Consider the following 288,358-nt stretch of genomic DNA (forward strand, 5'->3'; position numbering starts at 1 on the left):
AAAGCTTGGTCTGTGGATCCAGTACAGACACTAAACAGCTTTACAATGATCATCCAAATTGGACTAGATAAGAACTCATACACCAGTTGACAAAATGGCCGCTGTTATTCCACTGAAACTTGAGTCGCCAGGACAACAGAACAACAGTGAGTCAGGTAGATATGGGTAATAAGAGATCTCTGCTGCTGGTAAACAGGTTTAAAGCCTTCAAATTAGAAAATAGGGTTAGGTAAAATAAAAGATGCTTGATTACACTCTCTCACATAGGCCTATGCACTTTTTTTCAATGTAACTACATAGTAAGACCTATTCTTACAGCAACTCATCCATGGAACCGATCGTTTCGTGGGTAGAATTTGATTGAAGACTTATTATTGTGATACAGGGACAATGGTATTGCCATTGCTCATGGTTCATGTCCTGATAGTACACCCTGGACAACCATCCATCTATTCCACTTAGTACATACAACTACAGCATTCTGCCTTTAAATAAGCAGCGGGTTAATAGTGGGGCGATGTGCAAACATTAACAGGTCGTCTTCCCAGCCCCCAATTCGAATCTCCCACTGTGTTAATTGCCCAGCGCCAACTGCATGCTCTTTGTTTTGGCTGCTTTTGCTTAAATGCCCTATTCATACATTAATTCCGTTTGGATCGTCACCGTCCGGTCTAATTCCCTGCTCGTTATGCATTGACTGTAGTGAAAGAAAGAGCCATTCGCTCTCTAACGTGTTTAGGGCCACAAACTTGCATAATAATCCCTCACATCAGCTTTCCATTCATTCCCCCTTCCTTCGCTTACAACAACATAGGGTCAGGGGCTGAAGTGGTTCTGGCTCTGAATGTCTGAAATGTGTTTAAATGCCATCATTGCTCAGCATCCAGAGCCCCTCTTGACGCAATTGTAAATGGCTGAGCAGAGGACAAAGGGATTAGGATGCAAAAGGAGTGAGGACAGAAGAACCACCATGACCTCATGGGTCAGCTGTGACACTGGGATGAAAGACCCTCACCCACCCTCGGCCTGGCTATCTGAGCACTCAGCACACCATGGGAATGTAGTGAGCGTGGAACCAAGAGCGCTCAGCATTTGCCTGCAAGAATTGAAAAGGAGGGCGGCCGGGTTTTGGAATGTCGGGTCATTCCTTTCTCCGCACATTCCGATGCGTTCTCCCGACAACTAACTGTGTCAGACCAAATACAACTGCCTCCTTCCTGGATTCTGCCTCCCTGACAATCACAACTTTAGAATTGTTGGAATGTTCAACCACCACAACCCCCGCCTCCACCTATCCCTCATCCCCATCCTTGAGGACATAACTTGTTGGTCCTTCAAAAATTTTTATGAAAGCATTTACATTTACATTTTAGTCATTTAGCAGACGCTAAATGTCTGATATGGCTTTTTCTTTGCAACGCTGCGCTGTTCTGTGAAGGGAGTAGTACACAGCGTTGTACGAGATCTTCAGTGGAAGAGCCTTCATTTCTCAGAACAAGAATAGACTGACGTGTTTCAGAAGAAAGGTCTTTGTTTCTGGCCATTTTGAGCCTGTAATCAAACCCACAAATGCTGATGCTCCAGATACTCAACTAGTCTAAAGAAGGCCAGTTTTATTGCTTCTTTAAATGGAACAACATTTTCCAGCTGTGCTAACATAATTGCAAAAGGGTTTCATAATGATCAAATAGCCTTTTAAAATGATAAACTTGGATTCGCTAACACAAGTGACATTGGAACACAGGAGTGATGGTTGCTGATAATGGGCCTCTGTATGCCTATGTAGCTATTCCATTAAAAATCAGCCCTTTCCAACTACAATAGTCATTTAGAACATTAGTGACTACACTGTATTTCTGATCAATTTGATGCTATTTTAATGGACCAAAAAAATTGTGTTCTTTCAAAAACAAGGACATTTCTAAGTGACCCCAAACTTTTGAACGGTAGTGTGTGTGTGTGTGATATACCCCCCCCCCCCCCCTTAAAAGAGTTAGATGCACTATTGTAAAGTGGTTGTTCCACTGGATATCATAAGGTGAATGCACCAATTTGTAAGTCGCTCTGGATAAGAGCGTCTGCTAAATGACTTAAATGTAAATGTAAATGTAATGTAAATGATATATAAAAATAATGCCTTCACGGTTGAGAGTGATAGATCAACTGCAACTTCTTAGACCAGCTGTGGAGAAGACAGTCACAATGTACTCTAAGGAACAAAGTATTCATTATTATATGCCCAAAATAAAAAAATAAAAAAATCAAGCAAGGCTAATCAAAATGCCACACATTTATTTGCAGATATTTTTGGCAAAAAACACCAGATCAAACTGGTACAAAAACAGTAACAAATGGCTCTTACAAAAAAAATTGTATGTGATGTATGTACGTAAATGTATGTATGCATGTAAAATGTATGTAAAATTGTATGTACGCTGTTGGCTGGGCTCCCTGCCTGTGCCATTAAACCCCTACAACTCATCCAGAACGCCGCAGCCCGTCTGGTGTTCAACCTTCCCAAGTTCTCTCCCGTCACCCCGCTCCTCCGCTCTCTCCACTGGCTTCCAGTTGAAGCTCGCATCCGCTACAAGACCATGGTGCTTGCCTACGGAGCTGTGAGGGGAACGGCACCTCCGTACCTTCAGGCTCTGATCAGGCCCTACACCCAAACAAGGGCACTGCGTTCATCCACCTCTGGCCTGCTCGCCTCCCTACCTCTGAGGAAGTACAGTTCCCGCTCAGCCCAGTCAAAACTGTTCGCTGCTCTGGCACCCCAATGGTGGAACAGACTCCCTCACGACGCCAGGTCAGCGGAGTCAATCACCACCTTCCGGAGACACCTGAAACCCCACCTCTTTAAGGAATACCTAGGATAGGATAAAGTAATCCTTCTAACCCCCCCCTTAAAAGATTTAGATGCACTATTGTAAAGTGGTTGTTCCACTGGATATCATAAGGTGAATGCACCAATTTGTAAGTCGCTCTGGATAAGAGAGTCTGCTAAATGACTTAAATGTAAATGTAAGATATGGGGCATTTATTTTCAACTGTCATGATGACAAAACTAAATTAAAACACAAAAACGAAATCCTTCATTCTGTACATAGGTCAAACTAATCAAAAATAAATAAATAACTTATGAACTATGGAAATAGTAACCAAGGTACAGTATGTACAGGTATCTCCTCAAATTGGAGTGTGCTTCAGAACTCAAAGGACCATTGGTTCCGCTGGGTCAAATGTGTAGTCATCTGAACATGTACAAAGGTATTTCTGGACAGATAGATACATTTGGTCTCTGTGGCACTAGTTGAAATCTTTGGTTGTTAAGGTTGAGTCAGAGGCAAAATTAAGTCTTTGGGACAAAAAGAGTCTAGTTCTTCGGGTGTTTAGTCCATTTAGTTCTCAGAGCTTGCTCTCCTCCTCCTCCATGCCTCTGTTCAGTCCAGGGATGAACTTGAGGAGGTGTCGGCGGAAGCTCTTCTGTTTGGGTTTCCTCTGTAGCGAGCTGAACCCTCCCGATTGTGCTTTCTCCCCTGGTGCTGATGAAGAGTTATTGTTGGAAGCCCTCAGGTAGCTGCGTGTGCTGGAGCTGCGGGTCAGGTGGGTCTTGGCTGAGGTGAAGAGCTCACTGGCGGGGCGGATCAGTCTCTGCTTACCCTGTGGAGGCTTCTCCTGTTCTGGTTTCTTTTTTTCTTTCTCTGTGCTGCTAGTGAGGTCACCATTGGCATCGTTGAGGTGGTCACCCTGCCTCTGGTACAGACAGGTCTGGTAGAATGGGTCCTCCTCCATGGTGGCACTCAGGTGGCTGGCGCTGCTGCTGGTGCTGCCGGTGCAGCGGAGGGCACGCAGGGCGGCCGGGCTCGGGGTACCCAGACTACCGTACACCCCTGCAGACTCCAGGGACTCATAGATAGCAGCATCACTCATCACTATGCCTAGAGGACACAGGGAAAGAGTGTTACAATGGACATCACTGGTTTAGCATACATCTTAAATTTACTTTAAATTAATTTAACTGAGATCATATTACCTCGACTAACCCGTGCCCCCGCACAGACTCTGTAAGTGTACCCCCTGTATATAGTCTCGCTATTGTTATTTTACTGCTGCTCTTTAATTACTTGTTCCTTTTATTTCTTATTCATATTTTTTAAACCACATTGTTGGTTAGGGGCTTGTAAGTAAGCATTTCACTGTAAGGTCTACACCTGTTGTATTTGGCGCATGTGACTAATAAAATGTGATTTGATATACATCAACATAAATTAATGACTTACCATGAACCAGCCTCTGCTCTTGTGTCATCAAAGATCTGTATTCATCCCATTTCTCATGTAGGGTTTGCTGATGAAAGAAAATGCATAAAAATTGGAAAAGGTGATAATTTGTGTGATTTCAATTTGTAGCCCTGATGAAGGCGCTTGGGGACATCATCTTGAGGAAAGCCACTTATCTTCACACATTAAAAGTGTCCTTTTTACCAGCCAAGTGTAAAGTAAGAATATAACTATGTGTCTACTCTCATTCACGATGTTCACACAGCATTATGTAAGCTCATTGCAGCCGCTAGTCATGAAACAGGTGGGAGAAGAGGGAAAAACAGGTGGTAAAGGGATTAGTCTGGTGAGAGTACTGCACTTTCTGTCTGCTGGCTACAGGCTTTTCACTACACTGTCAGTCTGATCCCAGTGACACACTTGCCTGGTCCCAGATCTGTTTGTGCTGTATACTCAACTCCTATAGTTGTTGTCACACACCCCACTGGATAACCATTTCTGTTAAAGCAAGCAACACCGCAGGTTTGCTACAGAGGGGAATAGGAAGAGATGTTCACCTTTAGATACTGAAGCCTGGTCTCCAGTTCTGCTTTTCGAATGGAGTCGCTGTACACTGTTTCCAGCCTAAGGAAAGACACAGCAATGTTGTTAATTCAGACACAGGAAGGCCAGAGAGCCACAAAAAAAGGAGAGTAAGGATTCACAGCATACTCTGGACCCAATTAAGAACAGAAAGGAACTTCAGAAGTAGCTGTGAAAAAGGCTCTTATATAGGAGACCCTAACATGCTAGTCTAGGCTCAACAGTTTGCAAGTAGGGGAGAAAGCTTCAGAAGGTATCACGTTTCAAGACACCCACTCGAAATTGGCAACTGGTGTACCTCTAGGGGGTTTCTTGTTTTTACTGGGCTGAAACAAGCTCTCTCTGTTAATAGTTCAGTAGGCCTATATGTTTACTAGAGGCAAGAATAATTAGATGAAGTCTATAATAAGACAAGAGGCTGGGCTTTTTGTGTGGTTAACTTCACTCTTATAGAGTTGACTTCTGAGTTTATAAATGAGGCCCAATTCGAATAGGACTTTCATCTTTTACAAGCAGACAAAGAGAGCAAGAGTATGGTTCCAATTTAACACTGAGAAAGTTAATTCTGCATATTAAAAAAGGGTAATGACTTGCTTCTAGGCAACTATGGTGTGCAAAAAAATTGTTTATAGTACATCCATGGCACATTGATTGTATGGTAGCTATTTAAAGGAGTTCAGAGGTGTTGGGTTAAATGCGGAAGAGACATTTCAGTTGAATGCATTCAGTTGTACAACTGACTAGGTATCCACCTTTCCCTTTAGATAGGCCAGCTGCAAAGTCAAAATTGGCTATATTATAAAAATGAATGGTCTTGATTTAGGGTTAGGCATTAAGGTTAGCAGTGTGGTTAAGCTTAGGTTTAAAAATCAGATTTTATGACTGTGGCTATTCCAGCTAGTGACCACTGCAGAGCTGGCTCCAGAACAAGATTCATGACGAAAAACACAAACCTGCTTCTCAGTCGATAGATAATGACTCCATTATCAATTCTGTGTGATTTTGTACTTTGGACCGCAACATTGCCCAACCAAGAAGATCAAAGATGTATCAGTATCAAAACGACACTAAAAAGTATTCCAAAATGGTCATAGAACACAAGGAACTCTTTATAGACCGATCTGAATAAGGTCAATACAAAAAGTGGAGCAATTAAGTTGTTACCGTCGACAACCAGTCCAGTTCTCTTTCCCATTGAACTCTGATCTGCTTACCTAATGGAGTTCCCAGAGGCCCTGATTAGCTGAACAATCTCCTTGTGTAGATATCCATCCACGGTGGTCTCGTTCACACTAGCGATGGTGTCCCCTGTGCACACAAACAACATGCATGTTAACAAAAACAGACCCAGTTAATTCCAGTGTGGTTTTATCATAGCTGTGGTCTACTGAGACTGGTTTGATCCCGCTAGTGTCTGTGGTTTATGGAGCAGCTCATGTGTGATACAGACAGTTTCTAGCCTAAACCCTGGCTGTGTGGTCACGGCAGGCCACTGCTGTTGTTAACCACTTTTCCTAATTTCAAGACGGCCTGAAAAATATTATTCAAGCATGTGTGTGTTACTCTATCTGTTATTGTTAAAGTATTGCAAGTTTATTAGATTGTTTGTTATTAGTTTGATGGGTAGAGAAGTCTGTCTAGGTCTGGTTTCATTTGGCCCTGCCTCTAGTGCTCCTTCTCTCCCCGAGATGAATAATACTCTAGTATCAGGTTTAGAGAAATTAAAATGTGAGAATATACAATTTCTTCTTTCACTATTGTTTCTGTTATAATGGGCAATATATTTGTTTTTTAAAGATTGGCAAAGGCTTCTGTCAGGTATCTTTGAGAAATAATGTTTCAGACTAAAGAGGAAATAGAGAAATTGATGAAATACAAAAAGAGATAAAAATAAACATGGCCAAGTCATTGTATGCATTTGAGTTATTGTATCCGGCAAGGCGGCAACGGAGACAAGGGAGTTGACCTGATGTTTGCTGAAATAATTTCTCCCTATAGTGTTTGACTGGAAAATTAGTAGGCACATTTTTTTGTTTGTATTTGAACATCCCTAAACAGCCGACTGAAACTCATTTGTTCACGTGTTTACTTAGGCACGACTACCATCCTGGCTGGCAAACAAGAAAGGGACAGGACTGTATCAAAACACCTGTCCTTTATTCTTCCCCTGAGGTCTATTTTCAGTAAAGGCAGGTCATGCATGTGTCAAATGCACTTAAAAAACTGTTAAAAAGTCCCTAATGAACCAGGGTTTTCAGTTCCACTTACCGACTTTGAGTCCGGCTTGTTGGGCGGGGCTGTCGTCGTGAACCTTGCACACAAATGTGCACATCTCCACAGAGTTCTGGTCCTGGTGGTGCAGCCCATATGTCTGGAAAAAGGAAATGAGGAGAATGAGTTACAATTATTATTACACCTCCCACGTCAAATAATTATATATTCTTAGGAACAATTAGGTGCAAGACATGGGAGAAATTATGTTAACAATTATCAGAAACATTGCATCGTGTTCAAAATCATTGGTAATTTCCCATCATAAACGCTTAGTAATTCTCTTTACATACAGTATGCCTGAGGTCGATACCTAAAGCGCTAGGCCTTGCTACTTAACAGACAAAGGCATTTGAAACTTTGAAGACAGTTCATGGTACAGGGAAGCCTAGGGCACCTCTTCCAAATTCTTTTGGAATATTTGTAGTCTGAATTTGAAGGCCTGACTGGTGAGGACTGTCAGACAAACCCAGTTCTACACAATAGATTAGATAACATTGGCTGACAACGAAGCAGCAAGACAGACAACCTTGAACAGAGACTCAAACGGAAGAGGGATAACATCAGTTTATATGCAAAAAAGAAGCCCCATTTGCGTGGTTAATCAAAATGAATACAGCCCTCTATCATAGTCCATCGGAAAAAGGATGTTAAAAGCAGTCTCTTCATGAGCAAGGACCTTTATCAACAAATTTGGTTAGAACAAATCAGACAAATTCTCTTATGGTTTACCAGTGACATTAAAAACCATTTCCTGTCCTCATACTGCAGAGAGATAAAAAGGTAAACCAGCACTATTGGGACCAAAACTGACAAGCAAACATTTTCCACACTATCACAATTTTGTTGACAATCTTCCTTAGATTGATTCACATGACAGTTTCTGTCTTGGAGGCAAATATGACAAACAACCACAGCCAGACTTCCCCTTAAGTTGTCTTGTCAAGTGAATCACATTCCACTGCTGTCTGACGGAGAGTTATCCTGAGGTGACGTTTAAACTCAGAGCTTTCACGGACTTGCTTGTCAGTTGAGACATTAGCTGACAGTGACAAAATTGTGACAATTCCACAGCCAGTAAATCATGTCAAATGCCATCTACTCGGGTGTACAACCAGCCATCTAGAAACATATGTGAAATAATGTGAGCATTCTCCCATCCTTCCCAGACCCAGGGGCCTTCTACAGAAACCAAACATGCAAATGACCCAAGAGATGCAAATCCCAATCCAACTAGACATTTACATAGTTGATACTGACATTATCCCCACAGCACTCAAAGCTAAAGGAATGGCAGAACTGGTGACTGCCTGGTGAAGTCCAGCGACATGATGGAAAAAGCACAGGATCCTAAAGCCATCCAGCTCTCCTGTCTCTGGGCTCTGACCACACTTCCTAAGGAACAGGGCCAAGCAGGAAAGGAGGGACCTCCATCCCAACACTAAATATAAGCAGTACTATGGAAATGATCATTTTCATGGCCCTTACATTGGCCGGCATCCTCTCTTTAGAGATAAGGCTGCCTGACAACAAGTGGTGCATTGTGAAGAAGCTCTGCGGGGACAGAGAGGAGGGAGCTCTGACAGATAAAGAAGGCAGAAATCTGACTGTTTACAGTGTCATCAAGGGATCGGAATATAGTAGACTGTCTGACACGACATGCAGCAGTGAGAAGATTTTACAAAATCACGCCGATTCAAAAAAGGACCCAAAAGAAAAAAGCGGGGGAAAAACGCCCTCTCATATCAAGTCCCGAGTGGTGCAGTGGTCTAAGGCACTGCATCTCAGTGGTAGAGGCATCCCTACAGACACACTGGTTCGAATCAAGGCTGTATCACAACCAGACGTGACTGGGAGTCTCATAGGGCGGCGCACAATTGGCCCAGCGTCGTCCGGGTTTGGCCGGTGTAGGCCGTCATTGTAAATAAGAATGTGTTCTTAACTGACTTGCCTAGTTAAATAAAGGTTAAATAAAAATAAATAAAAAGTCATGGGATATATCAGAGCCTTATACTGCGAGTATGAGGCTCACGGATACATTTCTCCCTGTATTTGACAGATATGATGGTGACCTTTGATGCTTTCAACACATGCACACTCCACTAAATCTTCTTTGATTTATGGAGTGAAATCATCCACATGGTTGGAGAGAACAAATCTCATCAGCGTTAATGAACATGAGAGAGAAGGAAAATCCTGTTAAATGACGCTCAGAAATCCCCCGTACCATACTACCTCCCACGTCAATTATCCTCTTACCTGAATCTCAAAGCCAAACGTCTCCTCGTCCTTCTTCTCCAGGATAACTTCTCTAAAAACACAAAATAAAAATGTGGCTATGATTAAATTAGTTTGATATTCATTTTAATTTACTTACAGTATTGAGCCACGAGTCAATTGTGACTGGCGACATCACCACCTGGTGCACATCAGTGCATTCAGAAAGTATTCATACCGTTTGACTTATTCCACATTTTGTGTTACAACCTGAATTCAAAATGAATTACATATTTTATCATCATCTACACACAATGATAAAGTTAAATCTGAGTGAATACTTTGTAGAAGCACCTTTTGCAGCAATTACAGTTGAGTCTTTCTGGGCAAGTCTCTAAGCGCATTCCACACCTGGAATGTGCAACATTTACACATTATTCTTTCCAAAATTCTTCAAACTCCATTAAATGAGTTATTGATCATTGCTAAACTACCATTTTCAGGTCTTGCCAGAGATTTAAGTCAAAACTAACTTGGCCACTCAAGAAACTTTACTGTCTTCTTGGTCAGCAACTCCAGTGTATATTTGGCCTTGTGTTTCAGGTTATTGTCCTGCTGAAAGGTGAATTCATCTCCCAGTGTTAGAAAGCAGACTGAACCAGGTTTCCCTGTAGGATTTTGCCTTTCCTTAGCTCCATACCGTTTATTTTTTATCCTGAAAAACTTCCCAGTCCATATCGATTACAAACATACCCATAACATGATGCAGCTACGACTAGGCTTGAAAATATGGACAGAGTTACTCAGTAATGTGTTATGTTTGGGGCAAATCCAATACAACACTTTTTTTATTAATTGCAGTATTACTTTAGTGCCGTGTTGCAAACAGGATGCACGTTTTGGAATATTTTTATTCTCTAAAAGCTTTTTCTTTCTTTGCATATATATATATATATATATATATATAATATTTTACCTTAACATAATACATAAATAAAATCTATTTAGTCTCAAATAAATAATGAAACATGTTCAATTTGGTTTAAATAATGCAAAAGCAGTGTTGGGAAAAAAAAGTAAAAGTGCAATATGTGCCATGTAAAAAAGCGTACGTTTAAGTTCCTTGCTCAGAACATATGAAAGCTGGTGGTTCCTTTTAACATGAGTCGTCAATATTCCCAGTTAAGAAGTTATAGCTTGTAGTTATTATAGGTATTCTAGGACTATTTCTCTCTATACCATTTGTATTTCATTTACCTTTGACTATTGGATGTTCTTATAGGCACTATATATACAAGTCTAATCTCGGGAGTTGATAGGCTTGAAGTCATAAACAACGCTGTGTTTCAAGCATTGCGAAGAGCTGCTGGCAAACGCAGGAAAGTGCTGTTTGAATGAATGCTTACGAGCCTGCTGCTGCCTACCACCGCTCAGTCAGACTGCTCTATCAAATCATAGACTTAATTATAATATAATAAACACACAGAAATACGAGCCGTAGGTCATTACTATGGTCAAATCCGGAAACTATCATTTCGAAAACAAAGCGTTTATTCTTTCAGTGAAATACGGAACCGTTCCGTATTTTATCTAACGGGTGGCATCCCTAAGTCTAAATATTGCTGTTACATTGCACAACCTTCATCATCATCATCATCACACGTTTGGCGAAGTAGGCTGTGATTCGATGATAAATTAACAGGCACCGCATTGATTATATGCAACGCAGGACAAGCTAGTTAAACTAGTAATATCATCAACCATGTGTAGTTAACTAGTGATTATGTTAAGATTCATTGTTTTTTTATAAGATAAGTTTAATGCTAGCTAGCAACTTACCTTGGCTCCTTGCTGCACTCACGTAACAGGCAGTCAGCCTGCCCCGCAGTCTCCTCGTGGAGTGCAATGTAATTGGCCATCGTCATCTAAAAATGCTGATTACCGATTGTTATGAAAACTTGAAATCGGACCCAAATAAAATCGCCCTTGCCGATTAACGGTCAACGTCTAGTTACTATTGTGGAGTAACTACAATGTTGTTGATCCATCCTCAGCTCCAATTACAGCGATTAAACTCTGTTTTAAAGTCACCATTGGCCTCATGGTGAAATCCCTGAGCGGTTTCCTTCCTTTCCGGAAACTGAGTTAGGAAGGACGCCTGTATCTTTGTAGTGACTGGGTGTATTGATACCCCATCCAAAGTGTAATTAATAACTTCACCATGCTCAAAGGGATATTCAATGTCTGCTTCTTCATCTACCAATAGGTGCCCTTCTTTGCAAGGCATTGAAAAACATCCCTGGATTTTGTGGTTGAAACTGTGCTTGTAATTCACTGCTTGACTGAGGGACCTTACAGATAATTGTACGTGTGGGATACAGAGATGAGGTAGTCATTCAAAAATCATGTTAAACACTATTATTGCACACAGAGTGAGTCCATGCAACTTATTATATGACTTGTTAAGCACATTTTTACTCTTGAACTTATTTTAGGCTTGCCATAACAAAGGAGTTGAATACTTATTGACTCAAGACATTTCAGCTTGTCATTTTTAATGAATGTTGAACATCGAAAATGTTATACGATGAAATAGTATCTATGGAGAGCACTCCATTGCACTCTGGCTATCGCCAGATAATACCTTTCCGGGATATCTACTCTAGAATAGTTTTCTCTGCAAAAACGGCATGGATGATGGACATCATGATACCTAGCTGTGTAATACACTCAGTTAAACTGAACTCTAAAATGGGAAATGTTTTAAGCAAAAACAAACCAGTATTGAAATAGTGAAAAGGTTGTTTTCATTTAGGCAGGGATGATAAAATCTTAAAGTTAACAAATCTAAATTGCATTACAAACCATCCAAAGTATACTACTATTAAAATAACTCATCCTGGTACAGTAACAGGACATAGATCTAAATTACATGACAAGATACTTCTGTTGCCCAAAACGTGACAAGCACTCTTTTGTTTCTAAAAACCTCTTTGCGTATTGAAAGGTCACATGTCCAAAGGTCTAACTGGGCAGTGGTCTGCAGTGTCCCCTCTACATCAAAACAGCATCTATAAATTACATAAAAATGCATAATATATTAGAATGTCAAATAGTAGGATCCGTAGATAACCGTCCAGTCCCTCAGAATCCCCCCAGAGCTGAATCACGTTCTGTGCATGCGATTCTCACAGACAAATTATTGTCAATCGTAAATGATCATTATACAAGTTTTACCGGTGAAATGACCATGCAGCATCTGCATGCCAACTATTGATCTCAATCAGTTTCATGGGAATACACATTTAGAGCTTGAGTTATACAGTGTTGTTTCAAGTATCCTTATGAGTTATGTACAGTGAAAGAATTTTAGAGCAGATGTTAACAAACTGTAGCATACCTGTGTTTAGTTTAAATTAAAAAAGCATATTTTTCCTAGTGGCGCATGCTGTTGAGTTTGGCCACAAGAAAAGAAAATGCAACCATTCGCACAATCAACCTAAAATCTCTTCATAAATTAGGTGGTGTTTTGTCTTCCAATAACATTATACTATGCCATTATATTTGGTTCTGTTATGTGGAATATTATCATTATGTGATCTTGCAGACATTCAGCTTTGATCTAACTTTATTAAACAAGCAACATTTACCAGAGTAGCCTGTTCTCTGAGTAGCCAAACAAGTAGAGCAGAGACTGTGCCTAAAGTACAGACGTTTCAGACCTTTCGCTGTCGGGAAGAGGGGTCCAGAGAAGTCGCTCCATAAATAGTAATAACCGCAAATACAAAAGGTTACTGTACTGATGAATTTCTGTAACTCACTCCATTCAATTCTCCCAAAAGCTGAACCCAAAGGCCTACTCAAATTACTCTGAAAGCAGCCCACTGTAATTTTGCTAACACGCATCATTTGAGTCTGTTGTGAATGAAAGGGTTTACTAATGCTGTTCTGGCATTCTGTGTACGACATATGCTTCCCTCCACCAGTCAAGAGTGAGAAGTGACAGAAAGGCAGATGTGTCCTGTAACTGATGCCAGGGGGAGAGATGACTGTTTTGCTTACCTCCGTGGCTCGGTGGTCTGAGTCAGGGGATTCCTCTTCTGCAGCCCACCATTCTGTGACAAGAAAACATGACGGACATGAAATAACAACCAAAGACAGGTGTTTAAAGGTTCAAACAGAAATCTCACTGCACGCAAAGGGGATTTTCTTCCTACCTATGTAGGCCAGGTTTGCAGGACACACCTCAAACTCTCGCTTATGTGTCTTGTCCACCAAGTCCTCCTGAGGCATGTTGTGTGTGTTTGGTGTCTATGTTTAAGCTACTGAGCCAAAACACAGGTAAGAAACCATTACAGATAAAACCAGTATGTCTGTGTCTGTCTGCTCTCGGTGGACCCTATTTACTGTCATAAGTCACAGGAGACGTTTTGGACATCTATATTTAATTATCTACATCAGAGTCCACTGACTTGTGATGCCCAGACTGCTGATCAAACCAAACTGTGTGTCTCTCTGTTTTTTCTGATAATGATACAAAATATCTCCCTATTTCTACAGGTTACATTCAGAATGTAGACAAACAAGACATGTGTATAGATTGGAGCCTTGGGCCTCTTGCCACAATCCCTGCATTGAGGGAAACTCCAAACCAAATTGGGACTTTGGGAGACCCACCCAACCTACACTTTACCTAGTGTAAACTACAAGTATCTCTTACACTACATCACTTAGCGTATTTAGCCTACACTACAATCAATTCACCTCTGTTCTACCTCAATTATTTTAAACGTGGCCCCTATGAAAGCGCACTTTGTGTCACTGCCTCATTGGGTAGTAAAATGTAACATTTAAAAAAAATATTTACACTGCCAGAATTGTCCTGGGCCCCTCAATGACTTCATTTATTCCCAAGTACCCAGAGAGAGACCCATGGGGGTGGTAGGAGCAGAGCAGGGTCCTGCACAATGCCCTGTTGTGGTCCTAGGCTCCAGATGATGATGTACGAAGGAGGCCTCCACATAACTCTGGCTGGCCTCTTAAGACAGTACAGTAACACTACAGAACTGGGACAACCAATGCTGTTGTGTTACACACACACACACACACACACACACACACACACACACACACACACCTTTCCCATAATAACAGTTTTACCAGTCTACATCACAGTACATTCTCAGATTATGATGATGCTTGGCCATGTTAATTCACTAGTAAAGCCAGCACTGTTCCTTGTGAGGCCATGTTCTGCCACAGTACAATATGTTTGCCCGCCTATAAATACTCATTTGATGCCAAACTAATTTCTCAATGCAGAGATATTATGAAATGGTTGGATTACTCTGAATCAAGAGGGAGTCTGGAGTGTGGCACTCAAAGAGTAATGTGTGGGTGGTCCTGTGGTCAGGAAGGGGCACGCTTTAGTACGTGACAAGTGGACACCATGTGTTTTTGCTTCAGTGTGTGTCAACATTTATACGAAGTTTATATCAAAATGGGGAACAGACGCTTGGTGTGCACAACAGGGAATCCATGTCGGGCTCCGAAAAAAGGTCACAAATATTCACACTGCTGTTTCTAATTAAATTAAATGTCGTCACAGATAGGCTAATGTCTCCACTCAATGAACAACAGACATCAATGTATGTGCTCGTGTAAGAAGCCACAAGGAAATCCATATTCAAATATTGAGCGTATCCGCTGGCCTCTGTACCTTACGGGCAAGTGACACTGTATTTGGCTAACTGAAATTACGTGCTTTCATTGATGAGTCTATTATGCTAGATTACTTGATTGAAGGAGCAAGTGAAATTTACAAAGTGATAAAGTTAAACAGGATACACACCTTTCTGAAGTTCCTTGGCAACGTTCCACCAGAGTAAGCCAAAGTCTTGTAATTATATACTTCTGAATGAGTTGGTAAATCCATAGTTTTACAACTGTCTGACTTTGAGGACGGAAAGTAAATATCGTCCTGGCTCGAAAGTCTACTAGTTGGATCACTGGAGTTTACTTTTTTAAGCTTTCGTAGCGTCATATTCTTCATATTATGAGCGCTCCGATCAAGAAAGTACAAAAAGAAACCCCAAAAATCTGAGTGAAACGTCTATCGCGGCAAACAACACTGATGCTTCTGTCCGGACAGCATGCACAATTTGGCAGTGAGAGCAAGGACCCGAGAGGCGTGCCCTGTGATGCACACAACACAATTGGATGACAGTCGTATAGTGTTTTCTTTTGTTTGTCGATCGGCACTTCGTGCACGTAGGCAAAAACGAATGTGCCAATAAATTAGCATTTTTAGATAATTCTGGGATAAAATGTGGGTTCTTTCGTTTTGCTAGCCAGACCTGTGTTATTATGGTAAATGTTATTCTGCTAAATGGTTCAACTGCTTGTGAAGTGTGCAAAAAGTTTCACATGCCTGAGAAAAGCCGTTGCCTATATAGCCTTCGTTCAAGTCTAAACAATAAGCCTACATTTATGAAAGAAAATTGTCTCGGTTTAAGATAAATACAGCCTAACATAGACTACAGCTGTTTAAATTATAAAATGTTATCAGATAAGATGAACAACATTGGTCGGTGGCAGGGCTGTCATGAACTAGGCCTAGATATTTAGTAATTGCAAGAAGAGCAGTATTGGGGAGTAGTGAACTACATGTAGTTCAACTAGTAAGTAAACTACATTTAGCTTGGTGGTAGTTGAACTAAATTAAAATCTAGGTAGTGTTTTCAGTAGTTCATTATTATTATTTTTGCCATGTAGCGGTGTAACTAATTAATGGAACTACAAACTACTTTTTTTGCTAAAATAAAATATGGGTGAAGTAGAAAATGTCCTTTATTTTCCGGGATCAGACCTGCAAAATTATCACCTGAAACATAGTTGTGTTTAATAGGCTAAATTACACATTATTGTTACCATATTACCCCAAAGTGATCTGTTCTTGCAATTTGGAGTCATTGACATTTCAGATTTACATATGAACATTTTTCATGAAGTAGTTTGGATGTCGTGAACTATTTTTTCAAAGTTACTTTAGTTGCGTAAACTATATTTTAGGGTAGCTTAACTTCTTTCAATGTAAAGATATTGGTAGCTTGGTAAACTATATTTTCAGAGTAGCTTCCCCAACACTGAAGACACATAATAGCAATTGCTTCTAATAATCCATCTGTGAATGTACCAAAGTATAAGGTCATGGGGCCCAGCCAATGAGGCTGGCACAGAGCAGACTGCTAAAACTGAACAAGTGGCACCCCCTGTGAAAAATCTATATACAGTGTGTGTAAATGTACACTGCTCAAAAAAATAAAGGGAACACTTAAACAACACAATGTAACTCCAAGTCAATCACACTTCTGTGAAATCAAACTGTCCACTTAGGAAGCAACACTGATTGACAATACATTTCACATGCTGTTGTGCAAATGGAATAGACAAAAGGTGGAAATTATAGGCAATTAGCAAGACACCCCCCAAAAAAGGAGTGATTCTGCAGGTGGTGACCACAGACCACTTCTCAGTTCCTATGCTTCCTGGCTGATGTTTTGGTCACTTTTGAATGCTGGCGGTGCTCTCACTCTAGTGGTAGCATGAGACGGAGTCTACAACCCACACAAGTGTCTCAGGTACTGCAGTTCATCCAGGATGGCACATCAATGCGAGCTGTGGCAAAAAGGTTTGCTGTGTCTGTCAGCGTAGTGTCCAGAGCATGGAGGCGCTACCAGAAGACAGGCCAGTACATCAGGAGACGTGGAGGAGGCCGTAGGAGGGCAACAACCCAGCAGCAGGACCGCTACCTCCGCCTTTGTGCAAGGAGGTGCACTGCCAGAGCCCTGCAAAATGACCTCCAGCAGGCCACAAATGTGCATATCTACTTTGGTTTAGATACACCCATCATGAAACCTCTAACACAATACATTTATTTACTTTTTTAGACTTAACTTGCTTACCACTTTTTCTGTGTAGTTTCTTCCTTAGACTCCATGAAATTATGACCTTTTCCTAAATATTTGGTCAAATTATGAATTTTGTGTATGGTTTGCTTGAATTAAGAGTGACTTAACTTAACCCTTTGGCCTAACTAATAAAGAAACATATCAAATAGTTACCTATTCATTATATAATAACCACACCACATTGCACAATGTCAAATCGGTTTATTGAAATATCTACAGCATAATTTCCAATATTTTCAACATTCTCAGTATTTAAGTGAAATGATATGGCTAACCTTCAATTAGAGATACCGAATAAGAGAAAACTGAGACCTTACATTGAGAGGAGGAAGTAAACAATTTGTTTTCGATTCCAAACAGTCACTCAATATATTAAAACTACTGAATTAAACTACTGCTATTAATTTTTTTAAATTACGTTTGGCCACAGGACATAGGAGCAAAGAGTTTCCTGCTGACGAGTGCATAATAATTTCATATAAATCTGCACTGATGTGGGTATATTACCACAAGCATTATGCACTGAGCTTTTAAACATTTCATAACTTAATAAATCCTAGACTTTCAATGACCAAATTTGATACAGTACCAGTCAAAAGTTTGGACAAACCTACTCATTTCAAGGTTTTCTTTATATTCTACATTATAGAATAATAGTGAAGACATCAACACTATGAAATAACACATGGAATCATGTAGTAACCAAAAAAGTGTTAAACAAATCAAAATATATTTTATATTTGATATTCTTCAAAGTAGCTACCCTTTGCCTTGATGACAGCTTTTCACACTCTTGGCATTCTCTCAACCAGCTTCATGAGGTAGTCACCTGGAATGCATTTTAATTAACAGGAGTAAAAAATAAAGAAAAACCATTGAATGAGTAGGTGTGTCAAACTTTGACTGGTACTGTATACATTTAAATTTCCTACAAAAATGTAATAACAATAAGGAAAATGCAGTTAAAATAATCTTGTTGAATAAACATTTAACGCAAACTTTTCAAGCGGATACCAATATCTTAGACTGTGCAACCCAGCAGTCTTTGTCCCCTTGATAACGCATAAGGTGAATTTGGCAAAAATGATGGCAAAGGGACATAAAACCCACTAAAAGCTCGTAACTTGTTGTCCAGAGTCATATCAGGCTATCATACAGCTGTAGTTGGCAATGTTTTCATAATACCGTCTTGTATTGAGGCAGAACAAACAAAATAATGTGTTGAACTTTCTTAAAATGTTGGTCAACCTATTTCTCTAAAATATGCATATACCAACTGGTTTCACAAACCAAGCTGCTTCAGTCATTTCACAAATGTAAAATAATAAGCAAGTGCATATAGGCCATGTTACTGCATGTGTAGCCAGGGAGCAGGCTACTACTTTGAGCTGAAGAAGCTGGACCGGCTCTGGGGACCCATCAACATATTGGCCTGGTTCTTGTGTGTGATGTGAATCTGAAGGGGGAATATGAGTGAAAGGTTGTGTTACTCAAATGACCATGTTATTACCATGTCTATGTACTTGTTACCAACATGTTACCATGTTATATTAACAACATGTTATTAGCATCAAGCTCCATGGTGTCTAGCAATAGAACTTGCTTTAAAAACTCTTACAACGCTCTGTTACACTGAACTCAATCTGGGTTCCTAGCACTCACCGTACAGGGTGGCTGCATCCAGGGCTCTCCGTCTATCTGCATCGGTAAAGGTTTCTTAGTCCTGAGAGATGGACAGAGACATAAGGGAGATAATTCTGTGTTGACAACATCTCCAAATTTTCTAAATGCCAGCATACAACTGGGAAAAATACACTGAACGCCCCTCCAACTGGTAATTTTTAAATTGATTCTGTTTATCTTCCTTCTGATTTAAAAAGTGAAAGCAGCTCTGGATATAGGGCAGACAGACTAGTGGTGGCAGGTAGCCTAGTGGTTAGAGTGTTGGGCCAGTAACTGAAAGGTTGCTGGATCGAATCCCAGAGCTGATAAGGTAAAAATCTGTCATTCTGCCTCTGAACAAGGCAGTTAGCCCACTGTAGGCTGTCATTGTAAATAATAATTTGTTCTTAACTGACTTGCCTAGTTAAATAAAGGGTAAAACATTTAAAAAAAAATATATATATATACTACTGTTCAAAAGTTTGGGGTCACTTAGAAATTTCCTTGTTTTTGAAAGAAAAACAATTTTTTTGTCCATTTAAAATAACATCAAATTGATCAGAAATACAGTGTAGACATTGTGAATGTTGTAAATGACTAGCTGGAAACGGTTGATTTCTTTTAATGGAATATCTACATAAGCGTACAGAGGCCCATTATCAGCAACCATCATTCCTGTGTTCCAATGGCACGTTGTGTTAGCTAATCCAAGTTTATAATTTTAAAAGGCTAATTGATCATTAGATAACCCTTTTGCAATTATGTTAGCACCGCTGACAACTGTGGTTCTGATTAAAGAAGCAATAAAAGTGGCCTTCTTTAGACTAGTTGAGTATCTGGAGCATCAGCGTTTGTGGGTTCGATTACAGGCTCAAAATGGCCAGAAACAAAATACTTTCTTCTGAAACTCGTCAGTCTATTTTTGCTCTGAGAAATGAAGGCTATTCCATGCAAGAAACTGAAGATCTAGAATATGTGGACATCTATAAGTACCTAGGTGTCTGGCTAGACTGCAAACTCTCCTTCCAGACTCATATCAAACATCTCCAATCCAAAATCAAATCTAGAGTCGGCTTTCTATTCCGGAACAAAGCCTCCTTCACTCACGCCGCCAAACTTACCCTAGTAAAACTGACTATCCTACCGATCCTCGACTTCGGAGATGTCATCTACAAAATAGCTTCCAATACTCTACTCAGCAAACTGGATGCAGTTTATCACAGTGCCATCCGTTTTGTTACTAAAGCACCTTATACGACCCACCACTGCGACCTGTATGCCCTAGTCGGCTGGCCCTCGCTACATGTTCGTCGTCAGACCCACTGGCTCCAGGTCATCTACAAGGCTATGCTAGGCAAAGTGCCGCATTATCTCAGTTCACTGGTCACGATGGCTACACCCACCCGTAGCACGCGCTCCAGCAGGTGTATCTCACTGATCATCCCTAAAGCCAAAACCTCATTTGGACGCCTTTCCTTCCAGTTCTCTGCTGCCTGCGACTGGAACGAATTGCAAAAATCTCTGAAGTTGGAGACTTTTATCTCCCTCAACAACTTTAAAAATCTGCTATCCGAGCAGCTAACCGATCGCTGCAGCTGTACATAGTCCATCTGTAAACTACCCACCCAGTTTACCTACCTCACCCCCATACTGCTTTTATTTATTTACTTTTCTGCTCTTTTGCACACCAGTATCTCTTCTTGCACATGATCGTCTGATGATTTATCACTCCAGTGTTAATCTGCTAAATTGTAATTATTCGATTTATTGCCTACCTCATGCCTTTTGCACACATTGTATATAGATTCTCTTTTTTCTACCATGTTATTGACTCGTCTATTGTTTACTCCATGTGTAACTCTGTGTTGTTGTCTGTTCACACTGCTATGCTTTATCTTGGCCAGGTCGCAGTTGCAAATGAGAACTTGTTCTCAACTAGCCTACCTGGTTAAATAAAGGTGAAATAAAATAAATAAAATAAAATTACCACCTTCCCACTTGGTTTTGAAGACAGCATTAGTAGTGAGGATGGAATCATTTTTTTAAAGGTGCAAGGTGTAAAAATAATCATCCCACATCATACTGTGATATCTCAGCTAGCCTGTACATGTCTCAACATGTCACAAACACTCACCTGATTGTAATCTGTGAGGTTTTTGCTAGTCTTATAGCACTCTTAAGTCCAGTATATATCTGCCCCATCTCCATGGCCCCTTCTAGACCAACTACTTCCAAACGCCGGTCACTGAGGTCTGTCATGGAAGATGGAAACACTGAACATGCAATTCACACAGAGACAGTACAGTTTTTAGTCTGAGACTAGCTGTTCAAACCTACTTCACAACCCATCCAGGGTCAAGTGCATCTTCCAATAAAAATAACACACTTTCTCTTTTAACAGCTGTGACATGAGAACAGACCTCTTGAAATGGATACTCTAAAACATCTCACATGATATTCTATACCAGACATGGGCACAACTTTAAAAATTTTGAAACCTTGAGCCCTTGGATCAAGCCAAGACATTTCACTGTACCTTGTCCACTGACTTTCAGGATTTCAGGGTCGACAATAACCACAGGCATTTCCTGAGGATTCATCAAGCACTTGGATTCACTCTTCTTGGCTTCTCCCCACAGGTTGGATCCACCGTGCATGCTGGGAATGTTGAGGACTGCGATCCCCTCCATAGAAAGGCCACTCAGGTCCAATGGGGTGCCGCAGCACTGAGGGACGTACAACATCAGGCAGACAGTGCAACTTAATGCGATGCCATAATGAGCTAAACATACCACATAACTATCAGGTCAGCTGTGTTAACCACAATCCTTGTGTAATAAAATAATATATGCTTGCTTGCTGACTATCGACGCGCTAGTGGAGTGGAACTCACCTTTCATGGAGTAGCATTATTTTCCATTGATAGGTTTGGATTTCTGAACTTTAAATGTTATTCATCATTAGTTGTAATAGATACCTGAGGGGTGCCATAGGCGAGGGGCTACACCAGAGGTTAATGGCTATCTGTAGGAGGAAAGTATATAGTGGGTGCAATTAAGCTTGAAATGTACTGAGTGTAGGGAATGCAATCACATGTGGCAGGCATTGATAAGTGGAGACAGCCATGGATTAGTGATGAAGGGGGTCGAGGTCAGGTCACGTTAAGGGAGAAAGAAAAGTTTATGGCCCCTATCATTTAGTTTCCTGCCTAGCAATAAAGATACAATGTTTGTTCAGGTGTGTAGGAGGAGACTCAGCATAGGAGAAAGGTTTAAATATCAGTGCTTGTGTGAATATGTCCTTGTCTAATGCAGCTGTATTGACCCTCTATGTAGAATAAAATTGGTTTGAGCTTTCATATTGTCTGTTGAGTTTTTACTCTGAAAATTAGAACCTAACAGTTGGCGTCACGAAAGGGATTCACAACGATTTGCAGTTGAACTAGAGATTTCCAAATCAGAGAAACAGGAGCCGGCACCAGAAATAAGGTAGGCACAGTTCCTACACCTGTTATCACTAATTATGACACCTTGGGGAGATGAGAATCTTAGGCTGAACAATTATTGGATACGGACCTAGAAAAAATGAGTTTATTCAGTAGGTCCATTGTATAATGACCGGTCGTACATATCTGGTGTAGGCTAGGTTCCATTAGGATAGGTCCTGAGTGGAGGTTTTCCTCTGCGAGATCCAGGTAAAAATAAGGTGTAGGGAGGGTTCTATTAGGATAGGTCCCGAGTGGAAGTTTTCCTCTGCGGGACAATACAGTGTAGAGTAGGTTCCATATAGGATAGGTCCCTAGTGGGGATATTCCCTTGTGAGATCTGTCAAAGGGATGAAAGTCCCAGCTGCAGTGACAGTGAATGTGGATAATGATAAGGTTGCCTATAAATTCTGAAGGTAAGCCACATGCACGATTAAAAGAAAAGCAATAAGATATTCAAACACTGTTTGAGTTACGTGTATTAGCAGTAGCAATAAGGAGAGAGGTTGGTTTATGCCTTATGGGGAGGGGGAACCATGAAAGATTACGTGGAAATAGGAAAACAAGTCTGAATAGTTTTGGTAATGTGTGTTATCAACAACAGTGATATGAGGCGCAAACACTGGAATAAGACATTAGGTAATCCGTATTCTCCAGTCATACATTTGCAGACGCTATAGTATAGGTTCTGATACAAGGTATTAAGTGCTGCGACCAATTAATAGGCACAAATACCATAACTATTATCTGGGGAAGTGGGTAGCTCTACCTTGGAAAATAGTTAATAGAAGGTGTGTATTATAGACGGGAGTGAAGAAATCTAAACAGCCTGCACACTGTCGGGAGAGTTTTCGGAATAATAACTATTGATATGGCAACAGACGGCCCTAATTTTCCTGGTAAAGCGGAGCTAGAGGATTTTAATAAAGCCATGGAGGCACTAAAAGAAGCGCACAAGCATTCTACCAATTCTGCTCGAATATGGGAAAAATTTAGCAAACTGGATATGATTGGTCAGCATTTCCCGGCTGACGGAAAATTCCAATCTGATAGAAAATTCAGGGAGGCAACTATGACTTGGCACAATGACAAAACCATAATCAAAGCTCAATATACCAGCGTTTTGATGTCAGCATTATCTCAACAAAAAATGCCAACCGATAAACCCGGAATTAGTAGATGTACTCAGCTACAGAAAGACTGGGTAAGGGAGTACATTGATAGAATTTGTACTTTTGCTTTGATATCAGGTTTGAAACCTGTGTTCAAAACAGCAATTGCGGGGGTTGTGGATGAAATAGAGCAAGATGCTTTGAGAGTGGAATTTAACTCCGCTCACGTGCGAGGAGTTAATACAGCCACAGGGAAAGTCACTAACTATAGTTTCAATGGCCAAGGTAAGACAAAGAAACGTAGCGGAAAAACATCAAAGCGTAGGGAGAAAGAGTTCTGTTTTAGATGTGGGGCTGTTGGTCATTGGAAAAAGGAGTGTGAAGTGGGAATGGAGCCTGCTGCAATCGGAGGAAATGCTGCCATTTGCATCTTTTTTAAAAGAGCAACAACAAATCCTCCGGAAAGTAGCAGGGTGGGAACTTTCACATAGCAGTGTATGGCATCGGTACGATCGATAGTGGTTCATAGAGATTACAGTTCTATGTGAAGGAAGACATATGAGATCACGTCTTACACAACTTTTTAATAGATGCCAGGGAACAAATAATCTCTGATTCCTTATGATGAGAAATTGGCTAAATTTGCCACAAGAAAAAGTATTTTGGGTTGAAGAATCTAGGTGAAATGCCAGGGGGATGGATTCTAAAGAGGTAACAAATTAAAATGATCTGGCCAAACACTCAGAAAACCTTGGGAGCTTTTTATCTTTTGAGACATTTTATGTCGTCTTGTTCTGAAATAGATTTCTAGAATGGACGAAAGGGTGGAGGGGTCACGAGGAATTAGCATAGGAGTTACCAAACCTAAAATTAATTTTTTTTTTGTTCATGAACATTGTGGTGCGGTGGTTATGGAGAATCATGGGGAAAAGAGACCTGTGAATTGTTGGACTTGGTGGCGAGAAAGTCGCTGTGTCTAAGGGTAGTACATGCTAAATAAAAGATACATAAACGTTGAGGTGGATTAAAACAAATGTTTAATGATTGGAGTAAGGATAGAGGATTTACCATTATTATGTTTGATTTAGAATTAATACTTTTGGATTGCTGATGAAGATGTAGCATAGTGAATGCTAAGGAAATGTACACTTTCTTTTCCAGAAAAGGGGGTTTCATTATCTCTCGTTGGAATGTTCCCGGAGACTGTGGTCTTGGGGAGAGCAGTTTTATATTCGGCAGTTTTAAGTATAAAAGTATCTGGAGTAGGCCATAAACGGAGTTCCCAGATAAGTAGGGCCTGTTATTTAGTGGGGTCCTTTCAATTAGGTTTTAAATTGGGTATGCAGAATGGTGGAAAGGTTTAAAATGTTTTTAAATGGTTTCGGAAGGACAGGGAAAGAAAAGGGAGAGGTAATATTTAATGGTGTTGAATGCCCTGTATCCTGACCTTCTGGTGAGGCCTGATCAATCTCACTAGAAATTATTGAAACAGGTGGGATTTAATTATAAAATGAATGAGAAACACCATTCTCTATTCTATTTTACCATTACTTTATGGGATACTATTATTTCCTTATAGAGTTATCAAGAGTTGTAACTAAGTTGATTGGTTATTCTAATTAGTTTATTTTTTATTTAACATGTTTTTGAATCACAATGTGAATCATGTGTTCGAAGGGAAAATTACTAGTTCCCTGGGCCCTGGTCCTTGGGTAAATATACACATTTACTTTGTTTAGTCTGCATATAGAAGAAAAAATATATGTTAATGATGGTTGACAGTTACTCCAAATGGATTGTGATATGTGTATGGCTGATTTCATTTTTGTCTTTGTTTCGATACACATTTATTGCCGTTTTGAATTGTATTTATCAGACATTTTTCATTGTTTATATGAACATTTCATAAGAACACTTGGAAATATTATTTAGGCCTATGGATCTTCGTTTATTGTCATAATACGTAGGCCTATAAATTTCTCCTCTTTCACGCATTTCTGGAACTTTGGCTACCAGCTCTGTGCCTTTGTGCACAATCTCCAGATGCTATTTCAGGTTTGATGTGTTGTTTCTAGACAAAGATATTAATGCTTGCTGCCTGTGCATAGTTTGCATTTGACGAAAATGTTTTTCTCTTTGATTAACACAAAAGGGGGAGTATTTCCACAAGGAAAAGATTAAGCAGGGGACAACACAGCTGCCATCTTTCTTTGATTTTCAGTTTCACGATAGCCTAGGAAACAAATTAGCCTAGCTACTGATGAATTCCAGGAAACAAGGCTTAAAAAATATACAACACGCCGAGAGATTCTGAAAGTAATGGAAAAAATAATAATATAAAACAATTTTGAAGACAGTAACTTGTTATGTTACTCCGTTACTCATAAAAGTAACAGTACTGTAATGTGTTACTTTTACTCGCAACACTGGTTGGGTATATGTTTTTTTATAAAGTTACTATATGGTTCTATGTGTTGATGCAAAGCTGTGTGTTTGCTATCCTCACCTCAATTGTAAGACATTCATTCAGTTTCTTGCATGAAGCAGAGATGGTCTCAGAGGTGGCAAACTCAAAATACCACAACTTGTTCTTCATTCTAGAATATTGAACAACATTCTTGCATTAACGTAGGGTCATTTACACCATGCACAAAGTGATTACACCTAAAAGGCTAGTCCCCTCTGAAAAACCAGACTCCAGCCTGGTTATTCAAGTTTTCTTACCTGCTATTAAATTTCTGGGGGTGTTTCTCTCTCAGTGTATGAAACCGGTGGGCAATAGAGGCATCCTGTCAACACAGAACAAGTTATAAAAAAGTTGACAAAGCATTCTGGTGTGTGCCATAAGAAAGTAGCCTGGACACATCGGTTTTTGCTGTCCTGCCAACTCCTATGGTCTTTGCCATGTTGGCGTGACAATGACCATAGGAGTTGGCAAAACAGCACAAACAGATCTGGGACCATGATAGAAGTTAGATCCTAACTACTTTCCATTCACTCACCACTCCGATGGAGAAGTAGTTGTTGATGATCTCATAAGGCACAGGGTCACCCACCTCCTGGGGGTCCTCTAGGATCACCTCTACATTCCAGCGGTCCATCAGCACCGGGGTGCTGCCCTCAATCTCCTTCAGGATCCGACACAGATCCGTCCCATCATAACCTATAGGGGAGAGTGGCTCAACTATATTCAGCATCACTCCGTCAAGGGAAATATGGTATTCTTTCTCACAAAGATATCTACATATATTTCAGGATGTTCTGTATCCCTGGAAATAATCAGAATTCATATTAACATGATAGTTTTGAAAATATACTTGTAAAAAAAAAAAAGTGGTCTCTTTGCACAACTTACCCCAGGTTTGGGATAAGTTAAGCCGTCTACAAATTTCTGTACTGAATGAAATATTACCACTACCATTTTAAAACCATGTCTTTCTTTATTTCCCAAACACAATCGCTTTTTTGTCGTTTAATAATTTTAAGCATCTTTTAACAGAGACCTAAAAAACATGCCTTACAAAAAAGTGTTTTAAAAAGTACAAAGTTTAACACAGGCCAAGTCCTATTGTTACCTCATTTCCAGTGATAATGCGTTGCATTACACCTGGGAAGAAAACACTTCAATTTGCTCAACTTAACAAACATTTTGACTATATTAGCCCACACAGCTACAGTTGAAGTCGGAAGTTTACATACACCTTAGCCAAATACATATAAACTTAGTTTTTCACAATTCCTGACATTTATTCATAGTAAAAGTTAGGATCACCACTTTTTTTTAAGAATGTGAAATGTCAGAATAATAGTAGAGAGAATTATTTTTCAGCTTTTATTTCTTTCATCACATTCCCAGTGGGTCAAAAGTTTACATACACTCAATTAGTATTTGGTATCATTGCCTTTAAATTGTTTAACTTGAGTCAAACGTTTCAGGCAGGCTTCCACAAGCTTCCCACAATAAGTTCTGAATTTTGGCCCATTCCTCCTGACAGAGCTGGTGTAACTGAGTCAGGTTTGTAGGCCTCCTTGCACGCACCCGCTTTTTCAGTTCAGCCCACAGATTTTCTATAGGATTGAGGTCAGGGTTTTGTGATGGCCACTCCAATCCCTTGACTTCGTTGTCCTTAAGCCATTTTGCCACAACTTTGAAAGTGTGCTTGGGGGTCATTGTCCATTTGGAAGACCCATTTGCAACCAAGCTTTAACTTCCTGACTGATGTCTTGAGATGTTGCTTCAATATATCCACATAATTTCCCATCCTCATGATGCCATCTATTTTGTGAAGTGAACCAGGCCCTCCTGCAGCAAAGCACCCCCACAACATGATGCTGCCACTCCCGTGCTTCACGGTTGGGGTGGTCTTCTTCGGCTTGCAAGCCTCCTCCTTTTCCCTCCAAACATCAAGATGGTCATTATGGCCAAACAGTTCTATTTTTGTTTCATCAGACCAGAGGACATTTCTCCAAAAAGTACAATATTTTTCCTCATGTGCAGTTGCAAATCATAGTCTGGCTTATGTTGATATAGGACTAGTTTTACTAGGGATATAGATACTTTTGTACCATTTCCTCCAGCATCTTCACAAGGTCCTTTGCTGTTGTTATGGGATTAATTTGCACCTTTTGCACCAAAGTACGTTCATCTCTAGGAGACAGAACGCATCTTCTTCCTGAGCGGTATATGACTGTGCGTGGTCCCATGGTGTTAATACTTGCGTACTATTGTTTGTACAGATGAACGTGGTACCTTCAGGCGTTTGGAAATTGCTCCCAAGGATGAACCAGACTTGTGGAGGTCTACACATTTTTTTCCTGAGGTCTTGGCTGATTTCTTTTGATTTTCCCATAATGTCAAGCAAAGAGGCACTGAGTTTGAAGGTAGGCCTTGAAATACATCCACAGGTACACCTACAATTGACTCAAATGATGTCAATTAGCCTATCAGATGCTTCTAAAGCCATGACATAATTTTCTGGAATTTTCCAAGCTGTTTAAAGGCACAGTCAACTTAGTGTATGTAAACTTCTGACCCACTGGAATTGTGATAGTGAATTATAAGTGAAATAATCCGTCTGTAAACAATAGTTGGAAAATATTACTTGTGTCATGCACAAAGTAGATGTCCTAACCTACATGCCAAAACTATAGTTTGTTAACAAGAAATTTGTGGAGTGGTTGAAAAACTAGATTTAATGACTCCAACCTAAATGTATGAAACTTCTGACTTCAACCTTACATGGATGCACTTTCATGCTAGGTTTAGGACCTCATATTGAAGCTTATATAGACCCAAACTGATGTATAGAACAATCTTAAAATAATCTTCTTTGGTTTAGATCCGAGCATCATGAAACCTCTTACAATAAATGTAAAACTTTTTTTTTTTCACCTAACTTGCGTACCACTTTTTCCATGTGGTTTCTTCCTTCACAATGATGACCACCTCCTAAATGTTTAGTGAAATTATACATTTTGTGTATGGATTCCTATAAACAAGGGTGGCTCAACTTACCCCTTTGGCTAAACTTACCCCGTGATACAGGAAATATGATATGTGAACACACAACAGAATGAAAAAAGACCAAAGACAACCCTTCTCACCTCCTCCCCATCTAAGACAACGTGCAAGGTCATTTCCTGTGCCCAGGGGTAACACAGCCACAGGTGGCCGCACTTGAAGATGGGCTTTTTCTGATTGCACCAGAAGGGGAGAAAGAGAGATCGTCAGCATTACTCATGTCTAGGTTACTACATGGAATCCATTTCTGGAACATGTTTGGTAAGAAAATTCATAGTTTTTACTCATACACTAAGTTGACTTGTCTATTGGCATGTACACTCAGTGGCTAGTTTATGGTACACCCATCTAGTCCTGGGTCGGATCCAACTTTGCTTCCAGAACAGCCTGATTTCTTCGGGGCATGACCACTTTCCCCACACCGTTACACTACTGCCAACAGTCTGTATTGTTGACACCAGGCAGGATGGGGCCATGGACTCGTGCTGCTTACACTAAATCCTGACTGCCATCAGCATAACGAAACAGGAACTGGATTCGTCGGACCAGGCAATGTTTTCCCACTACTCAATTGTCCAGTGTTGGTGAGATACTAGAACCGGCACGCCTGGCATCAATCATACCACGTTCAAAGTCACTTAGGTCACTCGTTTTGCCCATTCTAATGTTCAATCGAACAGTAACTGTATGCCTCGAGGCCTGTCTGCCTGCTTTATTTTGCAAGCCACGGCCACATTACTTACTGTAGGAGCGAACCATTTTCCTGAACGGGGTGTTGTACCTAATAAGCTGTCCACTGAGTGTATAGTACATGGTCTACCAATATTGTGTACTGGACCCCACCTATGGCATCAAGTATCCAGCCCACAGTTCCGTCCCCTCCGCAAACCAAGATCCTGTAATCCTTCAGATTCCTGAAGAAGCACAGCCTGAAACACAGATTTTGTATTATGTTGGGGGTGCAGTACAAGATCTCACAGTGACGTTCACTGATGGTTATGACATCTCAGAGAGAAATAAGCCGTTCAAGTTTACTTGAAGTATGAGTGTACAAAGTGGTCAGTCAACAGTGTAGAAAAAAAGGCGTTATATATTTTTTTTATTTCTAAACATCATTTTTAAACCAAAATATAGATTTTCCTATCAGATATAAAAATGCTGAACAAAGTCTTCCAAACATGGAGATCAACTATGATTAACATCAAGGTTGTGATAAGTTTATAACAAAAAAGTTCAACATAAAAAGATTAGTGAAGAGGGAATCTGAAAAATCATGATCAGTCAATGGGAAATATCACTAACTCTTGGGAAAAGTATTTATTTTTAGGCCAATATCGGTATAAATTTTATAATTTTACAACTGCGACCTGGCCAAGATAAAGCAAAGCAGTGCGACAAAAACAACAGAGTTACACATAAACATACAGTCAATAACACAATAGAAAAATATATGTACAGTGTGTGCAAATGTAGAAGAGTAGTAATTTGGCAATAAATAGGCCATAGAGGCGAAATAATTACAATTTAGCATTAACACTGGAGTGATAGATGTGCAGATGATGATGTGCAAGTAGAGATACTGGGGTGCAAAAGAGCAAGAGTATAAATAACAATATGGGGATGAGGTAGTTGGGTGTGCTATTTACAGATTGGCTGTGTATAGGTACAGTGATCGGTAAGCTGCTCTGACAGCTGATGCTTAGAGAGGGAGATATAAGACTCCAGCTTCAGTGATTTTTGCAATTTGTTCCAGTCATTGGGAGCAGAGAACTGGAAGGAAAGGCGGCCAAAGTAAGTGTTGGCTTTGGGGATGACCAGTGAAATATACCTGCTGGAGCACATGCTACAGGTGGGTGTTGCTATGGTGACCAGTGAGCTGAGATAAGGCGGGGCTTTACCTAGCAAAGACTTATAGATGACCTGGAGCCAGTGGGTTTGGCGATGAATATGTAGTGATGGCCAGCTAACGAGAGCATACAGGTCACAGTGGTGGGTAGTATATGGGGCTTTGGTGACAAAACTGATGGCACTGTGATAGCAAACTAGATGTAGTCTGAGTAGAGTGTTGGGGGCTATTTTGTAAATGACATCGCCGAAGTCAAGGATCGGTAGGATAGTCAGTTTTACGAGGGTATGTTTGGCATCATGAATGAAGAAGGAGGCTTTGTTGCGAAATAGGAAGCCGATTCTAGATTTAATATTGGTTGGAGATGCTTAATGTGAGTAACAGTCAAGGCCATGTCAGTCAAGGCCATGCCTTGATTTTCAGGAGACTGACATAGTTTCACTTCTGTTAGGAAGTAGAAGGAGGGAGACCAGCATTTCTCATCTCCACAGTTGTGGCTATTCTCTCCTGGACACATCATCATATTCTGACTGTGTTCAACCTGCCGCTGCATCATGTCATTAACAGTCAAGGCCATGTCACTGACTGCACTGAGCAGGCTGGAGCTGTTGGGCAGCCCTTGGCACATTGACTGTAGTGTTGTCAGCTTCCCATAAGGTGGGAGTGGATGATGATACTTTGTGTGTTCTTTGTGTGAGGTGGGTTTCTGATAGGGGTCATTTTCCAAAAATGAGGGCAAACGTTGCACTAATGCCGGGGCCCAACGGTGGTGAAACTGATGCAGCGTCAGGTAGTGTCAGTGGGACTGGAGTCACCACATCAGGAGTAACCGAAGACCCTCCAAGAGATGGAGGAGATGAAGTGATACAATTAATGCAATGCAAAATCCCATATCTAATGTAATAAAACTTAAAGTCATGTTTTTAACACAACTCACCCTCAGATTTCACAACAGGGACTGATGTTTCTGTCAAAGGGGCATTCCTCTTGCCTGACAACTCACCCTGAAATGAATTCTGCTGCTCTATCGTTACATACATTCAGTCTAAAACTGCCATCCTAGAAGTCCTTTGACTTCAAAATGAGGGGCATTGTACAAAACATATTCATCAGCGATTGGATCGTAAAATTTAACCAGAGTATCAAAGTTGATAATGCCATCATGTACGCCGGCTCTGGCCTAACCCATCGTTTTTTTGGACCAATCAGAATGGTCAGAATGTGTTTGCATTCTAGAAATCTTCGGGTAGGGAGGCAAATCCAGACTCATCACGGAGAAGAAACGTCAGTTGGCTGGAGCGGTGTGGATGGGTAGCCAGGCAAGCATTCCTCTTCTGTCTTCACAATGATTGGCTGTTGCTGCTCAGCCTCAATCTGTGATTCTCTGTGTAATGTAAAAAATTTGCTGCCTTACTTTCACCACTCCCTGTATTTACCATGTGCAACATATTTTTGTGGCGCATGACCTCCCTGTTCATCACTTTCCCTGAAATTATTTTTCTGTCTGTGTTTGTCTGCTTTCTTTTGAACACACAGAGCTGCATTGCCTCACATTTTTGACAGCCTGCGACTGAGCGTAATTTGACCAGAATCCATCAAATCTATTGGGGAATTTATTTGTGAAACTTTAACGCGAGATACTGTAGTAAAACTCTTACAACTATTAACTTTATTCACTAACTACCACCAGTTTGGCGGAAAAACATAAACATTAACATAGTAAAATGTTTTACAGCTTCGTCACTCTATTTTAAAATCATCTTATTTGATTATTTTATATATATTACATGTGATAAGGCCACAGACGGCCAGAGGTAATTACAGATACCTGTGATAATCTAATGTACCAAAACAAAAACACTAGCTGTCATCTGATAAAATCCCCATTAAAAAAGGGAACGGTAGTTTACTGGTAAACTTTGAACGTTTCCAGTAATATACCCTCCCTTTGTGTCACGCCCTGACCTTAGAGATCCTTATTATTCTCTATGTTTGGTTAGGTCAGGGTGTGACTCGGGTGGGAAAATCTACAAACGAGTCCAAACTCCTCCCATGTCCACAAACGAGAGCCGTAACAGAAGATCCCACCAAAAACGGACCAAGCAGCGTGGCCAGGATGAGTGGACATGGGAGGAGAAGGACCCTGGACGCGGGTAGGAGAGTATCGCCGTTCAAGGGAGCAGATGGAGGCAGCGAAAGCAGAACGGCGACGATACGAGGAATTAGAGCAACGGAGCTCCTCGCAGTTGCCGTGCTCGAGTGGGCATCCAGCCAGGACGGATTGTGCCGGCTCAGTGGTCCTGGTCTCCAGTGCATCTCCTCGGTCCAGGATATCCTGCGCCAGCTCTACGCACGGTATCCCCAGTTCGCCAGCGCCACCCAGTGCGGCCTGTGCCAACTCCCCGCACTTGCCGTGCTACAGGGGGTATTCAGCCAGGACGCGTTGTGCCAGCTCTGCGCTCCAGACCTCCGGTGCGCCTCCACGGTCCAGTGTGTCTTGCGCCGGCTCAACGCACTATGCCTCCAGTGCGCCTTCATAGCCCAGTGCGTCCTGTGCCAGCTCTCCACACTCACCGAGCTAAAGATGGATGCGTTGTGGTAGCTCCACTCACTAGGCTGCCAGTACGTCTCCTCAGTCCGGTGAGACCTGTTCCGGCTCCACGTATGAAGCCTCCAGCGACTGTCCCCAGTCCGGAGCCTCCAGCGACTGTCCCCAGTCCGGAGCCTCCAGCGACTGTCCCCAGTCCGGAGCCTCCAGCGACTGTCCCCAGTCCGGAGCCTCCAGCGACTGTCCCCAGTCCGGAGCCTCCAGCGACTGTCGGCAATCCGGAGCCTTTAGCGAGGGTTCCCAGTCCAGAGCCTCTGGCGACGATCTACGGTCCGGAGGTCCCGGCGACGATCCCTGCACCAGAGGCGTCACCGAAGTGGGGGGAGCCTCAAGCAGAGCGGGGTCAGCGTCCCGCACAGAAGCCTCCACGAGAGTAGATGCCCACCCGGACCCTCCCCTAGTCAGGTTTGCGGCCGGAGTCCGCACCTTTTGGGGAGGGGGGGGGGGGGTACTGTCACGCCCTGACATTAGAGATCCTTATTATTCTCTATGTTTGGTTAGGTCAGGGTGTGACTCGGGTGGGAAAATCTATGTTTTCTATTTATTTGTGTTTTTGGCTGAGTATGGTTCCCAATCAGAGGCAGCGGTCTATCGTTGTCTCTGATTGGGGATCATATATAAGTTGTCATTTTCCTTTTTGGTTTTGTGGGATCTTGTTTTCTGTTTTTTTTTGCCTGACAGAACTGTTCACTTTCATTTTTTGACTTTCGTTATTTTGTTTGAGTGTTTTTGAATAAAAAAATCATGAACACTTTCCACGCTGCGTCTTGGTCCACTCTTCCTACCACAAACGAGAGCCGTAACACTTTGCAACCATTTGATTGGCTTTGATGTTCCAACTATCCCAATACCATTGCATATTCAAGCAGTAAATAAGAGAACTGGTAATGAATTTATATTAAATCCCAGATACACACACAATAACAAATCTCAGACTCCTCAAAATGTAAAATGTAATTTTCGAGATTTAAAGCTGCTAAATACACCCCAGTTGTCCAATTAGTGATGCAGGTAAAACAGAGTGTAGTTTATAATTGTATACTAATAGTGGTCTATACTTAGATACATCATATGCAGTTATCCATATGGGAAACCTTACCCTGGTCCAGGTCCACCATTGGATAGGTTATACACCTGCCGTGGATTCAGCAAATACTGAAATTTACGCAGAACTCTGAAATGAATAAAATAGGACTTAAAATTGTAAAATAGAAACATTGACATTGTTTATTATTCAACCATAAATGCCCATTTGTGTAGGAGTGTTCACTTGTAGCATCACCTTTCTCCCTGCTTGCCTCCACTTTTAGGGTTCACAAACACTAAAAGAGGATGAGTGTCTGGGACCGGATCAATCTGTTCAGAGATAAATAGTTCAAAGATTACAGCAGTTTCACAAATGGATACAATGATGTCTATATTGTCAGTATATTCAGATGACATATAGTCTGAATGGAATATGGCTGTGAGGCACTTCCTAGTGACAGTTCTCTAGACTCTAAACAAGGTAAAATAGACACTGTTGCTTATTTACTCACACCAATTACTATCCAGCAGTTCTGTAATAGGGAAAGGCCTAGACAGGGTACTAGTATGTACCTGAAGCACCTTTCCGTCAGGAGTGGTGTTGTGGTCACTGTCGCCGGCTGAGCTCGAGGAGCCGTTCTTCATGCTGTTTGGCTTCTCCTGATGGGGTCAAGAGAGAGATGAACAGTCAACTTAGCAAATCCAGAGATAATATAAAACAACAAGCAATAACCGTATAATAGTCAAATACAGATGTATTGTTTCTCAAACTAGACATTTTAGCTATCCTACTATTACCATTGCATGTGAGTGAATGTTGTTTTTAAGAGAATAAAAAAAGTTTTCACTAAGTTGAGGTTCCTTAAAATATATCCTTATGTGAGCTTTACAGTATTAGACACCTGTCATAGGGCAGTAGGTTATCCTGTACCTTCATAACAGGGTAGATGGCCCAAGGGGGGAGGATATGGTCTCTGAGAGTTCCACAGTTACAGTCGGAGGGCTCCTGGGAGGCACAGTCATCATGGCGCTGGAACACAGTAACAGCCAGTGATATATTATCAAATGATTCATTTATAAAGCTAATCACATTTAATTTATAAACAATTTTTATATCAAAGTAGTCACAAAGTACTGTATTGTTCACAGACATACAGTACCAGTAAAAAACGTTTGGACACACCTACTCATTCAAGGGTTTTTCTTTATGTCGACTATTTTCTACATTGTAGAATAATAATGAATAAAATCAAATTTTATTAGTCACATGCGTCGAATACAACAGTGAAATGCTTACTTACAAGCCCCTAACCGACAGTGCAGTTAAAAAAAATACGGATAAGAATAAGAGATAAAAGAAACAAGTAATTAAAGAGGAGCAGTAAAAAATAACAATATATACAGGGGGGTGCCGGTACAGAGTCAATGTGCGGAGGCACCGGTTAGTTTTTATTTATTTTTATTTATTTTATTTAACCTTTATTTAACCAGGTAGGCAAATTGAGAACACGTTCTCATTTACAATTGCGACCTGGCCAAGATAAAGCAAAGCAGTTCGACACATACAACAACACATAGTTACACATGGAGTAAAAACAAACATATAGTCAATAATACAGTGAAAAAAATAAAAAAAATAAGTCTATATACAATGTGAGCAAGTGAGGTGAGATAAGGGAGGTGAAGGCAAACAGATATATGTATAAATAAATAAAAATATAAAAAGGCCATGGAGGCGAAGTGAGTACAACACAGCAAGTAAAATAAAAACTAAAAAAAAACACTGGAATGGTTGGTTTGCATTGGAAGAAAGTGCAAAGTAGAGACAGAAATAATGGGGTGCAAAGGAGCAAAATAAATTAATAAATAAGTACAGTAGGTAAAGAGGTAGTTGTTTGGGCTAAATTGTAGATGGGTTATGTACAGTTGAAGTCGGAAGTTTACATACACCTTAGCCAAATACATTTAAACTCAGTTTTTCGTAATTCCTGACATTTAATCCCAGTAAAAATTCCCTGTCTTAGGTCAGTTGGGATCACCACTTTATTTTAAGAATGTAAAATGTCAGAATAATAGTAGAGAGAATGATTTATTGATTCATCACATTCCTAGTGGGTCAGAAGTTTACATACACTCAATTTGTTTTTGAAAGCATTGCCTTAAATTGTTTATCTTGGGTCAAACGTTTCGGGTAGACTTCCACAAGCTGTGGTGAATATTGTGAATTTTGGCCCATTCCTCCTGACAGAGCTGGTGTAACTGAGTCAGGTTTGTAGGCCTCCTTGCACACACACGCTTTTTCAGTTCTGCCCACAAATTTTCTATAGGATTGAGGTCAGGGCTTTGCGATGGCCACTAATACCTTGACTTTGTTGCCCTTAAGCCATTTTGCCACAACTTTAGAAGTATGCTTGGGGTCATTGTCCATTTGGAACCCCCTTTTGCGACCAAGCTTTAACTTCCTGACTGATGTCTTGAGATGTTGCTTCAATATATCCACATAATTTCCCTCCTGCAGCAAAGCACCCCCACAACATGATGCTGCCACCCCCGTGCTTCACGGTTGGTGTAGTGTTCTTCGGCTTGCAAGCCTCCCCCTTTTTCCTCCAAACATAACGATGGTCATTATGGCCAAACAGTTCTATTTTTGTTTCATCAAACCAGAGGACATTTATCCAAAAAATGCAGTTGCAAACCGTAGTCTGGCTTTTTTATGGCGGTTTTGAGCAGTGGCTTTTGCCTTGCTGAGCGGCCTGTCAGATTATGTCGATATAGGACTCGTTCTACTGTGTATATAGATACTTTTGTACCTGTTTCCTCCAGCATCTTCACAAGGTTCTTTGCTGTTGTTCTGGGATTGATTTGGACTTTTTGCACGAAAGTACGTTCATCTCTAGGAGACAGAACGGGTCTTCTTCCTGACAGCTGCACGGTCCCATGGTGTTTATACTTGTATACTATTGTTTGTACAGATGAACGTGGTACCTTCAGGCGTTTGGAAACATGCAAAGATCATTCGTTCACCTTCTCTGCGTCTCACAAAGACACAGCGGTTGGAACCAAAAATCTCCAATTTGGACTCATCAGACCAAAGGACAGATTTCCACAAGTCTAATGTCCATTGCTCGTGTTTCTTGGCCCAAGCAAGTCTCTTCTTCTTATTGGTGTCCTTTAGTAGTGGTTTCTTTGCAGCAATTCAACCATGAAGGCCTGATTCACGCAGTTTCCTCTGAACAGTTGATGTTAAGATGTGTCTGTTACTTGAACTCTGTGAAGAATTTATTTGGGCTGCAATTTCTGCGGCTGGTAACTCTAATGAACTTATCCTCTGCATCAGACGTAACTCTGGGTGTTCCTTTCTTGTGGTGGTCCTCATGAGAGCCAGTTTCATAATAGCGCCCGATTGTTTTTTTGCGACAGCATTTGAAGAAACTTTCAAAGTTTTTGAATTTTTCCAGATAGACTGACCTTCATGTCTTAAAATAATGATGGACGTTTCTCTTTGCTTCTTTGAGCTGTTCTTGCCATAATATGGACTTATGGTATTTTACAAAATAGGGCTATCTTGTGTATACCAACCCTACCTTTTCACAACACTTATTGGCTCAAATGCATTAAGGAAAGAAATTCCACAAATTAACTTTTAACAAGGCACACCTGTTAATTGAAATGCATTCCAGGTGACTCCCTCATGAAGCTGGTTGAGAGAATGCCAAGAGTGTGCAAAGCTGTCATCAAGGAAAAGGGTGGCTACTTTGAAGAATCTCTAATATAAAATATATTTAGATTTGTTTAACACTTTTTTGGTTACTACATGATTCCACATATCCAATGTTATTTTATAGTTTTGATGTCTTCACTATTATTCTACAATGTAGAAAACAGTAAAAATAAAGAGAACCCTTGAATGAGTAGGTGTGTCCAAACTTTTGACTGGTACTGTAGATCCAGATGTAGTTCCAGACATAGCTCTTGCAAGACCACTCCATGAACAGATTGAACAACAGATTGTAATATGTAAATATTCTGCGTGGAAGAAAAGACTGGCCTAATAACTTAAACGGGCCTAACTCTCCCCACCACAGGGCTACTCAGGAGCCCTCCCTCATCACCATGGAGTGGCACCAGACACAGTGTTTGCCCGTCAGCCCGTGATAACTCTTGATCTTCTTCTGACACTTGTCACACTTCCCAGAGTCACAGTTCCCACTGACCCAGTCATGGGTTGGAACCTGAGGCAGGAGACACAGGCAGAGTCAGATGCAAGACTGACATACATACACCGGGACAAGAGAATGGCTTAGAAATTCACATTACAACATACACTAAGAATGAAGAGGCATTGGGAATATTAATATAACTGCAAATGCCATTGTAAAATGTTGTTTGAAAAAAATCTCATACTCCCGTGTCTTTCTTAGACTTGACATAGGTCCTGGTACAGGGAGCTGGGTTTCTGTTGGCACAGCGTCCATGGACCGTGTATTTACAACCTTGAAAACAAAGACAAGTAAATAATGCGTTACGTGTCTCCATTGTGTTTTCAACTATTATTGTTATTCTCTCGTTTAATGAATCATGTTAATCAAGATTAGATATACAAGGCTGACAATTAAGTAAACAATAAACAACACCACTACAGTTTTTCCTATGGAAATATGTGGGGATGTCATAGGTCATTATGGTTATCTAATTGTACATGTTGACATCATCTGATTATGAGAATGAGATTCCACTAACTTGCTTATAATTGTAAATTCAGGATAGGTGTCTTCCTGGTAATTTTTTGTTGTTGCTTTGAGTGGATTGAGGAAGTTAAGTTGTATTTCCCTCTAGTGGTGAGACCAGACAATGACACTCACAGGTGCAGCAAAGCCCCTGTTTCCTCAGTCCTAGCAGCATGCTCTGACACACGTTGCAGTAGACAGGCTTGTTGTAATTTTTCATCCTCCATAGGTGCTGCCCATCCTTCTGAGTCATCTGGGGGTAGATGGTGGGGGAGAAAATACATATTATGGTATAATAAACAAAATATAAAAACGTTGTGTTTTTTTATCTTTTATGTCAAAAACTATTTTGACAATTTTTGCACACTCCTAAAACAAACACTGAATCTAAGGGTAAATGTCAGATCTCATATTTGGAAAACATTATGTAAGCAATGTAACATTGATACACATTTCATTCTAATATTGTCTCATGGTTGGAGATTGGGGCTCTTAGTGATGCTGTTAGCAACAAACATAAACCGCCTCCGAGATGACTCTCCTGGAATGACAGTTCAGTGTTGGCTTTTACAGTTGGCTTTTGAATGGCCTTTGCATGCCATGATCCCATCTATCAAAATATCAGAATTATGCTGAAAGGAGACTATGCTGTATAATTAAATGAGGAATGGAATGTACATTTCTTCCATATTTCCATGGAATCTCCTTGGGTAAATATAAGCCCTTTCTATGCAATTGTAACAGTTTAACTTTAGGGCGTCCCCTCGCGAACCAGGGACCCTCTGCACACATCAACAACAGTCACCCACGAAGCATCGTTACCCATCGCGCCACAAAGGCCGCGGCCCTTGCAGAGCAAGGGGAACCACTACTTCAAGGTTTCAGAGCAAGTGACGTAACCGATTGAAAGGCTATTAGCGCGCACCACCGCTAACTAGCTATCCATTTCATATGCGTTACACAATACTACATCAGCAACACCAATGTTTGTGGCACAAGATTATACAGTAACAAGGTCACAGATTGTCTATAATCTGGAAAGGGCATATACACAAATACACAGTATAAAAGTATTTTACAAATATTGGTTTAAATGACTCATGGTGCCTCAGCTCAGAGCCACTTTCAGTCAGTGTATGTGTATGAAGCATAGCCCCTAAAATCAGAACACAGCAATGTGAGAGTGCTGGATGAAGGCCTCCATGGTATTCTCAATGGTGGCCAGAAATAGCCTGAGGGGAAGTACCTGGCATTGTTGTAGGGGCACGAGAAAGACCAGTCTACAGTTCAGATCTTTGTAAGGCAGTCAGATAACAGACCCAAAAGTTAACTACATGTTTAATAAGTAAGCATAACCCCTGTACCAAGATATTTTCTCAGATGCTAGTATTTCCAGATCTCAGCACTTTGGAGACTAGAGTGACAGTGATCCCATGTGGCTCAGTTGATAGAGTATGGCACTTGCAATGTCAGGACTGTGGGTTTGATTCCCACGGGGGACCAGTACAAATTAAAACAGATCCACTCACTACTGTAAGTCGCTCTGGATAAGCACGTCTGCTAAATGACTCAAAAGCAAATGGCAACCCCACCTGGTTTCATTGTTCTAAAAATAATAACTTTCTCTTTATGCTGTAACAATGAATGTTGATGTTCTTCCTTTCCATTGCAGTTGCTACTAATTGATGCAGTGGATGAGAATAATAGATAGAGGAAGTGGGAAAAAGCCTATCTCACTCTCACTGGTGGTGCAGATATAGATGTGTATGTGAAACAGGTGACATTAGCACACCTGCAGCACTGAGTCAACAGAAGGGTGGTGCACAGAGGTAAGAGCAGAAGGAGAGCAACATACAGAGTGACAGAAAGAGAGAGAGCATGTACTGTATGTGTGTGAGGAAGACAAAAGGAGGAACTGCAGACACCTGCTGAGCATATTTCTAAAGGTACAGTAGTACATTATCATTACAAAGACGCATTAGGAAATGTACTGCATGATCAAAACATTAAGAACTCCCCCCTCAATATCTTTGGGGCATGGAGTCTACAAGGTGTCGAAAGCGTTCCACAGGGATGCTGGCCCATGTTGACCTTCATGGATGTCCTTGGGGTGGTGGACCAATCTTGATACACACATGAAACTGTTGAGCGTGAAACACCCAGCAGCATTGCAGTTCTTGACACAAACCGGTGCACCTGGTATCTACAACCATACCCCGTTCAAAGACACTTAAATGTTTTGTCTTGCCCATTAACCCTCTGAATGGTACACATACACAATCCATGTCTCAACTGTCTCGAGGCTTAAAACTCCTTCTTTAACTCATCTCCTCCCCTTCATCTACACTGATTGAAGTGGATTTAATAAGTGACATCAATAAAGGATCAGAGCTTTCACCTGGATTCACCTGGTCAGTCTATACCATAAAAAGAGCAGGTGTCCTTAATGTTTTGTACACTCAGCGTATAACACAAAGAGGATGCATCATGTGTACTCCTCCCGGCCTGCACAGGAAACCTTTGTTGACGCAATAAAAAGGGGAAGGAATGATGTATGGTCCCTTTTCCACCTTCAGCCCCAGTGACATTAGGGTCTTATTCATTTGGGCGAAATGTATCAAACCATTTTTTGCAACAGCAACCAGCATTTCTTATTGGAAATCCAAGTAGTCCCTCCCTGTTTCTTCCATTTTGTCCCTAATGAACACAACCCAGAAGGGGAACATGGTTCACCCACCTTCAGCCCAAGTAATACCAGCAGAGGGACGTTGTTCATTCCGCCTTCCACCCACTCATCCAGAGAGACCGTGTTACTGCTGTCTGCGTCGATGGCTGTCATCATGTCTTTCAGCACCTGAACAAACCAAAGTGCATTCTAGCTTAGCATCTAAATTAGTATTCTTGGGAGGTTTTGTTCAGCAGATATTTGCAGAAGGCTTCATTAAAATATGTATTTTCTCCTCTGATAATCAATAATTGTAAGGGACATTTGGCCACACTTACTGGTCTCAGCTCAGACACATCCCAGTCCAGGTAATCTGCAGCGTGCATCATCTGAGCAATGATCCGGTCCACCTCCTATAGGAAGAAGAGTATCAGTTATTCTTATGAGAAGACCTGATATACATTACCAGTCAAAAGATTGGACACAGCTACAGCTATTTTCTACATTGTAGAATAATAGTGAATACATCAAAACTATGAAATAGCACACATGGAATCATGTAGTAACCAAAAAAGTGTTAAACATATCAAAATATATTTTATATTTGAGATTCTTCAAAGTAGCCACCTTTTGCCTTGATGACAGCTTTGCACACCCTTGGCACTCTCAACCAGCTTCATGAGGTAGTCACCTGGAATGCATTTCAATTACCAGGTGTGCCTTGTTAAAAGTTAATTTGTGGAATTTCTTTCCTTCTTAATGCATTTGAGACAATCAGTTGTGTTGTGACAAGGTAGGGGTGGTATACAGAAGATGGTATTTTACCAAATAGGGCTAAGTCCATATTATGGCAAGAACAGCTCAAATAAGCAAAGAGAAACGACAGTCCATCATTACTTTAAGACATGAAGGTCAGTCAATCTGGAAAATTTCAAGAACTTTGAAAGTTTCTTCAAGTGCTCTCGCAAAAACCATCAAGCGCTATGATGAAACTGGCTCTCATGAGGACCGCCACAGGAAAGGAAGACCCAGAGTTACGTCTAATGCAGAGGATAAGTTCATTAGAGTTACCAGCCTCAGAAATTGCAGCCCAAATAAATTCTTCAGAGTTCAAGTAACAGACACATCTCAACATCAACTGTTCAGAGGAGACTGCGTGAATCAGGCCTTCATGGTCGAATTGCTGCAAAGAAACCACTACTAAAGGACACCAATAATAAGAAGAGACTTGCTTGGGCCAAGAAACACGAGCAATGGACATTAGACCATTGGAAATCTGTCCTTGAGGCCAAATTTGAGATTTTTCGTTCCAACCACTGTGTCTTTGTGAGACGCAGAGTAGGTGAACGGATGATTTCCACATGTATGGTTCCCACCGTGAAGCATGGAGGAGGAGGTGTGATGGTGTGTGGGTGCTTTGCTGGTGACACTGTCTGTGATTTATTTAGAATTCAAGGCACACTTAACCAGCATGGCTACCACAGCATTCTGCAGCGATATGCCATCCCATCTGGTTTGCGCTTAGTGGGACTATAATTTATTTTTCAACAAGACAATGACCCAACACACCTCCAGGCTGTGTAAGGGCTATTTGACCAAGAAGGTGAGTGATGGAGTGCTGCATCAGATGACCTGGCCTCTACAATCACCCAACCTCAACCCAATTGAGATGGTTTGGGATGAGTTGGACCACAAAGTGAAGGAAAAGCAGCCAACAAGTGCTCAGCATATATGGGAACTCCTTCAAGATTGTTGGAAAAGAGTTCCAGGTGAAGCTGGTTGAGAGAATGCCAAGCATGTGCAAAGCTGTCATTAAGGGAAAAGGTGGCTACTTTGAAGAATCTCAAATATATTTAGATTTTTTGTTACTACATGATTCCATATGTGTTATTTCATAGCTTTGATGTCGTCACTATTATTCTACAATGTAGAAAATAGTAAAAGTACATAAAAAACCCTTGAATGAGTAGGTATGTCAACTTTTGACTGTTACTGTAAAAATGAAAGGGTATAAGGTGATGTCTCCTGCAACAACAGCCAGTCATTACATTGTTATTATACTGAAATGGGTAATGGGGAAACTGGGATATTACCTAGGGGGGTGTAGTTTATTCTTTGTAGATCACAAAAAAATATAACAAATTGACTTACAGAGCTGTCAAGGACTCCATTGCCATCTCTGTCATACAGTTTGAAAGCAACTGAGGGAAAAATTTGCATATAAAAATCTTGAAAAGGCACTCAAACAAATATCTATAAAAATAGACTGCAACAAGAAGCTGCTACGCAGTGGAGAATATATGATAAAGACTCACACTCCAGCTTGTCTCTGGGCTGGCCATCCTCCAACAGAGAGAAGTAACACGAAACATCCTTCAGAAAGACCTCTTCTAAAGGAGAGGAGGAGGACAAGGAGGGGGAGGAGGATGGTGAAGTGGATACACACAGTATAGCTACATATTCAGGTTCAGTCTGTGGACTTAGATTTTTTTTTAAACACATAGCAATAGTGAAACTGATGACTAAACTATAGACAACAAAATAAGCCAACACATGGTATTCCAGAGGTATTCTACACATGGGCAAATAAACATACTGGCGTTGTCCTGCCCGTCCAGTACGGTTCCGCTCTGGAAGGATCGGAACAGGCGCTGGCAGAGATCCTTAGGGAAGTCCTCAACCTCCAAATAGGTCTTCAGGAAGAGACGGAAGCCTTCCTCATTGATACACTGGAACAGAAGATGGGATATCAATCAATCAGTAAATTGATGGGAGATGGATGGTTTCTAAAATAGTCATCAAAACAGTCTGATTCAGAGCAGAGTGATTTAGGTGAGAAGACTAATTCCTAGAGCAGGGATCATCAACTACATATTTTCTTGAGCGGATGGTCAGTGGCCCCGGAACATAATTACAAATACAGTGCATTCGGAAAGTATTCAGACCCCTTGACTTTTTCCACATTTTGTTACGTTACAGCCTTATTCTAAAACTGATTAAATAAATGTTTTCCATCAATCTACACATAATAGCCCACAATGACAAGGCAAAAACAGGTTTAGACATTTTTGCACATTTATTACAAATAAAAAACAGAAATACCTTATTTACATAAGTATTCAGACCCTTTGCTATGAGACTTGAAATGGAGCTCAGGTGCATCATGTTTCCATTGATCTTCCTTGAGATGTTTCTACAACTTGATTGTAGTCCACCTGTGGTAAATTCAGTTGATTGGACATTCATTTTATAAGGCAGACACCTGTCTATATAAGGTCCCACAGTTGACAGCGCATGTCAGACCAAAAACCAAGCCATGAGGTTGAAGGAATTGTCCGTAGAGCTCCGAGACAGGATTGTGTCGAGGCACAGATCTGGGGAAGGGTCCAAAAAAATTTGGCAGCATTGAAGGTCCCCAAGAACACAGTGGCCTCAATCATTCTTAAATGGAAGAAGTTTGGAACCACCAATACTCTCCCTAGAGCTGGCCGCCCGGCCAAACTGAACAATCGAGGGAGAAGGGCCTTGGTCAGGGAGGTGACCAAGAACCTGATGGTCACGCTTACATAGCTCCAGAGTCCCTCTTCCTCTGTGGAGATGGGAGAACCTTCCAGAAGGTTAACCATCTCTGCAGCATTCCAGTGGCCCAGCCAGAGCGCGGACCAGATCGAACATCTCTGGAGAGACCTGAAAATAGCTGTGCAGCGATGCTCCCCATCCAACCTGGCAGAGCTTGAGAGGGTCTGCAGAGAAGAATGGGATAAACTCCCCAAATACAGGCGTGCCAAGCTTGTAGCGTCATACTCAAGAAGAGTCAAGGCTGTAATCGCTGCCAAAGCTGCTTCAAAGTACTGTGTAAAGGGTCTGAATACGTATGTAAAAGTGATATTTTAAAAATATTTTTTATACATTTGTGAAAATGTCTACAAGCCGGTTTTTGCTTCGTCATTATGGGGTATTGTGTGTAGATTGATGATAATACATGTTCAAACATTTTTTTTGGTGAAAAAAGCTGTAACGTAACAAAATGTGGAAAAAGGGGTCTGAATACTTTCCAAAGGCACTGTAATTTGTAGACTGGTAATGCATCGAAAGATGCCCAAACAGATATAATATTTGACAAAAACAATAATTTAATTGCTTAAAAATTTGTACTTGATCACATATACAGTGCCTTCAGAAAGTATTCACACCCCTTGACTTTTTCAAAATGTTGCTGTGTTACAGCCTGAATTTAAAATGAATATAATTGAGATTGTGTCACTGGCCTACACACACACACACACACACACACACACACACACACACACAATACCCCATAATGTCAAAGTGTAATTATGTTTTTAGAAATGTTTACAAATTAATAAAAAACTGACCTGTCTTGAGTCAATAAGTATTCAACCCCTTTGTTATGGCAAGCCTAAATAAGTTCAGGAGTAAAAATGTGCTTAACAAGTCACATAATAAGTTGCATGGACTCACTCTGTGTGCAATAATAGTGTTTAACATGATTTTTGATTTACTACCTCCTCTCTGTACCCCACACGTACAATTTTCTGTAAGGTCCCTCCACCTTCCTGGTCTTTGTTGTTGAAGCCGTTTGAAAGTCACTGCTCGATTGAGGGACCTTACAGATAATGTGAGGGGTACAGATAAGGTAGTCATTGTAAAATCATGTTGAACACTTGTTGCACACTGAGTCCAGTCTACATGTGACTTGTTAATCTACATTTTACTCCTGAACTTATTCAGGTTTGCCATGAAAGGGGGTGAATAGTTATTGACTCAAGACATTTCAGATTTTTAAAAATGAATTTGTAAAAATGAATTGTTTTTCAACCACTGACATTATGGGGTATTATGTGTAGGCCGGTGACAAAAAAAGTTGGATCCATTCTTTAAATTAAGGCTGTAACAATGTGGAAAATTTGAGGGGTGTGAATACTTTCTGAAGGCACTGTATAAATATTTATAATGTGGTGACAAATAAAATATAGCCAAAGGCTGCCAGTTGGCAAACCCTGTTCTAGATTGTACAATAAGGGGTTTGGTGCATAACTTCCTGAAGTTGTTAGAATACAACAAGTTAGCAGATACCCATAAAGACCCCATTTCAATAATTTCTGCCACCTGATTTATTTATTTATTTTTCTGGAAAAATGAAGGGGGAGTAATTTGCTTCAGGGCTTTAAATCAGATTTCCCTCTGGAATACTGAACTACAAACCCATTTCTCGTTGCAGTTGTTTTTCCCTGGGTGATACTTTTATTACTGTGGCAGTTATGTAGTGTATGACACCACTATTCAGCCCAACCTCAATGTTAAGGAGACTGGTGTAGAGAAAACAAGGGGAATAGATAACCACACCAAAAATGTTCTGTGCCGTTTGTCAGATTTTCCACTTCCTTGATAATTACAGTACTTTGAGAGGGTGCGGCTTTGTCATTATCCTTGTTGCAAAATGTCTTTCTTTCTGAAAGCCATGGTTGCCCTTAAATTACTGCTAGTCTACCACTGTTTGTATTCCTCTTAGAAGACGGCAATTACCCTAATCCAACTGCCGATATTGGAAAAACTGTCCAGTTAAAATCCCCTAATGGCTTACTCTGCATGAGGCCAGCACATCACTCACAGACCATACAGAATTGGCACAACTGCAAAGGTAATTTCTTTTAGCAACTTCAGCTGCTTGTAAATTCATCAATCCCTGAAGACATGTCTCTCCTAATTGATTGGATTCATATAGTTCTCTCGTAGTGTTGTCACATTTAACACGATAAATGTTTTAGAGTGGATTTACTATTAGGAAACCAATTATTTGTTTTTGAGGGGGTATCACATGAGCAAACTGTAATATGTACCCCAAACATTTCTCAAGATGGACTGAAGCGGACATGAGTTGTGATGGGTTTAGCATCAACCTGGCCATTGTTTCCTCTCACCTCTCCATGTCTGTGCTGGGCCAGCCTGCCATCTGCATCAAATTCCCTCAGCACATCTTTAACCCTCAGCCTGCAGTCTGGGAGAAGAAACACACTACAAACATCACACTGTCGAAGTAATGATTCTCACAGAATGCATAATCACAAATCAAACTATAGATGGAAAACTGCATATATTCTACATAGCAACATTCATACATGGCCGGTGTACTACGGCATTGAAATTCCATTCTTTAAATGTTCCTTAACATTGATGTTAACAAAATGTCTAAATCCAGAGATCTACCAAGAAAGATAATGTGGGTGCAATGGTGTAACGTTTTGCAGATACTTAGAAATATACAGATATGACAGCGTGTGGGTGTAAATGGAAAGGGGTGTAAGGAAACTGCCTGCCTGTCTGTACTCACAGTCAATGTACTGCTGTAGCTGGATGAAGTCAACTGGGTTCAGCTCCTTCAACTCTGTGACTGTGGGGGTGGACATGCTGCCTGCTTCTGCACAAACCGCCGGAGGGCGAGAGGAGGAGGAACACAAGTTATCAGTCTTCTGTGTGAATGTGAAATGGAGGCGGCTCAGACATCAACCAGAATTGTAAGCTGAACAGTCCTAGGTAGTAACTCACGAGGCTTTGTTAGAAATAAAGTCACAAGACGCTTCAGATCATAACCCCATGCAAACCAGTTAGAAACAGCCTGTTTATACCCACAAGATTTACATCTGCAAATTGGCATGAACCACAGTTCAACGCCAGATCAGGCTTGCAAATACCCCTCAATGCCCTTTAGTCATCTCCAGTCATGATGTTAATAGGGTTGTGAGAAAATGTTTGTCAGAATCCCCTCTTCCCATTCCATAATTACAACAATGAGCAAAACGATGTAGCCTCGTAACAACTTCTATGCATAAACGGCTTCAAGCAACACTTCACACCTCTGACCACTGTACTTCAAAGCAAGCTCTAAATAAGCAGTATCAGGCCACAGACACACCAGAGACATTATACAACTCAAGAGTTTCTCCCCAAAGCTTTGTTCTTTGTGTTCTTTAAATGTCTGACCCAGTTTTCCAAATTATACAATTATTTTATTAACCATAATCTCCATTTAAAAATGGGTTACTGTTCCAGTCCCTAATACCACCACAGGAGTATAGGTCAACCAGAGTCAGTATATATCTACAGCAGTCAGAAGGCAACAGTCACTCATGGAGTAGTACTGAAACATAATTAAACTCCTAAACGCCCACTCCTTTACATGTGACGCGGAACCACTGTCTCTCTGTCCCAACTCAATTCTCCTCAAAAGGTTAGCAGCGTTGCCTAGCAATTTTGTTCAGGCAGCCAATCAGCTGAGGGAGTAGAGACTTGACAGGAAAGTGCCACTTGTTGAGCAGGTTATTGTTTTTTTGTCATGAATCTGGGAGGCAGCTCTGCATAGGTCACTAGCTAGCACAGCCACAAAGTCATAAAATCAGATTTGAAACCTAACCCTAAACACACTGCTAACCCTAATCTTAAATTAAATTAAGACCAAAAAGCACATTTGTTTTCATTACATTTTTACAATATAGACAATTTTGACTTTGCAGCTGGCCTATCTAAGGGGAAATCACTCAGTTCTGTCTCCAGGACAAAACTCATGACAAATGTCAACCTGCACTTGTTGATGGAAAAAGTGGAATATTGCAGGCAAGTGCCTTTAAATAAGAATCTTGATAACTACCAACTCCAATGACTAGTTTTATACTGCACATAATGCAACATTTTGGGATTCCTGTTAGAGCCTTAACCATACAGTTCAAATAAGTAATCAAATCAAATCTGCTCATTTCTGCTAACGTGAACATAAAAAAATACATCTCTAAGAGCATCATAAAGAAGTGCTTCTAAACATGTAAAATCTAGTTTTAGGCTACTTCTAGATGTGTTCCCTTGCCTGTAGCAATATGGCAGATGGCCATTCTTCATGCCCTTCAAAGCAACACGCTGACATATGCATGTCTCCATTCCCTCATGTCGGACAGACGGTATACCAGCCTTGTCTGCCATGATTTAAGACGGAGCAACCTGGGTAAAATCTGATTCTCGACTTCCTGATCAGATATGATATTTGCATGCAGGATTTTTACATGCAGACTGGAAATCACTACCAGACAGAACAATGTGTACTATATATAAAAAAGCATGTGAAGTCGAAAAAGGGCACCAAACTGGCCCCCCTCATGACCCCCCCCCCACCCACCCATATCCCCCATCCCAACCTCACACACACACACACACGTACGTCAGGATTATGCCGATTGTGATAAACCGGTTAGTATATTGGTAGAGCTGAAAGGGGGAGATCCAGGCAACGATCCATCCAGGCACATCAGAAACCTCAGCAGGTTCTTATCTGCCTGTGGAATGCCTCTGTGTTCTTAATACTCCCTTGTATACTGGGTGGCAGGTAGCCTAGCGGTTAGACCATTGGGCCAGAAACTGAAAGGAAGCTAGTTTGAATCCCAGAGCTGAGGTGGTGAAAAAAAATCTGCCGACGTGCCCTTGATCAAGACACTTAACCCTAATTGCTCCAGCTTCGCTGTTGATATTGGCAGACCCTGGCCGTGACCATGTGTGACCCCACTCTCCGAGGGTGTCTCGGGGAGTTGGGATTTGCAAAAAAAACATTTCCAATTCACACATGGTTATGATACACACTTGTGCATGTGTTAAATAGGACAAATATAAGCACCCACCTAAATTACATCAGGTAGGTTAGCAGACAGAAGAAAGGACATGCTTGGTTGCTATAGAAAGTGTTTCCCTACATCAGCTATGCTCCATCAGAGCATTGCCACGAGTGACTAACGGGAAGGAGGGCAGGGGGAGCCCTCAGCCAAGCCAGCCAGCCGCTATGAGTGTTCCCCCGGCGCTACCACCATCTCTCCTCCCACGCCACTGTGACTCATCCTGTGAACGGGGGAATACTCCCTCTAAATCAGGGGTGTTAAACATACGGGGTCTAATTAGGCCCACAGGTGGTTTAAGGAAAAAGAATGGCTAAAGGGACAAAATGACTAAAACCAAATAAATTGTAGAAATGATAATGGACCTACAAACATACTGTGTCCAGCTGGGTAATAATCACTCTAATGAAGGCTAGACAGGGAGCATTGAACATTCCAAAATCTATGGTTAGAGGACTATTTTTTTGCACATTTTGGCGGCGAGGAAATGTAACCAATTTTCAGTGCGGCCCTCCAGACCTCATTGAAGATCGAATGCGCCCCCTGGGGCTAAATTAGTTTGATATCCTTGCTCTAAAATGGACCCTTTGCTCAGAAGGTCACTTCTCAGGGTTCATCCAAAATAAAACAAAGCCTATGACATGAGTTTTGCGACATCTTTTTTTTTTTATTGAGTGTTGACCACAGAGCTGGAGTGCAACTCCTTGATAACAGTTTGGATCACTGGAAGTTCACCCATTACTTGGTTAATGACATTTGAGACGTAAACAACAAATGCCAGATGTCAGGCAGGGTTTGTCTGAGTGGAAATACTTTGGCTCCTATGCATGAATCACACATTTCTGGCAAATGTGGGCGAGGCACAGCTTGTTGCCTTTAAAAACAATGAGTGTATGACGACAGAAAAATACACTGCTCAAAAAAATAAAGGGAACACTAAAACACATCCTAGATCTGAATGAATGAAATATTCTTATTAAATACTTTTTTCTTTACATAGTTGAATGTGCTGACAACAAACTCACACAAAAATTATCAATGGAAATCGAATTTATCAACCCATGGAGGTCTGGATTTGGAGTCACACTCAAAATTAAAGTGGAAAACCACACTACAGGCTGATCCAACTTTGATGTAATGTCCTTAAAACAAGTCAAAATGAGGCTCAGTAGTGTGTGTGGCCTCCACGTGCCTGTATGACCTCCCTACAACGCCTGGGCATGCTCCTGATGAGGTGGCGGATGGTCTCCTGAGGGATCTCCTCCCAGACCTGGACTAAAGCATCCGCCAACTCCTGGACAGTCTGTGGTGCAACGTGGCGTTGGTGGATGGAGCGAGACATGATGTCCCAGATGTGCTCAATTGGATTCAGGTCTGGGGAACGGGCGGGCCAGTCCATAGCATCAATGCCTTCCTCTTGCAGGAACTGCTGACACACTCCAGCCTCATGAGGTCTAGCATTGTCTTGCATTAGGAGGAACCCAGGGCCAACCGCACCAGCATATGGTCTCACAAGGGGTCTGAGGATCTCATCTCGGTAACTAATGGCAGTCAGGCTACCTCTGGCGAGCACATGGAGGGCTGTGCGGCCCCCAAAGAAATGCCACCCAACACCATGACTGACCCACCGCCAAATCGGTCATGCTGGAGGATGTTGCAGGCAGCAGAACGTTCTCCACGGCGTCTCCAGACTCTGTCACGTCTGTCACGTGCTCAGTGTGAACCTGCTTTCATCTGTGAAGAGCACAGGGCGCCAGTGGCGAATTTGCCAATCTTGGTGTTCTCTGGCAAATGCCAAAAGTCCTGCACGGTGTTAGGCTGTAAGCACAACCCCCACCTGTGGACGTCGGGCCCTCATGGAGTCTGTTTCTGACTGTTTGAGCAGACACATGCACATTTGTGGCCTGCTGGAGGTCATTTTGCAGGGCTCTGGCAGTGCTCCTCCTTGCACAAAGGCGGAGGTAGCGTCCTGCTGCTGGGTTGTTGCCCTCCTACGGCCTCCTCCACATCTCCTGATGTACTGGCCTGTCTCCTGGTAGCGCCTCCATGCTCTGGACACTACGCTGACAGACACAGCAAACCTTCTTGCCACAGCTCGCATTGATGTGCCATCCTGGATGAGCTGCACTACCTGAGCCACTTGTGTGGGTTGTAGACTCCGTCTCATGCTACCACTAGAGTGAAAGCACCGCCAGCATTCAAAAGTGACCAAAACATCAGCCAGGAAGCATAGGAACTGAGAAGTGGTCTGTGGTCACCACCTGCAGAACCACTCCTTTATTGGGGGTGTCTTGCTAATTGCCTATAATTTCCACCTTTTGTCTATTCCATTTGCACAACAGCATGTGAAATTTATTGTTAATCAGTGTTGCTTCCTAAGTGGACAGTTTGATTTCACAGAAGTGTGATTGACTTGGAGTTACATTGTGTTGTTTAAGTGTTCCCTTTATTTTTTTGAGCAGTGTACTATTCAGCAGTCCCGTGGAACACTGTGGTGCGTACAATACAGAAAAAACCATAAACCCGCCTGGACTTGTGAGGGTGCACCCTTCCCTCCAGTAACCACGCCACTTTCACACTGAGCGTTGGCACATGTTTGGAGGAACTGGAAAGTGTCAAGTGTACTCTTACTGTACTGCCATTATAAAACCATTGAAATGTACAATCTGTGTATAGGGCAAAGGGAGTAAATTATCAAATGTTTAGATTGTGTGATTGCATGATCGTAAACACACACATAATCCCTCTCTGGCAGCTCTATAGATCCCTATTAGATTAATTTAATTGCATTTCATTTCTCTGCAGCAACAGTGTGACCCGCTTCCTGATCCGTCTGTAGAGAGAGTCTGTTTCCTTACCGACAGGTTGACCTGACCAGGAATGCCTCTCTCTGTGTTTCCCTGTGATTACTTAGCTGTGCAGGTTAAGGAATTTTTCATTAAGAGACGGTCTTTCCCAGAACGAGGATAACGTTTCTGTTTTTTGGCAACCAATTTTCCAGTGGGGAGGGAAACCAGGAAATGGTATAGACTTAAAAAGGAACTGATGACCTCACTTGACTTGAACGGAAATGAAAAAACTACACTAGCAAGGAAAAATTACCATGTCGTTTCAAATTTGTATTTGATTTATTTCACCTTTATTTAAATCCCTAAAATGTTCTGGGTAATCTGTTGTTCAAATAGACCTATTCATGGAATAGTTATTTGCAGGGCCATCAAGGCACCCTTTAGGCCACATCATGCTGGCAATATGTCCAGCCAGAAATACACACTCAAAAGACAAAATTAAAAATTTTCAGAACCATCCCTGTGACTGTTTGTGGTTTCATGACCCAGAAAAATGTTAAATGTTAAAGGAAACCTGATGAAAGCCCAAAATGTAGTTCAACTCTATGACTGCTACTTGCCAACATGTTCTAAATGCATGGCCAGAAGACCTAGTTTACCCATAGGTAACTTAATTAAGGAGACACATACCAAGGGAAATAAGCACACAGTGAAGTAAATATATCAGAAGGGACAAACATCATGTCTTAAATGGTGCAACTATGGTTATTGTGTGTTGAGCAATGTGTTGCTTTGTCAGTTGTTTTAATCATTTAGATGTCAAGTAACTGTATTATTAGAAGTCAAAAGTTATTTGCAAGGATGTCACATTGCTAATGAAAATCATATAAACCAAAATTGCCATTTCCATCCAGACAGAGCTCCTTGCAACAAGAGTCCACCATAGTTCCAACATTGTCTGCAGGCAGTTATAAAACTTGTCTCCAACCTGTCTGGTCTACAATATTGAGCCATAAGGGTGACAGTTTAACACTGTGTAAACCTTAAAGAGTATATTCAACTTATATTCTTAGTAGCTTATCTATCCTACTAGGCTATAAAACATGCCCTATGTTAACTAAAGTCTAAAGAGGAACATGTCTAAAGGTTAGGCTATAGGTTCAATGGGGAGAAACATGGGAACAGAAGCTGCAGATGTATCCAATGTATATAGAAACCCATCATTGGATGTATCAGTAGGCTACCACTCAAAAGTGGCCTGTTTTGCCCAACCAGGGAACCAACTGAGATCAGTTGGGCGAGGCGAGGGATACCGTCTCTCCCATTAAATATGTATCTTACCTAAACTTGGCAGCGGCGCAACGAAATTCACAGGCAATATCTGTATGCAAAGTTGTAAACAGGAATACACGATTCATTGAACTTCAGCCAGTAGTACTAAATGAGGCTGTTTTGAGCATCAATTAGCCTACCTATATTTCGCGATGATGAGCGTTGTCTGTCTGTCGTCCTTAAACGGATTGTCGTGCCGTTCGTCCGGTAAGATAATTCCTCGGCGAGGATCGAGGCACAATTCAACGTTTTTACACCCAGCAAATCGACGGAAATTGTCTGTGGACGTTTCAAGAAACGTAGTCTAGCTGTCAGCTTTCATTTACCCAGAGATAATAAGAAAGATTGGCTGACTGCCACGCCCGACTCAGCGATTTCCCCCTCCCTAGCTATTAAAAAAAAGATACAACGCACCGCCTCGAACTGTCATCTGCGGGCACTTTGACAAGGCGGGGATGTAGTCTACATTGGGCTTGCCCCATTTATCCCAGTCTACTCTAGTATATGGATGTGCGTTCTTCTCTTATCATTTATGTGCCCTAGGCTATAATAGGGCAGCGATGAACACATCCAGTTGCAATCGATAGGACATTTTTCCTACATTTGATTTTCAATGCACTGTGAACCTATAGCAAACTACATCTTCCGCCAAGAAGTCTGGACCAGTTTCGCCTCGTTCACACGGATAGGATTATTGCATTTTGGTACACCAGATGTACATTCATTTTCAATGGAACGCTGCGTTTGCCTTGCAGCATTGAGTTGCAGAGGCAGTTGCAGTGCGCTCTATGTAGTGCAAACGTTGGATTTATCAAACTGTATGCGCAGACATCACACCTACAGTGTCACGCGCAAAATGGTACGCAGCATCATCTGGATAGTGTGCAACAAAGTTCAACATTCACCTTCTGCTACCATTTCTGTCAAGCCATCTACGCATACAGTGTAACGAATAACGCCTCGATCACAGACAACTTCATTGCATTTTGGTGCACCAAAAGTACATTAATTTCCAATGGAACACTGCATTTCCTTGCAACATTGCTTGCAGAGGCAGTTGCAGTGTGTTCTGTGTGGTACTTGCATTTGATTTATCGAAAGTATGCATCAAACTGTTTCCATAGACTGCTTGACAGAAATGGTAGTAGAAGGGGAATGTTGAACTTTTGTTGCACACTTATCCAGGTGCTGCTGCTTACCATTTTGCTCAACAACACGGTCGGTGTGATCAAGGCGTAAGTTGGAGAAATCCAATGTATGGATCACACAGAACGCACTGTAACAGCCGCTGCAATCAAACGTAGCTGGTGTAACAAAATGCAATGACACTGTCAGTGTGCTTTGTTACATTAGTAGCCTATATTATGGAACATCTATAGATAACCGAATGTGACAGCAGTCCCAAAACAGGGTGTGTTGAGGCAATGATGGATTGACAGTAGCCTAATTATTGATTCTGACCCTTTGATGGTGTGAATTTCTGAGGTTGAAGCACTGAACAAACAGTTGTGCATTGTAAAATCCAGTCCAACAGTACAATTATTGCCATACAAGTAAAAAGGTGTCTCAATCCATTAGATCATTTAATACCAGATGATTTTCAGGCACAATAACAAAAGCATGCCCTTTGGCAAATCACATGATATTCCAACCATTCACAACAAAGGGAAAGATTTAAAAGGAAAGTCCTCAATAGAGTATGGGCTGCTGGCAAGAGCTCACTAGACACTGCTGCTGTAGACAAGCACAATGTCTGACCATGTGGGTGTTTGTGTGGGTGGACGGAGAGAGCATTGCCAGATAGGCTGCTGCTTAGAGTGCTAATCATCAGAAATCATGATGTATAGAGGCCCTGCATGTAGGAATGACTCAATGGCATAAGAAAAAAGCCATGCAGTACTGTACCATGATGACAATCAAGATCACAATTACATTTTTTCCTTCATCTTTACCCCACAGCACAAAAGATAAAAGGACACAAAATGACAAAAAAACTAAATCCAAATTGATCTCATTATGGTGACACTAACGAAGTAGCATTGAAGTTAGATTTCCACATGGTTGTTTTCGACTGCATGTCTTTAGATCAAGTCCCTTGTCGTTTGTCACTATCATTCAGTAATTCAAAGCTTTTAGATAAAATAGTTTGGTAAAAATAAGAAATTGTCAATTAATATCAACACAAACAATCATCAACCATTTACAAAATAAAACGGGTAAAGCTACACAATGTTACATTCCAATGGTTTAACGTCAATTGGACCCAACTTCATGTTCACTAAGTACAACAGAAGCAATGAACAATGAGCTTCAATTTTCTAAAATGACAAATGTATTTTCATAACACAAAAAAACATCTTCAAGCATACTGCGTCTGGCGTGGAGATCCCGCCCCAGCACGTCTTCAAAATCTATAAATAAAATGCATGGCACAACAAAAAAGTAATAAACGAGAAGCAAAACATCATGGCGTACAACTGTCATGACATGATTAGCAAAAAAACAATGCTGAAGTGAGCAAAATGTCCAGAGCAGCATCCTGAAACACATGGATGCCAACTGACAAAATTCACATAGTCTAATTACTGTATAACAAGAATAGCTAGAGAATGTGTATTTTTTTCAATATAATATTTGTATTTACAATATTTTTTTATATGATTTCATTTACATAGTACAAGGTGTAGGATGGGGGGAACCAGAGAAGCCTAGGAGATCATAGCTTTTTATTATGCGACTCAAACATTCCATCTTAGAATATCCTGGGAATTATCAGTTAAGTTCTTTTTCCAGGTGTATTTTTGGAAATGTCCTTTTAAGGCAAAGATATTAAATAAGCTCATATGTAAGTAATACTCTTCTGTTCATTTTAGGAGCCATTGAGATCTTTTCATTTCCCCTACACCCACTTATCTTTAGAGACAAAAACTGACATATCAACTGTCATAAGAAATAGACCCATAATTACCATTCAATTGAGAAGGGGAGTATTTTTTTTAAATATTTTTTTTTAGAGAGGAGTAACTAACTCGCGAATCAAAATGTCTAGTTTGCCCTCCTCTCTGCCATGCTAGACCCCCCTGCTCCTAGTGTTTGTTTATTATAAGATCTACTTATAAGATCTCCTCCACTCCATGGGCAAAGATCATGACCAGGCCAGGCTCTAGGATCATGTCCTCTCCCATGTGTTGGTTCTCACAGGCCATCACCACCACCGCCTGTTTCCCAGGGATCCGCTTGGCCACGTAGTTTTCATAGTAGCGCCGGTTCATCTGCCGCGTCTCCAGCGTGGCCAGGCCCTGTGGCCAGTTCCTTTCGTGGGCATTCTCAATCAGGTCGTTAATGATGGACAGAGGACAGCCGCTGTCGATGAGTGAACGCTTGATGACCGCCTGGAGAACTGCGTCTGGCGTGGAGATCATCCCTCCCCAGCGCGTCACCCGCACAGGTTGGAGGGAGTTGACCCATCTGTTGGGCAGGTCAGGAACAGGTGAGATGTGGAATAGGATCTTTAGCTCTAAAGCACTGTGACAACACTGCTGATGTAAAAAGGGCTTATTAAATTTGATTGATTTTAAAGTGAGTTTGAATGATTGTAGCAGTCAAACAATATCCAACATAATAGACTTGAGGCTGGAATCAAGTGCTGAAACTTCTGAAAATATTCTAGAGGAGAGGGCCAAGGGGACAGGAGAGTAAACTCACTCCAGGATCTCGTTGTATTCAATGCTCTCCTCCAGGTTCTGCATGTTAGGGTTTGCACTGCGTATTGCTCTCATGTTTGCTTTTAGCAGCTGGATGTCCCGTTTCTGACAGTGGAAGAAACAGACACACACCAGATCCCTGACCATTGAGGAACAGAGCACTAATGGATTTGCATACAGGTATATCACAGGAGGTTGGTGGAGCCTTAATTGGGGAGGACGGGTTCGTGATAATGGTTGGAGCGGAATGGTATCAAACGCATGGTTTCCATGTGTTTGATGCCAATCCATTCGTGCCGTTCCAGCCATTTATGAGCCGTTCTCCCCTCCGCAGCCTCCACTGAGGTATATGTATGCAACGTGAGTGTGTGCTTACTTGTTCTCCCAGCTGGTGTTTGTGCTCTGCAGCATTCTTCTCTAGTTCAGAGATCTTGGTCTGCTGATGCTGTACCACGCCACGTAAGTGCTTGATGCAGTTGTGGTTGCACATCTCATCTTTCGGCATCTCCAGCCTGTGGCGAAATCGTGACATTATGAAATTAAAGCCACTAGGTCACTCTAGAGACCACTACAATACTAAATAATAAATACAAGACTAGGTAATATCACATTCTGCAGATGTGGTGCAGCATGCCCAGCAACTCAAAAGTTACAGCCATGTTTTCCCATTCTGTCTGGTCTACTCTGCTGTGTAATGTGCTCTAATGTCACTTACCCACAGCCCTCCTCACAGTTGACAGGTCTTTTTGGGTTGTGCTCGCAGTCCTTCAGGTGAGACTGCAGTTGATCTAGCCGCAGTGTGGCTGTGCAGCCGAAGCCAGCGTTGTCACAAGCGATTTGGAGTTTGGAGAGCATGTTGCGCATGATGCGGGGCACGGGCCGGAGGTGAGCCAGTGTCACCACGCTGCGGTCCACAGGACAGATCTGCTGCTGGTTGAACCACTGGGTGATGCAGGCGTTGCAGAAGGCATGCTCACAGTGTGGGGCCTAGACATAGGAGAAAAAGGAGCGGAGATGGGAAGATGGGAAAATAAGTATATTGTTTGAAATCGGTGAAAGGTCTATATTAAGAACTCAGTGATAACTTGTCTAAATAAATAAAATAAGTCCTTGTAATAGATCTGGTCCAGAGGTATAGTAGGGCATTAACCTGCACTGGCTCCTCCAGTACCATGCTGCAGATGGGACACAGCAGGTCTTCATCCACCTCCCCATGGAACCTGGTGACGTCATACCCCATGGCACATCACTGATACACACCAATTTCTTCAGAATACAAGGCTAGGTGAGTCAATGCCTGGAGAAAATCCATCTCACCAATGCAAACCTGTCCAGGAGTGTTTATGGGATATCTGCAGAAGCAATGCAGCAAAATGAACATACCCACTTTATCCTGTGCAATTAACATAACTTCAAGGTCAAGCCTTGTTACCATATTAAACAACTTCAGCTATATCATCATACTAAACCATTTGGAGTGGCTCAAGCCAGTAGCTTGAGAGAATTAGTGAGTGAACAAAAGAAAAGCAGTAGTGGTACCTCACTCACAAATGGTCCTCATTTCTCCTATTCAGCAGGACTGTTAAAGGTCACATGGGAGTGGTTTGGATGGCACACTGTATGGAGAGACACTCAATCAGACACATAGCTAAGTCTAACTGGGAAGCACATTTCCAGGCATTTACTAGAAATAGTACTGGACCTTACTTACTGACTTTATTGTCCCCATGGGGAAATTTTGTTGCAGTGTCATGTACACGTTTAAAATGGTGTTTAAATACAAAACAAAATTGGCAATACAACTTTCATAAGTTACAGTACATACCAATAAAACATTTTATTTTAAAGACTAGCCTGCTGGCCTTACTGAGTTGATAGGAACATTAGCCCGAGCTATTTAGGAGGGATATCACACCTGGCACAAATGATTGTCTAGTTCTGTTTTTCCTGCTGAGGGGTGCCCATACCTGCGCCCAGAGGGGAGTAGTTCAAAGTCCGGGTACAGGGGGTGGCTTGGGTCTTATGACAATTACACAGTAATTAGGCCTACACAATATCATTGGGATTAATCACGACATGCATCTTCATCTTCGCAACAATGCCTCCTTCACTCACGCCACCAAACTTACCCTAGTAAAACTGACTATCCTACCAATCCTCGACTTCGGCGATGTCATCTACAAAATAGCTTTCAATACACTACTCAGCAAACTGGATGCAGTCTAACAGTGCCATCCGTTTTGTTTACCAAAGCCCCTTATACTACCCACCACTGCGACCTGTATGCGCTAGTCGGCTGGCCCTCGCTACATATTCGTCGCCAGACCCACTGGCTCCAGGTCATCTATAAGTCTATGCTAGGTAAAGCTCCGCCTTATCTCAGCTCCCTGGTCACGATAACAACACCCACCCGTAGCACGCGCTCCAACAGGTATATCTCACTGGTCATCCCCAAAGCCAACACCTGCTTTGGCCGCCTTTCCTTTCAGTTCTCTGCTGCCAGTGACTGGAACCAATTGCAAAAATCGCTGAAGCTGGAGACTTATTTTTCCCTCACTAACTTTAAACATCAGATATCTGAGCAGCTAACCGATCGCTGCAGCTGTACATAGTCCATCTGTAAATAGCCCACCTAATCTACCTACCTCATCCCCATATTGTTTTTATTTACTTTTCTGCTCTTTTGCACACCCGTATCTCTACTTGCACACCATCTGCTCATTTATCACTCCAGTGTTAATCTGCTAAATTCTAATTATTTCGCTACTATGGCCTATTTATTGCCTACCTCACGCCATTTGCACACACTGTTCTTTTTTTCTATTGTGTTATTGACTGTACGCTTGTTTATTCCATGTGTAACTCTGTGTTGTTGTTTGTGTCGCACAGCTTTGCTTTATCTTCGCCAGGTCGCAGTTGTAAAAGAGAACTTGTTCTCAACTAGTTTACCTGGTTAAATAAAGGTAAAAAATAATAATATTATGCTTCTCAGCCCAGGCACAGTGCAAGTACACACATCTGTAATAATGTCACCTGAAGTGCATGACAATGAAAAAAATGATTGGTAGATCAGCTATAAAATAACTGCGGCATCGCGATAACATCTAGCTAGTATCTAAATGTATGGTCTTTCTGGCATACTGAAGATGATGAAACAGGGCATCAGCGTAGTTTGATCTGACTATGGTTTATTTTCTCAAGTGGTGGTTGAGAGTTAAAAGTATGTGGACACCCCTTCAAATTTGTGGATTCGGCTATTTTAGCCACACCTGTTGCTGACAGGTGTATAAAATCGAGCACACAGCCATGCAATCTCAATAGACAAACATTGGCAGTAGAATGGTATTACTGAAGAGCTCAGTGACTTTCAACGTGGCACCGTTATAGGATGCCACCTTTCCAACAAGTTAGTTTGTTAAGTTTCTGCCCTGCTAGAGCTGCCCCGGTCAACTGTAAGTGCTGTTATTGTGAAGTGGAAACGTCTAGGAGCAACAACGGCTCAGCATTGAAGTGGTAGGTCACACAAGCTCACAGAACGGGGCCGAGTGCTGAAGTGCGTAAAAATTGTCTGTCCTCAGTTGCAACACTCATTACCGAGTTCCAAACTGCCTCTGGAAGTAACATAAGCACAATAACTGTTCGTCGGGACCTTCATGAAATGGGTTTCTATGGCCGAACAGCCGTACACAAGCCTAAGATCACCATGCCAAGCATCGCAATGCCAAGCATCAGCTGGAGTGGTGTAAAGCTCACCGCCAATGGATTTTGGAGCAGTGGAAACCTGTTCTCTGGTTTGATGAATCATGCTTCACCATCTGGTAGTCTGACAGACAAGTCTTGCCCAAATGCATAGCGCCAACTGCAAAGTTTTGTGGAAGAATAATGGTCTGGGGCTGTTTTATGGTTTGGGCTAGGCCCCTTACTTTCAGTGAAGGGAAATCTTAACGCTACTGCGTTATTTTCAGTAATGTTATGTACAATGACATCCTAGACAATTCTTTACTTCCAACTTTGTGGCAACAGTTTAGGGAAGGCCCTTTCCTGTTTCAGCATGACAATTCCCCCGTGCACAAAGCGAGGTCCATACAGAAATGGTTTGTCGATCTGTGTGGAAGAACTTGACTGGCCTGCACAGAGCCCTGACCGTAACCCCATTGAATACTTTTGTGATGAATTGGTACGCTGACTGCGAGCCAGGCCTAATCGCCCAACATCAGTGCCCAACCTCACTAATGCTCTTGTGGCTGAATGGAAGCAAGTCCCCACAGCAATGTTCTAACATCTAGTGGAAATCCTTCCCAGAAGAGTGGAGGCTGTTACAGCAGCAAAGGGGGGGACCAACTCTATATTAATGACCATGATTTTGGAATGAGATGTTCAACGAACAGGTGTCCACATACTTTTGGTAATGTAGTGTAGCTACTATAGATGATAGACTGTAGTTTAAATCAAATTAGGCTGTTCATTAGGCTATTATGTTTTCCTAGACACAAGTGAAGACAGAACTATAATATTGGATCGAAAAACAATTTCCTAATGGTAGAATAAAAGGACAATATTTCTGAAATTGAGAATCTGTTTTACACCTTTGTCTAATCTTTATGCCAAATGTCTAGCCACCTATTATAGGAGTGGAAGCTCGTGTTGTTCAAGCTGACCAGTGACCTATTTTCAGTAACGTTATGGCCGGGGGGTGTGGTTGAGGAATGGTTAAATAAGAGATCCTTTTCGCATATCTAGCTATCTGATATTACAAGGCATTTTACAGACAGATAGCCAGCTCAATCTAGCTAGCTAATGTTTGTTGGTTAGCAATCTAACGTTAGCCACTACTAGATATACAGCTTACTAGCTACGAATGCACTGCAGCTTAAATATATTTTTGTTTTACTAGCTAGCTGCTAGTTAGTTAGCAAGTTGCCACAGAAGAGTCAAGATTCGTTTTTTTGTTTAGAATATAGCTAAACCCAACTAGCTAGCTAATGCTGGCTATCTAGCTAGCACTGCAGCTGACTAGCTAACATTAGCTAGCCAACTGTTGTTGACTTGCTATCTATATCAAGACTGTAACCATGTTTCAAAAAAAATATAATAATCTGTCATCGGAATGAAAACTTACGTGTTTGAGGCACAAGCAAAATTGCTGCGACAATTTCAGACCTCTGCTAACTAGGTATAGTAGCTGGTTTAGCAAGCAAGCCACTCCTACACCTCCTCGCGGTGCTATGCAACCAGAGCTTGGGGGTGTCTGAAATTATTGAAATCAAATGATATTAAAACATTTAGGATAAAATGATTTTCTTTCGTTTTTCTGTTGACATACTTGGGGGGGAAAAATCACAATCTTCTTTGTAATTCAGCTTTGGATACGGGCTCTCGAGTTTGGGGCCATTCGGGGGGGCTCCATTTTCCTGTGCAAGTGGCAGACTCCTAGAGTCCTCTGGGAGATTACACACAGGGGGACCACTCACTGTCCTATTTTCTTCAGGGTGTCACTGCCTGTTGTGGGGTTAAGACAATCATCATCTTTTGGCTCTCAAAGGCCTTAGATGAACCAGCCAGGAGAGGGTGTCTTCTCGAATGAGGTTTAACGGAGGTTGGCATCCAATAAATGTTGCATTACCGCCACCTACTAGACTGGAGTAAAACTCAATTATACTTTGCTTGAAAAAAATAATAAATAAAACAAATACCCTAGAATCGAACACTACATGACTAAAAAATAAATACACATAAAAATAAAAGAAATGTATGCCATACTCCACTATTTAAATCGATTTAGTCCTACTTCAGGCCAACAACCTGAAAGGATGGGACACCACCACTTAAAACACCCTGTAACTCTTCTGACATCAAATCTCACACATCTCAATACCTCTCTGCAGCTGCCACCAAAACGTTCCATCCCTGCAGTACAGTTGATAACCATTGCTATAAATGCCAAAAATCCAATCTTACTGAAACATATATTACTTGTTGTTTATTCCTCTGCAAAAGAACAGACAATGACTGTTCTGTTTCACCAGTCACGCCACCCTGTCTGCGTCACATCAAATGACGAGCATCACAAACACAGAGAATCTTCCCCTTCACTTGGTCAGCTTTCAGTTGGTACCCCTCTCTCTCTTAGACCTCCTCTGCCTCTTTTTCCTTCCATTCCTCCTACGAATTCCAAGTATTAGTCTCCTTATGATAATACTGCACTTCCCCCGACGTACATATTGTTCTTGCCTTCTCAAGGGACGCCATTTAACCGGCTGTCACAATCTCCGTACAATCAGCACAAACCCCTCGGAATGTAGCGCTCAACAGTGCATCCCACTTATAAAGCCCAGGAGAGTGTGTGGTGGCTCTGGGGTTCAAGAGTTCTCCTCTTTGAACTTCTGACTGTTAAAAGCAGACTCATAATCTATTATCCCATTAGGCCTACTCATCCCTCTCTTTCATGAATGATTGTGAGATATTACTACTTACCTGTAATGTATTCTTCAACATTTAAAGGGGCAATCTGTGGTTGAAACAATAAGAAAAGGGTCACCCCACCTCTGTTTTGGTAAAAAGCTGAGGGGCGGGCCTAGAGACATGTAACCACTCTCAAATTCATAGACGGAGCAATGGATGCAAGGACTGCCTAGCCAATAAATCAAGGTTATAGTTCCAAGTATGTTTTAAGCCTGTGCAGTGTTTGTTTGCATGTACAATGTTTACAAACATTGGAGTAACAAGTGTAGCAACTGCAGCTTGCCCCTTTAAAGTGATAACAGTTTGCATAGGGTAGGCCTATCACAAAGGTTGAGAATTCAGCTAATTATTATTTTTTGTGGATATTCAATTCAACCCTTGTTAGATCCTCCACCTATTATTATACTGGTTGAAGGTGTTGCAGTAGCCCAGTTATTGCAACAACTCTGTTCCAGGACATGGATATTAAGAACACTTCTCACGTGCCTTGAGCAGGGCAAACCATCCTGCTGTATGGGAAACGGTAGGTCAATTGCCGTGAGCAATGCTTTGCGGCCTCCCTTATCTGTTTCATGACTCAGTTAACGAGTCGTTATAATATTAACACAGAAAAACAAAAGACAATAACCCCAGGCTCTTCACCCCTCAGATCAGCAGGGCAAGAGAAGATGTATTTCAGGACTGGGAAAAACAACCCGTGTGAGTAGCCTATAGGCATAATAAAATCTGTACGACTTTGTTGGTTCGCGGACTCTATAAATTTTGGCCATTTTGTAGCGTTTTGCTGCTTGTTACAATTTGCCAGACTAAATGATAAACAAACTGGAAGCATTAAGAAGTTATTGAGACTGTTCACGGTACGTGACTTTTGAATAAACTTGCCTCCATATTGCTTTCTGCAGTTAATTTCTAGGATGTCACCTCTACTGACGCTCGCAGTATTTGTCTGTCTGCCTCTGCTGGAGTTCGGGACAAGGGCTCGACCATCTCTCAGTGGCACAGTGGAAACGCCATCGAATACGACAGACAGGATATCAAATGGAAGCCGACAAGAGGTATCAACAGCCGAACATTTAGACGAGGCTTTTGAGGAGCAGGTGAGAATATTGTGGAAGACCGTCTATGCCATTACATTTTCTAACTTGATCATTCAGAATATTTCGAGAGTGCTCTTCTCGACGATTTGATGGCCTGATAAATCCTACCCCCTCTAACCTATGAACTTTCCTCCACATCTAAATGTGATGAGTTTACGGCATATTTCAGAGACAAGATAACCAACATTAGGCTTAGTATCAGACTTGATTATAAGTTTGATTTGTGCCCCAGCCTGCCAGGTAAAGGCACTATGGATTTATTTTTCCTGGTTGACACAGACATGCTCAGGAAAGTAATTTCACTCTTATACTTGCCTTCTCGATCCAAGTCCCCCCTTTTTCAAAACAGTTTTTAATTGCATATCTGAAGAAGTGAAAGCTATTGTTAATCACTCCCTGTTCACAGGCACTTTCCCCACTGCACAAAACTTATGGTGAAATGCCTTCTGAAGAAAAGTATTCTAGATTCTTCAGCTTTTAGAAATTTTCAGCCAATCTCCAACCTTCCATTCGTCAGCAAAATTCGTGATAAATTGATTTTCAAACAGTTAAGTGATTATTATTATTTTTTAAATGCCAACTATTTAAAAAAATCCAATCTGGTTTTCGTGCCCACCACAACACAGAAACAGTGGTAAATGATCTTAGAGCCAACACAGATGCCAAACAGCTCTCTGTCCTTGTACTCTTGGATTTAAATGCTGCATTCAACACTGTTGAACATGATGCCCTTCTGGAGAGGTGGGTTAGCCAATTTCTAATTTGGTTTAGGACCTATTTAACTGGTTGAGAGTTTGTCACCCTTCGTGAACATATCTCAGAGAAAATACATATCACGTTCCACAATGTTAGATTTTTGGTCCGGTGCTGTTCAGTTTATATGTTACCCTTTGACAGCGTTATTAGAAAGCACAACATAGATTTTCACTGCTACGCAGATGATACACAACTTTACATTTCTGCATCACCAGAGGATTTTAGCTCAATAATTTAGACTGTGTTAGTGATTTAAATACTTGGATGGCTCACAATTTCCTCCAGCTAAATCAAGACAAGACAGAGGTACTTACTGTTGGAGCCAAAGCACAGAGAGATAATCTGGCCTCACATTTTAATTCAAGGCGATAAAGATAAAACCCCAAGTAAAAAACCTAGGTGTTGTTTTAGATTCTGAACTAAACTTCGAATCACACATTAGGAATTTGACCAAAATAGCTTTTTAACATCTGAGGAACATTGTCAAGTGGCGGCTGTTTCTTTCTCAGGCTGTTACAGAGACTCAATGCTATTATTACAAGCAGGCTTGACTACTGTAATGCTCTCTTGTCTGGTCTACCCAAGAAAGTCATTGGTCAACTGCAAAACATACAGAATGCTGCAGCACGGGTACTGACCAAGACCAGACAGAGAGCACACATTACACCGGTTTTAAGGTCTCTGCACTGGCTGCCTGTGAGTTTTTGAGATGATTCTATTGGTTTTTAAATCAATCTACGTTTGTGCACCCCAATACATGTCAGACATGCTTTTAAGTTATGTACCCAGTAGGTCCCTCAGGTCCTCTGGCACTGGCCTTTTAACTATCCCAAAGCCTAGGACCAAGAGGCATGGAGAGGCAGCCTTTAGTTACTATGCCCCCAGCCTCTGGAATAGCTTGCCAGGGAACCTGAGGGGGGCCGAAACTGTGGACATATTTGAGAGTGGGTGCTTTTTAGTCGTTTAGGTTGTCACGTTTGTTTTTTTTATCTTATGTTTGTTGTTTAGTAAATATTTTAGCTTTTATTTTAGCTTTTATTTTCATAACTTTTTTCCTGTGAAGCACATCGCATGGCATTCCATGTCAAATGTGCTGTATAAATAAAGCTTGATTATTATATTCTCCAGGCATCTCAAATATATCTGAATTTGGCCTCAATATATCAGTGATACAACTTAATTTCACAGCGACATTATGGAAGTCATAGTTGATAAGGTTACAGCTTAAACTTTCAGGAGAGACACTGATGTCAACAAGACACTAAACCTAAATTGCATCGGTAAGAAGGGGTTCCACTAAATTGCATCAGATGAAAATTAGCCGGCTGGCTAAAACTGTCACTTTTACAGTAATATTCATTAATGTGCGCTATACCTGTAAAACAAATTTGAATAAAGTAAAAATATAAAGTTGCCTAGCTATTATAAGTCTCATAATGGCAGTGTTTTAACACTAATGATTATCCTTCTTGCTGACAATTTACTCTTGTCAATACCTTTTTTCCAGGTCTACTACTTGCACCGTCTGTTCCATCAGTATGGAGACAACGGGACCTTATCCTATAAGGGCCTTCAGATGTTACTGGGCAGCCTGGGACTAGGGCAGGTCAGTGTGTTGGAGATCAGCCACCAAGGGTTGAGGCACAACCATAACACTCTGACACCCCCTCACCCACAATCTCATGACCATGAAGATCAGGAAACGGACACCCCCAGTCCTAGTAGGCCTATTCAACCACCCCCCTCTGTAAAAGCATCCAGGTGAGATACAGATATTGCAACTGATTTGATTCCATGATTGTTAGAGATGTGCGATATACAGGGACTTCAGAAAGTATTCACACCCCTTGACTTTTTCCACATTTAAAATTGATTACATTTGATTTTTTTTTTTTGTCAATGGCCTACATACTGTACAATGCCCCATAATGTCAAAGTGGATTTATTTTTTATTTTTTACTAATTAATAAAAAATGAAAGCTGAAATGTCTTGAGTCAATAAGTATTCAACCCCTGTGTTGTGGCAAGCCTAAATAAGTTCAGGAGTAAAACATTTGCTGAACGAGACACTTAAGTTGCACGGACTCGGTTGGGCAAAAATATTATTTGACATGATTTTTGTACCCCACACATACAATTATCTGTAAGGTCCCTCAGTCGAGCAGTGAAATGAGAACTTGTTCTCAACTAGCCTACCTGGTGAAATAAACATTTCAACACAGATTCAAACACAAAGACCAGGGTGGTTTTCCAATGCCTCAAAGAAGGGCACCTATTGCTAGATGGGTAAAAAACTGACTTTGAATATCCCTTTGAGCATGGTGAAGTTATTAATTACACTTTGGATGGTGTGACAATACACCCAGTCTCTATAAGATACAGGTGACCTTCCTAACTCAGTTTCCGGAGAGGAAGGAAATCGCTCAGGGATTTCACCATATGGTGACTTTAAAACGGTTACAGAGTTTAATCCATGGATCACCATGGATCAAGAGGTGTGAATACTTTCTGAAGGCACTGTATGTAGCCACTTTTGAAGTACTGAGGTTTTGGCATTCTAGTGTTCATTAAGCTATGAACAGTTACACAATGACACCTGAATAAACTGTACAGCCTCTTCTCAACCCCCTCTGAAAGAACCCCACAGCCTGGGATATCAGGGCCTGCTGGATCTGGGTCTGAAGAGGGCAGCGCATTATCCTCTGATCATGTGATTAAGGAAGAAATTATTCTATGGTCATCCCCTATAGCACACTCTATTCCTGTCCAAGGAATGTTTGACTCCCTTGTGTCAAATCACCCCACTACGAGACATCTTCATGGGAACGTGAGTAGTCAATAAAAAAAACGTTGATCTGGCTAATGTTTTGTGCCAAATGCACAAAGTTAACAACTGAATTCTGCTTACTGTTCTTGGCTAAATGTCATCCTCTCAGGTGATGTTTTTTATTAAAAATTGTTAAGATAAGGAGGAAGTTAAAGGAAAAGGGTGTTCTGTAGTACATGCCTGGCCAATGAATGTTTTGGGTCCCTTTTGTCAAAAGAAACCCCTCTTAGAGTTAATGAGAAAATCCACTATCAAAACATTCTCCATACATAAACAGTTTCTGTGGACAGTGATGCCTTTTAACCCTTTCCTTTTCACAGTGTCTGAACGTTACTCAGCTGTTGTGGAATTTCGGTCTGGAAAAGGCATCCCACATCACTCCTGCCCACTTCACCCTCCTGTGCCCAGCTCTGCTGTACCAGATTGAGAGTGGCGTGTGTCTACGCCACCCAGAAACTCATGGTGCGGAGTCAGAAAGGAGTGTGACTTTCCTCAAAGGTGCATTTAATGAAACTACCAGCTGTGACAGGAAATGATTGATCGATATAGTATGTTTTAAAACTCAATGCATCCCTTTAAGTTGGAGCAAAGGGGCATAACTTTACATTAATGACACACCTAGACTTAACATAACACTGGAAACTACAATACCCTATTGACCAAGCAGAATGAATACAACATCTAAATTAATACAATACAATATATTGTTTGTTTTGCAGCTCTGGGATGGAGCTCCTTGGCACTGGTTGTGATCAGCCTGCCGTCTCTGCTGGCTCTGAGCCTGGTACCCCTCCTGCCACCCGCCCGCCTCCATTCCTTCCTCTGCCCAATGACAGCCCTGGCTGTGGGTACGCTGTGTGGAGATGCCTTGCTGCATCTCCTGCCTCACGTAAGTACCCATCCAAACTGTCAAACACTAAATAAATACCAGTGCTGCTGTCTCTGTTTAGTCATGGAGGGTGAAGTTGTAAAATCTATTGGTAAATGTTGTAAGGTAAAAACCTGTTGTTGATAGTGAAAACTGTGTCTTGTTGTATCTGTGTCCTGCAGGCTAAGACTGTGCCACACTCAAACCACTCTGAAGAACAGGACTCTATTCTGAAGGGCCTTTGCGTGCTGGGAGGTTGCTACGTCCTTTTCATCTTTGAGAGCCTTCTAGGACTGAGGACCCATCACAAGGTTAGCTGGATTAAGATGATAAAGGGGCAAGTTTAATGCTGTTGTCACTGTTTTATAATACACTGTGCAAAAATATAAATGCAACAATTTTAAAGATTTTGCTGAGTTAGTCAATTGAAATAAATTCATTAGGCCCTAATCTATGGATGGGTGGGCCTGGGAGGGCGTAGGACCACCCACTTTGGAGCCAGGCTGACCCACTGAGGAGCTAGGCCCAGCTGGTGCCTAGCCAAACTCGGCTAAGTGAACCGAACGAATGTGCTCGCATATCCCCTTTAAAAGAAATTAGCTAGAAAAACTAGAAAAGCGCCAATAGTATTGTTTGTCCATCTTGAGATGCCGTAGCCAGTATACACTTCCTCATAAATCATAATTAATCTAAGATAAGAAATCTGTCATTCATTTTTACGTTTTTGCAGAGATCTTAGTTGCGCAATTTTTTTATCTAACCAAGATGTTGTGCAGTATTTTTGCAGTGTTTTTGCAGTGTTGTGCAGTAAAACAAATTGCATTAAAACTTGCCGTCTGTTGTTGAACGACAACAAACACTTAATTGAAGAATCCCTACTGTTGACCAATCCCTGACGAAGGGGTGTAGACTTCGGCTTCTGAACTTCGGCTTGCCTCGAATGTTTTTGTGAGCCCCCAAAAAACCTGCCGAAGACCAAAACAAACAAACACGTCACAAAATGTCATAATATATTCCCAAATGTTTCGGATGGGAAGCATGAGGACGCCTTTAGGGCCTATTCTCACTGAGATATGAAGACATCTGAGGAGCAGGGGTGGCAAAAGAGAATTCTACTTTTTAATTCACATGACATCCTTGCCTAACATTTTGTTGTAGCTGGCCATATTACATCCTTGCCTAGCATTTTGTTGTAGCTGGCCATATTACATCCTTGCCTAACATTTTGTTGTAGCTGGCCATATTACATCCTTGCCTAACATTTTGTTGTAGCTGGCCACATGACATTCTTGGTCCGCAGCTCAAATTGACCTTAAATATTACAGTGGCCAGTAAGCACAAACTATTCAACAATGATAGAAACGTTTCTTCTAAAACACAATACATTATTGAATAATGCAACCAAACCATATTATACTCTTGAATAATGCAACAATTTACAAGCATGTATCTGCAGACAATTTGTGTTTATTTTCTCGTCTGTAGGCTTCACTCATTAAATGTTACCTTCAAGACAAAAGCACAGAGTTGCTATAACAGCACCTTTCATTAAGTGACATTAGCCTATCGGGGAAAAAATGAACAATTAAACCTCTAATACAAATATAAAGGTACATTAGGCCTACCTTACAACAAAGCAGGCTTCATCATGCAAATCATTACATGTGGTAAAAGCAAATTGCGACAAAGTGGGTATAAGTGAATTCACTGCGAGGAGCTGTTTTATATGGAAGCCCATAAACGTCATAAAATAAAATGCCTCGTGATTTGTCAACGTGCACAATTAGTCTGATCAGCAGTAGCCTACTGATAACAACCACAGCTTAGGTAGCCTATGCGATCTGATCCCATTTGGGCTTGGCCAGGAGAAAAATAATCATGTTTTTTTTATAGCCTTAGCTATGTATTTATAGCCTAAAATAGGTCAATTTTATTTGTATTCTGAGAAAATGTGAATTTGATCAAATTTGGGTTATGTTCACACTTCAGGTGGCTAGGCTACTTAAGCCTTTTTAATAAAAAAATACTGACTGGAATGAATCAATCAACACAATAGTGATGACATACTTTGAGTATCTTTTTCATTACAGATGCAACCAGCCATACAGCGAGCTCGGCACTGTTCTTTTTTTTGTCCAATCGTAGTTGTGTCTGTAAAGGGTTTAAAGTTTTCATTCTCCCTAGGGTCAGAAGTTAGACTTTTTTAAACCATATGACGTGATTAGAAAATGATCTGGTCCCATTTATAGCCCATGTGAAACTGCTTTTTTTACAGCTGATTTATTACTATGTCATACACTACAACTAGGGTCCAGAGTCGGTTAGGTTAGCCTACTACCAGATCAGGAAAAACTCTGGGCCCCAGGAAAACAATCCCCCACACCCACTCTAGGACCTGTGGTGCTTGTTTTTGATCCCCATTAGCTTTTGCAGAAGCAGCAGCTACTCTTCCTGGGGTCCACACAACATGACAAGTAACAAAACACTGATACACTGAGAGAAGGAAAGTAATAAAATACAACAAAGTGTCTGTGTGCGCCACCTCTGAAATCAGCACACGATGCTACAAATGAAAAAACATATCCTATTTGTACGATCTACATTTCTGATCTTCCATAGTTTTATGTAGCTCAGTGCAACCAGCAGCTACTGCAAACATTTCAGAATATAACAGGCTGTTACTGCAATTTCAGGTAAAAATCAATAAAAAGTCTCAAATATTAGGAAAATGTCTACATTTCAGCTGTTTCAAAAACATTGCTCTACTGTTTACATTTATACTGTAAGAGTGTTGGTTCAACGAGACAATTGTTTACACTTCCCTGCTTCAAGGGGGCAACTGTCAGGCGAGTGTTGTGCACTACGTCGACACGTAGCAAGTTCACATTTTAATGTGTAGCCGACGGTATTTTTACAAAAAGTGTTGTAAGTGTGAAGAGTTTCTATATTGTCTTTGTTAGGAAGCAGGGTGGATTGTTTGGTCTGGTAGTTTAGTTTATTAATTCGACCATTTAAAAAAAACAAGCACACAACTTAAAAGCCATACATGCACATTAATAAAATCATTGATAACACACAAAGTCTGGGACTTATTTCCATTGTGGTCCTCTTGAGACGAGATCCAACACAGTATGGCAGTGAAATAATAAAACAAACATAGAAGAACATCTCATCGCAGTTACATCATAGGGGTTATTCATATGGGCACAGAAGACAAACATATTTTTACTTTATTTTTAAAGCTGCCAAGAGAGGATGTTGTTTTTATGGGCAGAGGCAACTCATTCCATTCTGAGGCTCCAGTATACAAGAAAGTACCTTTCCCAGCATTACTCCTGAACCTGTATAAGCACACATCAGCAACACCTGATCTGGTGCTGTGATTGTGTGCATCCCTAACACGAGGAAAGTAATCACTTCAATATCTGGGCGCAGGACCATAAATACTCCTGTAAACCAAACCTAGTCTAATCTGGGATACCCTAGCCTCAACAGGCAGCCAGTTTCTGAAAGCAGCTCCTCCCTATGTGAGTACGTGGACTCACCTTTAATACTACCCTGATCAGCTTATTCTGGGCAATCTGGAGCTCCCCTTCATAAATTTAGATAAGCCCCCAAACCAGGAAGTACTAGCGTAGTCAAAATGCCATTGAATGAGGGCAGTAGCTAGCACTTTCATGGAGTCCTTATCAAGCAGCTTGGACTTTCCAGACAAAAACTTAGTCCTGGCATTAACCTTCCCTAGCACTTTATTGGCCATGCTCACACTTCCCAAGCTTCCATCAAGGATACATCCCAAGTAGCTAACAGAGGTTTAGTAGTCAGCACCTCAACCCCTAACTCCACTCTGATTTCAGACGACCTGCACAATTTAGGTCTGGATTCAAAAATAATTGCTTCTGTTTTCCCTAAGTGCAGAGATGTTTTATCTCCAAGCCATTTGCTAATGTTAGTAAGCTCTGTGCTAAGCATAATCCAACGTAATTTTACTTTTGTGAGACACCAGAAGTGTAGAGTCATCCGCATAAAGAAAAAGATGGCAAGAACAAGCATCTTTCATATCATTAATATACAATAAAAACAGCAGAGGCCCAAGCATGCTCCCCTGCAGAACACCACAAATCATTGGTTTTGCCTGAGACAGTGAGCCATTAACCTATACTACTTGCTCCCTTCCTGATAAATATGACTTTACCCAGCCTAGAGGGATACTGCTTAACCCCAGTGCCTCCAGTTTGGAGATTAGGAAGCAGTGGTTAACTGTATCAAAGGCCTTCTGTAGGTCAAGCAGTACCATTCCACACAGATTTCCCTCATCAGTCTCTTTCCTGATGAAGTCAGTCAAGTAAAGTAGACATGAATCAGTGGAGTATGTTTTTCAAAAACCCGACTGAAAATCATACATTAGACCCATTTTAGTATTCAGTTGTGAATGTTTCACTCATATGGATTTTTTTTTTTTAAAGCTCTTTCTTTTGTCATCAGAAGGCTAAGAGGAAGGAGCAGAACACCAGTATAGAGCTGTATCCAGAGAGGGAGCTTACTGCTCTGCAGAGTGAGACACAATCCTCTGAGCACGGTCATGGTCACGGCCATTCACATGGCCCATCTTCCAAGGAGGAAGCTGGGATAGGAAGCTTGGTGTGGATGGTGGTTATGGGAGACGGGATCCACAACCTTACTGACGGTCTGGCAATTGGTGCAGCTTTTTCTCAGAGTCTGGCTGGAGGTCTCAGCACCACGATAGCAGTGTTCTGTCATGAGCTTCCTCACGAACTAGGTATACAAGAGAACCTTCCCTTTCAACTGAGTGTACAAAACATTAACAGCTTCTCTCTCCATGACAGACTGACCTGGTGAATCCAGGTTAAAGATATGATCACGTGTTAAATCCACTTCAAATCAGTGTAGATGAAGGGGAGGAGACATGTTAAAGAAGGATTTTTAAGCCTTGAGACAATTGAGACATAGATTGTGTTTGTGTGCCATTTGAGGGTGAATGGGCAAGACAAAAGATTGAAATGCCTTTGAACAAGTTATAGTAGTAGGTGCCAGGCTGACCAGTTTGCGTGTGTCAAGAACTGCAACACTGCTGGGTTTTTCACTCAACAGTTTCCCGTGTGTATCAAGAATGTTCCACCACCCAAAGGACATCTAGTCAACTTAACCACTGTGGGAAGCGTTGGAGTCAACATGGGCCAGAATCCCTGTGGAACGCTTTTGACAGATAACCTTGTAGATTCCATGCGCCGCTGATTTGAGGCTGTTCTGAGGATGAAAAGAGGAAGATGCAACTCAATATTAGGTTTGGTGTTCTTAATGTTTTGTACACTCAGTGTATGTACTGTAGGCTACAGACAAAGGTACAACGCATCATAAAATCCATGTTAAAATGTTCAGGTATACCTCTGCTCTAATGTTCCATGGAGTATACGGTTCATTCAATGTGTTGACTGTCTGTGTAGGTGACCTGGCAGTGCTGCTAGGAGCAGGGTGGCCTGTTCGCCGACTAGTTCTCTTCAGTGCTGTTTCAGCCTTGCTGGGCTTCGTGGGACTGCTGACTGGCTCTGTCCTGGGCCACCAGTCTGCTCAGATCTCCCCCTGGATCCTCACCCTCACCGCTGGGGTCTTCCTCTACGTGGCCCTTGCTGACATGGTGAGCCACGAGAGTGGATCGATTTCCACACGTACATTTTCACAATAAACACTTTGACAACTGCTGATGTAAATAGGGCTTTATAAGTACCATTCATTTAATGATACTGCCAACCATAACCATATTGTGCTGGCTGATATCATCTTTTCACATTACACATCCACCATGCTAGAAAGGACAAACAGGCCAGGGCCTGGTTTCCTTATAGTGATGAAACTTAGGCTTATGCGTGTTTTAACAATGCATCTTTCCTACAATGGCCGACGATGTAACATATTTCCTAAAACGCCACGCAGAGAGAACGTTCGCTAAATGCGGCATTTTGTTGATCGAAAGAAAGGCAGTGCTGCTCTCGGATCAGCTTTCTCCATTCAAATCTTACCTTAGTATTGTGGAATAATTCTAATGTTATCAATGTATCAACTCCTAGAGCGATATTATCACCTATGGCTTCAAATATTGAGGTGGCTTATTCTAATGCTTACCCGACAACAGGGGTGTCAAATTCATTCCATGGAGTCCTAGTGTATGCTGGTTTTTCCTTTCAATTAAGAGCTAGACAACTAGGTGAGGGGAGTTTCTTACTAATTAGTGACCTTAATTCATCAATCAAGTACAAGGGAGGAGCGAAAACCCGCAGACACTCTGCCCTCTGAAATGAGTTTGACACGTGCCCTATAATAACGCACAAAATCAAGATTTGGCAATTTTTTTTGACAGTAGCCAAATGGCAAAATAGAACTACATTGAATGAACATGTATTTAAATGTCAGTATATAGGCCATTTCCTTTATTTATCAGTTTTCATTTGAAACATATTTTTATCCTTTGTGAATTTATCAGCGGTTAGAGACCGAGAATTAAGATGTTTATATGTTTAGTGGAGATCTGTGTATGTGACAGTTGGGAAAAAAAACTCTTGTTATTTACTGACCACTCATAGAACAGGTGTGTTAAGTGCAACTTTAGTAACAATGGTTTTGGTTAACAGCTTGGAGATTTAACCTCCTATGAAAGTTTCTAATGATGATCTTAGCCTTAAGATGCTTTTGGGGAACCGGGCCCAGCTCAGCTGTGCTCCGTGGTGTGAAAATGTCACATTCTCTCATCAATAGTTACCTGAGATGCTTCATGGTGATCCTGGCCCGATGGGACCCTGTACTCGCTTCCTGCTACAGAATCTGGGCCTGTTGGCAGGGGGAGCCATCATGTTGTGTATCGCTTTGTTTGAGGACCATATCGCCTTCAACCTGGGTGACGTCTGACTCAATGGGAAAGATATGAGTGGATCAAATTCTAAACCACCTGAGGTTCAGATGGTCATTTTAACCCACTGGATTGGCTACTCTTAATTCAAGTTCAAAACGGCCAATATCAAGACCTCAAAGTAGACTTACTTTACTACTAAAGGCCTGAAAAACGTGATTTGAGATGACCTCAATTAAGCACCAGCTTCACTTTTAGAGCACTCTGAGGCACGAGATTCCATATTTACATTTTTAGTAATTTAGCAGACGTTCTTATCCAGAGCGATTTACAGGAGCAAGTGCCTTGCTCGATGGATCAAAAACATTTTTTTTTCTCATCTAGTTGGCTTGAGGATTCGAACCATCACCCTTTCGGTTACTGGCCCAACCGCTAGGCTACCTGCTGCCCTACTGACACAATTTGATGGTTAATGTAAACAACCCGTGAGTCACTTGTCCTGCTGGGCATCACATGACCAAGAGAATGGCACTGTACTGCACACAATTTTGCTTTCTTATTACCATGTTCTATGAAACTACATTCTCTTTTAATGTAGTGTGCAACTTGTTTTTTCCTATATCATGAATGTAAAAAATCGAGTTAATTATTTCAGAATTGTTTGCATGGGTTGAACCACGCTGGCAGGAAGTGCAAAACATATGTAGACTTTCAATATCCAACATGTCCTTTGTTTAAAAAAAATCTTGAATACTGAATAACCATGTCAAATTCACAAATAAAGGTGTCCCTTTTATATCTGACCATGACTCCAGAGCACTTCTCACTAGTTGTACATCTAGGAATCAAATCATAACACATGATGCAGTGAATATTTATCAATAGCACTTTATTTAAAACACAACCAACCCTAAGCCACAATACTGAATGACAAGACCAATTGGCTGCAGCAAACATTGTATAAAATAGATTTAGATTCAATGTTTAAATCATTTTAACGTCAAAGATTGATGCGCAGATTAGTCCGAAATTGTGAATGAATGATCTTACACATATCCGTAACAAATTACATAGTTCATACAATGGAAAAACAAGGCAAAGTGCTTTTGGGATCAATTGCATTGTTGTCAAATAAAGAAATGGCTTGAGGTTTTGGAGGGACAGTGGATGGGGAGTGAGGGGGTGTTCCTCTCCTTGTGTGGGAATGAGGGGCAGGGTGAGTGTCTGTCAGAAACCAGACCTCACACCCTGTCCTCTATTGCCATGGAATTAAAGCTAGAATCTTTAGTTCCTACATTCATTTTTGTACTTAAATTAATGTTATGGCCATTTTCTTACACTGTATAGCCTCAACATGGTTAACTATGTTTTATATCATGGGTGGTCAGTCCTTGCATCCATAGCTCTGTCCATGAATTTGAGTGCTTACATTTCTCCAGGCCCAGACGTCAGCTTTTTACCAAAACAGAGGTGGGGTATCCGCTTGTTTCAATTAAGGATTCTAGCTTTAAAGCTGATGCACAATGACAGTGGGAAGGCAAACACCTAGCAAGTTGCGTGGATTAGTGTTTCTGAAGGCATACGGCTTGAGGGGAACAAAATTCTACCTCGTACAGAATATAATAATGCATATAACCGGTCTCCACTGTTAAAAATATGATAGTACCAAAACCAGCTGTACGTACATATGCAATAACTAACCCAACCAAAATTCACATTCCAGGAAGCTGTAAACTTTAAGAGACTAGAGCATAACATGAAAGCAGAAATGAGGTTTTAAAAAGACATCAATCAGCATCAGTCTGGCTTCACATCCCAGTGGTATTTTGTTGTAGAAATGCGGATCATAAATCTCATGAACACACACAATTATACATACAATCAAGCACACTTCAAGTTGAATTATTATTCATGGTAAAGTTCCCATAGGCTAATGTGTATATATTTGTTTGTCAAAACAGGTGCAGATTAACTCAAGCTGCAATTTATGGGAGGTAGGAAAAATGCTACTATTGAAAAAGACAAATGCAAACAAGTTTATTTACATGGATAATACCATTATATGCATCAGCCTTATAGAATTTGAAGAAAGTGAGAGGCGTTGACTATTCATGTTTTAACTCACTAATGTTGAAATCGAGCTACGTCATTGGTCCTGTTGCCATTGTCATCACAGGTCTAGAGCACATGCTGGTGATGGCATTTTCTACTCACAGAATAGTATTTGCAGGTTTGTAAATGAGGTAAGAGTTAAATAGGGAATCTTTCCTTTCTGACACACCGCATGTAGACTAGGCCTATGCCAGATGTCAAAGTTACTACTATTCAACGGCAAAGCAGTTTAGACTGTTCTGTTACCCAACAGCAAAGCAGTTTAGACTGTTCTGTTATCCAACAGCAAAGCAGTTTAGACTGTTCTGTTACCCAACAGCAAAGCAGTTTAGACTGTTCTGTTACCCAACAGCAAAGCAGTTTAGACTGTTCTGTTATCCAACAGCAAAGCAGTTTAGACTGTTCTGTTACCCAACAGCAAAGCAGTTTAGACTGTTCTGTTACCCAACAGCAAAGCAGTTTAGACTGTTCTGTTACCCAACAGCAAAGCAGTTTAGACTGTTCTGTTACCCAACAGCAACGCAGTTTAGACTGTTCTGTTACCCAACAGCAACGCAGTTTAGACTGTTCTGTTACCCAACAGCAAAGCAGTTTAGACTGTTCTGTTACCCAACAACAACGCAGTTTAGACTGTTCTGTTACCCAACAGCAAAGCAGTTTAGACTGTTCTGTTATCCAACAGCAAAGCAGTTTAGACTGTTCTGTTATCCAACAGCAAAGCAGTTTAGACTGTTCTGTTATCCAACAGCAAAGCAGTTTAGACTGTTCTGTTATCCAACAGCAAAGCAGTTTAGACTGTTCTGTTACCCAACAGCAAAGCAGTTTAGACTGTTCTGTTATCCAACAGCAAAGCAGTTTAGACTGTTCTGTTATCCAACAGCAAAGCTTGGAAAACTTTTGGAATGTTTAGCTGACAAACCAAATTATTTTTAAAAGGTACATTGAAAAAACATTTCATTGTAACTATTCATGTGCCCTGATTTAGACTCCTCCTTTCCTGGTATGGGGTCCATAGTATTTACAATACATAAGCCACGGAGTGAAACGGGCAACTAACCCATAGGTCGGTCTTCATCAGTTCACGTGCTGCAGAATAAACTAAGAAATCCGCAAAGGGACCAACAAGTCACAGGATATGCCAATGAATGCATCCATATTGCTCAGGGAGCACATTACCATAGTGTACCTCCAACAGATGGTATCAAAATGACTGCGATGTGAATCACCATTGTGGTCCCTTACGGAGTCCAATGATAATATCTGGCCCCAGACTTGATGCGTGGTCACCCACAATGAAGGCAATTCCCAATAAGAGGCTAATAATTGGCATTGATCCTGTGCTTATTCTAAGAGTACGTCTGTGCTTTTACAGCAAATTACTGCCAATAATGGCAAACAATGTTTTTGAACATTTCCTTCCCCTGCTGGTTAAGGTAGTTAAGGGGAATGTTATTCTACAACTAATATCACAGGGCTTCCAACAATGGCCATTTTGACATGTACTCCAACATGTCAAAAGGGTGTACAGTAGGTATACACATTATACCCTAAGCACTGAGCTGTTCTCATGCTACACCTTTCATTCCCTACCTTTCATTTCCTTTGTCATCGATATGTCTGATTTAGACAGGCTTGGTTACTTGCCCAAAGTAACAAAAACATACATGTGCAACACTATAAGTGATTCTTTTAAGTAGTTGCTTGTAATAATTCTTAGTTTTCTTAATGTAATCCATGGGTCACCATTTCAACACGCCTCCATTATTGATACTAATAAAACATACATGAACAGTGAAGATCAGAACAGCTTCAGAAAGCTTAACTTCGATGCACACCTTAAGTTTAGTGAGGGGGAATGAATGGGAGGTCTCCCTTAATGTTTCTTCTGAAAACAAGGCATTTCATAATTCCTTTAGATACGGAGGAAGATGCATACATACACACCTAGACAAGCAATCAAAATATTCCACCCAAAAATGCCTCTAACACAATACACACAGTTAATGTATCAGTCAAATGATCTTGTGCATGGTCTGGTCCCCCTTTATGAGAAAGCAGCTTTGATACTTTGATATCAATCACAGTTCCAAGAATGCTGTTCTTCACATCCTAGTGCCACTTCTCTGGATGCGAAGCAGCAAGGAGAGGTTACAATTCCACTGCATTAACCAGCTACAGAAAGTTTTTTTTTTACATGAGGAAGCAAATGATAAATAAGAAGTTTATTGCACTCGTCTTTTTCATCCACTTCAAAAGGGAGGTCAGCTTAAAAAGCGAGGATGATTCATCACACCCTAATGCTACTAGAATACGACGCATGTTATATTAGACCACTTCAACAGAATGATCACATGCTTAACACTGCACACCGCTACTGAGGAACCACTACTTTTAATAATGCAAAAACACCACACGGTTACGACCAAAACATTATCATTATTACTTTTATGTACCCTAATATGACTTCAACCAGAACTATTCTGTACAGTTAGCACATCTAAGTATAAATACATCTAAATTCATATGCTCAGACTACAGTTAATGGTAATGACTATCCAATCCCATGCTTTCCTTCTCTTTGTGACCCCCTCGTTCTAACTCTTCTTGGCTCTAACCGCCACAGCATTGCGAGACACATCTTTGCTTGGAGGTATCGTCAAAGAATATGGTTCCATGTTTGGATTTGTGCTTTAAAAAAAATACTCCAATATTGGTGTTCAACATCAGGTATGATAGTACACTCGGATTCACCATATGATGGGACTCACGTGCAGAGATCAATAGCATGCACACGGAATAGGCCAAGAACATAAACAAGAGTTGCTTATTTTAGCAAACATCACAAAGGTTGAGAATGTTCTTTTCAGAGAGATGTGCTCTTATTTTACATGGAATTCATAAGGCTTCCAGAAGGTATAAATGGAAGACCATGCCGTAGCTACAACATTCATTTAGAAACACATGAAAAGGCACCATGCCACCTCTGTGCTGGTTATCACACAGGTCCAACTGATGGAGAACAAAATACCAAGCAAGGATGAAGGAAAAAAATGAGACCACAAGCAGGGGGAAAGCTAGAAAAATCCTCCCATATTCACTAACCCACATTCACCAACTTGAGGGGGTAAATAATTACTGCATAGTACCCCCCCCCCCCCCACCCCCACCAAAATATAGATTGTATTTTCACACAACTTTTCCTCATGACCTTCATTGAATTACACATTTCTGCCCTTCACATACCAGAACTTAAATCTTTAGAATCAAATTGACAACGGTTTGCATTTATAACAAGGTAGACTTCTATTTTTGTCCTTTCTCTTCTCTCCAACTGGTACTGAGGTACTTAAATTAATAGCGTTATTTGGTTTTGGAGATTACAGTCAAACTGAACTAGACCGGTAATAAGTAAAATCCATTTTTTTCACTCAATGTAGCAAATATGGCAAAATCCCAAAACAATCTCAGGGAAACCTTGAGTTGTTTGCCATCAACATTGGGTGTGTGCATCCAAAATGGCACCCTATTCTCTAAATAGTGCACTGCTTTTGACCAAGGACCATAGGGCTTTGGTCAAAAGTTGTACACCATGTAGAGAATACGGTACCATTTGGGATGCACACCATAATAGCAAAATCAGCAAAGATTTGATCAGTTCCACTGAGAAATGTAACTCCAGAGGGGTCACGTGTTATAACTTAGTAGGTACTGCAAGATACTGGTTCCTTTGCTTTAAAGGTAAGGCTTGGCTGTGAATGAAAATTTTACATTTGCCTTCTATGAAAGATACTTCAAGTAAGAATAGGGGCATCCATCGAGGTAAATCTATTCCCTGTTAACCACACATCTGCCAACATTAAAAACTGTTCCTATTATAATTACAAAACCAGCTCTTACAAAGAAATAAACATACATTTTGATCATTGCCGACTTATTACATTATATGTCTTTACAAAGTCTGTCCAATTATAAATACTTAAACAAATCTTGCATCCATTATTTTTCCAGACTACCATGTCTGTTCTGATTGCTTTCCTCTTCCTAGTTTCCACCCTACGACCAGTACTAAGTAGTGATGCAAACCATTAGTCACCACTGACATAAGGACCTGGATCTGTGACAGCAATGCTTCAAATCAGAGCTTAATACTATTTTTAAATTTTACTTTCTAACCATGGCTATCTGGGTAAATGAGTCCCAACAAAGACATGAGTTACTGACCAAATATGACTTATGCTTGAAGGCAAATAAAGGTTTCTATGGCACTAAATGGATGTAGCTAGGTGTATTTTCCTTTTTTAAAAACAGGCTATCAATTAATGCAAAAAAATTAAAGCAACTACAGCGTAGTCTAATTTCCTGTTCAAAATATATTGTAAGGCTATCTCAATGATATTAACAGAGATAAATGTTTAAACTCTCCAACCTGCTGTTTCCATTGTCAATGCATGACAAACACACAGGGACCTATAGGTATAGCTCGATCACGTTCAAGAGACAAGACCCATAACAGGAAGACTAAACTTACATGACAACTATTTCATGCTGCTATTTGTATAATTTCATGAATGCCAGAGCAGCAGTTCAAAAGGTCAGGAGAAAATAATTGTTCCAATTTGACCCCATATTCACATTTGCCAGTGAAGTCATGGCTCATATTTGGAGTCAGTGTGTACATTCCATGTTCTCAGAATTAGTTTTTTTATCCAATGTACTTTGGAAAATAAGGTCTTAACTGTGACCTAAGATTAGCACAATAAGTCACGCAAATCTTCAATTTGCATGCATGTCAATTGGAAGTCGCTCTGGATAAGAGCATCTGATAAATTACTAAAATGCTTTGTTGGATTAGCTTAAAATACAGCAGAAGGCAGTGCAATATTTGTGCTGCACACATCGTTCACACGCTCTTTATTGCTACAAAAAAATGTCCCATTTAATTGTTTCTTTAAAGTCAGAAGTATGATCTCAAGCTCATTTATAATGAGTTCTCTGTCTAGCAACGGAACACACATGGATAGAGGTCCAGATGGGATATATGCTGGAGAACTGGTGCCATCTGCTGGACAAGGGCATTGCAAGAAGAAAAACATTTCTGATCTGCTAGCCAGACACACTTGCTTTTGGATTATTGATGTAATCAGTGTCTGTTATACAACATACAGATGTTGATCAATGTGGAGTCATGGGAGGAGGATGCAAGCATGGTGAAAGCAAGCCTAACTAAATCACTGGACTAACCAGATGGACTAGTAACATACCCTGGACTGGCATCGATCAAACCACATTGTGATAGCTGGATTTTGGACCATGTTGTGTGGACTGACCATTTTAGACCCTGAGAGTTTTGAAGTTAAATCTCTGTCAATGAAGCAACAGTATACATACCTTGCAATCTTTTCCATGGCCTGTTTTGCACCTCTTCTCTCCCACAAAGCAGACTTCATGTAGCTACAACACATATGCATGTAAATATACATACGTATGCACGTATTCAGAGTGACAATGCACACAAAGACACTGAACGTGTTAAAGTGCATAACTACCTCAATAAGTGCCTTGGATCAGGGTTGAATGAATAACTATAGAACTGTATGCATACCACATAAAATGTCAATATGACTTCTATGTTATCAATCCATGTGATTGGCTCCACACAGCCTGAGACTATTAACCGTTTACACATGACACCAAAGACTATACACTCCCTTTGTTCCTCCTCTACCCCAGACAACACAGAGAACACTGTGCTTTTTATCATCCAGAAAGAACTAAGGCATGTCATTTAGCCATCATCAAGAGATGTTATGGTGAAGCATTAAATAAATGTAAATTAGTCCGAAAACTGTGAAATGTAGCTGTCCACTGATGATGCAATCGAAATGGTAGTGTAAAAAATATTTAAATTAAGTTGAGCTCCAGTGGTCTGATACAATGTAGTACCACCAGACAAGATACACGCGTTACAAAAAGCAAAAAGGAATTACACTTTTTGGCTTTACTAATACACAAGTACTACTACTGCCCATATGAGTGTAACATTAGTTCTCAGTTCATTCCTACAGTAACCCTGCCTACCTACCGGGCTTTCAATCATCTCTAGTCATCTCTAGTAAGTCATCTTCAATCATCTCTAGTAAGTCATGACTTCTGTCCGGAGACATGAACAATCAAGCCCAACCAAGGAATCCTCTTCTTACCAGATGTACAGGTCTGACTAAGTGGGTGAGATCCTAGGGTTCGTCTTATTTTGCCATCCTGCATTCATACTGCCAAGATGTCATATGGTTCTAAATGAGATACCATGGTGGCAATCAATTGAAATGTTTTCTTGGCACAGAAAAATGCCTTGAAACAGCGACTACAGCCTTTAGTCTAGAACAGATCATGTCCATGTAGCTAGGCCTAGTGTCAGAACTCAAATAAAGTGAACATCAAACAAGATTACCAAGGAAACAAAAGCCCTTGAGGCTATGATTGTCTTTTCAATAACGTTCAAATGCCAGAAAGTAAATATTGCTTATATTATACAAAAACGAAAGAGCATTTCTATCTCATACCAGGACTGACCATTGTACTAGTCAAGATACAAGCGTTGAGAGGAACAGTGGTATTGCTCCATCTCTTAATTTCTGAAGAACACTGAACAAAAATATTAAACGCAACATGTAAAGTGTTGGTCCCATGTTTCATGAGCAGAAAAATGAGATCCCCAAAATGTTCCAATCACACAAAAAAGTATTCCTCAAATTTTGGGCACAAATTTGTTTACATCCCTGTTTGTGAGCATTTATCCTTTGCCAACATAATGCATCCAACTGACCGGTGTGGCATATCAAGAAGCTGATTAAACAGCATGATCATTACACATGTGCACCTTGTGCTGGGGACAATAAAAGGCCATGAAAATGTGCAGCTGTGTCACACAACAATGCCACAGATGTTTTTTCAGGGACTGTGCAATTGGCATGCTGACTGCAGGAATGTCCAGCCAGAGCTGTTGCCAGAGAATTTAATGTTAACTTCCCTACCATAAGCCACCAACATCGTTTTAGAGAATTTGGCAATAGGTCTAACCGGCCTCACAACTACGGACCACGTGTAACCATCTCAGCCCAGCACCTCCACATTTGGGTTCTTTACCTGTGGTATCGTCCGAGACCACACGTTGATGTCAACGTTGTGAACAGAGTGCCCCATGGCGGAGGTGGGGTTATGGTATGGCAGGCATAAACTACGGACAACGAACACGATTGCATTTTATCGATGGCAATTTGAATACACAGAGACACTGTGACGAGATCCTGAGGCCCATTGGGGTGCCATATCTTAAGAATCTGTACACAATTCCTGGAAGCTGCAAATGTCCCAGTTCTTCCATGACCTGCATACTCACCAGACATGTCTCCCATTGAACATGTTTGGGATGCTCTGGATCGATGTGTACGACAGCGTGTTCCAGTTCCCACCAATATCCAGCCACTGAAGTGGAGTGGGACAACATTCCACAGGCAACAATGAACAACCTGTCCAATTCTATGTGAAGAAGATGTGTCGCACTGCATGAGGGAAATGGTGGTCACACCAGATACTGACTGGTTTTCTGATCCACGCCCCTACCTTTTTGAAAAAAGTTATGTGACAAACAGATGCATATCTGTATTCCCAGTCATGAAATCCACAGATCAGGGCCTAATGAATTGATTTCCTTATATGAACACAGCTATCTTTGAAATTGTTGCATTTATATTTTTGTTCAGTATAAATTCAATTTCAGATTGACCAAGGCCAAATTTGGGGAAATAATCCCATTCATTGTACCAAAGTCTTTTGAGAATGATAAGATTTTTTTGGGGAGAAATCAATTGAAATGGTTTAAGATTGACTGAGCAGAATACAAGAGAAAGTGCTCACAATACAAGAGGCTTCACTGAGGTGCAATGGGGCGAGCCCGCTCCCAAAGGCAAACTAAATAACCAAGGCCTCATTGCTACTACTCTCCCTGTCTAATCGTTCAGCAGCTGCAAAATTATTTATCGAGGTATCTCAAGATCGATCTATCGTCTTTCTCTATACAGTACATCTCAAATAAATATTTTTGTTTTGCCATAGTAGTGATGATCACCTTTGGTCATAACTGATATGCTTTGAACCACATTCTAGCTTAGTAAACACAAAACTGTGTTGTAGACAATACTTCAGCATTGAGAATAAATTGATGCTAAAATCCCAACCTGAGCACTGTACTCCTTTGCAAGGAGACATGCTTACATATACATTTTTCAAACTTTAGCAGCTCTATGAAATTCTCCTCTATGAAAATGACAAACTATTTTAGGCTAAAAGTTTAAATATAGGCTACTACACAAGGTACATATTATAATCATTTAAAAAAAAGTCAGAATAGTTATATTTTAGCATTGCACTCTTGGGCAGGACTTTCTTCTGTATGGTTCCTTCATCAAGTCCTCTACCCTACTTTAACCCGTTTGAATATTCTCCTTTGGGGAAGGCTGTGCATTCCTATTCAAGGCCACCACTACTAGTCCTAGTTTCCGTTATATTAAATACTGAATGATAATGAGAAGTGACTAAACAAGAGACTACAAACAAACACAAAAAGGAGAATAAACAGTACTTTAAGCTGTCAGTCATTTTTCTGTGCTGACAAGTACCTATTTGCGGGACATTTTTTTAAAGGGATTGATTATTTTAGATGATTTTTGTGGTTGGTTATTAGCAACAAACAGCGGTATTCCAGTGACATTACAGAAAGAGCGATCAGTCTCTCTGTGTTAAGCACTAACTACTACAGAGCTGAGATAGATGCTGTGGGCTCTATTTGCATATAGGTTTGACTGCCCTTCAGGTGAAGACCGCGCACACATTTGCACAGGCGTGTAGGTGGGTGTACTCAAGGGAGTCACCCTGTGGTGGTGGTGGTTGTGGTGTCGGATTGTAGGTGTAGGATGACCTTACTCAGAAAGGCACCCGTCCAGGCCGATGGCGGCGCCATGGTGGTCTTTGACTTAGCCGTGGTGATGGTGAAGGCCTCCGTTGGGCAGGGGTGTACAGGCTGCGGTGATTCCGCAGTGCTTCAGTAGGTTGAGACCGGGGGAGATGGAGGAGGAGACAGAGATGGAGGAGACAGATATGGAGGTGCAGGGGCAGGAGGAAGAAGAGCAGGAGCATGAGGAAGGGTCCAGAGGTGGGAAAGGTTTCATGGTAGAGAGGATCAGAGCCAGGCAGTCAGCCACGTCTTTGTTGGGGGCGCAGGCCAGGGCTGGAGTGTGGCCTGGTCAACAACAAAAACACCATCAGACCAGATACACTAGAAAGCTGTTGTCTATGGCCTATGCTCGAGGAGGAGAAAAAGGCCTAAGTAAGTAACAATCAGAAATCAATTAGAAAGCCCATAGCATTTGGCTACATGGTGTAGGACTAAGATGTGAAAATGAAGACGACGTTTTGAGAAAGGTGGAATAGTGTCTCTCCTTACCCTCCTCATCCACTGCCAGCACTGTGGCTCCTCGACTCAGCAGTGCCTGGACCACGGTGGCCATACCGTTGCGTGCTGCTAGATGCAGGGGCATTTGCAGTGCAGCGTTGGTTGCATTGACGAGGGTAGCGTTATGGATCTCCCCCAGAATCAGCAGGGCACACATCTCATGAGCCTGCAAGACAAATACAGAAACATGCTTACATCAACCATTATCAATACATGCACTTCATTAATCTCCGTTCATCAGAGAGGTGCTGAAAGCTTGAATGCTATGTTATTATGCTCCATTTCTTTCTGAGCTCTGATGATATTGTGAGGCTGCTTACCTTGCTGCAGGCCAGATGTAGGGCAGTGTTTCCACTGTCGTCCAGCAGTGTCAGGTCAGCCTTGGCCCGTTGCAGGAGGATGGCTGGGACCACCAGGGGAGAATCAAGACATAAATGACACAGGATTCCTCTTTACAGATCTACCCAACACATAATGAATTCACTCCAATCAAGTGGTAGTTCATTCTTCAGAGACTGATGAAAGAGAATCTGCTAAACTCTATCCTTTTTCAAAACATCAACGAAAACGTGTTCCGTAGACTTACCCACGGTGCCACTCTGTCCGTTGTCAGCAGCAACCATGAGAGCAGAGCGTCCGGTGTGGTCCACGGCGTTGATCTCAGCTCCGTGGCGTAGGACCAGCTGAAGCCCCGACACGTCCTCGGCACACGCTGCGGCATGAAGCGGGGTCCTACAGGCAAAGAGAGGCAGCCCGACCTTGGTGAGCTCAGTCTCACATGACAATGAAACAGGAGATAAAATCTGGAGTCCACACTGAGTGCAGAGGTACAGCTCAGAAGACATACCAATGAAACAGGAGATACCCAAGTAAACATCTAGTAAGGTAATGACACCTTGCCCTCAATTGACTTACCTTCCTTTAGTATCCCTGGTGTTAACCATCTGTACACCAGCAGATTCCAACAGCATCTCTGCAGCTCCACTACGGCCATTCATTCTGCAGCATCACACAACATCAAAAGATCACCACATAGACAGGTTGGCTGATAACTTCACAAAAAAGATGCGCGCGTCGATGTGGCCGGAAGGCATGCTGTTATGATTCTGAAAGGTCAGATAGCTAGCAACAATGACAAGAAGCTGCCACGTGGGGAATCATTGGTGGGTCGTTTCATCATTATTGATACCATGTCTTGTTTTGAGGTGTTTTGACTGATGTTTATGCTAATATGGCTAAAATTAGCTAGCTAGCTAACAATTGTAACGATGAATTTGAGACAAGTGCTCATTGTGCAAATGTATTTATGTTTTCAATAAACATTTGGAGACTAAATATAGTTCACGTTGTCAACAGTCTAAGCCAACCCTGTAGTTGAGCAACCGTCAGTTTTGTTGCTAAACAACCAACCTGTTTATAGAACCCATCATTACTGATCCTTTCCCAAACACATTGTCCTAATAATGTATGATCATGTTTAAAACATTGATTAGAGAATACTCACAGAGCACAGTGCAATGGGGTAAAGCGGTTTCCCTCCTGGCTACTACATGTTTTGTGTTCAAGTAAAATCTCCAAACAGCCTTCATGCCCTGATAAGAGGAGGAAGAAGTGTGTTCATTTGAATTACAAAGACACTACAAAGCAAACTGTTCCCCCCCCACATTTCATTTATACATGTAATATACACCCTTCTTGAAAGAGGGTGTTTTGGGATGTAACCAATAACCACGCAGACCTTGGTAGGCGGCCCAGTGTGACGGCGTGTACTCTTCGTGGTCCAATAGGGAGTCCAGAGGATCGGAGCGCATGGCGGCACGCAGCAGACTGGCCAGGATGTCAGTGTAGCGGTGGGAGGCAGCGTAGTGCAGGGGGGTACGACCCTGGCCGTCCCGACACAGGGCAGATGCCTCGTGATCCAGCAGGGCTGTCACACAGTCCTCACGGCCCACCACCGCCTAGGGGACAGGTTCCAAAGAGTTACACAGATATATTTCTAACTTTTACAGTGCTAATTAATAATTATTTCAAACTAATGTTGCAGCGTTCCTCTGTACCACACAACAACCAGACAGGCTAGGTGTAGCTGAAAGATATGACCTTTTTCTCAGTTGAGTAGTGTGAAAAGCCTATAGGCGTGTAGCTCACCCCTCTGTGCAAGGCAGTGCTGCCCCCCTTGTCCTTGGCGTCAGGCCAGGCCCCCTTCTCCAACAGCAGGTGGACACAGTCTGTATGGCCACCTAGCACGGCCAGCATCAGAGGAGTCCTGAGGAGGAAGACAGGGAAGACCACACACACAGTCATTTATATTACAACGTCAACAACAATGCTTTCTAGCAGACAGGATGTGTGATTCTGTAAATCTTCAGTGAACAGCCTAAACTGTATTGCTATCTATATGGAGTTACTAAAAGTAAATAACACAATACATTTACATTACAAAAACAAAGTTTCCTGCCAGGTAGCAAGAAAGAGAGACCACTCACTGTCCCTGTGTGTCTGTGACGTTGGTAAGGTCTGCCTCCTCCCCGCTTTCCACCAGCATGTGCAGACATTCCGTGTGGCCGTTGGCAGCTGATATGAAACAAACATTTAATCACACATTCAACCCTAACTGCTTTGTTTCTAAGCTATTCCATACTTGCTAATATCGAACAATATTCAGGGACACATGCTTGCATGTATTCATTACACATGGCAAATAAACTTTAACTAATTTCAACCCACATCTAGTTCTGAGGGGGGGACCGTACCTGCGACGTGTAGAGGGGTCCACATGTGTCTGTTCTCGTTGAGGAGGCAGGAGGCCCCCTGGGCTAGCAGGACCTCTACACAGCGGGCGTAACCTCTCTGGGAAGCCAAGTAGAGCACAGAGCGGCCCGAGGCGTCTTGCACATCTACGTAGGCAGCAGTCTCTGTCAGCACACTCAGCGCCTGCCAGTGGCCATTATCAGCCTGAGGGGGAGAGGAGATGGGATACTACAGGAAGCTGTCATGTTTTTGGCTGCTCTATATGAACATGGCATCTTCTCCATATGAAACACACACTCAGTCTCAAGCTACAAAGTAACATAGAGGATTTTAGGAATGAAAAGCACACTTACAGCTAAATGCAATGGACTCACTGGAATACTGCTCTCAATGTCTCCCAGGGCATTAAAGGACATTTCCAGGAGCTAAAGTGACAAGAGTCATGATGTATTACTATCCACAGATACAGCAAAGTCATGATGAAAAACAATTGACCTAAATGGCTGGAGCTATGCAAGTTACTGAACACAAACAGAAAGACTTACCAGTTCCAGGTTCTGCTTGTTGCCGTGGGAAGCAGCATAATGAACAGCACTGTAACCTTTAGAGTTGACCAGGGATGGGTCTGCACCGTTGTCCAACAGATGCTCCAAGCAACTAGTAACAAAAACAGACAAAAGCCACAGTCAAGTAGGGGTCATGAAATAAACAACATATTTTGAGTTCTTTAAGCGGATCTTTAAATCAGTATAATATTTTTATAAAAAAAAATAGATACAAAATAATGGCTGCAGACAGTAAACTAACAAATAGGACTCCTTATCTCCATCTTCCTCGCTCTGAAGAGTCCCGGGGAAATGTCGGTCCATTCTGGAAGTGCAGAATGAACACATTTATTCACAAATTCAACACAGCTATGTTTCCTGAAAGCGTCTTGGTATATTTGTCGATGGAGTGCGAGTTCCTACCTGCAGAAGGCCTGGGAGGCAGCAGAGTAGTGCAGGGGAGTGCAGCCTGTACGGTCTGGCTCATTAACCTCAGCGCCAGCACTCACTAGGGTCACGGTGCATTGGTACCTCCCATTAGCAGCTGCATAGTGCAACGGAGTCCTGAGAGACCAAGAGAAGGCCCAACTAATAATCAGTGCATCAATCAAATGTATTCATAAAGCACTTTTTACATTAGCTGGTCACAAAGAGCTTTTACAGTACCCATCTCAAATGAATGACTATTCCATATAACATTACAATCTCGTACTCACACACCAGCATGAGTACAAACACAGACAAAGAAAATAATCAGTGGCAAAAACTCACCTTCCCGATTGGTCCCTCTGATTCAAGTCAGTACCACTGCTTAAGAGCAAGTTGAGACATTCAACGTTTCTGTCAGCAGCGGAGAAGTGAGTAATAACATGATGAGAATGACAGACTCATTTGGGTATATTATCCAATAGTTCAGAATAGGTCCAGTTTTGGAGTGTGATTCTGTGACTTACCCTCCAGAAGCAGCAGCGTGTAGACAGGTCCTTCCAAAGTTGTCTGGAGTGTTTATGTCAAACCCGGCTGATAGAACGTGCTCCTTACTCATAGATGAAACAATACTGTACAGCTGACCTGAGGGGAGAGGCAGAGGCTACCAGGAGTGATCAATCAAATACAGATATAATGTACACTACCAATCAAAAGTTTGTGGTCACTTAGAAATGTCCTTGTTTTTTAAAGAAAAACACCTTTTTTGCCCATTTAAAATAACATCAAATTGATCAGAAATACAGTGTAGACATTGTTCATGTTGTAAACGACTATTGTAGCTGGAAACGGCAGTTTTTTTTATGGAATATCGACATAACGGTACAGAGGCCCATTATCAGCAACCATCACTCCTGTGTTCCAATGGCACGTTGTGTTAGCTAATCCAAGTTTATCATTTTAAAAGGCTAATTGATCATTAGAAAACCCTTTTGCAATTGTTAGCACAGCTGAGAAATGTTGTTCTGAATAAAGAAGCAATAAAACTGGCATTTAGACTAGTTGAGTATCTGGAGCATCAGCATTTGTGGGTTCGATTACAGGCTCAAAATGGGCAGAAACAAAGACCTTTCTTCTGAAACTCGTTAGTCTATTCTTGTTCTGAGAAATGAAGGCTATTCCATGCGAATAGCCAGAATCCCGGAGTCGCCTCTTCACTGTTGATGTGGAGACTGGTGTTTCGCGGTACTATTAATGAACTTGCCACTTGACGACTTGTTTCTGTTTGTCAAACTAGACACTAATGTACTTGTCCTCTTTTTCAGTTGTTCACAGCGGCCTCCCACTCCTCTTTCTATTCTGGTTAGAGACAGTTTGCGCTGTTCTGTGAAGGGAGTAGTACAAAGCGTTGTATGAGATCTTCAGTTTCTTGCCAATTTCTCGCATGGAATAGCCTTCATTTCTCAGAACAAGAATAGACTGACGAGTTTCAGAAGAAAGGTCTTTGTTTCTGCCCATTTTGAGCCTGCAATCGAACCCACAAATGCTGATGCTCCAGATACTCAACTAGTCTAAAGGCCAGTTTTATTGATTCTTTGATCAGACAACATTTTTCAGCTGTGCTAACAATTGCAAAAGGGTTTTCAAATGATCAATTAACCCTTTAAAATGATAAACTTGGATTAGCTAACACAACGTGCCATTGGAACACAGGAGTGATGGTTGCTGAAAATTGGTCTCTGTACGCCTATGTAGATATTCTTAAATCAGCCGTTACCAGCTACAATAGTCATTTACAACATTAACAATGTCTACACTGTATTTCTGATCAATTTGTGGTTATTTTAAATGGACAAAAAAAGGTGTTTTTCTTTCAAAAACAAGGACATTTCTAAGTGACCCCAAACTTTTGAACGGTAGTGTATGTATGTAAGTACCAACCTGAGGAGAGTAGCTTGCGACAACAGTCTGAAAAACCATAGAGCACAGCAAGGTGCAGCGGGAACATCCCATGAATCCCTTGTCTGGCTGTATCTGCACCGTTGGTCATCAGAGTACTGATCAGTAGTTCATGGCCGTACTTAGCAGCAACATGGAGGGGGGTATTGCCATATTTATCCACACTGTCAATCTCTCCACCTAACAACAAACAAGAAACAGAATCAGAGAACCAGTGGGACAGGACTTGTATAAAGCATCCTAATAGTCAGAGGGGTTGTCATGGTTACCGTTTTGGATGAGGATCTGAGAGCGTGTGAAGCGTCCATGAATGGCTGCCATGTGCAGGGGGCTCTTCCCTGCATTACTCTAGAAAAGGGAGAAGAGAAATATGGCAAACTAGTCTGGCAGAGAACAGATAAATACTCCAATTGCCACCCATTAAACAACATCTAAGGCTACTGATTGCATTAGTCTCAGAGTAGAGCTGCTGATATAGGGTCAGTTTTGCATTTTAGATCATAATGAATAAGATTACATGAACAGGCGGGGACATAATCCGAGATTAGTATTCCTACTCATTGACGCTTTATGAATACGGGCCCAGACCTGCTGGTTGACGTCAGCCCCATTGTTGACCAGCAGCTCCAGGCAGAGGGCCCCGTTGGTGGACACAGCGGCCAGGTGCAGTGGGGTATAGCCACTTCTGTTGGGCTGGTTGACGTTAGCTCCTTGGTTCACCAGCTCATTGGCCACAGCCTCTTGGCCTGTGTAGCAGGCCACATGGAGAGCAGTGTTCCCAAAGGCATTGGGCTCATCTAGCTGAAAGAGTACAGGATCACACAAGACATGAGGAGCTAGCTAAGCAACAAACAAACACACACACACGAAGGCGGAAGTTTACATACACTTAGGTTGGAGTCATTAAAACCCGTTTTTCAACCACTCCACAAATGTCTTGTTAACAAACTATAGTTTTGACAAGTCGGTTAGGACATCTACTTTGTGCATGACACAAGTCATTTTTCCAACAATTGTTTAGACAGATTATTTCACGTATTATTATTATTTCACTGTATCACAATTCCAGTGGGTCAGAAGTTGACTGTACCTTTAAATAGCCTGGAAAATTCCAGAAAATTATGTAATGTCGTTCATCATTTGAGTCAATTGGAGGTGTACCTGTGGATGTATTTCAAGGCCTACCTTCAAACTCAGTTGCTCTTTGCTTGACGTCATGGGAAAATCAAAAGAAATCAGCCAAGACCTCAGAAAATAATTGTAGACCTTCACAAGTCTGGTTCATCCTTGGGAGCAATTTCCAAACACCTGAAGGTACCACGTTCATTTATACAAACAATAGTACGCAATTATAAACACCATGGCAGGACGTAGCCGCCATACCGTTCAAGAAGGAGACGCATTCTGTCTTCTAGAGATGAAAGTACTTTGATGCAAAAAGTGCAAATCAATCCCAGAACAGCAGCAAAGGACCTTGTGAAGATGCTGGAGGAAACAGGTACAAAAGTATCTATATCCACAGTAAAACGATTCCTATATCGACATAACCTGAAAGGCCGCTCAACAAGGAAGAAGCCACTGCCATAAAAAAGTCAGACTATGGTTTGCAACTGCACATGGGGACAAAGATGGTCTGATGAAACTAAAATAGAACTGTTTGGCCATAAAGACCCTCGTTATGTTTGGAGGAAAAAGGGGGAGGCTTGCATGCCGAAGGACACCATCCCAACTGTGAAGCACGGGGTTGGCAGCATCATGTTGTGGGGGTGCTTTGCTGCAGGAGGGACTGGTGCACTTCACAAAATAGATGGCATCATGAGGTAGGAAAATTATGTGGATATATTGAAGCAACATCTCAAGACATCGGTCAGGAAGTTAAAGCTTGGTTGCAAATGGGTCTTCCAAATGGACAATGACCCCCAAGCATACTTCCAAAGTTGTGGCAAAATGGCTTAAGGACAACAAAGTCAAGGTACTAGAGTGGCCATCACAAAGCCCTGACCTCAATCCTTTTGAAAATTTGTGGGCAGAACTGAAAAAGTGTGTGCGAGCAAGGGGGCCTACAAACCTGACTCAGTTACACTAGCTATGTCAGGAGGAATGGGCCAAAATTCACCCAACTTATTGTGGGAAGCTTGTGGAAGGCTACTTGATACGTTTGACCCACGTTAAACAATTTAAAGGCAATGCTACCAAATTCAAATTGAGTGTATGTAAACTTCTGACCCACCGAGAATGCGATGAAAGAAATAAAAGCTGAAATAAATAATTCGCTCTACTATTATTCTGACATTTCACATTCTTAAAATAAAGTGGTGATCCTAACTGACCTAAGACAGTTAATTTTTACTAGGATTAAATGTCAGGAATTGTGAAAATCTGAGTTAATGTATTTGGCTAAGGTATGTAAACTTCCGACTTCAACTGTGTGTGTGTATATATATATATATATAGAGAGAGAAAACAAAATTGAATTGTAATCAAAGACAATCCTCTGTCTCTTCTGGTAATGGTCAAACTAAAACTCAATTAATATTACTTCCTATGGCTATCTTGAGCATCCGTTTACCCATAAGGCCATATTGAGACAGCTCCCATTTTACCTATGTACGTGCATTGTCCAGCTGACTAATGACAAATATCGCCTACGCTCACAGATCTGTATCTCGTTGACAGTGCCTAAGGCCCGTACAGAGCTAGGTAAAAAAGCATTCCAGTACCCTGCCTCCTCTACTTGGAATGAGCTACAAAAGGACTTGAAACTACAGAAGCCCATCTCCTTGAATAATTTTAACGCCAGGGTAAAATCTTTGGTGGAAAATGAATTGGGCGGCAGTCAATGGTTTGACCCCTAGTTGAACCGCTCCTCCCAAAACCAATGTGCCTATTCAAATGTGTCAGATGTTTTGTTTTATGTAGTGCTTTGTGTTGTAAATGTTTGAAACTTTGTGTACTGCTATATTGGCCAGGTTTCTCTTGCAAAAAATATGTTTAATCTCAATGAGACTAACCTGGTAAAATAAATACAATTTAACCTCAACACTCACCTCAGCCCCGAGCCTCAGTAGGTACTTGACTATGTCAATGTGTCCGCTGGCAGCGGCAGCATGGAGAGGGGTGTAGCCCTGCTTGTCCTTGCAGCCCTTGTCTGCACTCCGAGACACTAGCAGCTTCAACACCTCCAGATGCCCTATAAGTCACATAGGAGAGGCAGTGTGAGTACTGTTTTAATGTCACCCTCTAGTGAGGAGTACATCCATAATGTTCACCCAACTTAAACTTGGGAAACACTGAACATTTATCACCTGCCATTCACGTCAGTTTTATGAAATTCAGATTTTTCGGTACTCTAAGAAAATCAAGTTAAGAGTTTTCCCAGTGCAGAGCCCAACTTACCCAAGTACGCTGCCCAGTGGATAGGCTGTCTCTCTCTCTTATCATTGGTACTCAAGTTGGCCCCTTTATTCAGCAGCAACTTCACCATCTGAGGACAGACAAGAGAAAAATTACATATAAAAATTGTTTCATTATTCACTAAAGCATCTCAGAGTAGGCATGCTGACCAGTTTTTCCTTAAAAATGATAATGAACAAGATGGGAGAACTGATCCTAGAGTTGGATGGTGGTTGGAAGAGCACGCTTACTTGAAATGGAAAAGCGTTGCGGTAGCTTTTGACAAAGAATAACATGAAGATGAAGCAGCTGCTTTATAAGTGGAATGCAGTGTTGAGCGCTACATTCCGAGGGGTTCGTGCTGATTGTACACAACCTAGTCAGTTGTACAACTGAATGCCTTCAACTGAAATGTGTCTTCTGCATTTAACCCAACCCCTCTGAAGTAGTGGTATGTGTTAATTGTAGGGGTGCCCATGGGGCTGGGGATCAGAAATGTCCTCTGTGAGAGAGAGGCAGGTTGATGTTTCCAGGGTTAGAGTAGTGCAGAAGTTGTCATATGCTGAGCCAGTGAATAAAGTAGAGGAAGATGGGTCAAGGGGGAGGGATCCTGAGAGGCGTGGTGTGAGTAGTGGGGCGGCAGGTAGCCTAGTGGTTAGAGCGTTGGGCCAGTAACCTTAAGGTTGCTAGATCGAATCTCTGAGCTGACAAGGTAAAAATCTGTCATTCTGCCCCTGAACAAGACAGTTAACCCACTGTTCCTAGGCCATCATTGTAAATAAGAATTTGTTCTTAACTGACTTGCCTAATAAAAATTTATAAAAATAATAATACAAATAATTGTAGATATGAACCAGTACAGAAGGATAAAACATATTATATGTTTCAGTAAGATTGGATTTTTGACATTTATAGCAACGTTATCAACTGTACTGTAAGTCGCAGAAAATAGAGGTTTTGGTGGCAGCTGCAGAGAGGTATTTGGGTGTGCAAGACTTGACACCAGAAGAGTTACAGGGTGTGCTAAGTTGTGATATCCCATCCTTTCAGGTTGTTGGCCTGAGGTAGGAATAAATCGATTTAAATAGTGGAGTACGTGTTTTTTTGTGTGTGAGTAGGGTAGTATTTGTTAAATTTTTTCAAGCAAAGTATAAGGGAGTTTTACTCCAGTCTAATAGGTGGCGGTAATGCAACATATTGGATGCCAACTGCCTTTAAACCTCAACAAAGAACTGATATTAGATCAACAGTTCCACTCTGAAATGGTTTGTAAAAACAGCCCTGTTCCAAGTGCACACAGTATTTCCAGCCCTCACCTCCATGTATCCGCTCTGAACAGCGTGGTGCAAGGCGGTTCTGCCAGTGCGGTCTGCCATGTTCAGATTGCTCAGCTGGGGGAGCAGGGCCTCTGCACAGCGCGTGGCTCTATTGGCAGCTGCAACATGCAGTGGAGTCTGCCAGAACTTATCTCGTGCATTGGCCTCTGCTCCCTGCCGCAGAAGTAGCCCCACTGCCCTCTGGAGAGAGAAGGAATCAAACTGGGCTTGAGAAAACACTTCTTGTCAACACCCAAACAGTACCAAACATTGATACAGTGCTTTATAATCTTCACATTAGAGAGATGATCAACACTGCTTACTTCATTCCGGGAGGCAGCAGCTCTGTGCAATGGAGTTAGCCACACATGGTCCTTAGCATTTACATTTGCACCTATGAGAGAGCACAAAACAAGGAGCAATATTAGCGGGCCATGACAAGTACAGTTGAGTCATTTCTTTCAAGTTTCAGTCAGACTAATGAACAGACACTACACACTGTTACTACAACTGTGCATAGACCAAAACCAACTTTTCATTGCAAATATAGCAGGTCAGACGTGGGCAGTTCTGTTTAGTTAACATAGCTTCTAGTGGTTGTTCAATTTTGGTCACAATCACCTGCATTGATGAGGAGGTCCATTATATGAACATCCCCCAAACAGGCAGCAGCATGTAGTGCTGTACGGCGCTCTTGGTCCTGTGGGAAAAGTTAAGACAAATTAACCATCTATATTAAGATACAAAATCCATCTCCCTCTTACACTGGCAGCCACAAATAAGTATATTGATGAGATACTGGGGCGGCAGGTAGCCTAGTGGTTAGAGCGTTAGACTAGTAACCTAAAGCTTGCCCGATCGAATCCCCGAGCTGACTCTGTCTCTCTGCCTGAAAGGTAGTAAGCCGTCATTGAAAATAATAATTTGTTCTTAACTGGCTTGCCTAAAAAAATAAACATTTAGGCCTTCTGTTGACATTCTACTGTTTGTAGATATATAAATGAGGTTTTAGGGAAATAGAAAGTAATAACCTAATCACTTGAATTGGGAAAAGGATCCTCCTGGCACCCCTCTACTTGCAATAAAAGGAGAAATGTTGAAATACAGTAGCTAGCTAACGTTACAATATCAACACGTAATAAACCAGAGCCAGTGCTGTGGCATCACAAACATACCAGTGCATTGACGTCCTCTTTCTGCAATAGCAGTTGAATTTCATCGGCATTTCGATTAAAAACTGCTTGGACCAGTGGAAGCTGGAGATAAACACAGGAGAACGTCAGACTGTGTGGTTAGCAAGGAATCGCAGCTAGTTAACGTTAGCTAAGTAAAGTGAACCGTTGGCAGACAGCATCAATCAGCATCAGGCCGCGCCGAGGTTTAGCTAACAATCCTACGACACATTGCTTGCAGATACTTGCATCAGTAACGTTATGGAACTGGTCAACTTTCAGGAAAATGGAATCAAAACATTTGATTAGCTAACTAGCCAGCCAAATAGCCAGGCTTTTCATCTAACGTTAGCTAGTTAGCATGCTAACTACTTGCTAGCTCACCTGGTCTGTAATATTGTGTACTCCCATCTCCCAAAGTCAGCCAGGACGGAGCTCCTTCATTAGTGTGGAACTGCAAGGTATATTAAACGATAGTTAACCCATGTAGATAGTTAGCTATTAATAAGAAAATTCGTGATCTGTGTTTGCTGTCCGTCTCTGGTTGATGTTTGTTTGTTAGTTAGTTCTGCTATCACGCACATGCGCAGTTCCACGTCCCCCGTTTTGCCCTCCCAGACAATGTGAAAGCCTCGCAATGTTTGAGGGGAATTACAATTATATACTAAATGCATTTCAAAATAATCTCACCTTTTTAAAATGGTACTCGTTTATTATATAAGAAATCATTGCGTACTCCCAGTAATGATATTTGGGAGCAAGGCGGCTGGGATTGTAATACCTCCGACACAGTTGGTGGCAGCAATGCACTGATAGGACAGTTGCTCTGTTTTAGAACAGTGTGTCCCTGGCCATGAGCCTGACCGATACCGGTGTTTACTTTACTAAACAGATACGGTCGAGATAAAGAGTTGTCGCCGTATGGGGAAAAACGTGAACGCGCATTTTATGCACCTTCAGCGTCCCAGGACATCGAGCTTGGAATAAATAAACGACTTATATAAACGCGGCCTTTTTGGTTGCGTCTACTTGGATAAGTGAACTGAAGCTTATCTACACGGTGTCTGACGTTGATGGATGCGGTGAAATAGGACTGGGAAAGGCTTCAAATAGCCAATCCGAAGTTGGCTAAAGTCAGTGTTTAACAGAAACCTACAGATCCGGTTTCCGTGAACCGTTATTCTACTTGAGGCTCTGATAAATTAACCCAAAATACAATGGCAGCAACTGCCCGGCGAATGCCGATGGGTGTGCGGACATTCAGTGAGTTTTTGGAGATTGCTGTAGGCTCTGCGCGCTCACCATGCCACACCGCGGGGTCAAGAGAACATATGAGACAGACTATCAGGTGAGATTAATAAATTGATAACTTCATGTGACACAATTAACCAATCAGTACTTTGCATGCGCATTGTGCATATCTTTGAATCTCCTTTGGTGCAGGTTTTTGTTCCACATCTGGTTCAAATAGGTCCACACTGAAGAACCTTCTGTTTTTTCAGAGAATATAAACAATTAGTAACTGTTGTGTTCTTCCTATTAATCATCAAATTTGCATTAAGGCTTAAAAAGTTCCCTTTTCAATCCTATCAATGTCACCGTTGTTGTATATGCATATTGTGGCTTTCTTCATATTGGTTTCACTTTGTCAGTAGTGCTCTCTGTAGTTTTGTCTGACTGTAATTAAACTTTTTATGACTGTCACACAGTTATTTGTAGTGAGCACATTTAGACCCCAATAGCAAAACATGCCAGCTCTGCAAGCCACCTGACTGAGTGGGTCGCATTACATATAGTTCCATTCATGTGTTTACTCAGATTATAGTAGCTTGTCCTAGACATTGAAGGTTAGGACACTACTGGCAACCTTTTCCCCCTGCTGGCAATATATTATTTCTACCCTGACTCTAAAGGCAGGAAGCCCATCTGGAAAAGTATGTTTGTTAGAGATGTTACTCTCCAGTATTTTTAACATGATCCTTTCTCTCCCTTCCCCATCAGACACTTGTCATCATGTGGTATTGTAATGACTAGGACTCCCAGAGTGCTTAGCCACCAGCAGAATTGGGACACAATGACATCAGTTCCCCACAGCAGAACCTTCATGGGGTTCACAAATAAGAGAAAGGAGTACTCCGAGCGGAGGATACTGGGGTAAGATACTACCATACATGAAATAGAATACGGTATATTGTAGGACTTGCTATTTCTGTATGTAGTTACAAGCATGAACGAGAGCTTGAATGCATAGATAGATTTCATATTAAAGGAAAAAATAGGGCTTAGCCTATTTGAAACACGAAGTGGAAGGGATGTAATGTTGTTGTTTTCAAACTCCTTTTGCTATGCTGCTTCAGGTACTCTATGCTGGAGATGTATGATGTGGTAGCCAACGTGGATGACTACAAACTCTTTGTCCCCTGGTGTAAGAAGTCCCAGACCATCATGAAGAGGGCAGGCCACTCCAAAGCTCAGCTAGAGGTGGGATTCCCACCCATCGTAGAGCGATACACATCCATGATCAGCGTCGTGCGACCACACATGGTCAAAGTAAGTCTCTCCTGTTTAATTAGGGTTTAAAAATTCCAGTAACTTACAGATTTCCTGCTTATTCCCTTCTGATTTCAGGAGTCTTCCAACCAGGAATTCTGGAAAACCTGGGATTCTTGAGAAAGTTACCAGATTTTTGCAATCCCATTTAGTCCCACTTAATTGAGGATCCATGAATTATGATGAGATATGTGATGAACATTGTTGGTTTGGTGATAGATTACTCTAAGTAAACCTTTCTTATTGGATTACATTTTTTAGGCGGTATGCACAGATGGAACACTTTTTAACCACCTGGAGACGATATGGCGCTTCAGTCCTGGAATCCCTGGTTATCCCCGCACCTGCACTGTGGACGTTTCGGTGAATATGACAGCCCCAGCTTGCAGCCCTTTTATTTCTCATGCTGCCAACCTCTCAGTTTCTTCTAATCTTGCTCTCTATTTGTGCGTAGACCTTGTGCCTGTGAATAGTCTGACTAAGTTATATCCTTTAACAGCGCTTATCCTTTGCTTATCCTCTTTCTCTTTTGTATGTCTTCTCTGACTGACATTCTGCCCTCTCCTTCCTTCCTGACACACAGATCTCGTTTGAGTTCCGCTCCTTGCTCCACTCCCAGTTAGCAACTGTGTTTTTTGACGAGGTGGTAAAGAAAAATGTGTCTGCCTTCGAGCGCCGGGCCGGCACGCTCTACGGCCCACAGACTCGCGTCCCACGGGAGTTAATGTTCCATGAGGTACACCAAACGTGAGGTCCATCTGCCATTGTGTGCCCTTGTCCCAAACCAGCCTGCACCTTCACCCTGGCTATCACCTAGCTGGACCTGCATGACACTACACCACCCAGCCTCCACCAATCACCTCCATTGCCACCCAGGTGCCATTAGCCTGGTACCAGAACTGTTTGTGCTGTCTTGCCAACTCCTATGGTCACACTGGCGTGAGAGACAGCACTTCTGAGATCTTGGACCATCTGGGACCGGGCTAAGATGCCACTTAGTGCATCCTCACATCATAGAGTAATGACGAGGCAATCAGTGTGGGTATCAGCCTGGCTAAACACCCTTCACAACTACAACTAGTTGAAAGTCCCATATCTTAGCCTGGATCATGTCTTGTAAAAATCTGCCGTCTACCTCCTCACAAGGGTTACTCTTCAGCGCAGGCCCCTTGTTGTATTGGTGCTTGTGCACAATTTAAATAGAAGAATCCTTCTTCCAAATATAGTTGTAAAACAAAAAAGCCACTACACATATTGGAATAGATTTAATATATTGCTGTGTAATCGTGAGTGAACAGGACACAATATTGAGTCAACCAATGACATGGACCATTTTGAGTCTGTCATGTCTGTCTGTTGATGCATCAGATTGTTGAGGAATGGATGCAGGTGCACTCCACTTACCTGCCACATTAAAGTCGTCCATTCATGTCAAATTAATTTATCTTAGAAATATATTTTAAATGTACAGTATTGCTTATACCAAGAAGTGCTTCTTTTAAAATGTATTTGTTTTGAAGTTATTGATTATAAATATACACTGAGTATACAAAACATTAACAACACCTACTCTTTCCATGAGAAAGACTGACCAGGTGAATCCAGGTGAAAACTATGATCCCTTATTGATGGAACCTGTTAAATTCACTTCAATCAGTGTAGATAAAGGGGAGGAGACAGGTTAAAGAAGGATTTTTATGCCTTGAGACAATTGGAACATGGATTGTGTATGTGTGTCATTCAGAGGGTGAATGGGCAAGACAAAAAAGTGAAGTGCCTTTGAACGGGGTATGGTAGTAGGTACACCAGTTGGTGTCAAGAACTGCAACACTGCTGGGTTTTTCACACTCAAGTTTCCCGTGTGTATCAGGAATGATCCACCACCCCAAGGACATCCAGCCAACTTGACACAACTTTTGACATCTTGTGGAGTCCATGCCCTGACATATTGAGGCTGTTCTGAGGGGGGGGGGGGGTGCAACTCAATATTAGGAAGGTGTTCCTAATATTTTATATACTTGTGTGTGTGTGTGTGTACAGTCGTGGCCAAAAGTTAAGAATGACACATATTAATTTTCAAAGTCTGCTGCCTCAGTTTGTATGATGGCAATTTGCATATACTCCAGAATGTTATGAAGAGTGATCAGATGAATTGCAAATGAACTGAAACCCCCAATAAACATTTCCTCTGCATTTCAGCCCTACCACAAAAGGACCAGCTGACATCATGTCAGTGATTCTCTCGTTAACACAGGTGTGAGTGTTGACGAGGACAAGGCTGGAGATCACTCTGTCATGCTGATTGAGTTCGAATAACAGACTGGAAGCTTCAAAAGGAGGGTAGTGCTTGGAATCATTGTTCTTCCTCTGTCAACCATGGTTAACCTGCAAGGAAACACGTGCCGTCATCATTGCTTTGCAAAAAAAGGGCTTCACAGGCAAGGATATTGCTGCCAGTAAGATTGCACCCTAATCAACCATTTATCAGATCATCAAGAACTTCAAGGAGAGCGGTTCAATTGTTGTGAAGAAGGCTTCAGGGCACACAAGAAAGTCCAGCAAGCGCCATGACCGTCTCCTATAGTTGATTCAGCTGCGGGATCGTGGCACCACCAGTAGAGCTTGCTCAGGAACGGCAGCAGGCAGGTGTGAGTGCATCTGCACGCACAGTGGGGCGAAGACTTTTGGAGGATGGCCTGGTGTCAAGAAGGGCAGCAAAGAAGCCACTTCTCTACAGGGAAAACATCAGGGACAGACTGATATTCTGCAAAAGGTACAGGGATTGGACTGCTGAGGACTGGATTAAAGTCATTTCCGCTGATGAATCCCCTTTCCGATTGTTTGGGGCATCCGGGAAAAAAGCAAGGCCGGAGAAAGCAAGTTGAGCGCTACCATCAGTCCTGTGTCATGTCAACAGTAAAGCATCCTGAGACCATTCATGTGTGGGGTTGCTTCTCAGCCAAGGGAGTGGGCTCACTCACAATTTTGCCTAAGAACACAGCCATGAATAAAGAATGGTACCAACACATCCTCTGAGAGCAACTTCTCCCAACCATCCAGGAACAGTTTGGTGATGAACAATGCCTTTTCCAGCATGATGGAGCACCTTGCCATAAGGCAAAAGTGATTACTAAGTGGCTCAGGGAACAAAACATCGATATTTTGGGTCCATGGCCAGGAAACTCCCCAGACCTTAATCCTATTGACAACTTGTGGTCAATCCTCAAGAGGCGGGTGGACAAACAGAAACCCACAAATTCTGACAAACTCCCAGCATTGATTGTGCAAGAATGGCCTGCCATCAGTCAGGATGTGGCCCAGAAGTTAATTCACAGCATGCCAGGGCAGATTGCAGAGGTCTTGAAAAAGAAGGGTCAACACTGCAAATATTGACTCTTTGCATCAACTTCATGTAATTATCAATAAAAGCCTTTGACACTTATGAAATGCTTGTAAGTATAATTCAGTATTCCATAGTAACATCTGACAAATATCTAAAGACACTGAAGCAGCAAACTTTGTGGAAATTAATATTTGTGTCATTCTCAACTTTTGGCCACGACTGTATGTGGTCACATAGAAATGTCCTTGCTTTTAAAAGAAAAGCTTTCCTTCCCTTTTGTGTGTGTGCAGAGAGAATGTTGTTCAAGTGCTTTATTTTTCTTGGAGGAAAGGTTTTTAAATGTAGTCTGCGCCTTTGTCTGTTAAATGTTGTGCTTGTATGTAAATATGGAGAAAAGGAGCTTTGTCGATATGCTGTGAAAATTCTATAAAGTGTGTCAAGATGGCTGTGTGTGTCAAGACAGGCTGCCTAGCGCGTTCATATATTAAACAAGACAAAGTTATTTTATTGCAGTATTTATGCATGAAAGATATGGCTACTTGTGTAGGATGTTTTCTTTTGAATTGTATTTCTGTTGGGATTGCCTACGTTTTAATGGGAAGACATGCACATATTTTAGTTATGTGTAATAAAGGACTCAGCAATGTCAAATGTGTAATATACTGGTATGTATTTGCCATTTTGCTATGATGGTGGAATTTACTCTAGGAGGTCATGAAAGGTTAACATAGGAAGCTATTGTAAGTGTGTCTTTTAGATTCAAGACTATTCATTTGTTCTTAAGCAAGACTTCCAAGACTCATAACCACTGTCTCAATACTTCAAAGCAACTTCCTTTTTGTATTTTTTTAATGTTCAAAAGCAACCAATAAGTTGCTTGTGGTCATCCAGTTTGATGTAACAGTATTGCACCTCTAGCTTACCTAAGAACCGCTGTATTCATTGCTTTTCATTTTCCCTGTCGGGTGTTGATATAGGGCAATTGTATTTGTGTGCATGATGTGTGTATTGTAAATAAAGATTGAGGTGGAATTGTGAATCATGTTACTGTATTCCTAATTAGGCCTACCTTTTACTTATTCTGCCAATTAGTTCTAAGTGAGCAATAATGCACAGACGGGTGTTGAGACCCAGTGTATGAGCATATGTTTGAGTTTGGCGTGCTGATCAAATTGGTTTTACCTAAGTTAAGTTGTTTTTAGTGTGTTCATTTACACTTCTGTAACCATGGTATCAGTTGGAGAACAAACACTATATTTGTGCTCTACTTTTTTTTTCAATTAGAATTTCAGCAAAATGTCACATTCTGGTTTAGACCATGAGCAGCTGGTCACTGCTCACTACAAAATCACACTTATCAATGCAATGGAATATTGGGAATGTGCATCCATACAATGTAGTCTAAATACATATTGCCATAACTCCTTATCGAGTTGTTTCCTTCGCAGTGTCAAGCACAGAAGCTGAAGAGGAAAAAAATCGAATCACATTTTGTCACATGCGCCGAATGCAACAGGTGAAGAAGTGTGAATCAGTGTGTGAGTGGTGGTGGGGTTCCGCTATGTGTGGATGGGATGCTGCCTTTTCAAAGGGAAACCAGAGCAGGGTGGTGGTATCTGGGCCAGTTATTAATAACAGCACAGAGAGATGGTTCCTTTAACCATCTGCCAATTATTATTACACATATCTTCCATACACCACCATACCTATACAAATTAAATCACAACGGAAGAAAGACTACCATGTTGGGTAATACCGTACTTAAACAGAACATAAATTGTAGGACATTAACTAAAGTTCACTAAACAAAACCCCACTTCCTTGTGATTCAGCTGTCTAGCCCTGTATACAGAAACAGACATGGCCTGGTACATAGACTTATGAATGCAGTGGGGGCTCATGCAACAGCGGCTGAGTGGTTGTTTCAGTGTGTAACATTATCCTCGGACTGGTCTTATGACTGCAGTTCTCCAGAGCCAGAAAAAAAAGAGAGCCAGAGGTGAGACATGGACTGCTGGGCATATTTGACATAAGGTAAGCTGGCTGGTTGTGTATTATTATTTATTTTTTTACATGCACAAGGGTATTCTCATTCCTTAATGCCAGTCCAAATCTGATTATGTACAGTTCATCCAGGACATTGAGACAGGAGGACAATCTGCCAGGACTAGATTACCAGCGACTTTGCAATTATCCATTTGTTATTGAAATAACCTTGTCAGTTTTCAACCTCTTCACACCATGAGTAAATATGAACATGACACCAAGTGTTAATAAAAACATTTATTGGTTTTCCATTTGTTCTAAGCGCCTTTCACCTATTTGACCCATCCCGTTATAGCTTTCTCCAACTGAATCCCACCTAAATAGATCTTCCCCTGGTTCCACACGGTCTTTAGACCTTATGATCAGAAATAACCACACTCCACAAGACAAACCAAGAAGAATGAACACAGAAAAACATGAAGCCAAGCGAGAATAGCAAGGCATAGAAATCTGAGGGGGCTGACGTCAGTGAAGTCTGACAGACATTGAATGAGTTGTTCCAGAAAGCAGTGTGAGAAGTGCTACAGCTGCTATATAGTATGTTGTGTTGATAAACATAAGCACAGGTAAAGCTGCTATGTGCCTGCAACTAATATCTGCTGCCTGAGAGCAAGCTTGAACACAGTCAAAGCAAACACCCCCTAAACAGCAGAAAAAGCCCATATGAAACGGGCAATAGATTTATTTACAAGAGTAACTTTCATAACGACACGTAAAACAGAAAGACGTAATGAGCGAGGTTGGAATCACACAGCTGTATGACTGAGCAATACTTTTTGAAAATAGCTCATTCATTCAAGCTATACATAACTATATACAAAGTATAAATAAAACCACAAATTATTATCTTTATACATTAGCGGTTTATCATTCAACACCCAAAAAAGGACAAATCTAACAGGGGTTTTAATATTGCTAAGAATTAAGGATTCTAAACCAACAAGTGCTCATTTTGAAGTAGCAGCTCGATCACGGAAGCGCTTTTCTGGGGCATTAGTAACATACCCTCTCAGGCCTTATTGCTTAAGTATAGTGTATGCTATATGACCACTATACTACAGCTAAGGGCTGTTCTTAGGCGCAACACAATGCCTATACAACAAACCCCCAAGGTGCCTTATTACTATTAAAACTGGATACCAACGTAATAATAGCAGTAAAAACAAATGTTTTGTCATACGCGTGATATACCACGGCTGTCAGCCGATCAGCATTCAGAGCTCGAACCACCCAGTTTATAAACAAAATTAAGACAGGACCTCAGACAAATAGCCCCCGACTGCACACTTATGTCCAAGCTTGCATTCATGTACATACTAAAATCAGAAGACCTTGTCCTCCCAATCCTTCAAAGATGACAAGTCTATGCTATTATTAAATCAGGCCTTTGGGTACTCCAGGCTTCAATTCAGAGCTCTATCATATACATCCTACCCACACAAATCCCACATTACAAAAGATGCCCAGACAGAAATTGAAAGGAAAGAATGTAAGACACGATTGAATGACAAAAAACAAAAGGTTATTTTGATCATTGAGGTGTGGTCAAGGTTAAATCCATTGAAGTCAGGGAATCAAGCCAGACGAGAATATATATATATATAATTTTTTTTAAAGGGGGCAGTACCCTTTTTTTCCTGATTTGCATCCTTCTTCGGCGAAATTGAACATCTTCCGTGGAAGTTAGATAATTTTACAGAGAAGGACCTTTTTCTTTACAGGAGTGTTCTTGGGAGTGAAATCAGAATGGTTAGAGTGACATTGGGGGAAATCTATAGATAAATGCGGTGAGGGTTTCCGGCAAAAAAAAATGCTATGTTTCCCTGTTTAAGATTAGGCCAGGCTTTCCAGACAATCAAAGCTTCAGCAACTAATACCAGCAGAATGTGACCGAAATTAAAAGTAACTTGCTTCCTTATTAATTTTGCTTGCTTTTTAAAGGGGTTAATCTTGATGTCAAACTACCACAATTTAAATCTCAATTGATGACCATTTGGCATTCGTCTGTAACTCCCCACATAATTCTATGTTTATGTAGCCTGGAAACCAAACGGATATGCTCCAATTGAAACAATAGTAAAACAGAGTATACGAGTTTGGATTTTATGCTACTTTTTATGCCCCTTCACATCTTCAATCTGTTGGTGGCCCAGTCCTCCCAGGCACATGGGGAAAGCTGATAAGATGTTACAAGACCACATTAGCCTACTGTGCTGTAATTGTCTTGAGTCAGGAACAGAGGTAGGTGGGAGCTCTGTAGTAATGAGGTGGAGTGACAGACTGGGCAACCCAGGCCTGGCCACCATACGAGAGGCATGGGGTTAGCAAACACTGAACATAAATTAAACTAGCTGTAATCTCTAGGCAGGTGAATTGTATATACACTGAGTGTACAAAACATTAAGGACACATGCTCTTTCCATGACAGACTGACCAGGTGAAAGCTATTATCCCTTATTGATGTCACTTGTTGAATTCGCTTCAATCAAATCAATGTAGATGAAGGAGATGAGACAAGTTAAAGGATTTTTAAGCCTTGAGACAATTGATACATGGATTGTGAATGCGTGCCAATCATAGGGTGCATGGCCAAGACAAAAGATTTAAGTGCCTTTGAATGGGGTATGGTTGTAGGTACCGCGTGCACTGGTTTGAGTGTGTCAAGAACTGCAACACTGCCGGATTTTTCTCACTCAACAGTTTCCTGTGTGTATCAAGAATGGTCCACAACCCAAAGGACATCTAGCCAACTTAACACAACAGTGGGAAGCATTGGAGTCAACATGGGCCAGCATCCCTGTGGCACGCTTTCGACACCTTGTAGAGTCCATGCCCTGACAAATTGAGGCTGTTCTGAGGGCAACTTAATATTAGGAAGGAGTTCATGTTTTTTTACACTCAGTGTATGAGTACGTGTTTTGCATCTTCTCTCTTTATCTTCCAAATGTGGAGGCATAGCGGGGATATATAATATAGGATATCTATGAATACCTAACACAGTCTCACACCAAACAATGTAAATATCAAACGCCCTTTTTGGGGATTTTTGATTAATAATAATAATAATAATAAATTAAAAAAGTGTACTGTCTCTTTGAATCTCTTTCATGGGGATGGGGGCGAGGTCAGCTTTTATTTGTTATTTCCTCCCTTCTCTCCCTCTTCAGCCTGACTTGTTGGCCCCCACCAGGGTCATGAGTCCGTCCGTGCTCATGGACTTAGGGCGTTCCAGGGGGAAGCCCAGGGCTCGGCTCCAGATCAGCTGGGCCAGCACTCCCAGGGCTCGGGATACGCCGAACAACACAGTGTAGTAGTTCATCTCTGTCATCCCATAATACTGTAGTGGAGAGAGGTCAGGGGGAAGGCCAGGGATGTCAAATATGTTTTGTTACAGAGGGTCAACAAAAATGGAATGATTAAAAGACTAAACTAAAACCCACAGGTGCTGTGTTTTGTGATGCTTATAATTGAAGTACATCTGGATTGTAATTCTGACTGGTCAAAATACATTTAGAAATCCCTTTCACATTCCATCGAAGTTTCAGAATGGATCTGCATTACATTGCAATACGTAACATTACAATAGGACATTGTTGAGCAGAATGCCCAAATAAAGAATATTGCTTACCTGCAGCAGCACTCCACTGTGGGCATCTACGTTGGGCCAGGGGTTCTTGGCCTTACCCTGCTCTAGCAGCACTGGGGGCACGATCTTGTAGAGCTGGTGCACCAGCTTGAACATGGGGTCATTGGGCAGGTGCTTAAAGGCAAACTCCTGCTGGCATTGGTACCTGGGATCAGTCTTCCTCAGGACAGCATGCCCGTAGCCTGGCACCACCTACGGCAGAGAGAGAGGGTGTGAGGATTAGGGTTGCAAACTTCCCCCCAAATGTCCTGTGTTCTTCAGAATCCCGTTGGAGGATTCACTCCTTCCTTCCTGATTCCCAGAATCCTGGAGAACTAGGACATTTTTGGTAAGATGCGTCGTAATAGTGAAGCCAGATGCGCTCTTACCCTGCCAGACTTGAGTGTGTTCCAGATGTAATCCCTCATCTTCTCATCAGACACCTCCCCTCCCATCTCCTTCTGCAGGGCCGTCAGCCACACCAGTACCTCCTGCAGGGCACACAGAAACACACTGTTATAACCTCAGCAAGTCTAAAACAGAAACACTCTATAAAAGCACTGTTGTGCTGATGTTAAGGAAAAGCCAGTTACGCCAACATGACTATCGTTCTGTCCATCCATCTATCCATCCATGTGACTGTGCAGAGCAAAGGACAGGATTGACACAGACCTGGTTGGCCAACCCATGCAGAGGTCCAGCCAGCCCGTTCAGAGCAGCACTGAAGGAGAGGTAAGGGTCCGACAGAGCACTGCCCACCAGGTGACTTGTGTGGGCGCTGACGTTGCCTCCCTCATGGTCACTGAAACCCCAAAGGGTCACATTCATTTTAATGTATAGTAATTCATTACAAAATTGTACTTCACATTATTGATTATTACTAACAAAAACATTTATACAGAACTATATTCAAATACAGACTTATCCCCCCCAAAACTGTAGAATAATTCTAATGCAACATATAAACACTAGGGGGCAGAGAATTTTTATATTTGAGGGTTTCACAATTCTATCATGCAATGCCAGAATTTTGTGGCAAAGGGGAAGGAGCTACAGCCAAAACATAGACAAAATGGCAACCCCCCCAAAAGTAAAATAAATCAATGACTTATAATGGTTAATAATATGAATACCTGGGTTTTATAGAGTGCTTTTCAATGACCCAAAGGCGCTTAAACTGTAATTATGCTTAAAATATACATCCTTCAGGGCTGGTTTCAATGGAGATTCTTCAGTGGAGATTCTTAACCTGAAACTGGCCTATAGTAAAATACCTGTGGATGGTGAGGTAGAGCCTCATAAGTTCAGTGAACTCAGCAGAGTTGCTGTAGCCCAGCATGTTGGCGAAGTTAGCGGACCAGTCCTGGTTGGAGTCAATAGCTCCAATGCTGCTGCCCTCACGGTAAAGGTTACGGTAGATCTTAGCAGCAACACATGGCAACTTGGCAATTAAGTCCATGGAGTCCTCATAGATGAACTGGAATAGAGTAGATTAACTGAATAGATGAACAGGAATAGAGTAGATTCACAGGAATAGAGTAGACGAACTGAATAGAGAAGGGTAGGTGGTTTAATCAACAGTCAGTAGACTGTCTCCCACAGGATCTCACTGAAAGACATGATAAATCCCACACACGATTACCTCGGTAGGTGATTTCCTGTTGGTGTTTTGGTCTGTGAGCTTTTTCAAGTCTGCCTATCGAACTCTGGGGCTGTAATTCCCTGCTCTACACAATAAACAGTGTGGTTGTGTTTCTATTTACCTAAATTTAGCCTAATCTTTAACCAGGAAGTCGAGGAAGAGATGAATATACTCTTGTTCAAGGGAGACCTGGTGTGCGTGTTAAAATTCACATTTAAAAGAACAGACACTTGAAAGGTACTTTAAAATCAATCAAGGTTTAGTGAAGACGACTCATTGATCTGGCATCACACACTGGTTTAATGCCTTTAGCCACACCTCTGCCTGTACTGCATTGTAGTGTAGTGTGAGGAATGCAGAACTGGGTTAAAATTATATTTAAAATCTTTCAAATACTTTGAGCGTTGGCTTTAGCCTGCCTGAAGCGCCAGATGTGCAAGGTTTACACCTTAATGGCTTTTCTGTTTGTTCCATTTCACCAGGCACGTTCAATCAAACACAGACAACGTATTTAAAAAATGTCAAATACCATTTGAACCCAGGTCTGTGAAGAATACATGCTGAGATCTGTCTGTGTGTGACTTACCTCCCAATACTTGGCCTTGTTGACGCCCTCGGAGTAGGCTCGGGCAAAGCTGCTCTCGCTGTTCAGAGCTGTGATTGCGGCGCTGAACTGGGACATTGGGTGAAGGTTGGTAGGGAAGTTATCTAGCATGGTGACGACGTGGGAGGGGAGTGCTGCCCGCTTAGCCCATTCTTTGGACAACCAGCTCACCTGGAGAGATGAGATGCAAACATGATCGGTGAGTACAAGTAGGGCCAATAAAAAAATTGAGACAGGAAATGTTATTCAATCCCAAACATTATAAATCCCCATCACTTTGCTATGGTTGTAGAACTTCAATGCCTTCCTCCTAAACCATAAAGTAACTTGCATCTAGTATGTAATATAGGAATTTCCTCCAGCTGAGCCATTTTAGGGTGGAATTAGACCTCATCTTGTGGTGGCTTCAAGAAAGAGCTGCAGCAAACACTAAATGCCAAGGATGTGTGTTGGAGTTGGGTTGTTGCTGGGTGCAGTAGTACCCACAATTTGTGGCCCAAAAACGAGAAGCTAGCTTTGTAGTGGAACCGGTTTGTCCAGTTGAAGCGAGCGGATTGGATGAAGGGAACCACGGGCACGTCTACTGTATGCAGTGCTCATTTAACCACGGAGGACGTTGATAGCTATAACCAGTGGAAGGCAGGATTCGGAATGAGTGACTGAAACCAGGTGCTGTGCCGAGCGTGAATGTTATGCCAGCAACCTCTGTTCCCTACCGACCTACCGGTACATCACGAGAGTCAGCAGTAATGAGATAAACCGGGTAAATTCAATGTGGATTTACCTCCCTATATCGCTATTGGATTAGCTGACTCCCTCAGGCTGGTGAAAAGGCCTCTTCCTCGGCTCTTCTTTGGTCGTTAACTCAGTTGTCAATCGGTAAGTCTCCACGCTCTCTACTTTATATCTGTTAGATTTATATATATTTTTCCTGCTTGTGCTAGAATAGTTGGTGTTGTTCTCTGGCTTACCACTTAGCTATGTCGACCGTGGTGGTTGGCCAACTAGGCTAGTTAGCTGGCTATGCTAGCAAGCAGGCTAAAATAAGTAACCTTAGCTGGCTGGCTAAGATAACTGCATATACGGCAACTTAATTTGATAATTGTTTAGATGGTGTTATGTATGTTCAAAACTTTGGTTTACTTTAAATGTTTCTGTAAGCTAGGTGTTGATCGCAACTGGCTGACTCACGCAGTGCTAACCTAACGTTAGCAGGCTAGTAGAGCTAACGTTAGCAGGCTAGTTGGCTTGCAACTTTGCAAGCTGATTTCTATCAATAAATTCATAAATTAATTTGGTTTTAAGTTAGCTGAACATTTTATTGAAACCAGTAGTTATGAAGGTGCAAACAATTTGGTTTAATTTGAAGTTATACATTAAGTTATTTCTGTTGGAGTTCACATTATAGGGAATAGGCTGACTGGCTGGGTTCTCCATATAAAACGCCACAACCCGCAAAAAATATTTTACGGCATGACTTCGGCATTCTGATCGGTTTTATGTAATAACTTGAAAAATAAAAGTGAGGTCTAACATTGCATTAGAACTTTTCGTGCGTATACTAATGCAAAACCATGTTACATGTGGTGCGTATACTAATGCAAATCCATGTTACATGTGGTTATGTTTATGCTACCGTTTAACCTCCTTTCCACTTGACCAGACTAAATCTCCACATTCAGTTTAAATTAGCCCTAGCCCCATCTCACCTGTTCCTCTGTTGGGACCTGTCCTGTGACCAGCAGCCAAAAGAGGCCCTCAGGCAGCGGCTCCTGACCTCCTGGAGCCTTGGGCAACAGCTGCTGACACTCTGGAATGCTGTAGCCACGGAAGCGGATGCCCTAAAGACAAATTTGACACAATTTAGATAGTACCTTCAGAAAGTACTTACACCCCTTGACTTTTTCCACATTTTGTTGTCTTACAGCCTGAATTTAAAATTGATTAAATGTAGTTGTTTTGTCACTGGCCTGCCTACACACACACACACACACAATACCCTAATATCAAAGTGGAAATATGTTTTTCGAAATTTACACAAAATAATTTAATAAAAGAAAAACCAAAATGTTATAAGTATTCAACCCGTTTGTTATGGCAAGCCTAAATAATTTATGGAGTAAAAAAAATGTGCTTAACAAGTCACATAATAAGTTGCATGGACTCACTGTGTGCAATAAGTGTTTAACATGATTTTTGAATGACTACCTCATCTCTGTACCCCACACGTACAATTATCTGTAAGGTCCCTCAGTCAAGCATTGAATTACAAGCACAGATTCAACCACAAAGACCAGGGAGGTTGTTCAATGCCTTGCAAAGAAAGGCACCTATTGGTAGATGGGTAAAAGAAAGACTAGAGTATGGTTAATTAATTAATTACACTTTGGATGGTAACTCAGTTGCCGGAGAGGATGGAAACTGCTCATGGATGTCACCCTGAGGCCAATGGCTGTGATAGGAGAAAACTGAGGATGGACCAACAAAATTGTAGTTACTTAACAATACTAACCTAATTGACAGGGTGAAAAGAAGGATGCTGTACAGAATAAAAAGATTCCAAAACATGCATCCTGTTTGCAACAAGGCATTAAAGTAATACTAGAAAAAAATCTGTCAAAGCAATTCACTTTTTGTCCCGAATACAAAGTTATGTTTGGGGCAAACCCATTACAACTAATTACTGAGTACCACTCTCTATATTTTAAAGCACAGTTGTGGCTGCATCATGTTATGGGTGTGCTTGTAATTGTTTATTTTTTATCCTGAAAAACTCCAGTCCTTAACGGAATGGAGCTAAGCACAGGCAAAATCCTAAAGGATCCCAGTGTCTGCTTTCCAACAGACACTGGGAGATTAATTCACCTTTCAGCAGGACAATGAACAGACAAGGCCAAATCTACACTGGAGTTGCTTACCAAGAAGACAGTGAATGTTCCTGAGTGGTCGAGTTACAGTTTTGACTTAAATATACATGAAAATCAATAGCAAGACCTGAAAGTGGTTGTCTAGCAATGATCAACAACCAATTTGACAGAGCTTGAAGAATTTTTTCAATAATAAAAATGGGCAAATAGTGTACAATCCAGGTGTGGAAAGCTCTTAGAGACTTAGCCAGAAAGACTGTAATCACTGCCAAAGGTGCTTCTACAAAGTATTGACTCGAGTGTGAATACTTATTTCTGTATTTCATTTTCAATAAAATGTGCAAAAATGTCTTAAAACATGTTTTCAGGGGTCATCAAAAAGAAAGGAGGACCAAGGCACTCTTCATATAATTAATTAAAATGCCTTTATTAGTATGGCAAGTTCAATAGAAACTTTCGGCTGCATGTTTTCAGGGGTATTGTGTGTAGATGGGTGAGAATAATTGTTTTCATCAATTTTGAATTCAGGCTATAACACAAAATGTGGAATAAGTCAAGGAGTCTGAATACTTTCTGAAGGCACTGTAAGTGCCAATATGGCTTATCTACAAGGGACAAGAGTGCTCAGCTTGACACATCAGTTATTCTGTGGGTGTTACTGTTTAGTGGATTATTTGTGTTGGGATGGCAGGAAACACACCTCATCAGGATCCAGCACTGAGGTCTCGTACACCAGACCCTTCATGCCCCTCATCCCACCATAGACCTGTGAAACAACAGAAATTACATTCTGTACAGAAAGCGCAATATAGGCTAGACTAATTCTATCTGATCAAAGTCCAGAAATAAGTGTCTCAAATCAAAATGTGTAAAGATGACCCTGAGCTTAATTCATCTACATTCTTCATAGTCATAAAAAAGGTGAAGATGTCATGTGAATGATAAACGTGTGGATGACGTTCACTGTAAGACCTGAGGTGTGTGTAACCCTGGATTGAGTCTGCTGTGATTTCTGGTGTGGGAGGCAAGAGCTGTAACTCAGCTTTATATTTTAGTTTTTTTCTTTGCATTAGTCCGCTGTTGGTACAGTCTCAATGTTTTGAATGTCAGCAATCAAGTTTTCAAGAAGCAAAGTGTCATCGGCCACATCATCATGAGGCTGTGCTCAGCTGGCAGGAAACAAGCTGAGTAGTGGTACATTACATGACCGCTAGTATGCTAAAAGGGGGATAGCTGAGGGGCAACATCAGACCCAATCACGTAGCAGCCGGTTTATAATACAGTAATATGAATCCATTTCTACATATTAATAAACTAAAGACCCTCACCACACATAATTTTGTTAATGGAATTTTGAAAATGATTTTACCATTGCTTTTCTGATCTTTGTGGTGTGGTGGTTAATTTCTTTACTATCAAATGAGGAGACAACCTTATCACACAAGTCAGAGTTATACTTAAACTAAATCTTTAAATCACTTAATAATGGAGCAGGTCAATACAACAAACATATAAAGTGAATTGATTGAGTCCTCTACGATAATGATGGCTGGTCGACTCGTTGAGAGCCCAGAGACAAAAGTACAAAGGTCTTTTATAGCCAAGATACACCCCTTTCAACCTACATGACGAACAGATGTATAGAATAGGTCACAAGGTTAAGATTTATATGAAAGATACTGTCTGCTGTGAATTATAAGTCTCTGCTGTATAAACAGTTTTCATTGTGTAGAGACCAGTGTCTGGCCCCCTAACTCCATACTGGAGCCATGTCTCACTGGTACCGTATAGAACAGAAACATTAACTCATGCTCTGGAAAATAAATCTCCTGTCAGTGTTATCTCCCAGAGGCCCATCCTCAGTAGAACACACACAGACAAGCATTCTAACAACCCCTTATTCTATTGCATAAAACAACCATTTGATGCAATAAAAGTATTATAACATAATACTTGCAATTTTCCTCTCAAAGTGGTTTATTTCTACATTAAAAGCCTTTTATTCTCTTGTATGGTTTTACCAACATTATGTTCTGAGATAATGAATACGGCTCAATTACTTACCATATCAACAGTGATCGATCCAATGTTGGTTTTGCCATACTGCTGTTTGAAGCTCTTGATCCTACTTTGTTCTTTTGGGATGAGGTCTGATAGAACATCCTTTAAATTCTGCAAAAACACAGACATGTCTCTGAAAGCTCAGGCAAAATAAAATTTGTTGAAAACCAGCCTATATAAAAAAAAATGTCAACTACAGAGAACCTAGTGAAAATTGTGATAACACTGCCAAGTCTGTGTTAGTTAAACAACCATTATACCCAAAACATAGGTTGAAAAACACAGGCTTATAAAGTTGTCAGCATGATCCAGAATGGCAAAGAGAACAAAGAAGGAAATCATCTCTTCTTGTCAATCCCTGTTAATATCATGCTTCACCAACAATGACGTTAATAATGGGCAAACTGTCAATGAGTGGCCTTGAAGAGGTGGTCTGAGAGTACTTACTGTTGATGAGCTGGCATGTCTGGATGCCACAATGACACATGAGGCATTCTGCAGAGAGGAAAATACAAGCATCAGAAAACATGAGCCTGAGGGAGGGTCTGTGGTTAAAACAAAGACTTGGTTAGCACTGAGTGTAAAGGAGGCATTAGAGAAGCTTCAAATTAGCTGCGTAGCACAACTACACTCTGATTTCCAATACCTGCAGCTAGACTACTAGAAGTAGGCCTAATTTAATCATTGAGCTGATAGTACCATGAAATCCTGATTTCTCGCCGCTTCTCAATTAGCCTAAATATCCAACCCCATAGACTCACAACATCCACGACAGAGTGGGAAGATTGGGTAATTGGTTCAGTATAGATAACTGATATCCGGTCGAGCAATCCGCAATGTCTGCCTTGACTGCAGATAATAGTGGAGACCATTATACTGTTGTCAGAGGTAAATGGGAGCAGCTGGTATAATGATGAATGAAAATGAACCTAGAGGGTTTATAGCAAAAAACTAGCAATATTTCTCAATTTCAATTAACCATAATGTATTTGTTACTCCAGCTATCCAGCTGCATTTGTCTAAGGCTACCAACCATCAATGGCAGATGACCCTAAGGACTCGGTCACTAGAACTAGGAGATTGAGTGGGATTAACAGGAATGTTCTTGAGTAAATAAATAAAAATACAAAATAAGCCCAGGCAGGATAAAAAAGTTCTTGACTGGCTGCCAGTAATCTTGTAGTTTAGCAGGTGATTACTACCAGTAGTCTGAAACCAGACCAGAGAGGAAGAGGCGAAGTGAGAGGTTTCACTCTTGCAAAAATATGTCCAAAATAAGGCCAATGCGTTTATATGTTTTTTAATTTTATTTAAGCTTGTCATCTGCCTTCCTGCCTTTGGGAGAAGGGCTCCCATTGTTAGGGCAAAGACATGAACATCTCGTCATTATATACAGATCTCTGACCAGACTCATCAGTCAGATTGTCAAAGTCAATGGAAGGGGGATGGAGCCAGGGGGTCAACGCAAGGGACATCTGGCTACAAGACTCCCCAAAAACACGCCACTTCGATACAGCCACAACCGGAAGTGACTTTTTCATAGTAGGTTAGGAGAATTAATGTGGCAGGTTAGGAAAATTAGGTTACGGTTAGCAAAAAGGGTTAGGAAAAAAGTGTTAGGTTTAGCAAAAACCTGGGACGAAAAGTCACTTCCGGACGTAGCTGTATGGAAGTGGCATGTTTTTAGGGAGTCCCATCTGGCTACTTTCCCAACGTCATCAATGCTTCAACTGAGAATCAAAGAGGGATTTGGTGAACGAGAGGTACATCTGTCTGAGGCTTGAAAGTGAACAGTCCTTTAAATAAGATGTCACAAGTTAACGTGATTTGTCAGCTATCTGGGCCATAGAAATAGAATGATCTGAGCAGGAGGGTAATTGGGTGAAGGCAGTGCTGTAGGTTACAATCTAGTTACAGCCGGTGTGCCAAGGACACTCAGACAGTCTTTAAGTCTTACTCCTGACCAGGGAGGTAGTTGCTTGGAAACCCAATGGGCAGAAATGAGCATTTGAATCAGGAAAGTTTCCTCTCACAACATCCACAAGCCAGAATGTCAAATAAAATTATATTTTAACGTACTTTACCAGTTGTCCTTGCAGTTGGTCCTTTTGGCGGTAGGAGACAATATATCCACAGGAAAGTATAATTACATCAATGAGCCTCATGTCTACTGCCAAGCTCCTGCACATGTTTACCGTACATGGTTCTGTGCATGCTTCAGGTGATAGAAATCTGAACACACTACCAGAGCTTTGAAAAGTTAATGTAATTAAACTTTCTTGTGGATATTGCTTCACATTCCTACCGCCAAAAGGACCAACTGCACAGACAACCGGTAAAGTATGTTAAAATATAATTGTATTCAACATTCTGACTTGTAGAGGTTGTGAAAGGAAACTTTCCTGATTCAAAACACTAATTTCTGCCCGACATTGAATTCTATGCAATTTAACGTTGGGTTTCCAGGCAAGAGGTAGTAGTGGCACGCAGGAATCAATACAGACCTCTGTGGAATGCATGAAATCAAGATAGACAAGACAGGATTTAAATCCATGTGTGTTATTGAAACTTCAGTGTTGCACATGCATAGACCTATTACATAATTGGATAGTTAACTGGCTAGGTATACTGAATAAAGATCAACACAATATGCAACAACTTCAAATATTTTACTGAGTTACAGTTCATAAGAAATCAGTCCAATAAAAATAAATTAGGCTCTGATCTATGGATTTCACATGACCGGGAATACAGATTTTGTTGGTCACAGATCCCTTTAAAAACTGAGGTAGGGGCGTGAATCAGAAAAACAGTCAGTATCTGGTGTGAACACCATTTGCCTCATGCAACACGACATCTCCTTCGCATAGAGTTGACCAGGCTGTTGATTATGGCCTGTGGAATGTTGTCCCACTCCTCTTCAATGGCTGTGCTAAGTTGCTGGATATTGGCGGGAACTGGAACACGCTGTCGTACACATCGATTAAGAGCATCCCAAACATGTTCAATGGGTGAGTATGCAGGCCATGGAAAAACTGGGACATTTTCAGCTTCCAGGAATTGTGTACAGATCCTTGCGACATGCATTATCATGCTGAAATAGGAGTTGATGGTGGCGGATGAATGGCATGGCAATAGGCCTCAGTATCTCGTCACAGCATCTGTGCTTTCAAATGGCCATAGATAAAAATGTAATTGTGTTCATTGGCAGTAGCTTATACCATAACCACACCGCCACCATGGGGCACTCTGTTCACAACGTTGACGTCAGCAAACTGCTTGCCCACATAACAACATACACATTGTCTGCGGTTGAGGCCAGTTGGACATATTGCCAAATACTTTAAAACAACATTGAGGCAGCTTATGGTAAAGAAATGAACATTAAATTAACCGGTAACAGCTCTGGTGGACATTCCTGCAGTCAGCATGCCAATTGAACACTCCCTCAAAACTTAGCATTGTGTTGTGTGACAAAAACACCTTTTAAAGTGGGCTTTTATTGCCCCCAACACAAGATGCACCTGTGTAATGATCCTGCTGTTTAATACATTTATTGATATGCCACACCTGTCAGGTGGATGGATTATCTTGGCAAAGGAGAAATGCTCACTAACAGGGATGTAAAAAAAAAAAAAAAGTGCCCACAAAATTTGAGAGAAAAGCTTTGTGCATATGGAACATTTCTGGGATCATTTATTTAAACTCATGAAACACAGGACCAACACTATACAAGTTGCGTTTATATATATTTTTCAGTGTAGATTGCGACATAAATGGAGTTGGCAACAATACAGCACCCGAAAATGAACAAACCTAGATAGTTGCTGTTGTATTGGCTAACGTTAATAGTTAGGACATTTACTTATGAATGAAAATGTTAGCACTGAAGGTCAAATGAGGGGAAGTGGAGGAGCAGGTTAGCTAGCCAGCCAATTAACTTGCCACTGCTGACAGTAGGTACCTAACATAAGACTATGCATTATTTTGGATTATCTAAATTCGTCCCCTCGCCCCGACCCGGGGACCCTCTGCACACATCAACAACAGTCACCCACGAAGTATCGTTACCCATCGCTCCACAAAAGCCGCGGCACTTGCAGAGCAAGGGAAACCACTACTTCAAGGTCTCAGAGCAAGTGATGTCACCGATTGAAAGGCTATTAGCCATTTCACATCGGTTACATAAACAAGCAGTTTAAATTACTTCCATGTGAGAGGAGGGATAGCTAACTAACTGTCAAACGTCAACCTCCTGCACAATCAATCTCCTGTTAGTTAACGTTATCCGTCACTGTCAACTGGCTAGCTCGCAGCTAACCTAAAAAAAACGACGAGAAACAGTAGTGCCAACACATTTAAAAGAAAGAAAACCATCTGTGGCAAGCTTCAAAACAGTCTGGTGATGTGTAGCCACTAGCATACATGAATGCGCTTGACAACAACCGACATTTATCCTGGAGAACGAGCAAGCCGGCTAACTAGTTGTTGAAGTTTACTTGTTAGTTTCTAGCAAATTAGCTGACACTGACGCCCACTCTACTTCGAAGAGGCTCCTTGCCTCGGCTTACCTTTGACTGAAGGAGTCTTGGCGCTAGCCTGCAGATACTGGTAGCCAGAAAGGACATGATGTCTGTGGGAAAATATATTTATTCTGAAAGACAGTGCTAGTTGAAGGTGCCCCTACAGAAAAATCACTACTGAAGGTTGAAGAGGGATTCGGGCCTGCAAGTAGGCGTATCGTTGATTGGATGGTGGTTGCAGCGAAATGTAACCTGATTGGCCAGTTGAGCCTCGTGTGTCTCTGTCAATCGAAACGATTGGCTAAGGCAAACGGAAGACTGGGATGGAACTCATTTCCGTTTCATTCTGTCACACAATGTAAATGAATTGAGTGAGAGAGTAAAACTATCATTGTTTCTGGACATGACCATATAAATTACAGGTGTACAGGTGAAATAATTTGATAAATATCAGCAATATTTTACTTTTGATACTTAGTATATTTTAGCGATTACATTTAGTTTTGATCCTTAACTATGTTTAAATCCCAAATAATTTTAGACTTTTACTCAAGTAGTATTTTACTGGCTGACTTGGTTGGCCCTGTCCGGGGGTATCGTTGGACGGGGCCACAGTGTCTCCCGACCCCTCCTGTCTCAGCCTCCAGTATTTATGCTGCAATAGTTCATGTGTCGGGGGGCTAGGGTCAGTCTGTTATATCTGGAGTATATCTCCTGTCTTATCCGGTGTCCTGTGTGAATTTAAGTATGCTCCCTCTAATTCTCTCTCCCTCTCGAAGGACCTGAGCCCTGGGACCATGCCTCAGGACAACCTGGCCTGATGATTCCTTGCTGTCCCCAGTCTACCTAGTTGTGCTGCTGCTCCAGTTTCAACTGTTATGCCCGCGGCGATGGAACCCTGACCTGTTCACCGGACGTGTTAATTGTCCCGGACATGCTGTTTTTCGACTCTCTACCGCACCTGCTGTCTCTAACTCTGAATTTAAATGTATTTTTATTTTATTTAACTAGGCAAGTCAGTTAAGAATAAATTCTTATTTTCAATGACGGCCTAGGAACAGTGGGTTAACTGCCTTGTTCAGGGGCAGAATTACATTTTTACCTTGAATGCTCGGCTATGAAAAGCCAACTGACATTTACTCCTGAGGTGCTGACCTGTTGCACCCTCTACAACCACTGTGATTTTTATTATTTGACCCTGCTGGTCATCTATGAACTTTTGAACATCTTGGCCATGTACTGTTATAATCTCTACCCGGCACAGCCAGAAGAGGACTGGCCACCCCTCAGAGCCTGGTTCCTCTCTAGGTTTCTTCCTAGGTTCTTGCCTTTCTAGAGAGTTTTTCCTAGCTACCGTGCTTATACATCTGCATTGTTTTCTGTTTTGGGTTTTAGGCCGGGTTTCTGTATAGTACTTTGTGACATCGGCTGATGTAAAAAGGACTTTATTTGATTGATCGATTGACTTTCACTTTAGTAAATGTCTATTAAGGTATCTATACTTTTACTCAAGTATGAGAATTGGGTACTTTTTCCCACCACTGGCCATATTGCACTTTTCCAATTCTTGCCAAATCTATTGGGTCTGACTGTTGGGGTCTAGGTTAAAAACACCTGGTACCAACGAGACTGGTTCAAGAAATTATACTTGACACAGACAATTATTCAGTCACTATTTCAATGCTGATACTTTGGCCGAGGCTCCACTTGTCCTCTCCAAAGCAGCCAGTGATGGAACACACACAACAATATTTCTGTAAAACAAGGAATTGATTCTTTATCGTAAAGGATTTAGTAAAACAAAAAAAAGGAAAAATGTAAAGTTGGCTACTCAATTGCAAACAGACTACAAGCAGTGCACCATAGATGTTCCACAACTTTGATTGGGGGTCCACAATGCTGGGGGAGATGTATACTTTTCAGTGAGGTGTTAAACTTTTGCAGTACACATGAACAAAGTATGCGTGACTATCAAAGGAAATTCAGTCAAGAAAACAAACAAAAACATAACTACTGAAATATACTTCTATCAAATGTGCTTCATATTATATTTTGTTGGGTTTGTTCATTCTTATTATATCCATCCAAAGTTACCAAATACAACATGGAACTGTTGAAAATAATCATGCAAGAGGCATGGGAAAATACAGTCTATAACTTCTGCAAGTCTGGATACGTTTCTGAATTGGCATGGTGAATACACTTGTAATACCATGTATTTGGCACATTAAAAGGGACAATAAGTCCATACCATATACAGTGGGGAAAAAGTATTTAGTCAGCCACCAATTGTGCAAGTTCTCCCACTTAAACAGATGAGGCCTGTAATTTTCATCATAGGTACACTTCAAATATGACAGACGAAATTAGAAAAAAAAATCCAGAAAATCACATTGTAGGATTTTTAATGAATTTATTTGCAAATTATGGTGGAAAATAAGTATTTGGTCAATAACAAAAGTTTACCTCAATACTTTGTTATATACCCTTTGTTGGCAATGACAGAGGTCAAACGTTTTCTGTAAGTCTTCACAAGGTTTTCACACACTGTTGCTGGTATTTTGGCTCATTCCTCCATGCAGATCTCCTCTAGAGCAGTAAAGTTTTGGGGCTGTTGCTGGGCAACACGGACTTAAAACTCCCTCCAAAGATTTTCTATGGGGTTGAGCTCTGGAGACTGACTAGGTCACTCCAGGACCTTGAAATGCTTCTTACGAAGCCACTCCTTCGTTGCCCGGGCGGTGTGTTTGGGATCATTGTCATGCTGAAAGACCCAGCCACGTTTCATCTTCAATGCCCTTGCTGATGGAAGGAGGTTTTCACTCAAAATCTCACGATACATGGCCCCATTCATTCTTTCCTTTACACGGATCAGTCGACCTGGTCCCTTTGCAGAAAAACAGCCCCAAAGCATGATGTTTCCACCCTCATGCTTCACAGTAGGTATGGTGTTCTTTGGATGCAATTCAGCATTCTTTGTCCTCCAAACACGACGAGTTGAGTTTTTACCAAAAAGTTCTATTTTGGTTTCATCTGACCATATGACATTCACCCAATCTTCTTCTGGATCATTCAAATTCTCTCTAGAAAACTTCAGATGGGCCTGGACATGTACTGGCTTAAGCAGGGGGACACATCTGGCACTGCAGGATTTGAGTCCGTGGCGGCGTAGTGTGTTACTGATGGTAGGCTTTGTTACTTTGGTCCCAGCTCTCTGCAGGTCATTCACTAGGTCCCCCCCGTGTGGTTCTGGGATTTTTGCTCACCGTTCTTGTGATCATTTTGACCCCACGGGTTGAGATCTTGCGTAGAGCCCCAGATTGAGGGAGATTATCAGTGGTCTTGTATGTCTTCCATTTCCTAATAATTGCTCCCACAGTTGATTTCTTCAAACCAAGCTGCTTACCAATTGCAGATTCAGTCTTCCCAGCCTGGTGCAGGTCTACAATTTTGTTTCTGGTGTCCTTTGACAGCTCTTTGGTCTTGGCCATAGTGGAGTTTGGAGTGTGACTGTTTGAGGTTGTGGACAGGTGTCTTTTATACTGATAACAAGTTCAAACAGGTGCCATTAATACAGGTAACGAGTGGAGGACAGAGGAGCCTCTTAAAGAAGAAGTTACAGGTCTGTGAGAGCCAGAAATCTTGCTTGTTTGTAGGTGACCAAATACTTACTTTCCACCATAATTTGCAAATAAATTAATAAAAAATCCTACAATGTGATTTTCTGGATTTTTTTTCCTCATTTTGTCTGTCATAGTTGAAGTGTACCTATGATGAAAATTACAGGCCTCTCTCATCTTTTTAAGCGGGAGAACTTGCACAATTGGTGGCTGACTAAATACTTTTTTTGCCCCACTGTATGTGTTACATAACAGCATAGCAGGCTGATTTTAGCTGTAATAAGTTAAGCAAAGTTAAGATATGCAGGATAACGAAACATAGAAGAATGCATTGTAAACCACTCTGCTTCATGCAGCCTTTACGACATGCATGTTCAGGCTATTTTGTAAACTTTAAGAAGAATCAACATTTGGCCTGGCCATGGTCACTTCTTGGATAATGGATCCACACAGTGTAAAGAATCAGGGACAACAATTCAAACAGTACAAACAATGTTGGGAAGAAATTGTATATTTCCAAAGTTGCTGTGAACTGATAACAGTAGGCTGTGATCTGATATTCTTGGTCCACACTCCCGTGCTCTTGTGTCTAGTCAGTGGCTGTGGGAAGAGACTAGTGTTTAGTAGTAGTCTGACTTTGAGTAGTCATCACTTCTCAGTATGTTTCTCCAGTACCAGAGGTGGGAGTACTCAGTCGTCCTCCTCATCTGGCTCCTCTATGGAGGCCAGGAGGGGGTTGTGTCTCAGGCAGGTCTGGAGGTAGTGCACCAAGGTCCGTTGGGAATGCTGGATGCTGCGCCGCTCCTTCAGGATGTGGCCCTCGTCTGGGTACAGCTGCAGGGAGTAGTTGGCCTCCACCTTCACCAAGCGGCTCAGGAGCTCTGCACTGTGCTGGAAGTGGACCCGTGCTGCGTAACCCAAAGCCAAAAAACACACACATAAGAGAATAAACAAACACATACAAGTTATTATGAATAAGTTCAGCAGTTGAATTGCATATTGATTAAAAAAAAGTGGACAAATGTAGCTGTTAAAATCATAGCCAAATCTCACCGTCTGCAGTCCCATGCAGTAAGAGGAAATTCTCGTCTTTAAGCTTGTGAACATCTTCCAATACAGATGCCGTCTGAGGAGACAAAACAGAGACAGAGAGCCCTTACAATAACCTATTGCCTTATACTTCCTACCATGCATGTTTACACAAGGTATGAGGATCCTCACCAGGTAAGTGTGCTCCTCCTTTGCTGGGAGACCTAGATACCTCTCTGAGAAGGCAGCACCTATACATGAAAGCAAAATAGATTACTGTTATTGGTTTCCTTTTCAACATAGGCTCTTGTGTGTTTTTTCACTATTGTATAGTCTTCACTTACTGTAGAGTTTGAAATCTGTTATGGGAGCCACAGCGGCTGCACATTTAAACAGCTGATCAGTCGCAGCTAGCATCTTGAGGGATAAATAACCACCAAATGCCTGTAGGGAAAGACACAAGTGCCGTTAAACAGAGAGACTTTATAATATATGCTTTTGCAACATTATACTTTTGAAACTCATGTGATCACGTGGTCATGGCCAGAATATAGGTTAATTGTTGCTGCCATAGTTAACATAATAGTAACCTTGCCATACAGGGCAATCCGCCGATCATCAATGTAAGGCAATTGCATCAACCACCTGTGGAGAAAAAAACAAATAGGTCATACATTTATTTATGGATCATTTCTACAATATGTCAACAAAATGTCATGGCCAATAATAACGCTGTATAAAACTAACTCTACGACTCCTAGTTGATCTTTGACTCTGAGGGAGCTGAGCTTGCGGGGATCCACACTGCTAATCTTCTGCCCCCGGCCGACCCCACTCCTTCCATCCACCCAGGCTAACGCCATGTCATGTGTGCTGGCGAGCACCTCAGGCCATCCCATAGTAAACTCCTCCGTCACCGACTGACTGCTTGGAACTCCGTCCCTGCATGACAACATGAGGAACAGGGTCAGCTGGTTTTGACTAAAATTTCAACTGGAGGGACTGAGCAAAGGGCAAAGGTTAAACAACTAAGCTGTGGTTTAGCCTGCTGGTAAACTATGGGGAAATCAATGTCTGTTAAAAGTTATGTAACAGGCCGTAAAACTGTAAAAGTGAATCCTTGATATAGGCTCACATTAAGAGGCTTCATACAATGGCATAATCATGTTATAACACCATTGATCAGCTGTGTTTATAACTTACACAATGATGAGTAGAGGGAGAAGGTGGGCCTCATAACCCTGGGGCAGAGACAGCTTCAGGTGTAGATCTAAAGGAAAACGAACAGAGGGCCCACACTCAGTCTCAGATAAGATATACAGAGATATACACTGAACCAGAGCTCATCAGTATTCTCCCCCTGAAACACCTGTGGGCGCCAAACTAAAGGACCAGTAAATGAGCTCCCCTGAGTCCTATGCATGTCACTTAAACAATGAGTTAACGGTAGCTCATTGAGAATGTGTAGGCCTACAGTTGACACCCACACACACACACAAAGCACACATACACGTGCACACGCACACACTTTGTTCTCCTTCCAAAGGGAGATTATGAATCATGCTCTCGCTACCATGGAGACCTAATCGCTAAATTAAACAATTACTTTCTTGATGGGTATGCTGCTGTATTTGGCTTGTTATTTACATGCCTGGCCAAGCGGAACCAGTCTGTTCTGTGACTTTTTAAACCTAAAGCAGTCTCTGTTCTGTGACTATTTGAACCTAAAGCAGTCTCTGTTCTGTGACTTTTTAAACCTAAAGCAGTCTCTGTTCTGTGACTATTTGAACCTAAAGCAGTCTCTGTTCTGTGACTGTTTGAACCTAAAGCAGTCTCTGTTCTGTGACTATTTGAACCTAAAGCAGTCTCTGTTCTGTGACTGTTTGAACCTAAAGCAGCCTCTGTTCTGTGACTGTTTGAACCTAAAGCAGCCTCTGTTCTGTGACTGTTTGAACCTAAAGCAGCCTCTGTTCTGTGACTGTTTGAACCTAAAGCAGCCTCTGTTCTGTGACTGTTTGAACCTAACGCAGTCTCTGTTCTGTGACTGTTTGAACCTAAAGCAGTCTCTGTTCTGTGACTATTTTAACCTAAAGCAGTCTCTGTTCTGTAACTGTTTGAACCTAAAGCAGCCTCTGTTCTGTGACTATTTGAACCTAAAGCAGCCTCTGTTCTGTGACTGTTTGAACCTAAAGCAGTCTCTGTTCTGTGACTGTTTGAACCTAAAGCAGCCTCTGTTCTGTGACTGTTTGAACCTAAAGCAGCCTCTGTTCTGTGACTGTTTGAACCTAAAGCAGCCTCTGTTCTGTGACTGTTTGAACCTAAAGCAGTCTCTGTTTTGTGACTGTTTGAACCTAAAGCAGTCTCTGTTCTGTAACTGTTTGAACCTAAAGCAGTCTCTGTTTTGTGACTGAAGCGAATGGAAAATTATGTCAGTGAATGTTAATTATAATTTTAGACTGCTCTGTGTGTGTGGGTCCAGGGTGGTTTCACACACTTACCATGGTTGTCAGCTGCGAGGGTCTTGAAGACCGTCTCTGGGAGTCTCTTCCCTTCTAGGGTCTCAGAGAGAGGTGTGTTGTCCTCCAGAACTATGTATCCTAAAGGAGATCAAACAAAATACATGTATATTTACACAGTCTATTCACGGTCATGCAGCTATCTGCCTCCTTTCTGAATTCCAATAACTGTCTGAAACTGCTCAAAATTCTTCTCTACATTATATGTTCGTTTGCTCATGATGCCCTCTACTGGCCATTGTTGAAAGTGTCTGATGGTAAAAAGTGGAGAAGGTTCGAGATTAAGATTCAGAGTGTTTAATAGATTAGTCAGACAAACCAGACTCACTGGAGGGGTCCTTCGTGTTGTGTACTGTCACCTTGGGGACTCCGGGGCCTAGGGAAACATGGGCCAAAGAGATAGAAAAATTATACATGTTTGATTATTGTTAAAATGCTGTTTTAATTCAAGCGTAGGGTGTGTGCGTGTGGTGTGTGAGCGTGCCTGCGTTTGAGTGCGTGTGTACAGAGCTCCTACCTAGGCAATAAAGTGTGAAATATGTCTGATTGGGGCTGAACACTGCTTTGAAAAAGCTACAGTCATCTAGAAGGTTGCAGGTCAGACACTGGCGTTGGAAGATCCCTTCAAAGTCCGCACTGAAAGAGAGGAAGACAACAGAGTGACCAAACACACCTTAAAGAATAGCGTATGAGGAAGGTTTGGGTCTGAAACTATTTGGCTGTCCCAATCAATACATTAAGGTTGTAAATTACACCTTAATTAAACAAATAATACAATGATAGCTATGCTAAAATACATTACTGAGTTGACTCCTCAAACACAAATAGGACTGACTTCTCAACACAAATAGGACTCTTCAAGGGTGAAAAAAAGGCAACAATTTAAATAAAACCACTATCTCCGACCTCTCAGTAAGTATCTCTCTCCAAGGGAAGTACCAAAAAAGAATGCACAGAAAATCACCTTTAAACCAGACGCCAATGTCTCCCTCTACTCTATCATCTGGTGAGGCCAAAAGCAGAATAATAAAAAACACAATATAAAACATATAAGGCGAATGACTGGAGGGCTGAGCACATTAATCACAGGTCGTGGATCAGTTTTTATGTATGTATACTGTATGTATACTGTAGGGCAATATAGGGAATAAGGTGTCATTTGGGACGCTGTCGTTACGTCCCAGTGACTCATCCTCTAGCACAGCACCATCCCATCCACTACGTTGGCTTGGTCCCCTCTGATTAACATGTTAGGTGGTCTGCCTGGAGCGCCCTTCGAGAGGAACGGCTTCGGCTGCTGCACAATTTAACCCTTCAGCTCACGCCTCACTTCTCTGACCATCTACCTTCTCATGAAACCAGAAAATTGTTGAGCCACCATTCCTTTGACTTGAATTTGAAGTAGATTGTTTTGTTTCATTGGCTGATAAACTAATATTTTCATCTTAAAAATCGGGAATTACATTCAGTAAAAAAAAGGTATGTTTCAGTAACTAAAATGTTTTGATTTGGGAGCTGAAAAATAAAATTTAACTTCATCAGTCAAAGTCAGCACGCCTACGAAGGATGAAATTCTGGATAAAGTAGTTTTGACAGTATGGCCTCACCTGTACAGGTGTCTGCTCTGTCTGGATTCTTCTGTGCTGAGGAAGTAGCTGCAAACAGAGAGGACATAGTGATGCAGTCAATAGAAGACATTCAATCAATTTCACCTTCCCAGGACCGCTGAATGTGGAGATACACTACATGACCAAAAGTATGTGGACACCTGCTTGTCAAACATCTCATTCCAAAACCATGGTCATTAATATGGAGTTGGTCCCCTCTTTGCTGTTATAACAGCCTCCACTCTTCTGGGAAGGATTTCCACCAGATGGTGGAACATTGCTGTGGGGACTTGCTTCCATTCAGCTACAAGAGCATTAGTGAGGTCGGACACTGATGTTGGGCGATTAGGCCTGGCTCGCAGACGGCATCCCAATTCATCCCAAAGGTGTTCGTTAGGGTTGAGGTCAGGGCTCAGTCAAGTTATTCCACACCGATCTCAACAAACCATTTCTATATGGACCTTGCTTTGTGCATCGGGGCATTGTCATGCTGAAACAGGAAAGGGCCTTCCCCAAACTGTTGCCACAAAGTTGGAAGCACAGAATCGTCTAGAATGCCATTGTATGCTGTAGCGTTGAGATGTATCTTCACTGGAACTAAGGGGCCTAGACAGAACCATGAAAAACATCCTCAGACAATTATTTCTCCTCCACCAAACTTTAACGTTGGCGCCATGCATTCGGGCAGGTAGCATTCTCCTGGCATCCGCCAAACCCAGATTCGTCTGTCGGACTGTCAGATGGTGAAGCGTGATTAATCACTCCAGAGAACGCGTTTCCACTGTTTCAGAGTCCAGTGGTGGCAAGCTTTACACCACTCCAGCCGATGCTTGGAATTCCGCATGGTGATCTTAGGTTTGTGTGCGGCTGCTCGGCCATGGAAACCCATTTCATGAAGCTCTCGACGAACAGTTATTGTGTTGATGTTGCTTCCAGAGGCAGTTTGAAACTTGGTAGTGAGTGTTGTAACCGAGGACAGACAATTTTTACACACTACGCGGTTCAGCACTTGGCAGTCCCGTTCTGTGAGCTTGTGTGGCTCACACAGCTTCACAATAACAGCCGATACAGTTGACCGGGGCAGCTCTAGCAGGGCAGAAATTTGTCAAACTGACTTGTTGGAAAGGTAGCATCCTATGATGGTGCCACGTTGAAAGTCACTGAGCTCTGCAGTAAGGCCATTTTACTGCTAATGTTTGTCTATGGAGATTGCATGGCTGTGTGCTAGAGTTTATACACCTGTCAACAATGGGTGGGGCTGAAAGAACTGAATCCACTAATTTGAAAGGGTGTCCACATGCTTTTGTATAAATAGTTTATGTTAGTTAGTCCATATGGACACTATGATATCTATGATTTATTTACACACTTCACTCAACACATTCATGGCATTAGTTGATTCTCAGACAATGTCGATAAGGCTGAATTACAGAACATTTCCAGTGATTTGAGTTTGACTCCATTGTCTATACAGCAAAATTAGTATGAAAGCTGTGCTATATGAGTGTCTTGCTTGGAGGCAGACAGCCGTGCCAGCCACCACATGGGCAATTGGGATTGTCTGCATCCATCCGGTTCCCGTCATGCTCTGTGATGATGATGATGATGCTGCCACACACACACACCGCACATGCACAACTCAATTTGTCTAAGCATGAAGGACTTGTGACTCTGGCCTGCTCAGTCAATGACCATCTAATCATGTCTTGTTCAGTTTCAGCTGACTTGCCCTGAGCAAAGTCAGATATTTTTTAAGTGAATACTACATTGCCTCTTTAAGTTAAGGATCAAGGGCTAGCTATTTTAAAAGGCAATAATACCTTTATGTGTTTTTGTGTCCAAAACATCGTTCTACAACAGTAGCCTACTTGTAATTTCTGCTAATCATATCAACACACACAATTGCTCTCCACATAGCATCACACGCAGAGGCTTTCTACATAGCATCACACCCAGAGGCTCTCTATATAGCATCACACGCAGAGGCTCTCTATATAGCATTACACACAGAGGCTCTCTATATAGCATCACACCCAGAGGCTCTCTATATAGCATCACACGCAGAGGCTTTCTATATAGCATCACACACAGAGGCTCTCTATATAGCATTACACACAGAGGCTCTCTATATAGCATCACACACAGAGGCTCTCTATATAGCATCACACACAGAGGCTCTCTATATAGCATCACACACAGAGGCTCTCTATATAGCATCACACACAGAGGCTCTCCACATAGCATCACACACAGAGGCTCTCTATATAGCATCACACACAGAGGCTCTCTATATAGCATCACACGCAGAGGCTTTCTATATAGCATCACAACCAGAGGCTCTCTATATAGCATCACACGCAGAGGCTTTCTATATAGCATCACACACAGAGGCTCTCTATATAGCATCACACCCAGAGGCTCTCAATATAGCATCACACCCAGAGGCTCTCTATATAGCATCACACGCAGAGGCTTTCTATATAGCATCACACACAGAGGCTCTCTATATAGCATCACACACAGAGGCTCTCTATATAGCATCACACATGGAGGCTCTCTATATAGCATCACACACAGAGACTCTCTATATAGCATCACATGCAGAGGCTCTCTATATAGCATCACATGCAGAGGCTCTCACATACATTTTCCTATTGTCCTCATCCAGGGCACACAGCACAGTGACATCCCAGTTCCCGGATGTCAGAAAGCGAGGAGGGACAGAGGGGCTGGCAGGCTGTGTCACATAGAATGAGAGAGAAAAAGAGGGGGATGAATACAGAAACAGACAGACTGCCAGTGGAATGCAGAGTCATCTAGAGAAAGATGTAATAAGATGCGAAGGGCCTCCCGAGTGGTGCAGAGGTCTAAGGTACTGCACCGCAGTGCTAGCTGTGCCCCTAGAGATCCTGGTTCGAGTCCAGGCTCTGTCGCAGTCGGCCGCGACCGGGAGACCCATGGGGCGGCGCACAATTGGCTCAGCGTCATCCGGGTTAGGGAAGGGTTTGGCTGGCAGGGATGTCCTTGTCCCAACGCGTTCTAGCGACTCCTGTAGCGGGCCGGGTACAATGCACGCTGACAGGGTCGCCAGGTGCACTGTGTTTCCTCCGACACATTGGTGTGGCTGGCTTCCGGGTTAATTAAGTGGGCATCGTGTCAAGAAGCAGTGCAGCCTGGCAGGTCGTGTTTCGGAGGATGCATTGCTCTCAACCTTCGCCTCTCCCAAGTCCGTACGGGAGTTGCAGCGATGAGACAAGACTGCAACTACAAGTTGGATACCATGAAAAAGGGGTAAAAGCAACAACAAAAAAAGATGTGAAGAGAGTAACCAACAGATAGGGAGATGCAGATAAGAACATTGTCAGCGAAACAGAGCTATTCAGAAACAGTCACAGATACCTAAAATAATCACTGCCAAGACTTCAGCTCTCTGATATTAAGATCTGTATAATAATAACGTATTGTTTTATGCCACCCTGCCCTTGCCTGATGACTCAAACTGAATTCTTCCACTGCTCTATGTTCGCTAGACTACCATCGCTGAAGTCATTTGTGGTGACGTCAAAATGACGTCACCACAAACTAATCAGAGTACCAAATCTAATGACGAATTTTCAAAACGCCCACGTGTGTTCTAGCTCTGGCCCAACCCATCGGTTCCTGTGACCAATCAGAAAGGTTAGAATATCTTCCGAGTGACACAGCAGTCTAAGGCACTGCATCACAGTGCTAGTGGCGTCACTACAGATCCGGGTTTGATCCCAGGCTGTGTCGCATGCGGCCATGACTGAGAGACTCATGAGTCGGAGCACAATTGGCCCAGCGTTGTCCAGGTTAGGGGAGGGTTTGGCCGGCTGGCATGTCCTTGTCCCATCGCGCTCTAGCGACTCCTGTGGCGGGCCGGGCGGATGCATGCTGACACAGTCGCCAGTTGGACAGTGTTTTCTCCGTCACATTGGTGTGGCTGGCTTCCGGGTTAAGCAAGCGGTGTGTCTAGAAGTTGTGCGGCTTGGCAGGGTTGTGTTTCGAAGGACACGTGGCTCTCGACCTTCACCTCTCCCGAGTTGCAGCGATGGGACTAGACTAACTACCAATTGGATATCACGAAATTGGGGAAATAATGGGGTAAAAAGTAAAAATATAATATGTTTGTGTTCTAGAAATTGTTAGGGAGGTAGTTAGATCCACACTCATTGTAGAGAAGAAACAAACGTCAGTGGGCGTGGCAGAGCAAGGAGTTTGGGTAGCCAGGCAAACCCTATTGAAGACTTAACAAGCAGTCTGGCATTAAACCCTTGGAGGATGACACAGGGGTATAAAAGTTTGAGTGCCCTCACACTGACCTGGGCTGGCAGACTGGCAATGTGGCGGAACTCCCCCCGGGCACCCTGCTTGGCTGGCAACGTCAAATAAAACCAAGAGCCATCAGATGAAAACAATGGCACCTCCTGTTGGACAAATGAGACAGGCATGGTCAACAATACCAATCCAGGAAATATCACAGGCCAATAAGACTGGATCAGTATACCAGTTTCAATTAGTAGCAGCTTTTGTGAAATGAGAAATGCCTACCTGTCGTTGGTTTTGCATTAAGTCCATGACCATTGTATGTTTCTGTGGATTTGATATGGAGATACGAAATAAAGAAAACGTTTCAGCATATTTAAACAGCCAAAGTTAATATTGTAATGAATCCATAAGGACTGGCTGGAGAGAGGTGGCACACCAATGCTGCAGCAGATCATTGGAAATGTATCACAAGCAGTATAATTAACCTTATCTAAGCTGGAAGAATATGACATCTGAAAGGAAAAGGGTTGGTATTTGTTTCATTAGTCCATTGTTGATTTAGTCCCAAAATGTTTTCCTTGTCAGCAATCTAGTGTTCAAGATATGCAAGTTTCAAAATACAGAGAGCAATTTGCATCATATGATGCTGCGTTTTAGCATAATTTGGGGATGATTTCTGTATTTTTTTTTAAAGTGACATATGTTGAAAACTTGAGTGCTGACAAGCAAAACATTTTGGGACTATGTCAACAATTGACTAATTAAACAAATACCAAAAAATTGTTTTTGGGTGGAGTTTTCCTTTAAGGAAATCAATGCAAACACCCCAGTGGATAGCTTGTGGGATGGAAATGCTATTTACATTTACATTTAAGTCATTTAGCAGACGCTCTTATCCAGAGCGACTTACAAATTGCTATAAAAGTAATGAATGGCAGAGAGAAGAGTCAGGACACCCATTGGATTACTGTGGAGTAACCTTTGACCTCTCACCTTTGAGCATGCCCCAGTGGTGGCCTCACACACACAGAGTTCTGATTGGTTCTGGGCCCGGTTCAACCAACGTACCGCCAACTGAGTGCTGCTGATCCATGTCACCATGGAGATGTAGCGGTCTCTAGGGAGACATTTAGGGAAACAGACAGAAAGAGAACGTCTCTTGGATGGCACAACACAGATGTAAAGGGGATTTTCTAGGTGAAACAAATAGGAGAGCAGTCGTTGGTAAAGGTAATCAAAAATGAATCTGGTTTAATACAAGTTGCAACAGGGAGACAACCTCCAGCATGGGAGCATAGAAACATAACGAGCCGTCTCTGAGCAGGCCCTTATATCCTAATCACATATGTTCTGTAAACACATAACAAAAGACATAACACAAGGTACTGAACCACACAGTCTCACACAATACAATAATAACCAGTGTATCCTCTGAACTGGCTCCTTTAAAGCCAATGTATGCTTGATCCAAAAATGTGGTCGGAGGCTCTGTGTGGATGGTGTGACGCAATTGTGGAGCATCCGGGGGCATGCAGATGCCAAATCCAGCTCTGTACCGCATCGCTGTGCGCCTCCCAAATTTTGTAACAATGCGGAGGGCTCTATATAGCTTCGTGTAGCTCTGCATTAACATAATTGGTTGACGGTAGGTGGGGGCAGGAGGTCCTGTATAAACACAAACTCCCTTCCTCGACAACTTCCTTCACAACAGCGCTGCTCTGCTACACGAAGCATGAATGCCCTGACTTTTGCAGAGGCAGTATCACCGTAAATGCTGCAGAGCCTTTTAGACTGGCGCCAATATCATCAGCAGATAGGAGTCTATAAGATTCAAATCTAGAATTCAAGCCTAGTGACCATCAACCTTGCACAAACAGAATCATGTGTATTACAGAAAGGAAAAGTATAATAGATTGTTTTAATCACTTATCTGAATATTAACTTTATTCATCTTAAATTTCCCATTAGGACAGATAATAACATTAATGACGATGTCAGTTGGTTAAATTTTGGACGTAGTACCTGGCCCTGACAGAGTCTGGAGGGATCATCTCTAGAGTGTGAGCTGGACCATAGAGATTCACCACAAACAGACTGACAGTGGGGATGGTGGAGCCAGCCTGTACACACACACATATAGGATCAGAGTATTAGATTCGTTAGATAACATGACAAGCTGAGAGCTGAGAGAACATAATCAGAGCATTCATACATTTTATCATATGAGATCAGTGGTGTTTACCTTGGGGTAAGGAAAGAACACATTGGAGGGATAGACCCCACCCAAGAAGTGAGGTATCTCCATTAGCGGTGTGGCAGAGTTGTTGATGGTGAGGTATGCCAAGCGAGCTCCATCTTTCGACCACCAGTTGGCAGGGTAAGTCAAGAGCACTTCCTCTATAAACAATTTTACAGATGAACAAAACAATCATGTGTCAAAACTATTTCAAATACACATTTGTTACTCATGGAAGTCCAATTGTTACACATTTGTCACGTTCTGACCTTAGTTCCTTTTTTATGTCTTTATTTTAGTTTGGTCAGGGCATGAGTTGGGGTGGGCATTCTATGTTGTTTTTCTATGTTTTGTTCTGTTGTTAGATTTCTATGTGTTTGGCCTAGTATGGTTCTCAATCAGAGGCAGGTGTCAGTCGTTGTCTCTGATTGGGAGCCATATTTAGGTAGCCTGTTTTTCATTGTGTGTGGTGGGTGATTATTTTCTGTTCTGGGTTTTGCTTCACCGTACAGGACTGTTCGTTTGTCGTTTTATTGTTTTTGTTCAGTATTCTTATTAAAGCAATATAGACACTTACCACGCTGCGCATTGGTCCTCCTCTTCTTCCACCCACGACGAGCGTTACAACATTGCAAATAGTGCAAAACATTTCTCAAAGCCATATACTATCTGCAATGTCATTAATCTCAGGGAACAGTTTTCAATATGGAACATTTTGCAAACAGTTTTTAACCAACCAATCAATGGCTATGTCATCCTGATAGAGGAAGGGTTAGAGTATCTCTTACCCTCGTAAATCCAGTCACTCAGCCCGTTGACCACCAGCCCCTCTCTGCCTGTAGCTGTGAGGCGGAGAGGTTTACTGGTCACTTCTGTCTGGTAGTAGATATCGCCTTCAAACACAAAGGCCTGGCAGCAACAGAAACAGTACTAATCCATTATCAAAGCAAGGCACAGAGTGCTCAGTGTTGGCTGGCCCAATCAAATGTCTGATTGGCTCCAAGTGGGAATGCATCAGCCAGCCAAGTCACAAGCCAATACATCTCAACTTGCCACTGAAAGAGTTGCATTGTCAGTTGAACACAAACATTGCACTGAAAAACACTTTACATTCAAAACACATAATCCAATATTAATCTAAAACAAACACTGTGAAATAAACACTGTGAAATAAATCACAGAAAAAATCATAACTCAAATATTACCACCGCTGAATAAAGGCGCTATAGATTTGTTGTGGTCTCAAATGCATTTCTAGCCCATCAGATATTGAGGTGGAATGCAGGATGAGTGGGTAAAGGTGTGTTGGTCTCTATGAGTGAATGAGAGCAGCTGCCTTACCAGCTGGTTCCCCTGCAGTCCCCAGGCTGCATACTGTATCAATGCCTTCTCCCCCGCTGGAGGGGTAAGCTCCAACAGAACCCTGGGACACACACAGACACAGACACACACACATACACAGTCCCTCCATTAGGATTCGACTGGCCTCTGAAGCCACTTGTGGATAAAAAAAATGTAGAGAAAAGATCCGTCCATGCTTGTTTGTAAGCACTTGAGAGATGTCGTAAAAAAGACACGATGCAAATGCTAAAACCAAACAGACTGAGGTCGGTCATGCAATGGAATAAGACCTCTTTCAATGCATTGAAACAACACTCTTATCCTCCTAAAAACAGGCAGACATATTGTGGCAACACATTCCCAGGCATTTCATATTTTGTTGGAGAGCAGGTCATTCTGAATTCCTTTAATTGGCAATAGTGCTCCTCATACTGTAGACCCAAGGCCAAAGCTTCCATCGACAGACACAGGAGCGCCCTTCCTCACTGGTGGGCCAGCAGATAGGAATCTCTGATAGTAAACCTAGAGTTGATGTTGACCAGCCAGAGAGGACAATTACTGTATAAGAGTAATGGATGTCTGACATAACAGATGAAGTTTATTCAGATGAAAGAAATACACATTTGGTGGTGCTTGGCCAGTCGAGGCCAGGGCCCACTTGCGTCAGCAATGCACATGCCCAGTGCAGCCCATGCATTAGCCTTCATGGTTCTACTGTACCTACCCTTTAGCCACATTGTAGATGGCATAAGAGGCTGTGAAGGACTGAGAGAAAATCTGGAAGAAGTAAAGGAGATGATGGGCACATTGGTCCCAGAGTTACACAAACACTCAATCTCAAACACGCACGCACTCGCACACACACACACACACACACACACACACACACACACACACACACACACACACACACACACACACACACACACACACACACACACACACACACACACACACACACACACACACACACACACACACACACACACACACACACACACACACACACACACACACACACACACACACACACACACACACACACACACACACACACACACACACACACACACACACAGCCCTGAAAAAACAGAATTAAATGTACAGTTAGACCATAAGACAATCTAAATATGGAAATGAACAACAATTGGAAGTCAGTGGCCAGTCCATGAAACCAGGTCAGCAATTCCATCAATCACATTGCATCATCACAAACTTCAGTTCTGATTATCCAATCGAACAGCACAGACATTGATAACCCAGTCTATCCTAACAGAGAACAGGAGACATTACAGGCATGATGTCATGTGAGGATGAGAGAGAAAAGGGGGACAGAGAAAGACCTCCTCACTAAGTAACATCATTACAGCCAATATCCCTCCAATTGAGAAAGATTGAGAGTGGCAACTCAGCTTGACCAGTGGTCAGCTAGGCATGTCGAAAAGTGGACCCTAATCAATGAGTGTGTCCTGAAAGTATTTTTTTGAAACTGCACTATTGGTTAGGGGCTCGTAAGTAAACACTTCACTGTAAGGTCTACACCTCCTGTATTCGGCGCATGTGACTAATAACATTGGATTTGAAGTGTAAACTAACTCTGTGTGTGTGTGTGTGTGTGTGTGTGTGTGTGTGTGTGTGTGTGTGTGTGTGTGTGTGTGTCAATTCCATGCGTTCACTGTCACTTGTCCACTCAAGCTTAACACTGTTGTCGTCTATTGCCCACCAGGTGCCCTTAGAGAGCTCCACAATGAGCTTGACACCTTGATAAGCTCATTTCCTGATGATGGCTCACCACTCTTCCTTCTTGGAGACTTCAACCTCCCTAGCCACTCAGGCTCTACCCAGATGGTCATGCACCTTCACAATCTTCGCTCTCTCTCTCCCACTACTCTCTTCTCTTCTATCCCATCAGCTCTCCCTTCTGCTAAATCCTTCTCCCTCCTGTCTCCTGATTCTGCCTCTTCGACCCTACTCTCCTCCCTTTCCGCATACTATGACTCGCACTGTCCATTTTCCTCCTGTCTGGGTCATCCCTACCCTCTTTCTCCGTAGCTGAGTGACTCATTGCAAGCTTACAGAACAGGACAGTGGGCAGCTGAGCGAAAAGGGAGGAAAACTAAACTTCTGGAAGACCTATTATCCTTTCACTCCCACCTCTCTACCTTCTCTTCCTCTGTATCTGCTGCTGAAGCCACTTTCTATCACTCTAAATTTCAAGCTTCTGCTCTAACCCTAGGAAGCTCTTTTCCACCTTCTCATCCCTCCTTAATCCTCCACCCCCCCTCCTCCCTTTCTGCGGACAACTTTGTCAACAACTTTGAAAAGAAGGTTGAAGACATCCGCTCCTCATTCACTCAGTCTATTGGGTCCACTGGTCACACTCACACAGAACTCCCCTACGCCTTGACCTCTTTTTCCCTTCTCTCCAGATGAAATCCTGCAACTACTGCGGTCTGGCCGCCCGACAACCTCCTCCATTTTCCCTCATCAACTCATCCCTGAACACTGGCTCTATCCCCTCTGACTTCAAAATGGCCCAAGTCTCTCCCCTCCTCAAGAAATCAATACTCGGGGGCCTCCCGAGTGGGGCAGTGGTCTAAAGCACTGCATCGCAGTGCTTGAAGCGTCACTACAGACCTGGGTTCGATCCCAAGCTGTGTGACAACCGGCCATGACCGGGAGTCCTATAGGGCAATGCACAATTGGCCCAGCGTTGTCCGGGTTTGGGAGTGTTTGGCCGGGGGGGCTTTACTTGGCTCATCGCTCTCTAGCGACTCCTTGTGAGCGGTGTTTCCTCCGTCACATTGGTGCAGCTGGCTTCCGGGTTAAGCAGGCGGCTGTTAAGAAGCACTGTTTGGTGGGTCATGTTTCGGAGGACGCATGACTTGACCTTCGGCTCTCCCAAGCCTGTTGGGGAGTTGTAGCGATGAGATTGGATCGCAATTGGATATCACGAAATCAGGGAGAAAAAGGGGGTAAAATACACTACCGTTCAAAAGTTTGGGGTCACTTAGAAATGTGCTTGTTTTATAGAGAATATCTACAGAGGCCCATTATCAGCAACCATCACTCCTGTGTTCCAATGGCACGTTGTGTTAGCTAATTCAAGTTTATCATTTTAAAAGGCTAATTGATCATTAGAAAACCCGTTTGCAATTATGTTAGCACAGCTGAAAACTGTTGTTCTAATTAAAAAAGCAATAAAACTGGCCTTCTTTAGACTAGTTGAGTATCTGGAGCATCAGCATTTGTGGGTTCAATTACAGGCTCAAAATGGCCAGAAACAAAGACCTTTCTTCTGAAACTCGTCAGTCTATTCTTGTTCTGAGAAATTAAGGCTATTCCATGCGAGAAATTGCCAAGAAACTGAAGATCTCTTACAACGCTGTGTACTACTCCCTTCACAGAACAGAGCAAACTGGCTCTAACCAGAATAGAAAGAGGAGTGGGAGGCCCCGGTGTACAACTGAGCAAGAGGACAAGTACATTAGAGTGTCTAGTTTGAGAAACAGACGCCTCACAAGTCTTCAACTGGCAGCTTCATTAAATAGTACACGCAAAACACCAGTCTCAACTTCAACAGTGAAGAGGCGACTCCGGGATGCTGGCCTTCTAGGCAGAGTTCCTCTGTCCAGTGTGTGTTCTTTGCTGATCTTAATCTTTTCTTTTTATTGGCCAGTCTGAGATATGTCTTTTTCTTTGCAACTCTGCCTAGAGAGAGAGGGAATTAATTCTAATGTGGAGTAATAAATCCTTCCCCATTGTTCCACCAGATGTCTTTGCTTGTCTCCCCCCCATTACTATATCCCCAGCTCCAAATGGAGGAGCCACGCTGTAAACAGACCAGAGTGTGTGTGCTCAGGTGGGACATGGCGACAATTGGACAGTAATGAGATACAACAGTACTTGTATGAGGTGAGATATTGATAGGTATTGTTGCGCTGCAGTACACACCATAAATAAGGTTAATAGAGTTCTTCCCCCAGCCCATTTCTTTGTGCAAAACATATGTTTCTATCTGGTAATGCCTCAACATGCAGTACAGTCATGGACAAAAGTTGAGAATGACACAAATATTAATTTTCAAAGTCTGCTGCCTCAGTGTCTTTAGATATTTTTGTCAGATGTTACTATGGAATACTGAAGTCTAATTACAAGCATTTCATAAGTGTAACGATCGTCTTCCGAAGAAAGAGAGGAGGACCAAAGCGCAGCGTGGTAAATGTTCATGATGATGTTTTTTAATTAAACTCAGAACATTAAACAAAACAATAAACGATGTGAACAAACGAAACAGTTCCGTCTGGCGACAAACACTGACACGTTAGACAAACACCCACAAACCAAAAGACAAAACAGGCTACCTAAATATGGTTCCCAATCAGGGACAACGATTGACAGCTGCCTCTGATTGAGAACCATATCAGGCCAAACACAGAAAACCAACACAGAAATAGAAAACATAGATTACCCACCCAACTCACGCCCTGACCAACTAAAACAAAAGACAAAACAAAGGAACTAAGGTCAGAACGTGACAATACGTGTCAAAGGCTTTAATTGACAATTACATGAAGTTGATGCAAAGAGTCAATATTTGCAGTGTTGACCCTTCTTATTCAAGACCTCTGCAATCCGCCCTGGCATGCTGTCAATGAACTTCTGGGCCACATTCCGACTGATGGCAGCCCATTCTTGCATAATCAATGCTGGGAGTTTGTCAGAATTTGTGGGGGTTTGTTTGTCCACCCGCCTCTTGAGGATTGACCACAAGTTCTCAATGGGATTAAGGTCTGGGGAGTTTCCTGGCCATGGACCCAAAATATCGATGTTTTGTTCCCCGAGCCACTTAGTTATCACTTTTGCCTTATGGCAAGGTGCTCCATCATGCTGGAAAAGGCATTGTTCGTCACCAAACTGTTCCTGGATGGTTGGGAGAAGTTGCTCTCGGAGGATGTGTTGGTACCATTCTTTATTCATGGCTGTGTTCTTAGGCAAAATTGTGAGTGAGCCCACTCCCTTGGCTGAGAAGCAACCCCACACATGAATGGTCTCAGGATGCTTTACTGTTGGCATGACACAGGACTGATGGAAGCGCTCACCTTGTCTTCTCCGGACAAGCTTTTTTCCGGATGCCCCAAACAATCGGAAAGGGGATTCATCAGAGAAAATGACTTTACCCCAGTCCTCAGCAGGCCAATCCCTGTACCTTGTGCAGAATATCAGTCTGTCCCTGATGTTTTTCCTGGAGAGAAGTGGCTTCTTTGCTGCCCTTCTTGACACCAAGCCATCCTCCAAGTCTGCACTCACACCTGCCTGCTGCCATTCCTGAGCAAGCTCTGTACTGGTGGTGCCCCGATCCCGCAGCTGAATCAACTTTAGGAGACGGTCCTGGCGCTTGCTTGACTTTCTTGGGCGCCCTGAAGCCTTCTTCACAACAATTAAACTGCTCTCCTTGAAGTTCTTGATGATCCGATAAACGGTTAATTTAGGTGCAATCTTACTGGCAGCAATATCCTTGCCTGTGAAGCCCTTTTTGTGCAAAGCAATGATGACGGCACGTGTTTCCTTGCAGGTAACCATGTTTGACAGTGGAAGAACAATGATTCCAAGCACTACCCTCCTTTTGAAGCTTCCAGTCTGTTATTCGAACTCAATCAGCATGACAGAGTGATCTCCAGTCTTGTCCTCGTCAACACTCACACCTGTGTTAACGAGAGAATCACTGACATGATGTCAGCTGGTCCTTTTGTGGCAGGGCTGAAATGCAGTGGAAATATTTTTGGGTGATTCAGTTCATTTGCATGGCAAAGAGGGACTTTGCAATTAATTGCAATTCATCTGATCACTCTTCATAACATTCTGGAGTATATGCAAATTGACATCATACAAACTGAGGCAGCAGACTTTGTTAAAATTAATATTTGTGTCATTCTCAAAACTTTTGGCCACGGCTGTATGTTATACCAGCACCTAGTTGTCTGTAACTGCAGAGCAGACTCAACTCTCAATTTTCTTTTCCTTTCTCTCTAAATTAAACAGTCTTACATTACATTACATTTTAGTCATTTAGCAGACAGTCTTATCCAGAGCAACTTACAATTAGTGCATTCATCTTAAGATAGCTAGGTGAGACAACCACATCACATTTTCTCTTTTGGCAGTTTCCACCTGTCTAACTCCTGCTGCATTTCCTCATCTCCATCCATCCTCTCCTTCCCCTCTTTTGGGGTAAAACAAAGGGAATAACTCTCATAAGCACTGATGCACACATACATATGCACACGCCTAATTAGTCTGACTACAGATGTAGGATCTTCATTTGATCATCCTGTTCGGAATTTTAAAACTTGTAGTGTATTTGAGGTTCAAAACGTCTTCTGAAGTTTCCAAATTCACATTTTCTGTTTTTATTTTCCTGCTGTAGCATACTGGATCAAATTAAGAACCTACATCTGTAGTCACACACAAAAACAATTTGTCTGACTATTGAGGATTTTAAGAAGCGATTTAACCCCTCTGCTACATAGGAACTTTGTTCTCTCCCATATGCAGCCCCCACCATCCCTACTCCTAACTATATCCCCCCTTTCAAAATAAATCTATTTCCACCCACTAGGCACAAATCTCCCCCAAAGCCCCACCCGCTACATCTAGCTAATATGAAATCCAGGGGAGAAGCCGTTCAACTTAACAAACAGCCCACTAATCCATTTCCCACCACTGCAGCCCTCTCCTCTAAGCATCCATCCTCCTGATTCTTTTCCACCCCTTCTGATTGACTTCCATTGGACAGGATGATCTAAGGGCAACTGGTGCATATCACATGTTTTTCTCCCCTATCTCTACTGCCTCTATCTCTCTATTCTCTCTGTCCCTCTCTCTATCTCACTTTGCCATTCTCAGCGGCATACAGATCCTCTCCCCAATAAGAAAGCCGGTGCTTGCTGCATACTGCTTCAGTCAGCAGAAAACCCCCAGAGATAGAGAGAAAAAAGTGAGTTATAGAAAGACTGAGGGAGTGAGAGAGGAGCAAAGCAGAAAGAGAGCAAAATATAGAGAAAGACTGAAGATATATCCCCCCACATCCACCACAGACACCACTGTTCCCATACATAAAATTGCACATGTGGCCAGGTGACATACAAGTGTGCATACATCTACTCACTCAAACTCTGTGCATATAGATGGGGATAGAACATCCTGCTGATGCAACAGTAAAAATGCAAACAGAGAATTGTAGACAAACCAACACACAGGTACTGTAGAGCTATAACCTATTGATTCATATATCTGAAGCATGTACTGAAGCTCATCAGTTACTAGATCGTTCAATCAGACTGAATGAGCTCTGCTATCTATATCTCTTGAGTGGTGCAGCGGTCTAAAGCCGTCACTACAGACCCTTGTTCGATTTCAGGCTGTATCACAACCGGCCATGATTGGGAGTCCCATAGGGCAGCGCACAATTGGCCCAGCGTAGTCCGGGTTTGGCCAGAGTAGGCCGTCATTGTAAATAAGAATTTGTTCTTAACTGACTTGCCTAGTTAAATAAAGGTAAAATATATACATACACACCATCTAAAAAGCACTATTAACGTGCAAAAAATTATACTTGTGTTTTTGCTTCCCCATTTTACAACAGTGGTAATCTGATCATCAACTACTAAATAAGGAGAACAGTCGGGCTGTTCTGACAGGGCTTTGTAATGAGGCAAAAATTGGGCTGTGGGCTTATTTTTTTCCTAATAATTTTTTCCCTCCTCTCCCATTACCTGTATATTACACCTTTTGCTCACTCCTTTGGGGAAACAGGAAACTATTTATTAAGCGAGCGGTTATTTACAGAAGGAGTAGGTCGGGGGGGAGACAGAGAATGCTGTCATAAGGAAAAGAGAGAAACGGGAAAACGCATGTGTTGTTAGAGTTGCTTGTTATGCTGGGGTTTGCCTCAAACCACCTGCAAGTGTGCATTAGACATTAGACTCTCATATAAGCTTCTCCTTTACATTCCCCGCCGGGCGATTTCATTACCGCATGCAGCTCCAACTTTACCACGCTATCTCTCCCTCCCCCTGCCCTGCTATCTACATCAAACTCTCTCTCAGCCATTCATACCCTCCATCCTTCTACACCCCTTCCCCCATCATTACCCAGTCTGAAGATTGCCAGTGATTTCACTAGTGGCTGTTGTTTGAATAGCATGTAGAGCAACAGACTGCTGCAGTCACTAGTTTCCCTTTCTCTTTCCCTCTCCCTCTCCCTCCATCTTTCTCTCTCCCTCTCCCTCTCTCTCTCTCTCTCTAACTGTTTCATAAGGGGGTTTACTGTAAAGGCTGGATTAGAATGCATGGCATCATTGTACTACAGTCACAATGCAGTTGGGAAATAGACCTGTCATTAGTCGCAAACGGAAACAGATTTGACTCAATTGATTTTCTCTGATGGTCTGGAATCATTTTGTGGCGTTGCTGTGTAAAACTGTGTTCAATGAAAGCGAGTGGGAAACCCTTGTTGCAATCAAATCATCTTTGGTGTCTTTGGAGAATTGCTTTGACAGTGAGTATGATTATTGATGAAGATTGACACTGTAAAATAGATGGTTCTTCTGAACATTTTATTTTGGTCATAACCAGAGTCACTCACCGGTTGAATGTTGTATGTCAACAAGACAAACCTCTTGTCTGCAGACACATGGAACTTTGTGTAAGTCAAATCCTGAAGAAAACATGGTAAGATAAACATGTCAACAACATGCCTAGATCTAATATGAGACTTAACCTTCAAGAACAACATCCCTGGAGCTAAGTAGTTATGGATAATGTCAGAGATAGGACTGCACTTGGGAAGCCTTGGCCATAGTTACAGTAGGTCTGCCTATATCATGAGCAGAATGCTAATTACTGTTGTAGGCTTACAGCTACGGTGTGGGATTAACATAGTAACAGAGATGAGACACCAAGTGAGAATCTGGCGAGAGCCGGAGAGGAGATGACATCTCCCCATCTTGACAACAGAACCCTGCTTAGCTCCTAGGCAATGACCCACATAAGTCTGTCAGTGTCGCACAGAGCCAGGCGGTGTTGTTCAAAGTGAGGCTCTTGCTTGAAAAATCTCTTTGAAGCCGTATGTTGAAGGCTTCAATTGAACAGTGAGGGAACCAAATAGACCCAAAAGAGCTTAAACTGTCACTGCCTCTGCATATCTATATAACTGTATAGTTACTACTGCTCTCTACTGTTATAACAGTTGTTCTATAGTTCTTTCTCCATGTGGGAGGACCACTCAGTCTCCATTGAATTTGCCCGGCTGACTCCGTATATGAGCCGATCAATAGTGGAATACAGCTCCCCTCCTGTGGGGCCGTTACGGGCCGTTACTCACTAAAGAGCTGTTGTCCAGCAGGGTAGCTGTGAGGTTGGAGTGGAGGCTGTAGGACAGGACATGACCCTCTCTGGTTCTGAGAGCAACCTCCTTCTCTGGAAGGGACAACACAGGCCGAAGGGAAATGGTTACCTTTTGGTTGGTTCACTTAATATAACATGAATGGGAGCTTGCCTTGGCTTCCCTATACATGTTCTTTCTCGTTCTCCCGCTTTAGGGTATCAAGGCTCTTACCATCCAACCAGGTCACACAGGGGTCGTGAACTGTATACTTCTCACTTTCCAGATCCTCCATGGTGAGACGGGATCGCAGAAACAGGTGAGACTCATCTTCCAGAGAAAGAAAGAAAGCGAGAGAAATGAGAAAGTGGGAGAAAACAAATGGGCAAAAACACTCCACACCCTTTCCACCCGGAATGAACAAGAAGCTTCCTCTATTCACACAGAGCCAAGGCACAGCTGGTGCTGCGGCTCAGCTTGTTCTTAGCATAACACTGGAGTCTCATCTTTTGTCTGAGTCTCTTTTCAATGCAGGGGAATTTTGTATTTGTCAGTGTTGATTTGTTTTGTGAAATTGTGAACGTCATTGTTGATATGTTTATCTGATGGAGAGTCTCTGTTCTCACTCCTCCTCCCACTGCATCCTCTCTCCTTCTCTCCGTCCCTCTCTCTCTCTCTGTTCTTCATGCCTCCTTCTCACTCACCCCCTTACCCCTCATTGCCTTAATTCTCTTTCTCTCACCCTCCTGCATTCTTTTTCTCTATTTGTTTCTCTACATCTTTCTTTTCCTCCCCATTCCTTCTCTTCCCTCCCCCATTCCTTCTCTTCTCTTCCCTCCCCCTTTCCTTCTCTTCCCTCCCCATTTCCTTCTCTTCCCTCCCCCATTTTGTGTTTCATCTTACCAGGTGTGAGCATGATGACTGAAAGGATGACCAGTGATAGAACACCAACGATCACCATCATGGCGATTGCAATGCCCTTCCAGTTCCGAGGTGGACCGGCTGAAGCATGCATGTCCTAACAAGAGAAGCACACACACACACACACACACACACACACACACACACACACACACACACACACACACACACACACACAGGGATGAGTGTAATGTCCACACACACAGCTGAGGGAGAGAACATTAGTGCCGCTTCATTTCCACAGCCTCACAGTAGGGGTTTCTCTCTCAGACACGCAGATCTGCGGTGTAGGCAACAGGGAGTCTCTAGGGGAATAAGAGTTTCGTACAGCCTCTCACTATGACAGAAAAATGTGTCATTTAGAGTTCTTCTCCTTTGCCAGGGAAAAATGTGGAAAAATTGATTGCAGACTATAATTTCTGTCATGGTTTAATTTCTCGAATCTGTTGCCTCATTTCACCTGTAACAGCTTTAATGGGGTACATGGTAGGGGTTGGGAGCGGGAAGGGTGCACGTTCCATGAAAGGTGAGTTAGCTACCTGGAAGACCAACATGATGAGGTGTGATGATGAGAATTAATTTAACAAAAAGTTCAAGAACACAAGGTGAAACATAAATAAGATGGAACAGTACAAGAAACAGCTGCTGTAGGAATATTAAGTCTGTATATTCTCCTCCAATGCTCCTAAGAGCTCTACTGGAATAAGGGAGCCACAGTATCAGTCACGATTAAATACAACTGCAGACGATTCCAGAGTCCTCATATATAGTGTGTGGCTGTCTGAGACAAGACACCGGGACATTATATTCATTGGAGTGTGAGAGCGCAATCACAAAGCAGCCATAAACCTCATGGCCTGGCCCTGTCCTCAAAGCAACAGAGCCATGGCTGGCTGCTGTTTTCCATCACCCTCACCTTCCCGCAGGCCTTGATGGAGGATGGGAACAGCCATGGGGATTGCTGGTTGACAGATTGCTGATCCTCCATCCAGCCCTGTGTTACACCAGCTGTCTCCGAACCACCACTATACAGCCACTGTTGCACTCACACAGACACATCTCCACTTATGCAATGTACAATCCCCATCCTCACATGCTCTCCACCTATCTACATACTGAAAAAACTTAAACCACAATCACACAAGACACAATCATAAAAGTCAAATCAAACAGTTGACATAACGACAAGAAAAGGGCCATGGAGCATATTATTGATACCAGTAGAAACAGAAAGGGAATGATATCTGTACATAGTTCCACACTTCATAGGCTAATTTTAAGAGAGAATACTCAACACATGTACAGTATATCATGTTTCATGTTTTGTGCGTAGCCCAGGAAGAGTAGCTACTGCTTTTGCAACAGCTAATGGGGATCCTAATAAAATACCAAATACTACACCAGCTCTGATACTCTTCAGATGTGGCAGGACTTGCAAACTATTACGGATTACAAAGAGAAACCCAGCTGAGAGCTGCCCAGTGACGCAAGCCTACCGAACGAGCTAAATTACTTACATGCTCGCTTTGAGGCAAGCAACACTGAACCATGCATGAGAGCACCAGCTGCTCTGGATGACTGTGTGACCACGATCTCCATTGTCGATGTGAGTAAGACTTTTAAACAGGCCGCAGGCTCAGCGCATGCTCTGACCAGCTGACAAGTGTCTTCACTGACATTTACAACCTCTCCCTGACCCAGTCTGTAATACCTACATGTTTCAAGCAGACCACCATAGTCCTTGTGCCCAAGAACAAGGTAACCTATCTAAATGACTACTGCCCTGTAGCACTCACATCTGTAGCCATGAAATGCTTTAAAAGACTGGGCATGGCTCACATTAACACCCTCATCCCAGAAACCCTGGACCTACTCCAATTTGCATACCGCATGAACAGATCCACAGATGACGCTCTCTCTATTGCACTCCACACTGCCATTTCCCACCTGGACAAAAGGAACACCTACGTGAAAATGCTGTTCATGGACCACAGCTCAGAGTTCAACAGCATAGTACCCACAAAGCTCATCACTAAGCTAAGGTCCCTGGGACTGAACACCTCCCTCTTCAACTGGATCTTAGACTTCTTGATGGGCCACCCCCAGGTGGTGAGGATAGGCAACAGCACATCCACCATGCTGACCCTCAACATGGGGGCCCCTCAGGGGTGCGTGCTTAGTCCCCTCCTGTACTCAAATCAAATAAAATTTTATTTGTCACATACACATGGTTAGCAGATGTTAATGCGAGTGTAGCGAAATGCTTGTGCTTCCAGTTCCGACAATGCAGTAATAACCAACAAGTAATCTAACCTAACAATTCCACAACTACTACCTTATACACACAAGTGTAAAGGGATAAAGAATATGTACATAAAGATATATGAATGAGTGATGGTACGGAACGGCATAGGCAAGATGTAGTAGATGGTATAGTGTACAGTCTATACATATGAGATGAGTAATGTAGGGTATGTAAACATAAAGTGGCATAGTTTAAAGTGGCTAGTGATACATGTGTTACATAAAGATGGCAAGATGCAGTGGATGATATACAGTACAGTATATACATATACATATGAGATGAGTGTAGGGTATGTAAACATTATATTAAGTGGCATTGTTTAATTGTTTAATACATTTTTACATCATTTCCATCAATTCCCATTATTAAAGTGGCTGGAGTTGAGTCAGTATGTTGGCAATAGCCACTAAATGTTAGTGGTGGCTGTTTAACAGTCTGATGGCCTTGAGATAGAAGCTGTTTTTCAGTCTCTCGGTCCCTGCTTTGATGCACCTGTACTGACCTCGCCTTCTGGATGATAGCGGGGTGAACAGGCAGTTGTTCGGGTGGTTGTTGTCCTTGATGATCTTTATGGCCTTCCTGTCTCATTGGGTGGTGTAGGTGTCCTGGAGGGCAGGTAGTTTGCCCCCGGTGATGCGTTGTGCAGACCTCACTACCCTCTGGAGAGCCTTACGGTTGTGGGCGGAGCAGTTGCCGTACCAGGCTGTGATACAGCCCGACAGGATGCTCTCGATTGTGCCTCTGTAGAAGTTTGTGAGTGCTTTTGGTGACAAGCCGAATTTCTTCAGCCTCCTGAGGTTGAAGAGGCGCTGCTGCGCCTTCTTCACAACGCTGTCTGTGTGGGTGGACCAATTCAGTTTGTCCGTGATGTATACACCGAAGAACTTAAAACTTTCCACCTTCTCCACTACTGTCCCGTCGATGTGGATAGGGGGGTGCTCCATCTGCTGTTTCCTGAAGTCCACAATCATCTCCTTTGTTTTGTTGATGTTGAGTGTGAGATTATTTTCCTGACACCATACTCCGAGGGCCCTCACCTCCTCCCTGTAGGCCATCTCGTCGTTGTTGGTAATCAAGCCTACCACTGTAGTGTCGTCCGCAAACTTGATGATTGAGTTGGAGGCGTGCATGGCCACGCAGTCGTGGGTGAACAGGGAGTACAGGAGAGGGCTCAGAACGCACCCTTGTGGGGCCCCAGTGTTGAGGATCAGCGGGGTGGAGATGTTGTTACCTACCCTCACCACCTGGGGGCAGCCCGTCAGGAAGTCCAGGACCCAGTTGCACAGGGCGGGGTCGAGACCCAGGGTCTCGAGCTTGATGACGAGTTTGGAGGGTACTATGGTGTTAAATGCTGAGCTGTAGTCGATGAACAGCATTCTCACATAGGTATTCCTCTTGTCCAGATGGGTTAGGGCAGTGTGCAGTGTGGTTGCGATTGCGTCGTCTGTGGACCTATTGGGTCGGTAAACAAATTGGAGTGGGTCTAGGGTGTCAGGTAGGGTGGAGGTGATATGGTCCTTGACTAGTCTCTCAAAGCACTTCATGATGACGGAAGTGAGTGCTACGGGGCGGTAGTCGTTTAGCTCAGTTACCTTAGCTTTCTTGGGAACAGGAACAATGGTGGCCCTCTTGAAGCATGTGGGAACAGCAGACTGGGATAAGGATTGATTGAATATGTCCGTAAACACATCAGCCAGCTGGTCTGCGCATGCTCTGAGGACTCGGCTGGGAATGCCGTCTGGGCCTGCAGCCTTGCGAGGGTTAACACGTTTAAATGTTTTACTCACCTCGGCTGCAGTGAAGGAGAGCCCGCAGGTTTTGGTAGCGGGCCGTGTCAGTGGCGCTGTATTGTCCTCAAAGCGAGCAAAAAAGTTATTTAGTCTGTCTGGGAGCAAGACATCCTGGTCCGCGACGGGGCTGGTTTTCTTTTTGTAATCCGTGATTGACTGTAGACCCTGCCACATACCTCTTGTGTCTGAGCTGTTGAATTGCGACTCTACTTTGTCTCTATACTGGGACTTAGCTTGTTTGATTGCCTTGCGGAGGGAATAGCTACACTGTTTGTATTCGGTCATGTTTCCGGTCACCTTGCCCTGGTTAAAAGCAGTGGTTCGCGCTTTCAGTTTCACGCGAATGCTGCCATCAATCCACGGTTTCTGGTTTGCGAATGTTTTAATCGTTGCTGTGGGTACGACATCGTCAATGCACTTTCTAATGAACTCGCTCACCGAATCAGCGTATTCGTCAATGTTGTTGTTGGATGCAATGCGGAACACATCCCAATCCACGTGATCGAAGCAGTCTTGAAGCGTGGAATCAGATTGGTAGGACCAGCGTTGAACAGATCTGAGCGCGGGAGCTTGCTGTTTTAGTTTCTGTTTGTAGGCTGGAAGCAACAAAATGGAGTCGTGGTCAGCTTTTCCGAAAGGAGGGCGGGGAAGGGCCTTATATGCGTCGCGGAAGTTAGTATAACAATGATCCAAGGTTTTACCAGCCCTGGTAGCACAATCGATATGCTGATAGAATTTAGGGAGTTTTGTTTTCAGATTAGCCTTGTTAAAATCCCCAGCTACGATGAATGCAGCCTCAGGGTGTGTGGTTTCCAGTTTAAAAAGAGTCAGATAAAGTTTGTTCAGAGCCATCGATGTGTCTGCTTGGGGATGATATATACGGCTGTGATTATAATCGAAGAGAATTCCCTTGGTAGATAATGCGGTCGACATTTGATTGTGAGGAATTCCAAATCTGGTGAACAGAATGACTTGAGTTCCTGTATGTTGTTATGATCACACCACGTCTCGTTGATCATAAGGCATACACCCCCGCCCCTCTTCTTACCAGAAAGATGTTTGTTTCCGTCGGCGCGATGCGTGAAGAAACCAGCTGGCTGCACCGACTCCGTTAGCGTCTCTTGAGTGAGCCATGTTTCCGTGAAGCAAAGAACGTTACAATCCCTGATGTCTCTCTGGAATGTTACCCATGCTCGCATTTCATCAACCTTATTGTCAAGAGACTGGACATTGGCGAGTAGTATGCTAGGGAGTGGAGCGCGATGTGCCCGTCTCCGAAGCCTGACCAGGAGATCGCTTCGTTTGCCCCTTTTTCGGCGTCGTTGTTTAGGGTCACCGGCTGGGATCAGATCCATTGTATTGGGTGGAAGGCAAAACACAGGATCCTCTTCGGGAGAGTCATATTCCTGGCTGTAACGATGGTGAGTTGACGTTGCTCCTATATTCAGTAGTTCCTCCCGACTGTATGTAATGAAACCTAAGATTACCTGGGGTACCAATGTAAGGAATAACACATAAAAAAACAAAATACTGCACAGTTCCCTAGGAACGCGAAGCGAGGCGGCCATCTCGGTCGGCGCCGGAAGTAGTACTCCCTGTTCACCCACGACTATGTGGCCACACACGACTCCAACACCATCATCAAGTTTGCAGATTAAACAATGGTGGTGGGCCTGATCACCAACAACGATGAGACAGCCTATAGCGAGTTCAGAGACCTGGCAATGTGGTGCCAGGACAATAACCTCTCCCTCAACGTCGGCAAGACACAGGAGCTTGTCGTGGACTACAGGAAACAGATGGCCGAACACGCCCTCATTCATATTGACGGGCTGTAGTGGAGCGGGTAGAGATCTTCAAGTTCCTTTCAAGTTCCTCTGTGTCCAAATCGCTAAGGATGTATCATGGTCCAAAGACACCAACACAGTCAAGAAAAGGGCCCAACAACACCTCAGGGGGCTGAAAAGATTTGCCATGGGCCCTAAAAAAGTTATACAGCTGCAACATTGAGAGCATCTTGACTGGCTGCATCACCGCTTGGTATGGCAACTGCTCGGCATCTGACCACAAGACACTACAGAGGGTTGTGCGTACGGACCAATACATCACTGTCGACGAACTCTCTGCCATCCAGGACCTCTATACCAGGTGATGTCAAGTCATAGACAGTTGTTTCTGTTTTCTCTGCTACCGCACAGCAAGTGGTACCAGAGCGCTAAGTCTGGGACCAAAAGGCTCCTGAACAACTTCTAACCCCAAGCTATAAGAATGCTAAATAGTTAACAAAATAGCTACCTGGACTATCTGGATTGACCCTTTCTGCACTAACTATTTTTTGACTCTATGCACACCCACTGGACTCTACCCACACACTCACACCTACTCACAGGCACACTGTCGCCACACACACACTTACTACTCCTCACATACGCTGCTGCTACTGTCTGTTATCTCTCCTGCTGCCTAATCCTGAGAAACCTAGCTAAAAAACTGTCATTCCAAGGCTGTGTGAGCCAAATATCAGCCTGAAAAGTTGTTTGAAAATGATGTGACAACGGGGAGACAGCTCCCATATCTTGACTGGTTGCCAGTGTGTGTTTCATAACACGTTCAAATTAAAACCACTACCTGTTTCATAACACGTTCAAATTAAAACCACTACCTGTTTCATAACACGTTCAAATTAAAACCACTACCTGTTTCATAACACGTTCAAATTAAAACCACTACCTGTTTCATAACACGTTCAAATTAAAACCACAGGGACAACAACCACAAAAGTGATGTTTCTACGCTGAGTGCTCTACAGAGAGATATCAAACCAACTGATGTGAAAGCAAGGTTCTCACCACTAAAGTTACTGTTCTTGTCTTGCTTCTTTCTTTGATTGTCTGACTATATTCTATTTTTTATGATCTCTCTGCCTCACAGCACAATCATACAGGTCCAGAGCTCCAGACCAATAAGTCCTCCCCTGATGTGCTCCTTTCTTTGATTGTAGCTGCTATTCTCTATCTCTGTAATTCTCTCTGTTCTCTCAGCACAGTGCACAGTACTGTGCTGTACAATAGTGGACCCGATCAACATCATTCCCTCTGATTGGGTGTTATGTAAGATATGGAAGAAAAGAGACTCTAGCAGGCAGACACACACACACACGTGCACACACACACACACACACACAGAAGAGAGGAGACCCTAACAGAGACACGGTTAATGTAATTTCCCTTCGCTCTTCTGCTTCGACCACAGATAGTGTTTTGATTTCAAAATCCTTCCCTAATTACTACTGTATGCAACATTCTGCTGAAACATCCCCTCTAATGGGATGCACCACCATGGGAAAAACATCAGATAGAGCGGGAGAACCCTGTGCATGCTGGCTGGGGGAAGAGGGAGTTATGTCAAAGTTGCAAATGAGACACAGATACAGGAGACGGGAAGATAATCCCAAGGGTGGATACACACAGCCACCATATTCTGGGTGTGTTTCAATGATGGTGACGCTACATCTGAGGAATCGAGGATTCAGCACAGCACTGATTGCCAGAAGAGGTGGACAGATGAGGGGTTTTATTGACATGTGAATATCACCAGTGCTTGCTTTTTGGTGACCCGAAAAAGGGAATCATGACAATAAAACAATTATAATGTATAATACCACTGCTCTGTGAGCCATCCATCCGAGAGAGAGTCGAGAGGAGCCTATGATAAAGCTTTGATGAAGCTGTCAGTCAAACCAACCCACAGGCAGTCTATACTCTAGTCTATAGACTAAATGGAGCATTGTATTGTATGTGCAACCAACCATGTATCTCTTGGGGAGAGACCTCTGCAAACATTTGCAGTGCTGACTACGTTTGTAGCGTCAGTGAGAGATAACAGAGTTCCCCTAACACCATGGCCAACAGACAGAGCAGACCAAGGGAATTCCCCTCAACCAAATGAGAACAGGATCATACAGTGTGCAGCTGAACAAGGTCCAGCGGGAAACAATTCATAGAAAGAGAGCAGCCGGTAAAAGGGACTTTAGATGGGACACTAGAAAGCTTCTCTCCCCACAAAATATGACACATCCTTGTGTAATCCCTGGACCGATAACCTGACCCCTTCGTCATTGAGCAACTCAACTAACAGTTACAGATAAAACACATGCTGAAACACATACTGTATGTAGACTGTAATCAAAACACCTTAATTGTATGTTTGGCTACAGACTCAAAAATGGAAACCACACTAAATAGAATTAGTCAATTTGCTCCCAAATGCACCAGAGGTAGTTCATAAATTAGACTCTGGGGATCTCCTTGTCTGTCTGTCTTTGGAACAGGCGGTGAAAATAACACAATAAATCATCGGGAGCAGAATCACAGCTAATGAAGCTATTGTTGAGACATGCTGACTCTCATCTACATATCCAAATCCCACCAGCTACATAATTCTGCAGCAACCAATCACTAGTAACCATAAAGAAAAACAAGATGTACCAAGACATGATATTTGACATGACATTTGAAGATCAAGCAAGCCAGTCAACCATTACATTTTAAGAGACAAAATTGTAATAGCAAATATTTTTTGGAAGATACAATAAGCCTACCAACATCTTGTTTTAATGATTCACTGTAATTGATCTCACGGGACAAAAGCAGATGAACCATTAACACATAACTTTTATTTGAATGCATTGCCAAGTCAATATCTCTTTGGTACCTCAGTTCAATAGTAGCCATTACGAAGCAGTTTCCCACTTTCTGACTGGTTTCAATAGATATAACTGGGGTGACGTGTAAGGACCTCAACAGCACTGCCAGTGCTCCGCTATAAACTTCAAAGGATTTGAGCGCTGTATCGCCATGCCATGATTGAAGTGACCTTTTGGATAATCAAATTTCAATAAATACAGTGCTCTATACCTCCATTTATTTGGCAGAATTACAACAATTAGCCTTTTCTCACTTGCCTCTCACATCCTAAAAGGTTATAGGTGGTAGGCTTTGGAATTGGGTTGAGGAGGCTGACACTTTTGCCCTAAGGACTAATACCATATACGCAGCACCTGCCACAGTTGCATGGAAAAATCCACTGCTTTAAGCCTCCTCTGCTGTGAGCCCTGCAGCCCTTTTCTCTATTCCCTTTCATGCACCCCACCAAGCAATAGCAAATGACTGTACAAAAAGGCTCTCAGTACACTATATGGCTGCTGAACCTATCCTGAACCTATCCCACTCCTCTACATAGCTGTGTCCGCCCTGGGGAGAAGGGAGTGTGATACTGCTGTAAACTATGAGGGAGAGGAGAAGTACATAAAAGGGACGGCAGGTAGTCTTGCGGTTAAGCGCGTTGGGCCAGTAACTGAAAGGTCACTGGTTTGAATCCCTGAGCTGACTAGGTGAAAAATCTGTTGGTGTGCCCTTGAACAAGGCACTTAACACTAATTACTCTGGATAAGAGCGTCTGCTAAATAATTGATATGAGAGAGAGGTAAATGTTCTGATACGGGACTGATACAGTTGAAGTTGGAAGTTTACATACACTTAGGTTGGAGTCAATAAAACTTGTTTTTCAACCACTAACAAATTTCTTGTTAAACTATAGTTTTGGCAAGTCGGTTAGGACATCCACTTTGTGCATGACACAAGTAATTTTTCCAACAATTGCTTACAGAAAGATTATTTCACTTATAATTCACTGTATCACAATTCCAGTGGGTCAGAAGTTTACATACACTGAGTTGACTGTTCCTTTAAACAGCTTTGAAAATTCCAGAAAATGATGTCATGGCTTTAAAAGCTTCTGATAGGCTAATTGACATCATTTGAGTCAATTGGAGGCGCACCTGTGGATGTATTTCATGGCCTACCTTCAAACTCAGCGCCTCTTTGCTTGACGTCATGGGAAAATCAAAAGAAATCAGCCAAGACATCAGAAAACAAATTGTAGACCTCCACAAGTCTGGTTCATCCTTGTGAGCAATTTCCAAACACCTGAAGGTACCACGTTCATCTGTACAAACAAAAGTATGCAAGTATAAACACCATGGGACCATGCAGCCATCATACAGCTCAGGAAGGAGATGCGTTCTGTCTCCTAGAGATGAACGTACTTTAGTGCGAAAAGTGCAGATCAATCCCAGAACAACAGCAAACGACCTTGTGAAGATGCTGGAGGAAACAGGTACAAAAGTATCTATATCCACAGTAAAACAAGTCCTATATCAACAAAACCTGAAAGGCTGCTCAGCAAGGAAGAAGCCACTGCTCCAAGACCGCCATAAATAAACCAGACTACGGTTTGCAACTGCACATGGGGACAAATATTGTACTTTTTGGAGAAATGTCCTCTGGTCTGATGAAACTAAAATAGAACTGTTTGGGCATAATGAGCATCGTTATGTTTGGAGGACAAAGGGGGATGCTAGCAAGCCGAAGAACACCATCCCAACCGTGACGCACGGGGGTGGCATCAACATGTTGTGGGGGTGCTTTGCTGCATGAGGGACTGGTGCACTTCATAAAATAGATGTCATCATGAGGCAGGAAAGTATGTAAATATATTGAAGCATCATCTCAAGACATCAGTCAGGAAGTTAAAGCTTGGTTGCAAATGGGTCTTCCAAATGGACAATGACCCCAAGCATACTTCCAAAGTTGTGGCAAAATGGCTTAAGGACAACAAATTCAAGGTATTGGAGTGGCCATCACAAAGCCCTGACCTCAATCTTGCAGAAAATTTGTGGGCAGAACTGAAAAAGCGTGTGCGAGCAAGGAGGCCTACAAACCTGACTCAGTTACACCAGCTCTGTCAGCAGGAATGGGCCAAAATTCACCCAACTTATTGTGGGAAGCTTGTGGAAGGCTACCTGAAATGTTTGACCCAAGTTAAACAATTTAAAGGCAATGCTACCAAATACTAATTGAGTGTATGTAAACTTCTGACTCACTGGGAATGTGATGAAAGAAATAAAAGCTGAAATAAATCATTCTCTCTACTATTATTCTGACATTTCACATTCGTAAAATAAAGTTGTGATCCAAACTGACCTAAGACAGGGAATTTTTACTTGGATTAAATGTCAGGAATTGTGAAACTGAGTTTAAATGTATTTGGCTAAGGTGTATGTAAACTTCCGACATCAACTGTATGTGCATCCCCTAACAGGGATAGGGCTAAGGTGTATGTAAACTTCCGACTTCAACTGTAAATGCATCCTTTTAAAGTACACTCTTCTTGTTCAACCACCGCATCACAGATTAAATCTGTGGAAACAGAACCAAGCACGGAGGTGCAGTATATGAATTGCTTGGCTGTGTAAAATAAAAGGACTGTGCCATAATAACACAGAGAAACATTTGCCTGGGAAAGATACACTAACTAGTGTTTTGTGGATTCCTTGTTTAACCTACAAAATGTAATGAATCAATTCTAAATTGTTGGGAGACATAAAACATTCCCCACTGGCCACTTCAGACAGGAAAGATATTTATAATCTATTTTCAATTATTCACAATGTTGCACAGTATAAAAAAATACCAATGCAACCTAACACAGCACTGCTTAAAAACAATGTTGTTGACAGTCTGACACATGATTTGTAAACCAAATGAATAGTGCAGCTCTGAACTGAAAATGCCGTCACGGCTGAATTGTTGCTGTCGCTGAGAAGGTGATGGGTATTCTTAATTAGACTTGGCAAGGCTATAAAGTACTGCTGTACTGGAGATGGAAAGCATATCGCAACACTAACTAATATCCAGGAGCAATGTAATTCTCAGAGAATTAATTAAAAACAGCATGTATGCAGCTATCAGCAACTGTCCACCAAGAAGCAACCAACTAGTCACATTTTGTTACTTTTACATTTCTGGAGCATCAGCAATTCTGCAACCTCTTGACAGCCTGCAAGTAGAGCTAGCTACATGCAAAAACTGTTGCAACTTCTCTGTTTGAATAGGCTCACAGAGCTGCTGAATGACCATGCAGTGGACATAATTCAGTACAAGGGGGGAAATTAATATGGCATTAAAAACAGTGGCAAAAAAAGTGTGAAATGAAAATGCTGGTAAAATAAGGTCTGGTGTAAATAAGTCAACTTTGCTATTCAGATTTTAAATCAACTTAATTGAGCATATACACTTTACATAATTACAGAATACATTTGATTGTCCATCACCTGCTGCAAGTTGTGTGCCTCATTCACACTTCGATTGCAGATCTCTTTATCCACATGCTGTAGGCTATAAATCAATTAATAAAGTAGGCCTATATGCCCTTTGGCATGGGTAAGCCATGACTACAGCATTTTAATTGCTATAACCGCAACCGACACGCAGTATGATGTGTTTTAAAATATAGCCTACATAATTTAACTGAATCAGTTTACCAACAAAAAAAATCACTACATCAAAGCAGTTTGCGATAGAAGAGGGCAATACCGGTATTGGGGTTACCACTGCGAACACTGCAGTGCACACAGAAGCTTGTTCAAGAGATGCCTGTATATATTAAGTACGAACAAAAGAGCACAACGGAAGGCTAAATGCTAATTGATAATCACATCATGTTGATTTAAATGTAAAAACTATTTGACTGGTCACAACAGAGATATAAAAAACAAAACAGGCGCATTTAGAATATTCTTCAAGCGCATACGCTCACATGTAGACACACGCACACACAGACCTCTGCGACTGTAATGTTATAGCCATGCTCATCAGAGAGCTTTATGCAATGAGATTAACGCAGATCCTGCTCTATGATAAAATAAAAAAACAATATTGGGAACATCTAAAAAAAATAGGAAACAGTATTGAGTATAGCCATTTACCAAGTCCGTGCCCATGTTCTGTTGAGTGGTGGCAATCATCTTTGCTGTCTTCAACAAGCTTCTTCCTGGAATTAAATCGAGCTCCTTTCAGCACTTGATCTGGATGAATGCACTTGCGATGTTCACAAGTTGTCCAAGTAAAAATGCTCGCTCGCTCTCTCTCTGTCGCTCTCCGTCTCTTCTACAGCATCTCCGCGGGAGGGAGAGTTTGTGTGTATGTGTGTGTGTTGTTCTGTTTATGGCCATTTGCTTGCTTCCTCACTGATTTCCAACCCATACCATTGATTAGAAGGGTTGGGGAGTAACATTTAATTTGATTACCAATTGTTTTTAACTAATCAGTTATGTTACCAGCAAAAACGATATAATCAGATTACAGATACTAGAGTATTACTTAATTGATTACTTTTAAATTCAGAAAGGATGTTTGTGAAAAATATATATTATGACACCTTTCTGTTTTCTCAATGGCATTCAATTCAGAATCAGCATTGAACAAAAGGGCTAGATTAAGTTTGTTCCACCTGAGCCGAGTCTGACCACAAGTTAGAGGCCACTATGATGACATGACACACCAAATGTTGTCTTCTTCTGATTCCTCTAAATGGGATAGTAATCCAAAAGTAACAAAGTAGTGTAACGACCCTGGGTTTATAAGCGCGGAAATCGACTCTGCCACTTGAGAATGCTTTTGCGGCACAGTCAATAGCGCGCCGGGTTTCGGGCTAAAAGGTCGATGGTTCGAGACCTGCTCCCTGCCTGTTTCATTACAGTAATCAGTTTACGTTACTGAGTTTGGCTAATCCAAAAGTTACGTTATTGATTACAATTTTGGACAGGTAACTGTGACGGGTTACAGTTAGAAAGTAACCTACCCAACCCAGTTGTTAAACTCTGAAATTAATCAACACACCCGTAACCTCTGTCTCAGCAACATTCTATGGCTCTAAGTAGTCATATTGGTGCAATACATATGCCATGTAAATCACAGTTCTGACTAGATGGAGTGCAGCTACGACCGGAAGTGACTTTACGTGGCAGGTTAGGAGAGCATTTTAACCAACCTTTATCCTAAACTTAACCTAATTCTCCTAACCTGCTACGAAAAAGTAACTTCTAGTCAAAACCATAAATCCCAGCTACTGAGTTCAAATAGCCTAATAATGATAGAAATATCATCAATGTGTTAATATGATATCAATCAATATGATATAACAAGAATAAGAATTCGTGTTAATTAATACGAGTGCTCAATAATTATTGTCATCATAATATTCACCAGTATAATGTAATATGGATTAGATTTTCCCAGATGTTCATAAATATTTCACCCATTTTATTCACTCTTGTATGCTGCATTTGGAGCTGATTTGAGTTTTGTGTTTTCCCATGAGAGAGAAGCTAATTGACTGCTCTGTGGGGAGGAAAGACTGGACTGGCGGATACTAGATCAGCGCTAACAACAGTCGTTTAATGGGGCAGTCGTCGCTAGTTATCACAACCACAAGGCATAAACGCCACCTATTTAAAAATGTATCTTCATAAAATCTGATTTTGAGCCCAATCACACTGTTGACCTTATGCCTAACCCTAACCTTAAATTAAGACCAATCTTTTTTTACAATATAGCCAATTTTGACATTGTGGCTGTGGTAACCGCCATGTGCGCGTTGATTTACAGCTAGGTGAAGAACGTCAGTTGATATTCATTGGCTAGTGGGTAAATTTGAAATGCAACGCGCCTGCCTTGCTTCTTGTACACACTTCCAGGAGTTTAGCGTGAGATAACCCAAACAAAATAATAACAAACTTGATCATCCAGTGCAAAAACAGAGGTCAAAACATTTGGCTGTGCAAAGATGTTTCTGTTTTGTCTGCCTTTTTTCATTAGTGTGGTGGACTCAAACGGTATGTAGTGGCAGCTAACGTTAGCATGCTAGTAGCTAACTGTTAGCTGTACAGTAGTTTTTTAAATTACACATCACCAGCAATGTTGGCTAGCTACTGTAGCCAACTAACGTTAGCGTCAGTTAAATCTACTGTTGCTTTTTTTCCATATAAATTGTATGTTGAATGTGCAGGTTTTAGTTAATTTGGTTGACTTATGTGGCAAATTTGGTTCGCTAATGTTGGGAAATTGCTTATTTTTAAAAGATTCTGTGCTATTTTTTGGATTAGGAAAAGACAGTTGATCTGTTCATCATAGTTGGCTATGATGAATGATCAGCCAGGGTTCACCACCACCAGACACTTTCGCCCATCCGCAATTAGCCTGGGGACGAGGTTATTCACCTATTGACATTTAGCAAACTTATTTTCAGAGGTTTCTATGTGCCCTTATTTTTCTCAGAAGATGGACGCTCCTGTGTTAAACCTACACAGCTTGTTTGACAATCTGCGGTGTCATGTTGACATACTCAATGAGAACATTGAACCCCGTAAGTAATTGTATTTAATTTGATTAGACATGGATATTAATAATGTAGACAATGCTGGACAATATATATTCAAAGCTACCACACCTTTATTGTGCATCTTCTCGTATCAGAGTTCATCCAGATGGCCCTCAACTTTGAGGACTGTCGTGTAGATGGCTTAGGTTTGAGCATGTCCTGCAAGGAAGTGCTTGCCAAAGCAGAAACTGAGAGGGGAGCCCTGGAAGTCAAACTCAAGCATGCTCGCAATCAAGTCGACGTGGAGATCCGCAGGCGCCAGAAGGCAGAGGCTGACTGTGAGAAGTTGGTGTGTATTCATGTAACAGTATAACTTTAAACCGTCCCCTCGACACGGGCGCGAACCAGGGACCTTCTGCACACATCAACAACTGACACCCACGAAGCGTCGTTACCCATCGCTCCACAAAAGCCGCGGCCCTTGCAGAGCAAGACTACTTCTAGGTTTCAGAGCAAGTGACGTAACTGATTGAAACGCTACTAGCGCGTACCCGCTAACTAGCTAGCCATTTCACATCCGTTACACTCACCCCCCTTTCAACCTCCTCCTTTTCCGCAGCAACCAGTGATCCGGGTCAACAGCATCAATGTAACAGTATAACTTTAAACCGTCCCCTCGCCCCGACACGGGCGCGAACCAGGGACCCTCTGCACACATCAACAACGGTCGCCCACAAAGCATCGTTACCCATCGCTCCACAAAGGCCACGGCCCTTGCAGAGCAAGGGGCAACACTACTTCTAGGTTTCAGAGCAAGTGACGTAACTGATTGAAACGCTACTAGCGCGTACCCGCTAACTAGCTAGCCATTTCACATCCGTTACATTCACAGCAAGTCTAATTCATATTTGATTTTATTCTCTTTACTGGTACCCTCCGACTGGTTCACTCTTCTCTGAAGAAACTGTTGAATGGCTTTATACAACTCCTCTCACCTTCCTTCTCCCTGCGTTTTGTTGTGTTACAGGACCGTCAGATCCAGCTGATTCGGGAGCTTCTGATCACTGAGGGCTCCAGCAACAGCTTCCAGCTGAATGAAGAGCAGCGTTCTGCTCTGGCTTTCCTCAACGCTCGATCTCAGGCAGCACGAGCCAACCTTAACACCAGCAGAAGTTAAGGATCCCCTGCTAGTGTCTTGCTCCTCTTCCAGAGTTTGAAAGCTTATCAAAGCCTTTTCTGTAATATATCAACACCTGAAGTGTTACAGTATTTCATTTTGTTTTCCATAGATTGCAGACCATAGATGAGTCTGCCCCCATTTTATCAGACATCAGCTATGATAAAACAGATGACTCTCTGGTAAGCTTGTATCTTTGTCTTGTCTAAATTCTTGAGCCTCTGAATCATCAATTATGTTACTCATAGCCAAACCATTAGCAGGGAGAAGGGCTAAGACAACCAATACATTATGTAATTGAGACGATAATGTGCTATATACACTACATGACCAAAACCATGTGGACTTCTGCTCATCGATTTCAAAAAGGCTTTACAGCGAAAGCACCACAAACAATTATGTTAGGTCACCGCCAAATCACAGAAAAACACAGCCATTTTTCCAGGCAAAGACAGGAGTCACAAAAAGCAGAAATAGAGATCAAATTAATCACTAACCTTTGACGATCTTCATCGGATGACACTCATAGGACTTCATGTTACACAATACATGTATGTTTTGTTCGGTAAAGTTCATATTTATATTAAAAAAATCTCAGTATACATTGGCGAGTTATGTTCAGTAGTTCCAAAAACATCTGGTGATTTTGCAGAGAGCCACATCAATTTCCAGAAATAATCATAATAAACGTTGATCAAAGATCAAGTGTTATACATGGAATTTTAGATCCACTTCTCCTTAATGCAACCGCTGTGTCAGATTTCAAAAAATCTTTACGGAAAAAGCAAACTATGCAATAATCTGAGGTCGGCGCTCAGAGCCCAATCAAGACAAAAATATATCCGCCATATTGTGCAGTCAACAGAAGTCAGAAATAACATTATAAATATTCACTTACCTTTGATGATCTTCATCAGAATGGACTCCCAGGAATCCCAGTTCCACAATAAATGTTTGATTTGTTCGGTAATGTCCATTTATGTCCAAATAGCTACTTTTGTTAGCGCGTTTGGTAAACAAATCCAATGTCACGAAGTGCGTTCATTAAAAGCAGACGAAATGTCAAAAAGTTCAGAATCAGTCAGTAGAAACATATCAAACGATGTATTGAATCAATCTTTAGGATGTTTTTAACATAAATCTTCATTAATGTTCCAACCGGAGAATTCCTTTGTCTTCAGAAATGCGATAGAACAGAGCTCGCTCTCACATGAACGTGCAAGGTCAGTGCATGTTCAGGTCATGGTAGACTTTACTCAATCCCGTCTCATTCGGCCCCACTTCACAGAAGAAGCATCAGACAAGGTTCTAAAGACTGTTGACATCTAGTGGAAGTATTAGGAAGTGCAAAATGACCCATATCCCACTGTGTATTCGATAGGGGCTGAGTTGAAAATCGACCAACCTGATTTCCCACTTCCTGGTTGGATTTTTTTAATCAAGTTTTTGCCTGCCATATGAGTTATGTTATACTCACAGACATCATTCAAACAGTTTTAGAAACTTCAGAGTGTTTTCTATCCAAATATACTAATAATATGCATATATTAGCAACTGGGACTGAGGAGCAGGCAGTTTACTCTGGGCACTTTTTCATCCAAGCTACTCAGTACTGCCACGCAGCCATAGGAAGTTAAGACTCTATAAATGAGCACAGTTTCACCATGCTCTTTCTTTTCACTCCCAGACACTCCCCTAACGGCTGTCTGGTTCTGACCGCACAGTGAAGGAACTGAAGGATAAGTTCTTGCGAGGGAAGACTGTCCCGCTGCTCAGCAAGGTGGAAGATATCCACTGCATCACTGGCCTCCTCAAGGACTTCCTCAGGAACCTCAAAGAACCCCTCCTTACTTTACGCCTCAACCGCACCTTCATGGAGGCTGCAGGTAGGTGTTGGCTCTATAGCGATAAAACAACTTTTTTGAGGATAACAGCATTGCCCTGATGTACCAGACCATCAGTGACCTGCCACAGGCCAACAGAGACACCCTGGCCTTCATGGCCATTCATCTCCAGAGGTGAGCATCTGCTGTGCATTTAACTATGAGCTCTGCTTACTCACTTAATTGTATATGAACAACCAAGCCTTTCTTGACATGTCTTGTAGAAAGAGGCCATGCTTTTTGCATTCTGTGACACGGGTGTTTTTCCATACAATCGGCTCCTTATTGACCACCATAAACTCTTTCAGGGTCGCCCAAAGCCTGGACACTAAGATGGACATCACCAATCTGGCACGGGTGTTTGGGCCTACTATCGTTGGCCATGCAGTGCCTGACCCAGAGCCCATAACAATTATACAGGACACCAAACGCCAGCCCAAGGTAAGACACATTACAACAACACAGCTCTTGTTTTAAGTGGCAGTATTTCTTCACAAAAACACATGGGCTGCAAAAATGACATGATTGCCGTTTTTATATAAAAACAAAATGTCTTTGTCTTGCAAGTTGTTTGATCTGTTTTGCCTGCTTGGAAGAGGACGACGCAATAGGCTGTAATTCGTTTCAATTCAATACAACTGTATTTTTCCCCTCATGAGTAATTTATAGTAGTTCATGTTTTTCTATTGTTACCCAGGTTATTGAGCGTCTGCTGGGCCTGCCGGTGGAGTACTGGAGCCAGTTCATGATGGTGGACCTTGACCAGCCACATCCTGATCACATGATCATCGAGAACGCTAACTATTATACCCCTGACCAGAAAGGTGAGCGAGTGCATGAGTCTAGCAAAACGTAATCTCGGTAACCCAAAACCAAATCTCTAGTGATGCACCGACATTACATTTTTGGCCGATACCGATATCCAATATTTTCCTTGACAAAAAACCTGATACCGATATTTTAAATTTTTGCGGCATTTTAAACATTTTAGTACAGTTAAATAGTTAGACCACTGCATCCATGTGAGTGTGTTAAGGCACTGCATCTCAGTGCAAGAGGTGTCACAACAGTCCCTGGTTCAAATCCAGGCTGTATCACATTCGGCCATGATTGGGAGTCCCATAGGGCGGCACACAATTGGCCCAGCGGTAGGCCGTCATTGTAAATAAGAATTTGTTCTTAACTGACTTGCCTAGTTAAATAAAGGTTACACACACACACACCACACTGACCAAAACGTTATATTGTTTTCATTTACATATGTCCCCATTACCAGTAAAACATAATCTAAACCTATTTCTTTCACTTACTTGCTGTTTCGTTGTTCATTTGTTTCATTCTCAACCAGGATTTGTATGGAATGCCGTTTGGGTCTTCGCGTGTCAAAAAAGATGCATGTCAAATAACATTTTGACGTGTCAAATAATCTTGTTGACCAATCAGGACCTGAATATGACTGCACGTCACATAATAATTTAACGCGTTCATAATTTTTTAAGTAGTGTAATCAATGTGTAATAACTATCACTCGTATTTCATATGTCACAACGATTCATCGATGTGTATTTTATGATGCTGTTAAAGTTGTCTGGCGCACCTACAGTGCTGGTCAGAAAGAAAAGCTAGCTAGTTCATGGATGCAAACAATGTTCTTCCCCAAAAACATAGCAAAACGACATCTGTTTTAGTAGCTATAGTTGAAGTCGGAAGTTTACATACTTAGGTTGGAGTTTTTCAACCACTTCACAAATTTCTTGTTAACAAACTATAGTTTTGGCAAGTCGGTTAGGACATCCACTTTGTGCATGACACAAGTCATTTTTTTAACAATTGTTTACAGACAGATTATTTCACTTATAATTCACTATCACAATTCCAGTGGGTCAGAAGTTTACATACACTAAATTGGCTGTGCCTTGAAACATCTTGGAAAATTCCAGAAAATTATGTCATGGCTTTAGAAGCATCTGATAGGTTAATTGACATTATTTGAGTCAATTGGAGGTGTACCTGTGGATGTATTTCAAGGCCTACCTTCAAACTCAGTGCCTCTTTGCTTGACATCATGGGAAGATCAAAAGAAATCAGCCAAGACCTCAGAAAACAAATTGTAGACCTCCACAAGTCTGGTTCATCCTTGAGAGCAATTTCCAAACACCTGAAGGTACCACGTTCATCTGTACAATCAATAGTACGCAAGTATAAACACCATGGGACCACTCAGCCGTCATACCGCTCAGGAAAGAAATGCTGTCTCCTAGAGATGAACGTACTTTAGTGCGAAAAGTGCAGATCAATCCCAGAACAACAGCAAAGGGCCTTGTGAAGATGCTGGAGGAAACGGGTACAAAAGCATCTATATCAAAGTAAAACGGGTCCTACATCGACATACCCTGAAAGGCCGCTCTGCAAGGAAGAAGCCACAACTCCAAAACCGCCATAAAAAAGCCAGACTACAGTTTACAACTGCACATGGGGACAAAGATTGTACTCTTTGGAGAAATGTCCTCTGGTCTTATGAAACAAAAATAGAACTGTTTGGCCATATGTTATTAGGAAAAAGGGGGAGGCTTGCAAGCCAAAGAACACCATCCCAACCGTGAAGCACGAGGGTGGCAGCATCATGTTGTGGGGGTGCTTTGCTGCAGGAGGGACTGGTGCACTTCACAAAATAGATGGCATCATGAGGCAGGAAAATTGTGTATATATTCAAGCAACATCTCAAAACATCAGTCAGGAAGTTAAAGCTTGGTTGCAAATGGGTCTTCTAAATGGACAATGACCCAAGCATACTTCCAAAGTTGTGGCAAAATAGCTTAAGGACAACAAAGTCAAGGTATTGGAGTTGCCATCACAAAGCCCGGACCTCAATCCCATAGAACATTTCTGGGCAGACATTATAAGCAGCCAGCTAACATTATAAGCTGGCTGCTTATAATGTTAGCTTTGGGTAGCTGGCTAGCTATGTATTTTCATGAACTGAAGTTCAATTTCAATAGGTCGAACAACAAGTGGCTACCTAGCTAATACTTACTCACAAGGATTCCTAAGAATAATGAAAATGACTGCAGTTTCTACTGGTCATTGTTTTCAGGCTGGTTGTATTGGTGCAAGCTAGGTACCCCAGAAGTTGCAGTCAAACAAATAATGCTTTATTACCAAAGCGTTATTGTAAACACATCGTTCATGGCCGGTATTTGCTTGTTTGCAGGCTTTTTTTGTACAGCTTTGACAGTGCTACTAATAGTAGTGGTGGCGCTTGGCTTGCACGTGCAAATTCAGAACACACAACATTCTATAATAGAACTGTGTTATTTAACGTGTCAAATAGTGTTATTTGACGTGTATCTTTTTCAACACGCAAAGACCCAAATGGCGTTCCATAGTAGGTCGTGAAGCCTAATAGCAGTGACGCTATTACTGTGTAACTCTGGTAGGGAAACATCTGAAAAATAGCACACTTGGTAGTGTGTACTGGTGCTCGACCAGTCGCAAAAGCCAACATCACCCATGACAGAGAACAGTTGATTGTCAAGGGCAATGAATGCCATTATCTTGGCTTTAATGGATTTTGCCTTTGAGTTGTCTCGCTGAAATTGTTACTCTTTCAAATGACTGCTCAATCCACACAGCAGACATTGTGGGCTAGGTTAGAAATGCTGTGTAGTGTCATTACGTCATGTACCTACGTTTTACATAGGTATGCACGTCAGCTTTGACATCGGTTTTGCACATCACCGTTAAACTAGACATCAGGGCAATACCAATGTTGGCATTTTTAGCTAATTCCGACCGATTCCAATATGTTCACCGATATAGCATGCATCCCTACAAATCTCTATTAGGTTCTTGTGTTATTATATTGAAGATTTAAGATTTTTTATTTATAAGAACTAATGAAAATATACAGCTTGGTAACGAACTGTGGTAATGTGACTAATGTTGACTGTGTTAATATTGTTCCAGTGAGCATGCTGGGTCCCCTCACAACTCCAGAGCACCACCAGATGAACAAAACCCCGTCCTCCAGCTCCCTGGGTCAACATATGAGGTCCACCCTGAGCAAGACCACGCCCAAGTAAGCACTCTGTGCTGTCATGCATTTAACTTATTCAGCATTTTGTGTTGTAGTAGGTCACTGCAATGTGTATAAAGATCCTGTCTGAAGGACTTGAGTTGTCACTAGTCTCGAAGCAAACACCATTGGTCTATAAACCTGACAGTCTAGAGTACATTTTCACCTAATTATCAGATTAAGGTGAATGACTTGAGTAAATTTTTCACCCAAGTCTTAATTCACTTCCTTATAACTTTGGTTTCTGTTGATTAATATGTGTGTGGTGTTGTAACTTTCAGATTTGGGAGTAAGGCTGCTGTGGTAGTGGGATTCCCCAGTCGCCCAGGAAACTTCTTTGCATCTCCGCTCATCAAGTAATCCAAAGCAGCCCCCGGGCAGCTCTGTTCACCTAATGGGAAATAAATGCAATACCTAGCAATAGATTGATAAACTTTTTTTATTTTATACAATTTTACACAAGACTGAGACTAATGCTTCCACAGATGCTGTAAACACTTTTGTGTTTTTATATTTCAAAATGCTAAGATTTTAGTGTGTAACAGGATCTTTTGGAGCGCTGATTTAAAAAATAAAAAAAGGCAATGAAACCTACTAGGTTTGTAGATACAATGAGGTTTTCAGTATCTTTCTGTGATTTATTTACAAAGAATGTTGAACATTGGTTGAGAACATTGTTTTTTTCTACCATGTTATTGACTTGTTTATTCCATGTGTAACTCTGTGTTGTTGTCTGTTCACACTGCTATACTTTATCTTGGCCAGGTCGCAGTTGCAAATGAGAACTTGTTCTCAACTAGCCTACCTGGTTAAATAAAGGTGAAATAAATTAAAAAGAATGGGCATGTCTGAAATTAGGCAGGTGTTTGTCTAACATCTAACACACAATTTAACGTGCACATTACCAGTTAGAAAACATTGCATAGAGCTTTTTATGCTGAACTTGAATGGAGTTATTATTGCATGTGGCATATATATTTATTTTTTTCTGTTTATTTATATAATCACCTTTTGTAATGTCTACATGCTTAAGCAGTTTGATTGTACATGTTTAACTCAATTTGTCTTTTACATACTCAAGACTAGCCACAGTATAGTAATATTAATTTGGCACATTTGATAAATGTCTGCAGCATTCTTTAGCGATAATCAACTAACTTTAAGGTAACCATGCAGCTGTGTGCTTGGTGACTTGAGCACATTTTGCAACTTGAGGATACATTTGAACGAAATTCACCTTCCCTTGTTTCCTAAAAATATAACTTACAGTATTGGCCAATATGACTATCTTTGTTTGCACAATGGGAGGTTGGTTCTGACTAATGTTCTGCACCTCTAACCGCACTGAACACTTGAATGCTGCATCAGAGAACCAGAGTGTAGAAATTGTGGCATTTCAACAAGAATGTCAAATTTACTTTGATCAAAGCTTTTTGTGGACCAGTTATTTTACATGATCAATATTTAAAATTGTCTTTGTTTCATTATTGCATTTTCTGGTATTGCTGAAAACTTCAACAAAAGCACATGATGGTATACAGATCATTTTGAAGGCAGCTGGTCAGGTCTCTGCTCTACAATGTGTTCTGTTACGCCAATCTTGACACTAGCTCCCAGGAAGGGAAATGTCATCCTACGGTGTTAGGAATGAATTGGTCCTAGATGATATGCACAGTAACACTGTACAAGTAGGTCTACTGCATGAACTGCCTTTTTACATGCCTGGAAAGGTAGCGTTGAGAAATTTTAAAGAGCAAATTAATTTTCCTATGAACATAACAGTAAGCTATTGCACAGCAATTGCATGAAAAGGAGTTTATATCAAAGCATTTGTTCCACATTTAGAATGTCTGTCAGACTGGGTGTTCTCTGAATGATATGTTTCAAAAAATGAAGTTTCGGTGTGTGTGATTCGAATGAGAGACTGCTGGAGAGAACCAGCACACTGGGTGCTTGATGATTACAGTGGTCCTGTTCAGAAAGTTTCCCCTTGAGCCAGAACATCCTATTAGAAAGTGTGTAACATCAGAACTTGGGAATTGGCCAGAGGAGTGTTCTGGAAGGCAGAGTCTGAACCCCGCATCTCCAGGATGGGAATGCCACTAGCGTGACACAGCAGGAACCAGACAAACAGAGATGGCATACTGGGGACCCTTCATCGCAGAGCCAGAGTCCAGACCACTGCAGTGTCTCCCCGAGGTAGTAAGGGTGCTGTCCCACAGCCCGCTCTGGATGAACTTTCTCTGGGGAGAATGGAAAGCCTGAATTGAGGCTATTCCTTGGATAAATTAATATACTATAAAACAAACATACAAATACAGGAAGTTTATTCAATGTTTTGAGAGTGGTCGTGACTCATGTTTACAGCACTTTGTAGTGAGAATACTTTCCAACTACCCCACTGCATCCATGAGGATTATAAAAAAAATCAACCTCCCCTAAGGAAGCCCACCAAGCTGACTCACAGCATTATCTGGGTTCCCTTTGACGAGCCACTTCAGCTAGTCAGTGATGGCCTCTGTGACAAAGCCAAGGCTCCATATCCCCCAGCCCAAGTAGTCCCTCAGGCCCAAGGGCTCATCTCGCTGCTCACTGTTCAGCATGAGGGTGGGCAAGAGCGTCAAACACCCAGACAACTGAAAGGTAGAGGAATAAATAATTGACTGAACCATTGGTAGAATAGATCAAAGGTGTCTAAATAATATTTGCACACGTCAAGATTATGCCCCTACTCAACAAGACATTCACCTGGGACCAAAATAGAAGAAAACATTTGCAAAAGAGTACTGTATACTGTCAGTGTGCACTGGTAACACTAATTTATGTTCTCTCCCATTTGGGCACAATGCACACAACCCTGATATCAGTGGCTATCCTAATCTCAAATTTTTAAGGAGCAAATAAGACTGAGCAGTGAGTTAAAGTGGATTCCCTAATGGGCTACAGAGGGTTGCTTAAGGACGATGGAAATCACTGCTGTGGTGGCTGAGTGAGAAAAAGAAAAGCCGGTGACCATAATGATTCAAAGTACCTTGAACATTCCAGTACACAAAGAATGTCCCTGGGCTGTCTCTGACATTGTTAAACCTGTGATCCTTGCCGTCCTTCACGATACGCATGAAAAGGAATGTTCCAAGCCTGCAGAGGTTAGAACTTGAGTACCGTTGTCACATTATCCCCAGCATTATTCATTAACCCAACCATAATGACTCACAACCATAAAGGGTTCTGCAACACTGTGCTGAGCCAAGCCTTAGCCTTGGCTAAGACTGCTGAACTGATACACAACTTTGTTGAATGAAAAGCAAATGAGCAGAGAACACTAAAGCTCTGCAGGTGTTTATAACTTTTTTGTTCTTCTCCACTGATGGGATTGGATATTAGATCACAGGAGGCTGCTGAGGGGAGGACGGCTCATAATAATGGCTGTAATAGAGTGAATGGAATGGTATCAAACACATGGTTTCCAGTGTTTCCAAAATGTTTGATATCATTCCATTAATTCTGTTCCAGCCATTATTATGAGCCTCTCCTCCCCTATTAAGGTGCCACTGGCCACCTGTGCACTAGATTAGAAACCCTTTCACCCTGACTCTGTCACGCTTACCTTACTCCCCATGCTGTCACCAATCCAGTCTGCACATTTTGCCTCAAATGACGAGAGTCCCTCCCCAATAGCAACTCAGGTGGGCAAGTAATATAAATGTGCCAGACCCTAAAAAATAGAAGTTTCACAGTAAGGCGTGTTCAATTAATGTTTTACCCAGTAGCCTACAGACAGTGACAATTAGCTCCAAAGTTCAAGGGTAAAACTTTCGATGAGCACATACAGAGCAGTGGAGCAGCACAAGAAGACAGGTTAAAGAAGCTTGTCAAGAAATGCAATTAATTTGTTGCATTGACAAGGAATGCCCATTCAGTGTCTACAGGTAAGTTGCAGTGTTTTACATAACGGTAAAGTAAATTGTTCATTCTGAATGGCACTTACTGTCCTAACAGTTTTAACTTGCATTTTGACAGTTCATATGTAGACAAATCTGTCGGAACATATTATACTATAATAAGGCAAAAGCCAACAATTGTCACATTCAATGTTTTTTGGTTTAAGGCAATTCCATGGCAACAGAGTGATACAGTACGTTACAAAATTGCTACGCCATTTTTGTCGATCAAACATCTGCTATGGTAATGGCCAATTCCACGATAAGAGTGATGCTGATACACCCCGATTTTTCACTTTAAAATGTATACCAAACAAAAAACAATGATTGCAAAGTTAAACAACTATGCACAAGGATTACTTTTAACAATTTCAACTGAACCTCTTGCAAAAAGACATTTACTTGAAGAACAGTGCAGATTTCAAGTTTGGTAACAGAATGACAGATTGTGCGGTTTGTGTAATCATTGGGTTACCAAACTTTGCATCAAAACAAAAAAAAATAATGACACATGCAATAACTCAGTTCAAGCCTATCATAAAAAGTTAATGACAGAATGATGGCACAAACTCATTATTACCAAACTTTGCATTTGTAAATGTGTTTTTGTAAATTTTTCCGTGGAAATTGTTAAAAGTAGTAATTGTGCATAATTGTTTAACTTTGCAATCATTCTTTTTTGTTTGGTATACATTTTAAAGTAAACAAATCTGAGTTTCAGCATCAGTCTTATCGTGGAATTTCCCTTTACCATAGCAAATGTTTGATGATCGGCAAAGGGCGTAACAATATTGCATTGCTAAAATTGATCTACTGTACACATTTAAGTCGTGCGAGCTACAGAGTAACTATTTATGGTAAACATATCACGATACAAGTTGACCAATATCGCGCTACAATGTGACAATTTGTGGCAAATCATCTTGGAGTTTGGATCATTTTGGATGATTGCTTTAGCATTCTTATTTATAGAGGCTTGCAAGGGTCACTAAATCAGTTGGTGGTAATGTTGAAGTTTAAATAAGTGGTTTTGTAACATTGATATTCATCAGCTACAAAATGCTATACTTTCATTAACGTAAAAAAAGCCTAATTCCATTGCATACATTTTGTTTGACCGCATTATTGTTTATTTAGAATAGGCCTATGCCCAAACATAATAGATTCGATTACTTATTCAACCAATGGTTGAAATCGTAGCGATTCCCTGCAAACACGCCTCGGCGTGAATTGGTATGCTTCAAATCAACATGTTATATACCTGCTAAATCATAGAACTTCTCGGGTTTGAGAGCTCCTGATATGGCCCATCCAGTACACTGGATTCTCCGGTCTGTAGCTGCACATTTTGCTATGGTACTCCCTTTATCAGGTCCAGTAAATTCTATAACATCGGACCAGCCCCACTATTTTAAAACAGTCCTGTGTAAAGTTCACTTCCATAGTATGTAGGCGTGGCCAATGACAATTTGATAAGACATAGCGTCTTCTTCTTCTTTGGTGTCTTCTTCTTCTTTGGTGAGGTTTAACAGCGGTTGGCATCCAGTATGTTGCATTACGCTCCCAACTGAACTATAGTATAGCTCAATTACACTTTGTGATACAAAATCTCATTACAACCCATCACCTTTACTTTAACCCTATCTTATCCTACCCCAGGCCAACGGCCTGAGAGGATTGGACATTACCAGTCAACACATGCTGTAACTCTTCTGAGAGGATGGGACACTACCACTCAACACATGCTGTAACTCTTCTGAGAGGATGGGACACTACCACTCAACACATGCTGTAACTCTTCTGAGAGGATGGGACACTACCACTCAACACATGCTGTAACTCTTCTGAGAGGATGGGACACTACCACTCAACACATGCTGTAACTCTTCTGAGAGGATGGGACACTACCACTCAACACATGCTGTAACTCTTCTGAGAGGATGGGACACTACCACTCAACACATGCTGTAACTCTTTTGAAGTAAAATCTCGTACTCCCAAATATTTTTCTGCAGCTGCCACCACAACATATTTTTTCTGTGATTTATGTTCAATTTCTGCAGTACAGTTGATAACCATTGCTATGAACGCTAAGAAGCCAACCTAACTGAAGCATACTGTATATCTCTCATTGGTCTATCCCTCTGTGCTAGCACAGATATCCTCTCAGAATCCCTCACCCTTGACCCATCCTCTTCTACTTTCTTCACTGCCTCAGCATACGACACGTTCTGCACTAAACTTCCGATCCACAGCAACATGTGCACCCCTACAGTTGACACACAACTTTATCCACCAAAACGTCACAATCCTCTATCCCATGCCCTCCTGCACACTTCCCACATCCTGGAATTTCCATCATACACACTGCTGTGACATGACCATAAACGTTGCACCTGAAACAGTGCAGTGGATTCACCACAAGCTTTAACAGGATAACTGATATATCCTAACATGACCTTGTCAGGTAAAGACTCTGACTCAAAACTCAAAAGGACTGACAGTGACTCCTCTGTTTCACCACGCTCACCATCGGGTCTGCGTCGCACCAAACGGTGGGCGTCACAAACACCAGGAATCTTCAACTTCACCTCCACACTTAACACTACACCAGAAATAGCTCATTTTAATGGTGCCCTGTTCCTAAGAGCAAAGCAAGAAACAGATCTTGACCCAAGTTGTGTGACACGGAGCGCCCGCTAGTTCTGGTCAGAAGAAACACAAACAAATATGACAAGTCCACTACAGTTTACCTTCACTGAAACCACAAATGGATCCACCAAAAGGCAAGGATCCACTTTATCCAAAAATGGCACTCCTACTGGACCAAATGTATCTTTATCATAACCATGTGCATCAATGCAAGGCTCGGGCTCTGAGCTCCTCACACCTTCTACCCCTTCCATTTCACCTCCAGAACTCAAACTGCCGTCCAGCTCAACCTGTTTGAACTTGACACCAATCTTCCTTGACAACCTCTCACTTGTTATTTCTAGCTTCAACAGATTCAAACCCATCCTCTGCCTCCCTCGATCTCCTCTCTTTTTCTCTCCAATCCTCTGCCCTTAACCAATTATCCGACCCTTCTGAAAATATTCAAATTTTCCAAGCCAAAATCTATTTTTAGCCTCGAGAGAGAGAGAGACATGCTAAGCCCTGTACTCCCTCCACTTCAAACTCAAGCCATCACCAGTTCACCTTCCTTCCTCCCGGGCTAATAATGCAATACATTCATCAGACATAGGTGTGCTAAGAACACTGGGAACACAGGGGGACTCCCGAGTGGCGCTGCGGTCCAAGGCACTGCATCTCAGTGCTAGAGGCGTCACTACAGACCCTGGTTCAATTCCAGGCTGTATCACAACCAGCCATGATTGGGAGTCCCATAGGGCGGCACACAATTGGCCCAGCGTCGTTAGGGTTTGGCTGGGGTAGGCTGTCATTGTAAATAAGAATTTGTTCTTAACTGACGTGTCTAGTTAAATAAAAAAATGTAGTCATTAAAACTGCCATAGACTTTAGACATGTTTGATGCACTTTTGATATTGAGCTTAATAGGCATCTATCCCGATCTCGACTAATGTCTTAACTTGTCTTTCCTCAACCTCTACATTTCCAGGGATAAAAAGCTCAACACCGGGGAAAAGGAGAAATTATGGCAGAGGGCAATGGTCCAAAAGGAGGCCCTGGGATCTTTGCTAAAAGATTCCAAAGGCAGCTGAACAGGGGCAAAGAGAAGGTATACAGTACTTTAACTTTCTCAATATAATGCACAATATTATTATCAAGTTGTTTGTGGTTTGACATGTATAGTATTCCCTACTTTTTAGGTCTTGCAGAAGTTTGGAAAGACAGTGGAGACCAAAGATGAAATATTTGAACAATGCCTCCTAAATCTGAATGACCAACAGGTAGTCACCATGACAGTACAGTACTACACAGAGATCAGACCATACCATGTGTATGAACCTGTAACGATAACCTTAAACGGATATGTGATTTATATTCTATAGAAAAGGCCTGTAAATGTGCCCCAGTAAATCCCATAGATCCTATAGCCTACAGACAAGATGAGTCGCTCTATAATCTCTGTTTGCAGATTGATGGGAACCGGTTATACAAGGACCTGAAGATTTACCTTAGTTCTGTCAAAGGTAAACATTTGTTCAGTCTGTCTATGTTGTAAATTAAACGTGATCTGTATGATGTTGTCCATAAATTGCATGGTTTTCTATAGCTTTAGCACCATCAGTAGTGCCCCAGTCTGATAACATGTGATCCATGCTGTCGACATTTCCACAGGAATGCGGGAAGCTTCAAAACGTCTTTCCCAGTCTCTGTATGGTGTCTATGAGCCGGACTGGGATGGAGAAGAGGACCTGGGGGCCATTGTAGAGGTCAATCATAGCACTGCTGTCTTATTAAGGATGACATGCATGACTGTTGATTATTATTATGCACATTTCTGTATAAAAAAACATACATTTTCTCCATATGCCAACAGGGTGAAGACCTCCTGTGGAATGATTATGAGGCGAAGCTGATAGATAAGGCACTTTGCACCATGGAGTCTTACATAAGCCAGTTCCCAGATGTTAGGGTAAGGATGGAAACACACACACACTCCCTAAATATTTGATCTCACATGGGCATTATTCCTTTCCTCCAACCCCCCAGGAGAGGGTGGCCAAACGAGGCAGGAAGTTAGTCGACTACGATTCCTCCCGTCACCACTTGGAGGCGATGCAGAATGCTAAAAAGAAAGATGATGTCAAAATAGCCAAGGTCAGACAGACAAGATACTCCTGTCTACTTGTAATTTGCACAGCAATGATCATTTAAACAAAACTACAAACTCTCCTCGTCATGGTGCTTCTCTCGGGTACAGGCAGCTGAGGAGGTAAACAGAACCCAGATTGTCTTTGAGGACATCAACAGAGAGCTGAGGGATGAGCTCCCTACTCTCTATGACAGGTAAGGAGTCGGACGTCCGCACATAGCCAGATAGCAGAATGACAAATACATCATTAGGTCAAGTGTGTCAATGAAGAAAAAGTAGCGACAATTTATATGAATAATGTTTTTTCTTCTCTTCATTTTGTTCCTGAAGTCGAATTGGATGCTATGTGTCAGTCTTCACAGCCATCTCAAATTTACGGGACACCTTCTTCAAGGAAATGACTACTGTATGTGCAGGTCATATTCTTCTCAATAACTGGGGTGGGAACACAGTAAAAAAAGCAGTTATGTGGGGCTTTGCTTTGGTCTATAAAAAACTGAACTGTTTTGTCAGCATTTAGGTAACAGAAGCCCTAGCTCTTTCAGTTTATATCTATTCTTAAACTGGTGTAATATCCTCCTCTTTCAGTTCAACAGTGATTTGCAGAATGTGATGAAGGACCTGAAGGATCAGCATCCAGACAAGGATTTTGTCGTCAAAGGGTTGAATCAGTAAGATGGCTAGGATTTTACATCTCTCACCAGCCAGGTTTTTTTAAATTAACTTTCCTCCCATTTTGAGTCTATCGATGAGCTGTGGTCTGGGATGAACGAAATAGTGCGTGTTACATAAAGCATAACGGTAATTAAAGCAAAGTAAGCGTATCAACATGTAGTCATCCTATCCCTCCTCTCACATATCTTTCAGGACTGGCTCTCTGAAGAGGCGATCTTTCATGTCCCCCAGGTCGTGGAGCGCTAGCTTCTCTGACTTCCATCAGAGTTATAGTCCGGGCAAGTCCGGCACCCTCACTAGAGACAGGTCCAGCTTCAGATCCCTTAGTAGTCCTCACTATGATGAGTCACTCACCAGCACCCCTGCAGTCTCCCCACGGTCCCCACCTACTAAAGAGCCCTCTTCAGAGGCCCAAGACCTGGATGCAGATTCCACCCGCAGTGAAGGCCCCACTGCAGAGAAGAAACCGGAATCTGAAAGCAGGGATAACACCACCACAAAAGGGGCCTCTGGCAGCGGCCAGAAGTCAGAAGAGAAACTGACGGAGGAAGAGAAGGATGTGAAAGAGGGAGAGCCTCCTTCAGACCAGCACTCCACCACCTCAGATAAGAAAGGAGAAGTAGAAGAAAGCTCTTCTGCGTTGACAGCGAGTACTTCCGATGTGACCAACTCCAATAACTCAGAGAACGTTGAGCTCCAGTTCTCGGCCATAGACACCCCCCAGCTGACCATAGAGAGCCCTGTGGCCCCTGATGACTCTGAGGCCCACAGTGTGCAGAACGGAGCGGCTTCTGATGGCTCCGATGCTGACACAGAGACCACCGTGCTTGTCCAAAAGGTGAGACACACGTAACCTTTAATGACCTCTCGTCTGTAGTACATTTGATTTACATGCCGGTCTACTCTAATCAAGACAGGCAGTATAATAATGGGATTCCATCGACTGCTGCTAGGCCGTTTGGATCTACTGGTATATAACTTTTCTTTTCTTTTACTTTTAGGCAGCAAAATTACATATCCAGGAGCAAGAGGGTGCGAAAAATACTGTGGTTTAATGAAGGATCTCTGAGGAAAAGATGGTTACTGTCTAAAGTAACTAATTGAGTTATTATATTTAGTTTCTTATTTCCTGAGTTAACTGTCAAAATGTTTTTTATTTGTTCACAGAACGAGTTATAGTAATAAGGGAGAGTGGATGAATACTGCACAAGGGAAAATAGGATCAATATAAAAAGCCTTCTCAATATTACTGGAGGGATATAAGAATTTCTCCTGTTTCCACCTGCTGTCTAAGACCTGGAAGCTCTTGCTTGTGGACAATATACTTTCAACACAAACATTTTGTTTTTTAAATAAAATAATCAATGGTATGCCAATTTGTGCTTTGTTTAGGGTTGTGCCAGTATACACCCAATAACTGTGAATTGTATTTTAATTTAATTGTAGAGAAACAGCAAGTTCACTAAATTGTACTTGACTCAATTTGACATTCAGCTTTGCAAAACTGTGTCTCATTTCATAGAGCCCCACAGTGGAGGTGTCATAAACATAAAACCTAGCGGTCAAACAGGGAAATGGTTCCAATCATTTCCCCACCATACATAATTTTAGAAACACTTAAAATAAGGGCTGTGTTTCGTGTAGGCTTACCCTGGTGTGACATTTTGAAAAGGTCACCTTGTCCTAGAGAGATTTACACTGTTATCAAAATGTCATGCCAGGGTAAGCCTACACGAAACACAGCCCTTATTTTAATTGTTTCTGAAATCCCCTATGGGAAAAATGAATGGTGGAAAAACTATTGGAACCATTTCCCTGTTTGACCGCTAGGCTTTATGGGTATTATGACTCATACTGTGTTACTCTATATAAGTTTGCTAAATTGTACATGAAAAACTTGATTATTGATTAAACAGATAGCTTTTTATAATGTCTTGTTTAGTGACACAGCTGTTAATTGAAAAACTAAAATCAAATGACTAAATCAAACAGTGGTGTAAAGTACTTAAGTAAAAATACTTTAAAGTACTACTTAAGTAGTTTTTTGGGTATCTGTACTTTACTATTTATATTTTTGACAACTTTTACTTTCACTTTATCACATTCCTAAAGAAAATCATGTATTTTTTACTCCATACTCCATGACACCCAAAAGGTACTTGTTACATTTTGAATGCTTAGCAGGATAGGAAAATGGTCCAATTCACACACTTCAAGAGAACATCCCTGGTCATCTCTACTGCCTCTGATCTGGCAAACTCACTAAACACAAATGCATCACTTGTAAATTATGTCTGAGTGTAGGAGTGTGCCCCTGGCTATCCATAAATAAATAAAAACACATTGTGCCATCTAATATTTGAAATTATTTATACTTTTAGTTTTGATACTTCAGTATACATTTGCTTTTGATACTTTTAAGTATATTTAAAACCAAATACTTTTAGACTTTACTCAAGTAGTATTTTACTGGGTGACTTTCACTTGAGTCATTTTCTATTAAGGTATCTTTACTTTTACTTTAGTATGACAATTGGGTACATCACTGAAATCAAAGGTGTCTTTTGATTAATTTTGTTTTTATATAAAATGTCTCAAACATCTTTGTCCCGATACAGAGTCTTTATTTGTGAGCCTATAACTAGGTTTCTGTCCATTTGGCACGGAAAACAGATTTTCATGCAAATATTCTCAACAACAAAAAATATATATACTCATTTTCCCATGTTGACTTAATTTTTGTTTTGTTTTTTATATCATTTTTTCCCCTTTTTTCTTAACAAATCAATACAAAAAGTACATGGGGGAACACAAGTTTATATGTAGAATATACAAAGGACAATTGGGCTAGGGGGTACAATATCACATTACACAAAAACCTTAAGGGACATACACACACAGCGATAATTCTAACAGCTTTTTTGTTGGTAGAATAAAATATAGTTACATTTCTTTTTGCAAGGTAAGAAAGTGTGGTGTTTGGTTTGTAAATTTCATGAAATGAATTTCATAAACATTTTCTATTTATTTATATGACCCTATGATCACTCGGCTACAGAGAAGATGCCTGCTGGACTGTTCTTTAACGCGGTACTTCATTTAGTTTATCTGTCGGCCCCAGGCTCGAACTGTGTGTGTAGCCCATTTATCGGCATTTACCCATTGTTGTTGTCTTAGCTGTTTACCCGTTTTGTCTCACCTGTTGTCTTAGCTCTCCCAATCAACACCTGTGATTGCTTTATGCCTCTCTCTAATGTCAATATGCCTTGTATACTGTTGTTTAGCCTTTACCGCTCCAGCGTTCCGCCAGCGGAACTCCTCCCACATTCCACTGAAAAGGCAGAGCGCGAAATTCAAAATATATTTTTTTGAAATATTTAACTTTCACACATTAACAAGTCCAATACAGCAAATGAAAGGTACACATCTTGTGAATCCAGCCAACATGTCCGATTTTTAAAATGTTTTACAGCGAAAACAGCACGTATATTTATGTTAGCTCACCACCAAATACAAAGAAGGACAGACATTTTTCACAGCACAGGTAGCATGCACAAAGCCAACCTAACTAACCAAGAACCAACCAAACTAACCAAGAAACAACTTCATCAGATGACAGTCTTATAACATGTATACAATAAATCTATGTTTTGTTCGAAAAATGTGCATATTTGAGGTATAAATCAGTTTTACATTGCAGCTACCATCACAGCTACCATCAAAAATAGCACCGAAGCAGCCAGAGTAATTATAGAGACCAACGTGGAATACCTAAATACTCATCATAAAACATTTCTGAAAAATGCATCGTGTACAGCAAATGAAAGACAAGCATCTTGAGAATCCAGCCAATATTTCAGATGTTTTAAGTGTTTTACAGCGAAAACACAATATAGCATTATATTAGCTTACTACAATAGCCTACCTACATTCATTCATCAAGGCACATTAGCGATAGCAATAGGCACGTTAGCGTTAGCGAATAAACCAGCAAAAGATATTCATTTTCACTAACCTTCATAAACCTTCCTCAGATGACAGTCCTATAACATCAGGTTATACATACACTTATGTTTTGTTCGGAAATGTGCATATTTAGAGCTTAAATCAGTGATTATCCATTATGCTAACGTAGCTTCTTTTTCCCAGAATGTGCGGATATTTCTATTAGACTCTCACCTATTCTGACCAAATAGCTATTCATAAACATTACAAAAAAATACATGTTGTATAGGAAATGATAGATACACTAGTTCTTAATGCAATCGCAGTGTTAGAATTCTAAAAATATCTTCATTACGACATAAGGCTTATGTTATAGCGAGAGAGTGGCCAAAACCTGGGCGCAAAACTACTAGTACACAGTTCGACAGATATATGAAATAGCATCACAAAATGGGTCCTACTTTTGGTGATCTTCCATCAGAATGTTGGACAAGGGGTCCTTTGTCCAGAACAGTCGTTGTTTGGATTTAGAACCTCGTTTTCCCCTCTTGAATTAGCAAGCACACTGGCCAAGTGGCGCGAAGCTTTCCATCGTCAACAAACACAGACAACGCAACACGCCTAACGTCCCGAAAAAAATTCAATAATCTAATAAAACTATATTGAAAAAACATAGTTTACGATGATATTGTGACATGTATCAAATAAAATCAAAGCCGGAGATAGTAGTCACCTATAACGACAGCTTTTCAGAAGGCAATTCCACATCCATCTTCGCGCTTTCCAGAAAACAGGAAATGGATGACTCGTCGTGCCAAGAGGATTAATTCCACCTCAGACCAAGATAAACACTTAATTTCTTCTCTCACTTCCTCTTGACATCTAGGGGAAGGTGTATGACGTGCATGTATACTCATACGTATCATGCCCATTTATAGGCAGGCCCTTGAACAGAGCATCATTTTCAGACTTTCCACTTCCTGGTCAGAAAGTGTGCTGCCAAATGAGTTCTGTTTTACTCACAGACAAAATTCAAATGGTTTTAGAATCTAGAGAGTGTTTTCTATCCAATAGTAATAATAATATGCATATTGTACAAGCAAGAATTGAGTACGAGGCCGTTTAAATTGGGCACGTTTTCCCCCCAAAGTGAAAACAGCGCCCTCTGTCCTCATCAGGTTAGGGCAGCTCTCATTGTTCTATTTTACTGCGGAGCCCCTAGTCCTGCTCAACATGCCTCAGATAGCCCCCTTGTCCCACCCCCCACACATGCGGAGACCGCACCTAGCTTAACTGGCGCCTCCAGAGATGCAACCTCTTTCATCGTCACTCAATGCCTAGGCTTACCTCCACTGTACTCGCACCCTACCATACCCTTGTCTGTACACTATGCCCTGAATCTATCCTACCATGCCCAGAAATCGGCTCCTTTAATTCTCTGTTCCCAAAGCACTAGACGACTAGTTCTGTTAGTCTTTAGCAATACCCTCATCCTACGCCCCCTCTATTCCTCTGGTGATGTAGAGGTTAATCCAGGCCCTGTGTGTCCCCAGGTGCTCGCAATTGTTGACTTCTGCAACCATAGAAGCCTTTGGTTCATACATGTAACATCAGAAGCCTCCTCCCTAAGTTTGCTTTATTCACTGCTTTAGCACACTCTGCCAACCTTGATGTCCTAGCTGTGTCTGAATCCTGGCTTAGGAAGGCCACCAACAATTCTGAAATTTCCATCCCCAATTAGAACATTTTCCATCAAGACAGAACTGCTAAAGGGGGTGGAATTGCAATCTACTGTAGAGATAGCCTGCAGAGTTCTGTCATACTATCCAGGTCTATGCCCAAACAGTTCGAGCTTCTACTTTTAAAGATCCATCTCTCCAGAAATAAGTCCCTCGCTGTTGCCGCTTGTTATAGACCCCCCTCAGCTCCCAGCTGTGCCCTGGACACCATATGTGAATTGATTGCCCCCCATCTATCATCAGAGTTCATACTGCTAGGTGACCTAAATTGGGATTTGCGTAACACCCCGGCCGTCCCACAATCTAAGCTAGATGGAATCAATCTCACACAAATTATCAAAGAACCTACCAGGTACAACCCCAAATCCGTAAACATGGGCACCCTCATAGATATCATCCTGACCAACTTGCCCTCTAAATACACCTCTGCTGTTTTCAACTAGGATCTCAGCAATCACTGCCTCATTGTCTGTGTCCTTTATGAGTCTGCGGTCAAACAACCACCCCTCATCACTGTCAAATGCTCCCTTAAACACTTCTGCGAGTAGGCCTTTCTAATTGACCTGGCCCGAGTATCCTGGAAGGATATTGACCTCATCCCGTCAGTAGAGGATACCTGGTTGTTCTTTAAAAGTGCTTTCCTCATCATCTCAAATAGGTATGCTGTAACGGCTCTCATGGGCTGAAGGAAGAGTGGACCAAAGTGCAGCGTTTAAAGTGTTCATGATTTAATAAAAAATAAAAAAAATCGAACAAAAACAACAAACAGGAGAACGAAAGCGAAACAGTTCTGTCTGGTGCAGACACAAAACAGAAAACAACTACCCACAAAACACAGTAGAGAGACACAGGAGGCTTCGTGCCATGGATCATCCCTGGAGGCTTCTTACCATGGATCATCACTGGAGGCTTCATGCCATGGATCATCACTGGAGGCTTCGTGCAATGGATCATCACAGGAGTGGAGAGACACACAGGAGGTCTGGCTCTGAGAGCAGGCACAGGACTCACCAGGCTGGGGAGACATGCAGGAGGGTTAGGGCTTAGCACAGGCACAGGACTCACCAGGCTGGGGAGACATGCAGGAGGCCTCTTCCTTAGCCAAGGCACCGGATACACTGGGCCGTGGAGGCGCACTGGCGGTCTCGAGCGCAGATCTAGCACAACTCGTCCTGGCTGGATACCCCCTGTAGCCCGGCAAGTGCGGGGAGCTGGAACAGGCCGCACTGGGCTGGCGAACCGGGGACAACGTGCGTAGGGCTGGCGCAGGATAACCCGGGCCGAGGAGATGCACTGTAGGTCTGGAGAGCAGGGCTGGCACACTCCGTCCTGGCTCGATGCCCACTCTAGCCCGGCAGATGCGAGGAGCTGCGATGTAGCGCACCGGGCTATGAGTGCGCACTGGGGACACCGTGCGTTTCACCGCATAACACGGTGCCTGCCCGGTCACTCTCTCCCCATGGCAAACACGAGGAGTTGGCTCAGGTCTATGACCTGACTCCGCCAATCTCCTCGTGTCCCCCCCCCCAAAAAAAATTCTGGGGCTGCCTCTCGTGCACGCCTCCTCGAGCCAACTCCTCGTAGCGTCGCCGCTCCGCCTTAGCTGCCTCCAGCTCCTCTTTAGGACAGCGATACTCTCCCGTCTGTGCCCAGGGTCCCTTGCCGTCCAGGATTTCCTCCCATGTCCAACTCTCTAACAAATGCTGCTCCTTCCTACCAGGCTGCTTGGTCCTTTGGTGGTGGGCAGTTCTGGAACGGCACTCGTGGGCTGAAGGAAGAGTGGACCAAGTGGACCAAGGTGCAGTGTTTAAAGTGGTCATGATTAAAAAAAAAAAAAAAATTGAACAAAAACAACAAACAGGAAAGCGAAACAGTTCTGTCTGGTTCAGACACAAAACAGAAAACAACTACCCACAAAACACAGGTGGGAAAAGGCTACCTAAGTATGGTTCTCAATCAGAGACAACGATAGACAGCTGCCTCTGATTGAGAACCACACCCGGCCAAACACATAGAAATAGACAACATAGAACAAAAAACATAGAATGCCCACCCCAACTCACGTCCTGACCAACCAAAATAGAGACATAAAAAGGATCTCTAAGGTCAGGGCGTGACATATGCCCCTTTCAAAAAATGTAGAACTAAGAACAGATATAGCCCTTGGTTCACTCCAGACCTGACTGCCCTTGACCAGCACAAAAACACCCTGTGGCGTACTGCACTAGCATCAAATAGTCCCCGCGATATGCAACTTTTCAGGGAAGTCAGGAACCAAAACACACAGTCAGTTAGGAAAGCAAAGGCTATTTTTTTCAAACAGAAATTTGATTCCTGCAGCACTAATTCCAAAAAGTTTTGGGACAATGTACAGTCCACGGAGAATAAGAGTACCTCCTCCCAGCTGCCCACTGCACTAAGACTAGGAAACACTGTCACCACTGATAAATCCACAATAATCGAGAATTTAAATAAGCATTTCTCTACGGCTGGCATATGCTTTCTACCTGGCTACCCCAACCCCGGCCAACAGCTCTGCACCCCCCACAGCAACTGGTCCAAGACGCCCCCTGCTTCTCCTTCACCTAAATCCAGACAGCTGATGTTCTGAAAGAGCTGCAAAATCTGGATCCCTACAAATCAGCTGGGCTAGACAATCTGGACCCTCTCTTCCTAAAATTATCCGCCGCCATTGTTGCAACCCCTATTACTAGTCTGTTCAACCTCTCTTTCATATTGTTTGAGATTCATAAAGATTGGAAAGCGGCCGCGGTCATCCCCCTCTTCAAAGGGGGAGACACTCTAGACCCAAACTGTTACAGACCTATATCCATCCTGCCCTGCCTTTCTAAAGTCTTCGAAAGCAAAGTGAACAAACAGATCACTGACTATTTCTAATCCCACTGTCACGTTCCTGACCTGTTTTCCTTTGTTATGTATTTGTTTTAGTTGGTCAGGGCGTGAGTTGGGTGGGTTGGTCTAGGTTTGTTTTTCTATGTTGGGATTTTTGTGTTTGGCCTGGTATGATTCTCAATCAGAAACAGGTGTGTATCGTTTGTCCCTGATTGAGAGTCATACTAAGGCAGCCAGGGTTTCACTGGTGTTTTGTGGGTGTTTGTTTCCTGTGTCAGTGTTTGGGCCACACAGGACTGTTTTCAGGTTAGTCACGTTTGTAGAGTTTCGTAATTTGTAGTGTTTGTTGTTTGTTCATTAAAACATGAATACCTACTACTCCGCATCTTGGTCCGATCCATGCTCCTCCTCGTCTGAGGAGGAGAAAGACTACGACAACCTTAACAGAAACACCCACCAAAACAGGATCAAGCGGAGTGGAGAAGGAAGGCAGGAACAACAACAATGGGGAAAAGAGGAATGGACTTGGGAGGAGATCCTGGACGGTAAAGGACCCTGGGCAGAGCCAGTGGAGTGTCGCCGCCCCAAAGCGGAGCTGGAGGCAGCGAAAGCAGAGAGGAGGTTGTATGAGGCTAAAGCAAGGCAGAGCGGCTGGAAGCCCGAGAGGCTCACCCAAAAATTTCTTGGGGGGGGGGGGGGGGGGGGGGGCTAAAGGGGAGTGTGGCGAAGCCGGGTTGGTTACCTGAGCCAACTCCCCGGGCTTACCGTGGAGTGAGAGGGCGTCGTACTGGTCAGACACCGTGTTATGCGGTAAAGCGCACGGTGTCCCCAGTACGCGTGCTTAGCAGGGCTAGGTTGGGCATCGAGCCGGATGTCATGAAGCCGGCCCAACGTATCTGGCCTCCAGTACGTCTCCTCAGGCCGGCGTACATGACACCAGCCTTACAGGTGGTGTCCCCGGTTCGCCTGCATAGCCCAGTGCGGGTTATTCCACCTCGCCGCACTGGCAGGGCTACGGGGACCATTCAACCTGGTAAGGTTGGGGAGGCTTGGTGCTCAAGAGCGCGTGTCCTCCTTCACGGTCCGGTATATCCGGCGCCACCTTCCCACCCCAGCTCAGTACCACCAGTGCCTACTCCACACAACAGGCTTCCAGTGCGTTTCCAGAGCCCTGTTCCTCCTCCACGCACTCTCCCTGTGGTGCATGTCTCCAGCCCAGTGCCTCCAGTTCCGGCACAACGCACCAGGCCTACTGTGCGCCTCAGCAGGTCAGAGTCGGCCGTCTGCCCAACGCCGCCTGCGCTGCTTGCCTGCTCAGCGCTGCCCGAACTGTCTGCCTTCCCAGCGCTGTCTGAACTGCCTGCCTGCCCAGCGTGGTCTGAACTGTCTGCCTGCCCAGCGCTGCCCGTCTGTCCCGAGCCTTCAGAGCCGTCCAGCCAGGACCAGCCAGTGCCGTTCAGCCAGGACCAGCCAGTGCCGTTCAGCCAGGACCAGCCAGAGCCGTCCAGCCAGGACCAGCCAGAGCCGTCCAGCCAGGACCAGCCAGAGCCGTCCAGCCAGGACCAGCCAGAGCCGTCCAGCCAGGACCAGCCAGAGCCGTCCAGCCAGGACCAGCCAGAGTCCCTCGGCCAGGACCTGCCAGAGTCCCTCGGCCAGGACCTGCCAGAGTCCCTCGGCCAGGACCTGCCAGAGTCCCTCGGCCAGGACCTGCCAGAGTCCCTCGGCCAGGACCTGCCAGAGTCCCTCGGCCAGGACCTGCCAGAGTCCCTCGGCCAGGACCTGCCAGAGTCCCTCGGCCAGGACCTGCCAGAGTCCCTCGGCCAGGACCTGCCAGAGTCCCTCGGCCCGGAGCTGCCGTCCCTCAGCCCGGTGCTGCCCCTTATCCCGGTGCTGCCCCTTATCCCGATGCTGCCCCTTCATTTAGGTGGGTTTAGTTGGAGGGTGGTCAATGGGAGGGGGATACGGAAGCGGGGAGTGACTATGGTGGGGTGGGGACCTCGCCCAGCGCCAGAGCCGCCACCGTGGACAGACGCCCACCCAGACCCTCCCCTAGACTTTGTGCTGGTGCGCCCGGAGTTCGCACCTTAAGGGGGGGGTTTGGCCTGGTATGATTCTCAATCAGAGACAGGTGTGTATCGTTTGTCCCTGATTGAGAGTCATACTAAGGCAGCCAGGGTTTCACTGGTGTTTTGTGGGTGTTTCCTGTGTCAGTGTTTGGGCCACACAGGACTGTTTTCAGGTTAGTCACGTTTGTAGAGTTTCGTAATTTGTAGTGTTTGTTGTTTGTTAATTAAAGCATCAATACCTACTACTCCGCATCTTGGTCCAATCCATGCTCCTCCTCGTCTGAGGAGGAGAACGACTACGACAACCTTAACACCCACTATACCTTCTCCGCTATTCAATCTGATTTCCGAGCTGGTCATGGGTGCACCTCAGCCATGCTCAAGGTCCTAAACGATATCATAACCGCCATCGATAAAAGACAGTACTGTGCAGCCGTCTTCATCGACCTGGCCAAGGCTTTCGACTCTATCAATCACAATATCCTTATTGGTAGTCTCAGCAGCCTTGGTTTCTCTAATGACTACCTCGCCTGGTTCACCAACTACTTCTCAGATAGAGTTCAGTGTGTCAAATCGGAGGGCCTGTTGTCCGGACCTCTGGCAGTCTCTATGGTGGTGCCACAGGGTTCAATTCTCGGGCCGACTCTTTTCTCTGTATATGTCAATGATGTCGCTCTTGCTGCGGGTGATTCTTTGATCCACCTCTACGCAGACGACACCATTCTGTATACATCTGGCCCTTCATTGGACACTGTGTGAACAAAACTTCAAACGAGCTTCAACGCCATACAACGCTCCTTCCTTGGCCTCCAACTGCTCTTAATTGCTAGTAGAATGAAATGCATGCTCTTCAACCAATCGCTGAGTCACTACACTGGACGGTTCTGACTTAGAATATGTGGACAGCTAATAAATACCTAGGTGTCTGGCTAGACTGTAAACTCTCTTTCCAGACTCATATTAAGCATCTCCAATCCAAAGCTAAATCTAGAAACGGCTTCCTATTTCGCAACAAAGCATCCTTCACTCATGCTGCCAAACTTACTCTCGTAAAACTGACTATCCTACCGATCCTTGACTTCGGCGATGTCATTTACAAATTAGCCTCCAACACTCTACTCAACAAATTGGATGCAGTCTATCACAGCGCCATCCGTTTTGTCACCAAAGCCCCATATACTACCCACCACTGCGACCTGTATGCTCTCATTGGCTGGTCCTAGCTACATATTCGTTGCCACACCCACTGGCTCCAGGTCATCTATAAGTCTATGCTAGGTATAGCTCCGCCTTAGCTCACTGGTCAACATAGCAACACCCACCCGTAGAACGAGCTCCAGCAGGTATATTTCACTGGTCATCCCCAAAGCCAACAACTGCTTTGGCTGCCTTTCCTTCCAGTTCTCTGTTGCCAATGACTGGAACGAATTTCAAAAAATCACTGAAGTTGGAGTCTTATATCTCCCTCACTAACTTTAAGCGTCAGCTGTCAGAGCAGTTTACTGATTGCTGCAGCTGTACACAGACCATCTGTAAATAGCCCATCCAACCAACTACCTACCTCATCCCCATATTTGTTTTTCTGCTCTTTTGCACACCCTTATTTCTACTTGCACATCCTCATTTCTACATATATCACTCCAGTGTAAATTGCTAAATTGTAATTACTTCGCCATGATTGGCCTATTTATTTCCTTATCTCCTTCATTTGCACACACTGTACACAGATTTTTCTATTGTGTTATTGACTGTACGTTTGTTTATCCCATGTGTAACTCTGTGTTGTTGTTTTTGTCGCACTGCTTTGCTTTATCTCGTCCAGGTCGCAGTTGTAAATGAGAACTTGTTCTCAACTGGCCTACCTGGTTAAATAAAGGTGAAATAAAATAAAATAAAAAATATCGTAGGTAAAGAATCCAAGCAGTACATCTCTCCACAATATGCCAGCAGCATACCACCCTGCATACCACTGCTGGCTTGCTTCTGAAGCTAAGCAGGGTTGGTCCTGGTCAGTCCCTGGATGGGAGACCAGATGCTGCTGGAAGTGGTGTTGGAGGGCCAGTAGGAGGCACTCTTTCCTCTGGTCTAAAAAATATCCCAATGCCCCAGGGCAGTGATTGGGGACACTGCCCTGTGTAGGGTGCCGTCTTTCGGATGGGACGTTAAACGGGTGTCCTGACTCTCTGAGGTCATTAAAGATCCCATGGCACTTATCGTAGGGGTGTTAACCCTGGTGTCCTGGCTAAATTCCCAATCTGGCCCTCAAACCATCATGGTCACTTAATAATCCCCAGTTTACAATTGGCTCATTCATCCCCCTCCTCTCCCCTGTAACTATTCCCCAGGTCGTTGCTGCAAATGAGAACGTGTTCTCAGTCAACTTACCTAATAAAAAAAATAAAAATAGTGTAAAATATTCATAAATGTGTTCAATTATAAATCTACTGATGTCTTACCACAGATTCCTTCAATTTTTAGAGGGGAGAGACACACAACTGCATGTGAGCTCCTGCATTTTTCAGCATGTTTTTAACAAAAATATAGATTTGGAGTTAGATAAACTTGGATTTTTTCGTCAGAGACATATACAGGATGCTACCCTCCACAGCATAACCTTCACTCCAGATCAAAACTCCAAACCTACAACCTGATATTGGACAAAATTACCTGGAAGGATTCGTACTACCAAGGATTCCTTTTTCCAAGCTATACAGCAGGAGCTCAGGCAAACAAACATCAGAGACCTGAGGACACCATCCAACCTGGAACTGAGTGAGTAATGTTTGGTCTGATGCTATTTTGAAAGCCAAGTAAATTTTTTAAAAATAAAGTACATTACAATTATATATTTTACTTGGGGACTGAATGCTAGGCTGCCAAGCTTGCTAGGACAGAACAGATACAACTTCAATTAGCACTGAGGTGTGAAGTGAGAGGTGTCAAAGCCTTTGAGCCCAACAATGGCAGGAGTCTCACAGTCTACCAACCAAATCCAGAGGCCTTTGAAGCCCCTTACCACTGTTCAGAGACCATCCACTGGCATTTTACAAGAAATGTGCTTCCAGAAAAAAGATTCTCCCAAGTGGGTGTGACACCTACTCCCGTTGCCTGCTGCACTGCTGCTTTTATTCCACCTGACAATCTGTTCACCATCTGCCCTGGCCTGTCTCCCCTGACTCTGAACTTACAATGGCTAGCCCAAAGTCGTTACATATTTTTCTTGTGCTTTATGCTATTTTCCTCATGACTCCTGCATGCTTTGTTGACTATGAACTTTCTTGTTTACCCAACTGTGGGACATACTATGTTTGTTCCCAGACTCGGGACTCTGACTCTCTATTGGCTACATGGACTCTTGGCCTCCCATCCTTTTCTAAACCACCTCTCGCCGGCTTTATATTCATGTTACCTGATGTAATTGCTGTACAATATGATCTTGTTGCCATCTAATGCACATTCAAATGTCATAAATCAACACCGCAAAGCTCTCCCTGTCCTCTGCCGTGCACCTGATTGTATTACTGCTGATGATATCTGGAAATGTATATGTACACCCTGGCCCATCAGCTGTTCCTAGCCCCAACTCTGACTTGTGCTCTGATATCTGCTTCACTGATCTCTGCTCTCGTAAAAACCTGGGGTTTCTGCACATTAACACAAGAAGTTAATTACCAAAAATTGATAAATTGAAAGTGTGGGTTCACAGCTCCAATGCAGATGTGTTGGTCATTACTGAGACGTGGTTAAGGAAGTGTGTTTTCAATACTGATGTTAAGCTTTCTGGTTATAATCTTTTTCTGAAAGACAGATCTTCCAAAGGTGGGGGAGTGGCAATCTTTACCAAGGATCACCTTCAGTGCTCGGTTGTCTCCACCAAGTCTGTCCCCAAACAATTTGATTTGCTGGTTTTAAGCATTAAACTTTCAAATAGCTCTTCGTTGACTGTTGCTGGGTGTTATCGTCCTCCATCAGCACCGGTCTGTACCCTACCTGCCCTAAGCTCTCACCTGGCCTCTTACACCAAGTCTGAATTTGTCCTGCTAGGTGACCTAAACTGGGACATGCTTAAACCACCACAAGCAATGGGACTCCCTAAATCATTCTCAGATTATTACCAATCCCACAAGGTAACACCCAGAAAAGGCTACTATCCTCGATGTTATCCTCACAAATAATCCTGAGGTATCAGTCTGGTGTTTTCTGTAATGACCATAGTGATCACTGTTTTACAGCCTTTGTTCGTAATGGCTGCTCAGTGAAACGACCTGTTCTGATTTGTCATAGACGCTTGATAAAAAACTTTAATGAGCAATGGCCTCTGTAAATTGGTATAAAATCAGCTTGATCCCCTCTGTCGAAGACGCTTGGACCTTCTTTTTTATATTTTCAATGGTATTGTTAACAAACACGGCCCCATAAAGAAAATGAGAATTCAAAACAGGTTCAGCCCCTAGTTCGACCGTGATCTTGCAGTTACTCCACCTAAAGAATTCCATTTGGCGAAAGGCTCTGCACACGCATACTCAGGCTGACTGGCTCTCATTCAAGCAATGAGAAATAAGTGCACTCAGGCTATCCGGAAGGCCAAAGTTAGTTACTTTACGGAGCAGTTCTCTCTCTGTGGGTCTGACCCCAAGTTCTGGAAAATGGTTAAAGACCTGGAGAATAAACCCTCCTCCTCACAGCTGCCCATGTCCCTTAATGTTGATGATGTAGTTGATACTGACAAGGAGCACATGGCTGAGCTCTTTAATCACCACTTCATTAAGTCAGGATTCCCTTTTGACTCAGCCATGCCTCCTTGCCCGTCCAACATTTCCTCATCTCCCACCCCTTCTAATGCGACTGGCCCCGATGCTCATCCCTCTTTTCCCCCTGCCCCGCTACAAGGTTTCTCCCTGCAGATGGTCACTGAGTACGAGGTGCTAAAGGAGCTCCTTAAACTTGACCCCAAAAAAACATCTGGGTCAGATGGTTTAGACCCTTTCTTCTTTTCTTCTCCAAGCCTGTTGCTCCTCTCTGTAGAGGTTCCCATTGCTTGGAAGGCAGGCTCGGTGCGTCCTTTATTGAAAGGGGGAGATCAAGCTTATCCTAACTGTTATAGGCCAATTTCTATTTTGCCCTGTTTATCAAAGTGTTGGAAAAACTGACTGGCTTTCCTGATGTCTATAGTATTTTCTCGGGTATGCAATCTGGATTCCGCTCAGGTTATGGATGTATCACTGCAACCTTAAAGGTCCTCAATGATGTCACCATTGCCCTTGACTCTAAGCAACATTGTGCTGCTATTTTTATTGACTTGGCCAAAGCTTTTGATAGTAGACCATTCCATTCTTGTGGGCCAGCTAAGGAGTATTGGTGTCTCTGATGGGTCTTTGGCCTGGTTTGATAACCACCTCTCTCAAATAGTGCAATGTATAAAGTCAGAACATCTGCTGTCTTAGCCACTGTCTGTCACCAAGGGAGTACCCCAAGGCTCAATCCTAGGCCCCACGCGCTTCTCAATTTACATCAACAACTTAGCTCAGGCAGTAGGAAGCTCTCTCATCCATTTATACGCAGATGATACAGTCTTACACTCAGCTGGCCCCTCCCCAGATTTTGTGTTAAACACTCTACAACAAAGCTTTACTAGTGTCCAACAAGTTTTCTATGCCCTTAACCTTGTTCTGAACATCTCCAAAACAAAGGTCATGTGGTTTGGTAAGAAGAATGCCCATCTCCCCACAGGTGTGATTATTACCTCTGAGGGTTTAGAGTTTGAGGTACTGTAGTCACCTCATACAAGTATTTGGGAGTATGGCTAGACGGTACACGGTCCTTCTCTCAGCACATATCAAAGCTGAAGGCTAAAGTTAAATCTAGACTTGGTTTCCTCTATCGTAATCGTGCCTCTTTCACCCCAGCTGCCAAATTAACCCGGATTCAGATGACCATCCTACCCATGCTAGATTACGGAGAGGTAATTTATAGATCGGCAGGTAAGGGTGCTCTTGAGCGGCTAAATGTTCTTTACCATTCGGCCATCACATTCTGTTAAAGGTCCCCAAAGCACACACATCCCTGGGTCGCTCCTCTTTTCAATTCACTGCAGCTAGCGACTGGAACGAGCTGCAACAAACACTCAAACTGGACAGTTTCATCTAAATTCAAAGACTCAATCATGAACACTCTTACTGGCAGTTGTGGCTGCTTTGTGTGATACTCCACCTTATTTGTGAGGATAACATCGAGGATAGTAGGCTCGTTGCGAACTGTGTGAAGACCATTTCTTCCTAACAAAGACCGTAATTATTTTGCCAGAATTGTACATAATTATGACATTCAAGGTTGTGCAATGTAACAGCAATATTGGGGTTGCCACCCGTTTGATAAAATACGGAACGGTTCCGTATTTCACTGAGAGTAAACGTTTTGTTTTTGAAATGATAGTTTCCGGATTTGACCATATTGATGACCTAAGGCTTGTATTTCTGTGTGTTTATTATACTATAATTAAGTCTATGATTTGATAGAGCAGTTTGACTGAGCGGTGGTAGGCATCAGCAGGCTCATAAGCATTCATTCAAACAGCACTTTCCTGCATTTGCCAGCAGCTCTTCGCAATGCTTGAAGCACAGCGCTGTTTATGACTTCAAGCCTATCAACTCCCGAGATTAGGCTGGCAATACTATAGTGCCTATAAGAACATCCAATAGTCAAAGGTTAATGAAATACAAATGGTATAGAGAGAAATAGTTCTATAATTCCTATAATAACTACAACCTAAAACTTCTTACCTGGGAATATTGAAGACTCATGTTAAAAGGAACCACCAGCTTTCATATGTTCTCATGTTCTGAGCACGTTAGCTTTCTTACATGGCACATATTGCACTTTTACCTTCTTCTCCAACACTTTGTTTTTGCATTATTTAAACCAAATTGAACATGTTTCATTATTTATTTGAGGCTAAATTGATTTTATTGATGTATTATTTTAAGTTAAAATAAGTGTTAATTCAGTATTGTTGTAATTGTCATTATTACAAATTATTTTATTTTATTTCAATCGGCCGATTAATCGGTATCGGCTTTTTTTGGTCCTCCAATAACGGTATCGGCGAAAAATCATAATCGGTCGACCTCTAATGTTAGCAACATCCAAACTTTTTCCCAACAGATATTATCAATAAAACTGTTCCAATAAGGCATGACATAAAGTATAGATACAACATCCTGCTGAAACAAGGCTCGAATAGCTCTATTGTTGTTGAATTGACCAAAAGAAAAACTAATATTTCATACTGATGAGGCAACAGGGTTAATCATAGGTATCTTCTGAGGATCAGGTCTTGACACATTCCTGAATAATAAAGCAACACCTGGGAGAATGGCATCTAAAACAATTAGAAAATCTTTAGGTGTTGCAGGGATTTTGTAAAGTGATAAGAATTCCTTATAATTAAGTAAAAGACCCTCTACATTTACATGTTTACTCATTTACACTGTTGATTATTATCAAATTGATTTGTTGCAGATACAAGGCTGTGCGTGATGACGTAGGGCACATAAACATACCTTTTGCGGTAAAAATTACAAGTACCGAATAATAAGTACAAGTTAAATGAATCTCCATCGCATTTTCAACTCTGATGCTTTTCTGACAACAAAAAAGGTTGCGTTGTAGAGCGAGTGACTCTGGTATTGGCACGTGAGTTCTCGCCAGCGCACATATGGCCTACATCAGGGCTTTCCAATTCAAACCTGTTCCTGGAGAGCTACACTGCTGTAGGTTTACGCTCCAACCCCAGTTGGAACTAACCTGGTTCATTTTATCAACCAGCTAATTATTAGAATAAAGTGTGCTAGATTAGGGTTATGTTAAAACCTAGAGGGACGTAACTCTCCGGGAACAGGGTTAGAGTCCTGGCCTACATTATGCGACTATTATAATGGACCAAAAAGTGAGATTATTTGTATTTCTCAAACGGCAGCCAAACACCGATTATCAACTTGCACTTTCACCATCCTGTGAAATTAATCATAATGTACTTCATTTGTAGCCTAATAAACGACATGCTTTCCCGGCGAGTCGTAGTGGGAGGACTGCAAAACATGTCACGTGATTCCAAATTTACTTCGATAAAACGGTTATTATATCAATATTTGTGCATTAAAGCGTTTCCACCGACATTTTTCGCATACTACATTTTAACGACACAAAAAGGTTCCACCTTGTCTAGCGTATTTTGTTTAGTTTACATTTGGACAGTTTGTTTCCATCACAGCTCTCTTTTTTTTCATCACAGCTCTCGTGAATTTGTTTTTATACCGTATGGCGTCAGAAAAAAAATCGCGATGGGAACCTGGTTTGTGTTGCAATTTCACGGGGGCGAGCACACATGAGTCTCACGGACGCGCAAGGGATTACAGGAAAGTTTGAGCTGTGAGCTGTGAGGATACACGTCTGTTTTTTTTGTTCGTTGTTGGTTTACTAAAGCTAGTTTGCTTTATCGACTGTATTTTTGTACCTGTTGTTATTTTTGTAAGGACAAAGTGGTGTGCCTGAAGGTGACCAGCAAGCAAATATTTCTCACAGCAGATCCAGCTAGCTAAACTACTTCCTCAGGTAAAATTTGCGTAGACAACTGTGTGATGAACAACGGCAGCATTAAACGTGTGATGTAGCCAGTAAACAGGCTATGCATCAGTGCTTGATATGTGGAAATGATGAATATTCTAGCCTTTACTTTATTACCCGGATAGGGCGGTAACTAAGTCAAATGACCCTAGAGACTATTTAGCATAGATACAAGGGAAACCGGTTAGACTATTACTGGGCGTTACAGGAAAGCCCCATACATATGGGAGCATTTAGCTACCAAAACTCAATTGGAAATGCAAATTGTAATTATACATGTTATATAATATTTGCAATTCCTTTTCCTTAAATGGGTATGTATTTGTTTAAAAAAAATGGAATTGCAAAAAAAGATTGCATATAATTTTCATGAGAACTGCATATTTGAAAAATAAATAGCAGAATGTGTTTGATTATTCATTTCCATGGTACTTTCCAGTACAACACTTGACACATCCAAAAATCTAAGTTAAATGATAAATAATTTTCTTGTTGTGATGGCATGAATTGTGACAAAGTATTTTTTTCAATTGACAATGCTTTTCCATACTCTGTGGTTTAAGACTGATCATTTGAATTATGACAATCAAATTCGATAAATCAATCGCAATGCTTAATTTTGCTATTTTGTTTCCTCATTTGCATTATCGTTTTTTCGACTTGTGTTGATTGTCAGTCAAACACTGGGTGGGGTTTCGCTAACGTGAAGCGGAAGAGGTTGCCTGTGTTTGCTGGCGATGGTCTTTCCGGTTGTAGCTGTATCGATTGTGGTGTGTTTTTAGGCTATCCCGGCAACAACAACCAGTGTGAAACCCCACAGAAGAACAGTGTGTTTGGAGTTTGCAGGAGGGGACAGTGAGCTACTAGTAGCTAGCTAATTGGCTATTATATGTAGCTAGCTACCGGTAGGTTAGATGCATGTGAAGTGATTGTCTAACCTAGCTAACAACTTGTGGACACCCCTTCAAATAAAATTTATTTATATAGCCCTTCTTACATCAGCTGATATATCAAAGTGCTGTACAGAAACCCAGCCTAAAACCCCAAACAGCAAGCAATGCATGTGTAGAAGCATGGTGGCTAGGAAAAACTCCCTAGAAAGGCCAAAACCTAGGAAGAAACCTAGAGAGGGACCAGGCTATGAGGGGTGGCCAGTCCTCTTCTGGCTGTGCCGGGTGGAGATTATAACAGAACATGGCCAAATTAGTGGATTCTGCAATTTCAGCCACACCCGTTGCTCACAGGTGTATAAAATCGTGCACACAGCCATGCAATCTCCATAGACCAACATTAAGTAGTACAGTGGCCTTACAGAATAGCTCAGTGACTTTCAACGTGGCACCGTTATAGGATGCCACCTTTCCAACAAGTCAGTTAGTCAAATTTCTGCCCTGCCAGAGCTGCCCCGGTCAACTGTAAGTGCTGTTATTGTGAAGTGGAAATGTCTCGGAGCAACAACGGCTCAGCCATGAAGTGGTAGGCCACACAAGCTCACAGAACGGTACCGCTGAAGCGCATACTGCGTAAAAATCATCTGTCCTCAGTTGCAACACTTACTACTGAGTTTGAAACTGCCTATGGAAGTAACGTCAGCACAATACCTGTTCATTGGGAGCATCCTTAAATGGGTTTCCATGGCCAAGCAGCCGCACACAAGCCTAAGATCACAATGCGCAATGCCAAGCTGGAGTGGTGTAAAGCTCGCCGCCATTGGACTCTGGAGCAGTGTAAACGTGTTCCCTGGAGTGATGAATCACGCTTCATCTGGCAGTCCGACAGACAAATCTGGGTTTGGCGTATGACAGGAGAACGCTACCTGCCCGACTGCAGTGTCAACTGTAAAGTTTGGTGGAGGAGGAATAATGGTCTGGGACTGTTTTTCATGGTTCAGGCTAGGCCCATCAGTTCCGGTGAAGGGGAATCTTAATGCTACAGAATACAATGACATTCTAGACAATTCTGTGGTTCCATCTTTGTGGCAACAGTTTAGGGACGACCCTTTCCTGTTTCATCATGACAATTTTTTATTTATTTATTTTATTTTACCGTTATTTTACCAGGTAAGTTGACTGAGAACACGTTCTCATTTGCAGCAACGACCTGGGGAATAGTTACAGGGGAGAGGAGGGGGATGAATGAGCCAATTGTAAACTGGGGATTATTAGGTGACCATGATGGTTTGAGGGCCAGATTGGGAATTTAGCCAGGACACCGGGGTTAACACCCCTACTCTTACGATAAGTGCCATGGGATCTTTAATGACCTCAGAGAGTCAGGACACCCGTTTAATGTCCCATCCGAAAGACAGCACCCTACACAATGCCCCCGTGCACAAAGTGAGGTCCATACAGAAATGGTTTGTTGAGATCGTTGTGGAAGAACTTGACTGGTCTGCACAGAGCCCTGACCTCAACCCCATCAAACACCTTTGGGATGAATTAGAACTCCAATTGTGAGCCAGGCCTAATCGCCCAACATCAGTGCCCGACCTCGCTAATGCTCTTGTGGCTGAATGGAAGCAAGTCCCCACAGCAATGTTCCAACATCTAGTGCAAAGCCTTTCCAGAAGAGTGGAGACTGTTATAGCAGCAAAGGGGACCAACTCCATATTAATGCTCATTAGAGGTCGGCCGATTAATCGGCATGGCCGATTTTAATTAGGGCCAATTTCAAGTTTTCATAACAATCGTAATCTGCATTTTTGGACGCCCATTATGGCCGATTACATTGCAATCCACGAGGAGACTGCATGGCAGGCTGACCACCTGTTATGCGACTGCAGCAAGGAGCCAAGGTAAGTTGCTAGCTAGCAATAAACATATCTTTTATAAAAAACAATGAATCTTAACATAATCACTAGTTAACTACACATGGCTGATATTACTAGTTTAACTATCTTGTCCTGCTTTGCATATAATCAATGCCTGTTAATTTATCATCGAATCACAGCCTACTTCGCCCAACGGGTGATGATTTAACAAGTGCATTCGCGAAAAAAGCACTGTCGTTGCAACAATGTACCTAACCATAAACATCAATGCCTTTCTTAAAATCAATACACAAGTATATTTCTTTTAACCTGCGTATTTAGTTAAAAGAAATGCATGTTAGTAGGCAATATTAACTAGGGAAATTGTGTCACTTCTCTTGCGTTCTGTGCAAGCAGAGTCAGGGTATATGCAGCAGTTTGGGCCGCCTGGCTCGTTGCGAACTGTGTGAAGACCATTTCTTCCTAACAAAGACCGTAATTATTTTGCCAGAATTGTACATAATTATGACATTCAAGGTTGTGCAATGTAACAGCAATATTGGGGTTGCCACCCGTTTGATAAAATACGGAACGGTTCCGTATTTCACTGAGAGTAAACGTTTTGTTTTTGAAATGATAGTTTCCGGATTTGACCATATTGATGACCTAAGGCTTGTATTTCTGTGTGTTTATTATATTATAATTAAGTCTATGATTTGATAGAGCAGTTTGACTGAGCGGTGGTAGGCATCAGCAGGCTCATAAGCATTCATTCAAACAGCACTTTCCTGCATTTGCCAGCAGCTCTTCGCAATGCTTGAAGCACAGCGCTGTTTATGACTTCAAGCCTATCAACTCCCGAGATTAGGCTGGCAATACTATAGTGCCTATAAGAACATCCAATAGTCAAAGGTTAATGAAATACAAATGGTATAGAGAGAAATAGTTCTATAATTCCTATAATAACTACAACCTAAAACTTCTTACCTGGGAATATTGAAGACTCATGTTAAAAGGAACCACCAGCTTTCATATGTTCTGAGCAAGGAACTTAATCGTTAGCTTTTTTACATGGCACATATTGCACTTATACTTTTTTCTCCAACACTGCTTTTGCATTATTTAAACCAAATTGAACATATTTTATTATTTATTTGAGACTAAATAGATTATTTATGTATTATATTAAGTTAAAATAAGTGTTCATTCAGTATTGTTGTAATGGTCATTTTACAAATATGTGTATGTATGTGTGTGTATATATAGAAATTGGCCAATTTATTTGGTATCAGCTTTTTTTGGTGCTCTAATCATCGGTATCGGCGTTGAAAAATCATAATCGGTCGACCTCTAATGCTCATCATTTTGGAATAAGATGTTTGACTTTTGTTCCTGTAGTGTAGCTAGCTGGCTATGATGCACTACTGGCTAACGTTACTGGCTTGTGTTAGCTAGCTAGCCCACTGGCTAGTCTAGCGAGCTAGCTACTACCTTCACAAACAAGACATCGTGGAACACTTTTAGGTAAGTGGCTTTTTTTGTATTGTCATTTCAGAGGAAGGTGCATTGAGGGCTACAGCGATATTACAATGAGGGGATTTGATTAAGCTGGCCGGGTTGGTGGAAATTGCACCGGATGAATAGTCATTGTTTTGAAAACCGGCTGCCTCTCGGGTGTGAGCCGGGATCGCCGTTCAAAGCTCACTGCGAAGTCTGCTCAAACAAAAGTGTAGTATGTCAAGAACGTTGAAAATCAAATGTTTTTTTGTCACATGCGTCAAATACAAGTGTAGACCTTACTGTGAAATGCTTACTTACAAGCCCTGTTCACATGCAAAGTGTTTTATCTTGGTTAAAACTAATATGTTATTTATCTGCCTTCACAAGTAAACTTAGTTTGAAAATGTTAACATGTACTTTGATGGAAAATGTATGTGTCTGAACGATGAACCATGCTGTCTTGTTGACAATATGACCTGGTGGTGCAGATTACTTTTCAATTTGAGCACGGCGCTCCTTCCTCACCACTTTTGCCCATTCACGTCACGTCACGGGCCATAGCCCGGCGCACCCCGGTCCAGCTTAATTAAACTCCCTCAATTTAAGAGCAATACAGATTCTATTAATATTGTAGTCCTATGATCCTCCCCCACTGAGTTTGTCATTTTGTTTATGGCAAGTAAAGCTTTTGTTTGAATGCCAGTAAATAATGTCAACGTTGCAGTATTTCATTATTATAGCCCATATGGGACAGTACCAGAGATTCTAAGTGGGCAGATGATCTGATATGGACTGGAATCAGTGATTCTTAAGAGTTCCTGTTGTCTGATTTTAAAATAAAGCCTTTTCTATATTAGCTCATTTGCCCCAGACATGACAGTGTGCCTTTCAACTAATATATTTTGTGTTCCAACCCTAAGGAAACTGATGTCATTGCTGTGTACGGGACACCCCAGCAGGTTCTCCAGCAGACGCTGCCCCTCCTGTCTTCCAGATGCTGCTGCCCACCATCAGACAGGTTGGAAAGCAAGGGCTGCAGGGGCACCAAAATGGCTGAAAGATGCCCCACACCACCCGTGCTATTATACCTCATTGAACTGTAAATTGAGTGAATGATTGGTTATGACATGCACTAAACCAGAGAATACAGTTGTACTATACAAAAACAGTAGGATATGTGAATTTAATTGTGACTAGTGCACTTATCATGAGTTGTACATTGATCATCTGTGTTTTAGATTTCCATCCATTCTAATCTTTTAGCATAATTTGCCCTCCTTTTTTCACAGGCAGTTCTGGCTGAGGACCTGTCTCCATAGCTGATAGAAACTAAGAAGGAATAGCAATATTTCTAACTTTACTGATGAGGAAGAGGGTAGACTTATGTTGTCGCTGAACTGCTTGAAGTGTTCAGTTAAAATTACAGTGCCACTTTGTTACCACTAGTGACATGTTCTGTAAGATGTTAAAAAAAATAATAACAATACAGAAATGTTCTTGCTCTTCAATGAGGTTCTGCCAATCATATGTTGGAAACCTACAGTATTAACTTTTTTGTTGAACACCAGTGATTCTAAGAATAACTGTTACTTGTAAGACAATGTCTCCATCACAGGTCACCAAGGGTACAGTACGGTGTATATCCTTCATAAAACAATTTGTGATGGTTAATTTTGCATGCCTCATTTTCCAGTCGACATGGAACAAATCAATATGCAATATAGTTTTACCTACAGTATGACTCGCATAACCAACTCAGTGCCCCTGTGGTTAGTGTCCTCGCTGAGATTTAAAGGTTGGACAGCTCTATCCCTGGCCTAGTCATACTAAAGACTGTAAAAATGGGACCTGATGCATCTCTGCTTGGCACTATAGATAGATAGATTGGGGATAAGGCCATGCGAAAGACTAGCATCTTGTCCAGGGGATGTACCCCTAGTCGTAGACTGTTCTCTATGCTACCGCAAGGCAAGCGGTACCGGAGTGCCAAGTCTAGGTCCAAGAGGCTTCTAAACAGCTTCTACCCCCAAGCCATAAGACTACTGAACATCTAATCAAATGGCTACCCAGACTACTTGCATTGCCCCCCCTCCCTCCTATTTTACGCTGCTGTTACTCTGTTATTATCGATGCATAAGTTACTTTAATAATTCTACCCTCATGTATATATTATTTCAACTAACCGGTGCACCCACTCATTGACTCTGTACCAGTACCCCCTGTATATAGCCTCGCTATTGTTATTTTACTCCTCTTTAATTATTTGTTACTTTATTTCTTATTTTTGTAGGTCTTTTTCTTAACTGCATTGTTGGTTAAGGGCTTGTAAGTAAGCATTTCTATGTAAGGTCTACTACACCTGTTGTATTAGGCGCATGTGACAAATAAAATTTGATTTGATGGTGCCATAACATATGACAACCGCAGTTTTTGTAAATACTGTCCCACCAAGGACTAACGTTAATGGCCAAAGGGGCCGTTCTCCCTCGCTCTCTGTCACTGTCAAATATATGTATTTTATTTGTTTAGACCAGAATAATTTTTTGTAGGTTATGTCTCTGTTCATCTCTTAAATGTGTTGACTTGCCTCACCATGGCTAGCTAGCGTATCTAACCTAGCTAGTAGCTAACAGTGGACGCTCCTGAGGGGAGGACGGCTCATAATGTCTGGAACGGAGCGAATGGAATGGCATCAAACCATGTGTTTTTTTTATTTGAATTTCTTGCTCACTGGCTGTCCTAGCCAGCATAGCAAAGATTATCTACACTGAGTGTACAAACTATTTGGAACACCTTCCTAATATTGAGTTGCACCCCCTTTTGCTTTCAGAACAGCCTCAAATCGCCAGGGCATGGATGACAAGGTGTCGAAAGTGTACTACAGGGATGCTGGCCCATGTTGACTCCAATGCTTCCAACAGTTGTCAAGTTGGCTGGATATCTTTTGGGTGGTGGACCATTCTTGATACACAAGGGAAACTGTTAAGTGTGAAAAACCCTGGCAGTGTTGCAGTTCTTGACACACTCAAACCGGTGGGCCTGGCACCTACTACCATACCCCGTTCAAAGGCACTTAAATCTTTTGTCTTGCCCATTCACCATCTGAATGGCGCACACACATAATCCATGTCTCAAGTCTTAAAAATCCTTCTTTAACCTGTCTCCTCCCCTTCATCTACACTGATTGAAGTGGATTTAAACAGGTGACATCAATAAGGGATGATAGCTTTCACCTGGATTCACCTGGTCTGTATGCCATGGAAAGAGGTGTTCCTAATATTTTGTACACTCAGTGTGTGTGTGTGTGTATATATATATACGGAGTTATTCAGTATATAGTACAGTTTTCGCCTCTTCCTATCTGATCTAGAAATACTAGAAGAAATTAAGAGTATTTCTGTCTGAGCATAGCTAGCAAGCCCAGGCAACCACTTCCACCTCACATTACCAAAGCACCGCCCACCGTGTTTGACAGGTCTAACACACATCGAAAACGCAAAGGAGCAATGAGGAAACTAAATAGCAAAATTAAGCATTGATTGATTTATAGAATTTTATTGATCATTTGAATTTTGTCACAATTCATGCAGTCACAAGGAAATTACATGAGAAATGATTGGTAATTTAAGCTTTTACATTTAATTTTTAAACGTGTCGGTGTTGTACTGGATAGTACTGTGGAAATTAAATATGAAACACTTTGCTATTTATTTTTCAAATCAGCAGGCATTATGCATACTCAATCATGAAAACGATAACGCTTAGAATTTTGTCAAATGCATACCCATTTAGGAAAAGGAATTAGAAACACAGATTTATAATTTGCCCATTTATATTTTTTTATATTGAATAAAGCCACTAATAAACTTCCATACACACTAACTACCGCCATAGATTTTTCAACTAACCTGTTCTTGGCAGTACTTTCATCGTTCTCGATTCAGTGAAAAAATGTATCTTAGAAATGTCAACAAAAAAAAGTATATTAAATCCATATTTTGTACCCTGCCATCTTAGCTGCTGCACATCTAGCATTTCCCAGCAGCTTTGCAGGAACTACTAGTTTTTATGCGGCACGGCCAGGTGTAGCATTAGATGACAGTTCGTCACACAGTGCAACCAAAACAAAGATCTACACACATGCAAGAGGCATATCTCACTCGATACAAAACATGGATTTAATAGCTTTCTGAATTTTCTATGGTTTTTGTAGAACCACCTGCAACTGGAAACTGACATTTCTAAGATACTTTTTTCACCGACTCGAGTTTGAAGATTAGTTGAAAAATCTGTGGTGGTTTGTATAGGGCTTTCCTGCAAAGCCCAGTAATGCACACAAAAAATATTTGGCTGTACGCCAGATAATGTGATTAATGTATCTACAGAATTTAGTACTGTGTTGGTTAGGAATACAGTCCCTTTTATGTCTGAGTTTGTGTGTTGTGTAAACAATGACTGTACTAAGTACTGTACTTTTCATTTGTTCCATAGCTTGTGAATCTGACATCAATCACCATGACTTCTATTCCCATGACGGGTAAGTGGGACGTCCTTTTTTTTTGTGTTAGAGAAATGCCATTTTATATGGCACTTATTTCACAAAGAAGACAAAATACAGTTATTTGAATTTTGAAGTCTGTGTGTCAATGAAATACTGTAACCATATTTTCCTCTATAGAGTTGATGACACCCAACCCTTTTTCATGACGGCTCTGTCTTCTGATTAAGGCACTGCGTTATGTCAAATAGATTTCAAAAATTAAACATGGGCTGGACCTGAGTTTAGCCGTTTTGTAAGCAGATTACTGTGTAATAAAATACAGTTCAGATTTCCCTGTATTGAGAAAATGATGCAGTTTCTCATGTTTATACTAGCACAGCCTACAGTATGAAACGGATTGTTTGTCATGTTTTATGTCTTCAGCAACAGAGATGAGACCTACATCGCTTCCCAGTCATACAGACTCCTCTGTCATTGGAAGTAGGCCTGATTTTATTTTAACTTTTCTTTTCACTTCAGTATGATAAAAACAAAAATGTGCAAAACCCTATGTTTTAAAAGTAGACTCCACAAAATGATGTTGCCACGAGTAGCACCGCAGATAGAGATAATAGAGATGCAGGACTTCACTCTCACAGAGTATATGCGCATGTGCGGTTTACGTTCTGCATCTACGTCATATCACTGAGTCTACCTTTAAAGCGTATGCATCTATCCTTAGCTGAACTTCTGTCCCTATTCTAAAAGCATTTGACTCTCTCTCCAGTTGTCATCGTACTTGTTCTACTGACGCTAGCTGGCCTGGGTTTCCTTCTGTACCGGTACTTGTGCCATAACAAGGGTGCCTACAGAACCACAGGAGAACCCGCCCCGGGGGAGGACTGTGATCTGGCCCACGGTGACATTGTAACTGATGAAAAGAAGGAGTACTTCATTTGAACTTGATGACAAGGAGGAATGTGACGAGAACTGTGGGTGGGTGTTTAACAAAATGTTCTCTGCCAAACTGACAGGAAATAGGAAAATGATCTACCAAATCTACCATATGTCTGCAGAATTGAAGACCTACATAGATTTTACCCAAGAGAACACACTATCACGTATAAGCACATAAGCTGGGCAAGCGATGAGATTAATTAGTAAAAGTGTGTGTGCACATGGATGGTTTCACAATTTAACAGTTGTGTGCAAGGTAAGAGAACTGTTTAACACTGGTGGATGGAGGACTTCATGAGATTCTTGTGGGGGAATGTCTAAGATGGCATCATAAATATGCTTTCTTCTTTGTCATATAATTGTTATCTGCTCCCCATGTGTCAACTCTGAAGGGTTTTCATTTTCTGGTTGTATTGGTTAAAAAAAATATTGTCCTGGGGGCTAAATGGGAAATTGTATTTGTTGGATCAGTAGAAGGCACTGATTTTTTTTCTTCTCTTATGCCATTATACATAATTTACCAGTTCAAAACTGGGCAGCTAAATGGGAAATGTTGTTTTGTATCTGTTACTATTACCAAATACACCATCTTGTGTTTGTATGATCTTACTGAAGTATCTGCCAAAGGCAGTAAGTGGCATGACAGACCTCAATTTGAGACTGCAGGTCTGACATGGCAATAAAGCTTGTTAGTTTTTAAATCACTCAGTGTTCAATGTCCTTAATCCAGCTAGCTATAAGCCATAGGTGTTTATGCACTAAACATTTCTTCCTCTTACAATTCATACAGGGCTGCTTGAGTCCTAATGCATGACACATCTGATTTTATAAATGATGGAAAAGCACTCGGAACAGGTAGCATTTCAAATTTCCAAAATATCCTTTATTCTAAATTTTTCACCTTAAATGTTATGTTTAGTATAAAAAGTTAACTGCACCAGAGTTTTCTTCCAGACGCATGTCTCAATAAACCAAAGTGACACTTAGTAATCTTAAAAGAAAGTACTGTAGTCCATCAAATCACTTTTAATACATATCCATATTATAAAAATGTTAGAGAATCCCTGAACTATAAATGTCCATAAATCCTTCAACAGAAACTTTTATTCCACACTGGCTGTGGTTGGCATGGCATCTACTGGTAAGCATTACGGTACATCATATTGCTAGGTCTAAGCTGCGTTACAAACATGAGTCAGGTCTGGGACAGAAAGAAACTAAACAAAATTGTATGAGCCTTTTGCTTACATTTTGAAAGCTGTGACCCCTTTATAAACTGTATGATGCATCAGTGTGTGTTTGGGAATGGGATACACATTTACAGCTGTGCAAAATGAGTGACATGACAACCATGTTTGGAATGGTAGCTAGTCATGTGATCAGTGTAACCAAGAGCAGATGCAGTCTGATGATACATAATGTGCAAACAGGTTGCATGCTAGGCTAGCAGGTTTCCAGACAGCTGATGAACTGACCAAAGTAACCTGGAATTCACATTTCAGTGAGGACTACTTGTTTTAATGAGGGCCACAACTATCAAATCTAGGCTATTAAGTCGGATACCCAGTGACACATGAATTTTGATCATAACATACAAGACATGAGTTGCATTACATAAGGAAAAATAAAGAAATTGCACTGAATGTTAATGTTTAAACCAAAATATCAAATTCTTGAATCTAGGCGTTTTCACAAACTGGATCAAACCTAGTGTTAGATATGACTTAAAGGTTCTACGGTAGTTCAATTAGCAGCGCACGTAAGTGTATTGGAAAAGAAACAGTTGTGTAAGCTCGACTGATACAATGCATATTTATTAATAAGAAAATGTATTCATAAATAATGGTGTGGCTTAACACTACAATTAACAAGTCGGGCAAGGGGAACCATATGCAAGTGATTTGCTGCAGTCTTAAAACATTTAGGAACCTCACCCTTTTGGAGTGAAGACACTTCAATGAAATTCCTTCAATAAGTTGTACAGGAAAGAGTAGCCTTTGCCTAGAGCTGTATTTGCAGGTTATTAGCATTTGTACTAAAAACAAGTAGCAAAATCTATCATTTCCAAAAGTGTACATAAATTAAATTGTGGCATTTCTATAAAAATTAGCAATGATACATCTTCACAAAATTCAAAGTTGTACAGAGCAAAAGTGCAAAAAGGCATGCAGAACCACCTAGTCGCAATTACATTAAACAACATTTAATCACCCCATTACAAAATACAGCAACAAATGCCAGATCAAAGGTCTTAAGTACCTTCAAACCCATCATCACTGTTTGATATGTTTCCTTTTAATGTGCCATATTTGAATTATTATAATTAAGTCACAACCAAACATTTTGTAGTGCAATCTAGACCATATCTTTGTTACAACCATCTCCGTGGTTATACTTAAAGTAAGTAACTAGTAATTGATTCAAACAAATCACTTGAAGATGAGACAGAAAATAAACAAACTGGTTATATTTTAATTGAACCCGCAAAGGCTTCATAACACTGCAGCCCTTACAACCTACTGATCTTAGCAGGTTATTCTACCTTACTTGACAGTACTTTTTTGTGTTTTAAGAACAGGTCGTGGGTGCCATTATTTTACTTAACGAAACACTGGGATGATGTTCAACTCTGGGTATCCGACTTAGGGGAAAAAATTACAGCAAAAATGTAAAGCCAACCAACTCTTTCGATGATCCAAATCTCAATTTGGAAAATCACACTGAATTTCATTCTTAAGTATTTTAAGTTAATTCGCTTTTATTTAAGTCACGGTGCTGTTTGGCACCCGATTATGTTCATCTACAGTTGCCCAAGAAGGTACAGTAAACCACCATGGCATGTAATAGTCTGGTTAGAATTTTGTAATCCATTCTTGTTTGTTTTGGTTCTTGTTTAACATACCAGTATACTATTATACTACAATCCGGTGGCCGGAGAAACTGATTTTTAGATAGGCCTACTGGGCATATTCAACATGCCATGCAACAGCAAAAAAAAAAATCAAGTATATGTGATGCACTGCTTGGATCATTAGCACTCTTTGTGAGGAAGACATGAGGCCGAGTCCAAATAAACATGAAAAACTGAAATAATAAAGTACAAAAATGGTGAAAGTTAAGAGTTTAGAGCAATGTCATTCACTCAAAAAGAAAATATAGCCAGTAACATATGAAATGTGTTTTGACTGAAGACAGCAGCACTATCCTTGTAAGGTCAGGGAACCGGTTCAGAAGCCCAAATTATGAATTAGTAATTAAGACTTGACTCTGGATCAAAAGTGGAGTACTGTACCTTTTATCAGGGCTCTAAAGTATTACATTCCGTTAAGTGATATCAGTATTGTGGCATGGCCAAGCAGCCCGAAAGGGGTTGGCGGATGGGACAGGAAAGGGAATCATCATTTTGAATGAGGGAGAGGAGTATGGGGAGAAGTTGTGGCAAATGCTGGCTGTTACCAGATGGTGTACCCACCATTGGAACCACCCATGAAGAAGTTGTTCTTGCGCTGTGTCATCATGACGTTGGCACCCTGCATGGCGGCCAGCTGAGCTGCATTAGGCATGTGGCCAGGAGGTGGGGGCTGTGATGTGTTTAGGTGAGGGAGAAAGAAAGTCATATGCATGAGTAACTTTACCAATATCTGTTACTCAACAACACAGGCAATATACTTGGCTCCTCCCTTGTACTTATGGTAATCGATGACTTTCCCTCACGTGGTTGTCTAAGTCTTAAGTAGACACAAATTGAAAGGAAACAACAAAAACCAGCAAACACACCACCCACCAGGAATTGAGCTTGACACCCCTGATATAGCCTAGGTGTTTTGCAGATACTCACAGGGATGGAAGCACTGTTGCTTTGACCAAATCGAGCACCAGCATCATATCCTCCCTCCACTAGCACAGCGGAGCCAGGGGGATACATGGCTCCCATGGGGTAGTATGCCATGGGGACGTTGTGGCCCATTGGTCCAACAGCCATGGACTGGGGCAGTTGCATGTACATCTGAGTGCCAGGGTACTGGGCCATTTGCTGTAGCTGGCCAGCCTGAGATGGGTGCACATACCTGGGCTGATAAATCTTTGGAGTAATGGAAAGAGGATGAAAGGGGGAGTGTTAGAGACAGTCTGTCAGTGTGTTTGTATTGATATGATTGTGAATACTTCACAAAAGTAGATAACACATTTATTCCAAGTACAAATGGTTACCTCAGAGTATGCAGGTGGTGCATCTGTGTAAGGGGGTGCCTGAGGAGACACTTGCATTGCAGGGGGGTAGATGGGTGCACTGCTCTGCTGTGGGTACACAGCTTGCTGGGGATAGGAACCTGTGATACACAAAATAATATTATGCTATTATCACTACCAAGACTTTGTTTTACTCAAACGTCACACAATTGCAAAACATTATTGAATGCTAGATTGTTAATCAATGACCACTCTTCGTGGGGTCGGAATAAAGCTGATTTTTCCAGTTCAGGGATACAATATGGGCGTCACTAGTTAACACAGCCACAGTCATAAACACCGTTTATTTCTACAATTTATCTTCTTTAAAATCAGATTTAAAACCTAACCCATACACCTAACCTTAAATAAAAAAAAAATATGAAATTGTACGATGGACAATTTTGACTTTGTGGCTGTGTTGTCTAATGGGAACAATACAGTATTTTCAATCAAACTTCCGTTCCCACTGAAACGGATGTGGGAACTCCGCTCAGGCGTCTTTTTACGCCTGCTACATTAGGTTAATATACTACAGACCGTTCTAACAAAAGAAATGTACCTATGACTGGCTAACAGAACAGAAAAATACTTAATCAATATGATGATTACAGTTGGCTAGTCAGATCAATACAGTTAGTCAATTTACATAAGTGACTATGACAGGTCCTACTGTTAACTCGCTAACACGTTAGCTGAATAGTGTTGTATTCATGGTTGAGGTCAGAGTACGCGGCTACGCGCTAATTAGCCTGTAATTAACGCTAGCTAGCTAACGTTACGTATTTGGCAACATATATATAAGCTAGCTGGCTACTTACCGGTCGACTCTTACAATTTAAACAACTGTAACTATTTATCTAATTCATAATGAAAACACTAACGACGTCGGCCAAGTAGACCGCGCAGTCTAGCGTTTAGCTAACTAACGTTAGCCGCTGTTAGCTAGCTTATACAACAATGATTTTGGACGTTAGCTAAATTACCTTTGTTGTTCATTGTCCTGAATTGGTGTGTGGTTTTCTGAGTCGAAGACGATGATTCTGAAGTTGTATGTATTTTTCTATCAGGACCGTTTTAATACTAAAAACGGCGATAACAGTTCAGAGTTACGTGACCGTTCACTTCCTTGTTTTTCTCTGGATTTTCTGATTGTTGTGATGTGGATGCAGTTAGCTACGTAATGTAGGTTCCCTTCAATGGGGGGGGATTCGATTATCTGTCCCGGATTACCCAGTTTGGAGGTGTTTGCGTTGGATGAGCGTAATTGTATTCGTGTTGGGGCCGGGATGACTCCCGGGCGTGAGCGGTGAGCCAGGTGTGCCCCGTTCAAAGCCCACGGTGAAATCGGCTCAAAACAAGTGACATAGCCTAGGTTAGATTAAGCACGTGGAGTAATGAGTAGGATTCCTTGTTTTCACATGAAAAAGTGATTGCTTCTGATAAAAAACTGTTTTCCCAATGATGAACTCTAGTTTAAAAATTCCGACATATATTTTATGGAAAAGAGATGTATGTTTCTGGACGATGCACCATTGCCGCCTTGTTGACAACGTGACCGAGCGACGCACATTGCTGTTTGAATTTTGCCCGTTTACGTCACGGGCCATAGACCGGTACACCCCGGCTCAGGTCAATAGAACTCCCTCAATGGCTCCGCTACTCCCATTCAATTGGTGAAAGTGTGTGAGCTGATGTAAATTGTTTTACATTATTGAACTGGTTCAATTTTGTTGGTAGTGTAATATATTTACTGCATGTTCCATGGTATGAGAAACATGGGCACCTTTACTAGACCTAGATACAAACTGTTCGATAACATTAATGAGAATGAAAAACAAATATTTGCAATAGTCAGCAAGGAGCTAATCGTGGACAGTCGTGAAGATGCCTTCTCACACACACCAACACATTAATGAAGATGCCTTATTCACTTCTGTGTTGATGTGAGTGGACCATGATAGTTCATTAGTGATGTGGACCAGAGGAACTTGAAGCTCTCGATCCGCTCCACAACCCCGTCGATGTGGTTGGGGCGTGCTCGGCCTTTTGTTTCCTGAAGTCCACGATGTCGTGTCTTGCTGAATCATAGTGGAAACAGTAAGAAAACATTAACGACGTTGCGTTGGTCAAGTAGACCTCACAGTTTAGCTGCTTAGCCAGCTAACTGACGCTAGCAGCTGTTAGCTAGCTAGAGAGCTCTTTTGTATTGCTCCTAATAATGACAACGCCTCTTCCCCCTCAGGAGATTGAAAATATAGCGTGGGCCCTCATATCCTTAATTCATTTTTTTTTATTTAACTAGGCAAGTCAGATAATAAGAAAAATATTATTTATAATGGCCTACACCTGCCAAACCCGGACGACGCTGGGCCAATTGTGCGCACCCTATGGTACTCCCAATCACGGCCGGTTGTGATACAGCCTGGAATCGAACTAGGGTGTCTGTAGTGACGCCTCAAGCACTGATATGCAGTGCGCCCCCTCCCACACAAAAAAAGTTATACAGCTGCACCATAGAGAGCATCATGACTCTACCTCACTGCTTGGTATGGCAACTGATTGGCATCCAACCGCAAAAGCTGATGCTACTGTTCATAATCAATCCTGTCACGTTATCCCTAAAAACCCATTTGAAATGGATAATTTATTTGTAACGGCAGATTTCCTCCTCTGAGGAGGTGTAGCAGGGATCAGAACAAAGCGCAGCGTGGTTAGTGTTCATCGTGTTTAATAACGACAAAAAAACGTGAACACTACAAAATAGAACACAACAAATGTGGAAAACCGAAACAATCCTATCTGGTACATAGACAGAAGACAACCACCCACAAAACCCAACACAAAACAGGATACCTAAATATGGTTCCCAATCAGAGACAATGACTAACACCTGCCTCTGATTGAGAACCATCAGGCCAAACATAGAAACGGAAAAAGTAGACACACAACATAGAATGCCCACTCAGCTCACGTCCTGACCAACACTAAAACAACGAAAACACAAAAGAACTATGGTCAGAACGTGAAATTATCAACATGATTTATCAATTGGCAATATCTCACCACATCAACACTAATGGATGATGATATGGATAACATAGCATATTTATTGAAAATATTTTTTATACATTATTCTGATCATTAGGTGACCGGTAGTCAATTCTTGGCAGGATTATTTTAGCTTTAATGATAGAGGACATTGTGATTGAACAGACAATAGAGAGCACTGGCTACAGGTTCAGTGGACCCACTTATTGTATGGGATGCCTTTAAATGTGCAGTTAAAGGCTTTTCAATTACATTTTCATTCCAAAAAATTGTATCGTCAACGGAGAATAGAACATCTAACATTAGACATCAATGGTGTAGATAGGCTAAATGTATACAGAAGCACTGAATAATCTAGACGCAAAACAAAAATAGTTTGAGGAACTTATTCAGGAAAGATCTGGTTTCATTTATCTGAAAAACAGACTAAATTGGATGGGGAATGGCGAAAATTCACCAAGTTTTTCCCTAAACCTTCAATATAGAAACGCGACCAAAAAGAACCTACAAAAAATATTAACAAACGTTGGAAAAATCCTTCTCACCAACAGCGATTTTGTTCTCCTGTCAAGTTCATACAACCTCACTTGACGAGGAGTTTTGTGACATCCTTCTCCCCACAACAACAACAAATCTTCTGCAGGCCTAACTAATTGCACATGACAAACTATTGTTAGCAATGGATTCATTTCAGACGGGGAAAACCCCTGGTCTCGACAGCATTCAAATAGAGGTATATCAAACTTTGTATGAACTACTGAAATATCCATTACTATTATGTTTTAATTACTCATAAATGTCAAACTGTCAGACATCCAAAAGGAGGGACTGATTTATCTCCTACTAAAGCAGGAGCCAGGGGAGCAATACAACAGCCCAGTCTCTAAAAAAATGTGGAGGCTCCTCACCTTTCAATGTTGTGAGGCAAATAAATATTGGCAAAATCTATTGCTCATAGAATAAAAAACATCTTACTGGACATTATTCGTCATGATCAGACGGGATTCTTAAAGGAAGATATATTAGAGACATTAGAAAACTACTTGAAATAATGGAAAACTATTTTAATGAGAATGCAGGGAAGCCAGGTATAATCTTTATAGCATATTTTGAGAAAGCTTTTTATACAGTATGTCTAGGATCTGTTTATACAGTGTCACGACCCTCTCCTTGTTCGGGCAGCGTTCGATGTCACAGGTTTTCTAGCCGCCACCGATCCACTTTTAATTTTCCATTTGTTTTGTCTTCATTGTACACACCTGGTTTCCATTCCCATAATGATATGTTCCTTATTTAACCCTCTGGTTCCCCCATGGTTTTGTGCTTGTTTGTTCGTTTTAGGTTGGTCTGTATTTGTGAGCTTGATTATTTTCCTTCTTGGAATATTTGTTGTTTTGAGTAAAGTTAGGTGAATTACTCATCTCTGACTCCGCTTTACCTGCTACACCTAGACACCTTACAGAAACATGCACCTGAAAATGGAGTCAGCAGGTGCACAAAGCCCTCCTTTGTTAGTAGAGGAGCGCGTTCAGCAGCACGCGACCATGTTGCATAGTCTCGGCACAGTCATGGAACGTGTGCTGCAAACAATGGAGCGATGGGAGAGAGGAGGTTGTCCAGCACCCCCATCATCATCACAACAACCTACACCGCTGTCCACCCCTCCTTCACCTGGTCTCAGTGGGATTTGGCTTGCGCTCCCGAGGGAATATGATGGGACGGGTGCCAGGGGTTCCTTCTCCAGCTGGAGCTCTACCTGGCGACCATCCACCCGGCTCCTTCGGGACGCGAGAGAGTGTCCTCCCTCGTCTCCTGTCTATCCGGGAAGGCTCTGGAGTGGGCCAACGCCGTATGGGGAGAGGGCGACACGGACCACTATGAGGATTTCAACCGCCGCTTCTGGGTGGTTTTCGACCATCCGCCTGAGGGTAGAGTGGCGGGGGAACGCTTGTTTCACCTAAGGCAGGGGACGAGGAGAGCACAGGACTTTGCTTTGGACTTCCGAACCCTGGCTGCCGGCACGGGATGGAAGGACAGGGCCCTGATCGACCATTACCGGTGCAGTCTGCGCGAGGACATCCGTCGGGAGCTGGCCTGCATGGACACCACCCTTAGATTCAACCAGCTGGTGGACCTGTCCATCCGGCTGGATAACCTGCTGGCCACCCGCAGACGTCCAGATCGGGGTCCGTCAGTTCCATCCCCCAGCACCTCCGCTCCGACACCCATGGAGCTAGGAGGTGCTGCTCTTAGGGTGACCGGAGGGGAGGCCATTCCCTGCACCATCTGTAACCGCAGAGGGCACACTGCTGGTTGGTGCTGGGGGTTCCTCAGGGAGTCGAGGAAGCAGGCGTGTCACCCCAGGTGAGTAGGCACCAGACTCACCCAGAGCCCCCTGTTGCTCACATGTTTGTGTTTATAGAATTTCCTGAGTTTCCCCGCATTCCCAGCATAAGGCGCTAGTAGATTCAGGCGCAGCTGGGAACTTTATTGACCGTTCATTTGCCCATAGTTTAGGGATCCCCATTGTTCCTGTTGATATGCCCTTCCCTGTACAGGGCCCCATACACCATGACAGCACAATACACAAGGGGTGGAACATTGGCAAAGGTACCCACAGGACAAACAGAATAATATTAGTCTGAGGAGAGATTAAATAGCATTAATACAACAAAAATTATTCAAAACACACCTTTAGTTTACACCAAAGTTAAACAGATGTATTTTTTCTTCATAATAAGCAGGAGTAATATTCTTAGATCAGAATGACAGCAGCCTGTACTTCTATCCATGTCACTAAAGACTAACAGAAACAAAAGACAAAATTAACTAGAATGGCTTATCTTTTCTTCCCAACCCACCAAGAGGTAACATGTAGATATACACATTTACTTTCAAAGCATACACACGAAACACACCATAGTAGCAATACAAACAAAAAATAAACTGAGATAGTCGACCATTAGGGTCAGGGCTGATTAGGGAAGCTATCGCTCCACTATGCATGGTTACGCAGGACGGTCATGAGGAGAGAATCAGTCTCTTCCTTATTGATTCTCCTGCGTTTCCCGTGGTGCCGGGCCTACCCTGGTTGGCCTATCATGACCCCACTATTTCGTGGCAACAGAGGGCTCTCAAGGGATGGTCACGAAAGTGCTCGGGGAGGTGTGTAGGTGTTTCCATCGGTGCGACTACGGTGGAGAGTCCAGACCAGGTCTCCACCGTGCACATCCCCTCAGAATATGCAGATTTGGCTCTCGCCTTCTGTAAGAAGAAGGCGACTCAACTACCACCCCATCGACGGGGGGATTGTGCGATAAATCTCCTGGTAGACGCAGCACTTCCCAGGAGTCACGTGTACCCTCTGTTACAGGAGGAGACGGCGGCTATGGAAACATATGTCTCCGAATCTCTGGGGCAGGGATACATTCAGCCTTCCACTTCACCTGCCTCCTCAAGTTAATTTTTTGTGAAGAAGGATGGAGGTCTGCGCCCGTGTATTGACTATCAAGGTATCAATCAGATCACTGTGAGGTACAGCTACCCGCTGCCTCTCATAGCCAGTGCGATCGAGTCAATGCACGGGGTGCGCTTCTTCACAAAATTGGATCTCAGGAGCGCTTACAATCTGGTGCGTATCCGGGAGGGGGACGAGTGGAAGACTGCATTTAGTACCACCTCTGGGCACTATGAGTACCCCCTTTTGGAGCATGACCTGTACGTCAAGGCGGAGAAATGTCTATTCTTCCAACAGCCCGTCTCCTTCCTAGGGTACCGCATTTCCACATCGGGTGGAGATGGAAAGTGACCGCATTTCAGTCGTGCGTAATTGGCCGACTCCCACCACGGTAAAGGCTCCCGTGCTGGCTCATCCGGATCCCTTCTTGGCATTCATAGTGGAGGTGGACGTGTCCGAGGCTGGGATAGGAGCTGTGCTGTCTCAGTGCTCGGGTACGCCACCAAAGCTCCGCCCCTGTGCATTCTTTTCGAAGAAGCTCAGCTCGGCAGAGCGAAACTATGATGTGGGGGACCGGGAGCTGCTGGCTGTCGTAAAGGCTCTGAAGGCGTGGAGGCATTGGCTAAACACACTTTTCTCATCTGGACTGACCACCGCAATCTGGAGTACATCCGGGCGGCGACGAGACTGAACCCTCACCAGGCAAGGTGGGCCATGTTTTTCACCTGTTTTGTTTTCACCCTATTCTACAGACCAGGTTCCCAAAACGCTAAGGGAGACGCACTGTCCCGGATGTATGACACAGAGGAGCGGCCCATGGATCCCACTGCCATACTTCCGGCTTCTTGCCTGGTGGCACCGGTGGTGTGGGAGCTGGACGCGGACATCGAGCAGGCGTTACGTACAGAGCCCACTCCCACCCAGTGTCCAGCTGGGCGTATGTACATTCCGTCTGCTCTCTGCGACCGTTTGATCTATTGGGCCCACACGTCACCCTCCTCTGGTCATCCTGGCATCGGTCGGACAGTGCGCTGTCTTAGTGGGAAGTACTGGTGGTCATCCTTGGCTAAGGATGTAAGGGTTTATGTTTCCTCCTGCTCGGTGTGTGTCCAGTGCAAGGCTCCTGACACCTGCCCAGAGGGAAATTACAACCCCTACCCGTTCCACAACAGCCGTGGTCACACCTGTCGGTGGATTTCTTGACGGATCTTCCTCCGTCACAGGGAAACACCACGATCCTGGTCGTTGTGGATTGGTTTTCTAAGTCCTGCCGTCTCCTTCCTCTGCCCGGTCTCTCTACGGCCCTACAGACTGCGGAGGCCCTGTTCACCCACGTCTTCCGGCACTACGGGGTGCCTGAGGACATAGTTTCTGATCGGGGTCCCCAGTTCACGTCCAGGGTCTGGAGGGCGTTCATGGAATGTCTGGGGGTCTCGGTCAGCCTCACCTCAGGTTTTCACCCCGAGAGTAACGGGCAGGTGAAAAGAGTTAACCAGGATGTGGGTAGTTTTCTGCGGTCCTATTGCCAGGACCGGCCGGGGGAGTGGGCGGCTTTCATCCCCTGGGCAGAGATGGCCCAAACTCACTCCGCCACTCCTCCACTAACCTACTAACCTATGTCCCTTCCAGTGCATACTAGGTTATCAGCCGGTTCTGGCACCGTGGCATCAGAGCCAGATCGAGGCACCTGCGGTGGATGAATGGTTTAGGCGCTCGGAGGAGACCTGGTACGCCGCCCATGTGCACCTGCAACGGGCCATAAGGCGGCAGAAGGCGAGCGCCGACCGCCACCGCAGTGAGGCCCCGGTGTTTGCACCGGGGGACCGGGTCTGGCTCTCGACCCGAAACCTGCCCCTCCGCCTGCCCTGCCGGAAGCTGGGTCCGCGGTTTGTGGGGCCATTTAAAGTTCTGAGGAGACTGAACGAGGTTTGTTACAGGTTACAGCTCCCCCTGATTACCGTATTAACCCCTCGTTCCATGTGTCTCTCCTCAGGCCGGTGGTGGCTGGTCCACTCCCGCCGACTTCCGCCGAAGTTGGTCCCTCTCCTTGTACGGGCGGCGTTCGGCGGCCGACGTCACAGGTTTTCTAGCCGCCACCGAGATCCACTTTTCATTTTCCATTTGTTTTGTCTTCATTGTACACACCTGGTTTCCATTCCCATAATTATATGTTCCTTATTTAACCCTCTGGTCGCCTCATGATTTTGTGCATGTTTGTTCGTTGTAAGTTGGTCTGTATTTGTGAGCTTGATTATTTTTCTTCTTGGAATATTTGTTGTTTTGAGTAAAGTTAGGTGAATTACTCATCTCTGTGTCCTGCGCCCTGATTCCGCCTTACCTGCTACACCTAGACACCTTACAATACAGTGCATTCGTAAAGTATTCAGACCTCTTAACTACAGCCTTATTCTAAAATGTATTAAATAGTTTTTCCCCCTCATCAATCTACATACAAGACCCCATAATGACAAAGCAAAAACAGTTTTTTAGAAATGTTTGCAAATGTATTCAAAATAAAAAACTGCTTTCACATTTACATACAGTTGAAGTCAGAAGTTTACATACACCTTAGCCAAATACATTTAAACTCAAATTTTCACAATTCCTGACATTTTATCCTAAAGATTCCATGTATTAGGTCAGTTAGGATCACCACTTTATTTTAAGAATTTTAAATGTCAGAATAATAGTAGAGAGAATGATTTATTTCAGCTTTTATTTCTTTCATCACCTTCCCAGTGGGTCAGAAGTTTACATACACTCAATTAGTATTTGGTAGCTTTGCCTTTAAATTGATTAACTTGGGTCAAACGTTTCGGGTAACCTTCCACAAGCTTCCCACAATAAGTTGTGTGAATTTTGGCCCATTCCTCCTGACAGAGCCGGTGTCACTGAGTCAGGTTTGTAGGCCTCCTTGCTCGTACACACCTTTTCAGTTCTGCAACATGATGCTGCCACCCCCGTGCTTCATAGTTGGGATGGTGTTCTTCTGTTTGCAAGCCTCCCCCTTTTTACTCCAAACATAACAATGGTCATTATGGCCAAACAGTTCAATTTTTGTTTCATCAGACCAGAGGACATTTCTCCAAAAAGTACAATCTTTATCCCCATGTGCAGTTGCAAACCGTAGTCTGACTTTTTTTATGGTGGTTTTGGAGCAGTGGCTTCTTCCTTGCCTTTCATGTTATGTTGATATAGGACTTGTTTTACTGTGGATTTTGATACTTTTGTACCTGTTTCCTCCAGCATCTTTACAAAGTCCTTTGCTGTTGTTCTGGGATTGATTTGCACTTTTCGCACCAAAGTACGTTCATCTCTAGGATAGAGAACGCGTCTCCTTCCTGAGCGGTATGACGGCTGTGTGGTCTCGTGGTGTTTATAGTTGCGTACTATTGTTTGTACAGATGAGTGTGGTACCTTCAGGCGTTTGGCAATTGCTCCCAAGGATGAACCAGACTTGTGGAGGTCTACAATTTTTCTTCTGAGGTCTTGGCTGATTTATTTTGATTTTCCCATGATGTCAAACAAAGAGGCACTGAGTTTAAAGGTAGGCCTTGAAATACATCCACAGGTACACCTCCAATTGACTCAAATGGTGTCAATTAGCCTATCAGAAGCTTCTAAAGCCATGACATCATTTCTGGAATTTTCCAAGCTGTTTAAAGGCATATTCAACTTAAATCTGAATTTTTACCCAATTTGAGCATATTTTTTTCAAAATGTTAAACCTACAGTACCTTATACATCCAGTTGTTTCTCCGTTTGTAACTGACCCACCAAAAATCTGCTGTTTTACATTTGTTATTTGTGTTGGTCTAATTCCTAAATTGGAAAAGCAGAAGAATCTGTGTGCTCTATAGTGATAATAGTTCACATGCTGCTCTTCGATATCCCAGGTTTGTGGCATCGATGAACAAATAATTAAATATTTTCTTCAAAGTCAGATGTTTATATGTTATGTATAAAAGGCATCTGTATGCATTGTTCACTATTTATTTTTCTTTGAATTGTTGGGGTTCAGGTATTTGACATAATCGATTTTTTTGTTTATTTTTTTTACCCCCTTTTCACCCCAATTTCGTTATTTCCAATTGGTAGTTACAGTCTTGTCCCATCTCTGCAACTCCCACACGGACTCGGGAGAGGAAAAGGTAGAGAGGCATGCAGCCTCCGAAGCACGACCCCGTCAAGCCGCCCTGCTTCTTGACACACTGCTCGCTTAACCCGGAAGCCAGCCTCATCAAGGTGTTGGAGGAAACACCGTACAGCTGGTGACCAAAGTCAGCGTGCATGAGCCTGGCTGCCACAAGGAGTCGCTAGAGCCAGCCAAACCCTCCACTAACACGGATGATGCTGGGCCAATTGTGCGCCGCCTCACGGTCGCGACCGGCTTCTACACAGCCCGGGATCGAGCCCGGATCTGTAGTGACGCCTCTAGATTGCTGAGCCACTCGGGAGGCTTGACGTGATTGATGGGTGACTAGGTGCATTGTTGTCAAGTAAATATGCTTATTTATTCATGATTATGGATACATTCTGCTACGAGTTAGCTGGTTTTGAATCTGCAACAGAACATGTCAACAAGTTAGTTCTGAATTGCTTTAATACAGCAGTGCATTCGGACACCATTAATTTAAAAAGATTTCACCTCGTTCATATACTGCATATAATTTTATAGATGCACTGTCCCTTTAAGGCAGCCATGGCTCCTCTCGAGTCGAGGCCGACGTTTTTCAATGCAAGATTTTTCCTTGCATAAATTATGTTCATGACGTAGAGCTAAAGGCCACATTTTTAGTAATTTTGGTGGACTTTACAGCAGAAGTCGCTTTCAGGAGGCATATGGAGGAATATGTGGGTAATCTGAATTGCAGTACCAAAGGACCGTCATTAAATATTGAGAAAGAAAGGATCCTCACGTTGCCAACCCTCCTTATCAATGCAAATATATCTTTTGTGTGCAGCCATAGCGCCTGACTGGTGCTGTGAGATGCATTTTTAATTATGTGTGACTAAAACAAACTGTGGCAAAGCTTTTTAAAAGGGGAGAACCACAGAAATAAGACATTTTTTTTACGGTAAGTTGTTTGCTAAAATACCATGCGTAAGATTACCATTGGCTATATGGCGCGACGAAATGGCGAGAGGAAATTAGTTTTTTTCGTTAATATGCAATGCTCTTAATTAGCATAATTTATATATTTATGATAAATAGAGGGAAATACATAAAATGCAGTCCCCAAGCATGGAATTGCGGGTCATTTTTTTTCTTGCGCATATTTTATGGGTAACATCGTGTCCTCAAATAGGTTACACGGCGAGATTTATTGGGGCTAGATTAGGAGTGGCCAGAGTACGGGGATCAACACCTGCGGAAGTTTTGACAGATATATAATTTCTGTGTTGTGGTGTGCTTCGCGCTTCTGATCTTTTTGATATTACGTCAAAATATAAACAATTCGAATAGGCGTTTGTCAGCTATAATCATTCTAGAAGGCTAGATTTGTTGGGGACGTAGGCGGGCCTGTATCTTCTAGGCCGCTTATGATCAAGAAACTGCCAATTCTTGGTGCATTATATGTTTATTTTGTCATGAAGACATAAATAAAGTAATACAGTCAACTATTATCACTGTGTGTAGCCCCCAGTATACAAGTACACTGGACTAAATATCCTAGGTGTGACTTCTATTTATATTGCTGTCACTTATGTGGCATCATATGATTTGTTGGTTTTATACCCCTTAACTACAGCTAGAAACCAAATTGTCACAGTATTAGATAAGACACTAATGCCCATAAGACACTGTGGGAGTGCTATTTAAACGGGCTGCTATTGAACAGTCATTCTTTACATAGCTATAATAATAATACTAGTTTCATCTGGAGTAGCACAAATGTCTCCAACCATTAGGCCTACTTCATAGATTTAATAGAAAAAGTATCAGCACACCACATAGATGGGGAAAAAACTATTCACATAGGCAAGCCTAATACCTGGTAGTTTTGATGTTACAGTATTATCTTTCCTTACTTAGAATGTCAAGACAATGACTGCTTGGTGGTGAGAGCACTAAACCATGGACCCTCAGGATCTCCCTGCTACTGATGCACCAATCACTGTCAATGAACAGGTACCACTAACTGCTTTGTAAACACTACATGATTTCACGTTAGTTATAAACCCCTGCCCAAATGTCCTAACTCTCTGTTGCCTCTGCTTCATAGTCCTGTGTCATAAGCAATTACCACATCCATGTCACTATGTATTTGGAATGATTAACCCCACACAGTAATCTTGAGGTTGATATAGTAGCTATCCAAATGTCAGCAATTAATACCGATCCGGTAACACTCCTAAGGTTTCTGCTATACTCTGTCATGCTTATTGATTAATTGTATATGTCTACTCCATCTGTGTCCTTTACACTCATAGTCAGCTTAAAGCAATGTCTTTTTTGAATTACGAGCGGGGCTCTCAGAAAGCATTGTTTGAGCTGCTTGTTCGCTGATCTTTGTTGTTTTGTTGTAGTCATGTTTTTTTTCTCCCATTTGTGTGCGTTGATTTTTGTTCATTGTGCCCTAACGTGTGTGCTTGGCCTCTCTGTTCTCCTTAGCCATTCACTGTCTGACTGCAGAAGTATTTTTTCAGCCATTAGCTTCCTGCACTTTGAAATACCCTGCCAAAGACAACCAGGTATGCATCCCTTCTTTCCTGCATTGCACTCTCTCTGTCTGCACCTTTCTCTCCAGCTCAGGTTTTCTCCCTGCCTCTCCTTCACATCTTTTATGGCTGGATCCACTCATACATCATGTGCTTGCTTTGTTATATTTACTAATAATATACAAGTTGGATAATTAGGATAGGATACAGATAGGTACAAGCTGTCTGCCACTGTTGACAAGAACTATGACAGGTCATACTCCTATGGCATGGTTTGCTCATGCGTAAACTCATGTTCTGTTCCACATGTAACCAATACACATGGTCCTCTACCTGAGTTGTCTCAGTAGGTTGAGACTGAACGGTACTAAATATAACTCAATACATCAGTGGAACGATACTGAGCCTAGTTAGATATTTATACTATATCATTGTATTATTACTACATGATTACCTCTCGGCCCTCCTCCTCATCATGACTCGGAACAAAAACATCCACGCTGCTGAGAATAGATGATGATGAGTCATTTATTGTGTATAGTTGCGTGACTTCTATTCATAAAGCGTCTCAGGAGTGCAGATCTAGGATCAGGTCCCTTCTGTCCATCTTATCCGTTATGATCTGAGACACTATGAATACGGACCCTGGTCTTGTGTTGTGCTCTCCAATGCTGTGTAGGTGATAGTGATGTCTGGTCATGAGACGATCCGAGTCCTGGAAGTGGAGGTAGATCAAGCCGCTCTTCCATCATCAGTGCCTGATGGGAGGACTGATTCAGGGGGTGAAGATGGGGGTAATCAGGCCACGGAGCAACCTGAGGCAGGCATGCAGGACAGCCCGAGACCACCCCACAACACTGGGGGAGTAGGTGAGCCTTTTGTAGGATACCGATATGGTAGGTTAGACTCCATGCAATACAGATTATACTACATTTTGTTTACTGTTTCAGTGTAAAAATATTTCAGTTTTAAAAACAGAATTTAAGAGTGAGGTGTGGTGTGTGCTGATGGTAGAATAGCAGTGTTCTCTCTCTGTGCTGTCAGTGCTGGAGGACCAGGTGGTGTCTGTGGAGTCTGCAGACTCTGGTGTCCAGACTCTAGCACAGACTGCAGTTCCCATCAGCGTCTCCCTGTCGCAGTCACAGACCACCATGCCCATCACTGTGCAGAGCTTACAGGGCTTGCAGGGCTGTCAACAGGTGAGAACAATTAAACAAAAATAACTTTTCAACTACTTTTAGTGTAGTCATCGGTCATCCTGTTTATTTTTTCCCCCGCCCTCTTCTCCTTTTCCTCTCCCATGCATCACACTTTATCTGTCTGGATCTCACCTCTTCCTCCCTCATAACCCTCTTCCTCCTACCATCTACTACCACCTCCTTCTACCCCTCATCCTCCTCATACCCCTCTTTCCACCTCATACCCATCCTCCTCCCCCTGCTCCCACTCCTCCTCCTCCTCCTCCTATTGATCCTCCCTCCTCTTGTAGGTTCTGACCCAGGAGGGTCTGGCCACTCTGATGACGGGGATGATGGCCCAGACAGGCTCCCTGGCCCAGCCCCTGCTCATCCCCATCAGCATGGCAGGGTCCATGGGGGGCCAAGGACTGGCTGTCCTCACCTTCCCCACCAGCAACGTAGCCACACTCCCTGGCATTTCAGGTGCCAGCCAGGCCGGAAGCCTCCTCAAACTACCCTTTGCTGGCTTGCAAGGCTTACAAGGATTGCAAAGCTTACAAGGGCTGCAAAGTAAGACATGGCAGAGATACACACCTCAGAATGCAAAGCATTAATCAACATTGAATCAACAGTCAAGATTTATTTGGCTACCCCATGGAACTTTACCTGTATGTTTGTTCTCTTCTTTCCCAGCAGCCACTGTGCTAAACTCTGTCCAGCCCCAGCAGACGTTCTTCCAGCCTCAGACAGCATCACTACAGCAAGTCCAGGCAGCTATGCAGCAGGCTCAGCAGAACTCACAGGTGACTGCAGCCCAACTAGGCCAGGCCATGCCAGCTGTCTCTCAGCCCAGCGTGTCTGTGGCAACACTCCAGTCTGCAGGCCTCTCCATCAACCCTGCCATTGTAAGAATGTGTTTCTCTATTGTTATTGTGATGTGTGTGCATTTGTTTTTCTGTGCTAGACGTGTGTGTTTGGGTTGATAGTCAGCAAGCCATGTTTTTTACTTCAACGTTTGGACATGTCTGTGAATAACTTGAGCAAAGAACCTAATCCACATGAATATACGTTGTATTCAAAATGATCACGTTATTGACAGTAGAATAATCTGGATGCCTCCGTTTCTTTTCCCAGATCAGTGCTGCGTCTTTAGGGGCTCAGCCTCAGTTCATCAGCGCCCTTACTTCCACTCCCATCTTCACCAGTGCCATGTCTGGAATCACCAGCCAGATCATCACCAACGCACAGGGACAGGTGTGCAAACATGCAAATATTTAACAAGCTCACTATTTAGCAAGCACCAAATTAAGAATCACACTATTTTAACCAAGCGGTTTTAACTGTCTATTACAGTTGTATAAACTGTCTATAAAAACTGTTAATTAAGTTTATAAAGAACTTATAAACCCTCTTTAAACCCTTATATCCTATAACTTGTTGTACAGTGTTACTGACAAATACATACCCTTATTCTCTTCATTGTGGCCTCCAGGTGATTGGAACCATCCCCCTGATGCTGAACCCTGCATCACTGACTGGAGCGGCTGCTACTCAGACTCTGAATCTCCAGGGCCTCCAGGGTCTGCAAGGCCTGCAGGTGCAGACAGTCCAACCACAGCTGGTTCTGAACACCCAGGGCCAGATCATTGCCACCATAGGGAATGGACCTGCTACAGTCCCCACATCTGCAGCTGTAATGCCTAAGCCTACTGCTCCTGTGACATTCTCCAAGCCCAGCACTCAGGTACTATAGGCCTTCCCCCTCCATTCATTTGTTCCTATGAGTGGTTATTTGAGTGGTTATTTGAGTGGTTATATTTTGTGTGAACATTCGGTTAAACTGGAAATGGTTGGTCTTTGTTGGATGTAACCATTAACCCATTGCTGACATTGACATTTCCCCTCAGGCTCAGGTAACAACAGTTACGCAGTCACCTGTGGTCATCGCCCCACAACCGTCTGCAATGAAGACAGTCACTCCAATCTCCTCCTTAGTCCCTATAACCTGTGGAGACACACCCACTGTCAGCCAGCTCGTCAGCAGTGCGTGGTTTCACTTTGTTTTTGTTTTTTTAATTTTCCATTTATTTAACAAAGGAAATTCACATTGAGATTGAACATCTTTTTCAAGCGAGCCCTGGCCAAGAAAAAGCACATGTTCTCTCCAAACATTGATCTTGTTTTACAAGTAGTTTGATATTTATTCTGGTTTGTCTCTTCCCATCTTAAGAGCCACAGCAAGGGGGCACAGATGAGGAGGGCATTAATCTGGAAGAGATTCGAGAGTTTGCCAAGAACTTCAAGATCCGCCGGCTATCCCTGGGGCTGACGCAGACACAAGTGGGACAGGCCCTCACGGCTACAGAGGGTCCGGCCTACAGTCAGTCTGCCATCTGCAGGTAAACTCCTCTGACCTACTGGGTGGTGGCATCCCAGCACAGTAGATAGGTTTCTGAAATCCATTCTATCAAATATGATAAATAGTGAATGTTGGTATGCTATGGACAATGTAGTTCAAAGGCTACATTTTGAAAGTCTTCTTACTCGTAGGAAAATCACAGGACGGTGACAAAAAATACTTAGAGACCAGTGCCCAGATTCACAAAACCTTAAGAAGAAATTTCTTCTTAACTGACATTTTTTCCTTAACTATAGACTTAAGAAGCAAGTTAATCAAAGTTGCTATTCCTCAAAAAGGTTCTTGCAAATGTTCTTGCTCTATTTCTTATGTTTCTCCTTAAGCAAAAAGTTAAGAAGAAATTAGATTCTTGAAAATAGTTAGACCATATGAAATGGGGTTAGGTGTTATTTTGAAGAGTAGATGTCGGGTACAATCTAGTTGATCAGCGGCTACTGTGTAATTAGTTTAAAAGTTGTTGCTCCTCTGTTGCCTCTTGCAGGTTTGAGAAGCTGGACATTACACCTAAGAGTGCTCAAAAGCTGAAGCCTGTGCTGGAGCGATGGCTGGCCGAAGCTGAGTTGTGGAACCAGAAGGGTCAGCAGAATCTAATGGAGTTTGTGGGTGGTGAGCCGTCCAAGAAACGCAAGCGTCGCACCAGCTTCACCCCGCAGGCTATCGAAGTGCTCAACATCTACTTTGAGAAGAATGCCCTGCCCACGGGCCAGGAGATTACGGAAATCGCTAAGGAGCTCAACTATGACCGTGAGGTTGTCCGCGTATGGTTCTGCAACAGGCGGCAGACACTGAAGAACACCAGCAAGATCAATGCGTTTCAGGTTCAGCTGTAAGCCTGTGCAGTAAGTAGGCGTGGACTAGTGGGGAAGTTGGCAGAACAGGATAATCAGCTAAAGAAGAACGTTTTGTAAAGACAGTAAAACAGTAAACCCTAGTAAGTTTCAAATTATATGGACTTTGGGAAGAAAATGAAAGACTGAATAACTCTTGAACTGAGTGTTACGGTATGGGACATAGAATACTCACTTATCTCCATATTTTTTGTGTGTGGGAGAGAGAAAAAAAGACATTGCATGTGAAACGTGATGGGGTTTAATGTTCACAAATCCTCTATCAGTTTGACAACCTCTTGTTTCATTTATTGTTATACCATGTTATTATGTAAAACAATGGATGAAATTTGACAAGTGGTTTTTTACACTTACAAGAACGTTTTTGTGAATTGTGTGGCAAATGCCTCAACAAATATTTGGTTACATTACATTGTTAATGTCAAATTACTCCATTCAGATATTATGCTGGTGCCACCAAAATAGTTTTGGAATTTGTATCTCTTTATTAAGTTTGTGTGATTCTGTGTGTGTAATGTGTGAATGTAGTCCTAATACTTTAAGAAAGTATTCTGAGTCGGAAAAAGTTTACCATGGTAAAGGTTGTCATTTTAGACGAGTTAAACTGTAAAAGCCACTTACAAATCTATTGTTTTAAATAGTTAACAGATGACTGTGCTGTGTGGTCTAGGAGCAGACAATACAGAGTGAAAAGAGTTAAACATTCCCTGTCTCAAATAAGTCAGGCGTCAGTGCTGTTTAATGTGTACTGTGTATTGAAAATACTTACATAACATAAAAAAATCATCAAATTAATCAAATTGATTGAATGAGACAACTTGTCTATGTGAATTAATTGATTCATATATTGTAGTTTTGATTCATAGAAAATACGGTTTCTCCACTAAAAGGAATGGTCAATTAGGGACAAACAAAATTTAAGGACTTATGGCTTGCCATCCCTTTTCTATAACCTTGTAATTCTTTGCACTTTAGTGACTTTAAAGTTATCTGTAGCAAATACCAACTGGTTACCCATCATATTTAAGTGGTCGATAAGTAAATGTTTTGCATGGCATACAGATTTCTAAAATGTTTTAACGATCAAACTTCTGTGCGCCACTACCATTAGTTTTGTAAGGTGATATTTACTTTAGGCAGTGCTATTTCAAAGAAAGAGAATAAACTACAATACTTTATTCTGGCCCAACTGCATATAATTTGTCTATGTCTGTGATATGCCATGCTGAGCAGTGTAACAATTCATTTGTTCCTCATAATTGCCTTTTATGCTTGACAATATGTTTTGAGAGAGAAAGGAAATAACTTATATGAATCCTGTGTTATGTTATACATACACAACTGCCATTTCAGAGGTAGCTATAACCTACAACTTTTTTAAATTTTCACCAGTGAATTGTCTGTCTGAATGATTTTGAGATGACAGAATGCAAATGCAAATCGTAGGTGAACACATTTTAATAGTGTAGTTCTAAGAATTAAACTAATTCTACTAATCATTTTGTTCATGTTGGGCATATGAAAATGTGTGCAGTATAAAACCAGCGATACATCTGAATTACTGCACTGTTGGAGCTAGAAACACAAGCATTTCACTGCACCTGTGATAACATCTGCAAAATATGTGTACGCGACCAATTACATTTCATTTTTATTTCAATTGAATCTGTGTGAGATCATTAAAGTGATTAAACTGTTGGATCATTTTGGATCATGGCATTCTCTGCCAAATATTAATAAATGCTTACTGAAAACCTCCCATGTGTTATTGTATTGTGTACCACTATGACTCTTGACTTAATTATGTCTTTGTTCTTATGTGATTTATACCAATCACTTGTCGCTTCTCTACACCATATGCCTTTGCATAAGCATTATGGTTCTAGCCAGGCTTCCAAAGATCTAAAATCCTGGATATATGGAGCTTCTGCCTTATTTCACACCTATCCCGTCTCTTCAGATCTACAAACACGGGTAGTTCCTGACGAGGCAACCGTAAATTATTTTCCACTCAAATGCAGTAGGTGGCGATGTACGTGTACTTGTGCCACATAAACTAGTCTGGTTAGAACACCATAGAATCCAGTAAATATTTGAAGTGAACATGTAAGAACACATTACTATGCTTTCTTGAATATATTCACTGATGAATCTAAGGACCATAAAATAGGGAGGACAGGTGCAGCTTTTTAGAGTTCCTAAGTTTAAGGTGGCAGTGACAAATTGAGTTGAGTTGCTGGCCATAGTCTTGGCTGCAGAATGGATGGAGGAGGTGATGAGCTTGATGAGCACTGATGAGCTTAAATTATTTTGTGTCACAGAGCAGACACGATGTATTGTATGAGATTTTGCAGTGCCTGTTTAGGGTGAGATAGATGGGGGTATTTGCGAAGTTCCTCTGGGTACCAGCTCATGTGGGAGTAGAGGGGAATGAGATGGATGTTCTCGCCAGGCAGACACTCAAACATCTTAATTTTGACATGGACATGCCAATTAGTAAAGCAGAAGCCAAGGGGCTAATAAGAACAGTGGTTAAAAACAATTGGCAAGAGTTGTGGAACAGGGAGGGGAAGGGAAGACAAGTATAAGATCCAGGAAAAGGTGGGGGCTGAGAAATCTCAACTAGTAAGAGCTAAACAACCAACATGTGTGTTCATGAGAGTCTCTCCTTTCCATAGTGTGTAGCCTAAACCGTTCAGACGCTACAGCCGTTTTCGCTAGAAGACCAATTTTCAGCATGTCTCATGGTCCGACAAACACTGCTGTAGCCCTGCCACCTTTCACCGCAGATGCGGAACTCCAACATAGGCAGATTTTATGGACTGAGACGCAGTCCATGCAAAAAGTTATCTCTAGTTTAAACAGACGGATTTGTATGGGGATTTTTTTATTGTGCTAATTGGATTTCCACGGGGCACAGACATCGACTCTAGGGGGTTTAATGGGTAGGGTTTAGAATAGACCTTCCCTGTCTCTTTTCCACACTACAGTCCAGTTGACGGCGGTAATGCACCTTTAAAGTTGGTTGCCAACCACCATTTAAAATCTAAAGAACAAGAAGAAGAAACTGTGACAGAAGACACCTCCATTCCGCCAGCAAGAATAAACAATACCTAGCAAGAATAAGGAAGTGACCTCGGTGATTTCCATTCAAAATAAAGGTCCCGCATTGAAAATGTAAAAAAAAAAAAAAAATGGTTGAAAAGTTACAATTTTTATGAGGAAATGTTAGCAGTCCTAGAATTTTGTTTAACAGCACAAATAATATAGGATTGACATTATTGTTAGCGGCATTAAAAGTAATGATTACTAGGTAGTTATCATGGTCATGCAACAGGGTTGGTTATGTTTCCACTTGCCTCTAAAGAAATGTGTATTTAATGTTCAAGTATTCTTATTGGTTAGTTCAACTCTGATGACAATAAGGTGTGTTGTGATTGGCCCTGCTTGCAGATAGGGGGAGATTGTGAACGTCAGGTCTTCCCAGTAGGAAAATGAGATGCAAGGGGTAGGTCACGTTCTGAATAGTATTTTCTATTTTACAATGTGAACAAGTTTGCTGTACGTTACTGATTTATACATGTGTGGGTATATGGTACCTGTTAGGGATTGAGGGGCTTTCTGGGATATGCTTTGGCATATGATTGCTGTAAATAAGTGTGTTAGCTAGCATACACCGATGTCATGGTCACATAAGCCACTGTTAACACAGTTGTCTTCATGCTACAGATTTTGCCATCGACAGCCATCAATACTGTTAAGCCCTGCACAACTAACGTGCTGTTTCCCATTTAACAACAGGTATTTACACATGTTATATTTTGTATTGTATTTTTGTATTTTGTTCGCCCAGTAGGAAAATGTGATGCAAGGGAAATAAATGATGCTCAACTGGGACCACTGGTCGAAGTGATTTATTTTGAGAAAACACAACGCATGGAGAGTACATTATACATCTGTTACAGTAACAACAGTAATAAAATAACAAATAATGCTGCTATTAATAATAGTATTATAATTATATTAACAAATATTAGAAAACACTTTTAAATCCCATTGTTAATTAGCCCATTCGTATTGCACAATGTTCAATACGTTTTTCATTTTGGACACAATGCTTGACTTGGGCAGGAGCTCACCGAAGCTGAGTACCAGCACCTCAAATGTTTTACTGCTTGAACTCCTGTTTCTTTTGTAGAATATTAGCTCAAAAGTATTGTGGTGCTCCTGCACCTAAGTATACACAGGTCCGGCACCCAAAATGAGTAATGGCACCTATTTCAGTCCAAGTCAACTACTGATTGGACTTACATATTGCACCATATTCAATTTCCTGTACATTGTATCACAGTAAAAGGGGGGTCCATTCTAGTCAGGAGCAGCTCTAGTTTCTAAATCCACAAAGTTTACAACCCAAGGAGCATTGCTGCTCATTCTGCAGCTCTTAAAGAGTGGGCTATCAGCTTAAATCCAATCCAATCCAATCCTTTTTTTTTTTTTTTTACATTAGACACACATATTACATCGAACACAATTTTCTGTATGTTGAGTCGCAGTAAAACAGGGTCCATTCTACTCAGAATCCCTTCTACTTCCCAAATAAAAGAGTTTACCCCAAATCCACAGTTTACAGCCCTCGTGCTTACACACAGAGGAGCATCACTGCTGATTTTGCTGCCCTTGAAGAGCGGCCAATCAGCTTATATCCAAACTTCTTTTCATATTGGACATACATATTGCAACGTACACAATTTTCTTTATGTTGTGTCGCAGTAAAAGGGGGATCCATTCCTGTGGCGATTTTAGCAGCATGCCAGCAAAGCCACTACACCACACAACAATACACAATACATTAATTGCACTATAACAGTGACAAACGGTGCGCACAAACTGCTAGGGCCTACATAAAGCTGTCCCGACAGCAGAGCTTTCTTGCTAGCACCAATGGAGTGAATCCTTACCACTGCTACACCTGGCTATCAGCAGCCTTGTCTGGCAGCGAAACAATTCATTCAGCCTCATTTACTGCCTTCTTAAAAACATATATTTTTTTATAATAATAAAAACAAAAAAACATTTACAAAAATATGGCTGACCATATCTCCCTGTTATATTACATCATTTATGCAGCAGCATGTAAGACATTTTTGGACTCACCTTGTTGTGCGCGGCGGTCCTACGTTGGCAAATTTTGTCATCAAAGAAAAAAATGTACAATTTCGAGTTGAATGACCGTTCAAAACGTATGTTCCCAGTCTGACTTCCCAGTTGCAATGCTTGCGGTTAGCCACTGTCACTGATTCCTTCCAAACAACTCATTGTTGAATTTACAATTTCCAACTTGTTGTGTAATGTTTATGTCCAATGGCCGATGAGCACTGATACGTTTTATCTATAATTTATCTTCCTTATTTCTCTTCATATGACAAGGAATAAAAAGGATTTGCCAGTAGATTGTCTACTTGATTTCTGATGATTGATGACTGTTAGCTAAGATTTTGAAAATAAGATGTTGACATGATCAGTCCAATCAAAGCTACTGTAGATTGTAAAGGGTTGCGTCAATCAAATCTGGTATCAGGATAACATGTGATTCAGAGTCACCGAATATACATTTAAGTATTTTTATTTAACACAAGCGATAAATGGTAAATGCAATTTTCGTATATACGGGTTCACTGTATCACCACGCAGGGTAAAGCAGAGAACTGACTGAAATAGTACAGACATCTTCTTTTATACTGTGACAGAGGTAGTTCCAACTTTAGAGTTGACCTGTCACAGTAGAGGCTAAGCGTGGTTTAAACTTGCTAGCCTATCGGTGGTGCCCAGGCTGGTCCCAGCCTCACAGCACTCAGGATCCAGATATCCGGAAGTGTTTGTTGTGAAGATTGAGCCGAGTTGTCGGTGTCTACACATTCCTCAGTTCCTGTTTTCTTGTTATTCAGCATTTTTCCATCTTGTCTCAACCTTCTGGTTTGCACAGTCGACACCCTAGATTAGCAACAGCTTTATAATAGCTGGGTTAGCAACACACTGTGTTTTGTTGCTAACAGCCCCCACACCACTAGAGGGATATCTTCAAACCACCAACTTACTACCCTGAGACAAAGCCGAGTATAGCCCACAAAGATCTCCCCCACAGCATGAAACTGAGGGGAGCACAAACCCGGACAGGAAGATCATGTCAACCCACTCAAGTGACGCACCCCTCCTAGGGACGGCATGGAAGAGCACCAGTAAGCCAGTGACTCAGTAAGTATCCCTCTAGGCTGGGCAAAGTCCTATTTATCAGGAAGGGAGCAAGTAGTAGAGGTTAATGGTTCACTGTCTCAGGCAAAACCAATGAGATGTGGCGTTCCACAGGGGAGCATGCTTGGGCCTCTGCTGTTTTTATTGCATATTAACAATATGAAATATGCTTGTTCTTGCCGTCCTTTCTTTATGTGGATGACTCTACACTTCTGGTGTCTCACAAAAGTAAAACTATGTTGGAGAGTATGCTTAGCATAGAGCTTACTAATGTTAGCAAATGGCTTGGAGATAATAAGCTATCTCTGCACTTAGGGAAAACGGAGGGAATTATTTTTGGATCCAGACCTAAATTGAGTAGGTCGTCTGAAATCAGAGTGGAGTTAGGGGGTGAGGTGCTGACTACTAAACCTCTGTTAGCTACCTGGGATGTATCCTTGATGGAAGCTTGGGAAGTGTGAGCATGGCCAATAAAGTGCTAGGGAAGGTTAATGCCAGGACTAAGTTTTTGTCTGGAAAGTCCAAGCTGCTTGATAAGGACTCCATGAAAGTGCTAGCTACTGCCCTCATTCAATGCCATTTTGACTACGCTAGTACTTCCTGGTTTGGGGGCTTATCTAAATTTATGAAGGGGAAGCTCCAGATTGCCCAGAATAAGCTGATCAGGGTAGTATTGAAGGTGATTCCACGTACTGACATAAGCAGGAGCTGCTTTCAGGAACTAAACTGGCTGCCTGTTGAGGCTAGGGTGTCCCAGATTAGACGAGGTTTGGTTTATAGGAGTATTTATGATCCCGCCCCCAGATATTTAAGTGATTACTTCCCTCGTGTTAGGGATGCACACAAACACAGCACCAGATCAGGTGTTGCTGATGTGTGCTTATACAGGTTCAGGAGTAATGCTGGGAAAGGTACTTTCTTGTATACTGGAGCCTCAGAATGGAATGAGTTGCCTCTGCCCATAAAAACAACATCCTCTCTTGGCAGCTTTAAAAATAAAGTAAAAATATGTTTGATGTCTTCTGTGCCCATATGAATAACCCCTGTGATGTAACTGCAATAAGATAGATGTTCTTCTTCTCTGCTTTTGTTTTATTATTTCACTGCCATACTGTGTTTAACTGTGTTCGATCATGTCTAGCCATCTTGTCTCAAGAGGACCACAATGGAAATCAGTCCCAGACTTTATTTTGTGTTATCCTCGATGATTTTACTCATGTGCATGTATGGCTTTTTCAAGTTTTATGTGTGCTTGTTTTTTTAAATGGTCTAATTAATAAACTAAACAGCCCCCGTAATAAGGTTAGAGGCAGAAAATCCCAATGGAGAGAGGGGAACTGGCCAGGCAGAGACAGCAAGGGTGGTTTGTCGCTCCAGTGCCTTTCCGTTCACCTTCACACCCCTGGGCCAAACTACACTCAATCATAGGACCTACTGAAGAGATGAGTCTTCAATAAAGGCTTAAAGGTCGAGACCGAGTCTGCGTCTCTCGCATGGATAGGCAGACCATTCCATAAAAATTGAGCTCTATCTGAGAAAGCCCGGCCTCCAGCTGTTTGCTTAGAAATTCTAAGGACAATATTGAGGCCTGCGTCTTGTGACCGTAGCATGTAGGTATGTACGGGCGGACCAAATCGGAAAGATAGGTAGGAGCAAGCCCATGTAATGGTTTGCAGGTTAACAGTAAAACCTTGAAATCAATCCTAGCCATAACAGGAAGCCAGTGTAGAGAGGCTAGCAATGGAGTAATACGATCACATTTTTTGGTTCTAGTCAAGATTCTAGCAGCCGTGTTAAGCACGAACTGAAGTTTATTTAGTGCTTTATCCGAGTAGCCGGAAAGTTGAGCATTGCAGTAATCTAATCTAGAAGTGACAAAAGCATGGATCCATTTTTTTGCATCATTTTTGGACAGAAGGTTTCTGATTTTTGCAATGTTATGTAGATGGAAAAAAGCTGTCCTTGATATGTTCGTCAAAAGAGAGATCAGGGTCCAGAGTAACGCGGAGGTCCGTCACAGTTTAATTTGAGACAACTGTACAACCATCAAGATTAATTGTCAGATCCAAAAGAAGATCTCTTTGTTTCTTGGGACCTAGAACTAGCATTTCTGTTTTGTTCGTGTTTAAAAGTTTTTAAAAATGCCACCATCCACTTCCTTATGTCTGAAACACAGGCTTCCAGGGAGGGCAATTTTAGGGCTTCACCATGTTTCATCGAAATGTACAGCTGTGTATCGTCCGCATAGCAGTGAAAGTGAACATTATGTTTTCGAGTGACATCACCAAGAGGTCAAATATATAGTGAAAACAATAGTGGTCCTAAAACGGAACCTTGAGGAACACCAAAATGTACAGTTGATTTGTCAGAGGATAAACCATCCACAGAGACAAACTGATATATTTCCGACAGATAAGATCTGAACCAGGCTAGAACTTGTCCGTGTAGACCAATTTAGGTTTCCAATCTCTCCAAAATAATGTGGTGATCGATGGTATCAAAAGCAGCACTAAGGTCTAGGAGCACGAGGACAGATGCAAAGCCTTGGTCAAACACCATTAAAAGGTAATTTACCACCTTCACGAGTGCAGTCTCGGTGCTATGATGGGGTCTAAAACCAGACTGAAGAATTTCGTATACATTGTTTGTCTTCAGAAAGGCAGTGAGTTTCTGCGTAACAGCTTTTTCAAAAAAGTTTTTAGAGGAATGGGAGATTCGATATAGGTCGATGTTTTTTAAATATTTTCTGGGTCAAGGTTTGGCTTTTTCAAGAGAGTCCTTATTACTGCCACTTTTAGTGAGTTTGGTACACATCCGGTGGATAGGGAGGTGTTCATTATGTTCAAAATAGGAGGGCCAAGCACAGGAAGCAGCTCTTTCAGTAGTTTAGTTGGAATAGGGTCCAATATGCAGCTTGAAGGTTTAGAGGCCATGACTATTTTTTATCAATGTGTCAAGATATAGTATTAAAAAACTTGAATGTCTTCCTTGATCACAGGTCCTGGCAGTGTTGTGCACACTCAGGACAACTGAGCTTTGGAGAAATACGCAGATTTAAAGAGAAGTCCGTAATTTGCTTTTTAATGATCATGATCTTTTCGTCAAAAGAAGTTCATGAATTTATCACTGCTAAAGTGAAAGCCATCCTCTCTTGGGGAGTACTGCTTTTTAGTTAGCTTTGTGACAGTATAAAAAATACATTTTGGATTGTTCTTATTCTCCTCAATTAAGTGTGGAAAAATAGGATGATCGAGCAGCAGTGAGGACTCTTCGATACTGCACGGTACTGTCTTTCCAAGCTAGTCGGAAGACTTCCAGTTTGGTGTAGCGCCATTTCCGTTCCAATTTTCTGGAAGCTTGATTCAGGGCTCGGGTATTTTCTGTATACCAGGGAGCTAGTTTCTTATGACACCTGTTTTTTGTTTTTAGGGATGCGACTGCATCTAGGGTATTACGTAAGGTTAAATTTAGTTCTTCAGTTAGGTGGTTAACCGATTTTTGTACTCTGACGTCCTTGGGTAGGTGGTGGTAGTCTGGAAGGGCATCTAGGAATCTTTGGGTTGTCTGAGAATTTATAGCATGGCTTTTGATGATCCTTGGTTGGGGTCTGAGCAGATTATTTGTTGCGATTGCAAACGTAATAAAATGGTAGTCCGATAGTCCAGGATTTTGAGGAAAAACATTTAGATCGACAATATTTATTCCACGGGACAAAACTATGTCCAGAGTATGACTGTGGCAGTGAGTAAGTTTGAAAACATGTTGGACAAAACCCACTGATTCAATGATGGCTCCAAAAGCATTTTGGAGTGGGTCTGTGGACTTTTCCATGTGAATATTAAAGTCACCAAAAATGTGAATGTTATCTGCCATGACTACAAGGTCCGATAGGAAATCAGGGAACTCAGGAACGCTGTATATGGCCCCTGAGGCCTGTAAACAGTATCTATAAAAAGTTATTGAGTAGGCTGCATAGATTTCATGACTAGAAGCTCAAAAGACAAAAATGCAGTCTTTAAACATTTTTTTTATTGAAATTTGTTATCGGAAATGTTAGCAACACCTCCGCCTTTGCGGGATGCGCGGGGGATGGTCACTAGTGTAACCAGGAGGAGAGGCCTCATTTAACACAGTAAATTCATCAGGCTTAAGCCATGTTTCAGTCAGGCCAATCACATCAAGATTATGATCAGTGATTAGTTAATTGACTATAACTGCCTTGGAAGTGAGGGATCTAACATTAAGTAGACCTATTTTGAGATGTGAGATATCACAATCTCTTTCAATAATGACATGAATGAAGGAGGTCTTTATTCTAGTGAGATTGCTAGAGCGAACAGTTTTGCCCAACCTAGATCGAGGCACAGACATGGTCTCAATGGGGATGCAAGCCCAGCTGAGCTGACTACACTGACTGTGCTAGTGGCAGACTCCACTAAGCTGGCAGGCTAGCTAACAGCCTGCTGCCTGGCCTGCACCCTATCTCATTGTGGAGCTAGAGGAGTTAGAGCCCTGTCAATGTTCATAGATAAGATGAGAGCACCCCTCCAGGTAGGATGGAGTCCGTCACTCCTCAGTAGGCCAGGCTTGGTCCTGTTTGTGGGTGAGTCCCAGAAAGAGGGCCAATTATCTACAAATTCTATCTTTTGGGAGGGGCAGAAAACAGTTTTCAACCAGCGATTGAATTGTGAGACTCTGCTGTAGAGTTTATCACTCCCCCTAACCGGTAGAGGGCCAGAGACAATTACTCAATGCTGACACATCTTTCTAGCTGATTTACACGTTGAAGCTATGTTGCACTTGGTGACCTCTGAGTGTTTCATCCTAATATTGTTGGTGCCGACGTGGATAACAATATCCCTATACTCTCTACACTCGCCAGTTTTAGCCTTAGCCAGCACCATTTTCAGACTAGCTTTAACGTCGGTAAACAGTGTATGATCGCTGGATGATTCTTTTTAAGTCTAATACTGTGGGTAATGGAGTCGCCAATGACTAGGGTTTTCAATTTGTCAGAGCTAATGGTGGGAGACTTCGATGTCTCAGACCCGTAACGGGTGGAGGAGAGACCAGAGAAGGGTCCGTTTCTGACTCCGACTCGTTGCTTAATGGCGAAAACTGGTTCAAAGCTTCTGTCGGCTGAATGAGCGAGACCGGTTGAGCTTCCTTCCAGAAGCCATGAGAAAATTGTCCGGCTGCGGGGACTATGCAAGGGGATTTATACTACTATCTGTACTTATTGGTGGCACAGATGCTGTTTCATCCTTTCCTACACTTAAATTACCCTGGCCTAACGATTGCGTCTGAAGCTGGGCTTGCAGCACGGCTATCCTCACCAGAAGGCGATTGTTCTCCTGTATATTATGAGTACAGCGACTGCAATTAGAAGGCATAATGTTAATGTTACTACTTAGCTTCGGCTGGTGGAGATCGTGTAGAACCATGTCCAGATAAAGCATCCGGGGTGAAAAAGTTGAATGAAAAAAGTTGAGTGAGGGATTATTTTTTTTAACGGTAATTAAAAAGTAAAAACTGTAAAGTTGGCTGGTATCAAAGTAACGTTAGCAACAAACCGCACAGCAGCACGTAAACAAGTCCACAAGTTGATCTCCGTATGTGTGGTTCCCACCGTGAAGCATGGAGGAGGTGGTGTGATGGTGCATTGCTGGTGACACTCAGTGATTTATTTAGAATTCAAGGCACACTTAACCAGCATGGCTACCACAGCATTCTGCAGCAATACCCCATTCCATCTGGTTTGTGCTTCGTGGTACTATCATTTGTTTTTCAACAGGACAATGACCCAACACACCTCCAGGATGTGAAGGGGACTATTTGACCAAGAAGGAGAGTAATGGAGTGCTGCATCAGATGACCTGACCTCCACAATCACCCGACCTCAACCCAATTGAGATGGTTTGGGATGAGTTGGACTGCAGAAGAAAAAGCAGCCAACAAGTGCTCATCATATGTGGGAACTCCTTCAAGACTGTTGGAAAAGAATTCCAGGTGAAGCTGGTTGAGAGAATGCCAAGAGTGTGCAAGACTGTCATCAAGGCAAATGGTGGCTACTTTGAAGAATCTCAAATCTTAAATCTATTTAGATTTGTTTTACACTTTTTAGCTTACTACATGATTCCATGTGTTATTTAATAGTTTTGATGTATTCACTATTATTCTACAATGTAGAAAATAGTAAAAATAAAGAAAGACTCTTGAAAATTGTAGGTGTGTTGACTGGTATTGTAAATATATTTATTATTGTTATTATAGTATTTTTTTTCTTCTTCACATATTTAACCCCTTATTTTTGTTGGCACAAAACTACCTCTATACTTCCATTCATTTGTATCGGTTAACTTTAGATGAATCCTGTGACACGTGGGGTCACCGAGTAAAACTGAGAACACCATCCATGTTCGTGAGTCTCCCCTTTCTACATAGTGATCATATTAGTTAGTAGTTTTATATAAACAAATACATCGCATAATATCTTATATAAATACTTTTGATAATTTTTGTACGATAATTAGCATAAAATGTATCGATAGTTGTGCACATTTCCATAATTTCTCCCCTAATTATTAATTTACAAAGTATACAGGACGGGACTCTTATTCTGAAGGATTCAAAAATCCGTGACCCGGAAGTTCTCAGTTATTCTTGACTGCTTTGCAGCTACGATATGGTTTGCGAAAATTAGCTATTTGTCTAGCTAGCTAGATAAAGAAGCATTTTTTTTCGTGACTTGTGTTTGTATAACGATACATTTTAATGTAGATTTAATTAACTACCATATACGACTTAATTAGTGCTCGTTATATTCAAATAATCGGTGTCCACAGGGCTGTTTTCCCGAAGAGTAGTTAGCAATCTTACGTTGTTTATAGTGCGAGAACGAGGGAGCAACTGAGACATGGAATGCAACGGTCGCAGAGTTAGCTACAGTAGCTAGCCAATTTACTTGGTTTCCAAGGTAAGTTCGATGGCTAACGTAATCTAATTACTAGAAGTGGTATCATAATCGAACTTCATATTTAACACAAACCTATTGTGATGTGTTGACCTGTTTAGTAGTTAACGGTTAGCTAGCTAACATTCATTCACAGTCAAGTTCCACAATAGCGGACTAAACGCCACTGTGGGGTGGCGTTTAGTCCGATAGGTCCTCAGTTGCTGAGCTAGCCAGCTTGTATGCGTATTCCCCATTTTCATTACTAGCAATGTTACATTCACGGTTACACACACCATATACGTTATCAGTCATTCTATCTTCAATGTGGGACTGTCAGGGATAGTTAAGTACCTGTCTGCTGTGATTACTTTTTGTTGTCCACACAATCTGGAATCGCTAACTATCTATGATCTGTCAGTTAATTTGTTAGGCCTATATTAAAACAAATAGTCTTTACTCTCCTTGCTAAACTGACATATAATGGTACCAAACGGTGTATCTATCATGGCTTTTCTCTTCCAGCTTGGTAGCAGCAGACATCTGCCAGGCTTTAAGAAATTAGCAGATTGGAATTTTGAGGCCAGGGACTAGAATTTGAAACAAATTCGACTGGAATCAGATTCACGTATCGTCGCCATGGCTTGGGCTCTGAAGTTGCCGCTCACTGATGAGGTGATTGAGTCAGGTCTGGTCCAGGACTTTGATGCCAGTCTCTCTGGCATTGGACAGGAGCTTGGAGCTGGGGCATACAGTATGAGGTATGAATCATGATTGGAAGTCTATTGAAAATGCACTGATATGTTAGAATTGAAATAAATATGTTTTGTAACTAACCCAAGATAGACCAGAGCCTTTCGTTTCCAACGGGAGCAAATTAATCATAGTGGACAGAACAAGCAAGGAGGTAGGCAGGGCCATGCACCATCTAGTGCGAGCCTATTGGTGCATTGTAGCATTTATTTGCATATTTCAGTTAGGGAACGCCTACTGTGTGAAGTGCACGTGTGCAATAACAACATTTTCCCTTGCACTCCTAAACAACAATTTTTTATTTTGTCAAAGGGTAAAGTCTACAAAACACAGTCCACTCTGTTTGTTACATATTCTAGTTTTGCAAACAGAAAACTGTATGGAGATCAAATGTTTCATCGATGAAAATATTAGCATAATGTCTGCCAAAAGTATGCACTGATCATGCATAGGCCTAACCTTCCATTGGTTCTCTCTTGAGGGTTGTTCTTATGCCAGAAAAGAAGAGGCCTTATGCACCTGTATATAGCCCATCTATAATTTAGCCCAAACAACTACCGCTTCCCCTACTGTATTTATTTATTTATTTTGCTCCTTTGCACCCCATTATTTCTACTTTGCACATTCTTCCACTGCAAATCTACCATTCCAGTGTTTTACTTGCTATATTGTATTTACTTCGCCACCATGGCCTTTTTTATCCTTTACCTCCCTAATCTCACCTCATTTGCTCACATTGTACATAGTCTTATTTTTCTACTGCATTATTGACTGAATGTTTGCTTTACTCCATGTGTAACTCTGTGTTGTTGTATGTGTCGAACTGCTTTGCTTTATCTTGGCCAGGTCGCAGTTGTAAATGAGAACTTGTTCTTAACTTGCCTCCCTGGTTAAATAAAGGTGAAAAAAAGTATTTAAAAAAAACTTGGGATTTTGCAGAGTCAGGAACAGTTTGTGTAAGGGATACGGCTCTCTCTTTCAGACTGCTCTTTTGTTAGTTTTGTAAGTGTTCTGTTACATGATACTGAAGTGCCTGGAAAGTGCCTTATTGTCAGTGAAAATCTTTTGTTGAGAGAGGGGATGAGATACCCAGGCTGGATACCAAGGTAGTTTTTTTTTTTTTTCACAAGTTTTTACCATCATAACTAATTAACTGTAAAGAAAGAAAATGTTATATCACTTCTCCTTTTTCCAGTGTCTCCTAGTGATACATTTATCTATGCCTACATTTATTGTATGGGTAACAGAATTTACAAAGGAGGTTATTTTAAGAAATTAGTCTCATTCTCATACTGGGGAGATTCAAGGCCTGTTGAGTTGTTTCAGACATGTTGATACTATGCCAATATCATGTGCTTGTAAAAGACTTTGGCTTGCCAGTTCATTGACCATGTTGTCTTGCATCTCTTTCTCCAGCGATGTGCTGGCCCTACCCATCTTTAAGCAGGAGGAGTCCAACCTGCCGCCTGACAGTGAGAACAAGATTCTTCCTTTCCAGTATGTTCTGTGTGCAGCGACCTCGCCTGCCATCAAACTGCACGATGAAACACTTACCTACCTCAACCAAGGTTAGCATCTGTCTGTGTTCCATTTTCATGATTGTGCTTTTCTTGTGAATTTGTTGCTAATTTAAAGAAATAGCAAGACAATGATGTGGTATGTTTATGAACTTATGTCTTTTGATTTCAGGACAGTCTTATGAAATTCGAATGCTTGACAATCGGAAAATGGGTGAACTCCCAGAAATCACTGGCAAAATGGTGAAGGTAAGATGAACAAGAACACAATGAGTCATGACCATAGGCATGAGAGTGAGCGTTTGTTTGTCTGGGCCTATTCCAATTCTGTAATTTCCTATGTCTTCTACCAGTAGTGCAGGTACTTCCTGGTTCCTCAGTGATGTTTCTGTGTGTCCTCAGAGCATCATCCGAGTGGTCTTCCATGACCGGCGTCTTCAGTACACAGAGCACCAGCAGCTGGAGGGCTGGCGCTGGAACAGGCCTGGAGACCGCATCCTCGACCTGGGTGAGCTCTCTGTCTGGGAAGGGTATTGGACTACCGTGGGTGAAGAAGGACTGAAAGGGCTGTTTTTAAGACTGTGGAACTGGAATTGCTTTAAATAACACAGAGCTGTATCTTCACTGAATGAAATGATGATTGACAACAGGCTGCATAACATGTAGTTAGTTTGCTCACACAATCCTTCTGATAACTTGTCTCGTGTTGCTCCATTGCAGATATCCCCATGTCAGTTGGCATGGTCGACCCCAGGGCTAACCCTACTCAGCTTAACACGGTGGAGTTCCTGTGGGACCCATCAAAAAGAACCTCTGTTTTTATCCAGGTAGCATGATAAACACACCCACATAGTTGTTTTCATAAGGTTGGTCGTAGCTTATCGTCTAACATCAGTCCAAGGCTGTCTGAATGGAATGGAAACAAATGGTTTTCAAAAAAAACAGAGCTCTTTTATTGAATAAAACAACATCCACCAGTTTTCAAATAGTCATGACAATTCCTTGTTTTAGGTTCACTGCATCAGCACAGAGTTCACCATGCGGAAGCATGGGGGAGAAAAGGGCGTGCCTTTTCGCATTCAGATCGACACTTTCAAAGAGAATGATGGCGAAGAGTATACAGAGCACCAGCATTCTGCCAGCTGTCAGGTCAAAGTCTTCAAGGTGAGAAGAAAGTCTGAGCAAAAACAATGAAAATGGGTTAACTTTTGTCATTCAAAGGTACATTAGATGTTAGCTTCATTTGATCCCTGTCATGGTGCTATCCATAATAAACATAACTTTACCTCACCTGTGGCAGCCTAAAGGTGCAGACAGGAAGCAGAAGACGGACAGAGAGAAGATGGAGAAGAGGGCGCCTCAGGAGAAGGAGAAATACCAGCCATCCTATGAAACCACCATCCTAACAGAGGTTGGAGTCAGTGTGTTGAGTGAATGGGAAAAGGGATGGAGGGATTTGGAGAGGAAGGGGTGTGGTAGTAGTCAGTATGTCTAAGAGATAAAGAAACATGAACGAAATTATGCATTTAATTTTTGTATCAATCATTTAATCATAATGTATAGAAATTATGTACAACACAGGATTTCTTTCTGAAATCAAGAACTAACATCTGGAGAGCTGGATTAAGTAAAGAGCCTAGGTCCCTCTCCACTAGAATAACAGAAATGTTCTCTTGCAGTGCTCTCCCTGGCCAGAGGTCACCTATGTCAATAACTCCCCATCGCCTGGCTTCAACAGCACACACAACAGTTTTCCAGTGGCAGAGGGGTAGGGATCAGGACATAAACATGCAGCCTGTTCTGAACCACACTGCCAATTTATAATATAATATTATGGGGGTGCAATGTCTAATACAACAGTTTTTTTTGTTTGATTTTGGAATTTCTGTTTGTTTTCCATCTACTCCCATTAAGTCCCTCCCAACGTTTTCAAGTAATTTTTCTCTGTCCTTCCCAGAAATGGATCCCCCGGTCACCAGCCAGAGCCAGTTGTTCAGGTGGCAGATGTAAGTACGTCCCATTGTGTGTCCTAAACCCACCCAAGGCTCATCATCTCCTGCTCCATCCCTTCAAACTAACCCCATATCTACATGTTTAAAGTCCAGCTTCTTTCACATAACTGAAGTTGACACATTGTGGTCATGCTTTTGCTGTTGGCAGCAGGACTAGTGAAATACTGTAGAAAAGTGTCTGTAGTGGGAGATTAAACTAAACTGAAAGAATGAGGACTGAGGCTGAGAATGACTTTGCAATCATTACATGTTGTTTTAATTTCAAAGCAGCACACACTTTAACATGACATCATTATGTTTTCGCATGAGAGAGCTGTCCATTTGTGTACCCATTTTCCATTGATCACATTTGCATGTAGTCGAATTTATTTAACAAAATAATGAATATATATGGCAATACTGTTTTGGTTTTCTGTCTGAAATTCTTTGTGAAAAGGAAAGGTGATGCATGGATAAGTCTCGTCAGATTTGGGTTAGAATACCAGACTACTTTATAAGAACCTGCAGAATGAGAAATGTCATAAAAGTTGGATAGGTCTATTTGCTTTGAACAGTTCTATTATTTTTGACTAGTGCAAGAATTGTGATTTCCCCCCCCCCCCACCCATTCATGAGTTCCTAGATTCCAGTTACCAATACATGGATGAAACGTGTCCTTTTGTTTTTCGGTCCATCAAAGCAATCATTTAACTAATGCAGTAGACTGTCGTCCTCCATAAAGAATCTATTGTATGACGCACATCCCAAATTATTAATACAGTTGATAGATGGAAACAGACCTTGAAATAAGCCTATACATCCATGTCTATGCACCTGTCAGTTCAGTTTTATAAAGGGTATGTACACCTTTTCTCCCTTCTTTCTCCCGCATTATTATCCAATATAGATTGAAAGCTGTCTGACTGATACGATTGTAAGTTTCCAACATTTTCTAAATGTCTGACTTTGATTAAAGATGCAGACTTCATGGTTTAGACAGACTCAAACAGAATGTGGGAGTGTGCAATATTCACTGATGTATAATATATCATCTTTAAATTATTGATTGCACTTATTAACACTATTGCTTGCTGTCTGATAATGCTGATAAGTACAGTACCAGTCAAAAGTTTAGACACCTACTCATTCAAGGGATTTTCTTTATTTGTACTTTTTTCTACCAAAAAAGTGTTACAAAAATTCAGAACATATTTGAGATTCCTCGAAGTAGCCACCCTTTGCCTTGATGACAGCTTTGCACACTCTTGGCATTCTCTCAACCAGCTTTACCTGGAATGCTTTTCCAACAGTCTTGAAGGAGTTCCCACATATGCTGAGCAATTGTTGGCTGCTTATCCTTCACTCTGCGGTCCAACTCATCCCAAACCATCTCAATTGGGTTGAGGTCGGGTGATTGTGGAGGCCAGGTCATCTGATTCAGCACTCCATTACTCTCCTTCTTGGTCAAATAGCCCTTACGTTGCCTGGGGGTCTGTTGGGTCATTGTATTGTTGAAAATTAAATGATAGTACCACTGAGCGCAAACTAGATGGGATGGCGTGTCGCTGCAGAATGCTGTGGTAGCCATGCTGGTTAAGTGTGCCTTAAATTCTAAATAAATCAGACCGTGCACTTGAAGAAACTTTAAAGTTCATGAAATGTTCCGCATTGACTGATCTTCATGTCTTAAAGTGATGATGGAATGTCATTTTCTCTTTGCTTATTTGAGCTGTTCTTGCCATAATATGGACTTGGTATTTTACCAAATAGGGCTATCTTCTGTATACCACCCCTACCATGTCACAACACAACTGATTGGCTCAAACGCATTAGAAGGAAAGAAATTCCACAAATTAACTTTTAACAAGGCACACCTGTTAATTGAAATGCATTCCAGGTGACTACCTCATGAAGCTGGTTGAGAGAATGCCAAGAGTGTGCAAAGCTGTCATCAAGGCAAAGGGTGGCTACTTTGAAGAATCTCAAATCTCAAATATATTTTTATTTGTTTAACACTTTTTTGGTTACTACATGATTCCATATGTGTTATTTCATAGTTGTGATGTCTTCACTAGTATTAGGCAGCAACATCTACCTTAACTCTCCCTAAGGCCCACTTTAATTTTTGACATAAGTGGCGTTTGTGTCAAAGACGACTGATTTTAGCCTGAGTGCCAATCTGTTTGTGCTATCATGCAAACTCCTTGTCACTCATTGTCATGCCAAACATTGGCAATTGAGTTGGCAAGAGCTAAAATAGTTCTGGGACCAGGCTACTTTAATACTCAGAGTACTTGTACCAGTATTTATAACAACACCTCTCCATGATGTATGTAATAGTCATACATGTAAACTAGTTTTGAAATAAATGCAGTGCTGAGTGTTGATAGTGAATATTTTGACAATAGCCTTGCTGATTGCACTGTCAAAATATCACCCCTTGTGTTTTACCCCCATTTTAGACATAAATACATAGCAAGGTTTTTGGGGGCTTGGGGGGGGGGTTGATACATGATGCTAAAATACAATTTAAAAATTGAGACATTCTGCCTTACAGTTGTCGTCCCATCTGCTTACAAGAGACAGTGAAAGTGTCCATCAGGTATATATTAATTTATTTAATGAATTTTTCTAGTTTGAATGTTGAATCGTTTTGCCTTTTTAAAGCAAAGGTGGGATATGTATTGCACACACTTCTTCTCTGACCAGGCTCCGAGCAGATCTGTTTACGTGTAGAACAATTGAACAAGATGACAAACAATTTTTATTTGATTCATTCTTTGTGTGTTTCTGTGCAGAAGTGGATAACTGCTACAGTGATATTATATCTACTCTGACATTGTAATGGGGCTTTATTCCTCCTTTTAGCATGTTGTGGGATGGGTTAGCTCAGAGAAACTACTCATACCTGGCTGTATATATCTGACCTTACATTGGAATTGATTATACACTTTTAAAACCAATCCAAAGTTTAACAACATAATTTGATGGCTTTTGCCCTGCCTGTCTGCGTCTCTTTTGGAACAAAAAGAACCTGTTACCTGCGGCAACACCACAGGATGCTCAGCAGTGGCTACATAGAAACCGCTTTTCACCGTTCTGTCGGCTCTTCACTAATTTCTCAGGTAAGAAGGTCAATATATAATTTCTTGTGGTGAATTTATATTCTCAACTTTGTTGTTATGTTGTGGAAGTCAGTCTGAAATAATATCTATATTCTTTGAGTATTAGACTGATTGTTCTATGTTCCAGGGGCAGATCTGTTGAAGCTGACCAGGGAAGATGTCATTCAGATTTGTGGGCCAGCAGATGGTATTAGGCTCTTCAACGCACTGAAAGGCCGGTAGGTGTACTTCCTTACCACTCTACTTCCATATTGCACCATTCATACTGCAATATGGAAATGCCTATTGAATTTAATCAATTATTGAGTGTGAGAAGTTTCTCGTGTCAGCTCATTTCTGTGTGTGTGCGCAGAGTGGTACGTCCCAGGCTGACGGTGTATGTGTGCCAGGAGTCCCAGCAGGCTCGGGAACAGCAGCAGAAACATGAGAACGGAGACACAGCTAGCAGCACTTTCTTCGGTGTGTGTGTGTGTGTGTTCTATATATAAAGCATTCATAACACATGCTTGCTTACTTACTTGCTGATGGCGGCGCAATGCGCCAAATGATAGCATAAGGATAGCTCTGATGTTACGGCATAATACACTGTTAGCTACATAGGGTGTTATGAAAATGAATGACAATATATATCCTTGTACACTTCTGTTTTCTTTTGCAGTGTACCACGCCATCTACCTGGAGGACTTGACAGCAGTTGAGCTGACAGAGAAGATCGCTCAGCTATTCAACATCTCACCCAGACAGATCAGTCAGATCTTTAAACAGGGACCCACTGGTATACATGTCCTGGTCAGTGACGAGGTAGGGCTCGTCTCAGAAGTGGTGCACTACTGAATAGGGTCTGATTTTTAGACAGCCTTTTGTTTCTGGATCAGTCTGCCTTAAGTCTGAGTCCTAATGTGTACACTGTTCCTGGCCTCTAAGATGGAATCTCTCATTTCTCACAGATGATTCAAAACTTCCAGGATGAAGTATGTTTTGTTTTGGACACAATGAAAGGTATGAGAGTCATTCAATCCATTTTCTTTTGCCACAAATATTGGGGAGTGGAGAAATGTTTTCGGTATCACCCTTCATGACTGGCTCCATTTCTTTATCAACAGCCGAGACGAATGACGGCTACCACATCATCCTGAAATGAAGACTGTCTGGGGGATTGCCTAACCCCTGCTCTGTCCTTTAGACTCAACCCTGCAAGCCCTTCTACAGGCTCTGCCCCTGATATTCCTGGACTGCTGAAGATGACCTGTTCGATTCTCTAGAGGCCCCTGCTATGGGGAATGTTTGACTGAAGTAGCTTGCCCATCCTTGATACCTTGTCTTATTTTAAAGCAGTGACTGACTCTATTTGAGCTGCCATATTGAAGCAACACGCTTCAGTTTCCTCCCTTGCTAGAAACCCTTTTAAAACGGTTGCATTTTCGTTCTTCGCTGCTCATGTGTTTGAAAAAGAGAATGGACTGAAGATACCCTGCCAGTAATATTGCATCATGATGAGCAGCTGGTTTGCCAAAGTTCTATGCTTCAGAATCAAGGAGTTTGCTGTCACATGAAACGGGATCCACAACAAGAGATACAGAGTTCTTATACATTGGTCTCCATCTCCTACTGCTAGGCTGCCTGGCTTGACACCAAGGAACCAGTTTGAGTACCATGGTCATGGTTTTGTAACTATGACACGGGAAAGAGAACCTTAACAGGAATTGGTGTCATAATAGGTCATGAAAGTGACACCAGCAGCCTATGTCCTTTTCTCGTTTGGGCAAAAGTCTGTTCTCTCCTCTGACCTGGAAACTGATAAGTGGTCGAGGACTGTGTCAAATCTGTAGTAGGCAAACGGAAGATAATCCTCCCCTCAGTAGCCTCCTTTTGGCGAGGAAGCACAAGTGTATTCTACCACAAAAGAGTTTTGATATTTACCACACCCCCTTTGACAAATGTGTTTTGTGTTGTCAGAGGAGAAAATCATGCACACATTTAAGAGATATGCTACTTATCCTTTTTTCTATAAAATGTCTTGCACAACATTTATTTTGGGATCCATCCCTGTAAACGTAATTTGCCTGATGACGTGTGAGTGGAGAAGGAGCTTCTTATTTCAAACAAGTATTTTCATCCACGTTCAATCTCCTTGCCACCTCTCCTCGATTCCCTTTTTCAAAGGAGGCAAGAGAGGATGCAGGAGTTGAGAAAATCTAATTGAGAAAGGGCCCATGAGAACCCCTCTCGGTCCTCTTCCAGTGAGTGCTGTGCTCCTGTGAAAGCCCACAGTCCTGTGTCCTCCTCTATTACTTGTGAGAGAACATCCGTGCAGCTTTTGAACACTGTCAAGACCGTGTCAGGATACTGGTCTTTTCGTCATGATATGGCCCTCACATCCCTGAGCCGACTAGGTAAAAAATGCTAAATGACTCAAATGTATACATTAATCTGATTGACACAGTCTTTCTTTGTTAGTGACACCACACAGTGGCAACACCAGCAACTTACCAGTCTCTGTCTTGCCTGCTATCCCTACTTACATCATACTGTATTTATCACTTTACAGTCTCATTACAAAGGTTTTGGACAATTCTCAAACCTTTATTTTAAGTAGACAATTGTTTAAAATATATGAATCAAGTATTTTAGCTGTTTTATAACCTTTCTAACAGATGTGTTCCTTCCTTGTTTAGAGAACCACTCTTTGCATTGTTTTTGGATATTGCCACTAATACATAGCAGTGGGTTGTATAGGGCTTGATAAACCTGCACGTGTAAAGCTAGAGTTGGTTCCCATTCAATCAAGTTCAACTGAACGCTTCCAGAATATCGATTGCGTGATATTTAGATGTCCAGCTTTGCCCCTCGCTCAAGTCATCAGAATGATTAAACTAGTTACCCATTCATTGCCTGTTTGTATTTTTTTTGTAATACCTTTTTTTTGTAATGTTTTTTAAAATTGTATTATTCCTATATTCCTCAAGCTTTTGAGTTCTGTATAAGCAGGTATTTTAAGCCTGAAAATAATTCCAGAGTTAACTTTGAATGTCCTAATATTGGCCAAACATATAATGTAGATTTTTTTTTTTAAATATTGAATGTGTTTGGTCTGTCCTTGGACTCCTTGTTCGGCACAATAGCTGGATAAGTCTAACCCCGTGCCAGAAATACTCCTATTCATACGTTGTTTTATGTACATTTGGTAACCATGTTGGTTGCTATGGTCTTTTTGGTACAAGGGAATATCTAGAGAGGAATGTGTGAAATATAAGGCGTATGTTTCTAACTCCAAAACGATGATTTAAAATATAACCGAGTCATTCGTGTAATCTAAAAGTGTTTTATTGTTTATCATTATTACTAGAATAATTATTTGAAACCTTGTTATGCAACGCATGATCGCAAAGAATGGACAAAGGGATCATTAGGACTACACTTCCCAGGATACGTGGTGCATGGTATGTTTGTGATGTCACAATGAGTATATATGGCTACACGCTGGCGTTCTTTATTCTATTGTTACATTGTAACAAACCGGGGCAGAGGCGAGGAAAAGGAGGACGTCAATCGGCTAAAATTCTGTGACATTTCTGTACCAAATAAGGCGAGGGGGGATAACGGTCATTATACTTGAAGAAAAACGACGTTGGGCCGATTGAAACCGCCATTGAAAAGAAAGAATAAACGAATACAGATGTCAGCGGATGCTCTTCCAATGCAAGCATTTAAAGGTTAAAACCTGGAAGATAAGGCATCCGGCAGTTATCTCCCATTTTTTACAACTTAGCAGAAAAGAATGTCAATAGCCTAATAAATGTTAATTAAACTTGACGTCCTTCTTTCCCACCGTCTGCCCCGGCTATACAGGATTGCTACGTCAAAGTTAAATGGAACATACACTCCTGGAAGCGACCATAAAATACATTTCCTTTATGTAGTCCAATATCTACTTGAAGCCGGTGTAGCCTACAAATGCAGAAATAAGCATTCATACTGAACAAATTAACAACAGTTTTACTTAAAAACAATCGTTACCCTATCGTTACATCTCGAAAGAAAGAGGCTAAAACTGTCAGTAAAAAATATGAAAAAATCTAAATAGGGCGTTACAAGATCCATGAACAATCCTCCGTGAATAAAAGGAACGTTCAGCAGTTGATCGGGAGAAGAGAGGATCTTTTTTCTGCTTAAGGTAAGGAAGGCACTTGGGTTTAACGTTTCATGAGCCTGGGCAGTTTGCCATTGTATGTTAGTGATGGGGGTGAGATGGTATGCTGGAGAGACGGGGTCTTTAGAGGCTCCTATGTCTGACAATTAGATTTAGCTACATTATTTCCTACTGCACCCAGTCTGTCGAGCGTCAGTCCATTTACAAAATATAGATTGCTGTCGTTTTCGGCACTCCGACGTTTTTAAGGTTTATTATCAGCACGTAGTCGACTGTGCGTAGCTTCAGGACGCTCCTACAAATTATATTGCACGCAGTAGGGAATTTTGGAAACAAGGCACAGTCTCACAGTTTCTGTAGTAGTCTACCAAACAATATGCCTATAGGCTAGTCTTCTTTTACTCTTATAATTGTAGAAGATTGAGTCTAGCCTATGCCCATTATTGTCATTCCCGATACTAGAATAGTCTATGGTACTCTAATTTGGTTCAATTTGATTAGGTCATCATCATGAGATGTAACATTTAGTTTTTTCTGATAGCCATTACTGCAACCTGGTGGTTTAATGCCAGGCTAAATGATAAACAGTTGTATTGAACAGCTTTTGTTTTATTAGGCCTACAAGCTCACAGTATGAAAATCAAGGCCTGATATATTGTCCTCTGTATGTAATAGGCTAGCCATTAACTGATGTTGGCTGTCTGGCCACCCTCTTGGTTGTGATTAACCTGCATGGTTGTAATTGTATCAGTCAAATATTTTTTTGTGATATTTAGGGGGGGGGGGGGCATTACAACTTTTTGCAATAACCACAGCATGTTTTGTGTAGGAGATTGGTGCTGCCTCCTGTAAGGTAATTCTGTGACAGGTAATACATAACGTGTAATATGCATGTAACAATTTTCCACTGTAAAAGACAAATGGAGACACATTTACTTGCAATGCAATCTCTACAGTGGGGCAAAAAAGTATTTAGTCAGCCACCAGTTGTGCAAGTTCTCCCACTTAAACAGATGAAAGAGGCCTGTAATTTTCATCATAGGTACACTTCAACTATGACAGACAAAATGAGAAAAAAAAATCCAGAAAATCACATTGTAGGATTTTTAATGAATTTATTTGCAAATTATGGTGGAAAATAAGTATTTGGTCACCTACAAACAAGCAAGATTTCTGTCTCTCACAGACCTGTAACTTCTTCTTTAAGAGGCTCCTCTGTCCTCCACTCGTTACCTGTATTAATGGCATCTGTTTGAACTTGTTATCAGTATAAAAGACACCTGTCCACAACCTCAAACAGTCACACTCCAAACTCCACTATGGCCAAGACCAAAGAGCTGTCAAAGGACACCAGAAACAAAATTGTAGACCTGCACCAGGCTGGGAAGACTGAATCTGCAATAGGTAAGCAGCTTGGTTTGAAGAAATCAACTGTGGGAGCAATTATTAGGAAATGGAAGACCTACAAGACCACTGATAATCTCCCTCGATCTGGGGCTCCACGCAAGATCTCACCCCGTGGGGTCAAAATGATCACAAGAACGGTGAGCAAAAATCCCAGAACCACACGGGGGGACCTAGTGAATGACCTGCAGAGAGCTGGGACCAAAGTAACAAAGCCTACCATCAGTAACACACTACGCCGCCACGGACTCAAATCCTGCAGTGCCAGATGTGTCCCCCTGCTTAAGCCAGTACATGTCCAGGCCCATCTGAAGTTTTCTAGAGAGCATTTGAATGATCCAGAAGAAGATTGGGAGAATGTCATATGGTCAGATGAAACCAAAATAGAACTTTTTGGTAAAAACTCAACTCGTCGTGTTTGGAGGACAAAGAATGCTGAATTGCATCCAAAGAACACCATACCTACTGTGAAGCATGGGGGTGGAAGCATCATGCTTTGGGGCTGTTTTTCTGCAAAGGGACCAGGACGACTGATCCGTGTAAAGGAAAGAATGAATGGGGCCATGTATCGTGAGATTTTGAGTGAAAACCTCCTTCCATCAGCAAGGGCATTGAAGATGAAACGTGGCTGAGTCTTTCAGCATGACAATGATCCCAAACACACCGCCCGGGCAACGGAGTGGCTTCGTAAGAAGCATTTCAAGGTCCTGGAGTGGCCTAGCCAGTCTCCAGATCTCAACCCCATAGAAAATCTTTGGAGGGAGTTGAAAGTCCGTGTTGCCCAGCAACAGCCCCAAAACATCACTGCTCTAGAGAAGATCTGCATGGAGGAATGGGCCAAAATACCAGCAACAGTGTGTGAAAACCTTGTGAAGACTTACAGAAAACATTTGACCTCTGTCATTGCCAACAAAGGGTATATAACAAAGTATTGAGATACACTTTTGTTATTGACCAAATACTTATTTTCCACCATAATTTGCAAATAAATTCATAAAAAATCCTACAATGTGATTTTCTGGATTTTTTTTCTTTCTCATTTTGTCTGTCATAGTTGAAGTGTACCTATGATGAAAATTGCAGGCCTCTCTCATCTTTTTAAGTGGGAGAACTTGCACAATTGGTGGCTGACTAAATACTTTTTTGCCCCACTGTATATGTAGTAATGAATAGGCTAGCTTCCACTGAAACTTCAACAGAGAAGCGATTTGTTGCAGTCCCATATTTTCCATAGGGCCATAAAATCAGATTTGAATTCTGACGGTTGGTTTTAATCTCATGGGATGGGATGCTATTTATATGATAGTGAAGATCATTGAAACCTTGAAAGGGTCACAAAGATGTATAGAGGGAGTCTGTTCAAATGTCTCAGCATGGCCTTATTTGACCCTCTGCTGTTGCCAGAGCCGCCTCCTGTCCCTGGCATCGAAATCCTCTGCTATTGAAAGGGGCCCGCTATGTTTTATAGGAAAAGATAAAGGGACATAAGGCTGCCTATCTAGAGAACAGCTAGTTTGTCTTTCCGTTCATGTAAACCTCTAACTAGCTGCTTTCCTAGTTGCCATGGTGATTATTTTCCACACTCAAAGATTTGGAAGCAGGATTTTCATGAGAGCGTGAGTGATGGGGGTAAGAATACAGATAAAAGGAGAGTGAGACCACACCAAAAAGCTGATGTCACTCCGTCGTGGTATGAGGAATCGACCCACGGCCCAGAGACGTGCTCCGGGGATTCTTCTTGATCTACTGTAGGCTATTTAGAATGTACTTACGGATCCAGATTTCATTTAATTAACAGATGTTTATAAACATTTACAGTGAGATTTATATCATATTTTGTTATTCAGATAGCCCCATAGGATGTACAGTTGAAGTCGGAAGTTTACATACACCTTAGCCAAATACATTTAAACTCAGTTTTTCACAATTGCTGACATTTAATCCTAGTAAAAATTCCCTGTCTTAGGTCAGTTAGGATCACCAGAAGAATGTGAAATGTCAGAATAATAGTAGAGATAATGATTTATTTCAGCTTTTATTTCTTTCATCACATTCCCAGTGGGTCAGAAGTTTACATACACTCAATTAGTATTTGGTAGCACTGCCTTTAAATTGTTTTTCTTGGGCCAAACATTTCAGTTAGCCTTGCACAAGCTTCCCCAATAAGTTGGGTGAATTTTGGCCCATTCCTCCTGACAGAGCTGGTGTAACTGAGTCAGGTTTGTAGGCCTCCTTGCTCGCACACGCTTTTTCAGTTCTGCCCACAAATTTTCTTTAGGATTGAGGTCAAGGCTTTGTGATTTCCACTCCAATACCCTGACTTTGTTGTCCCTAAGCCATTTTGCCTCAAATTTGGAAGTATGCTTGGGGTCATTGTTCATTTGGAAGACCCATTTTCATCCAAGCTTTAACTTCTTGAATGATGTCTTGAGATGTTGCTTCAATATATCCTCATAATTTTCCTGCTTCATGATGCCATCTATTTTGTGAAGTGCACCAGTCCCTCCTGCAGCAAAGCACCCCCACAACATGATGCTGCAACCCCCGTGCTTCACGGTTGGGATGGTGTTCTTTGGCTTGCAAGCTTCCCCCTTTTTCCTCCAAACGTAACGATGGTCATTATGGCCAAACAGTTCCACTTTAGTTTCATCAGACCAGAGGACATTTCTCCAAAAAGTACGATCTTTGTCCCCATATGCAGTTGTAAACTGTAGTCTGGCTTTTTTATGGTGGTTTTGGAGCAGTGGCTTCTTCTTTGCTGAGCGGCCTTTCAGGTTATGTCGATATAGGACTCGTTTTACTGTGGATATACAGTGGGGAGAACAAGTATTTGATACACTGCCGATTTTGCAGGTTTTCCTACTTGCAAAGCATGTAGAGGTCTGTCATTTTTATTATAGGTACACTTCAACAGTGAGAGACGGAATCTAAAACAAACATCCAGAAAATCACATTGTATGATTTTTAAGTAATTCATTTGCATTTTATTGTATGACATAAGTATTTGATCACCTATCAACCAGTAAGAATTCCGGCTCTCACAGACCTGTTAGTTTTTCTTTAAGAAGCCCTCCTGTTCTCCACTCATTACCTGTATTAACTGCACCTGTTTGAACTCTTTACCTGTATAAAAGACACCTGTCCACACACTCAATCAAACAGACTCCAACCTCTCCACAATGGCCAAGACCAGAGAGCTGTGTAAGGACATCAGGGATAAAGTTGTAGACCTGCACAAGGCTGGGATGGGCTACAGGACAATAGGCAAGCAGCTTGGTGAGAAGGCAACAACTGTTGGCGCAATTATAAGAAAATGGAAGACGTTCAAGATGACGGTCAATCACCCTCAGTCTGGGGCTCCATGCAAGATCTCACCTCGTGGGGCATTAATGATCATGAGGAAGGTGAGGGATCAGCCCAGAACTACACGGCAGGACCTGGTCAATGACCTGACGAGAGCTGGGACCACAGTCTCAAAGAAAACCATTAGTAACACACTATGCCGTCATGGATTAAAATCCTGCAGAGCACGCAAGGTCCCCCTGCGCAAGCCAGCGCATGTCCAGGCCCATCTGAAGTTTGCCAATGAACATCTGGATGATCCAGGGGAGGAATGGGAGAAGGTCATGTGGTCTGATGAGACAAAAATAGAGCTTTTTGGTCTAAATTCCACTCGCCGTGTTTGGAGGAAGAAGAAGGATGAGTACAACCCCAAGAGCACCATCCCAACCGTGAAGCATGGAGGTGGAAACATCATTCTTTGGGGATGCTTTTCTGCAAAGGGGACAGGACGACTGCACCGTATTGAGGGGAGGATGGATGGGGCCATGTATCGCGAGATCTTGGCCAACAACCTCCTTCCCTCAGTAAGAGCATTGAAGATGGGTCGTGGCTGGGTCTTCCAGCATGACAACGACCAGAAACACACAGCCAGGGCAACTAAGGAGTGGCTCCGTAAGAAGCATCTCAAGGTCCTGGAGTGGCCTAGCCAGTCTCCAGACCTGAACCCAATAGAAACTCTTTGGAGGGAGCTGAAAGTCCGTATTGCCCAGAGACAGCCTCGAAACCTGAAGGATCTGGAGAAGGTCTGTATGGAGGAGTGGGCCAAAATCCCTGCTGCAGTGTGTGCAAACCTGGTCAAGAACTACAGGAAACATATGATCTCTGTAATTGCAAACAAAGGTTTCTGTACCAAATATTAAGTTCTGCTTTTCTGATGTATCAAATACTTATGTCTTGCAATAAAATGCAAATTAATTACTTAAAAATCATACAATGTGATTTTCTGGATTTTTGTTTTAGATTCCGTCTCTCACAGTTGAAGTGTACCTATGATAAAAATTACAGACCTCTACATGCTTTGTAAGTAGGAAAACCTGCAAAATCGGCAGTGTATCAAATACTTCTTCTCCCCACTGTAGATACTTTCGTACCCGTTTCCTCCAGCATCTTCACAAGGTCCTTTGCTGTTGTTCTGGGATTGATTTGCACCTTTCACACCAAAGTACTCAAGTACCACTGACTCATTTCTAGGAGTCAGAAGGCGTCTCCTTCCTGAGCAGTAGGACGGCTGAGTGGTCCCATGGTGTTTATACTTGCGTACTATTGTTTGTACAGATGAACATGGTACATTCAGGCGTTTGGAAATTGCTCCCAAGGATGAACCAGACTTGTGGAGGTCTACAATATTTTTTCTGAGGTCTTGGCTGATTTCTTTTGATTTTCCCATGATGTCAAGCAAAGAGGCACTGAGTTTGAAGGTAGGCCTTGAAATACATCCACAGGTACAGCTCCAATTGACTCAAATGATGTCAATTAGCCTATCAGAAGCTTCTAAAGCCATGACATAATTTTCTGGAATTTTCCAAGCTGTTTTAAGGCACAGTCAACTTAGTGTATGTAAACTTCTGCCCCACTGGAATTGTGATACAGTGAAATAATCTGTCTGTAAAAATGTTTGGAATAATTACTTGTCATGCACAAAGTGGATTTCCTAACCGACTTGCCAAAACAATAGTTTATTAACAAGAAATTTGTGGAGTGGTTAAAAAACGAGTTTTAATGACTCCAACCTAAGTATGTAAACTTTCGACTTCAACTGTATGTATTATTACTATGCCTACTGTCTAATTCTCAAATGTCTTGGCTTGAAGAAAGTCTTATTTGTTATATGCCTCACTGACCTTCGCTTATGTATTCATGAAGTCTTTCCAATGGTTTACCTACGCATGTGCCAGAATGATTCCCTCTCTCTCTCTCTCTCTTTATCTCTTTGGGACGACTGCCAACTGCCTGTCTCTGACCATAAGTTTGTCTGTCTCTCCACCTTCAGACGCCAAGTTTCCATGGAGGCAGTTTCATCTCTCAGCCTCAAGCGAAGATTCGAGGAGGTGGACAGTGGCTCTCCATACTCTACGCCCAAGGACTCGGACGATGACATCTCCAGCAGTGACAGCGCTGACAGCTGTGATAGCCTCAACCCCCCCTCCAGTACTGCACTCATACGTAAGGGCTAGGCTACCGTAAAACCGGCAGTACTTGTTGGCTAAGTTACTCGCCAAAGACTGATGTATGTAGGCCTACTGACTGCACTACACAAATAGTTAGCAAAATGAAAAGTGAATTTCAAGTCCAGCTGAAATAGGCTTGGTGTTAAAGTGTATGGTGGAATATTACTCTATAATAACCCTTATACTATCTGTGGTTATAATCTGTTTATGGAAACTGGTCATCCACCCTTACCCTTTTCTCTTCCCTGTTTTTTTCTCCTCCTCCTTCCCTACCCAGCGACCTCCATCCTAAGACGTCACAAGCCCTCTCCAGGCCGGAAGCGGGTGCGGTTTGATGTGGTGACGGTGTACTACTTCCCCAGACGGCAGGGCTTCACCAGCGTGCCCAGCCAGGGAGGCAGTTCCCTGGGCATGGCTCGCCACCACTGCTCCATCCGCAGCTACACCCTGGGAGAGTTTGCCTGCGAGCAAGAGACCAGTCACCGCCACGCCCTGCGCCAACACCTCCGCCAGGAGAAGCTCAACGCTCGCAAGGTCAAACATTGATATTTAGTTACATTTTAAAGGACCTCCTTGGGTTTAAATGAGAAATCCCTGTTCAGATTAGAATCATAATTGGGATGCAGGCACATTTAACTTTACAATTGCATAAATCATGTGTTGATATCAATGGAAGATTTGCACTAAAACTTGAGTTATGTGCATGCATCCCCAGTCAGAATTCCACCCTTAGTGAGCTTTGTATGTGTGATTGTTTGTTTTAATGTTCTGTATGTATTCTGTATTCACCCCATCACCTCCAGCTGACGCGTAATGGTACGGTGGAGTTTGCCCAGGCTGACCTGCTGACCCTCGACAATGTATCAGACGATGACCTTGACGTGGAGGGGGTGGAGGTGGATGACTGCTTCTTCCTGCAGCCGCTGCCCACCAAGCGTCGCCGCGCTCTCCTCAGGGCTTCTGGTAACGCACGCATAGATGCCCGGGAGAAGGCTGAGCTACGAACCATCAGGCTGTCCAGGGAGGAGTGTGGCTGTGACTGCCGCTTCTACTGTGACCCCCGCCACTGTGGCTGCAGCCAGGCTGGCATCAAGTGCCAGGTGTGTGTTTGTGCGTGAGATGTATCTGTACAGCACTCAGTACAGATTAGGATTTAATATTTTCCCAGTATTTGGCAAATGTTCCATCCCGAAAATACATCACTTTTCTCCTGGGTAACCTGGTATTTTCCTGCTCAAACTGGAAGTGTAATTTTAAAGCATATAAATATGTCTGGATTTGATTAAAGCTTTGATCGGCATAAAAATTCAAGCCTGTTGCTACCTCAGCCTGAGGAGACATATATTAAAGACATTTATGAGCCCAAGCCCAAATGATTGTTCCGTTATCCAATACATAGCCTATGACATACCCTATAGGCTACCGTACATTACGCAAGAGTCAGAAAAACATAATAGCCCATAGATGTAGTGATGCTATCTTAGGTAAATAAATGAAACATGCTCCAGTAGGCTAATCTTTTTGAGTGTGGACTGTATTACTGTACTGTATTATATGGATTGGAATTACACACTTCGTTCAAACCATGAAGCTGGGAGAGAACATGCCATGCTGGTGCAGGACATGTGGCCTACAAAGTTACAATTGTAGGCTAGCGAATTAGATTTTAATTTGAAAATATAATAGGACATATTTACATTTTTATAATTAATAGGCTGACGCATATATACCTGTCATAATATTTCCCCCAGTTTTGTGCGACGTGCGTGAAGGTGAGCGCAGGTGCGTATTGTGCAAGAGACAGATGCTATAAGTTAGAAGCTTATGCATAACCCATCATTCATTAGCTAAATATAAGGCTAATACGTCCAGAAAGAGGAAGGCTAGGACATTTACTATATATTTATATATATATATATATATATATATATATATACACGTGCACTGAGTGTACAAAAGATTAAGATTACCTACCTAATATTGAGTTGCAGCCCCCCTTTTGCTCTCAGAACAGCCTCAATTCATCAGGGCATGGACTCTACAAGGTGTCCAAGTGGTCCTCAGGGATGCTGGCCCATGTTGACTCCAATGCTTCCCACTGTTGTCAAGCTGGCTGGATATCTTTTGGGTGGTGGCCAATTTTTGATACACATGGGAAACTGTTTAGCATGAAAAACCCAGCAGCGTTGCAGTTCTTGACACAAGCCGGTGCGCTTGGAACCTACTACCATACCCCATTCAAAGGCACTTACATATTTTGTCTTGCCTATTCACCGTCTGAATGGCACACATACACAATCCATGTCTCAAGACTTCAACATCCTTTTTTAACCTGTCTCCTCCCCTTCATCTACACTGATTGAAGTGGATTTAACAAGTGACATTAATAGGGGATCATAGCTTTAACCTGGATTCAGCTGGTCAGTCAATGTCATGGAAAGACCAGGTGTTCTTAATTTTTTGTACAGTGCATTCGGAATGTATTCAGACCCCTTGACTTTTTCCACATTTTGTTACGTTATGGCCTTATTCTAAAATTGATGAAATAGTTTTTTCCCTCATCAATAATGACAAAGCAAAAACAGGGCTCTGGCTGGGCCACTCAAGGACATTCAGAGACTTGTCCCGAAGCCCCTCCTGCAATGTCTTGGCTGTGTGCTTAGGGTTGTTGTCCTGTTTGAAGGCGAACCTTCGCCCCAGTCTGAGGTCCTGAGTGCTCTGGAGCAGGTTTTCATCAAGGATCTCTCTGTACTTTGCTCCGTTCATCTTTCCCTCGATCCTGACTAGTCTCCCAGTCCCTGCTGCTGAAAAACATCACCACCATGCTTCACTGTAGGAATGGTGCCAGGTTTCCTCCAGACGTGACACTTGGCATTCAGGCGAAAGAGTTCAATCTTGGTTTCATCATACCAGAGAATCTTATTTCTTATGGTCTGAGTCCTTTAGCTGCCTTTTGACAAACTCCAAGTGGGCTGTCATGTGCCTTTTACTGAGGAGTGGCTATACCATAATGGCCTGATTAGTGGAGTTCAGCAGAGATAGGAGAACCTTCCAGAAGGACAACCATATATCTCCACAGAGGAACTTTGGAGCTCTGTCAGAGTGACCATCGGGTTCTTGAGCACCTCCCTGACCAAGGTCCTTCTCCCCCTATTGCTCAGTATGTACAGGCAGCCAGCTCTAGGAAGAGTCTTGGTGGTTCCAAACTTATTCCATTTAAGAATGATGGAGGCCACTGTGTTCTTGGGGAACTTAAATGCTGCAGAAATGTTTTACCAGCCTCCCGGGTGGCGCAGTGGTCTAAGGCACTGCATCGCAGTGTTAGCTGTGCCACCAAAGATTCTGGGTTCGAGTCCAGGCTCTGTCGCAGCTGGCCGCGACCGGGAGGCCCATGGGGCAGCCCACAATTGGCCAAGCGTCGTCCAGGTTAGGGAGGGTTTGGCCGGTAGGGATATCATTGTCTCATCGTGCACTAGCGACTCCTGTGGCGGGCCGGGCGCAGTGCACGCTGACCAGGTCACTAGGTGTACGGTGTTTCCTCCGACACATTGGTACGGCTGGCTTCCGGGTTGGATGGGCATTATGTCAAGAAGCAGTGCGGCTTGGTTGGGTTGTGTTTCGGAGGATGCATGGCTCTCGACCTTCACCTCTCCCGAGTCCATACGGGAGTTGCAGCGACGGGACAAGACTGTAACTACTACCAATTGGATACCACGAAATTGGGGAGAAAAAAGGGGTAAATATATATATATATGTTTTACCAAATAGGGCTGTCTTCTGTATACCACCCCTACCATGTCACAACACAACTGATTGGCTCAAAGGCATTAATAAGGAAAGCAATTCCACAAATTAACTTTTAACAAGGCGCACCTGTTAGTTGAAATGCATTCCATGTGACTACCTCATGAAGCTGGTTGAGAGATTGCCTTGATGAAAGCTTTGCACACTCTTGGCAAAGGGTGGCTACTCTGAAGAATGTAAAACATAAAATATATTTTGATTTGTTTAACACTTTTTTGGTTACTACATGACTATACAATGTAGAAAATAGTAACATTTAAGAAAAATCCTTGAATGAGTAGGTGTGTCCAAACTTTTGACTGGTACTGTATATACATATCAATCTTGAACATGATGATCTGTTTTGGTACAATTTGATTGGAAGTGATGGAGACAGAAAGACTGCATAAGAGTGCTCGCAACGATATTCGTGTGATAGGCTGTTTTAAAACTGCAGCTGCAATTAAAAAATAATAATCTTTACATTAAAAAGATAAGGTGACCCGGATGCTAGATGGAGATGTGCAAATTAGACACACATTCAGTTGTTATATTTCTGTAGCATAGGCTATGCTGCAGCAAATGTAGGCCTACCTCACAATATTGTTTATACCATGATGAGATAGACGATACATGCATTGTGAACTGCGCTCCAGACTGAGATGCGCTGTCTGTCCCCACCCTGAGCGTTGATGATTGATCATGCAGATAGCAGAGAGAAGGCCGTAGAGAAGCCAGATTTAGACATCACATGTAATTTAACAGTTCCATTTCACGTCATGCTGTTCATAGAAATAATGTATTATAATTGAGCAGTTTCTCACTATATTTATCTCGGGAAAGGGGAGTAGGTTTGGGTGGGAAATCTTGGTATGCTGGTTCCTGCTTTTCAACCCTAGTACAGATGGCAGCATTAGTATTAAGATGAACAGGAAATCAATGCCTTACAGACATATAATATTCAGTAAAATACAGTATAACTGCGTATATTCTCTCTATTTCCACATATGTTCTCTTCCCAGGTGGACAGGATGTCTTTCCCCTGTGGCTGCTCTCGGGATGGCTGTAGGAACTCGGCGGGCCGCATCGAATTCAATCCTCTGCGCGTGCGAACACACTACCTGCACACCATCATGAAGCTGGACCTGGAGAAGAGGAGGCTGCTGGGGCAGAGGTCGGGTGTTGGGGAGCAGTATGAAGAGTCTGACCTGCTCTCCTCCCCCTCCTCCACCAGGCCTCCCTCCCCAGACCTTGACCTGTCAACAGGGGCCCATGGCCTGGAGTTAGAGGCAGAGGAGAGAGCGGTCCAGGTGGTCCTAGAGGCTCAGGACCTCCTGACTGAGCAGGCCTGCCTGGAGCGGGAGAACGAGATCGCCGTGCTCCACCTGCAAAGTGCCGAGGAGCAGGAGAGGATTAGGGAGGAAGAGGAAGAGGAGGAGGCGCATAGGGGCAGGGGGGGAGCAGGTAGCCTGGGGGAGCAGGCTCTGTGCCTCCTGCCTGGGGCCCTGCAGGGAGAGCTGTCTGGGGAGCCTGGGGTGGGGGTTGGGGTGGAGGGGGTACCTATCTCCCTCCTCCAGGGCCCATTCCTCACTGGGGCTACCCTGCTCTGCATCACAGAGAACCAGGAGGGAAATTGGGAGGGGGAAGGGGACAACCCCCGTGGTGGCCTCAAAGACCAGGCCTCCTCCCTGCTATACTACCAGTTAGGTCCCATGGAGAATGAGCCGTTTGAGGAGTCTCAGCCTGTGGAGAATGAGGAGGAGTGTGTAGATAAAGAACCAGAGGGAGGAGAGGAGCAAGAGAGGGCAGAGCATAGAGGTATTACCTGCGGGCAGGATGAGGGCGAGTTTTCGCCCCCGGTGGCTCTGTGCTCAGAGAATGGCGTTGGGGCTGAGGAAGCTAAGGAGGTACTATTCAGCCCCCAGCAGAGCTCCTCAGAAGGGCAGTGTCAGGAAGTGATCTGCCTGGCCACAGGAGATATGTACCCACCACTGCCCCCTGAGGTTTAGTACTAGCACATCTGCAGATGTTTTGCACAATAGCTTTATTTTGAGCTGAATAAAGCCTACACTACATGATTAGACAGTGTAGTTATCAAAATTGAGTATGATGTTACAGGTTAGAATTCATAATAATAACCATCATTACTACGATAATCGATTTGAAAAAAATGAGCAGTTCCATTAAAATAAAGTAAAGGAGGGAAAGTCATCCTGAAAGCACACACAGATCTTTTCCCTGCAGCAGTACTGTTGGTTCAGTTATATGTCAATGAAATGCTTGTATTTTAACGGGGTGGAGATCATGGGACCTGTCCCAAATGGCACCCTTTTCCCTTTTATAGTGCACTATTTTAGACCGGGTCCATAGGGCTCTGTTCAAAAGTAGTGCACTATGTAGGGAATATGGTGCCATTTGGCAGCCATGTTGGCCTTAACGAAAGAAATTACATGTTTGTGTGGGAGGTGTAATTGAGTCATTGAGAACTAAGTTGTGTTGTTTTTAGTTCCCGGCACCACAAAGAGACAATGTGGTGGTGTGATCATTAACATTGGCTCTGGGCCTTTTCATTAAAAAAATGTTTTTAACCTTTATTTAACTAGGCAAGTCAGTTAAGAACAAATTCTTATTTACAATGACGGCCTACCGGGGGAACAGAGAGTTATCTGCCTGGGTCAGGGGCAGACCTTGTCAACTCTGGGATTCGATCTAGCAACCTTTTGCTAGGCTACCTGCCGCCCCTCAAGGGAGCATTTCAGAATCATTCAGTGGATTCGAGTGGCTTTATTAAACAAGGGAAAGGGGGATACCTAGTCAGTTGTACAACTGAAAGGAGGTGGGGTTAAGAAGAATATGTGCCCTTTTCTATACTGTAGACCGATATAATAAACAACAGTTGTGTTAAAAAAAGTGTGAGTATTTAGTGAGCATTGTAAACGTCACGCTAGTCTGGTACACTTCTAACAGCTGTTCAGCTGTAAGTTTTGAAGCCAAATTAGGGCCACTGTTAGTATCTATTCCCCACCTCCCCCTCTGACTGAGAATAGACCTAACAATCCTGGATATACTTGTTTTTGGTGTACTGTATAAGAGTTTGCAATGGGCAAGGCAGAGCTGAAAGAGCTGCTTGTATGATCTATATGCACTTTGTGGTCAATTAGCATAGGCACAGGGTGATATGGGCCCCTTTCTGCATTGGGGCAAAATGGTAAAACATTTGTTAAAATCAGAAGGTTTGCACCGGCTTCTCTTTCTAAATAGCGTCTCTCCGGGTATACCTATCTTAGACCTCTCACGCAAGCACAGTTTATTTATTAAAAGACAGTTGACCTATAATAGTAACCATTACAATGTTATAATGATATATTACACTTCGTCTTTGTAAAATTGTGATGCTGTTGATATTGAGCGCAAGAAGTCTTTGTGATCTCTGTTTTATGCACGACTGAAAGAAACCTGTCTTTGTTTTTAGTTAGCATGTCAGATCATTGTAGAGGTGGTCAGAGTCCATATGAAGATGGGACAGAATAGACCTCATATAATGAGTCTGTAGGGGCAAAGTACTACACTGTAAAAACAAATCGAGTTCTTTCAACTAATTATTATTATTATTAAGTAACTGGTTCCACAGCTGTTTTTGTGTTTACTTTACTCTTTGTTCCAAGTGTTATCTGAACCCCAAAAAATTTAATATACAACAAATTGTATGTTAAAAGCACGCAGCGCTTTTATCATACAATATTTTAAATTTACATATTTGACACAAGTTGAAATACATGATTATATTGTGCATGTTCATTTATACAGTAATTAATATTCAACATGGCCTCAGCTGGGATTGAAAATTACAACCTCTTGGTGTTTTGTTACACCTTGCAATTCAAAGTAAATCTCAGTTTGAATCTAAATGTACACTCAATAAAAACATGTATTTATCATAGTGATTAAGGAGTAGCATTAAAACAGAGTAATATGCCTCACCAGCATAAGACAACTATACAGAAAAAACTAAAATTGCTGAAATAACTAAATCAAATCAATGGTGAGAGAATAGTCAGATAAACTGATAATTGACATAGATATGGTGGTGTAGCAGGGAGATCGGATTGTCATGAACCAAGAGGTTGTGAGTTCAAATCTCAGGTGAGGACATATTGAATAATTATTTATTTATAAATGAACATGCATAATGTCAAATATGTACATTGAAAACATTGTATGTGAAAAGCACTGTGTGTGTGTAACCAGTTGCACAAATGTTTTTAGTTAACATGCCCAAATAACAATTTATAGTTGAATGAACATATGAGAGTTGAACAAACACATTTTATATTGACAGAATTTTTTCTTTAAGTTTGGGCCAACATTTTTTTTTAGTTCAGGTAACACTTGGACCAAAAAAGTTGAGTAAACAAAAAAACGGCTGTGGAACCAGTTACAGTTGAAGTCGGAAGTTTACATACACTTAGATTGGAGTCATTAAAACTCGTTTTTCAACCACTCCACAAATTTTTTGTAAACAAACTATAGTTTTGGCAAGTCGGTTAGGACATCTACTTTGTGCATGACACAAGTCATTTTTCCAACAATTGTTTACAGACAGATTATTTCACTTATAATTCACTGTATCACAGTTCCAGTGGGTCAGAAGTTTACATACACTAAGTTGGCTGTGCCTTTAAACAGCTTGGAAAATTGCAGAAAATGATGTCATGGCTTTAGAAGCTTCTGATAGGCTAATTGACATCATTTGAGTCAATTGGATGTATTTCAAGGCCTACCTTCAAACTCAGTGCCTCTTTGCTTAACATCATGGGAAAATCAAAAGAAATCAGCCAAGACCTCAAAAAAAATATTGTAGACCTCCACAAGTCTGGTTCGTCCTTGGGAGCCATTTTCAAATGCCTAAAGGGACCACGTTCATCTGTACAAACAATCGTACGCAAGTATAAACACCATGGGACCACGCAGCCGTCATACCGCTCAGGAAGGAGACGTGTTCTGTCTCCTAGAGATGAAGGTACTTTGGTGTGAAAGGTGCAAATCAATCACAGAACAACAGCAATGGACCTTGTGAAGATGCTGGAGGAAACAGGTACGAAAGTATCTATATCCACAGTAAAACGAGTCCTATATCGACATAACCTGAAAGGCCGCTCAGCAAGGAAGAAACCACTGCTCCAAAACCGCCATAAAAAAGCCAGACTACGGTTTGCAACTGCATATGGGGACAAAGATCGTACTTTTTGGAGAAATGTCCTCTCGTCTGTTGAAACTAAAGTAGAACAGTTTGGCCATAATGATCATCGTTATGTTTAAAGGAAAAAGGGGGGAGCTTGCAAGCCGAAGAACACCATCCCAACCGTGAAGCACGGGGGTGGCAGCATCATGTTGTGGGGGTGCTTTGCTGCAGGAGGGACTGGTGCACCTCACAATATAGATGGCGTCATGAGGCAGGAAAATGATGTGGATATATTGAAGCAACATCTCAAGACATCAGTCAGGAAGTTAAAGCTTGGTCGCAAATGGGTTTTCCAAATGGACAATGACCCCAAGCATACTTCCAAAGTTGTGGCAAAATGGCTTAAGTACAACAAAGTCAAGGCATTGGAGTGGCCATCACAAAGCCCTGACCTCAATCCTATAGAACATTTGTGGGCAGAACTGAAAAAGCGTGTGCGAGCAAGGAGACCTACAAACCTGACTCAGTTACACCAGCTCTGTCAGGAGGAATGGGCTAAAATTCACCCAAACTTATTGGGGAAGCTTGTGGAAGGCTCCCCGAAATGTTTGACCCAAGTTAAACAATTTAAAGGCAATGCTACCAAATACTAATTGAGTGTATGTAAACTTCTGACCCACTGAGAATGTGATGAAAGAAATAAAAGCTGAAATAAATAATTCTCTCTACTATTATTCTGACATTTCACATTCTTAAAAATAAACTGGTGATCCTAACTGACCTAAGACAGGGAATTTTTACTCTGATTAAATGTAAGGAATTGTGAAAAACTGAGTTTAAATGTATTTGGCTAAGGTGTATGTAAACTTCTTACTTCAACTGTACTTAGTAATAATTAGTTGAAACAACTAGATCTTTTTTTTACAGAGTAGGATTCTCTATGAAACAGCTAGTAAAAAAATATATATTTTAGAGTCAAAAGAAAAGGAAAGCCTGAGGTGTTTGAAGTATTATTACAGAATGATGTAAAGAGGATATGACAACCCGAATTGTAGAAGTTTTGTTGTGTGTATGTGTGTTTGTTTGAGTGTGTTGGGGGCCTGGGAGTGGGGCATGCATATGAGTAGTCATATTATTTCTTAAAAGGTGCTGTTCTTATATGTTTACAATAATTTTAAAAATCTTGCCATTACACAAAATATTACTTTGAGGACTAAGTGTATCTTGATGGACATTGAATCATGGACGTTTCTGATTGAAAGTTTGAAATCCACAGAAAATGCATTTTAATCAACCATTTCTGTGGTGAGGGAAGCATTGTGTTAAGGCGTCTGAGAGAATTATGGAATGACATACTGTACATGTTGTCAGTATATGTAATTGCAATCCTAAAACATTCTTTTTATTTTAAATGTATTTTTATGCTGTCTGTTTGTACTGACCTGTGTGTGTGTGTGTGTGCCGACACATTATGCACATTGTCTTCATCCTTTCCTGATGTTGTGCTCCTTTAACTGATGATCTATTTGAAAGCTTGTTGCCATCTTGCCCAGTGTATCATGTACACTCTTAGAAAAATAGGTGCTCTCTAGAACCTGAAAGGGTTCTTCAGCTGTCCCATAGGAGAACCCTTTGAATAACCATTTTTGGTTCCATGTAGGGTCCTTTCCACAGAGGGTTCTACATGGAACCAAAAAGTGTTCTCCTATGGGGACAGCTGAAGATCCCTTTGGAACCCTTTTTTTCTGTACAGTATATGGGCCTAACTAACACAGGATGAGATGCTGTGCATAAGGGGTGTGATATTGTCTTAATAATAGAATCATACTTAAGAGTTGCACCAAAACAGTGGTTTCAAACCGGATTCGTTGCTCTCATCATCCACCAATTTCTAGAAAATGTAATTGGAGACTTCAGCTCTGATTCATTCTGATGAGACTTGTAGTGATCTTCTCAATCAAATAGATGTATTTTCCACCATTGCTTACCTTAACACAGTTCTGGCCTTTAAGGAATTGTTGAGTGAAACTGAATAGTTGCCTATTGTTGAGTCTTCATCTTTGGCTTCCTATGAATGGATTTAGGTATGGGACCACTGCACTAAATGAACTCCAACCCACTATAATGATATGATTATTATGTTTGTATGTGTCTGTGTGTGAGAGCAGAGGTACAGTATGTATGACTGAAAAGATTGATTGAGGTTTGGTTGGACTTCATCTCAAAGCTGTGATAATTACTCTTATGCTAACTGTTGCCTAAAGTGGACAAAACATTTTATACAAAAAATGTAAATTAAAAGACATAAAAAAAAAATAATAATAATATGACTCCTGTTTTTATATTACGAGGTTCTACATTTCTCTGTGACTCTTGATCATTGTGGGGTTAATATCACTCATTGTCTCTCCCAGGTGGCTTTCACTTATGCTGTGAAAAGGACAGAAAGTCATCAACATCTTCAAAAGCCATTCAGGCGGATCATTCACCAGTGACTTCACCCTCTACCTGGATAAGATCTAGGCTGAAGACTGCAGTGGCTGGACAGCACCAAACAGGAGAGGTATGGGGCACTGACCCTAATATACACTAATACTTGTAGAAAAGTGAGTTTTATGTCTTGATCTCTCCAGGGCCAAAGCGACACATGAATTTGGATAGCGGCAAGGACGACCAATTCTATCCAACAATGTGTAGGTTCAAGCGAAGCCATTTTATCACTATACTGACAGAGAAATTCTATACTGAATTAAAATATAAATGCAACATGCAACAATTTCAAAGATTTTACCGATTTAATAAGGACATAAGTCAATTCAAATAAATGAGTTAGGCCATAATCTATGGATTTCACATGACTGGAAATACAGGTATGCATCTGTTAGTCACAGATACCTTAAAAAAAAGGGCAAGGATTAAAAAAACTGTCAGTATCAGGTGTGACCACCATTTGACTTATGCAGAGTTGATCAGTCTGTTGATTGTGGCCTGTGGACTGTTGTCCAACTCCTCTTTAATGGCTGTGCGGAGTTGCTGGATATTGATGGGAACTGGAACACGCTGTCGTACACGACGATCCAGAGCATCCCAAACATGCTCAATGGGTGACATGTCAGGTGAGTATGCAAGCCATGTATGAACTGGGACATTTTCATCTTCCAGGAATTGTGTACAGATTCTTGCGACATGGGGCCATGCATTATCATGCTGAAACATGAGATGATGGCGGTGGATGAATGACACGACAATGGGCCTCAGGATCTCATCACGGTATCTCATTGCATTCAAATTGCCATGGATAAAATGCAATTGTGTTTGTCGTCCGTAGCTTATAACTGCCCATACCATAACCCCACCGCCACCATGGGGCACTCTGTTCACAACGCTGACATCAGCAAACCACTCACTCCACGACGCCATACACGTGGTCTGCGGTAGTGAGGCCGGTTGGACTTACTGACAAATTCTCTAAAACAATGTAGTATGCGGCTTATAGTAGAGAAGTTAACATTATATTATCTGGCAACAGCTCTGGTGGACATTCATGCAGTCAGGATGCCAATTGCACGCTCCCTGAAAAAAACATCTTGTGTTGTGTGACAAAACTGCACATTTTAGAGTGGCCTTTTATTGGCCCCAGCACAAGGTGCACCTGTGTAATTATCATGCTGTTTAATCAGATTCTTGATATGCCACACCTGTCAGGTGCACATTTATCTTGGCAATGGAGAAAGGCTCACTAACAGGGATGTAAACCAATTTGTGCACAACATTTGAGCGATATAAGCTTTTTGTACATATGGAACATTTCTGGGATCTTTTATTTCAGATTATGAAACATGGGACCAACAGTTTACATGTTGTATTTATATATTTGTTCCGTGTAGTATCACCAGGACAAGTCATCATAGTAACCATGGGTTACTGTGTTATATTAATGGCCACTAGAGGGAAGGATTGAATCAGTTTTAAAGTGCTGCACCCCGGCTTGTACTGTACTGCAGCCTACTTCTACCATCTACCCATGTCAAAGGCTGTCTATACATTTGTGTTGAACACAGCCCTTTGTTTTGAATGGACAAGCTTATGTCTATTTTAATTCTAACAAAAAGCATAGAGTCTCTAGTCTCGTTTTGTTTTGACTCTGTGATAAATCTGCACTGGCAGCAGATTATTCAAAGCCCTACCTTTTTCTCTGTTTATCAGCAGCATGTTTTCTGCTACACTGTGAAGCCACGTCTCTTCCAAAGGTCTCCATTGCAATTTGATGGAGTACCAAAAACACTGGTCATATTGACACGGTCTACTGCAGCAGAGCCTCAAGAGTGATCCCTGTAGTGTATTTACACGTCAGACACAAACTGGGAGAACAACCTTAAGCCACCACCAGACCAAAGCCCTGGCTTAGTTTTTAAAACTTATTTTTTATTGTTAAATTCCAACATACAGGTACTGCACTGATTGTTGTTGAAAAATAAGACACGTAACCTAAAGCAACAAATACATACATTTTTTCCATAACATTTTTAGTGTAAATAAAAACAATAAACCTTAACCAAAACATAAAGTGACAACAACACACACAGAGTGGTTTGGGTTGTGCACATACTTTGAAGGAATCAGTTAATATATACAGTATCAGTCAAAAGTGTGTACACACCTACTCATTCAAGGGTTTCTTTATTTGTACTATTTTCTACATTGTAGAATAATAGTGAAGACATGAGAACTATGAAACAACACATATGGAATCATGTAGTAACCAAAAAAGTGTTAGATTCTTCAAAGTATCCACCCTTTGCCTTTGACAGCTTTGCACACTCTTGGCATTCTCTCAACTAGCTTCATGAGGTAGTCAGTCACCTGGAATGCATTTCAATTAACAGGTGTGCCTTGTTAAAAGTTAATTTGTGGAATTTCTTTCCATCTTAATGCATTTGAGCCAATCAGTTGGGTTGTGACAAGGACGTTTCTCTTTGCTTATTTGAGCTGTTCTTGCCATAATATGGACTTGGTGTTTTACCAAATAGGACTATCTTCTGTATACAGAAGATAGTCCTATTTGGTAAAACACCAAGTCCATATTATGGCAAGAACAGCTCAAATAAGCAAAGAGAAACGTCCATCATTACTTTAAGACATGAAGGTCAATGCGGAACATTTAAAGAACTTTAAAAGTTTCTTCAAGTGCAGTCGTAAAACCATCAAGCGCTATGATGAAACTGACTCTCATGAGGACCGCCACAGGAAAAGAAGACCCAAAGTTACCTCTGCTGCAGAGGATAAGTTAATTTAGAGTTAACTGCACCTCAGATTGCAGCACAAATAAATGCTTCACAGAGTTCAAGTAACAGACATATCTCAACATCAACTGTTCAGAGGAGACTAAGTGAATCAGGCCTTCATGATCGAATTGCTGCAAAGAAACCACTACTAAAGGAAATGAACTTGAAGCTCTCAACCTTCTCCACTAAGGCCCCGTCAATGAGAATGGAGGCGTATTCGCTTCAAGTTCCTTGGTGTCCACATCACCAACAAACTCTCATGGTCCAAACACACCAAGACAGTCGTGACAGTCGTGAAAAGAGCACGACAATGCCTATTGCCTCAAAAATTTCTACAGCTGCACCATCGAGCGCATCCTGACTGGTTGCATCACCGCCTCCACAATCATCTCCTTTGTCTTGATCACATTGAGGGAGAGGTTGTTATCCTGGCACCACACGGCCAGGTCTCTGACCTCCTCTCTATAGGCTTTCTAATTGTTGTTGGTGATCAGGCCTACCACTGTTGTGTCATCTGCAAACTTAATGATGGTATTAGAGTCGTGCTTGGCCATGCAGTCATGGGTGAACATGGAGTACAGGAGGGGACTGAGCACACACCCCTGAGGGGCTGCCGTGTTGAGGATCAGCGTGGCGGATGTGTTGTTACCTACCCTTACCACCTGGGTGCGGCCCATCGGGAAGTCCAGGATCCAGTTGCAGAGGGAGGTGCTTAATCCCAGGGTCCTTAGCTTAGTGATGAGCTTTGAGGGCACTATGGTGTTGAACGCTGAGCTGTTGTCAATCAATAGCATTCTCACATAGGTGTTCCTTTTGTCCAGGTGGGAAAGGACAGTGTGGAGTGCAATAGAGATTGCATCATCTGTGGATCTGTTGGGGCGGTATTCAAATTGGAGTGGGTCTAGGGTCTTGGGATAATGGTGTTGATGTGGGCCATGACCAGCCTTTTAAGCACTTCATGGCTACAGACGTGAGTGCTACGGGTCGGTAGTCATTTAGGCAGGTTACCTTGGTGTTCTTGGGCACATGGACTATAGTGGTCAAACTTTTGACTGGTACTGTACATGTAGGCTACAACCCATAAAATAGAAGGGATCATTGATCAGACACAATCCCTAGTCCCACTGAATCTCCACGTTGACAGCTAGTAATGACTTTCTGTACATTAATTGATCTTGCTTTAATCTTAATCTAAATGTATTTTTTTACCATTATGCATATTCTTCTTATAATTGACATCCACTCCTCATCTGTTGGAGGTTCTTTCTGGAGCCATCTTAATGTTATAGCTTTTTTAGTTGAATGAAAAGTATTTGTAATAAATAATATTTTTTCCTTTCTAACACCATGTCCAACTTAGATCTAAAAATGGCTAACATGGGATTTCTGAGCATTTGAAAACCAAACACCTTATCAATCATTTTGAAAACAGATTTTTGACATTTCCCATGAATATGTAGATCGGTAGCCACCTCCTCTCCACACTCTCCAGCAACAACTTGATTGATTTGAACTCATTTTAGCTAAAATTTGAGGAGTACTGAAAAAAAAATAACCTCCATTAATTTGCATTGGGAACTTTATGAAGTTCAGAGAATATATCTAACCAGGTCTCTTCACTTATATCTTGATGAAGTTTACCTTCCCACCTCTGTCTAAGAATAAATGTGTTATCGTGTTTAATGGCTGATAAAGCCCTGAATAGGTTAGTTGTTGGTTTCTCAGCGTATTGATTCCCCTGAACTCTGGCTAAATATTGTTCTATAGCCAGGGGGGGGTGCCTTGTACTGCCTCTGGTGCACAAGATGATAAGGCAGTTTTGCCTAATACTGTAAATGTCCTGGGGACTTTAAGTAGCAACCACCTAGCAGACCGGGTATGGTAACTGCTGGTGGTGAAGGAGACCAGACTACAAAGGTAAAGACGGAGTTTACCCAAAATGGCTTTGTAGATGAAGACATACAAATGTAGCTTTCTGCGCATATAAAGTGAGGTCCAACCCACCATTTGGTACAGGTGCAATGGTGGGTGAGTGACTTGGCATTTGTAATAAAGCGCAAGGATGCATGATAAACAGAGTCCAGTCCCTGTAAGACAGAGGAGGCTGCATGATAAACATAGTCCAGTCTCTGTAAGACAGGAGGCTGCATGCATATACAACAAGTCACCATAATCAATTACAGAGAGAAAAGTGGCCTGAACAAGCTTCTTTCTAGCTATAAGCGGGAAGCAAGACTTATTACGAAAATAAAACCCAACTTCAATTTAAGCTTCCTCACAAGATTATCCAGATTATCCATATTATCCATACTTGTCATCCAACCATATACCTAGGTATTTGTAGGATGACACTTTTTCAATGGATAATCTACCAGATGTGACAATGCTAACCTTCTCTGGCTGAGTGCGAGCTCTGGTAAAGGTCATGTATTTAGTTTTTTGTTCATTCTAGAACAGTTTGAGAACATAAACAGAAGCCGGCGGTAACTGAAAAGCAGTCTGGAGCTCTTCAACAGCCTGAACCAGAGAAGGAGCACATTAATATATGACTGGATCATCTGCATATAGATAGAACTTTGCTGGTTCCATCCCATTTCCCAAATCATTAATACAATTTGAGAACACAGGAGGTAAAATTGAACCGTTGGGCACACCTCTATTAATCTCAAGAAAGCTAGACTTGTGATAGTCAGTGTAGTGTATACACATTGTGTTCTGTCAAAGATAGTTCCTAAACCAATCTACTGCCCCTTCACTGAGACCAATGTTAATGAGTCTAGCTAGCAACAATTCATGGTCAACTGAATCAAATGCCTTTGATAAATAAACAAACAGAGCAGCACAATGTTGCTATTTATCAAGTGCATTTATGATATAATTTGCCACTGCTACAGCTGCAGTTATGGTGCTGTGCCTCGATCTAAAGCCAGACTTAACCCCGCTCAGTATGATATTTTGAATTAAGAGGTTTTTTAACTGTGAGTTCACTAGGGATTCATTGACTTTGGCCAGGATAGGGAGTTTAGAGATAGGACGATAGTTATTAGCATCAGAGGGATCTCCACCTTATAGCAGTGAGAGGACATAAGCTGATTTTCTGGGTAAGTAGACTCAAGTTGAAAATGTGAGCCACAGGTTCAGTAATAACACCAGCTGCTATCTTTAAGAGGTAGGGCTCCAGGTTGTCTGGACCTGCAGACATTTTAGTGTCTATTGCCTCAGTGCTTTGTAGTCCTCAGCATAAGAAACAGGCTCAACGTTAAAATGGTTCACATGAGGGCCTATATCACAGTTTACTATAAAAGAGCTTACATTAGAGGCCTGGCCCCCACCATTATTAAAAACTGAACTAGCAGATATGAAGTGCTTGTTAAAAACCCCTACAATATCAGCTTTATCCTTCACTTTATTAGAATCCATCATTAATGGCCAGGAAGGCCTGAGGATACATTAGAACCTGACACTGATTTGATTAGCTTCCAGAACTTGGTAGAGTTGTTTAGGTTCTCTGTGACTACATTGAGATAGAAATCTGATATGGACTTCCTGATCAATCCTGTAAATTTGTTCTTAGCGCTCTGAAGAAGGTCCAGTCAACAGAAGCATTTGTATGTCTAGCTTGAGCCCAAGATACATTTATCTTTCTAATTAATTCTGTCAAGTTATCAGAAAACCAGGGATTGTCCCTTCCACTGATTCTACATTTCTTCACATGGGCATGCTTATCACAAATGGACACAAATTTCATACAAAAATAGTCGGGAATCAAACTTACTCTGTCAATATTATGGTACAGATCATGTAAGAACACTTGCTCATCAAACTGTCTAAAATGTATTTTAAAAATATAACGGTGTTTGGCTTTGGTCATTTTTGTATTTCTAACACAAGCAATTGCACAGTGATCACTGACATCATTACAGAATATACCAGTCGATGTGTATTTGTGAGGTGTATTCGTTAGAAGAACGCGCAATAGAGTTGATTTGTTAGGTGCTCTGGGATTCGGTCTTGTAGGCGCATTAATTAATTGAGCAAGATTCAGTCACACAGTTCTTACAAAGAGTCCGATACAGATGTAAGCATCTCCCAGTTCAAATCTCCTAAAGTAATGAATTCAGAGTCATTTAGTTTGTGCAGGACATCAGAAAGAGAGTTAAGTGCATCTGAGGGCGGCCAGTAGCAGCCGAGGGCGGTCTGTAGCAGCCGAGGGCGGTCTGTAGCAGCCTTGGGCGGTTCACTTTAACCGTAAGCAATTCAAAATGTTTGGCTTTGGTAATCGAGAGAATTTCAGAGGTGTTAAACTTGAGTTTCACATAAATTGCATCCCCTCTTTTACTCATCTGATCCGTTCTAAAAACCGTGTACCCATCAATAGAAATCAAGTTATTTGACACATTTCTTTAGCCAAGTTTCTGATAAAACCATTATGTCTTCATTTGTCGTATTGACCCATATTTTAATCATGTCTATTTTTGGAAATAGACTTCTGACATTAACATGCAAGAGGCCAAAACCTGCTCTGTTTTTAAAATCATAGGGAGTCGGTAGAGATTGCATGGTATCTACCCGCCCAGGTTTTGGTCGTACATGACCAGAGATCAACAATAAAAGCATTACAATATATCTCAGTTGCCCAATGCGTGAGGACTTGGCGGAGCCAGCACCATTGTCAATGAAACGAGCAATGAAACGAGCGAGAGTGGTTGACACAGAAAAAAATTCAAGAGTTTGAGATTTTGGAAGTATGCTGTCAAATGTACTGTAGGTCCACTTGCGTTTCAGAGTGGTACAAATGCAACTGCAGAAAAACCAAGTTCCTGGTGGTATTGACATGATGGTCTCGTCGGAGTGATTGCAAATTGTAGGGCATAAGGTTAAAATAACGTATTCACCGATTGATCATCCAGCCTGTTTAATCCAGGATGGCATTGAGCAAGGACGCCACTAGGGAATCATGGATAAGGGGGCTAAGCCTCTTTTAGGTGGGTTTGGGCATACTCCCCCCAGGTTTTTTTTAAAGCCCCCACAACGTCTTTTCATCATGTATTTTTTGAGTAACAACGTGTGCAAAATCTATCAAAATAAAGTTATTTTTGGTGAAGCTTGGCTAAAGGTATACCTGTCTCATAGTTTGTGGTAAGTCACTGATCTAATATGACTTTCTTAAATTCTATCCAAATAAAGAAATTAAAGTCCACCCTGTCCCCATCCATCCAACACCAACAAAAGGCACAAAAATGGCTGTACTATGTAGCCAAAATTATTTTTGGATTTTATTTTGAGAGAGAGAGAAATGAGAAGACATGCTGGTCATATTATACCATTAGAGTTTCACCCTTTTGTTAATTGTTGCTAAAAATGAACCCAATAATTGATTGCAGAGGTCTTGAAAAAGAAGGGTCAACAGTGCAAATATTGACTCTTTGCATCAGTATAGTACAGTACAGTATAATCCACAATGGGGCAAAACTAAATTCAACTAATGAGCTAAATAAAAAAAGTAACAACAGAAAAATAATTAGGAATAAATATAACAAATATTACTGCCTATATTACAGAACTGCTCCTCCTGCTTCTCTCTTGATGCTTATTTTGTTTAACGCGTACTTCCTATTTTTGTTTTAACTGATCAAATCTTAATTTTTCACTGGATTGTCTTTCGGCAGAGCTGCTGGCACTGCCTCTCTTGAAGAATGTACATATATCCATCTAACGTTAGTCGTTAGCTAGCCTACAGTCGTGGCCAAAAGTTTTGAGAATGACACAAATATTAATTTCCACAAAGTTTGCTGCTTCAGTGTCTTTAGATATTTTTGTCAGATGTTACTATGGAATATTGAAGTATAATTACAAGCATTTCATAAGTGTCAAGGGCTTTTATTGACAATTACATGAAGCTGATGCAAAGAGTCAATATTTGCACTGTTGACCCTTCTTTTTCAAGACCTCTGCAATCCGCCCTGGCATGCTGTCAATTAACTTCTGGGCCACATTCTGACGGATGGCAGCCCATTCTTGCATAATCAATGTTTGGAGTTTGTCAGAATTTGTGGGTTTCTGTTTGTCCACCCGCCTCTTGAGGATTGACCACACGTTCTCAATGGGATTAAGGTCTGGGGAGTTTCCTGGTCATGGACCCAAAATTTTGATGTTTTTTTCCCCGAGCCACTTAGTTATCACTTTGCTCCATCATGCTGGAAAAGGCATTGTTCGTCACCAAACTGTTCCTGGATGGTTGGGAGAAGTTGCTCTCGGAGGATGTGTTGGTACCATTCTTTATTCATGGCTGTGTTCTTAGGCAAAATTGTGAGTGAGCCCACTCCTTTGGCTGACAAGCAACCCCACACATGAATGGTCTCAGGATGCTTTACTGTTGGCATAACACAGGTTGCGTGTTACGTCATCTGTCTCATTTATAGCCTGGCACAGATAGCAAAGCTACATTAAATACAATGTTAATTAAACATCATAGCCAAATAAATAAAAAATGTAAAGAAATTATGCAATCAAACTGTTTTTGTGTAATCCCAAATTTTTACTGAATATGTGCAAAAAAAAATCGACTGCGTCATTGCGTTTCGATACACCAGAAGTACATTCATTTCCAATGGAACGCTGCATTTGCCTTGCAGCATTGGGTTGCAGAGGCAGTTGCAGTGTGTTCTGTGTGGTGCATACGATCGAACGTATGCATCAAATTGTATGAGTGGACTTGACAGAAAGTAGCAAAATATGAATGTAGATTTTTTTTTGCACACATTCATTAAACATTTGGGATTACACAAAAACAGTTTGATTGCATAATTTCTTTACATTTTTTATTTATTTGCCAAGTATATTATTTATTCGATGACATCCTCAAATTAATTGTGAGAGCCTATAATATTATTTCCCTCCAAAATGCAGTTTTGGAGCGAAATGCAATAATAAATAGTCAAGATAGGCAGGGTAGGCTCTTTCAACAATGAGACCAACGTTGAGGAAGGTGGTCTTGATCGCGCTGTTGGGCCGGGACCAGCCCCGCCGAAAGCTAGCTAACGCTAACTAGCCACATCTAGCACAAGCTCACTACTAAACTGACCTGGCAATCCTACTATCGTGGACACTTGTCTCCAAGCAGCATTTTTTGTGTTTTTGTCCCTGTAGCTGTCAGCAGTTGTGTCAAAAAGACACGGTTTTGAGGATACTGCGAAAATGATTCTCTCCATGTGTCCAACCGCATGCGACCATTTGCAAAAGGTACCTGCATCTGTATAGTTGCCTAGCTGCGCAAAATGTTATGCAGCAGTGATGCAATGACGCAGTCGGTGTGTTCAAAGCGTAATGGTCACTAGCGCGTGCAGCAGCCTCTGCAGCAGCAACCTCCCCCAGGTCCTAGTGTCCGCCTGGGAAGACGTTTAAGATGCGATGGAACGGTTGAGAGCAGAAGGTTGAGGGAAGAAATATATTTTGACTGATATATTGATTTATTTAGGGGGGTGGCTAAGCGACGTCCCTGCTAAATGCTCTGCCCACAACCGTAAGGCTCTCCAGAGGGTAGTGAGGTCTGCACAACGCATCACCGGGGGCAAACTACCTGCCCTCCAGGACACCTACACCACCCGATGTCACAGGAAGGCTTAAAATATCATCAAGAACAACAACCACCCACTCACTGCCTGTTCACCCTGCTATCAGGTCAGTACAGGTGCATCAAAGCTGGGACCGAGAGACTGAAAAACAGCTTCTATCTCAAGGCCATCAGACTGTTAAACAGTCATCACTAACATTGAGTGGCTGCTGCCAACATACTGACTCAAATCTCTAGCCACTTTAATAATAAAAAATTGGATGTAATAAATGCATCACTAGTACTTTAAACAATGCCACTTTATATAATGTTTACATACCCTACATTTCTCATCTTATATATATATACTGTACTCTATACCATCTGCTGCATCTTACCTATGCCGTTCAGCCATTGCTCATCCATATATTTATATGTACATATTCTTATTCATTCCTTTGTTGTTGTGAAATTGTTAGATTACTTGTTAGATATTACTGCATGGTCGGAATTAGAAGCACAAGCATTTCACTACACTTGCATTAACATATGCTAACCATCTGTATGTGACCAATACATTTTATTTTATGTAAATTGATTTTTGGCATTGAGTAAGAGCAAGCACAGTAACAGACACATAATGCTGATTTTTAGAGGTCTTTCAGCACAGGTGTGCAACGATCAGTAGATGTTGTATAGAACGACTTAGATTTTCCCACGGCCCACAGTGCATCAGGTCTTCCAATCTGGCAACCGTTTCTCCGCTCCAAGCATTCAGTACTCAAAAATTATTGAAAATTTTCTCTCTAAACAAGTGGATTATTTATCTTAAGGCTACTTGTATATTTACATTGGATTATATCTGCAACTTTTCAAGAATTTCAAAAAATTTGAATAACTTATCACAAAATCGTTTAGTTGAAATATCTCCAAAGTTGTAATGACACAGAGGACATGTTTTTAGCAGTGGCAGCCAGGGAAAGTGTTGGGAAAATAATTTGGTGAGATCTTGTGGTCTTAATGTGAATTACGGGGGTCCTCAGTGAATGTTAATACAGATAGAGGGACCGATGACATTCTGACTTTTATATTTCCAGACATCTTGAACCTACAGCTTTAGACATCCATACTGTCATGGCCCTAAATTGCGATCCAAACCAGTAATGTCTCAGATTAGGTAGTCCCCACCCTCCCTGTTGTTTTGACATTTGTAGTACTTTATATCTGACCCTGGGATGTCTTCCATGCCAGATAAATCTGGAGATAAGTTTGTCTAATAGCTCAAACAGATTTTTATGGTGACATTGGAAGTGTTTGAAAGGGCAACAGTAATCTAGGTAATACGTTCATTCGTATTGATTATACCCTTCCCGATAGGGTGAGTAGCAACACAGACCAGCAGTCCAGATCTCTTTTGATTCTATTTATCAGCTTGGTGTAGTTGGCTTTGTATAAGTTATCCAGATCCGCAGGTATAGTATTTCCTAGATATGTGATACCTTCATTTGGCCACTTAAAAGAGAGCAATGTTTTTATATAGGGAGTGAAATGTGTATTTAAAAATTGTTTGAGCTT

At 42.1% G+C, this 288,358-nt stretch overlaps 13 protein-coding genes and 2 pseudogenes across 28 annotated transcripts; 7 read left to right on the forward strand and 8 right to left on the reverse strand.

Moving 5' to 3' along the window:
- Positions 1-2,275: 2,275 nt before the first annotated feature.
- LOC129829923 (general receptor for phosphoinositides 1-associated scaffold protein-like) lies at positions 2,276-15,548 on the reverse strand. The gene is made up of 8 exons (XM_055891940.1): positions 15,202-15,548; positions 13,413-13,465; positions 9,393-9,444; positions 7,131-7,233; positions 6,077-6,170; positions 4,838-4,904; positions 4,281-4,347; positions 2,276-3,938 (listed from the first exon to the last, which is right to left on the reverse strand). Exons 1-8 carry the CDS (start codon positions 15,400-15,402, stop codon positions 3,406-3,408), a joined length of 1,170 nt encoding a protein of 389 aa, XP_055747915.1. The 5' UTR covers positions 15,403-15,548; the 3' UTR covers positions 2,276-3,405.
- Positions 15,549-17,506: 1,958 nt separating this feature from the next.
- Positions 17,507-55,346, reverse strand: LOC129829924 (diacylglycerol kinase alpha-like). Of its 2 annotated transcripts, none has more exons than XM_055891942.1 (24): positions 54,905-55,346; positions 48,324-48,410; positions 47,914-47,990; positions 44,568-44,700; positions 44,287-44,358; positions 44,123-44,172; positions 42,310-42,384; positions 42,044-42,160; positions 39,442-39,559; positions 38,984-39,072; positions 38,692-38,811; positions 35,511-35,609; positions 35,153-35,239; positions 34,836-34,909; positions 34,653-34,727; positions 29,943-30,028; positions 29,183-29,272; positions 26,581-26,741; positions 26,303-26,367; positions 26,085-26,175; positions 21,519-21,708; positions 21,117-21,234; positions 18,983-19,043; positions 17,507-18,776 (listed from the first exon to the last, which is right to left on the reverse strand). In XM_055891942.1, the coding sequence occupies exons 2-24, from the start codon at positions 48,397-48,399 to the stop codon at positions 18,699-18,701; spliced, it is 2,202 nt and encodes a 733-aa protein (XP_055747917.1). In that variant the 5' UTR covers positions 48,400-48,410; positions 54,905-55,346; the 3' UTR covers positions 17,507-18,698. The 2 variants fall into 2 exon arrangements, with proteins under 2 accessions (XP_055747917.1, XP_055747916.1); XM_055891941.1 differs by having other exon boundaries at positions 44,287-44,361.
- A 982-nt stretch (positions 55,347-56,328) lies between these two features.
- On the reverse strand, positions 56,329-64,309 carry LOC129829930 (E3 ubiquitin-protein ligase NRDP1-like). 6 transcript variants are annotated; one of them, XM_055891955.1, is made up of 8 exons: positions 63,940-64,309; positions 63,588-63,716; positions 60,008-60,084; positions 59,619-59,820; positions 59,184-59,455; positions 58,845-58,980; positions 58,470-58,573; positions 56,329-58,232 (listed from the first exon to the last, which is right to left on the reverse strand). In XM_055891955.1, exons 4-8 carry the CDS (start codon positions 59,706-59,708, stop codon positions 57,878-57,880), a joined length of 957 nt encoding a protein of 318 aa, XP_055747930.1. In that variant the 5' UTR covers positions 59,709-59,820; positions 60,008-60,084; positions 63,588-63,716; positions 63,940-64,309; the 3' UTR covers positions 56,329-57,877. The 6 variants fall into 6 exon arrangements, with proteins under 6 accessions (XP_055747930.1, XP_055747928.1, XP_055747933.1 ...); XM_055891953.1 differs by having other exon boundaries at positions 63,792-64,309; XM_055891958.1 differs by lacking the exon at positions 63,588-63,716 and having other exon boundaries at positions 60,017-60,084; positions 63,792-64,309.
- A 1,166-nt stretch (positions 64,310-65,475) lies between these two features.
- LOC129829927 (zinc transporter ZIP10-like) lies at positions 65,476-78,143 on the forward strand. Its single transcript, XM_055891949.1, has 10 exons — positions 65,476-65,629; positions 65,833-66,027; positions 68,291-68,544; positions 69,421-69,610; positions 69,931-70,108; positions 70,330-70,499; positions 70,661-70,789; positions 74,964-75,258; positions 75,944-76,134; positions 77,250-78,143. Exons 2-10 carry the CDS (start codon positions 65,845-65,847, stop codon positions 77,397-77,399), a joined length of 1,740 nt encoding a protein of 579 aa, XP_055747924.1. The 5' UTR covers positions 65,476-65,629; positions 65,833-65,844; the 3' UTR covers positions 77,400-78,143.
- Positions 78,144-78,212: 69 nt separating this feature from the next.
- LOC129829925 (serine/threonine-protein phosphatase 6 regulatory ankyrin repeat subunit C-like) lies at positions 78,213-101,124 on the reverse strand. Of its 2 annotated transcripts, none has more exons than XM_055891943.1 (26): positions 100,907-101,124; positions 100,526-100,606; positions 99,972-100,050; positions 99,674-99,744; positions 99,351-99,551; positions 98,038-98,125; positions 97,689-97,831; positions 95,230-95,442; positions 94,911-94,989; positions 94,624-94,821; positions 93,210-93,327; positions 93,028-93,096; positions 92,680-92,844; positions 92,519-92,581; positions 92,257-92,368; positions 92,065-92,136; positions 91,714-91,915; positions 91,447-91,534; positions 91,109-91,226; positions 90,699-90,918; positions 90,465-90,552; positions 89,876-89,959; positions 89,547-89,692; positions 89,281-89,363; positions 88,952-89,126; positions 78,213-88,747 (listed from the first exon to the last, which is right to left on the reverse strand). In XM_055891943.1, the coding sequence occupies exons 1-26, from the start codon at positions 100,931-100,933 to the stop codon at positions 88,482-88,484; spliced, it is 3,249 nt and encodes a 1,082-aa protein (XP_055747918.1). In that variant the 5' UTR covers positions 100,934-101,124; the 3' UTR covers positions 78,213-88,481. The 2 variants fall into 2 exon arrangements, with proteins under 2 accessions (XP_055747918.1, XP_055747919.1); XM_055891944.1 differs by having other exon boundaries at positions 92,680-92,820; positions 100,907-101,123.
- Positions 101,125-101,131: 7 nt separating this feature from the next.
- On the forward strand, positions 101,132-107,454 carry LOC129829931 (coenzyme Q-binding protein COQ10 homolog A, mitochondrial-like). Its single transcript, XM_055891959.1, has 5 exons — positions 101,132-101,870; positions 102,524-102,676; positions 102,880-103,072; positions 103,334-103,435; positions 103,656-107,454. The coding sequence occupies exons 1-5, from the start codon at positions 101,740-101,742 to the stop codon at positions 103,821-103,823; spliced, it is 747 nt and encodes a 248-aa protein (XP_055747934.1). The 5' UTR covers positions 101,132-101,739; the 3' UTR covers positions 103,824-107,454.
- A 1,229-nt stretch (positions 107,455-108,683) lies between these two features.
- Positions 108,684-124,136, reverse strand: LOC129829929 (citrate synthase, mitochondrial-like). The gene is made up of 11 exons (XM_055891951.1): positions 123,832-124,136; positions 119,708-119,755; positions 119,264-119,371; positions 117,900-117,965; positions 116,042-116,173; positions 114,315-114,503; positions 113,361-113,563; positions 112,759-112,888; positions 112,476-112,577; positions 112,090-112,299; positions 108,684-111,798 (listed from the first exon to the last, which is right to left on the reverse strand). Exons 1-11 carry the CDS (start codon positions 123,886-123,888, stop codon positions 111,625-111,627), a joined length of 1,419 nt encoding a protein of 472 aa, XP_055747926.1. The 5' UTR covers positions 123,889-124,136; the 3' UTR covers positions 108,684-111,624.
- A 1,398-nt stretch (positions 124,137-125,534) lies between these two features.
- LOC129829926 (inactive dipeptidyl peptidase 10-like) lies at positions 125,535-163,912 on the reverse strand. 3 transcript variants are annotated; one of them, XM_055891947.1, is made up of 26 exons: positions 163,650-163,912; positions 150,710-150,824; positions 150,041-150,136; positions 149,807-149,901; positions 149,069-149,140; positions 141,147-141,199; positions 140,423-140,504; positions 139,870-139,990; positions 139,088-139,242; positions 138,868-138,965; positions 137,839-137,962; positions 137,128-137,169; positions 136,899-137,003; positions 135,201-135,292; positions 132,556-132,603; positions 131,466-131,584; positions 131,277-131,324; positions 130,931-131,029; positions 129,636-129,702; positions 129,180-129,374; positions 129,023-129,077; positions 128,777-128,876; positions 128,625-128,683; positions 128,457-128,529; positions 128,079-128,311; positions 125,535-128,003 (listed from the first exon to the last, which is right to left on the reverse strand). In XM_055891947.1, the coding sequence occupies exons 1-25, from the start codon at positions 163,686-163,688 to the stop codon at positions 128,094-128,096; spliced, it is 2,370 nt and encodes a 789-aa protein (XP_055747922.1). In that variant the 5' UTR covers positions 163,689-163,912; the 3' UTR covers positions 125,535-128,003; positions 128,079-128,093. The 3 variants fall into 3 exon arrangements, with proteins under 3 accessions (XP_055747922.1, XP_055747921.1, XP_055747923.1); XM_055891946.1 differs by having other exon boundaries at positions 125,535-128,311; positions 163,650-163,911; XM_055891948.1 differs by lacking the exons at positions 149,069-149,140; positions 149,807-149,901; positions 150,041-150,136; positions 150,710-150,824 and having other exon boundaries at positions 125,535-128,311; positions 163,650-163,911.
- A 1,651-nt stretch (positions 163,913-165,563) lies between these two features.
- LOC129829941 (rac GTPase-activating protein 1-like) lies at positions 165,564-173,793 on the forward strand (annotated as a pseudogene).
- A 97-nt stretch (positions 173,794-173,890) lies between these two features.
- Positions 173,891-179,379, reverse strand: LOC129829942 (uncharacterized; annotated as a pseudogene).
- On the forward strand, positions 176,979-184,929 carry LOC129829928 (bridging integrator 2-like). Its single transcript, XM_055891950.1, has 12 exons — positions 176,979-177,106; positions 180,738-180,857; positions 180,949-181,029; positions 181,218-181,272; positions 181,421-181,515; positions 181,623-181,718; positions 181,796-181,903; positions 182,007-182,092; positions 182,229-182,304; positions 182,487-182,569; positions 182,766-183,411; positions 183,575-184,929. The coding sequence occupies exons 2-12, from the start codon at positions 180,774-180,776 to the stop codon at positions 183,626-183,628; spliced, it is 1,464 nt and encodes a 487-aa protein (XP_055747925.1). The 5' UTR covers positions 176,979-177,106; positions 180,738-180,773; the 3' UTR covers positions 183,629-184,929.
- Positions 184,930-212,495: 27,566 nt separating this feature from the next.
- LOC129829934 (DAZ-associated protein 2-like) lies at positions 212,496-216,931 on the reverse strand. Its single transcript, XM_055891967.1, has 4 exons — positions 216,698-216,931; positions 215,694-215,812; positions 215,323-215,565; positions 212,496-215,065 (listed from the first exon to the last, which is right to left on the reverse strand). The coding sequence occupies exons 1-4, from the start codon at positions 216,708-216,710 to the stop codon at positions 214,937-214,939; spliced, it is 504 nt and encodes a 167-aa protein (XP_055747942.1). The 5' UTR covers positions 216,711-216,931; the 3' UTR covers positions 212,496-214,936.
- Positions 216,932-226,972: 10,041 nt separating this feature from the next.
- LOC129829933 (POU domain, class 6, transcription factor 1-like) lies at positions 226,973-235,085 on the forward strand. 6 transcript variants are annotated; one of them, XM_055891960.1, is made up of 12 exons: positions 226,973-227,297; positions 228,257-228,352; positions 228,871-228,915; positions 229,562-229,778; positions 229,927-230,081; positions 230,372-230,630; positions 230,754-230,965; positions 231,195-231,314; positions 231,553-231,804; positions 231,968-232,103; positions 232,291-232,459; positions 232,961-235,085. In XM_055891960.1, the coding sequence occupies exons 2-12, from the start codon at positions 228,299-228,301 to the stop codon at positions 233,307-233,309; spliced, it is 1,968 nt and encodes a 655-aa protein (XP_055747935.1). In that variant the 5' UTR covers positions 226,973-227,297; positions 228,257-228,298; the 3' UTR covers positions 233,310-235,085. The 6 variants fall into 6 exon arrangements, with proteins under 6 accessions (XP_055747935.1, XP_055747936.1, XP_055747938.1 ...); XM_055891961.1 differs by having other exon boundaries at positions 230,757-230,965; XM_055891963.1 differs by having other exon boundaries at positions 226,974-227,297; positions 229,562-229,751.
- An 11,137-nt stretch (positions 235,086-246,222) lies between these two features.
- Positions 246,223-256,803, forward strand: LOC129829936 (transcription factor CP2-like). 2 transcript variants are annotated; one of them, XM_055891970.1, is made up of 18 exons: positions 246,223-246,555; positions 247,057-247,292; positions 248,701-248,852; positions 248,974-249,050; positions 249,204-249,309; positions 249,522-249,628; positions 249,813-249,965; positions 250,102-250,212; positions 250,481-250,569; positions 250,759-250,807; positions 251,700-251,726; positions 253,350-253,394; positions 253,824-253,917; positions 254,045-254,135; positions 254,270-254,376; positions 254,576-254,718; positions 254,865-254,916; positions 255,021-256,803. In XM_055891970.1, exons 2-18 carry the CDS (start codon positions 247,171-247,173, stop codon positions 255,056-255,058), a joined length of 1,563 nt encoding a protein of 520 aa, XP_055747945.1. In that variant the 5' UTR covers positions 246,223-246,555; positions 247,057-247,170; the 3' UTR covers positions 255,059-256,803. The 2 variants fall into 2 exon arrangements, with proteins under 2 accessions (XP_055747945.1, XP_055747946.1); XM_055891971.1 differs by lacking the exon at positions 251,700-251,726.
- Positions 256,804-256,904: 101 nt separating this feature from the next.
- LOC129829935 (cysteine/serine-rich nuclear protein 2-like) lies at positions 256,905-276,271 on the forward strand. Its single transcript, XM_055891968.1, has 5 exons — positions 256,905-258,091; positions 264,804-264,976; positions 265,259-265,515; positions 265,785-266,081; positions 269,787-276,271. The coding sequence occupies exons 2-5, from the start codon at positions 264,817-264,819 to the stop codon at positions 270,771-270,773; spliced, it is 1,701 nt and encodes a 566-aa protein (XP_055747943.1). The 5' UTR covers positions 256,905-258,091; positions 264,804-264,816; the 3' UTR covers positions 270,774-276,271.
- Positions 276,272-288,358: the final 12,087 nt, after the last annotated feature.

Source organism: Salvelinus fontinalis, chromosome 31 (assembly GCF_029448725.1).
Source record: "Salvelinus fontinalis isolate EN_2023a chromosome 31, ASM2944872v1, whole genome shotgun sequence".
Lineage (NCBI taxonomy): Eukaryota > Metazoa > Chordata > Actinopteri > Salmoniformes > Salmonidae > Salvelinus > Salvelinus fontinalis.

Coding starts and splice junctions, on each gene's coding strand:
- LOC129829928 (XM_055891950.1), top strand. CDS start 180,774: ATGGCAGAGGGCAATGGTCCAAAAGGAGGCCCTGGGATCTTTGCTAAA. Junction 181,516..181,622: donor ACCTGGGGGCCATTGTAGAG/GTCAATCATAGC, acceptor ATATGCCAACAG/GGTGAAGACCTCCTGTGGAA. Junction 182,093..182,228: donor CTCCCTACTCTCTATGACAG/GTAAGGAGTCGG, acceptor TTGTTCCTGAAG/TCGAATTGGATGCTATGTGT.
- LOC129829933 (XM_055891960.1), top strand. CDS start 228,299: ATGGACCCTCAGGATCTCCCTGCTACTGATGCACCAATCACTGTCAAT. Junction 228,353..228,870: donor CAATCACTGTCAATGAACAG/GTACCACTAACT, acceptor GTATTTTTTCAG/CCATTAGCTTCCTGCACTTT. Junction 228,916..229,561: donor ACCCTGCCAAAGACAACCAG/GTATGCATCCCT, acceptor AATGCTGTGTAG/GTGATAGTGATGTCTGGTCA.
- LOC129829936 (XM_055891970.1), top strand. CDS start 247,171: ATGGCTTGGGCTCTGAAGTTGCCGCTCACTGATGAGGTGATTGAGTCA. Junction 250,213..250,480: donor AAACCACCATCCTAACAGAG/GTTGGAGTCAGT, acceptor GTTCTCTTGCAG/TGCTCTCCCTGGCCAGAGGT. Junction 250,808..251,699: donor CAGTTGTTCAGGTGGCAGAT/GTAAGTACGTCC, acceptor TATCCAATATAG/ATTGAAAGCTGTCTGACTGA.
- LOC129829934 (XM_055891967.1), bottom strand. Junction 215,566..215,693: donor CACCACCTGCATACTCTGAG/GTAACCATTTGT, acceptor ATTACTCCAAAG/ATTTATCAGCCCAGGTATGT. Junction 215,066..215,322: donor GCAACAGTGCTTCCATCCCT/GTGAGTATCTGC, acceptor AACACATCACAG/CCCCCACCTCCTGGCCACAT.
- LOC129829935 (XM_055891968.1), top strand. CDS start 264,817: ATGGAGGCAGTTTCATCTCTCAGCCTCAAGCGAAGATTCGAGGAGGTG. Junction 265,516..265,784: donor AGAAGCTCAACGCTCGCAAG/GTCAAACATTGA, acceptor CATCACCTCCAG/CTGACGCGTAATGGTACGGT. Junction 266,082..269,786: donor AGGCTGGCATCAAGTGCCAG/GTGTGTGTTTGT, acceptor TTCTCTTCCCAG/GTGGACAGGATGTCTTTCCC.
- LOC129829926 (XM_055891947.1), bottom strand. CDS start 163,688: ATGATTGCCACCACTCAACAGAACATGGGCACGGACTTG. Junction 129,078..129,179: donor GATCAACTAGGAGTCGTAGA/GTTAGTTTTATA, acceptor TTTTCTCCACAG/GTGGTTGATGCAATTGCCTT. Junction 128,312..128,456: donor ACTGCATGGGACTGCAGACG/GTGAGATTTGGC, acceptor TGGGTTACGCAG/CACGGGTCCACTTCCAGCAC.
- LOC129829927 (XM_055891949.1), top strand. CDS start 65,845: ATGTCACCTCTACTGACGCTCGCAGTATTTGTCTGTCTGCCTCTGCTG. Junction 69,611..69,930: donor CGAGACATCTTCATGGGAAC/GTGAGTAGTCAA, acceptor TCCTTTTCACAG/TGTCTGAACGTTACTCAGCT. Junction 70,109..70,329: donor GAGTGTGACTTTCCTCAAAG/GTGCATTTAATG, acceptor TTTGTTTTGCAG/CTCTGGGATGGAGCTCCTTG.
- LOC129829931 (XM_055891959.1), top strand. CDS start 101,740: ATGGCAGCAACTGCCCGGCGAATGCCGATGGGTGTGCGGACATTCAGT. Junction 101,871..102,523: donor CATATGAGACAGACTATCAG/GTGAGATTAATA, acceptor CTTCCCCATCAG/ACACTTGTCATCATGTGGTA. Junction 102,677..102,879: donor TCCGAGCGGAGGATACTGGG/GTAAGATACTAC, acceptor ATGCTGCTTCAG/GTACTCTATGCTGGAGATGT.
- LOC129829925 (XM_055891943.1), bottom strand. CDS start 100,933: ATGGGAGTACACAATATTACAGACCAG. Junction 99,745..99,971: donor GGACCTCCTCATCAATGCAG/GTGATTGTGACC, acceptor GCTCTCTCATAG/GTGCAAATGTAAATGCTAAG. Junction 91,535..91,713: donor GACCCCTCTACACGTCGCAG/GTACGGTCCCCC, acceptor GTTTCATATCAG/CTGCCAACGGCCACACGGAA.
- LOC129829930 (XM_055891955.1), bottom strand. CDS start 59,708: ATGGGGTATGACGTCACCAGGTTCCATGGGGAGGTGGATGAAGACCTG. Junction 58,574..58,844: donor AACACCAGCTGGGAGAACAA/GTAAGCACACAC, acceptor TTCCACTGTCAG/AAACGGGACATCCAGCTGCT. Junction 58,233..58,469: donor GAATACAACGAGATCCTGGA/GTGAGTTTACTC, acceptor CCTGCCCAACAG/ATGGGTCAACTCCCTCCAAC.
- LOC129829929 (XM_055891951.1), bottom strand. CDS start 123,888: ATGTCCTTTCTGGCTACCAGTATCTGCAGGCTAGCGCCAAGACTCCTT. Junction 113,564..114,314: donor ACAAGGCCAAGTATTGGGAG/GTAAGTCACACA, acceptor ACTCTATTCCAG/TTCATCTATGAGGACTCCAT. Junction 111,799..112,089: donor ACAGTGGAGTGCTGCTGCAG/GTAAGCAATATT, acceptor TCTCCACTACAG/TATTATGGGATGACAGAGAT.
- LOC129829924 (XM_055891941.1), bottom strand. CDS start 48,399: ATGTCCACCCCCACAGTCACAGAGTTGAAGGAGCTGAACCCAGTTGAC. Junction 39,560..42,043: donor TGGTATTACTTGGGCTGAAG/GTGGGTGAACCA, acceptor ATCTACCCCCAG/ATGACTCAGAAGGATGGGCA. Junction 21,709..26,084: donor ATGAATGTCTTACAATTGAG/GTGAGGATAGCA, acceptor TACGTCCCTCAG/TGCTGCGGCACCCCATTGGA.
- LOC129829923 (XM_055891940.1), bottom strand. CDS start 15,402: ATGAAGAATATGACGCTACGAAAGCTTAAAAAAGTAAACTCCAGTGAT. Junction 13,466..15,201: donor TGCCAAGGAACTTCAGAAAG/GTGTGTATCCTG, acceptor TTCTTGTCACAG/AATGGTGGGCTGCAGAAGAG. Junction 6,171..7,130: donor ACAAGCCGGACTCAAAGTCG/GTAAGTGGAACT, acceptor TTGTGTGCACAG/GGGACACCATCGCTAGTGTG.